This window comes from Pinus tabuliformis, chromosome 5_2, assembly GCF_031772625.1.
Source record: "Pinus tabuliformis cultivar Carrire ecotype Pingquan chromosome 5_2, CPIR1, whole genome shotgun sequence".
Lineage (NCBI taxonomy): Eukaryota > Viridiplantae > Streptophyta > Pinopsida > Pinales > Pinaceae > Pinus > Pinus tabuliformis.
The window spans coordinates 530,590,311-530,878,668 of record NC_142306.1 but is presented as its reverse complement, the minus strand read 5'-3'; the positions used below and the strand labels follow the sequence as shown (position 1 = coordinate 530,878,668).

At 38.9% G+C, this 288,358-nt stretch overlaps 1 protein-coding gene and 1 pseudogene across 1 annotated transcript; one reads left to right on the top strand and one right to left on the bottom strand.

Moving 5' to 3' along the window:
- Window positions 1-5,671: 5,671 nt before the first annotated feature.
- LOC149160066 (uncharacterized) lies at window positions 5,672-6,871 on the top strand. Its single transcript, XM_089434501.1, has one exon. The coding sequence runs from the start codon at window positions 5,672-5,674 to the stop codon at window positions 6,869-6,871; it is 1,200 nt and encodes a 399-aa protein (XP_089290627.1).
- A 122,939-nt stretch (window positions 6,872-129,810) lies between these two features.
- Window positions 129,811-273,062, bottom strand: LOC149160065 (putative CCR4-associated factor 1 homolog 7; annotated as a pseudogene).
- Window positions 273,063-288,358: the final 15,296 nt, after the last annotated feature.

Genomic DNA, 288,358 nt, shown 5'->3' with positions numbered 1-288,358 from the left:
AAACTCATCAATTTTAACACCATTTGGAAAAGAAATAACACACTATCAAAGAACTCACAATATCACAAACTGATAGCATAATTAAAACAAACGAAAATAAGTTGATGATCTCATTGATTTTCTCTAACAACAATTGCTGAAAATTTAGATATTTAAGCTACCGTTTAGTGTATTGTGCTTTTGGCCAAAAAAATAGCTTTAGTATACAATTACAATTGTTGTACCAGTTTGCTTTATGTCCCAATTCTTTGTCTCGGTTCTCTTTATTTATGAATGCATGTACAAAATCTAGAATTTCACGCATTCTTGTTTCATTGTACAAGTTTTTCATTCTATGAGGCTTAAAATGAGAGTTTCTGTTGTGTAGAGGAAGCTTCTTGTTGGGAGTAAAAGATTCACACAACAACATGTGATTATAATAATAATAATAATAATACATTATACTATGGGATCTGTTTTTTCGAAACATTGTGAAAAAGAACTCCATATTTCATTTTGAAATAGTCAATTGTAAACGAGTATTTGTAAGTAATTTGTTTATAGACATATAAATTTTTTTTTATTAAAGCTATGTATCTTTAGAAGGACAAAAAATTTACATTGTGCGAGAATTAATTTCTCTAATTTTTAAAAATATCTAGATTATTTTTCCCACCTCGTGTTTAAAAAATTTAAAGAGCGTGCAACGCTTTGCATGTAAAGCAGTGTGCAGAGCTTTCCACACATTGAAAACTCCACAAAAGAAAAGCTCTACACAAGTCTAGGAAATATTTTAAGATTTATTTCTTAACGTTGGTTGTGGAACTAACATATCACTATTACTTTTACAAAATTTCACAGTGGTAATCACATTATTCAAACTATAGATTTAACATTTGATTAAACTCATGAAATTAAGCATATTTACTAGTTAATCATTTATTTCAAAGCATGTAAAAAAATGAAGCATCTAGGAACACTTGGCATTGATTCTTTATTTATTTTTAAAAGGAAGGCATTAAACTTAAACATTCATGGTCAAAATCCACTGACTTTTGATTAGTTTTTTTATTGCAATTTTTCCTATCTACCAATCTAACTATATTAAGCATCTAATATGTATGTTCAATATTTATAAGGTAATGTGACAATACTAACTACTAATCTTTGTTGTGTTTTCCATGGAAGCATTTGTAGGTGTTCATCATGCAATATTTTTAGAATACATGTTATGAATGCATGTTAAACTTGTTTTCAGAAGAGTTGGTTACAAATAGAATCCTTGTCTAGGTTGTATGGTATTGTTCTGGTAGTTTCACACTGTGAAGGATTATCATTTAGAGCGAAAGTGCAAAACTTGTAGCACTATTGACAGGTAAACAATCCATTCTTTGTTATATATGCAAGTACTAAGAACATTTATACAAAATACGATATATCTTGTATATATGATGTACAAATTTCAAATACTATATAATGTGATAATACTAAATAGATTTGGAAAATATGTTACTATCGTATGGTTCTTATATCTGAAGTACTTTTGATCTATGGAATTCGAACCTCTTATTTTTTTTATTTCTATATGTTTGATCTAACTCATATCGTCATAGCATCAAAAATCAATACAAGTAAAACATATACCATTAAGAACAATGATACATCTTCCGAGAGGCACATTTCTATTTTATTTTTTGTAATTTAATTATATTTGCATTACACTACCCATTGTGTTTTTCCCCCCACTTATTTTGTGCCATATTTTTTAATGTACTATAATGAAAAGAAAATATTTTTAAATTTCCAAGAAACATATGAGACTTAGAGATTGAGATCCAGGACAACATTTACAAGGAAAAAATTACTTTTAATATTTCTATGAAATTTTTTTATTTGCTAAAACAAAAATCTATTTAAAATTTATGTACTAAAGTAATGACTTTATGTTATCTTATTCTTTTTTAATTAAACAGTTCTTACTTAGTTTCAATTATAATGTCCTTTTAAGCAGTGATTTTAGTGTATTCTTTGTCAACAGGAAAACGTTATTGAATTCGAATAATGTCACAGTAGAGATGGATGATAGTGTAGAGATAGAAATGAGCAGTATTACAGAAATAGATATTACAACAGACAAAACAAAAGAGAGAAAAACTAGCGAAGAAATAAATGCAAATAGGTGCTTCTGAACATGTTCAATTAACTATGTTTCTAATTTCTTCTTTCTTTCTTTATTTTCCAATTGTTTTTCTTTGTATTTTTATTATTTTCTCTCTTATTAAAAAAAAATTATTTCAATTCAATGCTCATGACTAGGAAAAAAGAAGTCGAATATACGCCATTTTTGATCAAAAATATCAATAACAATATAACTAGGGATATTTTTCATGCCATTGTCTTGGTTACATATTGAACATTTTTGGACAAAGCAAATAAGTCAAAAGTGATATTCCATGCATAATTAACAGATAAGAAAACATAAATGACAATAAAATTTCTTATGCTAACACTCTTAATTGAGTAGTATGAGTGAAAGCTTATTGCAAATGTTAATGTTTCTATTAAACATTTAGAAATAATTTCAAAACATAAATATGATAGTGGTGATTGTGAAAAAACTATTTGTCTAAATAGTTTTAGTATTGTATAAAACATTTTTCTTGTTTATGTAAAGAACTAATTTTTCCTAAACATGATGATTACAAATATGTCACGTAATGATTATGTGTTTCTAATGGGCATAATCAAAACTATTTCAATTTCGACAACAAAAACATAAATGATATATGTATCGGAAATCAAAGACAACAATGGAGAATAGGACAGGGCTATAGTAAGCTTCGTTTCATTTCAATTTTTTATTGTTACAAATTTATTGTCCATCTATTTGTTTTCTGCCCCCACTAAGAAAACCAAATTTCATTGAAATAGAAAACAAGTTACATATTTGTAGGTTACATCATATGCATAGGTAGCATTGCATTTGCATATGTTTCATCATCTGTTATACATTTTTCATGTATTGTTTTACAAATCTTTCATGTGTAATGAGTTCAAATACAAAATAAACTTGTTTCCACATGTGTGTCAATTCGTAGATATTTCCAAAAAAATGTTTTTCCATTGATCTTGCTAAAAAATTTCTGAACTTCACAATCGATGTTCATATGTCCATTGAAAATAGGAAAGAAAGTTGACAATGTAAGAAACATGCTTTCCTCACTAAGTGGAATATGCATGGTAAACTATATCATATTGTTTAAATAGACATAGATAAAGAATGAAAAATAAAATAGACATTTGATTTCATGTTACTAAGTGTCTATTTTCTATATCAATTTTACAGTATTTCCAAGGATACCTAAGAGCGAATAGTGCATATACGAATCCATTCGAGGCTGTATCTAATATATGGAGTTCTCCAATTATAAGTACTAAAACTATGAATAAAACTATGCTTTATTGGAGCTCTTGCAAGAAGGACTCTCACTTCCTTTATTTTCATCGGTTAAAATGCATCATATATGAAAGTTACAAGACTAAAATACAATGTATTATGTGGGGTGTCAAACTAGAAAGAGTATTACCTGCACTATGAAAAATTTCCTATGAGAAATACTTCGCAAACAAAACATATGTTATTGATATATTGACCAACTTCGAGACGCATGGAACATTTATAATAGACCATAAAAGCGTAGTTGTACATATAAAATGACATGTTTCTCTGTTTACATTGTTAAGCAATTTGGTAATGGCATAGTTCTCGTTCCTTGCATTACTAGGCATCTTAACATTGCCTCAAATTTTTTGGTTTAGGAACTACTTTTTTTTGTCGAACAACACTTTATTTTAACTCAATATTTTGGATTTAACAATTTCCTCACTCTCGAGCATGAGTTTTCAAATATAACCAAAATAAAGGGATCGTCGGTCTGTAACACTCTGCAACCAAACCCTAGAAGTAGCGCTCGATGGAAACCTTCGGGGGGGGGATCGACCCCCCCAAACTTCGGCCCTTTCATTTTTGGTAGCCTACCTCCTGAGCCTGCCTTTACATCATCTGCCTCCCGATCCAGGGATAGAGGCAAAGAACCGGCGGCAACCTATGCCTCAACAACCAATGGACCTGTGGCTGAGAAAAGCCTCCCAACCCAAAGCGGAGCAACAAGATCATCCCCCTGCAAATCGATAGCGGAGGAAACCCCATCATTAATCATCGAAGACCCATGGATTGAAGAATACAAAGATCACATGAGAAAACATGCCCTGATCTGTTGCTTCATGGGAGTGAGACTCAATGAAAAAGCTCTATGCTGGTGGATAAACTAGAAATCGAAGCCCAAAGGGAACTATGAACTATAGTTAGGAGCAAGGAATTTCTTCACGATCATCTTCACCCACAGGGAAGACAGAGATCGAACCTTCGAAGGAGGCCTGTACTTCTACAACTCGGCAGGACTCTACATAACGTACTGGAAGCCAAACTTTGTTCCAGAGCAAGAAGACTTCACAAAAGTTCCAGTCTGGCTCCGGCTATACTCCTTGCCGGTGGACTATTGGAATGAGCGAATCCTGGAAGCCATCGGGAACAAGCTGGGTGTCTTCATCAAAACTTCAGATCTCACATCTCAAGGTAAATACACTGCCTATGCTAGAATATGTGTTTATATGGATGTCTCAGGACCTCTCCCAGGTTATATTGCTCTGATCCACAAAGGTATTCAGTGGAAGCAGTCCATCGACTATGAAAATATCCCTTTTAGATGCAGGAAATGCCGACAACATGGACATCTTAGTCATGGATTCCCTCTAAATCAACCCCCTTCTCAACCCCAATCGGATAAATCAAACAACCCATCCCCTGATTTTATCCCTGTCGCCAGGAAGAGCAGAAAGCAAAAAGGGAAAAATCCTATGAAAAACCCCACCAATCCATTCCCCACTCATCAAAATAGCTTTGAAGTTCTAATCAACCATGATACTTTCGAAAACCCGCTGAAATCCCAAGCCCCCCAGCTCAAGATCCACCCGGGCAGCCGCAACCATCCAACCCTTCATCCACCTCCACCCCTAGCCCGGACCATTCCCATTCCGAGGAGCAGCTTCAAGTCCCGCAACCCAACTCAGACCATAGCGATACAAGCCTTGCTCCTCTGCATACCCCTCCTGGCACAGAAACTCAGCCAAATCCGAGGCCCTCAACCGCTCCCACCAATCCTCTGGAAGAAATTCTGGGTGACCTGGATCTCCAGGAGGTCAATGAGCAATGGTCCAAAGAGGGGGTGAACGCCATCCCCCAGGAACACCTGGAGAAAATTGAGATGGCATACTTGCAGTTAGAATATCTGAATCAGAATGCAGCTAAAAAGCAATGGGGAGAAAGCAGCCAAACAGGCATCCAAGCAAACCTAGACCTAGACCAATACAAGCCGAAAGGTCCAGGAAGAAAACGGGGAAGAAAATCGACAAAGCAACAATTACAAGAACTCGGCAGGCGCCTAATAAATGAAGGAAAGATGAGGGCTCTGGTCCTAGCTACACCAAAGGTTTCTCAATGAAGATAACAACATGGAACATCAGAGGGCTGAATGGCCCCTCCAAAAGATGAATCCTTAAAAACCGTCTTTTCACGCAATCTCCAGACTTGGTCTTACTACAAGAATCCAAATGCTCAGCCAACGGCATAGAAATGCTCAAGAAGCTATTTGCAAAAGGCTTTCAATGCACAAGCACAGAAGCCATTGGGAAAGCAGGAGGGCTCCTAATATTCTGGAACAAAATCAAGTTCTTTCTACAGAATGCACTATCCACAAAGCATTCGCTATCAGTGATCTTCAACATGCCAGAGTCCCAACAAATGATATGCATCACCAATGTGTATGGACCTCAGCGAATTCAGGAGAAGCTCAAGATGCTGGAAGACTTGAACGAAATCAGAAATCACCATGGGGCCAACCACTGGATCCTAGGTGGAGATTTCAACATGATCGCCAACCTAGCGGAGAAGAAAGGGGGTCTAAGAAGATTAGATAGAGATGCGGAAGCTTTCACCACTTTCATAGCAGCATCTAAACTCATTGATGTTCCCACAGTCAATGGTCTACACACATGGAATAATAAGCAGGGGGGAAATCGACAGGTCGCATCAAGGCTCGATAGGTTCCTCATATCGGAATCCATCATGCTCCAGAATCTAGACATGGAAGCCAACATTCTGCCCATTGGTGGTTCAGATCACTGGCCAGTTCAGCTGCACTTCACCAATATGATAAAGCCCCAAAACCGCCCTTTTAGGTTCGAAAAATTCTGGACAGACCACCCAACCTTCATGCAAAATATACAAAGTTGGTGGACCCAAACCTCTGTTAAGAGCGACAACATCATGTACATATTTCAGCAAAAGCTCAAGAGCATTAAAACAAAGCTCAAATGCTGGAACAAGAACACTTTTGGTAACATTTTTCAAGCCAAAAAAGAGCTAGAGGAAAAAATGGCAGACCTCCAGCAATCAATGATCAAGGATGGGCCTAACGAGGACAGACTAGCTCAGGAATCAAAACTCCAAAAGCAATGGGAAGAAAGGTTAATACAAGAAGAGCTGCTATGGAAACAAAAATCGCGGGTGCGGTGGCTAAAGCATGGGGAGCGAAACACAAGCTTCTTCCATAAATCAACCATCCAGCACAGAGCCATCAATCGCATTCTATCTCTCAAAAAGGATGATGGTGCCAAAGTCTCAACCAGAGAGCAAATAGGATCAAAGCTAAATCTATACTTTCAATCATTGCTCTCTGAGCCCAATCAAAATAGAATCCAAGCTATCAACAAAATCACCAGTGCTATTCCCCCCCTAGTAACAGAGGAGCAAAATTCCCTCCTCTTAAGATAATTCACTGAGCAAGAGATCGAAGATGTCGTATTCACCATGGCCTCTGACAAAACCCCTGGACCAGATGGCTTTACAAAATAATTCTTCAAAACCTGCTGCCACATTATCAAAGCTGACCTTATCAATCTGATAAAGAACTTCCACAGAACCAAGAGAGTGCTACCAGCTATCAATGCTACCTTCCTCACCCTCATCCCCAAATCTAATCATGCTGATTCTCCTGACAAATTCACACGTATAACACTTTGCAATGTCATCTATAAAATCCTCTCAAAATTGATGGCCACCAGACTTAAACCCACCCTTCCCTCAATCATTTCTCATGAGCAGTCTGGATATGTTGAAGGAAGACAGATAACTGACAGCATCATTCTCAACCAGGAGGTGTTGCATTCTATAAAATCTCGAAAAATCCCGGCCATGCTCATTCAACTTGACCTCTCCAAGGCCTTTGACAAAATCAGCTGGACATATATCAGAGAAATCCTCAAGGCTTTCGGCTTTAGTCAGATTTGGATAAAATGGGTAATGGAAATGGTCTCAGGAGCCTTCTTCTCAATAATGTTGAACGGAGGCCCCTTACAACCATTCAGACCATCCAGAGGCATACGACAAGGGGATCCTTTGTCACCTTTTCTCTTTGTCATCATGGCAGAGGGCCTAGGAAGATCCCTATCCCAAGCGGTCCAAACAAATCAGCTCAAAGGCATCAAAGCGGCGCAGCAGGGACCTACAGTGACGCATCAGCAATTTGTCGACGATACAATGCTGATGGGAGCCCCCACAGTGAAGGAAGCTCGAACCTTCAACAAGGTGCTAAATACTTTCACGGAAGCCTCAGGTATGGAGATCAATCTAGCTAAATCCAAATTATTTTTCTTCAACACTTCTCTTCTTGTGCAGAGAAATCTCAACAATATTCTCAAGATTCAGAGGAACTCCCTTCCAACCAAATACCTCGGCATACCTCTCTCAGAATACGCCCCCAAAGCTGCAAATTGGGAAGATCTCCTCAACAAAATGAAAGCCAGACTAAGTAGCTGGACTCATCGAGCCCTAAACATGGCCAGAAGAATGGTACTGGTGAAATCAGTGCTTCAAACAATGCCGGCCTATATGCTCTCAGCCCTCGCAGTGCCCAAATCAGTCTACAAATCCATTTGAAACATCCAGCGGTCCTTCCTCTAGAACAAAGATTCAAAGAAGCGCAAATGGGCCCTCCTCAAATGGACAGACATTTGCAAACCAAAGTTGGCAGGAGGTCTGGGCCTAAGAGATCCTGAAATCCTTAGCAAGGCTATTGCAGCAAAAATATGGTGGAGATGGGTAGAGAATCCTAATTCCCTCTGGGGAACATTGTGGAAAGCAAAGTACACAAATCAAATACAGGACAAAGATCTCATCAGACTCACAGGCAACACTCAATGCTCTCCCCTCTAGAACAAAGTATGGGAAAATTGACACATAGTTCAACAGCATTGCTTCTGGGAAGTGCACCAAGGCAACACTGCCCTATTTTGGGAGGATGCCTGGCAGCAACTCCATCCTCTGGACCACCCAGATTGGACTACACTCAAAAATGAAATGCAAGGGGCAGGGCTAATAAAGGTAGCAGATTACTGGCAACTTCAAACAGTGCCCACAACCTGGCAAAAATGGCTAGCCAAAGATCAATGGCCAACCCAAAACAACAATGGAAACATCGAACAGCTCCTTCAGCAGCTAGAACAGCGCAGAATCCTCACCTCAACCAGGGAAGACATCCTGCGATGGGGAAACAATTCAAAAGGAACTTTCAATCTAAAGGAAGCATATAAAATTAGCGCTGCTTCACCAGACTGGCAACCGGACCCCAGATGGCACGCCCTATGGAACAGAGGCAATTGGCCCAAAATAACTCTGTTCTCCTGGCTCGTCATGCACAACAGAGCGCTCACATGGAACAATCTACAGCGACGGGGCTTCATCGGACCCTCCAGATGCGCCCTTTGCGAGAATGAAAATGAAATGCTCAACCACATTCTCAATACATGCCCCATAACCTGCGCGTTGTGGGATGATATGGCTTTTATCTTCAGGCAAACCGACAGAAATAGAGACTCGATCTGTCTTACCTTGAGAAATTGGCAAATAACCATGTCCAACAATAATCTGATCAACAGAGCATGGAACCTTATTCCGGGAGCTATGGTCTGGATCCTATGGAAATAGCGCAATGCTCGAATATTTAAAAACTCTGCAATGACAGTGGACAGGTTAATGGAAAAATCAAGGTAGTTAATAACAGAAAAAATCCACGCCATGGACATAAAGCAGCAAGAGGGGAACCTGTCTCCAAAGGACCATAGGATTATCCAACTCCTCAAACTCCAAGCCCGGACTAATCACACAGGCAGGAACCAGACCACGCAAGCGGTGAAGCGGGACAAATGGGGAACACCACCATTTCCAGCGTTCAAACTAAACTTCGATGGTGCGTCAAAGCAAAACCCGGGAAAAGCCGGGTACGGCGGAGCAATCAAGGACCATCTGGGGAACATCCAGCTCATCTACCATGGAAATCTGGGAAATAACACCAATAACGCTGCAGAACTGATTGCTCTCATCAAAGGCATCACCCTGGCTGACCAATACAAATTCCTACCCCTGATAGTGGAAGGAGAGTCGGAGATGATCATCAAGATGATGAGGAAACTTCAAAATGGCAAGCAGGTGGACAAGATCACTCCCAGCTGGAGGCTCTTGACAATTCTAAAGGATCTGCAAGTCCATCTCACCAACATTCAAGGCATCACCTTTCAAGCAGTCAGAAGAACTGCAAACAAGTTGGCTGACACCATAGCCAATGTGGGCGTTCAGTCCAACGGTGAAGACTATCATATCCTCTGGCAAGACCTGAAGGAGGGGGAACTCAGAGAGAAATGTTATACCATAAACAGGGCAGAACAACAAGCTTAGCGAAAGCCAGGTTACGTGGATTCTTCCAAATATCCTTTCACTGACATCTATCTAAGCTGTAAGAGATCCACACAAAAAAAAAAGAGAGAGGAGAGAATGAAAGCAGAGACTAGACCTGCTAGCTTTTCAAAGGCATACACAGGGAGGTCCCATCGAATCCCACTCTGCATCATGTATTATATTTGTATTTTATTAATTTAAAGCCTCGCTGAACCTTACAAAAAAAAAACTCAATATTTTGGATTTGATTTCAAATTATCAATCAATATACTATACTCATGGGAACAATATTAATGATGTAATCATCAAAGAAAACAAGATGATTTCTTCTACTAATGCAAATGCTAGTATGACATTGTATATAAATGTAATTCAATGAACTATTTTTGTTCTGACTCTTATACTATGCTATGTCATTTTTCTTTCTTGTAGTCTCATTTACATTGTTTTGTTGATTTATCAAATTTTCAAGTTCTATAACTACTCAAGAATTATTACAAGTTAGTTATGTTGCAATTTCTTGTGACATTACTTTACAATCACGGTTTTCATTGTTTACAGTGTTGACCAATCTAGTAAATATTCCTATTTAAAAATATATTTCATACAATATTTAAACAAATATTGAAATAAGTCATTGTCATACAAATCTGAAACAAATATATAAACCAAATAAGCAATATTACGATATAACTTATAAAACATCTTGAATTTATACATACATTTGTAGTCCAGAATAGTCTGATATGTTTTTTTGTTTTAACTATGTCGAGAAAATTACAATACATAGCCTTTAGAATATATTAAATTTCAAAATTGGTTCAACAAATAGAAAAAATTGGTAGTTATTTCTTTATTGATTAACCCTTGTTTTTGGACATTAATGCTTCTACCCATTGTCCCACCAGAATTGAGAACTAATTCATATTTTTTTGTTTTGTAAGAGATCTTCTAACAATGTCCTTAAAACATCTAGTCCATCTTCGAGTCCCCTAAGCATTTTTGAAGTTAAATTATTTTATCCATTACCATTAAAATATGTTTGCTAAGTATTAAGATATCTCGGCTCAACATTAATATATCTTCACTCCCTGCATGTACCTATTCCTTTGTGATCCTTCAATTATTTCTTTCTTCCATTTCTTCATTGTTAGTAACAAATCCAAAAAAACAATAGACAAATTATAAAGCAAAACCTTAAAACATTTAACACTTTCAGAACAACTAAGAAAGTTGATTTCCTATAACTTAGTAATGAGTCTAGAGAAAATGAACATTGAAAAATGTGATTTGAAGGGAAACATGTGTACATATAATGCGTTAGAGTTGATAATTCATCTAAATCAGGAATTGGCATCTTAGTTTTGAAATGACATTTAACTACTATCAATTTTAATGTTATCCATTAACTCGTAATCGTCGTAAACATTGCTAGTACTAATTTTCTTGATCCTTAATAAGAAAATATGGTTATGAAATATGTTATTTAAATCATATACGTTTTACTTCGAAATTGATATCGAGATACTATTTTATTAATATCGTGAACCACACTATATTTTCATTAACTAAAGCTCTTTTGCAAATAAATAAAAGTATTTTCCATAATTATTAACTAAAGCAACATGTATTCATTACATCTACTATGTATACTTTCCTTGTTATCAGCCAACTCTTACTTTTCAGAAGTACTTTCATATCCCAGATGCAAATTCGTGACTTAGATGCCTTGTTACCTTATCGCATTATCCAAATATTAAATGAACTATGTTCACTGAAATAATTAAATTAGGTAATGGTTTATAACTTCATATGGTTTCTATTATTTTATGTTAACCTAAAAACTAACATACCGAAACTATTATAAGACTTCATGCAAAAAAGAAACTTTGATCATACACTTTCTAATAGTCTAACAAAACTTTTAGCATCCAGAAAACTTATAGGATAATTGCATTGCCAAAAACCATATTACTCTCAAAATCACCAGAAAATTATGAATGAATAATACTATCCATTTCCATGTTGCATTCTCATATAGGAACAACATAATAGAATTAAGTATGAAACTATTTAGTCAAGAAATAACATTCAAAATACATTGAATTTGGCATCAAATAAATAGAATAAGGTCCATTCACATAACTATCACTTTTCCTGCAACCTAACATATGGGCCATGTGTTCGTGCATTATTTATAGGTGTGGAATTGAAGTTTTACAACTGATTTTTATGGTTGATGACAACAAATATCTCCATAGTTCAACTGGCCACAACCCCTTTCAGGTGGGCCTGATTATTTTGACCATTGTATCTCTTTGATTTTGCATTGCCCATTACAACTACCTAGGCAGAATATACAATAATTACATAATAAATTATGTTATAAACACTAATGTTATACTGCACAAATAATGAGTATATATGTGATATTAAATTTGACAAATAAAAATTGATACTGTATATTGGAAAAAAGTGATTGTGCGGGTTTCTATGTTAGCTTTGAACTTTTCCACAGTGAAACTCTACACTCACACATGTGCTTTGAGAAAAAATATACAAAATCCTTTAGTGCAGAATTCGGGGGCACATAGAATCAAAATTTGAAGGCTTCCTCCACACAATGGACTTCCTCTATACTTCCACACATCTACCTTATTTTAGCAACATAACCATAAACAAAGTTTGTGCTCAATGATCCAATTTTATCCATGCTCTGAACAACCTTTACTCAATTGACTACTAATATTTGGGAATAATGAGATATGCATTATTTATAATTAAAATATTGCGAAGAGAAAATATGAATTATTTAATACTAAAATATTAACAATAAAAACCTTCAATGCAAACTCTAGAGATCCGCACAATGAAAGCTTCCAAGCTTCTTCCACACAATTAACTTTATATGAACTTCTGCACATGTGCATAATTTCCTAAAGATAAAAATAAACAAAGCTTCCTCATTCACTCAGAAATTAGAAATAACATTTATTAAAAATTCAAGAATTATTTTTGAATATATGCAAAAATAAAAATATTAAGCATTTTCCCGAAAACTTTGGTTAAAATTGTAAAAAACACATCCAAATAATGCACAATTAATGCAACTTCAATAGGAAGAAAAACTAAATGCTACCAACATTTTGTACGTTAACTATTATAATTACAATAATTACTCAATAAAATATGTTATAAATAGTAATGTTATATTGTAAAAATAATGAGTAAAATATGCAATATTAAATTTGATAAATGGAAATTGATATTGTATATTGGATATGAAGTGATTATGCGTCATTGTATATTAGCTTTGAAATTTTATGTGCTTAGTCTTCGCACTCAAACAAATGTTTCGAGAAAAAATATACAAAAGTCTTTAGTGCAAAGTGCACAAATCCACATAGTGAAAGCTTGAAAACTTCCTTGGCATAATGGAATTCCTTTGCACTTCCGCAGATGTGCCTAATTTCAACAAGATAACTATAAACAAGGCTTTTTCTCAATGATCTGAACATTGATGTGGTTATAGGTTCTTTGCATTACAAAATAATTCAACTTTTACTCAATTGATTAGTGATATTCAAGAATACAAAAATTTGCATAATTTATAGCTAAAATATTGTGAACAACAAATATGCATTATTCAATACTAAAATATTAGTGATAAAAACATTACTTTTTTTCAACTAAAGAAATCATTCCTGGAGCAGCTATAAGCATACATAGTCTTGCCCGGGATTGGACCATAAGACATGTGGGGACCAAACCTCACCACCTAATCGTTGGATCACATCCTCGGAACTATAACTAAAACATTAAAACATTATCAATAATATTGTATGGGTGCACAACTTATCTTGGTCTTAATGCAAAAATGGGGTCCCTTTACATAGATGGGGGTAATCTGACACTAACACTAAGCATTTAGTGTGGACTATGGAGATCTGTATCATGAAATCTTGAGAGCTTCCTCCACAGAATCAACTTATAAGTTCAATGTTTACTTCAGTGTTATTGCGAACAATAACTATGAATTCTTTAATACTAAAATATTAGCAATAAAATCCTTTAGTGTGAGGTGCAGAGATCCACACAATGAAATCTTCCTCCTCATAATGAAATTCCTCCACACTGCTGCACATGTGCCTAATTTGAAACGTATTCGGAAATACTAAGATATGCATTATTTACAATTAATATATTATCAATAATATAAATATAAAATATGCATTATTTAATACTAAAATATTAGCATTAAAAAGCTTTAGTGTGAAGTGTTCAGATCTATACAATGAAAGCTTCCTCCGCACAATCAAGGAAAATTTCAAGGATTGAAGTTTATCTTAAAGTTTAGAAACACTAGCGAATCTTATTAGTCCTTAATATCCAAACTTTAGAATGTTTGTGATGAGGCACATCAATGGGTAAATTATATGGACCTTAATGCCACTCTCCATCTTATTAAAATCAACTTTTCTCACATTTCTTTAAATTTTTTGTTATATTTTGCTTAATGAGAAGGGAAAATATGAGATGTCATGTATTGTGGTCTAACGTACATTGAATGCATGTTTTGGAGCAAATTTTGGCTAATTAAAGTCTAGGAACTCGAAGTAGACAAGCAAGAGGGACTTTAGGAGATTAGATCTCCCTCCTTAACTCCTCACTCACTCAAATACTCCTCCACCAGATCTCATCAGCTCAAAGTTACAAGCATTCGAGCCATCAATATCATTGGAAGCCAAGCCAGTGATAGTTGAAGACCCGTTGATCTCAAGTTTGGGAGTCAATCCTCCTTAAATTTGAGGAATTTGTTGGTATCTTCAGTTGTATAAATAAGAAGGCCTAGAGCCTCATTAGGATTCAACTTTTTTTGTTGTAGCCAAGAAGAATTTTTTACCTAAGACATTGTGACTGATGACTCTTGTGTATTTTTTATATGTTAATGAAAATGAGAAGCATTCCCTTGATCTAGCACTAAGTTGAATCAGAGGGCTGAAGCTCTTGGGTTAGGGCCCAACCATAGCAAAAGAGATTCCTCTTTTGTACATGTATGCTTAGATTACATTCATAGTTAGCTACTGAAGTGATTTTGGCTTTTTTAATTTTCAAGTATTTGGATGATTAATTAGTTTTCTTCCATTTGTGGATAGTTAGATCAGCGGTATCATAGTGACAGAAGACACTCTAGAAAAGTTGATGATAGTGGCTTTCAGATCATCTCCCTTATGGGATCATCACTTGAGGGTTCCATTCACACAAGCCAAAAATATATTTAATTCTTTACTACATGATATAGGGTTTCTTGATGAGTAGGTCATTGTCTTTAAGTTTCTTAGGATGATTTACAATTGTTAGTTTTGATATCTTAAGTTTTGCATTGGTTTCAAAACACTTCCATTCATGAACTTATAGCCACTAGATAGTAATAATTGTTTTTTCTTCCATTTAATAAATATTTTCCATGCGTAGATGAATTTGTGCATAAATAAAGACAAGAATGTATGTTGTTGTAGGAGATTATAATTTGTAGGGAGACCTCATCTCAGTTGCCTCATCCAAGCCTTATCTACCCATGTTGTCAAAGTCCACTAAACCCTAAATCTGAATTCTTGTTTTGTAAGCAAAATTTCCATTTCCATTGAGCAAATCCAACCATATTAAAGCATCTGACTGAGCCTTGGATAGTGTTCACCCCCTCCATGCCTTATTTCTCCATCAGATACCTTTCCCACACTTCATTCTACCTTCCCTACCATCTCCTAAGATTTCGACCTGTTTCCTGTAGTAAAACAGGGCATCCTATAGTAGAACTAGGACATCCTGTAGTAGTACTACAAGAAACCCTATAGCAGCTTGTTTTAAGCCCGAATTTAGAAAAATTTTCATCTAAACTTGGATTAAGCCTCTCCTTGGCTTCCATACCCTTGAGACTAGTTCGTACCTCGTCCTCCATACCTATCTCCCCTGCCAAAGAATAAGTGAAGATTAGAATTTGCACTCATAAAATTAAAACATCAAAAAAAAAAAAATTCTACAATTCCTAAATTAGCACATGCATGCAACAGTCACAATACTTCTTAGATTATATTCCATGCTCATTTAGTCTAGATCATCACAGGTAATAAACAAGGTTAAGTTGGATTTATTTTGCAAGAAAAATGTGTCAATGAGTAGCTAAAGGATTTCATGTCACTTTACACGCATCTTCTAATTCATTCCTTCATTCCTTAAAGTAGGCAACATTCCTTTTCTTTCATTAAGGATAATTTTCCCTTCTCAATTCGGTAGTCAAACTTCTTCTAGTCAATAGAAGCCTAGTTTGAGAAACCCTAGTAGTCTATCACCCCAATTGAAAAGTGACAAGAGTAGACCACTACATCTACTCTGTATACAACACTGTCACCTCCAAGTTTGTATTAACCCCTGGTTGATGAAGTAAAGTTGGTAGCCCCAGGAGTAGCAGCATTCTTGCTACAATATTTGCGCTCATCACTTCTTGATGTCATTTTCGAGGAGGTGTCTGAGTACATGTGATTTTTTCTTTCCTTCCTTACTTACTTCTTTGTCATTCTGCAAATATTTCCATTCCGTAGATAGTTGCAATTTGGTTTTTCCTTCTTTCCAATTCTATAAATAGTTCTATTCAACAAGTAGTTTCAATTTGGTTTTGCTTTCTTTCCATTCTGCAAGAAGTTCTAAAAAACCCTAAAGAGAAAAAAAAACAAACTCCTTTCATACCTCGTAGGAGTAGAGAAATGTTAGGGAATTTTTTTCCAAATACCCCCACCACATCAAACATCCAACATTCCCTCTTCTTCAATGGTTGTGAGATAGAGGACCCATTAGGTGAACAACAAGAGATTTTTGAAGAGCCTATTAGTGAAGAAGAAGAGACCATTCCACCAACTTACACCATGGATGAAAGTAAAAATTGGATTGTAGATAGAGAAGGAGCTGAGAATAGAGCTAAGGGTGATTTTCCCATCAGAGAAACTAATGGGGATGCTAGGTTGAAAAACATAATCCCTGTACTCTTTCTCACTTCCATGGCCTAATCTCAGAAGACCCAAATACCTTTTTGTTCGAGTTTTCTTTCATATGCAGAACTTATGATTACACCTCTGATGATCAGAAATTGAAATTGTTCCCATCCACTCTCAAAGATACAGCATTGTGCTGGTTCATGGATTTACTTGGGGACAATATCACCACCTGGGCTCAGATGCAACAAGCCTTCAACAATAAGTATAGGTACTATTATAGGTCTAAAGATACGAAAGAGGAAATTTTTAGAATTAACTTGGGACATGATGAATATTTAGAAGATTATGAGGAAATATTCCAACTCAGCTACAAAAGGGCCAAGTGCACCCTTGTTGTGGGGAAAAATGCCTATGCAGGACAATCCTATCCACCTAAGGTGTGACAGTGCCTTAGCAACAAACAGAAATAGCTATTCTGGTATTCTTCCTTTATGAATTAAGAATGAAGAGAGATAGATAGACTAACCGGTGTCTTTCGTTTGTCCCTCGATCCGGTTTCTCTTCTCTTTGAGGGTTCCCAGCTACTTGCCTTCTCACTCGCCCAGCTTCAACAGGTTCCTGCAAGATCACAAGAAGAGAACACTACACAAAGACATAGATCCATATTCATAACTAGTACAGGATTAGAAATAAACTAAACATACTAATGCAATCATACATCAAAGATACATCAGTATATAGGAGAAACCAAGATAGCTTTATTGATGAATAACAAGGTTCAGGAGGAGATACAACCAAGAGGGCTCCAATCCAGCATCTACCTCCCAGCGAATGAAATTCCTATCTTCACCTCCCTTCAAAGCATTAAGCACCCAATGATTCCAATCTCAAACCAACAGCAATTCTTTGCAATAACAAAATTCCAGCCTCCCAGATCTCATGGAGGAGAGATCCATATATAGATGTTTGGAGAGAGGATGAGTCAGCTTGAGATCTGACTAGTGTCCTCTCCCTCTGTCAGTTCTTGCTTCCACTTGGAGACTAAGAGCCTCTTACTCATCACTAGTCGAATTCACTGAGGCAAGTGTCATTGGAGAAGATTTTGGAAGCTTCCAGGGTCTTTCCACCTCGTTGAATGAACTTGCCATTTGTCATTTCCCGCTCAGCGCACCCTGGTAGTGCTTCTACCTGCGTTGCAGTGCACCTAGCCAGTGTAATCTCTGCATTTCAGCGCAGACAGCTAGTGGAGCCTCTGAATTGATCCTGAATTGACTTGTTTTTGAGCAGTTTCTGGTGGAGAACTTCTGTGAATTGCTGTGGTTTGTTAGCCTTGTTCTTCTAGGGGTAGGAACAACATGTTTAGGGACTTTGGATCCCTTAGATTATGTACATTTCATGCTTATAGCTGTAAGGCACAAAAATGTCTATAACAGTTGCCCCCTAAAGTATGAGGCCGTTTATCGGGTGAAATGCTTTATTAGGAGGATCCGAAGTTCTTCCAATGATAGGAGGAGACCTGTAATAAGATACAATACAATACATTATTTTTCATACTGCTTTCATGATCTAGCTGAGGCGGGCATTCCCATGCTCAGCTTTATAAATTCATTTTCATGTACATATAACAGACAATCGTCTGATGATAGACTGATGATTCTGATAGAGCCATCATCCTTTTGGAAGGATGATTATCTGTGCTGTAAAGCTGTACATTTCTATGTCTTTATTTTCTGAATATATATCGCAGCCCGGATGGATGAAACTAGATCCGGGGTCTTCAATCTCGTCCGATCTTCACTCTAAGTACAAGTCGATCCATGTGAGAATTTCTCTGAAGTCGAACATGGAAAGACATCACTTGATTACCAGTCAATGATGTAAACTGTTAACAAGCGCGAGAGGAATCACCGATAATGAAGATGACCCTCAAGGTACTGCAGTACAATTCACGTGGTGTGAATAAAGGACTTGGCGTCGAAAACCACGCAAAATCTTTCGGTCGAAGGTCATTGATGTATACCTATCGTCGGAAGTGAGAAACTTGCCATTGAGGTATGCAAGCTTCAAAGTACTGAAGGGGTTGTTCCCAGATCAACTTCTTGGATAATGAGCTGATGTCGACAAGAAGCGATCCGTCAAAGGAGGGCCTTAATGAATCCCACATCAATGACACGGAATGGAGCTAATGATTTTGATGGAGGTGAAAACGATCTGATGACATATGATTCAGGGTGGCGGTCAGGAAAGAGTATGAAGGATAATGTATGGTAGTGGATGGGACACAGGTGACTTCTCTGAACGACTTCTCTTGAACATATGGCGACACTTATGCGATGGATCGATAGCATTACCCCAAATATGGATGGTATGGTGAGACCATGGCGATGTGACCGGTGAATGAGACAACCCAACCCGATTGTGGTACGGAGGAAAAGTGTCATGTTCAAGAGCGACTTGCTACCATCAAAGTTTTCTTGAGTTTCTCCCAATTTTTCCCCAGTCATTGCTGACCAGTACCTCTTTATTTTTGTCAAGCTTGAGGAGGATAACATATGCTTGTTTTATAACTTGCCCTTCGGGCAAGCCCATCGCTATGTTTTAACGAGATTAGCGATAGTGAAACTCGTTCTCGTCTAAAGACAAGTTTGTCGCTATTTCATGCATTTAACGAGTCTAACGACAAAGATAACTCGGTCCTTTTCATTTTTAGAGAGTTTGAAAAGGTACGTAAAGTCAACTCCGAAAGTCCTTTTTCGTCATCTAATCCCTTAAGTCTGAAAAAGTATAAAACAATACAGAAGGGATGATTTTTCGATAGTTTTAGCGAGCCGAACAAAACAAGCGCTCGATCTTTTTGTGCAATAATCCCTCAGGTCCAAAAAGATTAAAATCTAGAGGAGGGATAGCACTTCCGGTCGCTTTAACGAGCTGGAAGGCCGAAACTCGGCAATCTTTTCATATTTTACGAGTCAGATGAAAAGAGCTTAAAGAAGACTCGTCTTTTGAGGAACGAGTGATAAAATGGGTTAGCAGCTAATTCCAGGTACGGGTTGGAATTTTCCAATCACGGCAGTGTCACAAGGATGGCTAGTGAAATCACTCTTTGCAGCTGTTCCTCAAAATGGGTAAACAATCATATGGAGGTGAATGATCAGCCAATGGAAAAGTGGAGGTGACGGTGCAAACACGACCAAGGCTTTAATGGCTGATGATACTTCATTCACAGTGGTTATTTACCGGAATAGTTCATTTTTTAACGAGCTTAAACGCGGAAAAACACTGCTCAGTCTTATGTTTATTTTTTGACGAGCATGAACTATGCGCTAAAACTGCTCGGATCTTGCATTTATTTTTTAACGAGCATGAACTGTGTGCTAAAACTGCTCGATAATCCAGTCATATGATAAGAATGTCTCATGTAAGATGCCATTTTTTATGGAGCTTGTGCCTTATCAAAGCTATGCCCCGCATCCTTTCGTTATGCAAGTTCAGAAACGACTAATCCTACGAGTTTAAAGGGTTAGACCTACAGGTTTAAAGGGAGGACCTAAAAATTTAAAAAAAAATAGCCGCCCCTTGCTTGCACTCCAAAAGGTTTGCATGCCCCCAGGCATAAAGTACGATTTCAAGGTTACCCCTTCTTAGTCCAATAAAACATTTGTTTTACTGGGAGAGGCCTACCTCTTTCAGGTTACCCAAAGATTGTTCTATTAATCTTTCAAACAAAATACTTCTTCGGCGATATCTACCGAAATAGACAAAGGTGAGAGACTCTGTTTGTCAACTCACATAACTTTGACAAAAGAATCTTATTCCAGAACAACCACACTTCCAACCACGGACGGGGTACGGACTAGTCATATTCTCCCGCGGAAACCTACCTTATACCCAAAGTTTTCCTGCCGAAGCAGACCAGGATGCATGCCCCCTGGGTTCCAGTCATATCCTTCCAAATAACTCGCGCTCATCAGGAGGACGGACCGTGGGTTGAGACATTTCTTGTGTGAAGAGACCATTTAGGGATGGTATATGACTATTTGCGATGCGTGATCCGGGAAATGAAAGCTTGACCACTCTTCCTTCGTGCGGAAAACACATTACTCTAAAGAGTGAGGAGACGATGGCTCCCATGCAATATATATAGTCTCGTCCAAGGAGTAGGTTATAATCCAAGGGTCCTTGATCGACCATCACGTTCATTTGAACGGTCTTCCCTTTCAATGTGACGGGCACATTTGGGAGGATCCCTAAAGGTCGACTGGTTCCTTTATCAAAGCCTGTCAGATTTCTCATTTCAGGCAAAAGCGCTGGTGAACCAAGCGCTTTCCAAGCAATAGAGGAAAGGATACTCACGGATGCCCTTTCATCAATGATGGTGCCAGCCATGACCATTCTGTATATTTGGACGATAATTCTGAATGGTATGCTTGCTGGCAAACGGGGTCTGCCTAGTTGGTTCCAGTCAAAGGAGACAACTAGGTTGCTTGGTGGTGGGACCGAATATACGGCCGGGTATGACTCTGACGAAGTTCCTTCCTGCGATAAAGGAATGGGCAAATTTCCCCCTTGTTCATCGGAGTTTGTGTTGATGAAGAGAATTTGGACGGTGTCGTCTTTATTCTCTTCTGTGACTGGATCATTCGAAGATAAATCCTCTGAAGGCAAGACCGGGTCAACTGCCGCCTCGACCTTTTGACTTTTGTCAGGTATGGATTCGGATGGTTCATCCTCAATGATAGGTGCTTCGGCTGACCACCTGAGCGAGCTGGCCGGGTTCTCAACTAGTGAAGGACTTGGCAGGAGTTTTTGATATCCAGGAGGAAGTCACGCTGGTAAAACCGGGCGATCTTCCAAAACTCTTTTAGCCTCGTCTAAGAAGGGACAACGGTGGATGGCATGGTCGCCCTCACACAGTTTGCAGGGAAATCTAGCTTTCCCTCTCTGTCCTGTGGCTTCACTTTCACTAGTTGACGATGTGCTGTCAACATGGCTATCAGAGGTTGACGCCACCGAATTGTGCAATCGGGGAGACCAGTCCCTTAGTATCCGAGGGATGCAAGGACAATCTCTGTGAAAGTGGTCTCCCTTGCATATGACACATGGCGATTTAGGCCTGGTCAGTGCAGTGTGTGGATTTTCATTAGACGCCATTCGCTTGCCCCGAGTCACTTTTGGCTCCTTCTTCTTCTTCTCTTTCTTCTTCTTTTCCTTCTTCTCCTTAGGAGCTTGGTTTTTGGCTCTACCAGTTCCGTCAAGCGAAGAGGAAGGAGGAGAGGGAGAATTAGATGAAGTAGAAGGCTGGTGGGTAACTCTGGTCTGGTCTAACTGTTGATTCGACTGTTCAGGAATAGTGGTGTTCTGAACGACATTGGTTGAGAAGAGCCAGACCGGCAAGCCAATTGTCAGTCCGGGAAGCGACAATGTGGCCATATGGGGCGCACCAACATCTCCCCAAGAGGAGAAGGGACTAGGATTTCCACCAAGGTGAATCCCTTGGTTGGTGTGCTCCATTTTCTCAACCTAAAGATCAACGCAGGAAAAAGGGGTGATTGTTCTATTTAAAATAAATTTTAACGATGCTTTAGACACAACTTGCTTTTTCAATTTTAAAGAGTCGAGAAAAAGCTAAAGATGACTCTAGTCTCCTTCGATGTTTTAATGAGCCCGAAGTGACAAATGCTCGGATGGACTTTTTCCGTTATAGAGTCTGAAAAAGGCCAAAAGGAACTGCTCTGGAGTTCTAGGTAGAGGGTGTGCCAAACTTTTCGCAAAACCGCAGAATACTTTTTAAGGTACGGGCGGTCAATCTTCCTGAATGCTGTGTTCAGTGCATTGCGATCAGTAGGGTGGCCGACACGGCTTCCTAAGGATAAAGGTTTTATGCCTATAGGGGTCTCCCAAAATATACTCGACGGTACGTGGGAGCACAATCCGTACTGGCGCTATCGTCCCTAAGGAGGAATCACCCACCATCAGCGAGATCGACAGTCACCAGGCTTTACGACGCCGGAACACGTCTCTAGCCTAGACCTCTATGTCGTGCGTTAAGTTACAAAGCGTTGTTAAGTTCATTCAATTTATTTTAGGTTGATCTTTCTTAGAAGTTTGCCTTTTGAGGTTCACCACGAGATGTATGATACAATTCCTAAATGCAGTCTAAAGATGATAAGCAAGCTTTTATATCTTTTCAACAATGAAAATCCTAGCTACAAAGGGAAAAGAAAGACACCATCTTTTCTCAAAGAGCAATCAACACACTCTAAATGCACTTTTCCTAAATCAAACATGCAAACTATCAAGATGCAAATGCACAATGCAGGCGTTTGTTTTCCGCTCTCTTAATATTGATGCCTAAAAAGAAAGCTTTTTGTACAACTTTGAATTTGCTTTTAAATGACAAATACAAACAAGTTTACTTTTTCGAAATCAGAAAGGGTAGAAGAGAATACAACACTTTATGACTTTCGAAATGAACACTTGTTTTGACACTTAAAAGGGACAAACTCAAACCAAAAGCAAAAGTAAACGTATAATCAATCTGTCAACAACCAATGAACTCTCTCCTAAGATCACAATCAACAGATCTGAATCAAAGGCTACAGGTCGACTATTTCACTCTTGCAAAGGAAAACTGTAAATGATGCCACAAACACATAAAAACACTCACAGTATTTTTGTACAAAAGGAGGCAGAATTTAAGTAGAGAAAAGGAGTTATCAGACAGGTACCTATGCTGGTTACAGGCTGTAGAAATCAGAGATCAAAACAAGGCAAAACAGAGCAGAGAACCCCAGCTGCACAAGGCCTAAGCTGGATCAACGCACCCTCAACACAGAGGTTTTGACATTCAGCGCAGGTAGCCTTCACGGGACCTGTGTTGAAATGCAGAACCTCTTCACAGAGTCTGCGCTGAAGCAGAAACGAGAGTTGTTTCTGGGTTCTGGGTTACAGTTTGCTGATTAATCTGCAGTTTCAGGCCAAATAAAAGAAACAAGCAAGGTACAATCAAAGGGATGATTTGAGAGAGGGCTAAGATCTATCACAAAGGATCATCAAATCATTTGTGAGTCCATTGTTCAGATCATAGACAAATCCAGTGATTGGATCAAAGCAGCAGCTGTCTACTTTGCATTTGAAAATAGCAGATGCAGTTCGATTGCTGCTCTTGAGTCTATGAAACAAACAATGATAGAGACACAAATAAAATGACTAAACAAATCTCCCCAGCGGAGTCGCCAATTTGTTGTGGGGAAAAATGCCTATGCAGGACGATCCTATCCACCTAAGGTGTGACAGTGCCTTAGCAACAAACAGAAACAACTATTCTGGTATTCTTCCTTTATGAATTAAGAATGAAGAGAGATAGATAGACTAACCGGTGTCTTTCGTTTGTCCCTCGATCCGGTTTCTCTTCTCTTTGAGGGTTCCCAGCTACTTGCCTTCTCGCTCGCCCAGCTTCAACAGGTTCCTGCAAGATCACAAGAAGAGAACACTACACAAAGACATAGATCCATATTCATAACTAGTTCAGGATTAGAAATAAACTAAACATACTAATGCAATCATACATCAAAGATACATCAGTATATAGTAGAAACCAAGATAGCTTTATTGATGAATAACAAGGTTCAGGAGGAGATACAACCAAGAGGGCTCCAATCCAGCATCTACCTCCCAGCGAATGAAATTCCTATCTTCACCTCCCTTCAAAGCATTAAGCACCCAATGATTCCAATCTCAAACCAACAGCAATTCTTTGCAATAACAAAATTCCAGCCTCCCGGATCTCATGGAGGAGAGATCCATATATAGATGTTTGGAGAGAGGATGAGTCAGCTTGAGATCTGACTAGTGTCCTCTCCCTTTGTCAGTTCTTCCTTCCACTTGGAGACTAAGAGCCTCTTACTCATCACTAGTCGAATTCACTGAGGCAAGTGTCATTGGAGAAGATTCTGGAAGCTTCCAGGGTCTTTCCACCTCGTTGAATGAACTTTCCATTTGTCATTTCCCACTCAGCGCACCCTGGTAGTGCTTCTACCTGCGTTTTAGTGCACCTAGCCAGTGTAATCTCTGCATTTCAGTGCAGACAGCTAGTGGAGCCTCTGAATTGATCCTGAATTGACTTGTTTTTGAGCAGTTTCTGGTGGAGAACTTCTGTGAATTGCTGTGGTTTGTTAGCCTTGTTCTTCTAGGGGTAGGAACAACATTTTTAGGGACTTTGGATCCCTTAGATTATGGACATTTCATGCTTATAGATGTAAGGCACAAAAATGTCTATAACAACCCTTGATCTTGAATCGCTTAAGCTAGTCCTTCTTAGGGGGGTCAGAGAAGATCTCCTAGAAACGCTAAACATACTGGCAGGAGGGTACATCTACCTATAACCCTATAATGATATCAAGACTGGTTTCAGGAATCATTCTCAGGAAACTAGAAAGAAGGATAGGGCTAGTCAAGATTTGGCCAGTTCCTCCTCCTCCAACACATCCATAAAAATTGAAATTGGGAACATGTTGGAAGACTTTAAGAGTGAAATGTTGCATACCCTTGCTCTGCAAATGGAAACCATGCAGATCAAGAGGAAGCATGAGGAAGCAGAGAGAACCTTAGCTATCTTCTTCCATAGATTCACTAGGAGGCACCCTGGGAATGAATGTCCATTAAAGCTTATAGAAATATGCTCGGTCTATGAGAAAAACAACTCCACAGACAAGTGACCTTCTCTACCTAGATTAAAATATTTGTATTAGGTAACTGAAGGGGTGATTGAACAACTCTGCTACATCAACCAAAGGAGGCCTCAAGAACCTCAACCATACCAACAAGGCGTGCAAGGGGCATCTTATTAATATTACAACCCTAACCAGAATACATCCATTCCCCCTTGGTGCCCTCCTTCTCATCCTTCATGGTCCACACCTTCTCCCTGGTCTTTTGCACCTCAATACCATTCCCAACATGCTAACCAACCATATCAGCCATATGCTCCTCCATAACCTCAGTGGAATGCACCATCCCAAGGGTGGAGGCCCCCATACAACTAAGCTCCAACTTTACTACCTCCACCTCCATCTCAACCACATCTCCTACACCCTGCTCCACCTAAGAAACCTCAGATTCCTGCCCAACAAAATCTAAACCTGAACAACAGACAAGAAGAGCAGGTCTATAGTGGAGAAACATCCTACCCTGCCTATGTTGTGAAAATTCAAGAAATTAACCTCAGGTATGGAATAGTGCTTCTGGATAATCAACCTCCATCTCCACCTAAGGAACATGAAGAGGAAAAGTAGGAAAGTGTCCCTCAAGAAATTCCACCTCCTTTTCTTGAGAGATTAACCCATCTTGTCCAGCACACCCCAAAAGACACTGTACTTTTGGGTGAACTGAAAAATATGTGTGTTAAAATCTTGCTTCTCCAAGCTATCAAGGATGTCCTCATCTAAAACAAGTTAATCAAGGAGAAGTGTTTCAAACATCTGGGAAGGTGAAAGAAAGGTACCCCTACCATTAATGTCATTGGACAACTATCTGACTTAATGATCGGGTGGGTGATTTTCCCAAATTATCTACATCTTGGAAGTCCTGTAGTAGATGTACACATCGATGGAATCATTGTCCCCCATACCTTGATCGATCATGGGGCTGCCATCAATGTGACGACTAAGGAAATTGCTTAAACCAAATCTCCAAGGATCATTAAGAAAGACCACAACAATCTTGCATCTTGCGGACAGGTCCACAGTAGCTCCTGAGGGAGTTGTTGAGGATGTGATGATCTCCATTGATTCCTAGGAATACCCTGTTGACTTCTTAGTTCTCCAACCTAAGACCAAGTTCAATGGTTATCCTCTCATCCTTGGAAGGCCAAGGTTATCCATTGTCGATGCTTACATAAGTTGCAAGGATGGGAATATGACCATTAAAAATGGAAATTTGTCCAAACAATTGGTCTTGTACCCTCCTACTCAACCATATCTGGAGCATGACTTACCTTTATGGTTAGAAGAGGAGGAAGAAGATGAAGTCTACACTTTCATAATATGTACCCTAGATGCTACTATAGGAGGGGGGGAACTTGATGAAGATTACCTGATTGAGAAAATCCTCCAAAATCAGCCCCACAATACCATGTCTCTTGATGAGTTAGTGAAGGAAGCCAAAGATAACCCTTGGCCTGATCTATGCTTAGCTGACTCAATCCCTACCCATGTCAAGATGATAGAATTCAGCCAAGAAAGAACATTGAAAATCAACTCCTCTCTCTCTATACATCAGGAAGAGGATTTATGTGACATGCTAAGAAAGCATCTGGATGCCTTTGCTTGGAGTTACAAGGAAATGAAGGGAGTGCACCCTTCAGTGTGTACTCACCACATTTACATCAAGGAAGGTTGCAAGCTAGTCTGCCAACCTTAGAGGAGAATGAACCCAATGCTCAAGGATATAGTCAAAGAACAACTACAGAAGTTGTTGGATGCAGGTTTCGTTTACCCCATCTCAGATAATGAGTGGGTGCCTCCTCTAGTTCTGGTTCCAAATAAAAATGGAAAGTGGAGGATATGTGTGGATCACCGAGAGCTAAAAGAAGCCACAAAAAAAGACCATTTCCCTCTACCTTTCATTAACCAAGTATTAGTTGGTCTAGCAGGAAATAAATTCTTCTCTTTCCTAGATGGATTCAGTGGTTACAATCAAATCTATATCAGCCCAGAGGACCAGGATAAAACCACCTTCACCTGTCCCTGGGGTTCCTTTTCTTATAGGGTCCTATTGTGGCCAGCAACAACCCCCCTTCTTATTTAGTGTTATCCCTAATACTAAATAAGTGGGGACCCTTAGTCAAAAATTAAAAAACAATCAATTAGTGCTTCTATTTCCCTTTTAATAAACTTACCATCATAAGCTTAGGAGAATACCCTTTAAAAAATAAAAAACCTAAGTTTTATGATAAAGTAGAATTATTCCTTAGGAAATATCGCATCACAAAAAAGATAATGGATACCTCCTTACAAGCCGAATTCTACGATTACGAGATCGCGATGCGAGACTACAAAAATATATCGCATCGCATGCATCAAAGACCACTTACGTTGAAAAATATTAAACTGTCAATATGTGATGGTGCATATCGCAAATCACATTTTGCAGAAAATAGATTAACAAAAATTGTCATATGCCACGCTCCTGCGATTTGCGATATTCTGATATTGCGATTTTGCGATAGAGCGGCAAAGCGATATTGTGAATTTGTGATATAGCAAGATAGCAAGCAAGTGATAAAGCGATGTCGTGATTCTGCGATGTTGCGATCTGTGATATTGCGAAGAAAATCGCAAAATTGCTTCATCGCAGATCTTTAGGGCTCGTCATTCGAAGAAGTATTTTCCATAAACCGAGACTTGTTTATGCGCTTTAATGCTAATTAATGAGTTAGTTGCCAGTCATTAATGGAATATGGTTTTGTGCTTATTGAAAAGCCATTTCACGTAAGGTGGTATATTTTATATGTCTTCGGCATTTAAAACTTTCCTGTTACCTTTCCTTATCATATTCTCACTTCACTTGTAAATTGCAGGAACGAACAACAGAGAACAATACGAAGCAGTATTCAGGATACTATGGGAAGGAAAGGCAAATCTCCGAGTTCTGAAGAGAAAGAAATGGTTCCCTTGTATACAGACACCGCCTGTAATAGAGACGCTAGTATTTCTACTTGGGAAGGCATGTATAGTCTGCTTGAGGAAGAGAATCCCAAGATAATGGAGGTTACAACTACTACAGGCTCACACGGGTCTTCTGAGGCATCCATTACAGAGCTATCTTGTTCATTTTCTTACACAGGATAGCGGTGAGGCCCAAAATTCTTCCATACACGGACATGATTAAATGGATACTGGATAGCGCTGATATAAAAAAAAATAGATAATTTAAAACTCAGGGTCAAGAGCTTACGAAATCATTATTTTCATAAAATTTGAGCTTTATATCCACTAGAAGAAAAACGCGCTAAAGGCAAAAAACGCATCAAGAAATCCCAGATCAAGAAATGGAGGCAGTTTCTGATAGCCTAGCGCTAATCGCGCATCGCTGGGCAAAGCTTCTTGAAAGGGAAAACCTCTAATTGCTCAGTCACTTGTAAGCCCAGAAATTTGTAAGAAAGCAACGGTAGAGGTAAAAAAGTAAAACTTGAATCCTAAAACCAGTGGTATTTGTCAGAAATATCTTCAAAATGGTATGTATATATGCACAACAACTACAAGCAAGCTAGAGACAGAAGGCTCAAGAAAAGGTAAAATCAATCCAAAGGTTAACCAAGTTGAATTGGGATTATTACTGGGCATACTTGGTAAAACCACATAGCCAGTGCATGACTCTCAAGTGTATCATCAATTCTGCCAAGAAGATGGCGCCAGCTCTTGCCGATTCTGTTTTCACAGCACAGCTAAAATCAGAAGTCGGCCAACCGACTCTTCTGAAGCAAATGCTGAACGCATGCGATTTCAAGGAGCAGATATAGAAATAATTAGTTAGTAGTTTTAATTCTAGATTTACTTTTAATTTTAATTTTTCTTTATTTTTTCCTGAAATGAGGATGGTCATTTAAACCGCATCGTACATTTTTGTAGTAAGCTATTTTTAGATTTAGTTAGTAGTATTTAAACCCTTCTCATGCATTTAGAGAAGGGTCCTGAAATTTATCAAAAACTTATCCCCAGAACATGCACTTTTGTACCCTCTAAGGAGGTTTTGATGAATGAATGGAACAAAATTTATTGATATCTGTATTTAATATCTGCTACTGATGTTGCACTTCTGTACTCTTAGTGGATGTTGATTAAGAAGAGATAAATCATTATCACTTGAAGCTCATGAGTAGAACTAGTTATAAATGGTACTTTTATCTCTTAACTATTTCTGCCTTTGTGTCAAAGTGATATTCATGTTCAGTTGTTTATATATTGATGCGTGAATGCTTGAGTTATCATTTGGCACTTTTGTACAGTGATAGATATTTATTTATGCTTAATGTATGAGTAGCTTATTATGTGATATGTTTTTCACAACTGTTTCGTCTAACTTTTTATACGAAGTGGTTTATCTTTATTGAATTCTTTTCTCATAATAGTTGAATGATCTTTATTACCAATTGTTATCTGAAATAATTTTAGATCGCATAACAGAAGGATTACACCTCGCATTAGTGTAGACTTAGATATTTCTGTTTATTAGAATACAATTTGCATATTAGATTAGAGTTAGAATTAGATCATCACACTTAGGAACTTTTAGAAAGGAAATATCAATTCTTCACACACACACACATAAATTGGGAAATTGGTCCCATATCCCCAGTTGGACCCACTATACCAAATGGAAAAGGAGCTACTAACCAAGGTCTGGACCGGGTGGGTATCCCCCTTGTTGTAGACCTGATTTTCGGGGCTTCAACAGGTCCTTCCTTTTGGTGTATGCAATGCCCCTGCCACTATCCAGAGGGAAGTCCTGAGCATCTTTATAGGGCTAGTCCATGATTCTGTGGAAATTTATATGGATGACTTCACCCCCTAAGGGTGTGATATCCTAGAGGATTTCTCTAACCTGGGAAAGGTATTGAACAAATGCATTGAAATGAACTTATCCCTTAGTCCCAAGAAGTGTGAGTTCTTGATGACTGCAGGGACTATTCTAGGTCACTCAATATCCTAGGTAGGACTGCAAGTATACCCAAAAAATATATATTTCATAAAGAGGGTCCCTACTCCTCAGAAGCAGAGACATGTCAAAAGTTTCTTAGGCTTAGATGGATACTATAGGAGATTCATAAAAGACTTCAGTAAAGTAGCCTCGCCTTTTTTTGAACTATTGGCCAAGGACCCCAAATTTTTATGGTCAGAAAGCTACCAAGAGGCCCTAGAAACCCTAAAGGACAAGTTGACTACTGCACCTATACTTTGAGGCCCAAATTGGGCTCTTCCTTTTCACATACATGCTGATTCTTTTGACAAAGCTATAGGAGAAGCTCTAGGCTAGATAGATGAAAACCTACCTTATTCCATTTACTTCATCAGCAAAAAAAAGATTGAAGCCAAGTTGAACTACACAGTGACTGAAAAGGAGCTCCTAGTTGTTGTCCATTCCTTGAATAAATGTAGACATTACATTACTGGTTACTAGACCTTTGTACATACCAACCATGCTGCCATTAAATATTTGATGAAAAAAGATGATGTGAATGCCCCAATTATTAGATGGTTACTTTTGTTACAGCATTTTGATCTAATTATTATCGATAAGCCTAGAAAAGAAAATGTAGTTGCAGATTTTTTGTCCAGATTGGCTTTTCCTATGGATGAGGAAGGAATGGTTGATGACCAACTACTAGATGAGAATTTATTCACCATTTCAGTTCTCTCTGTGTGGTTTTCTGACATAGCCAACTACTTAGTTGCTGCACAGATCCCTCCAAATATGTCCTCCAAGGAAAACAACAGAAATGTAAGAAAACGCACCCCATTCACTTGGATTGGGGGAAATATCTTCAAGTCGGGACCATATCAAATTCTGAGAAGATGTGTCAGGGAGGAGGAACTTTTTGACATCCTTTTGGCCCGTCATGATGGGCCTTATGGAGGTCACTTTGCAACCAAAAGGACAGCCTTCAAGGTACTACACGATGGCTATTACTGGCCCACTCTCCACGAAGATGCAAGAAGGTATACCAGCCAGTGTTATCGGTACCAAAGAATGGGGAAACCTACTGATATGAAAATGGGTCACTTAGGCTTCTTGTCTAACTTAGAAGAACCTCTCCCACTCCCAAAGCTTTAAATATTCCCAAGTCTTATTGATTAACCAATGTGGAAATGATAATATGCTTGAAATTATAGGTGTATGCTTATATTTATTGTTGGCTTTTTATGTGATTTAAAATATGTTGTGTATGTTGATATGTAAATACATACAATAAATACTAATGCAGCAATAAACAAAACACACAAAATAGCAATTTAATTTGGAGTTCACCCAAAACTCTTGGGCTACGTCTCCTTGAGCTCTAGTCAACTCGACTAGGCTCTCTGGGATTATGGTATAAGTCCTTTTTACAAGCTCTTGGCTCAACTCCTACTGTTTTACACAAAAACAGTGGGTTTAGATACCATTTTTATCCCCGGCTCTTGAAGCTCTCGGCTTTCTGGCTCTCGGCTCTCGCTCTAGCTCTTCGGCTCTTGCTCTGGCTCTTGGCTCTAGGTCTTGGCTCTAGTTCTAGCTCTTCAGCACTAGCTTTGGCTCTGGCTCTTTGACTCTAGCTTCCTCGCCCTCTACAACCTTTACCTATCTAGCTTTGCACTTGAACTTCAAGTGGCCCCAAAGGCTCCCTCAGTTGCTATATGCAGTAGCTCTTCGACTCTCCCTACTTTCTCGGCTCTACTACTACTTTCAACATTCTGTTTTTTCTCAATTGAGCTCTCTGCCTCCTTTGAGGTGAGCTTCCAGATTTTTGGCTACCCTAGCTATTTCTCTATTTGCAATCATCCTTCTGTGGCTCTTCGCTTCCCTACGCGTTGTCTATTCGACTACCATCTGTTTCTCAGCCTCTGCCCACTCAAATCCTTCTTATAGCATTAAATAATCATTGCATAACCCATTCAGGGGAGGCAAACACCTAATCTACAATGGATGAGGGCATCGGGCCTTTGAAATCCCTGAAACAACCATTCCATGGTTACACAGAGAAATGCCTTCAAACTCGGGAAAATTCGCCACAACACAGTTTTTAGGACTTCAAACATCTTGAATTCTACCTTGTATTTCTATTGGGTTTGCCTGAAATCACTATCGCAAGTCGCCATGCCCCTCTCTATGGCTTCCCTTTGTAGTTCGTTTAATAAACGAAATACATGGAAATACATTAAAAAGGCCAATTGATGGATCTCAAATCTTATGAAATAGTGTTTAGATTTCCATCGAGTCCAGCTAATCGCATCGCGCATATATATATGTCTATAGCCACTCCTCTATGTAGCTCTGATTGCGATCCGTTGATATCAACGGTCACGACATCACATCGCCCGGGATCCCACCTTTGCCTTGTGGTATCGCTGATTTCAGCAATCACACCATTGCATCGGCCTGGGACCTTTGCCTTGGGTATACACTGCCTGCCTCTGAGCTGACCCGCTGATCTGATCATTGAAGGTCGCTGATCAAGGATGCCTTCCACCTGACTTTAAGTCCTCCTCTTGGCCTCATGTGATGCGATTTTCCATTATAAAGGTCTTTTGCCCATTTTTAAAGGATTTTTGCCTCTTTCCCAAAGAACAAAGGGGAACTTATTTTTGTGATAACTTCTCCATCTGAAGTCTGTTTTCGCCCATTTAAGTTGCATTGGATTCAAAATGAAGGGATCTCTGCAAAGAGACTATTTCTCAGAGTAGCCTATGACTTTCATTTTCCTCTGATTTACAAATTATTTTTTCCATTTGGCACCTTTTACCTCTTATATGAAGCCTTTTAGACTTAGAGGTTTATCTAGGGTTCATTTTTGGATCACACCTTCCCACTAAGAGAAATTTTGATCTCCAAAAGATGATATACTGATCTAAGCAATAAATGAGAGTGACTTACCCTCTTCTTTCAGCCTCCCTACACTTGCCTTTGCATAGTGACTCTGAACCAAGGTTTCCGACCACTTCCCTTCTTGGATGGGCTAGTCTTCCTGGGAAGAACTGTCTTCCTCCTTACCTTTCTACAAAACTTCTGCTGAGCTGGTCATTGAAGGTGGTTTGAACTTATCTGCCTTGATCATTGATCCAAGGTGGTTCAAACAAATGTGAAGTACATCTGCTCCACAAAACTTTCATTTGTACCTGTTTGAAGAGCTGCCAACAACAATTGTTAACAAGAACAGGCATACAGACACAACTGGATGGACTAAACTCCTGCTTCAACAAAAGAAACAGATTTCACATCTTGTGAGCACCTCCATGTCTTACATCTGCATACAAATGATGGACTAGACAACAAGCCCACAAAACATGCCTTTAAAACAAATGACTCTTCAAGTCAAGCATGTAGAAAATACCATTAGGACTCTTTTTCAAAAGATGAAACACTTCATCATTATCTCCATTTGGAGACCAAGTTAACTTCTTCCAATTCAACATGGCATCACATGCATGTCAAAGCAATCAACCCTGCAAGTTAATTACACATACATGTTCAAAAACAAGGAAATCATCAACATCCATGTGTTCATGCATCTCATGCTCATGCATGCATTTCATCCTTCAACTTTCACTTAAGCACACTGTACTTTCGAAGATGAAATGAAATATAATGTAGATGCATCAATAGACATGCAATCTTAATTGGATAAGAACTCTAACCGTTCCATACCAATCCATTACAAAGGTACTACCTTTGTCTGCACATCAGCATCATCATGTGAATCATTCTAAGACACATCATTCATGGAATCTTCACTTCCATTTCTGCCATCTTCTCTTTCCACTTTCTTCAGCTTTTGTGGAAGCATTGTTGGATTCAAAGTCCAACATTTTGCAGCAAGATGTCCTTTCTTATGGCAGCAAGTTCACTGCATGTGCATTCTCTTGACAGCATGATTTTCCTTGTCCAATGGACCTTTGGCTTCTTGCTTCCTTTCCTTCAAAATTTTCCTGTGTGTGGCCATTCTCTTCCAACATCTAGAAACATGATGTTTATCCAAACCACAAAAAGAACATGCAATTCTTTTCCCATACATATGTGGAAATTTACCTTGCTTTGCAAAATCAAAAGGAAAATGTTTAGAACCAGATTTATACCTGCCTCTTTCACCTTTATTTCCCTCATGAGGAGGTGAAGCAAATTGTTATGCTCTTAACCTGCAAAATAATACCCAAATACAGAATATGCGAAGAAAATATACCCAGAACATAGAATAGCAATGATTTTATTATTCAGAGAGCAATGTTCACATGCCTCTTCGAGGGGGCAACCTCCAATAGAGCAGAGCTCGATTACAAAAACAAGACAAAATACTCCTCGCAGGGAGTCTCTATCCTTTATATATGACTCATGCATGCGATACCACCGGCCAATACCATGGGTTTTATTAATACCATCTATCTAATACTACGGCCCATTTGCAACTAACTGTGGTCCCGTCATTAATTGCGGGTTAACCACTTACAATTATTAATATGGGCTTTATTGACTCTTGACTATGACGTGATCCCATGACATAAATAAGGGGGTTAGGGTGGGACCCTAACATGCCCTCCCCCTTAAGACTAGCCTTGTCCTCAAGGCTGAAGCTGCGGAAACTGTTGAAGAATAGTGGCTTGTTCCCAAGTTGCATCTTCCGGAGAGGTGTCTTTCCATTTGACGAGGACTTCCTTAATCATGCGGCCGCGCAAGTGCTTGTCTCTTGTATCTATAACCTGTTCGGGTTGAAGCCAGATTGACCCTTCTTCGTCCAATTCAGGTAGACTGGTTTGGACTCGGCAATTGTTCCCAATCACTTTCTTGAGGCACGATACATGGAAAACTGGATGGATTTTTGCCGTAAGTGGAAAATCCAACTTGTAAGCCACTTCTCCAATGCACTGAAGTACTTGGAATGGTCTGTAGAATTTTGGAGATAGCTTTTGACAACCCTTGTCTTTGAGTGATGTTTGCTTATATGGTTGCAGCCTCAAAAAGACCTAATCCCCTTCTTGAAATTGGCACTCTGAGCGATGTTGGTCGGCTTGTTGCTTCATACAGTTCTGATCTTGATGAAGATTCTCTCTAAGATGGCCGATCATGGTTCCGTGGTGTTGTAGGAGTTGATCCACTGCTTGTACTTTGGAGCACCCCTTGAGATAAGAAGTAGGGGAAGGCGGAATTTGACCATAGACTGCTTCATAGGGAGTCATTTTGGTGGTGGCATGATAGTTGGTGTTATACCACCATTCAGCCAGAGGTAACCACTGTACCCAAAGGTGTTGCTTTTCTGAAGTGAAACACCTAAGGTAGGTTTCTAGACATTTGTTGACGGCTTTGGTTTGACCATCTGTTTGCGGATGATATGAAGTACTGAGTTTGAGTTGAGTGCCTTGTATTCTGAAGAGTTCCTGCCAAAAATTACTGGTGAAGATCGGGTCGCGGTCGGACACAATAGAAGTGGGCATGCCATGCAATTTGAAGATCTGATCCATGAAAGTTTGAGCAACCAAAGTTGGTGTAAACGGGTGGGGTAGGGCGCAGAAATGAGCATACTTCGACAGTCGGTCCACAACCACCATGATGACTGACTTGTTCCCTGACTTTGGAAGACCTGTAATGAAATCCATAGAAACCTCCGTCCAAATTGATGCCGGAATGGGCAATGGTTGTAATGAGCCTGGTGTGTTGACGATTTCCCCTTTGTGGCGTTGACAGACATCACATTCTGCTACGAAAGTAAGGATGTCCTGTTTCATGCCTGTCCAAAAAAATGATCTTCTGGTGCGAGCATACGTCTTCTGAAAGCCTGAATGTCCTGCAATGGGAGATGAGTGCAATTTTGCCAAAATGCGACTTTTGAGGGTGGATGTTGGTGATATTACAACTCTGTCCTTGTAGCGAAGAATATCATTCTGCCACGAGTAGCCCTTGCTAGAATTAGGATCGACCTGCAATTGAGAAATGAGTTGGGAAAGCCCGGGGTGTGAAAACCATTCCCTGCAAGCCTCGTCAATCCAATCTGGAATGGGGAGGAAAATTGCGAGCAGGGTACTTTCCTCCTCAAATTGGCGAGATAATGCATCTGCTACACTGTTGTCTTTCCCTTTCTTCTAAATGATCTCATAATCATATCCCAGCATTTTGGCTAACCATTTATTTTTTTGTGGGGAGGATAGGCATTACTCCAAAAAATATTTAAGACTATGATGATCTATGCGGATTTGGAAACGTCACCCCAATAAGTAAGCTCGCTAGGTCTCGACTGCATGTAAGATGGCCATCATTTCCTTCTCGTAGGTAGATTGGCCCAGATTCCTCCCACTGAGTTGTTGGCTTGTGAAGGCCAGTGGTCGCCCTTCCTGCATTAAGACCGCCCCAATACCTATACCCAAAGCATCACATTCAATGACAAAGGATTTGGTGAAGTCAGGTAGTGCTAAGACTGGAGTGGAACACATGGCATTTTTGAGAGCAGTAAATGCCTGTTGTGCTTCCTCGTTCCAGAAGAAGGAATTTTTCTTGAGGAGTTGAGTGAGGGGCTTCGCTATGCGGCCATAGTTGCGGACAAATTTATGATAATAGCCTGTGAGACCCAAAAATCCTCTCAAGCTTTTCAAGGTCTTAGGTTGAGGCCATTCTTGCATTGCCTGGATCTTTTTGGGGTCCACCTTGACACCTTCACGCCCCACAATGTGGCCCAAATACTCAACTTCTTCCATGCCAAATGAACACTTAGACATCTTGACATATAATTTATGCTTGTGGAGTAGTTGCAAGAGTAGATCTACATGCTAAAGATGTGCCGACCAAGTGCCGCTATAGATGAGGATGTCATCGAAGAAGACAAGGACAAATTTTCTGAGATATGGTTTGAGAATGTGATTCATAAGGCTCTGAAAAGTAGAGGGGGCATTACAGAGACCAAATGGCATGACCAGGAGCTCATAATGGCCTTCATGAGTTCTGAAATCCGTCTTGGGAATGTCGACTTCCTTCATTCGAATTTGGTGGTAGCCTGAGCGAAGATCCAACTTAGTGAAGAATTGAGCCCCATTGAGTTCGTCCAGCAAATCGTCAACCGCCAGGATGGGAAATTTATCTTTGACTGTCAACTTATTGAGGGCTCTGAAGTCGGGACACATCCGCCACTCCCCATCTTTCTTGAGGACCATGACCACTGGGGATGAATAAGGACTAATGCTGGGACGAATGACACCTGCTTCCAACAATTCCTTGATGATTTTTTCTATTTCATTCTTTTGGGTGAACGGATATCTGTATGGCCGCACATTTGGGGGTTGGGCCCCTGGAACCAAGGTGATGCTATGATCATGTTCCCCTCGCGAGGGTGGAAGCTCATGAGGCTTGTCAAAGACCGTCCTATGGTTATTTAAAATCTATTGCATCTTAGGATGAATTGGCTGAGACAGGGTTTCGACTACCTGGATGGCATTAAATTGAGCGACCACTCCATGATAGCCCTTTTTTAACAATTTTTCCATCCTATGCGAGCTGATGATTGAGGGGGCTCCCGCCTGGAGTCCACGAAGGGTATGTGTGGAGTTGTTCTGCTTAAAACTCATATATAACTCCTGGAAATCCATTGTGATTGGCCCAAGAGTGCGGAGCCATTCAGCGCCTAGGACAATGTCGCAACCCCCCATGTGTATGGCAAACATGTGGGTTTTCAACTGATAATCCCCCATTTGAAGTTTGACATTTTCACAGCGGCCTTCACATTTCATTGTGGCCTCATCTGCAATTTGGACTTGGAAGTTAGAGACTGCTCGTACAAAACAATGCATTGCTTCTGCGATTTTTTGATGGATGAAATTATGGGTACTTCCACTATCAATCAAGACTACTACTGGGCGATGTTTAAGAAAACCCATGATTTTTAGAGTTTGAGGGGAAGAAATTCCTGCCAACGCATTTAGCGAAATAACTGGTTCGTCAGATATAATCTCCTTTTGGTTGTCTTCTTCGATCGCCTCCGGTTCCTCAAGTGGTGGATCTTCCTCGGTGGAGCTGTAGTCAGTGGCATCTATTTGAAAAAACTTGGGCTCCTTGTATTTATGACCCGAGGAATATTTTTCATCACAGTAGTAACATAGTCCTTGCTTCCTTCTTTCGGCCATTTTCGCAGGTGACACCGTTTGAATCTTAAGTGTCTGAGTCGTGTTGGGAGCCTGTGGGGGACGACCTTTAGCGGGGAAATTGGGGCGGCTATATTGGGCTACTAATGCACGTTCCACCTTACGAGCTACCTGGCAAGCCTCTGTCCACGTGGGAGGGTGGTGGAGTAGAACTTGAGCTTTGATGGATTCTTTAAGACCACTGATAAAACATTCCGTGTAGAACTCATCTATGAGACCCTTAGTGCGGAAGGCTAAGGCTTCAAAAGCGGTAATATATTCATCCACTGTACCCATCTGTCAGATCTTAGTGAGACGCCCCAAAAAAGAGTCTTCCTGTTCAAAGCGCTTTCGAAGAGCTTTGGTAAATTGGTCCCAATTCTGAAAAGGTCCATTGCAACGCTAATGCCATTCCCCCCATTGCCATCGTTCATTGTCCAAGTACATGGTCCCCACCATAAGCTTAGTCCAATCATCTAGGATATGATTCAATTTGAAATACTACTCCATTTGTGCTAGCCATGTTGACGTGTGAGAACCGTCAAATTTATGCATATCCAACTTGGGAGGTCGCTGACTGGTTGGTGGATGGGTGTGCCAGACGTGAGGAGAGTGGCTTGACTCACCCTCATGGTATTCATGGCCCTTATACGCCTCCTCGTGGGCTGGTTCCTTGCCCTTCGAGAGTGCTTCCTGTACCTGGAGACTTAGTCCGGTAATCTCACGTTGGAGGGAGTTCATCGCAGTGTGGATGGTGTTCGCAGTGCCTTCAAGTTTGTCCATCCTTTCATTGGCCATCGCTTGAGCTCTAGTTTCTACCATACACCAACCAGATGAAAAATTGGGACCGCCTAAATTTTTTTTTCTAATAAATTGAATGGTACCACCTTGCTCAGCTCGCCGTCCTGATTCTGATGGGCTAGATCAACAATAAGCACCCCGGAAGATCTCAGACTCTTTTTTTTTCTTTGGAAAACTCCTAACGGAGTTTTACTCCTTTATCAATACTGCAGTCGCCAAATCCTCAAAATGTCAATGCTGCCAAAAGTCCTGCGAAAAGTAGACCCCGGTATAGGAACCCTTCACAACAACTCCGATCTGGTGGATCTGAGAGATCTGAATGGTGGAACAACTGCTGCTGTGGATCTGATGGAGATGCGGGACTGAAGTCTGCTGCTGCGGCACATCTTTGCACACGCGGATCTGGAATAGATGATGTGTGATCCCCCGATAGAAGAGGGAACTATGGTCTAGAGGAGTGTCAGGTGCTACAGATCGCAATATACATAAGGGTCTGACAGTAGTACTCGACCCAATGTTTCAGGGCTCTAACTAAGGAGGATCGACCGTACCCTTAGCTGTACAACCCGACTACCCTATCGTACGGGCGAGTAATCTCTCCAAGTGCTGTTCTCGGTGTACTGTAGCCACAAGATGGCCGAAGGTTTATCTATGGCGAGGTTTCAAGGGAGCCTAGGGGGCTTCCTATATACCCAGAGGGTACGTGGAAGACAGTCCATGCGCGGTTCTGTCTAATGTGCTACTACTCGAAGGGGTACCCACAGGGGTTACAAGGGAGTCCAACAAACGTGACCACCTCTTGTATTTCCTGCGTGCATGCCTCCCCAAATCCGCAGGTTTATGCGCTTAACGACAGATCCTGTGGTTTAAAGACGCCGGAACACGTCTCTAGCTAAAAAAAAATTTGCTAAAAATTGGAGATCCCACCGAGCCCTGGAAAGTGCTCTGATACCACTTGTTATGCTCTTAACGTGCAAAATAATACCCAAATACAGAATATGCGAAGAAAAGATACCCAGAACACAGAATAGCAATGATTTTATTATTCAGAGAGCAATGTTCACATGCCTCTTCGAGGGGGCAACCTCCAATAGAGCAGAGCTCTATTACAAAAACAAGACACAATGCTCCTCGCAGGGAGTCTCTATCCTTTATATATGACTCATACATGCGATACCACGGGCCAATACCGTGGGTTTTATTAATACCATCTATCTAATACTACGGCCCATTTGCAACTAACTGTGGTCCCGTCATTAATTGCGGGTTAACCACTTACAATTATTAATATGGGCTTTATTGACTCTTGACTATGACGTGATCCCATGACATAAATAAGGGGGTTAGGGTGGGACCCTAACACAAATGAAGTGGCTCCCTTTGGAACACCATCAATCTCTTCAAGGCTATTATAGTCTCCCCAACTCTCTGGTTCAAGTTTGTTCCTTTGAACACCTATATCCTGTAATTGATGTTTCAGGCTATTGCATTCCTCCTAAATACAATCTTCACAATCTGTAATGCAACCCCTCCTTGGAGTTGTTTCAATGGCCTTCATGGCAACCTTGGAAATTTCTCCATAAGATTGTCCATAGCCAAGACCCAAATACTTAGCCCTTTCTTCAACCATTATTGGTTCAACAATACCTTGTGCATGCTTTCCCAAGCCCTTTCCTTCATAGCCCATCTTGGACATTAGCTTGGAACCTATGCCTTTGGTATTTTTTCAAAAGAACCAATATAAGCATTCTCAGAGGAATTTGAAGACAAACTGGAATGGTTTACCTCTTCTTCAAGCTGATACTTGACCAAGGCTTCTTGGGCAACAAAGAGATGTGTCTCCAACTCATGCATCCATTTTAGGTTCATATTTGCAATATGAAGTTGCCTTTCCATTTCCTGTAATTTTCCAGAAAGCAACTACTTCTCTTCCTCCACAGAATTCAACTACTCTCTAAGTCTGCTACTCTTCCTTCCATCCTCATACATTTCTCTCACCATATCCATCATGGTGGACAATTCTTGCTTCATGTCTTCATCAAAGAGTCTTGTGATGAAGAGAGAAGAATTCGAGGACTCACTTGTAGAAGTTGTCATTATGCCAATGACTTCTTCTTTCTCCTTGTCCTTGCTGGACCGAGCTTTCTATAGCTTTCTCTTCACCTCTGAAAACTCAGAAAATAGTCAGTCTACAACAAGAATACATCAATCAGACAATCAATCCTTGACTGCCCAAACACCTTTCAGACAAGCAATCTTTTCTCTGCCAATCAAGCATTCTGATATAAGCTTCTTTGAAGGTGAGGTCAATCAATCTCAGGCTCTGATACCACCTAATCTGAAAATGGGGCACTTAGGCTTCTTGTCTAACTTACAAGAACCTCTCCCACTCCCAGAGCTTTAAATATTCCCAAGTCTTATTGATTAACCAATGCGTAAATGATAGTATGCTTGAAATTATAGGTGTATGCTTATATTTATTATTGACCGTTTATGTGCTTTAAAATATGTTGTGTATGTTGATATGTAAATACATACAATAAATACTAATGCAGTAATAAAAAAAACACACAGAACAAAAATTTAATTTGGAATTCACCCAAAACTCTTGGGCTATGTCTCCTTGAGCTCTAGTCAACTCGACTAGGCTCTATGGGATTATGGTATAAGTTCATTTTACAAGCTCTTGGCTCAACTCCTACTGTTTTACACAAAAACAGTGGGTTTAGATACCATTTTTATCCTCGACTCTTGAAGTTCTCAGCTCTCGCTCTGGCTCTTAGACTCTGGCTCTAGCTCTTGGCTCTGGCTCTTGGCTCTGGCTCTAGCTCTTCGGCTCCGGCTTTGGCTCTGGCTCTTCGGCTCTAGCTTCTTGGACCTCTGTAACCTTCAGCTCTTTGGCTTTTCACTTGAACTTCAAGTGGCCCCAAAGGCTCCCTCAGCTGCTCTGCGTAGTAGCTCTTCAACTCTCCCTGCTTTCTCAGCTCTGCTACTACTTTTAGCATTCCGCTTTTCCTCAATTGAGCTCTCTGCCTCCTTTGAGGTGAGCTTTAGGCTTTTTGGATACCCCAGCAATTTCTCTATGTGCAATCATCCTTTTGTGGCTCTTCGGTTCCCTGCGCGTTTTATGTTTGACTACCATCTAGCTCTCGGCCTCTACCCACTGAAATCCTTCTTCTAGGGTTAAATAATCATTGCATAACACATTCAGGGGAGGCGGCCACCTAATCTACAACGAATGATGGCATCGGGCCTTTGAAATCCCTGAAACGGCCATTCCCTAGTTACACAGAGAAATGCCTTCAAACTCGGGAAAGTCTGCCACAACACGATCTTTCGAACTTCAAACATCATGAATTCCACCTTATATTTCTATTAGGTCCACTTGAAATTGCTATCGCAAGTCGCCATGCCCTTCTCTATGGCTTCCTTTTGTATTTTGTTTAATAAATGGAATACATGGAAATACATTAAAAAGGCCAATTGGCGGATCTCAAATCTTATGAAATAGCGTTTAGATTTCCATCAGGTTTGGCTAATCACATCGCGTATCTATATATATATATATATATATATATATATATATATATATATATATATATATATATATATATATATATATATATATATATATATATAGCCACTCCTCTATGTAGCTCCGATTGCGATCCGTCGATATCAGCGATCGCGATATCACATCGCTTGGGGTCCCGCCTTTGCCTTGGGTATACACTGCCTGCCTCCAATCCGACTCGCTGATTCAATCATCGGAGGTCGCTGATCAGGGGTGCCTTCCGCCTAACTTTAAGTCCTCCACTTGGCCTCATATGATGCGATTTTACTTTATAAGGGTCTTTTGCCCATGTTTAAATGTTTTTTGCCTTCTCCATCTGAAGTCAGTTTTCGCCCATTCAAGTTGCGTTGGATTCAGAATGAAGGGATCTCTGCAAAGAGACTATTTTTGAGAGAAGCCTGTGACTTTCATTTTCATATAATTTACAAAGGATTTGTGCCATTTGGCACCTTTTACCTCTTATATGAAGCCTTTTAGACTTAGAGGTTTATCCAGGGTCCATTTTTGGATCACCTGCTCCGAGGAATGAAATGCATTTGCAACCTCGAGTGACTTTTGAGCCATTTTAGAAGTGAGGCATGGGTTTCATTGGGCCCATTAATCCTCCATTAAGATAGAAAAAGTACATCATTGTGTGCACTGATTACTTAACAAAGTGAACTGAAACCAAAGTTGTCAAGGTAGCCATAGAAGAGAAAGTGGTTGAGTTCTTGAGGGAGAATGTCTTTTACAAGTTTGGATACCCTAGAGAGATAATCACTAATTAGGGTACTCAATTCACCTCACACATAATTGAGAATCTGTTAAGCCAACATAAGACCAAGCACAGGAAGTCCACTCCTTACCATCCTCAGGCCAATGGACAAGTAGAAGTCACCAATAGAGCATTGGAAAGCATTCTGACAAAAGTGGTGAGTAGGAGTAGGAAGGATTGGGCTGACAAACTAGTGGATGCCACTTGGGCCTACAATACAACTTGGAAGATAACCACTGGCTTGACCCCTTATGATTTTGTTTATGGGAAGAAGGCTCTTCTCTCCATTGAGTTTGAGTACAACACATTAAGGATGGCAACATAATTGGATCTAGATGTTACAAGGGCACAACAAGAGAGGTTGCTCCAACTAAATGGGTTAGATGAATTCAAGATGCAGGCCCTCCTACACACAGAGGTGACTCAAGTACAAAGAAAGGTCTGGCATGACAAAAATATTAAAGACAAACTATTTCAAGAAGGTAATTGGCTCTGCTGTATGACTCCAAGTTCAAATATTTCAAAGGCAAGTTGATGACTAGATGGCTGGGCCCATATGTGATATAAAAGTTCAATGAAAACTGGGTTTTTTAGATAAAAACCATTGATGAAGAAGGTATCCCTTTTCTTGTCAATGGGTATAGGTTGAAATTCTACAAAAATCCTTTGTCAAATAAGGAATTCATCAGTAGTATCAGTAAGGCAGTAATGGTGATTGAAGGAGTCTCAGCTTCCACCTCACCAAGTTCTTGAGGACTATTGAATATTTGAAAAGAAAAAAAAAGACAATAAGAGACCCAGGTGAAAACCTCCATGAGGCACCTGAGGCCCACTCTTAGGTTGAAAACCTCCTTGAGGCAGCCCAAGAGTTAAAAAAAAAGAGGAAAAGGAGAAAAGTAAAAGATCCCCCGGTGAAAACCTCCTTTGAGGGCCTAGGGCAGGCAACTAGGATGAAAACGTCCTTTGAGGTAGCCTGGTTGTCTTTCCAAAAAAGAGAGAGAGAAAGATCACAAAAATAATGGCAAGGACCTCAAACCTACCCACTCATAACAATTTTGGTTTTTGCAGGTTTTCAAGAAGATAATGCACATAGATATTAGAGGGTAGAAATGCATGAAAAACCCCATGTTTGTCTTCATCCATTTCATCTCATCCATGACCCCCACGTTCTTTCATCCATACTCATCTCCAACAATAGAAAAATCCAAATTTCAGGTAATTTTGTGACTTCTATAGGATTTCCTATAGTTACTACAGGAGTTTCCTGTAGTACTACAGGAAGTCCTAAAAATCTACAGGAAAGGAAGTCCAATTGAAAAATTATGATGCAGGCCTATTTTGGATTAAAAAAGGAGGCCATTGACTTCACCACATCTCAGCCAACACCCTTCATGACCATGTCACCCTCTGTGTCCATCAAAGAAATATCAAAGGGGCATACCACCAGCAGCCTACCTCACCTACCACTCCATGGCCACACCTTCCACTCACTCCAATATCTATTCACCTTCCAAGCAAAGAAAGGCCATAGAAATTCAAAGAAGGGAAGCTACAAGATTTCCTATAGTAGTACTATAGGAAACCCTGTAGTAGTCTATTTTGAAGCAACACCATGCTCCAATACTAACCTTCAGCACCCATGCATTGGAAGTGGAGAAGCACAGCTACAGGAACTATGGAACCTATTCAAAGCTCAGTAGCAACATAGAAATCCATCACCTACACATCAACAAGAAGACAACCTATCATCAAAAAAAAATCAATAAAGAAGATGTACCTCAACCATGAGCAGCACAGTAGAGCCACCCTTCGGCATGCATCAGCAAGGCAAAGGGAGCCACATGTATGTCACCTCATCCAAAATCTACCATAAGTATGAATATGATTAAAACTGTAGGAATATGTAGAAATTTGGTTTTATAAGTGAAGGTGGCCAGTTAACTTGGCCACCCTCAGCCCGATAAAAAATAAAATTAAGTGCTAGTCAACTCGACACGTAGCAAGGTCACATCAAAGGGAATAAATCAGAAAGGTGGTCAATTTATGTTGAACAAGAGTGGGTGATGATTAAGATGAAGGTTTGCATATATCTAATAGTGGGACCAACAGTCCAAAAGGATAAATACGTACTCATCCAGCCAGCACATCGCTCAATGAAATCTACCATAAATAGAAATGTTCCCTAACTTTCATGCAAGATATTGTTCATTTCAAGATTTTGAGAGCTGGGACCACCTAGAAAAGCCATCAAAAGGAAAATATAGTCTCGACCATCCTAATATTAGCACCTATAGAAAACACAAGAAAACTATAGGAAAAATTGAGGAAAGCTAGTCTTGACATCCTAGAGTAAGAACCTACAGGAAAACTACAAGAATAGGGAGACTTGTCAAAAATGTTGTGAGTGGGTGCCTAGGGTCCAGCTATACAATAATTATCCTCAACCAAGGCATTGCAATGAAAGGTATGTTCCATATCCTTTTTGCTTTCATTTGTGAAGAGAAAAGGAAAAGAAACTATCATTTCTTTTAGTGATTATAGTGTGTATAGAGATAGGCAGAATTGTGTGGAGGATTGTGTAGAGTAAAAGGAGAATTGTAGTCATCACCCTCCTAAAATCTAAACCTTCATCACTTGGGGAAGATCTTAAGCTATAGCCACCAAAACTTCATGCAAATATATTGACAGGGGGTTTCAACATAAGAGAACCCACCAGAACAGCTAGAATACATCAACATCCTCCTGTGGTGGATATCTTTACAAGGCATTAATGGTTGGAATTTTTCGAGCTATTTAGGGGATATGATGATGATATAACTAGGGAATTTGCAACGTCACTCATACCTCTAGGTAGAGTTAGTGCCACTATTGTAGTGAGGGGATTGTCTGTGACAATTGCCCCATAAAGCATTAGAAAGATCACTACACTTCCTTTAGGGTTGCAATGGAGAAAAGAGGATAAAGCTAGCAACACTCTTACTAAGAAGAAATTTTTCTTTGAAGGAGAGGAACCAATTGAGGAAAAAAATGGGATTAAAAGGGGGAGAATTCCATATCCTTGGATGAAGTAAACTATCACAGTCTAAAGTATATTTCTTGTAAGGGTAGACTCAGTATGGTCTATGGTTACCAGTTTAGACTCCTCCATGAGCTGATATTTGGAGAAGAGTTCCCTCCTCATAGAATAATAAGTGTGCCTTAATTTTTGTTGCAATCAATAATAGAAATTAGCATCAAAGTACAAGAAGGGAAGCATCAGCAATTGGCACATCATGGACTGATCAAGCTCATACTAGAAGATGCCCTAAAAAACTTAAGAATCCCTATTATGTGGTCAACATTTGCAGACATGAACAGAGAAGATGTAATTCAATCCATTGAGTATGAAAGAGACCCTACTTCTAGTGGTGAAGAAGAGGGGGAAGAGCCTAAAGAAGAGTAAGAAGATTCTAAACAAGAGAAAGAAGAGCCTAAAGAAGTGGAAGAAGAGCCTGAAGAAGAACCAGAGGAAGAAGAGGAGACAGAAATAAATGAGACAGAGGATGAAAAGGATAGTAGGGAAGAAGCACAAAAGAAGGGATCAAGTCCTGAAATACATAACAAGGAAGGAGAGGAATCCCCAAGAGTGTCTCCTGAGCCCACAGAGAAGGAGGCAGTTGCTACCTTAACTGCTCTAAGTACACCTATAAAATCAAAATGAAAGAGGCAGAGGTAGATTCCCCTATACTTCAGAATAAGGAAGAGAACTAGGATAAAATAAGGGAGACCTCAAAAACGTACCAAGACTCCTATAATCATTGAGGACTCACCAAAATAACAAGAGAAGTTAGTCCCTCTAGGAATGAGAGGTGAAGAGGACACATCACAATAGGCTTCCCCAAGGTCACCAATCACCTATGTTAGGAGGTCTGTCACCAGGTCAACCTTAGCAAGACAAATTAAATAACCTTTGATCCCTTTTCAAAAGGGAAAGGCCTCCTATAGGAAACACAGATAGACCTACAGGAAACACAAACAGTCCTATAGGAAACCCTGTCAAAACTACAAGAAACATAGAAATAGGAGCAGGAAGGATAGCAGGGGCAAAGGGAAGGAAAAGAAGCAACAACACAAGTACAAGGGGAGACAAATACTCAAAATATAGTAAAGGGAGAGTCCCAGGAGCTGCAGGAACCTAGCCCACAACCAAACCTCAACTCGTATTACAGATTCATTGAGGGAGGTAGAGTAATACCACAAAAAATCTCCATCCCTCTATTCTTTGAGCTTGAAAAGGAGAGAGAAAGGACACATCGCAGGATGCAAAGTCTAAATCAAAAGATGTAGAGCATGTGGGCATATGGAAGAAAAGCTGTTGGAAATGGGTAGAGAGTTGAGAAGGATAAGAGATAGGGAAAGAGTAATGAAATCTCAACTAAAGGTTGAGAACACATGGCTGAGGAGGAAAGTACAAGAAAAAGAGATCTAATTAGAAACTATGGCAAGTCTCTCCATGGAGGCACTCTAGTGTAGGATGCCAACAAAATCATATGCCTTATACTCAAAGAACAGTGGTTTAAGTTCCAGATAAAAACCCTATAAAAATGAGGAACTATGCCTTTCCAAGACTATAGGTAGTTCATTGACCTCTGTGACCAAAGAACGTTGGAGGACATGGCCAAGATATCTCAATTATACCTACATAACTTGGCCCTAACAGATTTGAATGTGTGGGACCCTAATCCAAAGTAAGGGGACTTACAACTAATGGACTTGGCATCATGGATGAATCATAAGGAGGCCAAGGCTAAGGAAGTAAAAAGGGTAATAAATAGAACCCCTTCATATCAGAGTAGAACAGATCAACCCCATGGCTTTCATTAGCACCCACAACCTCATCGCCAATGATCCCCAACTTACACCAGGATACCTAGCTACACAAGAGCAAGAAGTCACTCATTTTGAGGACACTTTGGGATTGCTAGGTGATGAAATCTAGCAAGCATGCCAAAGGAGATGGAACACCTTACCCTAAAGCCTAAATATTTGGGAGTATCATTCCCCTAAAAGAATGAGGGATTCACTAGAAACAACCCCATTGTATCAGAAAGCATTGCAAGGACTCAAAGTCAACTAGATTGGCTTAAAACTCAGTCCACCATTTCCCTTGTGTATGTTAGAAGGGAGAAAGGAAGAAGAAGAAGAAAGAAAGTAGTGGGAGAAAATAGAGAAGAATGCAGGATTTTATCCACAAGAGGAGGATACTGCAATAGAAGCCTGGAATGTCATAGATGCCACCAAAGAAATGAAAGTCGTGGACATAGATTTAGTTGCTCATACAATGAGCAACACTTTTAGTAGGGGCTGATGATGAGGCTCATAAATAGGTAAAGTATATGGACCTTAATGCCACTCTCCAACTTACTAAAATCAACTTTTCTCACATTTCTTTACATGTTTTTTTATATTTTTCTTAATGAGAAGGGTAAAGATGAGATGTCATGTATTATGGTCTAACGTACATTGACTGCAAGTTTTGGAGAAAATTTTGGTTAATTAAAGTATAGGAACTTGAAGTAGACAAGCAAGAGGGATTTTAGGAGATTGGATCTCCCTCCTTAACTCCTCACTCACTTGAATATTCCTCCACCAGATCTCATCATCTCGGAGTCACAAGCAGTCGAGCCATAAAGATCATTGGCAGTGAAGCCAGTGATAGTTGAAGACCAGTTCAACTCAAGTTTGGAAGCCAACCCTCCCTAAATTTAAGGAAGGTTTTGGTAGATTCATTTGTATAAATAAGAAGGTCTAGAGCCTCATTAAGATTTGATTTTTTTGTTGTATCCGAGATTCATTTTCAAGCTAAGACATTGTGACTACTGACTCTTGTGTATTTTTTATATGTTAATGAAAATGAGAAGCATTCTCTTGATCCAGCACTAAGTTGACTCATAGGATTGAAGCTCTTGGGTTAGGGCCCAACCATAGTAGCAGAGGTTCCTCTTTTTGTACATGTATTCTTAGATTACATTCATAGTTAGCTGTTGAAGTGATTTTGATTTTGTTAATTTGCAAGTATTTGGATGATTAATTAGTTTTCTTCCATTTTTGGTTAGTTAGATCAATGGTATCATAGTGACAGAAGGAACTCTAGAAAATCTTGTGATAGTGGCTATCACCTCATCTCCCTTATAGGATCATGACTTGAGGGTTCCATTCACACAACCCAAAAAAAAAAATCTTGCTTTATTGCATGATCTAGGGTTTCTTGATGATTAGGTCATTGTCTTTGAGTTTCTTAGGATGATTTACAATTTTCATTTTTTATCTCTTAATTTTTTCATTGGTTTCAAAGCACTTCCATTCATGAACTTAGCCACTAGATAGTAATAACTCTGTTTTCTTCCATTTAATAAATCTTTTCCATGCGTAGATGAATTTGTGCATAAATAAAGACAAGAATGTATGTTGTTGCAGGAGATTCTAATTTGCAGGGAGATCTCATCTTGGTTGCCTCATCCAAGCCTTATCCACCCATGTTGCCAAATTCCACTAAACCCTAAATCCAAATTCTTTCTTTGTAAGCAAAATTGTCATTTCCATTGAGAAAATCCAACCATATTGAAGCATCTGACTAAAACTTGGATAGTTTTCACCCCCTCCATGCCCTATTTCTCCATCAAATACCTTTCCCACACTTGATTCTACCTTCCTTACCATCTCCTAAGCTTTCAGCTTGTTTCATGTAGTAAAACGTGGCATCCTATAGTAAGACTAGGACATCTTGTAGTAGTACTATAGGAAACCCTGTGGAAGCTTGTTTTAAGCCCAAATTTAGAAAAATTGTCATATGAACTTGGATTAAGCCTCTCCTTGGCTTCCATACCCTTGAGACTAGTATGTACCTCTTCCTCATACATGTCTCCCTTGCCAAAGAATAAGTGAAGATTAGCATTTGCATTCATAAAATTAAAACATCAAAAAAAGTGTATTTTTCTACAATTCCTAAATTAGCACATGCATGCAGCAGTCATAATACTTCTTAGATAATATTCAATGCTCAATTAGTCTATATCATCACAGGTCATAAACAAGGTTAACCTGGGTTTCTTTTGCAAGAAAAATGTGTCAATGAGTAGCTAAAGGATTTCATGTCACTTTACAAGCATCTTCCAATTCAGTCCTTCATTCCTTAAAGTAGGCAACATTCCTTTTCTTTCATTAAGGATAATTTTTCCTTCTCCATTTGGTACTCAAACTTCTTCTAGCCAATAGAACGCTGGTTTGAGAAACCCTGGTGCTTTATTGCCCCATTTGAAAAGTGACAAGAGTAGACCATTACACCTACTATGTATACAACATTGTCACCTCCAATTTTGTACGAACCCCAGGTTGATGAAGTAAATCTGGTAGCCCCAAAAGTTGCATTATTCTTGCTTCCAATACTAGTGCTCATCATTTTGATGATAATTTTGTAAAAATATTTAAATTTATAATTATTTTATATTATACAATATATTGGCAATTTTTAAGGTAAAAATAAATAAATAAATAAATATATACTATAAAATTTGGGCAAATTCATTTTTAGAAAAATGGAAGTTGGCAATTCTCTCTTCTGGAAAAAGAGTGGAATATTAGCCCACTTGCGAATATTAGCCCCTAAAATTTTCTCGGACTTCCTCTTCACTTCTGCACATGCGCCTAATTTGAAACATATTCGGAAATATGAAGATATGATTTACATACAATTAAAATATTATCAATAATATAAGCATAAACAATATTATTGCAACAAATATGGATTGTGTTTTAATATTAAAATACTAGCTTTTTCCCTAAAAGGTGCAAAGAGATGCCAATAGGATTTTTAAATTCAAAAAGTTATACTTTAGTTTACGTAATGAAGAAACTTCTCTATGAAGATTAATTCTCTTTTACTATTGATTTCACTCTTTAGTCACTTTACGTTGTTTTCACCTAATTTGTTGTAGGTAAATTCTGGCATAATATGATTCAGATGGATATTGGTGGCAACCCTCCTATTCCACTTGGACACCCACCACTATTTCTTTTAGTTTTTCAGTTTCCTTAATTGTATCACAATTTACTATTTTTGGTAGTTTTTCGCGTCATGAACTTTCGAAGCCGTTTTGAGGCCCTAAACGACGTTTTTTGGAAAAATGGGAAAACTTACAAATTTTGATTGATGTTTGAATTTGTAAGTTGTATTCCTGGGATAGATATTTCTAAAGAGGTATTATGTGCATCAAACTGAGATCATATTCCAAATTTACGACCCTGGGAAGTTGATATACCAATTTACCCAAATGGGACGCATAGTTTGGCACCTCATTTCCTAGGGTTAGGCTTTTCGATGATTAGGGTTTTCCATTTTTTCTGAATAATAAATAGGCCTTCGAGCCTCATTGTAACATGGTTTAGAGGCATGTAGCTACCACATCTCTTCTTATAGATAAGCTACCATCGCCCGAGCTAGTTTATTTCCATTCTGTATGTAAGCATATTTCAATTCTGTGATATTAATGAAATGAAGTTTTATTTCTGCAACATCTCTGTGTTTATGTTTATATATATTTTGTTGCATTCTTACATAAGTCTGGATCAGTGGTATCAGAGTGGGTCTATTCTTTCTCTGTTTTTCTCTGCATGTCCCTAGTGAGGTTAGGGTATAAGGATTTAGGGCTCGAACTGGTTGAACCTTTTCAAGACCACCCTCACAAAACCTAATGGCCTCCCATGGTAGAAGAAAAGAATAAGAGGGAGCAGGAGATCCCTTCAAAATATTGCTCGAAGAAGCCCTCGAGTGACAAAGGAACACGATGATGGAAAACTTAGCCCAAAGCCTTTGGCAGATGCCCACAGGTGACGTGTATTCATCTAGCAGCCACTCTAGAGGTAGCACTCCCTTTAAGGTACAATTCAACTTTGACATTCCCATATTTTAAGGCCAGATAGATTATTCAAACATCATAGATAGATGGTTAAATCTATTCTAAGCATGTTTTTTGGTCATGATTTTTCAAATAGGGAAAATATTACTTTTACACTCCTCAAAGCCACCCCCCATGTCAAGGACAAGTGGGAAACCTACTATGAGTAGAAGGATGAGAGGGAAACCTCATTGTTTTCAGCCACACCCACTTGGAACTCTTTTTGAGATTCCATCAAGGAGCAATGTTACCCTATCAAAAGCGATGATGATAAGTGCATAAAGTGGACCACACTATGGCAGGGAAGGGACCAGGACGTGTCAAAGTTCACAAATATTTTTCATACGCTTTGCACGAAGTTGGGTATCAAGGATTATGAACAGCATATGGTACTCAAGTACTGTGGTTTTCTTCACAAATACATCTAAGATGAGATGGAGTTCCTAGACATCTCCTCACTTGGTGCCACCTACCGATGCATTTTCAAGATTGAGATTAAGTTTAAACAGAAAAAGTGAGTCTTTGGATCTGCAAATTTGAAGGGATAGGCACCCCCAAACCGCATAACAGAGGACAAATCCAAGGTCGGGTGACCTAGGACAACCCCTAAAAATTGCAGGCGAACAAAAACACCATGAAGACAAAAAAGGACACAAGAAAGTGGTGTGATTTCCATAAGATCCCCACTCACAACACAAGTGAGTGTTGAGCCAAGAATTCACTAATGGCCGAGCTGAAGGCTTCAAAATAAGATGCATGTTCCGACTCTAAGTCAGAACCCAATAAAGGGAATGACAAAGGGAAGTAGATTATAGATGCGGAGCCCAACAACATTGTTGCCACCACCAAAATCCATAAGATTGAGCCTGAAGATCCAGAGGAGGGGGAGTGTCATTTTCACTCACATGTGTGGGTGAAGGGTTCACTGTTACAATTCATTGTCGACAGCAGGAGCCAAAGGAACCTCATTTCAGCAGAGTTCATGAAGAAATTGGGACTATCGACCATACCACACCTGCATATGTTCACCATTAGGTGGCTTCACCAAGGACAAGATTTTTGCATCATCCTGCAGTGTCTCCTTCCCTACAGCATCAAACCCTTCACTGATGAGTTATTGTGTGATGTTTCTCCTCCTAAAGTTTGTAATGTATTGTTAGGCCAACCATACTTGTGGAAGCATCATGTTGTGTATAATTCGAGGCCTTGCACTGTTATTATTTCTTTGGCTAATAAGTTATAGAGGATACCGGAGGTAGCCCTACCTAATTCCATCTCTTTGATCTCTTCTAAACAGTGCAATAAGATCATCTCCCTTACTAGGAAATTTGTTTTCTTTCTGATTCATTCTCAAAGTAAGGGTAAGATCGTGGTGACATCCATGGCCCCCAGGAAGGGTTCCTCCATGCAATAGAAGCAGGAAGATACAATCGTGGAAGAATACAAGGAGACCTTCTCCTCACCCACAAGGGTACCCTTGCACTGTCAAGTCAAGCATTCGATAGATCTAACTCCTAGAGAACCTCTACCCAACAGGTCGATATATCATCACACCCTTTTGGAAAATGAAAAGATCAAGAAGAAAATATAGGATTTGTTGTAAAAATGTCACATACGAGCAAGTTCCTCGCCTTGTGGGAGCCTGATTTTACTTTTACAGAAGAAGAATTCGACTTGGAGGATTTGCATTCATTATTGGGCACTAAACAAAATCACTATCAGGAACAGCTATCCAATCCTATGGATTGTGATGAGCCTCATAAATGGGTAATTATATGGGCTCATTTTACCTCCTAGCCTAGTCAAATAAACCATTCTCTTAGCTTATTACACGATTTTCTGATTATATTTATGCTTATAGAGTGAGTTGAGTTAGTTATTGTGCCATGTGGTCTAACGTGTATTTAATGCATATTATTGATGGATTTCAAGGTCAAAGTCAAGGATCCAGTGGAAAAATGGCAGAAATAACTCGAAGTGGACATAGGAGAGGAATTATAGGAGGGAATCCCCCTCATTTATTACTCCTCACTTCGAATTCCCCTTCATTCAGCTCGGAGTACAAGCAATCGAATCATGCACTAGAAGGCAACCGAGCAAGTGGAGGATGACTGATCATTATCTCGAGTTTTGGGAGCCAAGCCTCCCTGATTTTAAGGAAGCTCTTGGTAGCTTCCTTTGTATAAGTAGAGAGGCCTAGGGCCTCACTAGGGTCGGATTTTTGCTTATGTAAACTCTGCTCAACTTTCGAGCTTATTATTTTAGTGATAGTTTCATGTAATCTTGCTATTTTTTTGAAAATAAAGATGGAATCCTTTTTGAGCTAGCACTAAGTTACCTCAGACGATTGAAGCTCTTAGGTGCCCAATCCAAGAATCCAATCTCCTCTTTACTTGAATTTGTATTCTTTGTTTCAGTTTGTAGATTAGTTTGTTGGCAAATGGGTTTCTCTTGTGGTTAAGAATAGGTTGCTTTTGATGATTTAGTAGTTTGCTTCCATTTGTATTTTTTGTAGTAAGTTAAGTAGCAATTAGAAAAGATTAAAAAGGCTAGAAATAGTGCCTTGGCCTCTCTTCCTCCCTATGGGACCATGATTTGAGGCAAATACTCTCTTGTTGCCCCAAAAACACAGATTTTCCTCACTCATAGGACTTCTAGTGTTTACAGCTTTTTATTAGATTAATAAGTCCAAATTTTCTTTGCTTTAGGTATTCTTCATCATTGTCACTTCCTGATTACAATAGTCTTCTTTCATGCTTTCCTTTCCTGCAGCATTTCTCAGCATTTCCTTTCATAGCTCATAGTTTAGATCATTTTTATGCAAAACTTTGTTTTTCGTAAATGCATTCATTTCACTTGTTGCTTGATTTCCTTGGTTGATTGTCAATTTCTATGTAGCATATCTCTTCCAGGAGTAGGCCAGCTTACCAGAAATCACACCCTCCATCTGATCCATGCCCTATAGGTCTCCCAAATCTCACCTCAATTTTGCCCTAGTTTCCTGCATTTTTCCATAGAACTTCCTCCTCTCTCCTTGAGAATCGAATCATCTGTCTCTCTCCTGGTGATTCATGGTAGACCTTAGGCACCCTAACACCTCATTCCAACCTTCATCCACCTTTTTCACCCACTCTCACACCCTCAAAACAATGAAAACTTCTCTCGGCTTCCTCCTATAGGCCTCCTGTAGTTCCCAATTTTCCTCCTATAGATTTTCATGTAGGCTTTATTTTCAAGGCTGAGTGTGGTAAAAACCTCCAGAAGGCCACCTAAGACCTCCTAGGACCCATCCACACCATCATACATCCTCTCAAGTCCCAAAACCACCCTTCAAAACCACCTATTTTCTGCCACACTCACACACAATAAATTACATGCATGTCAAATTCACATAAAAATACATAAAAATCCAAAAATATGTTTTTTGCTTATTTACTTCCAAGAATAGCATAGTTAGATGTTGTTCAATTCCTTGAGTGGGTAATGGCATTCCTTTCATGGTTTTCATAGTGCTTTCTACAAAAGTAGAATTAGTTGGTTAATTAGGATTTACTAGGTTTGCTTTACATTTCAGTTTTTCTCCTTTCTACAAATAGAATAGCATCTGTAGAGTAATCTTTCTTTCCCTTCATCACATATAAGAGCTTCTTTTGGAATCCATAGAAGTTGGCTTGAGCTCCTAGTGATCTTGTGCCAGCTGACCAAGTGCGAACCTACAGTGAGAACTAGTACTTGTGCATACAGCACCGACGCTTCCAAGTTTGTTATGTACTACCGGGTTGATAAGAGTAAAGTAGGTAGCCCAGGAGTTGCAGTATTACCGTTGCGATACTGGTGCTCACCACTTTTTGGTGTTGTTTCAAGGGAAGCACCAAAGTATTATGTGATTACTGCTTTCTTCTATTTCCTATTGCAACATTCTGCTAATAGTTCATTTCAACAAAAGTAGACTAGTCATTTCTTTTCCTTTCAACTTCTACATTTCTTTGCTTTCCTTTCCAATTCTGCAAATTTCCATTTCAACAAGTTCATTTCAATTAGTTGCAATTTGTTTTGTTCAATCAATTTCAGTTTTGCAGGTACTATCAGTGCGGGGAAAAAGAAACAAAAACCAACCAAAAAAATTTCCGTTCATGCCTCGTAGGAATAGAGATAACTCAGGAAAAAATTTTCCCAACACCCCCACCGCTTCACATAGCCAACCTTCTCTCTTCTTCAGTGGCTGAAATCAGGAAGAACCCTTAGGTGAACAACCAGACATATTTGAAGAACCTATAAGGGAAGAAGAAGAAGAAGAAAACATTCCTTTGGAGCCAATGGCTGAAAACAGAAATACTAGGGGGAATGGAGAGAGAATTGTTGGAAATAATACTGAGAGGGGGGGGTGAATCAGTATTATCACATTAATAAAACTTTTTTATTTCCATATTCAGATTCATATATGCTACTTCCACAACTTCTTATGATTCAGGTAGTTGATCCTTAATGGGTGCATTAGAACATTATCAACCATATTAACAGTAAACTGGTGCAAGAAAATAGAACAGATCATCACACATAAGTCACACACATGAACACCATGATATAAGGTGGAAACCCAATGTGGAAGAAAACCACCTGCTGCAAGTCATCTCAATCTTTTTCTTAATAAGAAAATCCTTTTACAATATTTATGTACTGGTGCAGTCTTATACCAGTACGCAGGCGTCTACCTGCAGAGAGCTACAACCCTCCTCTCGTTCTCCAGACTCTCCTGGAAGGGAGCTACGACCCCCTTTGCTCTTGTACTAGCTGATGTACTAGTACGCAAGCTGCTACCTGCTACAATGCGCCAAAGTTCTCAACTGCTACTAGAAGGGAGCTACCACCCCCTTAGCTCTTGTACTAGATAAGATACTAGTACGTCGGTGCCAGCCTACAATCTTCTCTCTTCCGGGTACCATGTTTCATACATTTTCAGACTGGATACACCTGAAGCACAATACATAATCTGAAAGGCCACGTTTCATCCAATTTTCATACTGGACCCTTTAATATAATTGAAGCACATAATTCTTTTGAATCACCCAATCACCAGATCAATACACTTTACAAGGATAGTATGTATGATTGCAATCAGATCTAGTTACCGAAGCATCAGATCCATATACATGACAGTTATCACCCGATTTAGTCAACAGAGGCTGATATTAAGACCCAAACAGAGGATTTACATACTGCTGTGGGTGACCGCTCCACATCACCTCCTGAATAGCGATTCTCCACACCTGAAGAGACTTCTGTCTTTTGCGTGTTTGTGGCTGCACCGTTCCCTTAAGATCTTCGATTCATTATCGATACCTTGCCACCAGATCCCCTTTTTCCTTATATATTCATGCTTTTGATAATACCATGAATCGAAACCAGAGGATCCGAAACCCTGAGGCACAACTATTTTGACCAATTCTCTTAAGAATGGGCTTAAGCAGGAAAAACTATGAAAATGGTCCCAAAACCACAAATGCAGACTTTTAACATAATGCATCCACACTAATAATATATCGTGTCCGCTCCTTTCATCGCTATCGGCAATTTGAAGTGGGAGGCTTATGGGCGAACACCGCAGATGCGATTTAATATGAAATGCTTTTAATTCCTTCATCGGGTCTGACCCCTCTTACCGCAATCGGAGGACTTCACCAAAGTCACATAGCCGGATGCGATATTATTATAAGCCATGTTTTATGCCACCATCGGGTCCGCTCGCAATGTTTATGTATTCCGATATACTGCGGACGAGATATATTATAAACCGTGTTTGATGCCTCCATCGGGTCCGACCGCAATCGGAGGTTTCAACGAAGTCTGACGCGCATATATGCCAAATTGTGGATGCGATATGCCGAAACTTCGATGCCGCAATGATATTATTCATGTGACCACCAAAAAGGGGATATACATGCGTATATGGCCTTTCTTCTCTAATACATGAGTATAAGGCCTTTATTCTCTCCTCTTGGCTCTTCTTGTCCCCATCATGGTGTATATAAGAGAAATGACCATCTAAGAGAGGGTTCCCATCAAGTTCAACATATGTTCATAATGCCATAATGCCAACAATCTCCCCCTTTGGACTTGATGGCAACAAAACCACCAAAAAGCACTCTCCCCCTTTGACATCAAGGGCAAAGGGCGGATATATGCTTCTCCTAACTATTTCTCCCCCTGAGAGCTTGCTCCTCCTGATTTTTCCCCTCTGACTTTAGGACAGAAAGTCGAGCTATTCTGGCTATATATAAAATAGGAACCGCGCTATATTGCCTACATATAATATAATTCAGTATCTTTATTGCCATGGATAGATACAGTTCATTTACCCAACATGTTCCTCCTTCTGTAATACGATAATGCCAACAATGAATTATGCTCCCCCTGAACCTTGTACGCGTATACCTCATCAGAACCTTGCGTAAAAGCACCAATCTGAGAATTACCAGCAGGATGATGCATCGACAACCCCCAGCTTCTGCCTGAGGTATTCAAAAGTCTCCCTGGGCAATGGTTTGGTAAATATATCAGCCACTTGTTCCTTAGAAGAGATGTATTCCAACTTGACCTTTTGCGCAAGCACTTGTTCCCTGAGAAAATGATACTTGATCGGTATGTGCTTGGTTTTTGAATGCATGACTGGATTCTTTGAAATGCTGATTGCACTTGTATTATCACATAAGATGGAGATAGGTGGAGTACAAGTGATTTGGAAATCCTGTAAGGTCTGCATCATCCAAAGAAGTTGGGTGCAACAAGATGAAGCAGCTACATATTCTGCTTCAGCTATAGATAGGGCAATTGAACTATGTTTCTTGCTGAACCATGATACTAATCTGGAACCCATAAAGAAAGCACCACCACTTGTGCTTTTCCTGTCATCCACACTTCTAGCCCAATCTGCATCTGTGTAAGCATGAAGTGTGGGATCTGTGTCTCTAGGATACCATAAACCATAGTTTTGAGTTCCTTGAAGATATTTGAAGATTCTCTTTACTGCCTAAAGATGAGTTTCCTTTGGATTTGCCTGAAATCTTCCAACTATTCCAACTGCATGCATGATGTCTGGTCAGGTACCTGTCAAATAAACTAGACTTCCAAACATAGATCTGTATGTTGGTTGATGAACTGCAGTTGATTCATCATTCGCACTAAGACTACATCCTGTAACCATGGGGGTACATACTGGCTTTGAATTTTCCATGCCATACTTCTTCAAAATCTGCTTGAGGTACTTGGTTTGTGACAAGAAGATACCGTCTTTATTTTGTTGGATTTGCAATCCAAGAAAGTATGTCAGTTCACCTAGTAGGGACATTTCGAATTCTTTCTGCATTACCGAGGAAAAGTTTTGACTCATAGCTTCTTCATTGCTGCCAAAGATAATATCATCTACATACACAACAAGTATTAACAACTTGTCATTTTCAATTTTTATATAAAGATTGCTATCTGTTGATCCTTTTGAAAAACCTTGTTGATGAAGATATTTGTCCAAACGGTAGTACCAAGCCCTTGGAGCCTGTTTAAGACCATAGAGAGCCTTTTTAATCTGCATACAAGATTTGGATCATTCCCAAGAATGAAACCATCTGGCTGCTCAATGTATACTTCTTCTAAGTCTCTATTCAGAAAAGTTGATTTCACATCCATTTGAAATACTTTGAACTTTTGAAAGCTTGAGAGAGCAACAAACATTCGGATGGCCTCAAGTCTTGCAACAGGAGCAAATGTTTCTTCAAAATCTATTCCTTCTTGTTGGGCATACCCTTTACACACCAGTCTTGCCTTGTTTCTAATTACCTCCCCATTTTCGTTCAACTTATTTTTGAAGATCCATTTTGTTCCTATGACATTCTTATCCTTTGGTCTAGGAACTAACTCCCAAGTGTTGTTCTTTTCAATCTTCTCAAGTTCTTCATCCATTTCCTTGACCCAACATTCATCCTTGCATACCTCTCTTACATTTTGTGGTTCAGTGGAGGAGAGTAATGCCAAATAGCTTGAAGATTCTGCAGTTTTTCTTCTAGTTTGTACGCCTGCCTCTTTTTGTCCCAAAATCTGAGATTCTGGATGATTCTTCTGTACATACCTGGATGGAGTCTTTTCTTCTATCCTTATCTGTTCCTCTGGTGCTTCTTGAGGTTCTTCTTCTTCATCATTCTATCTTTGAGGGTAGTCTTCATCTTCTTCGATATTTTCATGATTTACTTGCCTAGGAATGTATCCTTTTTCATCAACCACTACATCAATGCTGTCAACAATTCTTCCAAGTCTTTTATTGTAACACTTATATGCTTTGCTATAAGGAGAATGCCTTCATCTGCTCTAGTCTCAAGTTTGCCAAGTTGTTCATCAGTATTCTTAATATAGCATTTGCTTCCAAAAATTTTAAAATGCTTTACTGAAGGAGTCTTACCATACCAGAGCTCATGAGGAGTTTGAGTGCTGTTTACTCGGACATTTGTTTTGTTGAGAATAACAACCGTGGCATATGCAGCTTCACCCCAGAAGGTTGCAGGAGTTACAGATTCATCAAGCATGGCACGGGCCATTTGTTGGACTGTTCTGTTCATCCTTTCCACCACTCCATTTTGCTGGGGAGTCCTTGTTGTAGAGAATTCCCTTTTTATTCCATGCTCTTCACAGAAATCGAAAAATTCATTTGAGGTAAATTCCCCACTTCTGTGAGACCTGAGACACTTAATTTTGTGATCTGATTCATTTTCGACCAAGGCTTTGAAGGATTTGAATTTTTCAAATGCTTCGTCTTTGTGTTTCATAAGTCCTAACCAAACAAACCTGGAGAAGTCGTCAATGAGTAATATAAGGTATTCCTCTCCTCGAGGTGTCCTTGTCCTAAATGGACAACATACATATGTATGAATAAGTTCGAGAGGTTTGCTAGCTGATCCTTCCTTCTTAGGGAAGTTAGTCCTAGTTTGTTTACCAAACTGACATGATTTGCATATTGTATTCTCTGGAATTTTGATATCTGGAAGATCACGAACTGCCTGATACTTGCATGCTTTCCTTATTTGTGAGAAAATTAGATGCCCCAACCTTCGGTTCCATAACCAGTGCTCATCATCCTTGCTCATATAGCATTGTTGTTGTCCTTCTTCAAATATGTATAGATTGTTTGGAGTTCTTTTGCCTTTGATCACTGTTTCACCTATATCAAGATCACGAACACGACATCCATTTGATCTAAATATTACTTCGGTTCCTTGATCGCACATTTGACTGACACTTAGAAGATTATGTTTCAATCCATCAACGTACAAAACATTTCCTTCTTTGACCTTTTCTTTCAATTGAGCAATACCTTTTCCTTTTATGGAAGCAAGAATATCATTCCCAAATGAAACTTTCTTTCCTTTTTCTAAAGCAGTGTATGATTCAAGTTTTTCTTTATCACCTGTCATATGCTTCGAACATCCGCTGTCGATGTACCATTGATTTTCCTGTCCTTCTGCATAAAATGCTATCCCACATCTTTCTGGTCGAGGTTCCTTTATTCTCCATGTTCTGGTGCTTGAATCTTGTTCCTTTGTTTGCCGAAACCTACTCCTGCATTCAGAGTCTTCATGACCAAAGTTATTACAGATAGAGCATTCAATTTCATTTTCAAGAGCTGAGAAGTTGTTATAGGTCCTTTTTGTAATCCCAGTCATACTTCTTTGCTTTTGAGCTTCTCTAGTCATGATTGTTTTGTAGGCAACACATTGAGCTGCTTTGTGACCGAAGTTATGGCAAGAGAAAAATTGGCCATTGAAGAAACTTCTGCGATTATCAAATTTACCAGTCATATGATTGTGATTTCTATTTTCATCCATTCTTGAGGTAAATTGAGAGGATCTTGGCTGATTGTAGCTTTTGTTTGTCCTTAAGGCGAATTGTCCCTGATTTGTCTGGTAGTCTTTGTTTATTCTTGATGAAATTTGTCCCTGTTTTACCTGGTGATCTCTGTTTGGCTTTTGCTCATATCTTCTTGCAGCATCGAGATAACGCTTCAAGGTGGATGCTTGAGATGTTTCTCCATTATACCCCAGACCTGTCTTAATTAGAGGAGAGCGTTGTACATTGATGATCTCATCCAGAGTTTCAGATCCTTTAACAAATTTAAGATTGAAAGCCTTTGTTTTCTCAATTTCTTTTCGAAGCCCAACAATTTCAAATTCTAACTTTTCAAGAGATTGTTCCTTTTCATCAAGTTGGATTTGCAGAGTCTCAATGATCACATTCTTTTCTTCTAAGCATGTCTTGAGTCTAGACATCTCCTCATAATAGCTATCTATATCTAGAGCATCCATGTACTCATCATCTTCAAAAGCCATTAAAAGTTTATAGGGATTACCTCGTTCATCTTCATCGTTATTTGATAGACCATCACTGTCTTCATGGGTGTAATAGCTCTTCTTATTTTCATTTTGTTTCTTGTTCCATCTAACAGGTTCCTTTCCCTTGTCAATCTTATCCTTATGAGGACATTTGGCAGCATAGTGACCTACTCTTCCACAAGAAAAACATTTGAAGGGTAACTTACCTCTGAATCTGCCAGTACCTCGTTGAAGATTTCTGACAAAATTTGATTCTTCTTCTTCTTCTGACACATGACTTGATTCAAGGTACTCTCCTTTGCCTGAAGCCTTGAAGATAGCTTCTCTCCTATCTGAAGGACCTCCTTTTCTCATTTCATAAGCAGTTAGAATTCCATGCAGCTGTGACATGGTGAGAGTTCGTAGATTCTCCTTTTCTTCTATGGTGGACACTTTAGATTCAAACTTGGTGGACCAGGATCTTAAAACTTTTTCAACCACAATAGCCTCTTTTATTTCTTCACCCAAGTTTTTCATGTAGTTAACAATCTCATCTACCCTATGGAAATAGTTAGCCACACTTTCATCATTATACATTCTGAGATTCTCATACTGAATCCTGAGGGTTTGAAGTTTAGCACGCTTTACCTGTTCATCTCCTTCGTAGCTCAAGACAATCTTGTCCCATATTTCTTTTGCAGATTTATATTGCATAACCTTTACGAATTCTGATTGAGATAAGCATCCCAACAGAGTATTGACTGCTTTAGAATTTGTTTCATACTTCTTTTTCTCGGTCGGATCTGTAGGAGTAGCTGAAGGAAAAGTGTAGCATGTCTCTATGATATCCCAAACTTCCGTACCAAGAGATTGAAGATAGGCAGTAACTCTTACCTTCCAATAATTGAAGTTTGTCCCATCGAAAATCGGTGGCCTGATTGATGCTTCCCTCTTGTAGTTGCTCATACTGAACGATCTTCCTTCAAGCGATCAAGCTTTTACCAAAGGACCTGCTCTGATACCAATTGTTGGAAATAATACTGAGAGGAGGGGGGGTGAATCAGTATTATCACATTAATAAAACTTTTTTATTTCCTTATTCAGATTCATATATGCTACTTCCACAACTTCTTATGATTCAGTTAGTTGATCCTTAATGAGTGCATTAGAACATTATCAACCATATTAACAGTAAACTGGTGCAAGAAAATAGAACAGATCATCACACATAAGTCACACACATGAACACCATGATATAAGGTGGAAACCCAATGTGGGAGAAAACCACCTGCTGCAAGTCATCTCAATCTTTTTCTTAATAAGAAAATCCTTTTACAATATTTATGTACTGGTGCAGTCTTATACCAGTACGCAGGATTCTACCTGCAGAGAGCTACAACCCTCCTCTCTTTCTCCAGACTCTCCTGGAAGGGAGCTACGACCCCCTTTGCTCTTGTACTAGCTGATGTACTAGTACATAGGCTGCTACCTACTACAATTCTCCAAAGTTCTCAACTGCTACTAGAAGGGAGCTACCACCCCCTTAGCTCTTGTACTAGCTAAGACACTAGTACGTAGGCGCCAACCTACAATATTCTCTCTTCCGGGTACCATGTTTCATACATTTTCAGGCTGGATACACCTGAAGCACAATACATAATCTGAAAGGCCACGTTTCATCCAATTTTCATACTGGACCCTTTAATATAATTGAAGCACATAATTCTTTTGAATCACCCAATCACCAGATCAATACACTTTACAAGGATAGTATGTATGATCGTAATCAGATCTAGTTACCCAAGCATCAGATCCATATACATGACAGTTATCACCCGATTTAGTCAACAGAGGCTGATATTAAGACCCAAACAGAGGATTTACATACTGCTGTGGGTGACCGCTCCACATCATCTCCTGAATAGCGATTCTCCACACCCAAAGAGACTTCTATCTTTTGCGTGTTTGCGGCTGCACCGTTTCCTTAAGATCTTCGATTCATTATCGATACCTTGCCACCGGATCCCCTTTTTCTTTATATAGTCATGCTTTTGATAATACCATGAATCGAAACCAGAGGATCCGAAACCCTGAGGCGCAACTGTTTTGACCAATTCTCTTAAGAATGGGCTTAAGTGGGAAAAGCTATGAAAATGGTCCCAAAACCACAAATGTGGACTTTTAACATAATGCATCCACACTAATAATATATCGGGTCCGCTCCTTTCATCGCTATCGGCGATTTGAAGTGGGAGGCTTATGGGCGAACACCGCAGATGCGATTTAATATGAAATGCTTTTAATTCCTTCATCGGGTCCGACCCCTCTTACCGCAATCGGAGGATTTCACCAAAGTCACATATCCGGATGCGATATTATTATAAGCCATGTTTGATGCCACCATCAGGTCCGCTCGCAATGTTTATGTATTCTGATACACTGCAGACGCGATATATTATAAACCGTGTTTGATGCCTCCATCGGGTCCGACCACAATCAGAGGTTTCAACGAAGTCCGACGCGCATATATGCCGAACTGCGGATGCGATATGCCGATACTTCGATGCCACAATGATATTATTCATGTGACCACCGAAAAGGGGATATAATGCATATATATGGGTTTTACGCACCCAACCAACTCCCGATAATATAAATGCATGCATATATGGGTTTTAGGTGCCCAAATACCTCCGATAACATTAATACATGCGTATATGGCCTTTCTTCTCTAATACATGAGTATAAGGCCTTTGTTCTCTCCTCTTGGCTCTTCTTTTCCCCATCATGGTGTATATAAGAGAAATGATCGTCTAAGAGAGGGTTGCCATCAAGTTCAACATATGTTCATAATGCCATAATGCCAACAAGAATAGAGGGTACCTTTCCCATTCAGGAGACCATTGGGGACACCAAAATGAAGAATATAAGCCCTTCCACCCTACCTCATTTCCATGGTCTGACTACAGAAGATCCTGAAACCTTCTTGTTTGAGTTTGCTATCATTTGTTGAACTTATGACTATGCAGAAGATGATAAAAAGTTGAAACTATTCCCTTCTACTCTCAAGAATGTCGCACTGCACTGGTTCATGGGATTACCTAGAAATAGCATCAAAACTTGGGCTCAGATGCAGTAGGCCTTTAACAACAAGTATCGAGACTATTGTAGGTCAAAAGATACTAAATAAGAAATCTTCTAAATGACCATAGGAAGTGATGAGTCTCTGGAAGACTATGAAGAGAGGTTCCAGCTCAGTTACAAAAGGGTCGGGTGTACACTTGACCCTAAGTCTCTGAAGTTGGTCTTGCACAGAGGAATTCGGGAAGACCTTTTAGACACCATCCATCTACTAGCCTGGGGAGACATCTACCAACTATTCTATGAGGACATAAAGACTATTTTTAGAAACCATTCTAGAGCAACCAGAAAGAAGGGTAGGGGGAGACAACCCATAGCCAGTACCTCTTCCTCCAACACATCCATTAAAGGTGAAATTGGAAACATGCTGGAAGACTTCAAGAGTGAGATGCTGCAGAATCTTGCCATGCAAATGGATACCTTACATATCAAGAGAAAACAAGAGGAAGTAGAGAGGAATTTGGCCATTTTTTTCCCTAGATGCACCAGGAGGCATCCTAGGAATGAATGCCCATTGAACTCTATAGAGGTTTGTTCAGTCTGTGAAGAAAATCATTCTACAGATAAGTGCCCTTCCTTGCCCGAACTTAAAGCTGTATATCAAGGGGCTGAGGGAATCACTGAACATCTCTATTACATAAACCAAAGTGTAATCTATCCAAAATATTTGGACACTGGAAGCCCAGTAGTTGATGTCCACATCAATGGCACAATGATCCCGCATACTTGATTGACCTGAAGAGCTACCATTAATGTGATGACAAAGGACACAATGCTCAAACTTAACCTCTAGGGATCCTTGAGGAAGACCACAACAGTGCTATAGCTAGCAAACCACTCCACCGTGACCCCTGAGGGGATTGTGGAAGATGTGATGGTCTCCATTGATTCTTGGGAGTACCCTGCTAGTTTCCTAGTTCTCCAGCCAAAGGAATAGCTCACTGGGTATCTCCTCATTCTGGGAAGACCCTAGCTGGCTACAATCGATGCCTACATCAGCTGTCGAGCTGGGAACATGACCATAAAGAATGGCCACATGTCCAAGCAGTTAATCCTATATCCTCCTACCCATCCCTTGCTAGAACATGATCTACCTCTTTGGTTGGAGGAGGAAGATGAGGATGAAGTTTATTCTGCACCACTTTGTGCATTAGAAATCGCCATGGGGAGAAAACAACAAGATGAGGATGATATTATTGAAAATTTGATTCAAAATCCACCTCCCAGTGTATCACCATTAGAAGAGATCGTAAGAGAAACCCAAAAAAAACCCTTAACTGATCTCTGTGTGGCCGATCCTACTTCTCCCTGTGTCAAAAATATAGAGTTCAGCCTAGAAAGAATATTGAAAATCAATCCCTCCCTATCAACTTCCTAGGATAAGGAATTGTGCAGCCTACTGAGAAAACATCTAGATGCCTTCGCCTAGAGTTATAAGGAAATGAAGAGAGTGCACCCTTCAGTATGTACTCATCATATATGCATTAAGGAAGATTGCAAACCAGTTAGGCAGCCTCAAAGGAGGATGAATCCAGCACTTAAAGATATTTTTAAGGAAGAACTGCATTGCTTGATGCGGGATTTATCTATCCCATCTCTGACAGTGAATGGGTCTCTCATTTGGTGCTAGTGCCAAAGAAAAATGGTAAGTGGATAATCTGTGTCGACTATCGGGAATTGAACAAAGCCACTAAAAAGGACCATTTTCCTTTACCTTTCATAGATCAAGTGTTAGACGATCTGGCAGGGAAAAAGTTTTTCTCCTTCCTAGATGGGTTTAGCGGGTACAATCAGATTCAAATCAACCTAAAAGACCAAGATAATACCACCTTCACTTGTCCTTGGGGTACCTTTGCATACCGGGTCCTTCGTTTTGGTTTGTGTAATGCTCGAGACACATTCCAAAGAGCGGTATTGAGTATATTTTCTGAACTGGTTCATGATGCAGTAGAAATATACATGGATGATTTTACTCCTTATGGCTCTAACTTTCAGGAATATTTATCTAACCTAGGAAAAGTTCTAGACAAGTGTATTGAGATGAACCTATCCCTCAGTCCAGAAAAATGTGAATTTTTTATGATTGAAGGGACCATGTTAGGTCATGCAATATCTCATCAAGGACTGCAGGTGGACCCCAACAAAATCGCCATCATCCAAAGGGTCCCACCTCCTCAAAAGGTGAGAGATGTCAGAAGTTTCCTAGGCTTAGCCGGATATTATAGAAGATTCATTAAAGATTTCAGCAAGCTAGCCTCTCCTTTGTTTGGCCTCCTAGGAAAATATGTTGAGTTCATATGGTCGGAAAATTGTCAAGAAGCCTTAGATACCTTGAAGAGCAAGCTAGTAACTACCCCAATTCTCAGATGCCCAAACTAGGCCCTATCTTTCCACATTCACATAGATGCCTCAAAAAAAGCAATAGGAGCAACCTTAGGGAAAATTGATGAAAAGTTACCTTATGCCATATACTTTATAAGCCAAAACATTTCAAAGGCAGAGTTAAACTATACAATGACCGAGAAGAAGCTCCTAGCTGTCATGCATTCCTTAAACAAATTAAGACATTATATCACAGGCTATCAAACCTTTGTGCACACTGATCATGCTGAAATTAGATATTTATGAACAAACCAGATGTAAATGGTCACATTATTAAATGGTTGCTTTTACTATAGAAGTTTGACTTGACAATTATTGATAAGCCTGGTAAAGAAAATGTTGTTGCTAACTTTTTGTCTAGAGTAAATTTGTCTGTAGGTGAAGAAGGAATGGTGGATGACCAAATGCCAGATGAACACCTATTCTCTATATCAGTACTCTCTCCATGGTTTTATGATATAGCAAACTACTTGGTTTCAGCAAAGTTCCCGCCACACCTTTCCTCAAAAGAGAAGAGCAAAATACTAAGGACAAGCACCCCTTTCACCTGGATTGGGGGAAATCTCTTCAAACTTAGCCTAGATCAGATCTTGAGAAGATGTGTCAGGGAGGAGGAAGTCTTTGACATCCTCCTAACCTGTAATGATGGGTCTTGTGGAGGTCATTTTGTAGAAAAAAGAACTGCCTTCAAGATATTGCAAGCAGGTTACTACTGGCCCACTCTTCATCAGGATGTGAGGAGATATACAAGCCATTGTGATCGGTGTCAGAGGATGGGGAAACCTACTCCAAAGGATGAGATGCCCATGCAACCTCAAGTGACATTTGAGCCATTTGAGAAGTAGGGCATGGACTTTGTGGGGCCTATCAGCCCTCCTTCAAAGCAGAAACAATACATCATTGTGTGCACCAACTACCTGACAAAGTGGGCAGAGACAAAATCAATCAAAGTAGCGACAAAGGAAAAAGTAGCTGAGTTTTTGAGAGAAAACATATTCTACAAGTTCGGGTATCCAAGATAGTTGGTCACAGAGCAAGGCAATCAGTTCACTTCCAACCTGATTGAAGACCTGCTCACACATCATAAGATCAAGCACAAGACTTCCACCCCTTACCATCCACAATCCAATGGGCAAGTGGAGGTCACCAACAGAGCATTGGAAGGGATCCTAACCAAGGTAGTGAGTAGTAGTAGAAAATACTTGGCAAACAGATTAGTTGAGGCCACTTGGGCCTGCAACACAACATGGAAGACCACCACCGAGTTCACACCCTATGAACTGGTCTATGGGAAGAAGGCTTTTCTGTCAATAGAATTTGAGTTCAATACACTAAGGATGGCAACTCAGCTAGACCTAGACCTCATCCATGCATAGAATGAGAGATTACTTCAGCTCAATGGATTGGATGAATACAGATTGCGAGCGCTTCTCCATACAGAGGTAGTTCAGCTTTAGAGAAAGATATGGCATGACAAAAATATCAAGGAGAAGAAATTCCAAGAGGGAGATTGGGCACTACTCTATGATTCAAGATACAAGGATTTCAAAGGCAAGCTAAGGAAAAGATGGATGGGACCCTACACAGTGGAGAAATGCAATGAAAATGGTTCAGTTCTAATCAGAACCATTGATGATGAAGCCATCCCCATGCTTGTCAATGGACATCGATTAAAAGTCTACAAGAAGCCCCTCTCCAAGCAAGAGTTTATTGAAGATGTGAATAAAACAGTGATGGTAGTGGAGCATGTTTTAGCTTCCGCTTCACCCACTCACTGAAGAAAAGAAAAAAATAAAAATATAAAAATAATGACTCAAGTGAAAACCTCCATGAGGCGCTTGAGTCCCATCATTGGGTCGAAAACCTTTTTTGAGGTAGCCCAATGATGTCAAAAAAACAGAGAGAAAAAAGAATAAGATCCCTGGGTGAAAACCTCCCTTGGAGGTGCCTAGGGCAAGAAATTAGGGTGAAAACCTCTCTGAGGCGCCCTATCTATTTTTCAAAAAAAGAAGAAGAAGAAAGAAAATGAATTTTTTTTGTTGCATTGCAGGTTTACAAGAGGACTACAGCGGGCAGAAAAAGGTGCCAAGGGGACCCTGACATTCATACCAACACCCATCTCATCTTCTCCACACCTTCCTCCATCATTTTTGGCATTTCTTTCACCCCACTGTACCTCTTTTCAAAAACTGTGTTTTCTACAGGAGGCTCCGTGTTTTCTACAGTAGGCTTTGTGTTTTCTACAAGAGGCTACTGTAAGAATTACAGAGGGCCATAAGTGGCTACAGAAGACAGTTTGAGGGTCAAAGAAGCTTCATGAAGAACCCATAAGCCCTCCTACAATCTTCAAACCTCCTTGCCATCATTTCCAAACCTGCATCACACCGCAAGCATCATTTTTCTTCTTGAACAAGAAAAACATAGAAAAACAGTTTTTTAGTCTTTTTTAAGAAAAAGAACAAAGAAATGAGAGGAAAAAGCACCATCAAACTCACCTGAAGCCTACCTACTAACTCTCCATCTTTATCTATACCTCTGGCATCATCCTTGAGCTCCAAGCATAGAAAGAAGCTGAAGTTTTAAGGGGAGAAGCAGCTATAGGAGCTCCTATATGAATTCCTATAGCAGCTAATCCCATAGAAATCTAGCACCAATAGCAAGAGAGTGAAAACATGAAGGTTGAACAAGCACCTGAAGCTCAGATCCAGCCAAAGAAGAACCTACATAAGCACACAATCACACATTAGCAAGCAGAGAAAGCATGCAAAAAGGGAAATAAAATCATGCAGTAGAGAAAGCCATAGCACCTCACAACAAATACATTCGGATCACAGGTAAGTAACTAAGTCACTCCTCTGTTTGCATTTGTGTAATTAGAAGTCATGCAAAAGCAACGAGATGGTTGAGGTTGAACAAGGGAAAGGTGGCTAGTTAACTGGGACACCTTCATCTAGTTGGCTCCACTCATCCAAGATGTCACCCACATGTGTGCACAGTCAACTCTAGCACAAGATGCCAAGGACAGGTAGTGGAGGAAGTGTGAACTCCGATGCAATAATGAGGGATGATTACAAGGATGGGCCATGATGACAAGGTAGGTGGGTACTAACAGTCCGAATGTGGCCGACATATACCTTGCCAACTCAACACTCATCACCGAAAATATCCATAAAGGGTAATAAGTACTCCTCCCCGAGCATTCTCACCACCTTTTCCTTCAATCTCTCCTCATAACTCAGCTACAGCAGTCTCCTTGTGCCCCCACAGCCTCGTAAGCACCATCCTCCATTGATCTCTCCCATATTCTTGCTCTCAGTGTTTTCTACAGGAGCACCTACAAGAAAACTATAGGAGGGACAGCAGGCTTCTACAGGAGTGGCAGTGAGTCGTTTTGAAGGGAGAAAACATGATTTTTAGCACGATTTTCAATATAAAGTGGTAGCATTCATGAATTCCCCCTGGTGAATATTATTATATGAAAGAAGTGGTCTCAATTTGAAGAGGAAATTAAGTCTTTAGGAGAGGAGAAAATAGATAAAAAATTCTTCTGCTTATTTAAGAAAAAACACAGTCTCCTTTGTTTCTCTGTTTTTCTCAAAATTAATTGTCTCCACCTCCATATTTGGTTTTCCAAAAGAGTATATACAATATGATAGGAGGGTTTATGAGGAAGGTGTTGGCATTATGTTATCTGGTATGACTGTATGTTACAGATGTTGTACTTGATGGCAACTCCAGTGGTAAGGCTCTCAGTTTGTTGAAAAATTAAGAAGGACGCAGGCAATCGGTTCAGAAAGTGCGTCCCCGCAGGTATACCATGCAGAACCCGCGTCCAGGGACGCCGGCCAGCCGTTCAGGGGGTGCATCTACCCAGTGCACACATTTCAAGGCAGAGAAAAGCACGTGGGGGTTTCTTGTGTGGTATCTAGCCGATGGTTTTATGTTTCTATGGTGTCGGCTCGTGGTATTGTTCCATGTTTTGGGGAGGAGCTTGCCTATATAAAGCAAAGGAGTTCATTTGGATTGAGCAATTGTCTTGGGTTGAATATCTTATTTGGTGAGATCTAGTCCAGATCTAAGAGGGCGAATCTTCTAATGGACTGTGATCTCTATGGCGCATGATCAGATCTGTAGATCTGACTGTTTGGGTTTGTCCTGAAGCCTTCATATCATTTATATCTAAAGGGTCGCAGGTTTAGTGAAGGGAAAGTGCGCCAGGACGCAGGTACTGTAAAGGGCAAGTGCGCCGAAACGCAGCACAGTAGAGAGAGACCTGCGTGGGGACGCAGGGCGGTCAAGGTTCAGGTGCGTCTCTGAAGCAGAAGGACGCGGCGCGATAGTGTTTTCAGGTGCGTCTCTGTAGCGAAAGACGCGGCGCGATAGTATCTTTGGGTGTGTCCCTGAAGCAACAGAACGCAGAGCAGTCAAAGGAACAGTGCGTGGGCACGAAGCGGAGCATAAGGATATCTGCGTGTGGATGCAGAGTAGCAGAAGGTTAACGGCGTCTGGTCGCAGGCCACAGAAAGAAAAACTGCGTCTCTGTTTTAAGATGTTCTGTTGATTGATTTTCTCTATTGATAAGGTGTTCTGGGTTAGTTCTGTTGTTGCTGATCTGATATCTGTAGTGATCTATATCTGTTATGTACTTGTTGATCATCTGATGCTTTATGAAAAGAAGTAGGGGGTTGTAGCTCCCTTCCAGGAGTAGACTGGAAAACGAGAGAGAGAGAGAGTTGTAGCTCTCTGCAGGTTGCAGCCTGCGTACTGGTAAAGGACTGCACCAGTACAAAATCATTGTAAAAGAAGTTTCTAAATTGAAAGAAGATAGAGACATATTGCAGCAGGTGGTTTTCACCCACATTGGGTTTCCACCTTACATCTTGTGTTCTTTGGTGTGACTATCTGTTTTTCATGCTCATTATTTTATGGTACTGACATGCTAAAATTCAAAGATCAAATAAGGAAGATTTATTAAATTGCTAGATAATACTGATTCACGCCCCCTCTCAGTATTATTTCCAACAATTGGTATCAGAGCAGGTCCTTCAGAGAAGCTTGATCGCTTGAAGGTAGATCGTTCATCATGAGCAACTACGAGAGAGAAGCATCAATCAGGCCACCGATTTTTGATGGGACAAACTTCAATTATTGGAAGGTAAGAGTTACTGCATATCTTCAATCTCTTGGTACAGAAGTTTGGGACATTGTAGAAACAGGCTATGCTTTTCCTTCAGCGACTCCTACAGATCCAGCTGAGAAAAAGAAGTATGAAACAAATGCAAAAGCAGTCAGTACTCTATTAGGAAGTATATCCCAAACAGAATTCATGAAGGTAATGCACTTCAAATCAGCAAAAGAGATATGGGACAAAATGGTCACGAGCTATGAAGGAGATGAACAGGTAAAACAAGCTAAACTTCAAACTCTCAGGATTCAATATGAGACTCTCAAGATGTATAATGATGAAAGTGTGGCTAATTATTTTCTTCGCGTAGATGAGATTGTTAATTGTATGAAAAATTTGGGTGAAGAAATAAAAGAGGCTATAGTAGTTCAAAAGATTCTAAGATCATTATCCCCCAAGTTTGAATCTAAAGTATCTGCAATAGAAGAAAAGGAAAATCTCCGTGTTCTCACTATGTCTCAGCTACATGTAATTCTAACTGCTTATGAAATGAGAAAGGGAGGTCCATCAGACAGAAGGGAAGCTGCTTTTAAGGCATCAGGCAAAGAAGATTACTATGAAGCAAGCCATGTTCCAGAAGAAGAGGAAGAAGAATCAAATTTTGTCAGAAATCTTCAAAGGGGTTCTGGAAGGTTCAGAGGTAAGCTACCTTTCAAATGCTTTTCTTGTGGAAGAGTAGGTCATTATGCTGCAAAATGTCCTTATAAGGATAAAGGAAAGGAACCTGCTAGATGGAACAAGAAACAAAGTGCAAATAAGAAAAGCTACTACACCCATGAAGATAGTGATGGATTATCAAACAGTGATGAAGATGAACAAGGTAATAAATATAAGTTGTTAATGGCATTTGAAGATGATGATTATGAGGATGATGTAGATGTGAATAACCTCTATGATGAAATTACTAGACTCAAGAGATGTATAGAAGAAAAGAATGTGATCATTGATACTCTACAATTTCAAATTGATGAAAAAGAAAAACATCTTGAAAAACTAGAAGGTGAAATTGTTGGTCTCAGAAAAGAAATTGAGAAAACAAAAGCTATTAATCTTAAGTTTTTCAAAGGATCTAAAACTTTGGATGAGATTATCAATGTGCAGCGGTGTCCTCTAAACAAGACAGGTTTGGGTTACAATGAAGAAACCTCTCAAGCATCCACCTCAAAAAGTTATCTTGATGCGGCAAGAAGAAATGAGCAGAAGAACAATGAAGATAATCAGGTAAAGCAGGGACAAAATACAAACAGAAACTATCAGGGGCAATCCATCTTAAGGGTGAACAAAAGCTACAACCAGCCACAGGTAAAATCTTCTCAGTTTGGTTCAAGAATAGATGAAAATAGAAATTACAATCAGTTGGCAGGTAGATTCAATAACCGCAGAAGCTTCTTCAATGGACAATGCTTTTCTTGCCATAATTTTGGTCACAAAGCAGCTCAATGTGTTGCATATAAAACAATCATGACTAGGGAAGCTCAAAAACAAAGAAGTATGACAGGGATGACAAAAAGGACCTATAACAACTTTTCGGTTCTTGAAAATGAAGTCGAATGTTCTATTTGCAATAACTTTGGTCATGAAGAATCTGAATGCAGGAGCAGGTTTCAGCAGAAAAAGGAGCAAGCCTCAAGCACCAAAACATGGAGAATAAAGGAACCTCAAACAGAAAGATGTGGAATAGCATTTTATGCAGAGGGACAGGAAAATCTATGGTACATTGACAGTGGATGTTCGAAGCATATGACAGGTGATAAAGAAAAACTTGAATCTTATTCTGTTCTAGAAAAAGGAAAGAAAGTCTCTTTTGGAAACGATACTCCTGCAACTATAAAAGGAAAAGGCATTGCTCAGTTAAAAGGAAAGGTCAAAGCTGGAAATGTTTTGTATGTTGATGGATTGAAGCATAATCTTCTAAGTGTCAGCCAGATGTGTGATCAAAGAACCGAGGTTATTTTCAGATCGAATGGATGTCTTGTTCGTGATCTTGATATAGGTAAAACAGTACTCAAAGGCAAAAGAACTCCAAATAATCTGTACATATTTGAAGAAGGACAACAACAATGCTATCTAAGCAAGGATGAATAGCACTGGTTATGGCATCGAAGGTTGGGACATCTAAGCTTCTCACAAATAAGGAAAGCATGCAAATATCAGGCAGTTCGCGATCTTCCAGATATCAAAATTCCTGACAACACCATATGCAGATCATGTCAGTTTGGAAAACAAACCAGGACTAACTTTCCAGAGAAAGAAGGATCAGCTAGCATGCCTCTTGAGCTAGTACATACAGATACATGTGGTCCATTCAGGAAAAGAACACCTAGAGGAGAGGAATACTTGATATTATTTATTGACGATTTCTCCAGGTTTGTCTGGTTAGGACTTATGAAGCACAAAGATGAAGCATTCGAAAAATTCAAATCCTTCAAAGCCTTGGTTGAAAATGAATCAGGTCACAAAATTAAGTGCCTCAGATTCGACAGAGGTGGGGAATTTACTTCAAATGAATTTTTCGATTTCTGTGATGAACATGGGATAAGGAGAGAATTCTCTACAGCTAGAACTCCTCAGCAAAATGGAGTTGTTGAAAGAATGAACAGAACAATCCAACAAATGGCTCGTGCTATGCTTGATGAATCAGGAACTCCCGCAACTTTCTGGGGTGAAGCTGCACATGCTGCGGTTGTTATTCTCAACAAAACAAATGTCCGGGTGAACAGCACTCAAACTCCTCATGAGCTTTGGAGTGGCAGGACTCCTTCGGTAAAGCACTTCAAAATCTTTGGGAGCAAATGTTATATCAAGAATACTGATGAGCAGCTTGGCAAACTTGAACCTAGAGCAGATGAAGGCATTCTTCTTGGCTATTATCCACATAGCAAAGCATACAAATGCTACAATAAAAGACTTGGCAGAATTGTTGACAGCATTGATGTAGTGGTTGATGAGAAGGGATATATTCCTAGGCAAGTACATCATGAAGATATAGAAGAAGATGAAGGCTACCCTCAAAGACAGAATAATGAAGAAGAAGAACCCCAAGGAGAACCTCAAGAAGAACCAGAGGAGCAGACAAGAATAGAAGAGAAAACTCCATCCAGATATGTTCAGAAGAATCATCCAGAATCTCAGATTGTGGGGCAGAAAGAAGCAGGTGTACAAACAAGAAGAACAGTTGCAGAAGCCTCAAGCTATTTGGCATTACTCTCCTCTACTGAACCACAAAATGTGAAAGAAGCATGCAAAGATGAATGTTGGGTGAAAGCAATGGATGAAGAACTTGAGCAAATCGAAAAGAACAACACTTGGGAGCTGGTTCCTAGACCAAAGGATAAGAATGTTATCGGAACAAAATGGGTCTTCAAAAATAAATTGAATGAAAATGGAGAAGTAATTAGAAACAAAGCCAGACTTGTTTGTAAAGGGTATGCGCAGCAAGAAGGAATAGACTTTGAAGAAACTTTTGCTCCTGTTGCAAGACTTGAGGCCATCTGAATGTTCCTTGCTCTCTCAAGTTTTCAAAACTTCAAAGTATTTCAAATGGACGTGAAATCAGCCTTTCTGAATGGAGACTTGGAAGAAGAAGTGTACATTGAACAACCAGATGGGTTCATTCTTGGAAATGATCCAAATCTTGTATGCCGATTGAAAAAGGCTCTCTATGGTCTCAAACAAGCTCCAAGGGCTTGGTACTACCGGTTGGACAAATATCTTCATCAACAAGGTTTCTCAAAAGGTTCAGCAGATAGCAATCTGTATATAAAAGTTGAAAATGAAAAATTGCTAATACTTGTTGTGTATGTAGATGACATTATTTTTGGCAGCAATGAAGAAGCTATGAGTCAAAGCTTTGCCTCGGTCATGCAGAAAGAATTTGAAATGTCCTTGCTAGGAGAACTGACATATTTCCTTGGTTTGCAAATCCAACAAAAGGAAGGAGGAATCTTTTTATCTCAAACCAAGTATCTCAAGCAGATTTTGAAGAAATATGGCATGGAAGATGCAAAACCAGTATGTACACCCATGGTCACAGGATGTAGTCTCAGTGCAAATGATGAATCTGCAGCAGTACATCAACCAACCTACAGATCTATGATTGGAAGTTTACTATATTTGACAGGTACCCGACCGGACATCATGCATGCAGTTGGAATAGTTGGAAGATTTCAGGCAAATCCGAAGGAGACTCATCTTCAGGCAGTAAAGAGAATTTTCAAATATCTTCAAGGGACTCAAAATTATGGCTTATGGTATCCTAGAGATACAGATCTTACTCTTCATGCTTATACAGATGCAGATTGGGTCGGAAGCGTGGATGACAGGAAAAGCACAAGTGGTGGTGCGTTCTTTATGGGTTCCAGACTGGTATCTTGGTTCAGCAAGAAACAGAGTTCCATTGCCTTATCTACAGCTGAAGCAGAATATGTTGCTGCTGCATCTTGTTGCACCCAACTCCTTTGGATGATGCAGACTTTGCAGGATTTTCAAATCACTTGTACTCCACCAATCCCCATCTTATGTGATAATACAAGTGCAATCAGCATCTCAAAGAACCCTGTTATGCATTCAAAAACCAAGCACATACCAATCAAGTACCATTTTCTCTGGGAACAAGTGCTTGAACAGAAAGTCAAGTTGGAGTATGTTCCTTCCAAGGAACAAGTTGCTGATATTCTCACCAAACCATTGCCCAGGGACACATTTGAATACCTCAAGCAAAAGCTGGGGGTTGTTGATGCATCATCTTATTGTTGAACATCTTCTTATTGGTGGTACAAGGCTCAGGGGGAGCACATAATGCATTGTTGGCATTATGGAGAAGGAGATCTTGGAAATAGCTGCAATATGTCTCTATCTCTTTCATGGTGGATTTCTGGTTATTTGTTGCAGATCTGGAGGAGCATGAGCTAAGGGGGAGCATACCCTTTGCCCTTGATGTCAAAGGGGGAGAATGAAGCTGAAGCTTGTAAGGTTGAGGTTGCCAGGTTGAGGTTGCCATCAAGTCCAAAGGGGGAGACTGTTGGCATTATGTTATCTGGTATGACTGTATGTTACAGATGTTGTACTTGATGGCAACTCCAGTGGTAAGGCTCTCAGTTTGTTGAAAAATTAAGAAGGACGCAGGCAATCGGTTCAGAAAGTGCGTCCCCGCAGGTATACCATGCAGAACCCACGTCCAGGGACGCCGGCCAACCGTTCAGGGGGTGCGTCTACCCAGTGCACACATTTCAAGGCAGAGAAAAGCACGTGGGGGTTTCTTGTGTGGTATCTAGCCGACGGTTTTATGTTTCTATGGTGTCGGCTCGTGGTATTGTTCCATGTTTTGGGGAGGAGCTTGCCTATATAAAGCAAAGGAGTTCATTTGGATTGAGCAATTGTCTTGGGTTGAATATCTTATTTGGTGAGATCTAGTCCAGATCTAAGAGGGCGAATCTTCTAATGGACTGTGATCTCTATGGCGCATGATCAGATCTATAGATTTGACTGTTTGGGTTTGTCCTGAAGCCTTCATATCATTTATATCTAAAGGGTCGCAGGTTCAGTGAAGGGAAAGTGCGTCGGGACGCAGGTACTGTAAAGGGCAAGTGCGCCGAGACGCAGCACAGTAGAGAGAGACCTGCGTGGGGACGCAGGGCGGTCAAGGTTCAGGTGTGTCTCTGAAGCAGAAGGACGCGGCGCGATAGTGTTTTCAGGTGCGTCTCTGTAGCGAAAGACGCGGCGCGATAGTATCTTTGGGTGCGTCCCTGAAGCAACAGAACGCAAAGCAGTCAAAGGAACAGTGCGTGGGCATGCAGCGGAGCAGAAGGATATCTGCGTGTGGATGCAGAGTAGCAGAAGGTTAACGGCGTCTGGTCGCAGGCCACAGAAAGAAAAACTGCGTCTCTATTTTAAGATGTTCTGTTGATTGATTTTCTCTATTGATAAGGTGTTCTGGGTTAGTTCTGTTGTTGCTGATTTGATATCTGTAGTGATCTATATCTGTTATGTACTTGTTGATCATCTGATGATTTATGAAAAGAAGTAGGGGGTTGTAGCTCCCTTCCAGGAGTAGACTGGAAAACGAGAGAGAGAGAGAGTTGTAGCTCTCTGCAGGTTGCAGCCTGCGTACTGGTAAAGGACTACAACAGTACAAAATCATTGTAAAAGAAGTTTCTAAATTGAAAGAAGATAGAGACATATTGCAGCAGGTGGTTTTCACCCACATTGGGTTTCCACCTTACATCTTGTGTTCTTTGGTGTGACTATCTGTTTTTCATGCTCATTATTTTATGGTACTGACATGCTAAAATTCAAAGATCAAATAAGGGAGATTTATTAAATTGCTAGATAATACTGATTCACCCCCCCTCTCAGTATTATTTCCAACAGAAGGAGCCCACTAATGCCACTAGGATCCATGCACATCCTCATGTAGTGGACATCTTCACAAGGGCAAACTGGATGGGTTTATTTGAGAAATTTCAAGGGTTTGATGAAGAAATTTCCTAAGAGTTTTCTCTCTCTCTAGTACCTCACACAAGGACTCATGCCATTGTCACCATTAGAGGTCTTTCCATGGATATAACCCCTAAATTCATTAGTAGGGTCACTACCCTTCCTCTTGGGTTGCCTTGGAGTAAAGATGAGAAACCAATTGGCTAGGCTACCAAGAAGAACTTTTTCCAAAATAATGAAGCCCATATTGAAGATAAGAATGGAATTAGAAGGGATAGCATACCATATCCCTGGGATGAGGTTACCTATCAAATAATAAAATACATTTCCTCTGAGGGGAGATACAACATTGTTTATGGTTATCACTTTAGAATCCTCCAAGAATTAAGGTATGGCATGAACACTCCAGCACCTCAAAAGCTCAGTATACCTTACTTCCTCTTGCAGTCCCTCATTGACTCTAGCACTAAGGTACAAGCAGGAAATTTAGAATAGCTAGCTCACCATGGCTTAATCAAAATCTTAGTAGAGGAAGCCCTCCATACCTTTACACTTACTATAACATAGGAAGTTTTCTGAAACATGACAACTGAGGATGACATAAAGGCCTTAACCTATGATGTCAGCCCTACTGGCAGTGAGGAGGAAGAACAACAAGGGGGAGAAGGTGGAGCCAAGGGTGACATAGCAAAACAAGAAAGGAAGGAGGAAGGAACTAAAATAGAGAAGGAGAGAGCTAAAGAAACAAAGCAGGAAGAGACAAAAAAGGAAACAGAAGAAGGAGAAAAAGAGGTAGAGAAGGCAGAACAAGGAGAAGAGTCCCTTGAGACTTTGGAAAGGGAGGCAGCAGCTTCCCTCACTACCCTCAGTACAATAATCAAGCCAAAGAAAAAGAGGAAAAGATAGACCCCCATGTATTTTAGGGCTAGGAAGAGCACAAGAATTAAATCAGGCAAACCTCAGCCCTCTTCAAAAGTGCCAATTACCATTGAAGAATCACCCTCTACCAAGGGGGAAGAATCCCCTTCCAAGACGCCGGTAACATATGAGAGGGGGACTCCTAGATCTTCCACATGGAAGGAAAAGGCAGTACTACAGGACACAAAAACAATCCTACAGGAGGCTCAGATAGTTCTACAGGAGACACTGTCAAAACTACAGGAGACCCAAAAGCTTGAGAAAAGGATAGAAGGACATCCACAGGTGAAGGAGGAAGCAGAAGAGATACAAGAACCTGATCCCCAGCCTAGTCTTGCCTCCTATTACAATCCACTTGAGGGAGGAAGGATAATCCCATGGAAATTTGCAATTCCACTATTTTTTGAATTGGAGAAAGAAAGAGTGAGAACACATAGGTGGATGCAGATAGCCAAATCAAAAGGAGTTGAGGATGTTGGCCATATGGAAAAAAAACTCAGGGAAGTTGGAAGAGAGTTGAGTTCTCTCGGAGACAGGAAGAAATTACAAGAAGCCACCTTGAAACTAAAAATGAATTGCTAAGGAGGCAGCTGCAAGAGAAAGAGACCCAGCTAGTAGGCATGGTCAGCTTATCTGTGGAGGCATTGCAATGCAAAACACCAGCCAAATCCTATGGCCTATATCTAAAGGACCAATGGTTACAATTCCAAATAAATACTTTGGCACAAAGAGGCATAATGCCTTTCTAAGACTACAGGTAGTTCATGGACCTGTGTGACCAAAGCACCTCAGAGGATAAGGCAAAGATGGTAGAATTCTACTTACACAACATGGCCCTCACAGATATGAATGTGTGGGATCCCAATGCCAAGCTAGGGGACCTGCAATTAATAGCCATGGCCTCATGGATGAACCATGAAGAAATGAGGGCAGTGTAAATAAAAAGATTGATGATAAAGGAGCAGAATGAGCCATTAATGATAAGAGCTGAGCCATCAGATCCTATGGCACTCAACAGCACACACAACCTGCTTGCCAATGACCCTCAGATTTCCCATAGATATCTCATCAATCATGCACAAGCCATTGCACACTTTGAGGATATGCAAAGGCTACTTGGTGATGATTGTGTGCATGCATGCATGAGGAGATAGAATACCTTACCACACAGTTTGCAGATCAAGGAATATCATTCCCCCTGAGGCTAAAGGAGGCATTGAAAAGAGTGCCAATGTACAAGCGCTCCATGCAGAGGCTGAAGTTCAACTAGATTGGCCCCAAATTGAGTCCCCCACTGTTGTTAGGCATGATGGAAGGCATAAGAGAATAAGAAGAGGAGGAGCAGTGGAAGGAAATATACAGGAAGACAAGATTCTATGACAAAGAAGAGCAGACCACATCAAAAGCCTGGGATGCTAGGGAGGCCACCAGGGCCACAAAATATGAGTAGATTGACTAGGTTGCTCAAAGGATGAGCAACACCTTCAGTAGGGGGTGATGATGAGCCTCATAAATGGGTAATTATATGCGCTCATTTTACCTCCTAACCTAGTCAAATCAACCATTCTCTTAGCTTATTACATGATTTTTTGATTATGTTTATGCTTATAGAGTGAGTTGAGTTAGTTATTGTGCCATGTGGTCTAACATGTATTTAATGCAGATTATTGATGGATTTCAAGGTCAAAGTAAAGGATCCAGTGGAAAAATTGAAGCAATAACTAGAAGTCGACATAGGAGAGGACTTATAGAAGGAAATCCCCCTCATTTATTACTCCTCACTTCGAATTCCCCTTCATTCAGCTCAGAGTACAAGCAGTCGAATCATGCACTAGAAGGCAGTCGAGCAAGTGGAGGATGACTGATGATCATCTCGAGTTTTGGGAGCCAAGCCTCCCTGATTTTAAGGAAGTTATTGGTAGCTTCATTTTATAAGTAGAGAGGCCTGGGGCCTCACTAGGGTCAGATTTTTGCTTATGTAAACTCTTCTCAAATTTCGAGCTTATTATTTTTGTGACAGCTTCATGTAATCCTGCAATTGTTTTGAAAATAAAGATGGAATCCTTTTTGAGCTAGCATTGAGTTACCTCAGAGGGATGAATATCTTGGGTTACAGTCCAATCCAAGTAGCCAAGCTCCTCTTTATTTGTATTTTTATGCTTTGTTTCAGTATGTAGATTAGTTTGCTGGCAGATGTGTTTCTCTTATGGTTAAGAATATGTTACTTTTGATGATTTAGTAGTTTGCTTCCATTTGTGCTTTCTGTAGTAGGTTAAGAAGCAATTAGAAAAGATTCAAAAGGCTAGCAATAGTGCCTTGGCCTCTCTTCCTCCCTCTGGGACCATGATTTGAGGCAAAGGCTCTCTTGCTGCCCCAAAAACATAGATTTTCCTCATTCATAGGACTTCTAGTGTTTGCAGCTTTTTATTAGATTAATAAGTCCAGCATTGCTTTGCTTTAGATCTTCTTCATCGTGCTCACATCCTGATTTGCAATAGTCTTCTTTCATGCTTTCCTTTCCTGCAGCATTTCTCAACATTTCCTTTCATAGCTCATAGTTTAGATCATTTTTATGCAAAACTCTGTTTTTCCTAAATGCATTCATTTCACTTGTTTCTTGATTTCCTTGGTTGACTGTTAGTTTCTATGTAGCAGATCTCTTCCAATAGTAGGCTAGCTTATCAAAAATCACACCCTCCATCTGATCCATGCCCTATAGGTCTCCCAAATCTCACCTCAAATCTGCCCTAGTTTCTTGCATTTTTCCATAGAGCTTCCTCCTCTCTCCTTGAGCAAATCCAATCATCTGTCTCTCTCTTGGTGATTCATGGTAGAAATTAGGCACCATAACACCTCATTCCAACCTTCATCCACCTTTTTCACCCACTCTTACACCCTCAAAATAGTGAAAACTACTCTTGGCCTCCTCCTATAGGCCTCCTGTAGTTCCCTGTTTTCCCCCTGTAGATTTCCTGTGTCCTCCTATAGATTTTCCTGTAGGGTTTCTTTTGAAGGCTGAGTGTGGGAAAAACCTCCAGAAGCCACCTGATACCTCCTAGGATCTGTCCACACCATCCTACATCCTCTCAAATCCCAAAACCACCCTTCAATGCCACCTATTCGTTGCCACACTCACACACAATAAATTACATGCATGTCAAATTCACATAAAAATCTCAAAATATGTTTTTTTCTTATTTAATTCCAGGAATAGCATAGTTAGATGTTGTTTACTTCCTTGAGTAGGTAACGGCATTCCTTTCATGGTTTTCATAGTGCTTTCTGCAAAAGTAGAATTAGTTGGTTAATTAGGGTTTACTAGGTTTTCTTTACATTTCAGTCTTTCTCCTTTCTGCAATTAGAATAGCATCTGTAGATTAATCTTTCTTTCCTTTCATCAAATATAAGAGCTTCTTCTTGAATCCATAGAAGTTTGCTTGAGCTCCTAGTGATCTTGCGCCAGCTGACCAAGTGACGACCTGTAGTGAGAACTAGTACTTATCCATACAGCACCGACGCTTCCAAGTTTGTTACGAGCTACCGGGTTGATAAGAGTAAAGTAGGAAACCCAGGAGTTGCAGCATTATTGCTGCAATACTGGTGCTCACCAGATTGATGACCTTTCAGAGCAACTCAAGGGGGGCAAGTATTTCAGCAATATCAATATCAAGTTTTGTTAACACCAAGTTCCAATAGAGCCCACAGATGTATGGAAGACTACCTTCAAATCTAAGGAAGTCATTTTTAAATGGTTGGTTATGCCCTTCACATTGTAAAATTACCCTGCTAATTTTATGAGGCTAATTGATTACATATTTTGGCTCTTCACCAACTCATTTGTGGTTGTTTATCTGGATGACATTCTCATCTTCAACAAGAGTTGGGAAGAACACTTGCAACACATTTGGGAGGTCCATCAAACCTTGCGGCAGCACAAACTGTGTGCCAAATTGGAGAAATTCACCTTTAGCATGAGACAGGTCCAATATTTGGGTTATATCATAGATGAGCGAGGCATGCATGTGGATCCAACTAATATTCAAGTCATTCAGGATTGGCTAGCCTTGACCACTCTAATAGAGCTTCGCAACTTTTTGGTCCTTGCAAATTTTTATCATAGGTTCGTGTTGGGATCCTCCCATATCACTTTTCCTTTGAGTCATATTAGCAAGGGTGGAGTGAAAGAAAAGTTTTCCTGGTCTCAGCCCCAATAGAAAGCATTCTTTGAGCTAAAGCACTGCCTCTACTCTGCACCAGTACTCACATTCCCATACCTACAATAGCCATTTGAAATTGAGGCAGATGCCTCTGACTATGTTATTGGTGAAGTCCTCACCCAACACGGGCATCCAATGGCCTATCATAGTGAGACACTTTCTGATACAATTAAAAAGTACCCCACCTATGATAAAGAGATGTATTCCATCATGCAAGTTTGCTGACAATGAAAGCATTACATTCATGGGAAGGAGATGGTCATCCACACTGATCATCAACCTCTTTAGTTTATACAGACATAAGGGAAGTTGCAGAACAATCTCCATCAGAAGTGGTCTACATATCTGCAAAAATTCCACTTGAATATTAAATAAAAAAGGGTGGCACCAATCATGTTGCAGACTGCTTTAGCCGACCCCTAGTTGTAGCATTGACTACTGTTCTCAACCCTTATTTCCACGAGACCTCTAAATGGCCGCAACTATACAAAAATGATCCAGATTTCAGCTCCACATACCAGATTCTAGTAGATGGAAAGAAAGTTCCTAATTTCAACCTCTAGGATGCATTATTATGGTACCTAGGCCACCTTTGTGTTCCTTCAAGTGAGCATGACTCTTTGGTGTGGAGAAAATTGTTGTTGTACTACAAAACTACTTCTATTGGCCAAAAATTCGACAGGATGTTGGGAGATATATCAGATGTTGCACTGTTTGTGTCATCGTTAAGCCAACCATCAACAAGAAAGGCATGTACACTCCTCTGCCTACTCCTAGCTAGCCTTGGGAATCCATCTCCATGGACTGTATGTCTGGCCTCCCTTCTACCAAGCATGGTAATTATTGTGTATTTGTGGTCATGGATAAATTTTCAAAGATGGCTATTTTGGCAGCCTGCAAGAAGAGTAACACAGTAGAGGACACTACCAAACTCTTCTTTGAACATGTTTGGGTATATTTTGGGGTCCTAAAAACCATTATATCAAATTGGGATAGCAGGTTCCTGAGCACATTCTAGTCAAGCCTCTCCACTGTTAGAAAATTATATATTATGGAGCAATGGAACACATAAAATATTGTAGAAATATAAACACAGAAAGTGCATAAAACAACAGAGACACAAATATACGTGGTTCACCCAGTTTGGGCTATGTCCACCCCGAACAGCCAGTCCTTCCTTTCTATTATCCAACAAAATGAAGAAACACAACTACAGCAGATCCGCTGTAATATCCTCTATTTTCTCTCACAGTCTCACCTCTCTATTTCCTACTCACAGAATACACATCTATCACACAGCCTCAAATACAATGCCCTCATACAAAGAGAGGGGTTGCCTTCTAGGGAAAAAAAACCCTAAACTAAACATAAGTTCTACCATCAGATCATCCACCTAATGAACGGCCCATATTGACTAGCAATTACTATACTTTTACAAGGCAATTTTACAGCTATTTTTAGCTTCGGGGGCGCTGCCCCCAAAACCCCCCACCAAGGGGGGGCTCCCAAAGGTCGCAGCTGCCCCCCCTGGACCCCCCCTGCAGTGAATATTTTACCGGCGGCGTTGTTGCCCCCATTTCGAACTGGGGTCCAATGTGGCGATACCTTTGAATATAGAAGATAATGAAGCTCCACACCCAACATCCACATTATTGGACACCAAGTCAACTACATTCCATCCCCAGACTGATGCCAAAACAGAGGTCATCAACAGAATGATAGTTCACATACTCCACAGATACAACTCCAAGCATCCACAAAAGTGGGATGAGAGTCTTCCCTATGTGCAGCACATTTATAGCAGATCTCTCCATAGCTCAATTGGCCCCAGTCCCTTTCAAGTGGATCTACTATTTCGACCATTGTGTCTGATTGAAGTTGGCATGCCTCATGTGATTACACAGACAGAATCCACACATGTATTGTCTGATGCTAATAAAGCAACCAAAATTATTGAAAGAATCCAAAACATCCGCCAGAAGGTTCATGACATCATGGACAAGTACGAGTGACATGATCAACATCGGGTGCCACACAAGTTTTAGGTGGGCAACAAAGTTTGGTTACATTTGAAAAAAGAGTGCCTCACTAGGCCACATGTTACACAGCATTTTGTCATTGTCACTATACTCCCCGTTCCTTGATCCTAGAGGACCTCTACAGTGAACCCTACATGCTTACCCTTCATGAAGAAACTCCCATTGTGTCCCTCTTCAGGAGCAGAGAAATTCCTTTTTGCACCATTTCCCCAAAAACTTCTATTTTCCCAATTTACAAGACTGGCGCTAACGGACTTTGTCCTCCTCACGTAGATATGTAGGGATTAACACTATCCCTAGTGCCAACCAGAGTGACCGAGCTTTGTTCCAGTCACGCCGGTCGTCTTATGGAAAGTTTTTTAAATAAAGAGCCGAAGCTTCCAGCTCTAGAAGCTTCATAACGGAAGTCTGGTAAATGGTTTGGGCAGATGGGGTCGAGGATGTCAGTTTGGGCTCCTTTCCCCTATAATGACGAAACTACCTCAAGTGATAAGACCTTCTACCATGAGAATAGGATCCATCTCCCATCCATTCATCCTATATAAACCTCCATTTTTCCCAAGCACAAGCTAGTGTTAGTGCTAGAGTGCTAGTGTTAATGTTGTCGTGCTAGTGCTAATTAAGTTTGGAGTAAACAGAAAACTATTCATAGTTGTAGCTCTCTAGTTGTGTGAGAGAGAAGTGTGAATTTGGTTTAGTGTGAAGCCAAAAGGGAAGAGCCTTAAAACTATTCTTGTTGAGGCCATCATGGAATGCTAGTAGAAGTGTGTGGGAACCTTGTTTTGTCAGAGGAGAATGGCAACGTCAAGACAATGGTTGTAATCTCTTCTTGATTCAATATATATGCAACTATCAATTGATTTCCTACATGATGTTTCATCTTACATGTTCATGGCTTAATGTTTCTTAACTTGTTAAGTAGGTTGAATTACAAATTTTCTATTATCACGGTTGTTCTTTGTTGTTGTTTACTTGTTTCAGATGTTTGAAGAAGGAAGCGAGAGATAGCTAGAGCAAGCAAGCAAGGACATCATCAAATGGGATAAGCATACTAAGAGGTAGGCCCTCTTAATTGGTTCTAACCTAAGGAAATCTTCCATAGAATGTATCAGTTGTGGCTAGACCCATTATTGGGCTAGAGGAATTGTTTGTGTCTGCACTCATAATTTTACTTCACCACAAATTGGCGACCATACTGGGGAAACCAATCCTTCTGTTTGTCTTAGATTTCATGATTTCGTGTGAAATTTTCTAGTTCCATTTTTTCCCTTTGGTTCTGTTTCTTTTCTCCTTCTTACTAGTCTGAGTTTAAAATTCATAGTAGTAGATCTGGTCCCTGTTTCAAAAAAAATATATTTTTTTATTGGCTCCCTCACTCAGCGTGCTTAATCCACTGACAGTCACGCCGATCAGCGTGATATGTTGAGGAACAGTTGCACCAACCAGCCTCTGGTGCTTGTTGTCAGTTAGGCAGTCGTGTCGATGCCTGTAAGTGAAGATTAGGGTTTGTCCCCAATCTTGGCCAGTGTGTTTTTCTCTCATGATTTTGACCACGTAAGCCTTTTAGACCATTTTCTCCCTGACTAGAAAGATGCTTTTCATTTGGTTTTGTTTGCTTGTTAGCTTATCATCTCTTTGCTTGATTTCTTGAGTCATTGGATGATTAGTGACACTAGGGCATATATATTGTCATCCATTCAGCTGATTGTGAACTTCGTAAATCGAGTTGTAGGTGTACTTACTCCTTTCATTTCGTTTGCGGTCCTTTTACGACTTTGACCTCCATTACACAAGTTTGAAAGGTTTTCGTTTGCTTGCCTAAACTTTTCTTTTTTGGCATGGATTACATTGCTTGTCTTATTTTTGGTAAAGTTGGTGCTTCATTAGTCTAAATGAGTCTCTCTTTTTGTGTTTTCATTTTCTTGAGGAGCTAATTGCCTCAAAAAAATTTCATTAAAGTATTGTATGCGAAAAATTCATTTCATTGTTTCATGAAAAAGTATGAAATTCTAGTTTGTTGCATCATTATGCTACGATAGTCAGCATCATTAAAAACTAGGATTGCATTGGCATTTGAAAAGGAAAAGAACTCTTTTTTCTTTTGAAAGGACTGTTAGAAACGCGCTTGTTAGGAAATTAGGAATTGGAATGCATTTTTCATTAATTTATTTTTTCAAAAAGTGAAGTAGTGAAAGATCATTTTTCTTTCAGTTGCTTGGTTGTTTGCATTTGATTGTGTAGTTTCTACCCTCTCTAGTGTAGAAAATTCATCGAATTGAAAGGGTCTTGTCTCATTTAGTTGCATTTAAGGTTTTTCGAGTCGCATCGCTAAGGCCTGAAAACTGAAACATAACTCAAGATAAACTTTAAAATGAACTCAATTAACCTAAGGTGCATTTGACATTTAACGATCATATATAGAAGGTCTAGGTTAGAGACATTCTGATGTCTTTAAACCTATTAGTTGTCGTTCGCTTCAGCATTAGATAGTGCTAGTATGGATTTGTCCTCCCTGTACCATTGAGTATATAATGGGAGACCCCTCTAGGCTACAATTCTTTATCCTTAGGAATTTGAGTTGGCTGTCTTGCAAACTTGATACACCGAACACAGAATTTGGGGAGATCGCCTACTCGTATTTCTCATTTTGCCAGGAGGTATTCTACAGTTCACGGTTGCTTGGTAATCCTGTTTACCTAAATCATCCAGAGCAGTTATTTGATACTTTTGACTCATTAAACTTAAAATATCATTCTATCACTTTTTCTTTCAAGCTTGTTTCCAATCGAAAGCGATAGAGTCATCTTTGGTTCTTTCTCGACTCTTACAAAATGAAAGAGCACCAGTCTTTTTATGCATCTTAATAATTGATTTCCCACAATCTGATAGCATCCTATTAGTCTTTTCTATACCAAATCGTGAGTTTCCCTTAAAGAACATTTAAAGCCTTGAAGTTTATTTTTCTGTCAACTCAGACAAGGTCATCGTGGTTGAACCATCTGGTTCACCTGGTTCCTCTTCCTCTTCTCCGTCTGAAAGATTGCTTGAGGAGTTGTTTCCTGAGTTACCAAAGTCACTTGAGGACCAAGGTGTTGAACTCAGAATTGTTCTGAGCATTCCACCTTTGTCATCTCATCCTCCACCTACTTTAGATATAGGGTCATCTACTAATCTTGTCCTGGAATCTCCAGACAACCCCATTCAAACACCTGAGAGTTCGCCGACCACCGATGGTCAGCCTAGACTGGTTATCTATCCTCTGAATCCTCTATTTGACCCTATTGTGATATCACTCTAGCGTCCTTATAGTCCGTACGATTAGCTGGGTGTTCCTCTGGAATTATCCCCTCGTACTTCTTCGAACGTTCGTTGTCTTTTGTTCCCATATGGAACCTGAAGGTGATGCTCCAGTCACCTCTCTGGAAGAGTCAAAATTTTCTACTCCACACATTTTTGAATAAGAAGAACATCCTTTTCCTCCTAAAGGTTTCCCCTATACAAGGGGTATTCCCGCCAGTGTGTTGCCTAACTATGTGTTTTTGGCACAGTTGGTTTCAGGTACACCTAGTGCCTCATCACTTTACCATAACCCTGTTTGGGCATCAGGCACCATGCCTACTTCAAGTTCATTCATTGTGAACACGACCTCCCAAAAGGTTGTTACCTCAGTCCCGGTGCAACCCACTGTTCTGAACCCCCTTGTATCGTCAGTCCCAGTCACCCGTTCAGTTCAACCGATGGTCTCAAGGAATGTCTCTGTCAGCTCCTCCATCCCTTTGGTCAGTGGCCAAGCTGTGCCACCGCTAGGGGGGAAAAACTTGAATGTTTCTATGGTGTCGGGCACCACCAATGTGATTGGCTCACAAGCTCACGTGCTTGGTATGAACCGACCTTCTTCTAGCAGTATTCACAACCTTGCTGATCCTACTAGATCAAGCAATGTCCAGTACCAACAGGTTCAAAATCCTGTTGGTCCGACTGGGTTGAGAAATGTCCAGTATCAGCAGCCCTATGAGGCTCAGGTCTAATACCAAACTCCTTACGTTCCATATGGTTCTCAAGGAATGGTTAATCAACCTTACACCCTTTAGTCTGGGCAATACATTTAGCCTGGCTCATCCACTTTCCAGGGTGGCTATGGCTAGATTCAGTTCAAAAATTTTCTAGGCACTGTTCAAGTACCCTTGCAACAGCAAGGACAACCTCTACAACAACAAGGGCAACCTTTGTTACCGCAAGGGAAATCTTTGTTGCAGCAAGGGCTATCCACACAACAGCAAGGGAAAATGATCCCACAACAAGGTCAACTGCAACAACCACAAGGGCAACCCTGCAACAACAGGTGCACTATGCTCTGCAAATCTCCCAGCCCATGTCCTCACAGGGCCAACCTCTACATCCCTAAGGATAAATTTTGCAACCATAGGGCCAACCCTTGCAGTAGTAAAACCAACCCAGGCAGCAACAACCCTTGTATACATATCAGCAAGGTCAACCCTTATAAGGGAAAGTCCTGCAACAAGAGGCCCAAAACCCTAATTTCCTAGGTCAACAGGTCCAGAATCCTTCTAGCCAAGGGCAACAGGTACAAATCCCTAATGTCTTAGGTCAATAGGTATAGAATCCTTTTGGTCAAGGGCATCAAGTACAACATCCTTATGTCCAAGGGCAACAAGTGTATCAACCTTATGCCCAAGGACGCTAGGTCTAAAATCCTCTTGTTCAAGGACAACAGGTTCACCACCCATATGTTCAAGGACAACAGGTACAATATCCATATGTCCAAGGTCAACAGGCTCAACAACCTTTCAACCTGTATGTTGCTTATCAGCAACCTATGGCTGGATAGTTCCAAGGTATTCAAGGTCAAAATCCTCCCTATGGTCAAGGTAACCCGAAATGGGGGCAACATCAGATGCCATATCTCCAAAATCCCCCACTATGGGGTCCAAATCCTTACCGGTAGGGATGGGTTCCTCCACTCAAACCCACTTACCGACCTCCTATGCCTTTTAATACTCAATTTCCATTCTTTGCCACACTAGAATTTCCAGATGTGTCTCACCTTACAAATGATCCAATCCTTCATTCGCCATACTGGCTTCCGGTGCTGTCGAAGATACCAAGCAATTGTCCCAAGTTCTATGAGAAAGAAAAAGAAGATCCTCAAGCCCACGTGATGACATCTCACCTCTGGTGCTCTTCGAACTCTTACGTTGATGATTCCATTCATCTTTATCTTTTCCAACAGACCCTCACAGGTGCTGCAGCCAAGTGGTACATCGAGCTTCCTCGAAGTACTTACCATGACTTTAACTCTTTATCCATGGCTTTCCTCACGCATTTTCAGCTGTCAGTTCACTATGAAACTAGCACCTATTTTCTCACATCACTTAAGCAAGATGTTATGACACACATCTCCAATCACATCCATGAATGGAGACGTAGGCGTCATGTGATCAAATTTGAGATTGTTGATCAATTGCTCACTGAATGGTTCACTAAATCATTTGTGTCCCCAATTGATCACGATATAGATATGGGTGGTTGCGTTACTGAAGAACAAGCCATTGCTCATGCCTAGTACTTAGATCTAGTTTACTCTTAGTCTGGCACTTTATATGAGTTATTACCTGATGCTCCGCAACCATCATCGGATCCCATGGCATCAAAGTCACGAGTTTTACTTCCTATCGATGGAGTTATTGGTTCAGTATCCCATACCCATGCTAAATATTCTTCTAAACAAAAGTTTGTCTCAAATGCCGCTCCCAATAGTTCTTCCCAGAATCCTCCTGGCCCTGGCAAAACCTTAGAGGTCCACTCTATCTAGTCTACCACAGCGAAAAAATCCTCGAAAGGCAAGAAGAAAGGAAAAGGCAATGGTAAAGTCGATGCCCCAAACAGGATCCTCCCAAATCGTCTGCTTGTGAATCTTCAGAATGGAAGCCTAAGTATCCCTACCTCATTTGTGAGGAGGATCACTATACTAAGGATTGTCCCTGATGATCTGAAGTTAGTCATATGCTCAAAGGGACCCCTGCTGTCCTCAAAGAGCCATTTCCATCTCAGAAGACCCAAATGGTAGACCAACCTCAATCATCTGCTTCCTTAGGATCTCAAGTGTTCATGATGAGTATGCCTATTAATGTGGCTACTAGATCGAAATATTACTAAACTCCTGCCTTGAGAGCTGGGAAAGAGAAAGAAGCCACCCCTTCTTCTGCCCCGAGTTCTAGCCCTCTTCATATTGAGTGCCCTAACCCTGATTTCGCTATACGGCCACCCTCTCGAGGTGTGCTACAGAAATCCTCGTAAAATCCTAATGCCCGAGCTACTCAGCACTATAATATTGTTGAGGATTTGGCTCAATTACCGTCAGCTATGTCAACTCTTGAGGTGCTCCAAAGATTCCCATCGCAGTGGAAATATTTGTTGTCAGCTATTGGGGTTATTGATCCCATCGATTCCAATTTGATATGTTTTAATCTAGAGAACCATATTCCATGTCTCCCTCATCAGATTTCCTTTCTTATTCAGGTAATCATCAATTATAAGACCATCCATAGGACTGTCATCGATGAAGGTGCTTCCACCTACATCATGTCAATCACATGTTGGAAGGCCATTGGTTCTCCTACTTTGAACGAATCTCCGAACACTTTGGAAGCTTTCGATGGGTGCGATTCATGACCCTTCGGTGCCTTACCTAACTTTGTGGTTACTATGGAAGGCAAGACAGTGCAAGTCGAGGTAGATATTGCTGACACTAATCTTAATTACAATATTCTACTCAACCGGAGCTGGACCCATGCTATGCATGTTGTAGCCTCCTCCCTATTTCACGTGATTCGTTTTCCCTATTAAGGGAATATTGTCACTATCGACCAGTTATCTTTCTTTGCCTCTTCCTCCTCATATGGAAATGTTTCATACGTCAAGCACACTGGTTCTCCCTATGAGAGTGTGGGGGCAGGTCTTTTTCAAAGATTCTGCATTAATGGGAATTTTTCCGCTCCCACCTCCTCATGTTGCCTCTGTCAACAAGGTCTCATTCAAATCTGACCCTTGGGTCACACCTTCACTAGATCTTGCTGATACCTGGGGAGGTTATGCCACTTAGTTCTGCCAAAATCAATTATGTGGAAATTGTTTCGGTTTCGAAGACCTCTCTCGATACATATTCTCAATCCTCGTGGCTTAGCGCTTTGGAATCCCTTGATCCCTTAGCCAAGACCTTCCTTGCTGATGAAGGTATCATGGAAGTCATGTCTCTCAAGGAACTGCCTTGGACCAATACTCATCATCGTTACTCATTCCTACCTCGCCCAGTGGTCACATATACTACTTTTGAAGAGTCCCCTTCTCCATTTCCTTCCCTCCCTCTTCCGCCACTGATCATGACTCATGAAGTATGGTCAGAAGGAAATTTGGGTAATATTACCCAAACGATGCCGATTGATATTTCTATCAATCCTGGTATCGTTGAACATGTCCATATTGGGGTACCTTATTCTTTGGATGAGATTAAGGCTTATAGTCATCTGTTTCAGTAATTCCTTGATGTGTTTGCATGGTCCTACGAAGAAATGCCTAGCATTGATCCTAGCATTGTTGTGCACGAAATACCAACTTATCCACACATGAAGCACGTTCGAAAATGGCTCTGCCCAGTGAACCCTAAGAAGGCTACCACTATCAAGGGTGAAGTTGAAAAACTTCTCAAAGTTGGGTTCATCTATCTTATCACTCTTACAGATTGGGTGTCAAATCTTGTCCCGGTGAGGAAAAAACAAGGCACAATCCGCGTTTACATTGATTATCGAGATCTCAATCATGCTTGTACTAAAGATAACTATACTACTCCCTTCATTGATCAAATCATTGATGAATTTGTTGGGAGCGATATTTTTTCCTTTATGTATGGTTTTTCTGGTTACAAGTAGATCAACATCGCATCAGCCGATCAAGAAAAGATAGCTTTTTTCTGTACATGGGGTACATTTACATACAAAAAGCTCCCTTTTGGCCTCAAAAATTTTGGGGCTACGTTTTAGCAGGAAATGTCCTATGTGTTTCATGATATTCGCAACATTGTCCAACCTTACTTGGATGACCTTCTCGCTCATTCTCATAAGCACCAAGCTCACCCTCACCATCTTTAGTAAAATTTTTTGTGCTATAGACACTACAACATTCAGTTAAACCCGCATAAATGTGTTTTCTGCATAGAATCCCGATGACTTCTCGGCTTTATTGTTTCCAAGGACGGTATTCACCTTGATCCACTTAAAGTTGAGGCCATTGTAAATTTACCCCCTCCATCTTCATTACAACAACTCCAAAGCCTACAAGGAAAGGAAAATTTTCTCTGTCATTTTATATCCAATTATGTTGGGCTAGCTACAGGATTTACCTGGTTGCTAAAACAAGGAACACCCTTTGCATCAGATGAGATTACCCAAAAATATTTTGATGATCTCAAGGCCATCCTCATAAATTCTCCTATGTTGCATCCCCCAGATTATTATCAAGATTACTTCCTTTACCTAGCTGCATCCCCTAGCACCATTATTGTGGTCTTGGTCCAAGATGATGACGAAAGAAATGAACATGTTATCTACTACCTTAATTGTAATCTCCTTGACACTGAAACGTGTTATGCCCATGTCGAGAAGTTGGCTTTGGCTCCCATCCAGGCCGTTCAACACTTTCGGCACTACATCCTCTTACATACGACTACGGTGATTTCCGAATGCAACCCCATGACCTACATACTGACTTGTTAGTTGTTGGGGGGAAAATATTCTAAATGGATTGTCATCCTACAAGAATTTGATTTGGTATTTACTACTGCCAAATCTAAGAAGTCACTCATTTTCGCCAAATTGATTTGTTCCCTTCCTTCTAAGTCTCTCCCTATTGGTGCAAATGAACAACATCCGGATGAGACTCTCTTCCTAATTAGCACCCTTGATCTATGGTACAATTATGTCATCGTGTATCTCTAGACATCCACGTTTCGATCTGCGCTGACTAAGGATGATCGTTGAAGGATTCGGAATCAATCCCAACCCTACTGTATTATTGGCAATACTTTATACCGTGTCGGTGTCAATCCAGTTCTTTGCCGATGCCCTACAATCAAGGAGGCTGAAAGAGTTCTCAATGATTACCACTCTGAGGCATGTGGTGGTCATACGTCTGGCTACGCTATCGCTCAAAAAATCCTTCACGTTGGTTATTTCTAGTCATCCATTTTCAATGATTACATCCTTGTTGTTTACAAGTGCCATGAATGCCAAATTTACCAGCGCAAGATGCTTGCCCCACCCACTCACCTACACTCCATCATTACCGTTGATCCTTTTTCCAAAGGGGGCATCGATTATATGAATTTTAACCCTTGTTCGGCCAGGGGACATGGCTATATTATCATCGCTGTGGATTATTTCACCAAATGGTCTGAAGCGATGCCTACATACTTCACAAATGGTAAGATGATGGCTAAATTCCTTTTCAACCATGTTATTTCCAGTTTCGGCGTACCTCAAGCCATTGTCATAGACCCTGGGTCCCATTTTAGAGATTACATGATGGCTGAGCTGACATCCGCATTGGGCTTGCACCACGATGGCTCGACCCCATATTACCCTCAGGCCAATGGCCAAGTTGAAGCCACAAACAATGTTTTGGTTACAATGCTTCAGCATACTATTGGGATGCACAAGTCAAATTGGCATCTCATTCTCTTTTTAGCTCTGTGGGCTTACCAAACCTTGACCAAAGACACAATTGATTTCACACCATTCTAGCCAGTCTATGGTCCGGAAGCTGTTAGAGTCGGTCTTGTCAGTCCTCCGGCAGAGATCAAACATGCTCTTACAAAGTGATTTTAAGGTGTCAAGGTCAAATTTTATCATTTCAGTGAGTCTTCAAGCAAAATTTGGTCACTAGGTACTAGGTCTAGGGTTTGCTTTTACTCCTGTCAAAGTTGTCCAAATGTCACTCCATGTCACCATTCAGTTGAGTGTACCATCATTCAAAGGGTTTTCATTATCATGTCAAGTTCCACTGGGTCATTTTACACCCTGTTCATGCTTCAGTTGCCCCTAGGTAAGGTCATTTCCCTCTCCTAGGGTTTTGACGGCAATTTCTCTTGGATGGTCAAATCATCAGAAAAACTTATATCCTGATATTCATACACCTTCCCCTATCCTTAAAGTACCTTATCAAACACTTTCCATCACTGAGATCCCCCAAATTCCTCATTTTCGCACAAACCATAGTTTCTTGCTACAACTTGGCAATTTTCTAGGTTGGACCTGTGTTTCACCCTTTTGGACACCTTCCCCTCACTCAATCTTTGAAATTAAACTTTCCCCTACTTCTTAACATCCCTCCCTACTTCCAAGAATTTTCCCAAGAATTTAGAAGCCACTTATCCCCTTCATTTTGCTTCATTTCGACAAATCTCTTGTTCCACACATCGGGATAGGTTTTACTCCAATGATGTTTTTGAGCAATAAAAGATGAATTTGGGAAAAATGAGAGAGGTTTTTATCCAAAATAATCCAAGGAAGAAAAACCTCCTTCACTTTTTACACAGGTATCATGGTTTTAGAGAAATGTCAAAAATACAATTGCCTCGGGAGAATTGATGCACCTTTGAAGTGACCTTGGGAAAATCAAGTTTTCTCCAAGCTCGGTTGGCCAAGTGACTTGTGTGATGAGTCAAATGATAACTAGACACAAATATATTTCCAATGAGCTATCATGAGCTCAATTTGGAGTTGATAAAGGCATTCAAAAGTTGACTGTAACAGCACTCTGCCTTGAGGCAACCTCATTTGGCACATTTCAACCAGTCTTGGGAGATTTGATTTTTGACAGGGAAAATGAACTCCAAATTGACAAATTCTAGCTGTGTTGGAAATAAAACTCAAAGACCTTTCTAACGAGCTATCCTGAACCCAATTTGGACACCAGGAAGGTGTCCAAAAGTCACCTGGAAAAAGGCACGGTGCACAGGTGGAGGAGCGAGGCACACATAGAGCGCGCAGCGCACTGGGGATTTCCGCCCAGTGTTAAATTGAACGGGCATGATGCACATAGAGAGAGTGGCACACTGGGTTCTTGGCATGGCGCATATACACAAAAGCTCGATTTTGCTCAAAATTTGCAACCAATCGCCTTCAATCCCTTGTATTTTCCAGGTGGGGTCAATCTCTCAGTGTTTCATCCATTTTTATGATAGTATGATGATAGTTTATGGCACCTTATGGTTGCACAAAAACTCTTAAACCCTACCACTTAAAATCACCAAATAAAATGTTGTTAGGGTTACAAACTCATTGTGTTTGTGCCAAGGCTCTTCCTCCATTTCATTTTTCCTTCTCGCCCTCATTCCCTTCTTCCCTATTCCACTTTTTCCATTTCTTCCTATCTTAAAATGCTACTAAAATCCTATTCCCTATCCCCTCCGCACATTTGTCAAAGGTAAAACCCTAAACCCTACCCCATATAAATTTTCCTAACACCCCAAACCCTACCCCATATAAAATCTCTTAAACTCTCTACTCCCTAAATAAAATTCCTCCTCATAGTCCCTAATCCCTCATATTATTCCCCTCCTAATAGTCCCTTGTTGCATTTTCGCCTTGGTGGCAGATTTCAACACATCAAAAAGAGCAGTTCAAGCACAGTTCATACACAACAGTCATCTTGTCTTCAAGGTATTTTGTACAACAGTCATGACATCTAAGCATTCATCGGACGATGAGGTGGAAACCCAAAGTGACTCTCCCTTGGAAGAACAGGCACCTCGGAGGCCTCATCAAAGTCGTAGACATGTTAGAGAAGAACCAACCACCCTCACAGAATTGCAGGCTGCCCTCTTGCTATGTCATGTTTTTAGCATTAGTCATGCTATGAGTTTTTTCAAAAGGTGGCTAGTGTCCAATTTCATCATGAGTTGGCCTGTCTTTTTGTGTTGCACTTGCACAGAGATCAAGCTATCTTGGCTGGTGTCACCTTCACACTCACACCAGAATCTGTCTCATTAGCAACCGATATACCGAAAATTGGTGAACCATGGCACAAGAAACATAAGATTGACTGGCAGCATTATGAGCCATACATCAAAACCAGTTTCTTAAGGCATCTCAAGAGAGTGTTCCCGTTCCAATATCTGAAAGATGAATATGCTCCACTAATGAGATTGATTATGAAATATTTCAGCTGTGAGGGGCAATTCTCTCGTCTGTATGCTTACCACATCAGGTTGCTCATGCATTTCACCAGGGTACAGATGATGAACATTCTGTATTTCATTTGCCAGAACATAGAGAGGATGACCACCTTTATACAGTGCAAAACACCTCAACAGAAACTTAACAATGTCTATCATTTTGCTCTTATTAAGATTTTGGTAGTTCATCAGCTTGGATTGCAGGGCATCACTTGGTATGATTTCATCTCGATGATTTCTTCAAAGCTTCACAGGGAGTATCAAAGGTTAAGAATGAGGGTGAACCTTCTCATCGGTATGAGCACCATGAGACTGCTAGTGTGCCATTTTTCATCACATATCGGATGGGTGCTAGAAATTTGTTTGCAGCAGCAAAGCGAGTGTTATCTCCACCCAGGGTGGAAGTGGCCTCGCTTCTTCCATCAACATTACAGGTACAGGATAGAGGTAAGAAGCCAATGCAGGATGAGGGGTATTCAGGTGAGCCATCAGGTGAACGAGAGACTGAATTCATTCTCCTTCATGATGATGATACATATACAGCTCGCTCCGCCAAGTGCACAACTTAAATAGATCATCCAGGAGCAGCAAGCAGAGATTCAAGCCTTGTCCTGTGATTTGGAAAGAGCCAAATGGAACATGAAATATCTAGAGTAGAGGAACAAACAGCTTGAGGATTAGCAAGCGATCATGGAGCTACAAAAAATTTGCGAGAATCGCCAAGCCGCGCAAAGGAGAAGAGTTGAGCTCACGTCATTGGAGCAAGAGATTAATGAGGATCGGGAGGCCAATATCGAGAGAGTTAACATGCACTTAGAGAGGCTGCTAGACAAGGCTGACAAGGACAATGCATTGCTGAGACACATGGCTTTCCACTACATGGTACGAAACAAAGTGTGCAAGGCCCGAATCAGGAATTTGAAGGCGAAATTGAAGAAGGAAATCAAGAAGAAAAAGAGGTAAAGGGAGCTTGATCGTCTTCAGATATTGGCCGAGGCCTCTTTAGCCCAACATAACACTTGATAAGGAAGTTCCAGCCCAAATTTCATGAAATTTGGGGCATTTTGGTGTTTTTGGAAATTTTTGTGCAAAAAACAGGGTTTTTCTCCCTGTGCGTCGCGCCACCTGGCGCGCGCTTACACTAGGGAGCTCCAAATGAAAAAATGTTTGCATTTTGGATTTTCCATGGAAAATCATGACTGTTGGTGCATGGCCAAGAAGTTTGGGGAAATTTTGAATCCTCAGGAGGTCAAAAACACCCTAAAAATGACCTCTCTGCCCCTAATTTCACACACAGGAAGCAGTCTTGGTAGATTGAAGTTTTGGAGGTACAAATGGGCACCAAATTCCGAAATTCCACTTGGGTTGGAAAGTAGACAGGCAGGGCTTTCCAACAAGCACACTTGGGCTCAATTTGGATTTCATAAGGTGCCTCAAAACCAGCTCCAAAGTAGCGCAACGCATACAATTTTTGGCGCGGCGCACAGAGACCCAAAGGCCAAAATCGCTCCCGCTTCGCGAAATTTCGATTCGCAATTTTCTCCAAGTGGGCCCGCTCATTTACAATACATTTTTCCCGGAATTAAAGGCAAAGTTTAAAAAGCATTTTTGGCTTCTATCCAAGTGGCCAAATGAAGGCGAACAGCCACCCACAAAATCTATGCTCATATTTGCTTTTTTCTAATTGGTCTTCATAGAAAATTAAATGTAACTGCTGATGGTTGGCTCTTCATTGCCTGGGTTGATCGACCTTCCCATGGCAAAGCTTATTTATTGTATTGAGAGTCATTTTGTAAAGGGTTGGAATTTCTGGGAAACTGTGGGAGATAAACTCAGTCACTCACTGTACATTTTGACAGAGAATTAATGAAAGATTGCAGCTCTGGTTCATGAGATTCCTGTGGCGTGAGTTTAGAAAATGTATCTTCTTTATGTTTCATATGTATTTCGTTAAGTTTCGTATTTTTATTCATATTCATTTCCAGTGAAAGCTTTCTAAGTAAAAAAGGTAGAATTCAGTGTACTGCTCTGCCTTGGGATAGTTTTCACATTCTATGTTTTCTTATGTTGAAAAGGATTCATGTATTTATGCCCTTTTCGCGCTCTTAAACAATCTCTCCACTCCATATTATTTCGAAATCTAATTGCTGTACTTTCCGCCTATCTTGCCTCACGAAATAATCTGCATCTTTGAGTTAAATTCTCTGCTCATGTTTTTCTTTGGCCCCCACACATCCCAGAAAACTCAGTCATTCATCAAAATACCTCTATCACATTTATTTATCTAGCCTACGATCATTATTCATTTTCGAGTCATCTCAGACCCTATCGTTCATTTTCCTGAGTGTGACCTGGAGAGAGCCCTCTCCTGTTCTGGTAGGGCTAGCTACCAGACTAAGCGTGGTTTGTGGTTACCTTGAATTTTGCCTAAGGCAAATTTAGGTGCTAACATAGTGGCGACTCCACTGGGGACGAAAATGGTTTACTTGTAGATTGTCTTGCCCCAGTACATATCTCAAGTTCAGATTTGATGGTTGATGGTGGACAGTAATTAGACAGAAGACGGCTGAAATCATTCACCTGGCAACTCCATTCACTGAAGAATCCAATAGTCGGTGCTTCATGGTGACTCCACTGAAGGACTAACTTTTTCTCTGCGAAAATGGAAGGATCTTACACAAAGTTCGGGTATCCAAAGTGGAATGGTATTCAGGATCTACTCTGCTTTCTTGTGAATTACTTCTTTGCTGTTCTTGAAGCTATCCTGAAATTTTTTCAGAACTTGTTGTGTGATAAAGGTGATCAAAATCTTTAATCAACCCATTCAAAAAGCATAAATACTAAGTTTCCCTTTGATCCTGGCCTCCTTAATTTTCCTACATCTTATGATGATTCTTTGCAAAGTGATGAGCCTAAAGAAAATAAAACTGATCCTATAGCTCTTGTATATATTCCTACAACTGTTATAATCCCAGATAGGTATAAACCTCTTGTTTTACCTTCTGTTCTTCATGCTTTCCCCAAAAACTATGATCTATACTTGCCAAGATTTGACGGTGAATGTAAGAATGTCAATGCTGAGCAACATGTGCAGAATGTTGAGACTTTTCTAGACCTTTTCGAAATTGATGAAGAAGATGTCAGTATAAGGCTTTTTTCTCTATCTTTGCGAGGCAAAGTCAACAGTTGGTTCAAAGCCCTACCTGATGCGAGCATCATAGATTTATAGCAGTTCATCAAAGTTTTTCTTGATAGGTGGAGGATCAGACATAACCTTTTCCTTATCGTAGAGGAGTATAATCAGCTGAAAAGACTGCCAGGGGAGACAGTACAACAGTTTTCATCCCAATTTAATCAAGTTTATTATTCAATGCCGGTTGATATAAGACCCCCTCCTAGATCTTCTCTCTTGCATTACTCGGGTGCCTTTGATCCGGAAATGGAGATTCAGTTGAGAGAAAAGAATGTCGCAACACTTGAAGAGATGCAAAACAGTGCAGTAAATGTAGAAGGCTCACTTGCTGATCAGAAGGGCAAGGTTGAAAGAAGAAGAGATGAAAAACATGGATCCAGAGAAAACGACACCTTTAGAGGAAAAGCTTGACATTTTGGTGAGTGCAATAGAAGAGATAGTGCGGAAAATGACTGCAAAAGATGAAAATGACGTTCATGAACAAGTTGCTAATCCAAAACATATTGTTTCTTGTCTCAGTTGTCATAATGATTGTTTTGTAGATCATCTTGAGGAAGAAAGACATGTTGGTATGACATGTATGCTTGATGATGTGTTTTATACTGAAGATTTGCCTCAGTTTGATCAGTATAATGATGATGATTATGTTCTCCAAACAGAAGCTAATCTTGTAGACGAATCAGCAGCCAGTTTATGGGATGAGGAAGTTCACTTACAACAGCTCGAGTGTAGTGACCAACCGATACATATCAGCTATGAAAATGGCGAGAAAAGTGCAGAAAATTGGGAAGTAAGTGAAGGATCTTTACCTTTTTTCTTTGATTCATGTCAGTTCATCAGAGACAATTTCCGTGCAATCAAAAATCAGCTGTCGACTAGTCTTGATTTGGAGCCTCTTGAGGGCGATGAAAACTCAGTTCCAGACTTCTCATATTCAGATTTCCAGCCCCCAAATGCCATTAGTTGTCAAGTTGCGGATGAGGACATGGAAGCTGGCACATGCGATCAAATGATACAAGAAGATTCCTTACCTTTCTGTTTTGAATCATTTCAGTTTTTGAGAGGTAAATTGCATAGTAAATCTTCAAATGAGCAGCCTATAGGAAATCAACAATCTCTCAGTTCTAATATTGAGGATGAGACAGATGGAGAAATTCTTGAGCAAGTTGTTAATAAGAAATATTCCCCTGAAATGATTGACGAAATCATTTTGGATATAAAACCCTCTCTAGCACCAGATTCGCAGCCACCAAACACAATTGAAGGTCAGATTACAGATGAAGGTGTGGCAGCTGAAGTACATGACCTAATGATGCAAGAGGATTCTATACCCTTTTGTTTCAAAATATTTCAATTTATAAGGCAGAATCTGCGTAATATCTCTAAAGAAAAAGATGAACAACCAATAGGATGTCATACAGTTTCAATAGATACATCGCAGTAGTCCCCTAAAGTTTTTGATGATTCTTTTGCTCATGTGTTAGATTCTGTTTGCTGTAAAAATTCTTCTCCATCAGCCAACCATGTGAAAAAAGAGAATGTTGATAATAATATGATTCCAAGGCCACCTTCATTGTCTTGTTTAACGGATTTTTCATTACAAAGCTCAGATCAAAGTTTGCATTCATATGAGGAGATTGATAAAGGAAACTTTTGTTCTAAGTGGAAACAACAACAGAGTTTGGTCCTTCATGAAATTCAGGATCCTTACGATAGCTTGCTACAATCATCAGAGAAAGACAATGTAGATGTGAGGAAAGGTTCAATATCCAGCTATGAAGATTACTTGGACCAGAGCAGTAATATGTTAATGAAAATCAATGGCGATGCTTATGAAGATCCTTTTGCAGCATTCTTGAAGTCATCCAGCCAATTTATGCTTTGCAAGTTTATCAGCAGTGAACTTGATTCCAAGTTTCCATGGAAGTTGCCTTTCGATTCTTCCCTTTTCCTGAGCATCATAAAGCATTTGGGAAGAGATCAAATATCAGCCATGATGCTCACATGGTTGCATTGGCTGTTCCATTTCACTTGATCGGGTGGTGGAAAGAGTAATTAGAGTAGGTTTGATGAATAAGCTCAAATATGAGCATCTTTCCAGTTTGTTAGTTATGATTTAGTCATGTCTAGTTTTATTATGGTCTTCAGTTTTAGTCTTCAGTCAGAGTCTATTTGCATAATGTCAGTTTCTGTGTTTTGACTCCATAGCCCAATGGATGAAGGCATTGGTCTGCTCTCCCAAAGATCTGCCATTCTTGGAACCTCCAAGGAGCTACCATCCCCATTGGAGCCAATGTTAGAGTCGGTCTTGTCAGTCCTCCGGCAGAGATCAAACATGCTCTTACAAAGTGATGTTAAGGTGTCAAGGTCAAATTTTATCATTTCAGTGAGTCTTCAAGCAAAATTTGGTTACTAGGTACTAGGTCTAGGGTTTGCTTTTACTCCTGTCAAAGTTTTCCAAATGTCAGTCCATGTCACCATTCAGAGGTTTTTCATTATCATGTCAAGTTCCACTGGGTCATTTTACACCTTGTTCATGCTTCAGTTGCCCCTAGGTAAGGTCATTTCCCTCTCCTAGGGTTTTGAAGGCAATTTCTCTTGGATGGTCAAATCATAAGCAAAACTTGTATCCTGATGTTCATACACCTTCCCCTATTCTTAAAGTACCTCATAAAACACTTCCCATCATTGAGATCCCCCAAATTCCTCATTTTCGCACAAACCCTAGTTTCTTGCTACAACCCAGCAATTTTATAGGCTGGACCTATGTTTCGCCTTTTTGGACCCCTTCCCCTCACTCAATCTTTGAAATTACACTTTCCCCTACTTTTTAACATCCCTTCCTACTTGCAAGAATTTTCCCAAGAATTTAGAAGCCGTTTATCCCCTTCATTTCGCTTCATTTCCACAAATCTCTTATTCCGCACATCGGGATAGGTTTTACTCCAATGATTTTTCTAAGAAATAAAAGATGAATTTGGGAAAACTGAGAGAGGTTTTTTTCCAAAATAAGCCAAGGAATAAAAACCTCCTTCAATTTTTACACAGGTGTCATGGTTTTAGAGAAATGTCAAAAATACAATTGCCTTGGGAGAATTGATGCACCTCTAAAGAGACCTTGTGAAAATCAATTTTTTTCCCAGCTCGGTTGGCAAAATGACTTTCATGATGAGTCAAATGATAACTAGACACAAAAATCTTTCCAATGAGCTATCATGAGCTCAATTTGGAGTTGATAAAGGCATTCAAAAGTTGACTGTAACAACACTCTACCTTGAGGCAACCTCATTTGGCACATTTTGACCAGTCTTGGGAGATTTGATTTTTGACAGGGAAAATGAACACTAAATTGAAAAATTCAGGTAGTGATGGAAATTAGACTCAAATAGCTTTCCAACGAGCTATCCTGCACCCAATTTGGACACCATGAAGGCCTCCAAAAGTCACCTGGAAAAAGGCTCAGCGCACAGGTGGAGGAGCGCGGTGCACATAGAGCGTGCAGCGCACTAGGGATTTCAGCCCAGTGTTAAATTGAACGGGCGCGACGCACATAGAGAGCATGGCACACTGGGTTCTTGGTGCAGTGCATATACACAAAAGCTCGATTTTCCTTATAATTTGCAACCAATCGCCTTCAATCCCTTGTATTTGCCAGGTGGGGTCAATCTCTCAGTGTTTCATCCATTTTTATGATAGTATGATGATAGTTTATGGCGGCTTATGGTTGCACAAAAACTCTTAAACACTACCACTTAAAATCACCAAAGCAAATGCTGCTAGGGTTACCAACTCATTGTGTTGGTGCCAAGGTTCTTCCTCCATTTCATTTTTCCTTCTCGCCCTCATTCCCTTCTTCCCTATTCCACTTTTTCCATTTCTCCCTATCCTAAAATGCGACTAAAATCCTATTCCCTATCCCCTCCGCACATTTGTCAAAGGTAAAACCCCAAACCCTGACCCATATAAATTTTCCTAACACCCCAAACCCTAACCCATATAAAATCTCTTAAACTCCCTACTCCCTAGATAAAATTCCTCCTCATAGTCCCTAATCCTTCATATTATTCCCCTCCTAACAATCCCTTGTTGCATTTTCCCCTTGGTGGCAGATTTCAACACATCAAAAAGATAAGTTCAACCATAGTTCATACACAGTAGTCATCTTGTCTTCAAGGTATTTTGTACAGTAGCCATGACACCTGAGCATTCATCGGACGATGAGGTGGAAACCCAAAGTGACTCTCCCTTGGAAGAACAGGCACCCCGGAGGCCTCATAAAAGTGGCAGACATGTTAGAGAAGAACTGATCACCCTCACAGAATTGCAGGCCTGCCCTCTTGCTATGTCATGTTTTCAGCATCAGTCATGCTATGAGTTTTGTCAAAAGGTGGCTAGTGTCCAATTTCATCATGAGTTGGCCCGTCTTTTTGTGTTGCACTTGCACGGAGATCAAGCTATCTTGGCTGGTGTCACCTTCACACTCACACCAGAATCTGTCTCATTAGCAACCGGTATACTGAACATTGGTGAACCATGGTACAAGGAATAGAAGATTGACCAGCAGCATTATGAGCCATACATCAAAACCAGTTTCTTAATGCATCTCAAGAGAGTGTTCCCGTTCCGATATCTGAAAGATGAATATGCTCCACTAATGAGATTGATTATGAAATATTTCAGCTGTGAGGAGCGATTCTCTCATCTGTATGCTTACCACATCAGGTTGCTCATGCATTTCACCAAGGTACGGATGATGAAAATTTGTATTTCATTTTCCTGAACATAGAGAGGATGACCACCTTTATACAGCGCAAAACACCTCAACAGCAACTTAACAGTGTCTATCATTTTGCTCTTATTAAGATTTTGGTAGTTCATCATCTTGGATTGCAGGGCATCACTTAGGATGATTTCATCTCATGTGATTTCTTCAAAGCTTCATGGGAAGTATCAGAGGATAAGCATGAGGGTGAACCTTCTCATTGGTATGAGCACCATGAGACTGCTAGTGTGCCAGTTTTCATCACATACCAGAGGGGTGCTAGATATTTGTTTGCAGCAGAAAAGCGAGTGTTATCTCCACCCGGGGTGGAAGGGGCCTCGCTTCCTCCATCAGAATTACAGGTACAGTACAAAGGTAAGGAGCCAATGCAAGATGAGGGGCCTTCAGGTGAGCCATCAGGTGAACGAGAGACTGAATTCGTTCTCCTTCATGATGATGAAACAGATACACCTTCGCAAAGTGCACAGCTTAAAGAGATCATCCAGGAGCAGCAAGCAGAGATTCAAGCCTTATCCCTTGATTTGGAAAGAGCCAAATGGAACATGAAATATCTAGAGCAGAGGAACAAATAGCTTGAGGATCAGCAAGCGATCATAGAGCTATAAAACATTCGCGAGAATCGCCAAGCCGCGCAAAGGAGAAGAGTTGAGCTCATGATATTGGAGCAAGAAATTAATGAGTATCAGGAGGCCAATCTCGAGAGAGTTAACATGCACTTAGAGAGGCTTCTAGACAAGGCCGACAAGGACCATGCATTGCTGAGACACATGGCTTTCCACTACATGGCACGAAACAAAGTGTGCAAGGCCCGAATCAGGAATTTGAAGGCGAAATTGAGGAAGGCAATCAAGAAGCAAAAGAGGCAAAGGGAGCTCAATCGTCTTTAGATATTGGTCGAGGCCTCTTTAGCCCAGCATAACACTTGATAAGGAAGTTCTAGCCCAAATTTCAAGAAATTTGGGGCATTTTTGGTGTTTTTGGAAATTTTTGTGCAAAAAACAGGGTTTTTCTCCCTGTGCGCCGCGCCACCTGGCGCGCGCTTACACTAGGGAGCTCCAAATGAAAAAAGGTTTGCATTTTTGAATTTTTCATGGGAAATCATGACTGTTGGTGCATGGCCAAGAATTTTGGGCCAATTTTGAGTCCTCAGGAGGTCAAAAACACCCTAAAAATGACCTCTTTGCCCCTAATTTCACACACAGGAAGCAGTCTTGGGAGATTGAATTTTTGGAGGTGCAAATGGGCACCAAATTCCGAAATTCCACTTGGGTTAGAAAGTAGATAGGTAGGGATTTCCAACAAGCACACTTGGGCCCAATTTGGACTTCAGAAGGTGCCTCAAAGCCAGCTCCAAATTGGTGTGACGCATACAGTTTTTGGTGCGGCGCACAGAGACCCAAAGGCCAAAATCGCTCCTGCTTCGCGAAATTTTGATTCGCAATTTTCTCCAAGTGGGCCCACTTATTTACAATATATTTTTTCCCGGCATTAAAGGAAAAGTTTAAAAATCATTTTTGGCTTTTATCCAAGTGGCCAAATGAAGGGAACATCCACCCATAAAATCTATGCTCATATTTGCTTTTTTATAATTGGTCTTCATAGAAAATTAAATGTAACTGTTGATGGTTGGCTCTTCATTTCCTAGGTTGATCGACCTTCCCATGGAAAAGCTTATTTATTGTATTGAGAGTCATTTTGTAAAGGGTTGGAATTTCTGGGAAACTGTGGGAGATAAACTCAGTCACTCACTGTACATTTTGATAGAGAATTAATGAAAGATTGTAGCTCTGGTTCATGAGATTCCTGTGGCGTGAGTTTAGAAAATGTATCTTCTTTATGTTTCATATGTATTTTGTTATGTTTCGTATTTTCATTCATATTCATTTCCAGTGAAATCTTTCTAAGTAAAAAAGGTAGAATTCAGTGTACTACTCTACCTTGGGATAGTTTTCACGTTCTATGTTTTCTTCTGTTGAAAAGGATTCATGTATTTATGCCCTTTTCACACTCTTAAACAATCTCTCCACTCCATATTATTTCGAAATCTAATTTTTGAACTTTCCGCCTATCTTGCCTCACGAAATAATCTGCATCTTTGAGTTAAATTCTCTGCTCATGCTGTTCCTTGGCCCCCACACATCCCAGAAAACTCAGTCATTGACCAAAATACCTGTATCACATTTATTTATCTAGCCTAAGATGAGTATTCATTTTCGAGTCATCTTAGACCCTATCGTTTATTTTCCTCAGTGTGACCTGGAGAGAGCCCTCTCCTGTTCTGGTAGGGCTAGCTACCAGACTGAGTGTGGTTTGTGGTTACCCTGAATTTTGCCTTCTTTTAGCCTAAGGCAAATTTAGGTGCTAACAGAAGCAACATTGTCGATCGAATGCAAAATTCCTTCACTCAAGCTAGTTGTTGAACATATCCCTGAAACATCACCTCAGGAAGAACACCTCTTATATTTAGACTGACTGGATCAGACTCGTCATCTCACCGCATTAGTTATTGAAGCACAAAAGAAACAGGTCAAGTCCCATTTCGATCAATCGGTCTCCCCTCGCATCTTCTCTGAGGGTGATTTGGTCTTACTGTATGACCAAGTTAATGATAAGCTGGGGTAGGCAAGTTTGAGCCCATGTGGCATGGGCCCTACATTGTGAAATGGGGCCTATGAAATTATTGATTATGAAGGAAATCCTCTGGATAAGCCCCAGAACGGGCTTTACCTTAAGATGTAATATTCTTAGGTTATCTTGCATGGTTACTTGTGTACATTACTGTGTCATTCATTTTTGTGCAGTGTGGTTTAGTGTGTTAGTTTTCAAAAAACTTTCTTGCTTACTATGTTTTCCTTGCTTTGCAGATGTCTGGGACTCCTCACATCGGTTTTGATGATGATGCTTTCCGTAGTACCTGAAACCTATCCTCCATGGCATGGGCTATTTATGACCCTAACGGTGAGTTGATTGACCTTCAAGGTATCTCTTTAGGTCATACAACTAAAAGCATTGTTGAATATAGTGCAGTGATCGAACTGTTTTCAGAAGCCATTGCTCTTGACATTCGAGAGTTGGTTGTCAACCTGGATTCAAAGCTTATCGTACTTCAACTCAACGGGAAATATTCGGTCAGAAACCCTCAAATATTGAGAATGTACCTCTGTATTCATCTACTAGAAATACATTTTGATTACATTACATATCATCATATTCCTAGGCGCATGAATACATTGACAGATGCATTAGCTAATTATGTGTTGGATAGACATTTATGAAACATGTGAAAAGATAAAACAAACCATTTGTAACATAGTAAGCAAGAAAATACAGCATATATATATATATATATATATATATATATATATATATATATATATATATATATATATGGTGATAATGTTTAATACATCAAAACCCCAAAAAATAATATGTGTGTCCAGAATAACATCGGCGGCTCGCAGGCCTCATATATCTATGCCACAGATGTCTAAAAAAATGTAGGTGTTGGACCTATGAACTAATCATCATGGTGATCATGGTAGCATGATACAACTTATGTGACACAAGTCAGTAATTGGTGGATCAGATCTGACACTCCCACCATGTGTCTTTGGTACTTGCAAGGAATGTCTCCCACCCAAGCATACTCTGGATACCATGAGTCAACCCCTCAAGTTTCCTTGCAATCTCCTCCTCATTGTCACTCCCATCCTGATAAGGAGAAATAGCATCAATTGGTCAAGCGAAGTGCCTAGCTATTGGGGACATCCCAGTAGGGTGCTCTGGTCCAACGTCTACATTAACAAAAGAAAGGTTATAAACACATATATACAAAAAAATAATTTAAAAAATCTCAAAATTAAAAATTGATTTTTTACCTTCATCATCAAAATCCTTTCCATATGGTAATGGCATGTCCGGATCTCCACGAAAGTCAGTGCCATTGTATGGCTAGTCCTCCACGACGAAATTCTGTCATCATAGCCATCAAAAGAATGCAAGTCTGTACAACATGTGCTAACCCCCAGTGATCTTGGGCATCAAATAACTCAAGTGGGCCATCTGCGGGTCACGTGGTATGGGAGGATCTATCTCAGTCAATTGGTACTGGAACAATGGCACCTGTTCCAAGAAAAAGGTCACTAGTATGGATCCGAATCAAAATTGCTTCAGATTCCCCACCTTAGCTTTGGTCAATTAACACATTATGTTTATCTTCATGGCCTCTGCCCAGTTCAAGATCATAGGTGTTGTGCAGTTGATAACATACAGGAACTTTGACTTGTTGGTCTCGTGGACTGCTTGGGACCCCACCACTCTGTTGATTGTCAATAGAAGCACTCTGAATGTCAAATCCTGAACAATGGAAATCTCAATCTTCCCACTCTTGGATTTGAAGGCCTGAGGGAAATGTTCCACAAGAAACGTGGATATGCTTGCCCCAATCGGTCATGTCCCCTACAAATTGACTGGCTCCCCTCTTCAGGATAATCCTATGATGAAATATATATCTGAAGTTTCTAACTCCAGCTCCTAGTCACCAATGACGAATATTTCCCTATTTATGTCCCAAAGACTAATCACGTACCAAAGCAACTCAGGTTGGGCTTCCATCCCTGGCGTGAGAAGGAATTTGAGGAGCCCACAAGCCCTCAAAGCTTTCAAGCAATTTGGATCATTCGACGCCTGGGTGTCCACATCTTAATGTTCCCGTTATTTCCAGTCTACCATTTTCAGCGATTCTATCCTACAAAATCCATAGATTTGATTCAACAATCATGCTTGGCCCATAATTTCAAGTTTTAATGGTCGTTTTGTGAGGAAATAGGGTTTTTCCCTATTCATGGCATCAACGCTCTTGTTTTAAAAACAATTGTGCTGACGATGTGATAGCTCATGTTAATTACCCTCGATCAACGTGATTCCATGCCTGGAAGTCGCATCGACCGAGGGCGAAAAACTTTTGATAAAACCTCCCTAAAAAACCAAAAAATGGTTAAAAATATGAATAAAAGACATGAAAATAGAGCTCAATGCCTTCGCTCTTACTGGTAACTAGCAGCTTAATGAATGACCTCCCGGATCTCCGCAATATGCTCCAGAACAATTAGGGAAAAAGTGAGTAAAAAGTCTTCACAGCAAGGTAAAATGGTAAATGGTAAAAATATATTTACTTTTCTCCCTTTTATTCAGTTTTTCATGAAAATATTAGGTTTTTGTAAATATTTTAACCTATTTTGCCTCAAGAATTGGATAATGCACTTTACCTTTTTGTGTAGCGACAGGTGATGGATGTTCGATGATGGTGACGATTCATGTTTCAACTCTTTTCTCAACTCGTTAAACTCATATGAAAATATTTCCTAGTGTTTTTCACTTTTCACTCGTAAAAGAGAATAAAATGGGGGGTTCGCTTTCAAGCTCTTTTCTGACCTTTAAAAGTGAAAAGATAGTTGAGCCCATGTCATTTCGAACTCGTTAACGGATGCGAAACGTTGTGTGACCAGTGTAATTTTACCGCTTTTTTGGGTTGGGATGCACTAATTACGAAAAAGGTACTCCTTGACTGAAATGGCCAAGCAGTTCTCTCAAGTATCGTTTTCTACCTTTTCGAGCTTGAGAGACACAAACGTACGAAAAGGGACCATGTAGAGTTTTCTTTTATGTGTATTTTTCAAACTTTCTAAACATGAAGAAGATATCGAGTTACACCTTTCTCGAACTCATTAAAATATCAAACGACATCGGATCCATCATCATGACGAACATGAGCTTCTCCTTCCTAGGGCTCGTTAAACTTACTAGGTCGGATTCATCCAAAGGATGAACTTACACTGAAAGCATATTCTATCCCCTTCAAGCTTTCGATTAAAAATAATTGGGGTACCTACAAGAAATGGTGGGGGAAAATTTGGAAGTCTAATCAGTTGTGTCGGAAGCTCACTCTTGAACATGACACTTTATGCTTCGTGTCGGGTTGGGATATCCTCCTTTGTATCGTTGACCTTCCTGGGTTGGGCCATTAATTTTTCCTTCCATTTGATCTCTGCCACATCATCATGACCACTGATCCTATGGATCCAAAAGCTGCCAAACTTCCAGTCGTATCGCCGATATGTTCAAGAGTTGTCCTTTTGCAGTTACATTTACCTCTGATTCTCTGTATCATCCAAAATCATTTTGCATCCCTTTCTCTCATGTCGATGATGTGGGATACATTATGGCCCTCCTTCGACATGGTCTCTTCCTATCGACTTCAACTCATTATTCGGGAAGTTGAATGAGTGACTCCCTTCCGGTACCTTAGAGCTTGCATGCCCTAATGACAAGTTCTTTGCACTTGACAACAAGTTCACATCATTGGCTTTCAATCAAGTGATTTCACAGGTGTTTGACTTCAATTCCTCTATTCACATTTTGTGACTTGTGCTGATAGTACCTTGAGGACCATTGTCATTATTGGTGGTTTCTCTTGTGCTTGTTAACAGTTTACATCATTGACTAGTAATCAAGTGACTTTCTAGCATGTTCGATGTCAACACATATATTTGCATGTTATAATTTGTACTTTGATCGGGTCACGTTGGAGCACAAGACCCTGGACTCAAATCACAAAATTCTAGGTTGTGAAGTGATGTGACATGGTTATGTTGATATACATGTCTCTTTCAGATGGATGGTTGCGACCATACCATGAGTTATCATCTGTGATCCTTCTCATTATTGGATGGTTGCGACCATACCTTGGTTTCATTATGATCCTCTTTGACAGATGGTTGCATCCATACCTAGATCCATTTACATGATCATTCTCTGGATGGTTATGTCCATGCCATGATTCATGTATCATTTGAGAGAGTCCTCAGTTATGTATATGTATCTATACTTGCTTGCAGGTTTTCCGACGGCAGACTACAGTTCCCTGCACTGATTCATAAAGTTTCATCCCTCACTCTAGTTTGGCCTTCACACTTTAGGGGCATCTGTTACACAACATTTTTTCATTGTCCCTATACTCACCGTTCCTTGATCCTAGAGGATGTCTACAGTCAACCCTACATGCTTACCCTTCATGAAGAAACTCCCATTGTGTCCCTCTTCATGAGCAAAGCAATTCCCTTTTGCACCATTTCCCCAAAAACTTATGTTTTTCCTATTTTACAAGACCAACACTAATGGCCTTTGTCCTCCTTGCGCCAATATGTAGGGATTAACACTATCCCTAGCACCAATCAGAGTGACCGAGATTTTTTGTAGTCGCGCCAATCCTCTTATGGAAAGCTTTTTAAATAAAGAGGCGAAGCTTCCAGCTCTAGAAGCTTTGTAACAGAAGTTTGGTAAATGGTTTGGTCGGATGGGGTCGAGGATGTCATTTTGGGCTCCTTTCCCCTATAATGATGGATCTACCTCAAGAGATAAGACCTTCTACCATGAGAAGAGGATCCATCTCCCATCCATTCATCCTATATAAACCTCCATTTTTCCCAAGCACAAGCTAGTGTTAGTGTTAGAGTGCTAGTGTTAATGTTGGTGTGCTAGTGCTAGTTAAGTTTGGATTAAATAGCAAGCTATTCATAGTTGTAGCTCTCCAGTTATGTGAGGGAGAAGTGTGAATTTGGTTTAGTGTGAAGCATAAAGGAAAGAACCTTAAAATTTTTATTGTTGAGGCCATCATGGAATGCTAGCAGAAGTGTGTGAGAACCTGGTTTTGTCAGAGGATAACGGAAACGTCAAGACAATGGTTGTAATCTATTCTTGATTCAATATATATGCAACTATTGATTGATTTCCTACATGATGTGTCATCTTGCATGTTCATGGCTTAATGTTTCTTGACTTTTTAGGTAAGTTGAATTACAATTTATCTATTATCACGGTTGTTGGTTACTGTTGTTTACTTGTTTCAGGTGTTTGAAGAAGGAAGCGAGAGATAGCTGGAGCGAGAAATAAAGGAAATCATAAAATGGTATAAGCGTACTAAGAGGTAGGCCATATTAATTGGTTCTAACCTAAGGAAATCTTCCATAAAATGTATCATTTGTGTCTAGACCCATTATCAGGCTAGAGGAATTGTTTGTGTCCACATTCATAATTTTACTTCACCACACCCCACCGCAAGCTTCGCCTGCTCTAATATGGGCCTTACACCATCACTAAGGTTGTAGGGGACAATGATTTCGAGCTCAACATTTGACCATTCCTTTGCCTTCATCCAATGTTCAATGTAGACTACCTTCAACCATACTTTCCGCCATTACTAGACACATTAGACATTCCAAAACAACTCACAACAACAAAGTTAAACCTAGACTACATGGAACAAGCCACAAATGATCAGATCATGGAAACATAGATCAAGAATACTCACCAATAGAAGATACAACTTTATCGGGTTGTCAAATCTAGCCAACTTCTACACCAAGGCAAGTGGCTCACTAGGGACCAAGTTCAATAGAAGTTCCCCCATCTCATTGAGGCACTCAACACAATGGCGATCATTTCTTCCTAATGGGGCAGGATTGGTCCAGGTGGATATTGGTGGCCACCTTCGTATTCCACTTGGACCCCCACCACTATTCCTTTTAGTTTTAAGTTTCCTTAATTGTAGCACGATTTACTATTTTTGGCAGTTTTTCAAGTCCTGAACTTCCAGAGCCATTTTGAGGCCCTAAACGGAATTTTTTAAAAAAAAGGGGCAATCACAATTGTTTGATTGATGATTTCAATCAAATTTTTTATTCTTCAAATATATCCTTCTAATGAGGCATTATGTCCATCAAACGGAGATCGTATACCAAAGTTATGACCACGGTAAGTTGGTGTACCAATTTACCCAAACGGGGCCCATAGTTTGGCGCTTCATCTCCTAGGGTTAGGTTTTTGGATGTTTAGGGTTTTACATTATTTCTCAATAATAAATAGGCCTTTGAGGCTCATTGTAACAAGGTTGAAAGGCATGTATCCACCACATCTCTTCTCACAGATAAGGTACCATCGCTCGAGCTAGTTTATTTCCATTTTTTGTGTAAGCATATTTCAGTTCTGTGATGTTAATGAAATGAAGTTTTATTTCTATTGCATCTCTGTGTTTATGTTTAAATATTTAATTTTTTTCATTCCTCCATAAGTCTGGATCCTAATAAAATCTTTAAAGTAGAAAAATAAAACGAATAATCCAATAAATACTTATTAACAAAACGACACTACAAAGAAGAACTTGAAAAGAAAGATTTCGTAAAACTCTTCATATCAATGTTAAACCTATAAAAGCTAATGTATAAAGCAATCAATACATTTTACATGGGACTTTTATTTCAATTTCTTGGAACTTTGTTGCAACTCACAAAGAATGAAACCTAAAACAATATCACAGTAAACACTATCATCAATCAAATCAATTGGCTTTGCATTTTCATCTGACCAAAGAAATGTAGCAACATGTTTTATACCTTGGCCGAGTATTGATAAGAATCTAGCATCGAACTGTGACATGTTCCAATGCAACATAGATTCATACTAATTCTCTAGCTAACACATTTCCACAAAAAACCCTTATTAGATGGAACTTAAAAAATTTAAAACTAATTATAAATTAAAGCTTGTATCCCTAACTGGGAGAATCCTAAGATGTTTGAGAGATGCCAATTTATAAAGAAGTTTGAAGACATACATTTATTAAAGATTCCATATTTCACAAGCTACAAACAACATCATAGTTGCTAGAACCCTAAAACACAAATGGGAAACCAAATTCCTAAATACTTTAGTTAGAGAAGTTCAACATGTAATATAAAGGGTGATCAAAGTAACCTTTTATTGTAGATTTTAGTTAATAATATTACAATTTCATAAATTAATTTGCATGATCTACAGAGAAGTATTTACATAAACCTTAAAAGTATTGGCCATAATGTATTAAATTCATTTAAAACTTGAACATAAAAATTCTATAGCAATTACTAACATTGGCACTTGTTATCTGGTCAAGATATTCTTTATGATTTACATATAGGTGTTTATAAAAGTATTCTATGGTATTAACTAGCATTAGCACTGCTTAATTTGTGAAAAATCTAACATACCCATTAAAAGGTTAGAAATAACTAAATATGCTCTATACACCGACTGAGTAGTTCAATGAATTGGATGGTACACGTCCTGACATAATGTTATTGAGAATTTCATTGGTTTACCTATATTATTGTATTAAAATTTCATATTTTAATTGAGATTCTATCATGAAACAAAATTTTGGGAATTTTTCTCATACGGATCCCAATTAGGCCAAGCTTTTGCATCTATATAAGGCATGGAATCATATATATCCATAATATCAATGGGATAATTCCACTTGTCTAGTACTTGTTCAAGCATTAACCTGCATAATAAGGTGATCTACAGAAAATGTAGGAAATATTAGGAGAGCCCCTTGAGATTGATGATAAGAATACTTGTTAATACTCAAAAATAGACACACTAATTGTTGTCACCTAACTCTACAAATTTTCAATGGGTTTCATCTCTTTGCAAACTCCATCAATATCTTGCAAACCTGTGATGCACCTAAGATCTAGCTTTCATGATGTTGATTGTTTCCAAATATTGTCAATTGCGTTGCAGGCATATTTATGCTGCTACATTTGCCATACATGTCTACAAATGTGTTCCTCATAGGAGCATTTCTAATAGAGGACCTTTTTATCTTGCAACGAGAGTATGATACTCTATAATTCTTTAACATTGATAATGAAACACTACATATTAATTTAATGATAAACTCTTGTACACACGAGTCAATTAATGACCATTGTCAATAGTAGGCATACTGTTTACGTAAAACATGACAACATATTCATTTATTTTGACTGATGTCCAGTTTTGTATTTAAAAAACAAAAATCTCACTCCTGTGCTCATGGTGGAGTAACATCGCACTCATATCATCCATAAAATGTGGGGAAGCACCTACGATTTTTTGTGCAAGGTTTTCAGTGGAGCTAGGGCATTGTGAGCAATATATCTTTAAATAGGATTATTGTGTTTTCAAAGCATAGGCCAAACAATGTAAAATAGGCCTGGAAGGTAGAAATACTATTTTAGTTTATAATGGAAAATTGTTGAGAAATGGCAACAAGAAATTCCAGTTTAATTTTTCCTTGAATTTAAACTGTGAATTAAAATCAAATTCTATTCTTGTAGCAATGTGTAAATAGTTAATTAAGTTTAATTAACTTAATTAGCTTAGGAATTTAGAGTTGGAAGTCTTTCCAAATTCATGTATATGCTTTCCCTAAGTTTTAGGGATCCAAGATGAGTTTAAAATGTGAGTTGTAATTAGATAACTCAATTTACTAAGTTATGTTCAGTTAAATTAGTTCCAAACTATTTTTGGAACTAATAGAGAGTTAACAGTCAGTTGGTGCACTAGTGCATCGATAATTGTCACTCTATTTAACTGAAGATTCCCTCATCAAAAACCCATGCATGTTGATTCTGAGAAAGACTCAGTTGAGACTAGAGTGTAGGGACAATGTACTATCAGTTGTATGATTTACTGAGTTGTATAGATCATGCATGCAATCAGAGAAGAACCTATGTTTGGATTGCACAGTTTTGGAAGCATGAATTCCCTTTAAATACGGGTTATTCATCCTAGGAATTACGTAAGAGATTAGGGGCTTGGAGAGCTGCGGAATTGGATAAGTGTTGGCCAAGAGCTTGCTTATGAGCTATGAGAGTTGAGCATACTTGTGCAGAATTGTTCTAGTGAGAACAAGATTTGTATCTTCACTCATATTTCTAATATATGCAATGCAAATAGCGGGGTTTTGAGAAATGTCTTTCCCCAGATACATCTTGTGTTATGTGTCATTTATTTATCTTCTTCTTTTTCATATTGTTCTCATCGATCTATTGGCTTCCGCTGGTTGAAAGTAGCAGTAGAATCTTGTCTTGTACTTTAGTACATTGCATGAGCTTGTGAATCTACAGGATTTTATACATGGTATCGGAGTTGAAGACAGTATAATAGAGAGATTTCAAATTTTTTAGTTTTGGGTTACGGTTGAAATTAAAATTTGCAATACATACTTCAATACCAGCAAAGGGCGTTCTACGATTTGCAGTTTGAGTATTCCTTGGAAGGAAGCTCAAATTGTATATCCTGGAGGGACATAATGGAGACTATGCTAGAGGATAATAGATTAAAGGAATTCGTTGATCAATAAATTCCTAAGCCAGTAGCATTGGATGCACAGAATTTGGCCAAATGGAAGAAGTGTGTGGTGAAAGTGAGGTGAATAATCCTTGAGGGAGTTCAAGACCACATTGTCTCGAGTCTCCATGGCAAGGAAACTATGTATGTTATGTGGATAGCATTGACAAACTTGTATCATAACAACAGTGACCAAAGGAAATTCTCACTGAAGGAAAAACTTCAAAAAATCAAAATGGAGAAAAGTGAGAGGATTCCAAAATACTTGACCAAGTTCACCCAGTGTCATGATGAACCTGGAAGTGTTGAAATAGCGGTTTTTGAGGATGATATGGTGATTCTTTCTCTTCTAGTACTCCCGAAGAGTTGGCATAGTTATCAAGACTCTATCAATGGTTGGGAGAAGCTTCCATATTGGGAACAACTGTGGTCAGGTTTGATGCAGGAGGAGATTAGGAGGAACACCAAGGATAGCTCTTCATTAAAGAGTGATAATGAAGAGAAATGGGCCTTAATGATTAAGGTGAATAAGGGGAAAGGGAAAGCTTCCCATTCCAAATCAGATTCTTATCATGGAGGTAAGAAGAAATACATGATAAAATTTAATTACTTTCAAATTCATGAGCTGGGCAATTTTGCTACAAATTGTCCAGTCAAGAAGTCTAATAATAAGTTCTCAGGAGGAGCAGTGGGTGAGTCTTTAGCCTCTCAATTTGAATTGGACTTTTCCCTCATTTCATGCATGGTGTCATCAATGATGGCAAGTGTATGGTACATAGACAGTGGAGCTTCATTCCACATGACTCGTGACAAAGAGTTATTCAGTGACCTGGAGTAGAAAGATCTCCAGATGCATATCGATATGGGTGACGAGGGGAAGTATAGTGTTACTCAATTGGCACGATTACCTTTCAGAGGAAGAATGGGGATCCACTCACCTTGAATAATGTTATGTATGTGTCCAGGTTGAAGAAGAACTTGGCATTTGTTTCCATGCTTGAGGATAAAGGTTATGATGTGATCTTCTCAAAAGGAAAGATGTTCCTTCAACACATAGCCATGGGTCAAGTACATAAAATAGGGATTCGGGTGAAGAATATTTATAAGCTGGAGGTAAAGGAGTGTGTTTCTTTGAGCACAAAAGTAGAAAGGGTGCAAATTCTAGACATTGGCAATTTGTGGCACAAGCAATTGGGCCACTTGCATCATGGGGCTTTGAAGATATTGCAACAGATCTTTACCGATCTTCCCGAAGGTACACTTGAGAAATTTGATACATGCAAGGGGTGTACTTTGGAAAAATACACCATGTCTTCCTTTCATGACAGAGACAGTCGAGCAGAGACTATTATAGACTGAGTCCATTCATATGTGTGTGGACAATTCTCGACAGCATCCATGGCCAAACATGGGTATTATGTTATATTTTTTGATGACTTTTATCGAAAATGTTGGATATTTTTCATGCAGAAAAAGGATCAAACTTTCACAAATTTTTATGATTTTAAAGCATTGGTGCGGAAAGAGTCGGGAAAGAAAGGTAAAGCTCTACAGAGTGAAAATGGTGGTGAGTATCTCTCAAACAAGTTTAAGAACTTATGTGCAACAGAAGGTTTTAAATGGGAGTTGACGACACACCATAACACTTAGCAGAATGGGGTGGCTGAGAGGAAGAATAGAAGCACAGTAGGGTCAATGAGGGTGATGGTGCATGATCAGGGCCTACAATTACACTTGTGGATTGAGGCATGCAACATAGTGATTTGTGTTCAGAACTATAGCCCACATCTGATACTTGAGATGAAGACATCAGAGGAGGCTTATTTTGGTAAGAGGTCAGATGTTGGTAACTTTAGGATTTTGGGTCATTGGTATATTTCCATGTGACCAAAGATGCATGGAATAATCCTGAGCTGACAATAGAGTTGGGGATATTTGTGGGGTACATTGATACACCACATAACTATTGAGTGTACTTTCTAACCAATAGGATGACAGTGGTTCACAGGGATGTCAGATTTGATGAGGAGAAGGGCATACGAGTTTCCCTTGAGAGGGAGCTTGAGCTAGATGCATATGAGTAGCTTTTATCTTTGAAGGTTCAAGAGCCTCATATTTATATGGAGAAGTCACATGTAGAGGATCTAGGAGTGGAGACATCCACTCAGGCAAAGTCTTGTAGAGAGGGAAGAAAGCACACCAGAGAGGTTGATAGGTTGTTGGATGTTGCATGGGAGAATGTGGGAGCACCCACTTCTCAGCATAGGTAGAGGAGGGCACCTAAGAGGTACACTAGATACATGGTTCTTATGGGTGAATGTGTTATGATAGAACCATCTTCCTTTAAGGAAGCAGTGCAGCAACCAGTTGGGATGTGGTCCCAAGGCCAGAGGACAAGTCAATGGTGAGATATCATTGGATTTACAAGGTAAAGCAAGCTACAAATGGTAGTGTGGAGAAGCATAAGGCTAGATTTTTGTCCCATGCTTTTCACAAGTAGAGGGGATTGACTATATGAGACCTTTTCTCTTGTTGCAAGGTACTCTTTGATCAGATCTATACTAGCACTATTAGCACGGATGGGTTGGAAGATACATCATATGGATGTGAAGACAGCCTTGCTTAATGGCATGATTGAGGAATAGGTGTACATAGAGCATCCTGAAGGTTTTAAGACCTTTGAAAGTGAGTTGCATGTGTGTCGACTCAATAGAGCATTCTATGGGTTTAAGCAAGCACTTTGTGCTTGGTACACCAAGATAGATAGCTACTTCACTAGGTTAGGCTTCACGAAGAGTGAAGTGGATGCGAACCTGTACCACATAGTGATGGAAGGTAAGTTGTTGATCATTTTGCTTTATTTTGATGATCTCATACTGACAGGTGATGATCAGTTGATAAAATATTGTATGGAAGACCTTGCAAGAGAGTTTGAGATGAATGACATGGGGCTCATGAATTAATTTCTTGTCATGGAGGTATGACAGGGAGATGGGGAGTTGTTTGTGTCTCACGGAAAGTATGACAACAAGATACTTAGGAGATTCTGCCTGAAGAGAAACAAACCCATGGAGACTCATCTAGTAGGTAACTCAAGGAGGGAGGATGCTACTTCATGTGAAGTAGTGGAAGCTACTTTTTACAGGAAGATTGTGGTTTCACTCATGTACTTGGTGAAAACATGATCGGATATGTGCTATGCAGTTAACTAGCTTAGTTAGGTGATGGTTAGGCATACCAAGTTGTATTGGAAGGTGGCAAAGCATGTGTTGAGATACCTCAAGGGAACTTCTCAGTATGGATTATGGTATAAACAGATAGAGGGAGTGAAGTGTGAAGGCTTCATCGATGCAGATTCAACAGGGAGTCCATCCAACCAGAAGAGCACATCAAGAGGGATCTTTAGTATTGGGTCAACGATAATTTCTTGATACAACACGAAATAGAGGTTGGATTCACTCAGTTCGGTAGAGGTAGAGTACATGGCAGGGAGTCAAGAAACATGTGAGGTGATATGGATGAGGAAGATCCTGGTTGGTTTGTTTGGTTAGTAGATGGATCGAACTGTGATTTACTATGATAATTAGAGTTGTATCAAACTCTCTGAAAATATATCTTTTCATGATCGATCCAAGCATATTGATATCCGATATCATCATCTCAAAGATTGTGTATTGACGCAAATTATGTTGTTAGAGTACATTCCCACGAATGATCAAGATGCTAACATTTTGACAAAGGAACTTTCAATATGTAAATTCAAGTTTCACAAAGACAGAATCAAGGTAGTAGATAATCCATTTCTTGTTGAGAGGGAGTGGTGAGAAATGGCAACAAAAAATTCCAGTTTAATTTGTCATGGAATTTAAACTGTGAATTAAAATTGAATTATATTCTAATAGAAACTTGTAAATAGTTAATTAAGTTTAATTAACTTAATTAGCATAGTAATTTCGAGTTGGAAGTCTTTATGAAGTCATGTATATGTTCTCCCTAAGTTTTAGGGGTCTATGATGAGTTTAAATTGTGAGTTAAATTAGATAACTTAGTTTATTGAGTTATGTTCAATTAAATTAGTTTCAAACTATTTGTGGAACAAATAGAGAGTTAACAGTCATTTGGTGCACTAGTGCATCCACAAGTGTCACTCTAAATAACTAAATATTCCCTCATCATAAACACATGCATGTCAATTTCGAGAAAGACCCAATTAAGACTAGAGTGTAGGGATAGTGTACTATCAGTTGTATGATTTACTAAGTTTTATAGATCATGCATGCAATTAGAGAATAACCTATGTCTGGATTGCGTAGTTTTGGAAGCATGAATTCCCTTTAATACAAGATATTCATCCTAGGAAGTACGCAAGAGATTAGGGTCTTTGAGAGTTGCATAATTGGCTAAGTGTTGGCCAAGTTCTTGCTTGTGAGCTAAGAGAATTGAGCATACTTGTGCGGAATTGTTCTAGTGAGAACAAGCTTTGTATCTTCACTCATATTTCTGATATATGAAATACAGATAGCAGGGTTTTGAGCAGTGGCTTTCCCCAGATACATATTTTGTTATGTTCCATTGATTTATCTTCTTCTTGTTCATATTGTTCTCATCAATCTATTGGCTTCCGTTGGTTAAAAGTAGGAGTAGATTCTTGTCTTGTGGTTTAGTACATTGCATGAGCTTATGAATCTAGAGGATTTTCTACATGGTATCAGAGTTGATAACAACATACTAGAGGAGATTTAAAAGTTTTTAGTTTTGGGTTATAGGTGAAATTCAAATTTTCAATACATAGTTCAGGATCAGAAGATGGTGTTCCATGGTTTGCGGCTCGAGTATGCCTTGGAAGGAAGCTCAAATTTTATAGCCTGGAGGGATAGAATGGAGGTTGTGCCAGAGGATAATGGCTTAAAAGAATTCGTTGATCAAGAAATTCCTAAGTCAACAACATTGGATGCATAGAATTTGATCAAATGGAAGAAGTGCGTGGCAAAGGTGAGGCAGATAATCCTTGGGGGAGTTCGATTCCACATTGTCTCAAGTCTCCATGGCAAGGAAAATCTATATGCTATGTGGAAAAAATTGATGGACTTGTATCAAAAAAGTAGTGACCAAAGGAAATTGGCACTAAAGGAAAAACTTTGAAAAATCAAAATGGAGAAAGGTGAGAGGATTCCAAAATACTTGACCAAGTTCACTCAATGTCATGATGAACTTGGAAGTGTTGGAATCACGGTTTCCGAGGATGATATGGTGAGTCTTTATCTTCTAGGATACCCAAAGAGTTGGAATACTTATCAGGACTCTATCAATGATCAGGAGACACTTCCAGATTGGGAATGACTATGGTCAGATTTGATGCATGAGGAAATAAGGAGGAACACCAAGGATGGATCTTAATCCAAGACTGATGATGAAAAGAGTTGTACCTTAGCGATTAAGATGAAGAAGGGGAAAGGGAAATATTCCCATTCCAAATCAGATTCTTATCATGGAGGTAAGAATAAATACATGATGAAAGTTAAGTGTTGTCATTGTCATGAACTGGGTCATTTTTCTGCAAATTGTCCACTCAAGAAGTCCAAGAAGAAGTCCTCAAGAGGAGTGGTGAGTGAGGCTTTGGCCTCTCAATTCTAATTGGAATTTTCCCTCATTGCATGCATGGTTTCATCAATGATGGGAAGTGTATGGTACTTAAATAGTGGAGCTTCATTTCACATGAATGGCGACAAAGAGTTATTCAGTGACCTGGAGGAGAAAGATCTCCAGATGCATATCGAGATGGGTGATGACAGGAAGTATAGTGTTACTGGATTGGGTATGATTACTTTTTAGAAGGCACATGGGGTTCTAGTCACCTTGAAGAATGTTATGATTCTTTCCAGGCTAAAGAAGAACATGGAATCCATTTCCATACTTGAGGATAGAGGCTATGATGTGATATTCTTGAAAGGAAATGCATTCCTTCGACACATAGCCACGGGTCAAGTAAAGAAAATAGGGATTCTGGAGTAGAATCTCTATAAGATGGAGGTAGAGGAGTGTGATTCTTAAAAGGGTGCAAAGCCAAGATGTTGGCGAGTTTTGGCACAGAGGATTGGGCCACTTACATCATGGGGCTTTCAAGATATTGCAACAAATCTCTATCAGTCTTCCCAAAGGTATGCTTGAGAAATTTGATACATGCAAGGGGTATACTTTGGGAAAATACACCAAGTATTCCTTCCATGATAGAGACAGTCGAGAAGAGGCTATTCTAGAGCAAGTCCATTCAGATGCATGTGGACCCTTCTCAGTAGCATCCAAGGCCAAACACAGGTATTATGTTATATTTGTTGATGACTTTTCTAAAAAATGTTGGATATTTTTCATGTAGAAAAAGGATCAAACCTTCACAAAGTTTTGTGAGTTTAAATCATTAGTGGAGAAAGAGTCACAAAATAAGGTTAACGATCTATGCAGTGATAACAATGGTGAGTATCTCTCAAACGATTTTAAGAACTTCTATGCAATGAAAGGGATTAGACGGCAGTTGATGGCACCCTATAAATCTCAGTAGAATGGGGTGGCTGAGAGGAATAATAGAAGCATAGTAGGGGAAATGAGGGTAATGTTGCATGATCAGGGCCTACCACCACACTTTTGAGTTGAGGCATACAACACATCAGTTTATGTTCAGAACCGTAGCCCACATCATATACTTGAGATGAAGACACCAAAGGAGGCTTATTCCAGTAAGAGGCCAAATGTTGATCACTTCAGAATTTTTGGGTCATCAGTATATTGCCATGTGACCAAAGATGCATGGAAGAAGCTTGAGCTGATAACAAAGTTGGGTATTTTTGTGGGGTACACTGATACACCTCACATCTATCAGGTGTACTTGTCGACCAACATGATGATAGTAGTTCGTAGGGATGTCAGATTCGATGAGGAGAAGGCCATGCGAGTTTCCCTTGAGAGGGAACTTGAGCCAAATTTGAATGAGGAGTTTTTAGCTCCTAAGGTTGAGGAGCCTCATACTGATGTGGAGCATCCATATGTAGAGGATCTAGGAGTGGAGACATCCACTCAGGCAGAGTCTTCTAGAGAGGGAAGAAAGTGCACCAGAGAGGCTGACAGATTGTTGGATGATGCACGGGACAATGTGAGAGGTCACCTGAGAGGTACACTAGATACATGGTGTTTATGGGTGAATGTATTGTGATAGAGCCATATTCATTTAAGGAAGCAGTGCAGCAACTAGTTTGGGTTGATGCCATGACGGAGGAGTATGACTCCATAGTTCGTAACAGTGTTTGGGATGTGGTCCCTAGACCAGAGGACAAGTCAATGGTGAGATATTATTGGATTTACAAGGTAAAGAAATCTACAAATGGTAGTGTGGAGAATCATAAGGCTAGACTTGTGGCCCGTGGTGTTTCACAAGTAGAGGGGATTGACTATATGAGACCTTTTCTCCTGTTGCAAGGTACTCATTGATCAGATCTATTTTGGCACTATCAGCACAGATGGGTTGGAAGATACATCATATGGTTGTGAATATGACATTACTTAATAGCATGATTGAGGAAGAGGTATATATAGAGCAACGTGAAGGTTTTGAGACCTTTGACCATGAGTCGCATGTGTGTCAACTCAAGAGAGAATTGTATTTATTGAAGCAAGCACCTCGTGCTTGGTACACTAGGATAGATAGCTACTTCAATGAGTTTGGCTTCATGAAGAGTGAAGAAGATGAAAACCTGTACCACATAGTGGTGGAAGGTAAGTTGTTGATCATTTTACTTTATGTTGATGATCTCATACTGACAGGTGATGATCAGTTGATAAAATCTTGCAAGGAAGACCTTGCAAGAGAGTTTGAGATGAAGGACATTAGGCTCATGCATTACTTTATTTGCATGGAGGTATGGTAGGGAGATGGGGAGTTGTTTGTGTCTCGGGGCAAGTATGCAAACGAGATACTCAAGAGATTCCTCATGGAGAGCAAAAGACCCATGGAGACTCTTCTAGCAGGTAAATTGAGGATGGAGTATTCTACTTCAGGGAAGTAGTGGAAGCTATTTCTTACTAGCATCTTGTGGGTTCACTCATGTAATTCTTGAATACACAACCGGATATGTGCTATGTAGTTAAGCAACTTAGTCAAGTGATGGTTAGGCCTACCAAGTTGTATTGGAAGGCGACAAAGAATGTGTTGACATACCTCAGGGGCACTTCTCAATATAGATTATGGTATAGACAGACATAGGGAGTGAAGCTTGAAGACTTAACCGATGCAGATTGGGCATGGAGTCCATTCGACCGGAAGAGCACATTAGGAGGGATCTTCAGTATTGGGTCAGCGGCAGTTTCTTGGTATAGCAGGAAAAAGAGAACGATTGCACTCATTTTGGTAGAGGCAAAGTATATGGCAGGGAGTCAGGCAGCATGTGAGGCTATCTGGATGAGGAAGATTCTGGTTCATTTGTTTGGTTAGCAGATGGATCTAACTATGATTTACTATGATAATCAGATTTGTATCAAACTCTCTGAAAATATAGTTTTTCATGATCGGTCCAAGAATATTGATATCTTATATCATCATCTCATAGATTGTGTATTGAGGAGGATTATGTTGTTAGATTACATTCCCACATAGGAGTAAGATGCTGACATTTTGACAAAGGCATTGTCAAGATGTAAATTTGATTTTCATAGAGATAGGATTGGGTAACAAATAATCCCTTTCTTGTTGAGAGAGGGTGTTGAGAAATAGCAACAAGAAATTCCAGTTTAATTTGTCCTTCAATTTAACTATGAATTAAAATCGAATTATATTCTCATAGCAACTTGTAAATAGTTAATTAAGTTTAATTAACTTAATTAGCTTAGAATTTCGAGTTGGAAGTCTTTCTAAAGTCATGTATATGTTCTCCCTAGGTTTTAGGGGTCCATGATGAGTTTAAATTGTGAGTTACAATTAGATAACTCAGTTTATTGAGTTATGTTCAGTTAAATTAGTTCCAAACTATTTGTGGAACAAATAGAGAATTAACAATCATTTGGTGCACTAGTGCATCCACAAGTTTCATTCTAATTAACTGAAGATTCCGTCATTAGAAACTCATGCATTTCGATTCTAAGAAAGACCTAGTTGAGACTAGAGTGTAGGGACAGTGTACTATCAGTTGTATGATTTACTAAGTTGTATAGATCATGCATGCAATCAAAGAATAACCTATGTTTGGATTGCGCAGTTTTGGAATAATGAATTCCCTTTAAATACGATCTATTCATCTTAGGAATTATGCAAGAGATTAGGGGCTTGGAGAGCTGCAGAATTGGCTAAGTGTTGGCCAAGATCTTGCTTGTGAGTTGAGATAGTTGAGCATTCTTATGCAGAATTTTTCTAGTGAGAACAAGCTTTGTATCTTCACTCATATTTATTATATATGTAATAGAGATGACGATTTTTTGAGCAGTGGATTTCTCCAGATACATCTTGTGTTATGTGCCATTGATTTATCTTCTTCTTGTTCATATTATTCTCATTGATCTATTGGCTTCCACTGGTTGAAATTAGAAGTAAATTCTTGTCATGTGCTTTAGTACATTGCACGATCTTGTGAATCTATCAAATTTTCTACAAAATTTCTATAGGAAGCATACAATATAGTCTCTAGAGGTAGAAATGATGATTATAAGTAGAATTTGGAAAATTAGCGACCCAAAGATCATCATCACCCTTAGAAGAATATTTTGTAAAACGACCCTGTAGGTATGTCCTCTATATCAATTGTTTGCCAAAAAGTGTAGATGCATGCTGGAATAAAAGAAAGTAACCCATGGTATTTGCAGAGAAAAAAAGTGGGGGGGAATAAATAGAATGAATAACAATATTGAGCAAATCCAATCTATGAGGAAAATAAATCTCAAAGAAGAGAATGGTATAATGTCAGACTTTGCAAGAGTACATAATAAGAGGAAATCAAGGCCTAAGAATCACTATTATCAACACCTAGTCCATATAACACACCAATGTACTTTTTAGTAGACACATTGAAGAAACCATCTTTCAGCTTCCAAAAAATACATGAAGTAGGATATCAAAACTAGCTTGATGGCTTGGTCCAATCCTCTTTACATCCATTATTTTTGCCAGCTTGTTCAACCCACCATGGATATCATTATAAAACTTTATCAAATAATTGATATCTTACACTTTGGGGAAATAGACCCTCAACATATTGAAGAAATCTAATTCCTCAAGGGTTAGGTTCTAGCATGTCAACAATTTCAATAGGTACCCAAAGTTATCAAGTGTGGAAGTTAATCCAATGCACATTTTCGTTCAACAAAACACCCGACAACATGAGAATCTCACCAAAATGATGTGAATCAATACCCTTCTCCTCATTCTTCTTGTAATCAACCCCACTTTGTTTCAACAACTCAATGTAATCATGTGCATATAAATAAGAATTGATGTTGAATTCCTTGAAATTGAATTTCCAGACACAGTGCTCATTTATCCCACATGTGGGAAAATTTCCATCTTCATCTGAGAATATGAGACCCAGTTGAATCAATTTCAAGAGATCCACATTGGCTTTGAGCGTTTGGTAATGGAACTCTAGATTATTTCTAAAAATCCCCCACAAGTCCGACTACAGCACCAAGTAAATCTATGTCCATGGCTAGATAAGGGAAATCACCAACCATTTCATGAATTAAATAAAATTCCTCTTCAATGTTATCTACCCATACCTCGCGTATGCGAACAGTGCCCCTTTGATTTTTTTACATGTAGGCCAAAACCCTATTCTTCTTGACTCCAAACTCCAAATCCCCAACATAGAGAGCATATTGTTATGAATTGACACCATGGGATTCATCCCTACAACCTCTAAAATTATGAAAATAAACCAATGCGCATTAAGTAAAGGAAGATGCACTAGTCTTCAGAAAGGTTTGGCACTTGCTCCTAGATAAAGGACTGAAGATAATTTGTCACAACCTTTAATAATAAGCCCACTATGGAATTTTTATAATGCAGATCAAATGACATTGAATAAATTTGTCTTAACATTGAGTCGATCTGGCACGGGAAACATTCTTGACATTCAAGGAATGATTTGGATTTATTTGCTAAAAATTGTTATGTCCATAAAAAAATGACAAATTTCTATAGAGGCAGAGTTGATCTTCTCTCTTGAGACACACAATAATCTATTAGAGACCCACAACAATCCATTCTCCTATTCAATGATAAAGAGTTGATTTCTGGCATCAAACCCAACTCTACACTTTACTAACAAACCCTAGCAATGTTTCCAGAGGGAACTACTGGAGCATAAAGAATGTAGTGGGAGAAACTTTCCAGAGCTAAAGAAAGTAGAAAGATCAATAAGTCTAGCACAGAGAGAGGGTTATTATTTTTCAACTTCGAAACAACCTACAAAAAGTTAAAACTAACCACACAGTTGACAATGCATATGCCTAAAACCACATACCTATTCCAAGTTGAGGCCTCTTCTAGCAGACAAGGCATAAATATCCTACGAGCACCCACATAAATATAGATGGAAATTACAAAACACTATGCTCTTCAAAACCAGAAAGAGGCCATGGGGAGAGGCTTACTAGGGTTCCATGAAAACAATAAAATCAATTGCACTAGGTATACCACAAGAAGAAAGAAATCATCATAATAGCATAAAGCATGAAAGCCAACATCTCCATGGATGAAATGTGGTTGAAGGAACCACTCATATTTGCACAGTTATACATATAAATTTCAATTAGATTGAGTTAATTCTCTCATTTTCATCATTTTGTGACTACGTACTTGTAACAACATCCTCCCACATCCACCCAAGTAACTGTGCCAACCGAGGTAAACATGAGACGAGAGGCCACTATGATTGTATTTGACCTTAAGGAAGTGGAATTGATGGAAAATCACACATAGTCATCCAACATCAAGAACAGAACCCTCATGAGACAAGTTAGCCACTCAGACAGCCTGTCCCTGGATCCCATTTCTATTCTGGACCTATGAGGCCATAATTGCTCTCATGCTATGGGCAATGGAGTGACCAGAGACCTAAAGTCGCTCTCATAGGCTTGCATGCCAGCGACTGTAGACCAAACTTACTAGTTTGGTGCTAGCGACCCCATGATTTATGCCACCTTTCAGGGCCAGAGCCCAGGATATTGCCCAAAATGGAATGAAAGGTTGAAATCAAGGAAGGTATAGGGAAAAAATGATGCAAACGTAATAAGCTCAACAAGACCTTAACTAGACCCCTAGTAGCCATGACAGACATTTATTCAAACACATCATTGACATGTAACCTACAGGTGTAAACAACAAAATTAAGTGTTGGGATCTCATACTTACCTAAGAATCACCATAAACCATTATTTCCTCATGTCATTCTCTACATATTCATCTATTAGGTCATAGACACATTATCCATTAATATACAAGTAAAAACAAGCTGAGAGCCAAACATAGTTGTTGTCATAAAATGTGCATATAACAAGCATAATAGGAATATAAATACAATAAACATATCAACCATCAAATTCCATATATACACCAGTAAATTTACACATGTAAATCAATGGAATGAATTTCTCTTTAATCAATGCAATGAACCGACCGGTGATGGGACTATCGCGTTCTGCTTGACCATAGATTGGTTGAGCCAAGTATATCTTCATCCAATCACCCACATGACATATTCCAAGCATGAATGTGGGACTCATAGAACACAAAGAAAAGACGCTAATCAATGTGGATGCCACCAGAGTTCTCCACCTACATCATGACGAATTTGAGTGCCTTCTAGTCTCTCAGGATTTACCATTCATCTGGACTCTAATCCAGGGATCACTAGGTCATACACTAAGACATACTGTCCTGGCTGTACTGTGCATTCCATCCTAATCACTATGCCCAATGGAGAAAAAATCCACCACTTGGCTTTACCGTATATCCTTCCATTCACCAGCAAGGATTCTTAGGCCCACTCAGGCACACAATCTGGCTTTACCACAACCCACAGTTTGGTTTAGGGGTTAATAGGCCAATGGCTTCATGCATCCTCATTCCAGTTTAGGGACCACTACACCATGTGTTTCTCAATTTGGAGATCCACACCACTCATCTTTGAATCCAATTTGGCTATCCCACATAAACCAAATGAGAGAACCCATCTCATCAACGCTATCAAGAAATGGCAAGGCTAGGCTGAAAATATTGTCACACCTAGAAAAACCCATGCCATGGTAGAAATGAAACACATGCAATCTCATGCATGTCAAATCTAGCAAGGAAAATACACATGCAAGTCGATACCTACAAAGAAGCCTACTGTAGCTGCTTGATCCTACCTTTCCCTGCTTGATATTTGCTTCCTCTTGTCTTCTTTTCTTTTCTTGCTTCAATGCCAAGTGCTCCAAGAAAACTCTAAGTGTCCAAGAGTATGAGAGAGAGAGAGAATAATGAAGGAGCTCCAAAGCTAAACTAACCAAGTCTTTCCCATTGATCCTCAAAAGAATTTTCATTAATGAGGCCTCTATTTTCTTAATTTTCCATTATTTTCCTTTAATTTCCTCCTCACATGAAACCTGTGACCTTTCACCGAATTTTTCTCATAATTTCCATTATTTTCATAAACAATTGTGCCAAAAATGACATTTTGCCTTTCCAAATTCTTAGCCATTGCCTTTGCCAATTTCCTTAGCCATAAACAACCAAATGAACACACACTAGGATTTCTTACCCACCATTCAGCTTCGAATATGTGTCCCATCATCTGTGGTATTTATATATTCTTACATGGAATTTTTACCAGGGTTGTTACAGAACCCTCCCCCTTGGGGGAACACTGTCCTTGATGTTCTATGACACCTATAACCACAAGACTATTGAAAACAAATCATATTGCCCATGGAGCTTTATAACAGAGATTGTTGCAATATTTACAATGAATGACCTGCTCAAAAGAAAAACATCATGACAACATGACCAGATAACAACCATACCACATACTAGAGCTTTATAACACAACTCATTATGGTATTTACAATAATATACACATATGAACATCTGTTAAACCAACAAATAAGAGAATATGATGCCCATATCAATCAACAAGGGAATCCAGAGGCTCACACCTCCACCCTCAAAGTAACCCTCAAAGTAATAAAAGGATTGACCTCCTTCCCACGAAATCCAAAATCCACTATCGAAGTCAAAGCTACATCCAATATCTAGCACTATAATCTTGCGCCACTTTTCCTCTCAGTGAACAGTTACCGACTCATTGTTCCAGGGTGCACTCCCAATGTGCATCTGATTCCATCTGGCAATTCTCATGACCAAAACAAATCCATCCTCAATCTTCCCTTCTCTGCTACACAATCCCTCAGACAATTTGATCCACCCTTCCATGTTGTAACTCACCTTCCAAGTTTTGTTGGCACCCCCATCCCGGGTAGTCCATCCCTTGGCAAGGCTTCCTCACATCGAAAGATACAAAGACCAAGGCATATACCTTCCTAAAAACCATCATACCAGTCATAGCATGCTCATGGAAATCAATGGAAACAATTGGGTATGAGTGTCCCATAATGGCCCTATTCTTGAAATGATTTACCAGCATACTGTTATATGTTCCAAATTATTTTGTTGATGTTGCCAATTCTTGCAATCGATTTCAACCACCCAATTGGGCATGTTCATGCTTTCCTATTCCAAGCACATAATTTCCATTAGATTGAAATAAATTGAAATAACCTCAAATCATAGCTCATTGGTAGCTCGTCAATAAGGCACACTTGCATTGTTGTTCGCTTCCTATCACAACAAGTTAAACTAATTGTTTGATCAAAAAATCATGTAAAAACATATCACATCATGTTAGCTCAAAACATAACCATCAAAATCATAAATCACATGTAACCATCATAAACCAAAATCATAGATCACATGTAATCATTATAGACCAGAATCATAAATCATATGCATAGTAAAACTGAAATATAATACTGATACTTGTCCTTTAGCAATCCTTACTTCTACCTTTGTTCTTTTGTAAACACACCGGATTGGTTGCCACACCCAACAAACACCCAGTGCCTTATCTTCCACTAGTTGCACATATGCATAGTGTGCATCACACACATACAACCACACACTCCATAGAACACCATGCAATGCATGCACCTATACTTGACTTACACAACATACACCTACACCCAGTGTACGTACGTATACATGCACAATGTACATCATAAGACATTCATCTGCACACAACATGCAACACAACAAAATTCATACACATACACCTGGTATACAACACAACTCATACACCTACACCTAGTGTACAACACAACACAATATATGCACCTACATCCAGTGTACAACACAATACATGCACCTGCACCTGATGTACAACATAACACAAATACATGTCTAGAGTGCAACATAATGAATGCATATGTCACAATACCATGACTACACAATGCACATACATAGTACCGCATTCCCGCAACATAGCATGTACGACATGCACTCAATTCCACACGTACACTGTTATGAAACCAGCTCACAAAAAGATAGAAAAGATAGTTGAATGCCTTAGAATTCAGCCTCTTCGAGGGGGAAACCTACTTTACATTACACAAAAGAACAATTATTGGATGATTCAAATGACAAAACCTCCTTTCTATATATAGGAGTCTAAGGGGTCACCATATAACCAAGCCGACCTAACAATAATAATATAAAGGCACAAAAAATAACAATAGAGGGATTCTATGGGGCACAGTAATAACAATATGGGGACAATAAGGGCACAACAATATTAATAAGGGATACAACTACAATATTAATGGGGGCATCACTAGTATTATAGGGACCTAACATGCCCCTCTCCTTCAAAAAAGTGTTGTCCTCAATGCTTGAGTAGTTCTAGATGCTTTTGTATAGAATTCTCATCCTCCCATGTGGAATCTTCAGCATATAAGTTCTTCCACTTGATGAGATACTATGAAATGGATCGATTTCGTAGTTGTCGAGTTCTTATTTCTATGACTGCTTCCAGTTCTAATATAATTTTTCCTTTCTCGTCAAGTTCTGGCAATATTGTTTGAACTGGGAGCTTGTTTCCTATAACCTTCTTTAAACATGAAACATGGAAAACTGGGTGCACTCAAGAAGCTACAGGAAGCTCCAATTTGTATGCCATAGTACCAATCTTTTGCAACACCTTGTACGGACCATAATACTTTGGTGACAATTTTTTATCCTTCTTAACTTGCTTGAGGGACATTTGTTTATATGGTTGTAGCTGTAGGAATACCCAATCACCTACATCAAAACTTCTTTCATCGTGATGTTGATCTACTTGTTGTTTCATTCTATTCTGCGTCAACACAAGGTTATCCTTTAAGAGTTAGAGAAGTTGTTGATGCTCGATGTGATGTTCCACTGCTTGAACCTTATAATTTTCTCTTAAATATGATGTGATGGATGGTGGCTGATATTCATAAAGTGCCATAAATGGGGTTATTTTTGTTGCAGTATGGAAGTGTGTGTTATACCACCATTCAGCCAGAGGCAACCATTTGACCCATTGTGTCTATTTATCAGATACGAAGCAACGAAGATATCCTTCCAAACATTTGTTTACTATCTCCGTTTGCCCATGAGATTGAGGATGATAAGATGAGCTATGAGCTAACTGAGTACCAAGACAAGGAAATAATTATGTCCAAAAATTTCCTGTAAAAATGGGATCTCTATCACTTACAATAATCTTTGGGTTTCCATGTAGCTTTTGAATTGTTTCCATAAATGCCATAGAAACTATACTGGCTTTAAATGGATGTGATAATGCACAAAAGTGTGCATACTTGGTAAGTCTGTCAACTACCACCATGATGACACTCTTTCCCTCAGACTTGGGTAAACCTGTGATAAAATCCATTGAAACCTCCTCCCAATGTTGGCTTGGAATGGATAAAGGTTGTAATAGACCTGGTGTCTTAATTGTTTCAGCTTTATTTTGTTGGCATACCAAACATTTCGCCACAAACTTTTGAATATCCGATTTAAGGCCATCCCAAAAAAATTCCTTCTTAACCCTGTGGTAAGTTTTTAAAATTCTTGAGTGCCCTCCTAAGGGCGAAGTGTTCAGTTCCAGAAGAATCTTTTGTTTGAGTTGGGAATTCTTACAGAGGTATAAGCGATCTTTGCACCATAATGAATCATTTTTCCAGCTAAATGTATCAGATGTACTGTAATATTGTTGTAACTTTCGAATAAGTTCCCACACTTCTTCATCATTCTTCCATTCCTCCCTTTCTTCATTTATCCAATCTGGTTGGATAATAGAAATGGTGCACAACAATGCTTCCACATCCTCATCCTTTCTTGAGAGTGCATCTGCCACAACATTTTGCTTCCTTTTTTGTATATGATTTCAAAGTCATAACCCAAAATCTTTGTGACCCATTTTTGTTGTTCTTCAGAGGATAATATTTTTTCTAAAAAGTATTTAAGGCTATCATGATCCGTTTTTACCTTGAAGTGTCTTCCCATTAGGTAGGATTGTCATTTCTTAAGTGCATGTAGTATTTCCAACCTTTCCTTCTCATAAATAGCTTTGTGTAAATACTTTCCCTTGATTGGACGACTTTCGAAAGCAATGGGTCTTTCATCTTGCATTAAAAAAGCACCAATTCCATTTCCGGAAGCATCACATTCCATAATAAAGGTTTTTGTGAAGTCTGGTGTAGCTAAGACTGGTGCTTGGCACATTGCCTCTTTAAGATATTTGAAGGCCTTTGTTGCTTCTGGAGTCCATGAAAATGCATCTTTCTTCAACAATGTTGTTAGAGGTGCTGCTATTTTCCCATAATTCTTAACAAACTTGCAACAATACCCTGTCAACCCCAAAAATCCTCATAAATTCTTTATGGATTTGGATTTTCCATTCCTTAATGGCTTTAATTTTGCTAGGGTCTACCTTAACTCCTTCATGAGATACAATATGACCCAGATATGTCACCTCTTGTACTCCAAAGAAACATTTGGATCATTTTGCATATAATTGCTTCTCCTCCAATAGTTGTAGCACCCTGTCAACATGTTCAACATGATCCTTCCAAGACTTGCTATAGATTAGTATATAATCAAAAAATACTAACACAAATTTTCTAAGGAAGGGTTTGAAAATGGAATTCATCAAACCTTGAAATGTATAACGTGCATTGTAAGGCCAAAAGGAATGACCAAAAACTCATAATGACCCTCATGAGTTCTAAATGTTGTTTTCAGAATGTCCTGAGTCTTCATTCTGATTTGATGATATCCTGAATGAAGATCTAACTTGGTGAAGTAAATTGATCCATGCAATTCATCCAATAATTCATCAATTACAGGAATGGGAAACTTATCTTTAATAGTGAGCTTGTTGAGCTCCCTATAATCTGGACACATGCACCATGATCCATCCTTCCTGTGCACCAATACTACAGGAGCAGAGAAATAACTTTGGCTAGGTTGAATTATACGACCCTCAAGCATTTCTGCAACCATACTTTCAATTTCACTCTTTTGGGCATAGGGATATCTATATGTCCTGATGTTTGGAGGAACACTTCTTGGAATCAAATGAATAGCATGATCATGATCACGAATAGGTGGGAGACCTTTGGGAGTCTCAAATAACTTGGAATGATTGTCTAAGACTTTTTGGAGATCTAGAGAAATAGATGATTTCGATGTGGAAACATCTAGCGAACATAATTGTGTAATTACACCTCGTTGTTCCTTTTTTAGAAGCTTTGTCATACCGTTAGAGCTTATTATCTTTCTCGGTTTCCCTGCAATACCACTTAATTCAACTTCCTTTCCTTCCTCATAAAATTTCATGAAAATTTCTTGAAAGTTAAAATCTATTGTACCCAAGGATTGTAGCCATTGGACTCCTAGTACAACATCAGCACCTCCCATTGGAATGGAAGCCATTGGGCTTTTCAATACATATTCTCCCATGGATAACTTGATATTATGGCACTTTCCAGAGCAATTTATTGTTCCTCCATTTGCAACCATCACTTGACACTCTGGTGCTGGGCATAAGAAGCAATTCAATTCTTTTGCTACCTTACAATGAATAAAATTGTGGGTACTTCCTGAATCAATCAACACTAGTATCTTTTTCTTCTTGATTTGTCCTTCTATCTTGATGGTTTGAGGAGTGGTAATTCCCGCCAATGCATTACAAGATATGGTTGGATTCATTTCTTCTTTATCTAGGCTTTGTTCCTAGAGTATATCCTCTTATTTTGACCTTTCTTGCTCCTTTTCTTCTTCCTCTTCACAATCTATGTAGAATAATTTCTTCTTAGCACACTTATGACCTATTTGCTATCACAACTATAACAAATCCCTTTTGCTCTTTTTTCTTCCAATTGTTGTGGTGTCAACCTTATAGGTTGTGGAAGGCTAAGGGCAACAACACTTCCATCTTTATAGTTGTGAGTGGTATGCTTCCTGGTTGCCATAATTTTGCTTTCCATTTTTCTTGCTAACCTGTATGCCTTCTCTAATGAATCAGGTTCCCAAAGGCAAACATCATGTTGGATATTATCTTTTAAAGTCCCTATGAACACATCAATCCTATGCTCCTCTGGAATATTTTTTACCCTTATGTTAAATTTTTGGAACTCCTCAATGTGCTCCATTATTGAACCCTTTTGTTTGAGACTTATCAATTGGCTAAAAAAGTGTTTCTTTTTGTATCCTCATAATGTGTTGTCAATTCTTCCGTAAAAATTGCCCAAGTGATAATTTGTTTACGAGAGAAAAGCCATTGATACCATACAAATTGATTTGGTTCCAAATATAAAGCTGCAATACGTACCTTTTGTGTGTTTTGCACATTATTGAGATCGAAAAATTGCTCCATCTGTAATATCCATGTTGCGGGATCCTTGCCATCAAACTTTCTCATATCGATTTTTGGAATGTGGTGGATCTTCAATCCAACATTAGAGTCTATGGAATCATGATTAACATTTATTTTGTTCTCATCATGAGTTTCCTTTACTACCCTTTCACCATTAGTGACCATTTCTTGTAGCAACTTATTCAAATTTATCTTCAATTCTTCCATCTTATCATCCATGCCATCCATTTTAGCATCCATGCCATTCATCTTAGCATCTATGCCATTCATCTTAGCTTCCATGCCATCCATCTTAGCTTCTATGCCTTTCTTTAAACAATCCATCTTAGCTTCTACACCTTTCTTTAAACCATCCATCTTAGCTTCTACATCTTTCTTTAAACCATCCATCTTAGATTCTTTTACTTTTTGTGCAAGTGACACCTGTTGCACTTGGTCTCGTAATTTTGATATATCATGTTGCATTTCTTCCTCTTCTTCATGAGTCATGCTAGAGCTTTTAGGTTGCTTACTAGGTGTTTGCATTTTCTTTCCTTGGGGGATCAATTACCGATAATAATGCTTTACTATGCCCTTTGAGTTCCTTCAAACTAATTTTTCAAACCATGCTTATGCAAAAATTAAAAAAAATTTAAAAAAAACTACACACCTTTTTCTCACTTTGTAGGAGCTTGATATTGAATCTGATGTATCTCTGTAATTTCAGATCATCTAGTTTTGAAATTGTGATCTATAGTAGCCCTCTGTGTCCTCTTTCCAATGCCACCAGTCAGATCCAAATTGGATTCTCCAAGGAAGAGTTATGCACAATATCCCAAGATGACCTAATTATAGACCTTTCTAGAAGAGCGAACTTGTATGAAGTGCCATGTGTCACTGTTTGGACCTTTGGCTATGAAAATATATACAAGAAACTAAAGTCCGTCCTCTTTCTATACATTCTTACAAAATTTCAATCCGATGCTCAGAGAGAAAGTTATGACGATTTTCCCCAGGTCACCTATTTGGAATGTAATTCAGGAGTCTACAAAAAGACCAACTTCCTTAAATCATATCTTCATAAATATAATGCGAAAAGCTCTGAAATTTGGACCCGAGATTCAGTGCAATTTAGTCTCAAATGGGTTTCTTTTGCTTATGAAATGTCACAGAAAAAAATTTATAGCAAAAATGCCACAATGACCTATTTGGAGCAGCGAAACCCTAGAATCCAAAGCTCTGATTCCAAATGTTATGAAACCAGTTCACAAAAAGATAGAAAAGATATTTGAACACCTTAGAATTCAGCCTCTTCGAGGGGGCAACCTCCTTTCCATTACACAAAAGAACAATTCTTAGATGATTCAAATGACAAAACCTCCTTTTTATATATAGGAGTCTAAGGGGTCACAATATAACCAAGCCGACCTAACAATAATAATATAAAGGCACAAAAATAACAATAGAGGGCTTCTATGGGGCATCGTAATAACAATATGGGGTCAATAGGGGCACAACAATATTAATAAGGGATACAACTACAATATTAATGGGGGCATCACTAGTATTATAGGGACCTAACATACACCAGTACCATATGTACGAAGCACCACATGCACACTATGTACACAAGGCTATATGTACATTGCACCATTGTACAACATGTACACAATACCACATGTACTCAGTACCACATGCATGACATGTACGCGACACCACATGTATGGAGCTTGATATTGAATCTGATGTATCTCTGTAATTTCAGATCATCCAGTTTTGAAATTGTGATCTATAGTAGCCCTCTGTGTCCTCTTTCCAATGCCACCAGTCAGATCCAAATTGGATTCTCCAAGGAAGAGTTATGCACAATCTCCCAAGATGACCTGATTATAGACCTTTCCGGAAGAGCGAACTTGTATGAAGTGCCACATGTCACTGTTTTGACCTTTGGCTCTGAAAAATATATACAAGAAACTAAAGTTTGTTCTCTTTCTACACCTTCTTACAAAATTTCAATTCGATGCTCAAAGAGAAAGTTATGACAATTTTCCCCAAGTCACCTATTTGGAATGTAATTCAGGATTCTACAAAAAGACCAACTTCCTCAAATCATATCTCCGTATATATAATGCGAAAAGATCTGAAATTTGGACCTGAGGTTCAGTGCAATTTCCTCTCAAATGGGTTTTTTTGTTTGCTTCTGAAATGTCACAGAATAAAATTTATAGCAAAAATTCCATGATGACCTATTTGGAGCAGCGAAACCCTAGAATCTAAAGCTCTGATTCCAAATGTTATGAAACCAGTTCACAAAAAGATAGAAAATATAGTTGAACACCTTCGAACTTAGCCTCTTCGAGGGGGAAACCTCCTTTACGTTACACAAAAGAACAATTCTTGGATGATTCAAATGACAAAACCTCCTATATATAGGAGTCTAAGGGGTCACAATATAACCAAGCCGAACTAAAAATAATAATATAAAGGCACAAAAATAACAATAGAGGGTTTCTATGGGGCACAGTAATAACAATATGGGGTCAATAGGGGCATAACAATATTAATAAGGGATACAACTGCAATATTAATGGGGGCATCACTAGTATTATAGGGACCTAACATACACCAATACCATATGTACCAAGCACCACATGCACACCCTGTACATAAGGCTATATGTACATTGCACCATTGTACAACGTGTACACAATACCACATGTACTCAGTACCACATGCATGACATGTACGTGACACCACATGTAAGACATGTACACAGCACCACCTGCACACAACACCACTTGTACAACATGTACACAACGCCACATGCACACAACACCACTTGTACAATCATGCATACCACACCATATATACATAGCATCACATGTACAACATGTACACAACACCAATTATACATATCATTGCATTTACAACATGTACATAACATCATTTGTATGCAGAACTACATATCCAACATGTGCACATCACCATATGCACACAACACTGCATATCCATCATGCACACAGTGCAATATGTACACAATACCACATATCCAACATGTACATGGAACCATCTATACCCAATACTCAATATGAAACATTCATACAACACTATATGTACTACACCATGTACATAACATTACATAATCAACATGTACATACACTAAATATACACCACACAACATCACAGGTGCAACAAGTAAAACATATATGACATATGCACAACAGTTGTACCACACATCCAAAACCACACTAACTCTTTACCAAGCAACCTTACTTCTAGTGTCTTATCCATGCTTGTCCTAACATGCCACAGACCAAACTGCTTTCACTCTATTGATGTATCCCTCAGTATAACCTATCCATAACATAAGCATAGGCATAATATAAGCATACAATATAAATTCATATTCACATGATATTGACCTTATATGTTTGTCATGACTACTCTTCCCACTTGATTCCTCATAGACCAGGAACCTGTTTATGTCTTTTTCCTGTGCAAGCAATCGTTCCTCCACAAGAATGATTCCTGACAACCCTGTCAAACAGTGACATTAATACATGTACACATGGATACATCATAAAATAATAATGATCTCACTAGTCAATGTCATACATACATACATATTTACATATAAACATTATCATAAAATAATCATGATTCATGATCACCCTGTCAGAAATGACATACATACACACCTATATGTATACATATATAAACATCAACTTAATCATGATCACAAAAAAAGTGTCCAATATTATAAGTTCAAGGTTAAGAGCACTTCCTTGTGAAATATTGAGAACAACAATCCAAACATAGCCAAGGCACTTGACACCTTAGATCCATTTACTTTAACTTTTCTTGATTACCTTTCCCATAACTATTTTGTCATTGTCCATTTACGACAATGGACCCAACCAGTCCAACCGACTGTCATAGTCTTACCTTCCATTGCGCTTACTCATACACTGAGCTTCACTTACATTACCTGTTGGGTACCACACAGCTCTCCCTGACTCCATCAACTTTTACTCTTTCCCAACTAATTCCCTAGAATCAAAACATAAAAGGCAAGAATGGAAAGAACAAAAAGAATAAAACCATGAAAACCAACAGCAACACGACTCCACAAATGAAGTGGTATGACCATACTCTAGACATAAAATAAAGTTTCAAATCAAGCATAAGAAAATAAAAAGAGACAAAAATCATAAGACTAACAACAAACACCATGACTCAATCCCCAAGGTTCCCAGGGAAACTCAACTAGAGCCTTCTTCAAGATTTCATGGAAACCTCTCTTGCCATGCTACTCCCTGCATCATACTGCCATCAACATATAACTACCAGTGCATAAATAAACATAACAATACATTGGTCTCCTTACCTTGTTCTTCCAAGCACGTTTCTTGCAACTAAACACATCCACGCCATCTCTCAAGGGACTCCCATCCTTGGATATCCACCTGTAACTAAAAACTAGCTAATATACATATCAAGTACATGTTCATGAATATAACATGTATCCACATAATGTCAGACAAAATCAAGGTTAAGAAGACTTCCTGTATGCAAATCATTCATTCATTTGGAATTAGGGTTTCCAAACATAGCCAAAGGAATTCTTACCCAATTCCTTTCTTTTACCTTTACCCTAATGCAGCTGAGTCTTACAATGAACTGCCACATCACCTAGTTGTTAGTTATATAAACACATCAAGTGTTACCTTGTTACGCTAATACGAAGCATGTTCCTTGCAACTGCTCACACATGTCAACCACATGTTCCACATATTAAGACAACCATATCTATCAATTCAAAATCAACTAACAATTATGTTATAACACATAATGCTACAACTATCACCTATCATACTCAAGTATATGTCAGCTATCTCAACTCATATGTATTAGCACAATCATCTTAAAATAAGATGATTTGAACACATACTCATATTATGCAATTCATCAAACATTCAACAAACTTGCAAACATACCTATTAAATAAATCAACTATAAGACCTAATCAAAAAGTCAAGCACCACATATATGATGTAATCAAACTCGTACCTTAATGTGTCTCAGGAGAGGCAATCTTGTCTACACAATCAAGCTAGTTAGCACAATATAACTTCACAACATATCAACTCAAACATAAATCATGATATCCATAAAAATAACTAACTAACATGTTCACATCATAAGCTCATAAGAATTTGTTGCTCATGCATAACAATCACATATGTACGATCAACCTATATTAGTACGACACCATATCACAAATATGGCGTCTCATACCTAAATATCGCAACCATAATGATCTGCATAGGTCAAGCTAGGTTAAAACAGTACATATAACATCAAGATCTTCAATGCAATGAACATAACCATCACACATATGACCAATCCAAATTACAACATCAAGATCTCAATGAAATAACCCTACTCATCAAGTGATTATCAGATAACAACAATACTTTATATATCATGGTCATCAACAACATATAACCTAATCATCAAGTTGTCTAACATAAAACAACAACAATAATGTATACAGCCACAAGCTACCATCATTCTTGATTATCTGACACAAATGCATGTGACTATACTAATCCACTAACATCCATCATGAGTGTAACCATAACAGAAAAAGACATGTACATAAACCTAATGTATATAAAATTAATACATATAAAATTCCTTAACCTACATACCTACATGCCCAACATACAAACCTGTTTGACGACATGCTCTTGCCTCAACGTCTGATGTTGCAACTATACTTTGATGATCTGCATCTTCTGCTTTATCTCATTCAACACATTAGCATCATAACATACCAATAACATCATCATGACCTAAATTTCATACAATGACTTCACAAGGCATGTTTGACCTACTATTCAAACTATAACCAAGACCATACATGCATAACAACTGCATATAGACATATAACACATGAGTACTAAACCATATACACATCATTCTAGCTAGATTTTGGTCATCAATGCATGGCCATATCAACTTCACAAACCATGACCTCATGCATGACAACAATCATTACTCCATTGTACACATTGCCACATATAACCATCAATATCCATAAGAAATTCCTAACCAACTACACATACACATAAACACATGTAGCGAGCATAAGTGATCAATTCTTGTAATCAACCTAAAAGACTGATACATGTAATCAAAATATTCAAAAATGTAACCTAACATATAAGGATGTAAGTAGGTGACATATAACCATATGCAACCAGTCATGTACTCATGACAAATACATTTCACAAAATCAATATAAAATTCTCCATGATAACCATACTACAACCCTAATCAATCATCAAACAAATACAACAAGTATATAAGTGTAAGAGACATGCATGAATTACTAATACACTCAACCCATCCAATCCAAGAGTTGAACCATGCTCTGATACCACTCTGTAACACCCTCCACCCACATCCACCCAAGTAACCATGCCAACTGGGGTAAACATGAGACAAGAGGCTACTATGATTAGATTCGGCCTCCTAGGTAACCTTAAGGAAGTGGAACCAATGTAACATCACACATGGTCATCCAACATCATCAACAGAACCCTCAGGAGACAAGTTAGCCACTCAAACAGCCTGTCCCTGGGTCCCAATGTTGTTCTAGACCTCTGAGGCCATAGTCGCTCTCATGCTATGTGCAAGGGAGTGAACAGAGACCTAAAGTCACTCTCATAGTCTATATGCTAGTGAATGTGGAACAAAATTGCCAGTTTTGTGCTAGTGAGCTTGGGATTTAAGCCACTTTTCAGGCCCAGAGCCGAGGCCACTGCCCATAATGGAATGAAATCTTGAAATCAAGAAAGGTATAGGGAAACAATGATGCAAAAGCAATAAGCTCAACAAGACCTTAACCAAACCCCTACTAGCCATGACAGACATTTCATCAAACACATATCGACATGTAACCTATAGGTGTAAACAACATAATTAAGTGCAGGGATCTCATACTTATCTGAGAATCACTATAAATCATTGTTTCCTCGTGTCATTTTGTTATATACCTAGGGGGGATAATATGGGGTACAAAGGGAGGTACCCAAAGGAATAATGTAATAATGGGATGGGCCATAGTAATAAATAAGGTGGTTAACCCGTATCATGTAAGGGACCACAAGTAGTTTGTAATAATGTAATGGGCCCATGGTATTAGATAGATGGTATTGAGGGAACCATGGTAATGACCCATGGTATTGTATGTATGAGGCATATATATGGCTTGTGGAGTGTTCTCCTTCCTTAAGGAGTGAATATATGGTGTTACCCTACCTTAAGGGTTTTAATCAATAAAGAATCATTTCATATTATTTCTGGGTTTATTTGCATTGTCTTATATTTTCATATCAGATCTATAACAAGTGGTATCAAAGCTATAACATTGGCTCTCAGCATGTTTTTACTTGTATATGAATGGATAATGTGTCTATGACTTAATAGATGAATATGCAGCAAATGTGTTATAGCTCTGATACCACTTGTTATAGATCTGATATGAAAATATAAGACAATGCAAATAAACCCAAAAATAATAAGATCGAAATAGATAGAAATGATTCTTTATTGATATCAAACCCTTAAGGTAGGGTAACACCATACATTCACTCTTTAAGGAAGGAGAACACTCCACAAGCCATATGCATGTTCATACAATAATCCTTGACATCTCTCAATGTGGAATCTCTAGCCTCTATATAGGCCTCATACATACAATACCATGGGTTATTACCATGGTTCCCTCAATACCATCTATCTAATATCATGGGCCCATTACATTATTACAAACTACTTGTGGTCCCTTACATGATACGGGTTAACCACCTTATTTATTACTATGGCCCATCCCATTATTACATTATTCCCTTGGGTACCTCCCTTTGTACCCCATATTCTCCCCCCTAGGTATATAACAGCCAAACATAGTTGTTGTCATAAAATGTGCATATAACTAGCATAATAGGAACATAAATACAATAAACATACTATCCATCAAAATCCATACATACACCAACAAATTTACACATGAAAATCAACGGAATGAATTTCTCATTAATCAATGCAATGAACCAATCGGTGATACGACTACAACGTTCCACCTGACCATAGATTGGTTGACCCAAGTATCTCTTTAACCAATCACCCCCATGCCATATTCCAAGCATGAATGTGGGACTCATAGAAAACATCAAAAAAATACCAATCAATGTGAATACCACCAGAGTTCTCCACCTACACCATGAGGAATTTGAGTGCCTCCTAGTCTCTCAGGATTTATCATGCATCCGCAGTCTGATCCAGTGATCACTAGGCCTCACATCAAGACATAATCTCTAGGCTTTATCATTCATTCCATCCAATAATCACTAGGCCCAACGAAGAGAAAATCCACCTCTTGGATTTACTATATATCCTTCCATTAATCAGCAAGGATTCTTAGACCCATTGAGGCACACAAACTGGCTTTACCGCAACCCATAGTCTGGTTCAGGGGTTACTAGGCCAGTGGCTTCGTGCATCCTCATTCTGGTTCAGGGGTTATTAGGCTAGTGGCTTCATGCATCCTCAGTCTAGTTTAGGGACCACTACACCATGTGTTTGTCAACTCGGATATCCACCCCACTCGACTTCAAATCCAATCTGACCATCCCACATAAACTGAACGAGAGAACCAATCTCATCAAATCTATTAGGAAATGGAAAGGCTAGGCTAAAAATATTGTCACACCTGGAAAAACCATTGCCATGGTAGCAAGGAAGCACATGAAATACCATGTATGCCAAATGTAGCAAGGAAAATACACATGCAAGTCGATACCTACATTGGAGCCTATTGTAGATTCTTGATCCTATCAGGTCAAGAGGTAACTCCTCAAATCAACTATGTTTCTTCATTTAGATTATTCATAGTTATATACATGAGGGAGTGACTCTTGGGTTTCACCTCCCGATGACTCTTCCTTTTCCATTATTTATAGATGTTCACCCAATCCCCATGATTAGCTATCAACATTCCCCCCTTAATATGAAGGGATATTGGTGAGTCCAAGCATTGTTCTCAATCTTTCAAGTTTTTCTCTTCCAAGCACTTTGGTGAAGATGTTTGCAATATGCTCATTAATGGAACAATGGCATAGATGGATTGTCTTTGCCTCAACATGATGTCGAATCATATGGTATTTTGCATTGATGTGCTTCATTTGATCATGAAACTTTGGTTTCTTGGCCAACTTTAATAGAGAGGTGTTGTCAATCATGAGTGGAGTTGAATGTACTTGTTTTATTTGTAAATCTTCCAAAATTTTCCTGAGCCACACAATTTTTTTTGTTTCCTTAGTTGTTGCCACATATTTTGCCTCTATTGTGGAATCTGTTGGAACTGATTGTTTGCGTGATCTATGGGAGACAACTCCTGATCCAAGACTCATAACATAACCAGAAGTAGATACCCTAGTTTCATTGTCTCCATCGAAGTCTGAATTAAAGTATCCAATCAAGCTGAAGTCACTCACCTGTGTATACTTGAGTCCAAAGTCTTGAGTTCCCTTCAAGTACTTTAGAACTCTTTTTGCAGCAGGACAATGTCCCTCACAAGGCTTTTGCATAAACCTCAAGAGGATTCCAATAGCAAACAAAATGTTTGGTCTGGTAGTAGTCAGGTAGTTGAGACTTCCTACAAACTATCTATACTTTTTTGCATCCTCAAATTCTTTTCCTTTAGCGGATGTGAGTTTTAAGTTTTGTTCCATTGGAGTAGTTAGAGGATTGCACTTAGTCATGCCAAACGTGTTCAATAGATCTCCAATGTACTCCTTTTGAGAAATGAATATAGACTTCAGATGTTGAGTTACTTCAATACCAAGATAGTAATGAACATTGCCCAAACCAGTCATTTCAAAACCTTTCCTAAATTCCTTCTTTATGGATGCAATGTAGTTCTCATTGTTCCTTGTCATCAAAATATCATCTACATATACCACAAGATATACAACTGTTTTTCCAACTTTCTTGACAAACAAAGTTGAATCATCAAGATCATAATATTTGAAATTGAGTTTCGGAAGATGCTCAATTAAATTTTCATGCCAGGATCTCAGTGCTTGCTTGAGGCCATACAAGGATTTCACAAGTTTGCATACTTTATGTTCATGTCCTTTCACACAAAAGTCTTTAGGTTGTGACATAAAAACATTTTCTTTTATATCTCCATTCAAGAAAGAAGTTTTTACATCCATTTGATGGACTTTCCAACCATTCTGAGCTACTAGGGAAAAGAGTGTCTGGATGGTATCCCATTTTGTTGTGGGGGCAAAAGTCTCCTCATAATTGACCCCTTCCATCTGTGTAAAACATTTTTCCGCAAGCCTGGCTTTGTGCTTGTCAAGTGAGCCATCAACTTTATACTTGTTCTTGTAGACCCACTTGCAGCCAATTGGTTTGGTTCCCAATGGAGGATCAACCAGCTTCCAAGCTCCATTCTTTATCAAGGCATCATACTGCTTTTGCATCGCTTATTTCCATTCATCATGAGAAGCGGCTTCTTTGAAGGAAGTTGGTTCAAAATCTGTAGACAAATTTAGTTCAAAATCATAAGAAACATCCATATCAACAGGTGAATGAGAATCATCTACATCACCTCCATTTTACCTAGTTGAATTTCTTGTTCCTATCTTTCCAACCTCATCAGGATGAACACTTTCAAGTGTCTTTGACAATCACTTTGGGAGACCTTTCTAAGATGGTCTAGGTGGCTCGATTGATTGAGTTGGGACTGAATCAAGATAGAGTCTTCCAATTTTGTCAATCACATCACTAAAAGAATCATCAGTGGTTGGATTTTCATGTGGGGGAGAGAGTGCTTCAGAAGAAGATTCCAATTATTGATCTAGTATAGGAATCCCCCCTTCAAGATGTGGAATCTGATTATTAAATTCTTGAAATGATTTTGCATTTCCGAATCTATCCAAGTGATCAAGTTGCCGCTCGACAATATTGTCTTCTTTGGAATATTCAAGAAAGATTACATCTCTAGATACAACAAAAATTATATTAACTTCATCATAGAGATGATATTCTTTGGAGGTATTTGAATACCCCAAGAAGATACACTTATGACTCCTTACACCAAGTTTTTTCTATGTACCTTTAGTATCAAGGCATAATCAGTGGAACCAAAGACCCTGAGATGCTTTACCAAAGGAATGTGGCCATACCACATTTCATAAGGAGTCTTTTTCTAATAGAATTAGCTAGACATCTATTCTTTACATATACAGCACATAGAACTACATCAACCCAAAACATCAATTTTACATTCTTGAAAAACATCATGGAAAGTGCCATATTTAATATTGCCTTATTCATTCTTTTAGCTACTCCATTCGGTTGGGGATTATAAGGCACAATTGTTTGATGTTTGATCCCACGCTGGCGAAGATAGTTTTCAAATTCATTTGAACTGTATTCTTTTCCATGATTAGTGTGAATAGAGCCAATATGAGATTTTGCATCATTTTCAATCCATGTATGAAAGTTCTTGAATGCTTGAAAAACATCAGATTTGTTCTTCAACAAATAAACCCAACACATTCTGCTGTAATCATCAATAAATGTCATCATATATTTATTTCCATTTGTAGAAGGAACAACCATTGGACCACATAAATTTGAATGAATGAGCTCAAGTTTTCTATGTTCTCTGGAATGTGAATCATGAAAATATTGTTTGCTATGCTTTCCTAGAATGCAAGCATCACATTGCTTAAGTTTCTTAGGAATTCTAGGCAAACCAGTAACACCATTTTTCTTCAACAAGAGAAGGTTGTCATAGTTCAAGTGTCCAAATCTAGCATGCCATAAAAGACTTGATGGAAATGTGCGTTCATCATAATGAGAATTATATGAGAAATTTTTTGCATGAGCAAAGGTACCTTGCAGCTTGAGAAGCCTTTCTTCTTCTATCCCCGTCATGACAAGTAAGTGATCTAATGTTTTTCTCACCTCAACCTTGCCGTCAAACATATGAATGGAGTTTCCTTGCTAGCGAATTTGGACCAAGGACAACAAGTTTCTCCTCAAGTGTGGGAGATATAAAACATCATATAGAAGAAAGTCTAGAAGACCAGACAACTTGAGCCTGATTGTGCCAAGCTCTGATGGCTTGAGTTTTGATTTGTCTGTAAAGTATACTGGTCCATCAACATTGTCAGCAAATTCTTCAAAAAAATATCTTCTAAAAGTCATGTGGAAAGTTGCTCCTGAATCAAGTAACCAATCATTTTTCCAAGAAGCAAGTGAAGCATTAAATAAGTCTTCATTTACTCGAATATTACAATGTGCCCACAACATAGTGAGCGCATTCAAGTGCTTTACCTTTCTCTTTTTCATTAGTTTCACCTTTGGGTTGATTTCTTTCATGCTCAATTCTATCCCAAGGCAACTTGCATGTGGATGCATCATGTGGTTCATCTCTATTACAACATATGCAATGCAAATCAGACTTTTCTCCTTGAGAGAGTATGCCCCAACTACTTCTGAAATTTATTCTTCCTCTTCCTCTTCAACCACCTCTTCCTCTGGAAGAATATTGAGCATGATTCTTCTCTCTATGTGCAATACATACAGCTTCTTTAGAAGACTGAGGAGTTGTCTTCTTCCCAAAAGCTTTCTCTCTCTCAACAAATTTATTCACAAGGGAGTCAAAGGTAATTTCTTTGAGGTTTCCATTTTCTTACAATGACTCAAGATAATTTGAATAAGTGGGATAAAGTGCCTTGAAAAAAACTATCATAGGAATGTCTAGTTCAAAATTAGTGACTTTGATATCATTCATAATAGATTTTACTTCTGATGCAAGAGCAAGAGGATCATCATTTTGTAATTCAAGGCTGAACAATTTAATCATGAGTTAAACAACTTCAAGCACACAGTGTGAGTCAGAGAGTTCCCTCAATTTTTGTAAGGCTTCAAAAGAATTTGAAAGTGGTGAAATATGGTGACTCACCTCTTCATTTACATATGCTGCAATCAAGGCATAGGCCTTGCTATTCTTGTTTTCCCAAATGGTGAATTCCTTGTCTGAGGTAGGCTTTTTTGGTTCTTTGTCTCCTTCTCCAACACAAACTCCTGTCCACTGCTTATTAGAAATGAGAAAGTGTTTGATATTCCATGACAATTCTGGATAGTTATCCTTCCCATTAGGAACCACTCCCATAATAGATATCAATGAGTGCATTTTAAAAATGTACTATGCTTCCAATATATAAAAAAATTGCACTTCTGGTGGTTAAAAAATGCAATTCTGGTGGCAAAAAATACACTATGATATATTAAAAACAGAGGTATTATTTAGGGGAGGTGGTATATGGGGGAGGGAGTGTTTAGGGGAGGGTTTATATAGGGGAGGGGTTAACAATTAACCAGGAGTCTGCAATACCAGAACAACATTATACCAAACAACGTTATATGTAATATGGGAGTGGTATATGTTAGCTCTGCTATAAATTTCAGTGTTTAAAGGTCAAATTCAGGACTGATGATTGGTTTGTGCCAAGAAAGGTTCTCGCAACTGTTGGTTTCCTTTCCCCCCCCCCTTCTCCTTGTAACTCCATAGCCCCTGCTTTCCCTGTTCTCCTTTAAAACTCTGTTTAATCCCATGTTTTCTTTAAGCCCCGCTGTTTCTGTTTTATTCCAAAAAACCCGCATAAACCATGTTTATTTAGCTTGGGCGCTTAAAACATGAACCCGTGTCATTTTAACCCTCAGTCACTTTTGAAATCTCAGCCGTTAATTCCCCCGATCTAATGATCCACGTCGCCCCAGCCTGCACATTAAACCTCACGCTCGTTCCACTCCATCTGTCCGTCCATCGCGAGATCAACGGTGGACGCTTTCCCCAATCGCGCGACTTGCATGCATGTTAACCCGCGAGGGTGATGGCTTTGGGCTGCCATGCCGCACTTTATTACTTGATCGCACCGTTGCGTACGTAAACCACCTAGCCTCGGTAGGCGGTGCGGGGAAACCACCCGCTGCGCAAAACCGCCATCCACGCCATTTAAACTTTGCGCACCTTCCGCTCCCGTCAGCCATTGGATCATGCCCACCGTGATCCAACAGCCATTGTTCGCCCATCCTCGTTACCTCCCGATAACCCCTCCAATTCAATCTCCACCGTTGATCTCTACGATCCGACGGCTCATATTCACTCTGCCCGTTTCTTCCCGATTCCTCCCGCCACTGATCCCCGCCATTCATTTGCTAGATCCAATGCTTGTTATATTTCTTTGTCTTGCTCCTCATCCACCATGAAGTCTCCATGCTCCTCACTTGTATCATGTTCCCGAAGGAAGAAGGAAGCCAGAATCTGCCTATGCACAGTTAAGCCTCAACTACTACATTCAACATAGAAAGGCCGAAGGACAAAAAGGACCATCCTCAAGTAGTTCAAGCATTTTTCAGTGATGGAGCATGTTCCATATTATATTCCACATGCTCAGAGAAGGACCGATGTACAGCAAAAAAGGTCGATTTTGTTTATTAAAGTAGTCAAACTGCAGCAGAAGCCCATTTCAAAGAATTAATGTGGTTGGTGGTCCATTAAGACACCTCTACACATTGCCTAGTAGAGAAATTTTGTAAATAACCTCTATATATATATCCAGAAGACAAAATGTAATAGGGGGATGAATGTTATTTTTTGCAAGCTTCAACTTCTGGAGACTGTAACTACTGTGATACCTGAAGCGTCTGGTCTTCATTTTCATCTAATGCAAGCTTCTTTTGCTGATTAATTGCTCACTTTCCACTTCTTCTTCGTTGTTCCAGGCTGTGCCTGTTATGCATTTATTCATGTGCTGTAGATGTTTAGCATTAGAGGGGCTATCATCCGACCTCTGTGTTTGGATCTAGCATGTATCATTGAATTTGTATGCAGGTTTCTATTATTTTAATGCTAGAGAGTTATCATCTTGTCTCTGTATTAGGAAACATATTTACAGACCTCTTTACTAGTTGCAGCTGGCCATCACAGGGTCCTGTGCATCTGTTGGTGTGGTCAGTATTCTCCATCATCACATTTTCCTTAAACTGTGAGTAATTGGTGGTCTAAAGCCTTGTAGTCTGGGGGTGTTCACCCATGTCTAGGGTTAAGCATAGTAGAAGTGGTTATCTGGCTTGAATATGCAACATTTCTTTCATTCATCCACCATTTTCCAACATTTTTGTTGATTTTGTAATGTTCCCAAGAATCTCTGAGATACAACCTAGGAGAGTTTCTTTGGGTGATAACAGTATATATATATGGAACAATGTATTTAGGTAATATGGAATAGCATATTTAGGTAATCAGTATGTGTGATATGAGAAACTGGAGCGGTGAGTGTGCAACGTAGCCCAGCATATGGAGGCGTGGCAGTGGGGGATATGTTATGGCAGGAGGGAGGTATGTTATGAAGGCGTTATGGAGTGATGAACCAGAAGGTTCAACGTAACAAAATACTATGCGCAGAGGTATAACAAAATACGAGGGCCAATTGTGCAGGAGAATGAGCATATAGAAAAATGGGAGGTATTACTGTGGGGAGGTGTCAGTGTGAGGAAACCACAGTGGGACAACATTAACGCATATGGAGAGCGATTAACGCATATGGAGGAGCAATATTAAGGTATTAAGGAGTGGTATTAAGTATACAAAGAACGTATGAGACAATAGACTTTTCCACCTAGAGATACATCTACACAAATCTACATCTAAAACCCATTATAGTCCGTTCCCACACCACATATACCCTCCATGTCAAAGACTTGTCTTTCTCTAGATTTCCCTCATAATAACTTCAAAAAATGAAAGATACCTATATAATAATTAGCAAAAATTTACCCAAAGCTTTATCACAGGAATCTACAATGGTTGTGATGCAATGTATATACAACAGTGGTATATGGGAACCTTGCAGCGCAAACCCCAACATTGTCACATTCACAACACCACGCTTCCACTTTCATACTCTCAAGCAATGCACAAACTCACTCCTAAGTCTTCAATGATCTCCCATATATTTCATTGTATAGTAGAATAAAAGAAAAATAAGACTTACAGTGGATGTTCAACGCATTTATAGATAATTTTAATGCACAAAATATGATGATAGAGATGAGAAAATATGAAAAAATGCAAAAAATGGCATAAGGGAGTCACAAGGTAGAGAGGGAAGCCAAAAATGGTGTTGGCTCCGATACCATGTCAGACCAGGAGATAACTCCTCAAATCAATTGTGTTTCTTAATTTAGATTGTTCATAGTTATATACATGAGGGAGTGACTCTTGGGTTTCACCTCTCGATGACTCTTCCTTTTCCATTATTTATTATTTACATTATTTACAGATGTTTGCTCAATCTCGATGATTAGGTGTGAACAGATCCTACCTTTCCCTGCTTGATCTTTGCTTCCTCTTGCCTTCTTTTCCTTTCTTGCTCCAATGCCAAGTTCTCCATGAAAACTCTAAGTGTCCAAGAGTATGAGAGAGAGAGAATAATGAAAGAGCTCCAAAGCTAAACTAACCAAGTATTGCCCATTGATCCTCATAAGCCTTTTTATTAATAAGGCCTCTATTTTCTTCAGTTTCCATTATTTACCTTCAATTTCCTCCTCACATGCAACCTATGACCTTTCACCTCCTTTTTTCACTAATTTCCATTATTTTCATAAATAATTGTGCTAAACGTATCATTTTTCCTTTCCAAAGCCTTAGCCATTGCCTTTACCAATTTCCTTATCCATAAACAACCAAATGAACACATAGTAGGATTTCCTTCCCACCATTCAGCTTGGAATGTGTCCCATCATTCGTGGTATTTATATATTTTTACAAGGAATTTTTACCAGGGTTGTTATAGTACTAAGCTTTCCTTATTTGCAATTAACATCAAATATAATGCAAAAGTTATGCATAGAAATATCATGGCTGCTATCTAGGAAATTTAGTGGGAATGATGGTTACTTAACAACTTTTTCAAAAAACAGTATGAAATGTATTCAATACATAGGACAGCTACCGACACTGTAGAGGATGAAAACAATAACAATTACATAATTTAACAGCTCAGAAACAAGGGCTACAAATTTATTTCAATGGCATTATATTAAAAAAATTGAAATGCAGACTACCCCCTCAAGTATGTCCTTACAGAGGGTTGTAAATTTGAAAAAAAGGAAACATAGAATTTTTGTACCAATGAGGGTCAATCTAGTGTCATTTTTTAGCAGACAATGCAAGAGAGACCCAATGAAATTCATGGAACCCAATGTTCACTTGATCGTGCATCATGAAGTGAATGCACAGAAAAAGAATTGATAGATAGATACCCCTGGAGGAAGGAAATGAAACATGAGGGAATAAATGGTCATGCATTCTTGCTAAATGACAAATGTCATTCTCAGACAACAAGATAGATGTCAGCCTAATAGAAAAATGGTAGAAAAAGTTTGGCCTCACCATTTATAAGAAGAAACATCTATTGACATAATTATTAAAGATCAAATCTTCGGAATGAACCTCTCTGCACTTCCACACATCTGCCTAATTTCAAGAACATAACCATAAACAAAGCTTTTGTTCAATGAAATGTGGTTTTGTACAGAAATTTATTCGCACTCCACACAACCTTTATTCAAATCACTATTGATATCTATAAAAGACTAATATGTCTGTGGGATCTTCAAGCAAAATGAAATATAGAGATACGTATTATTTACAACTCAAATATTAATACTATTATGAAAAAATTAGTTTAAGTATGAAAAAATTTATACCGACATGTAGAGGAAGCCTTAATTAGTTTAACTATGAAGAAATTTAGAATTAGTATTATTATGTTTCATTGTGAAAATATTTTACTGTGTGCATGATGGGGTTTGTATGAGAGAATGAGGGTGCACAGAGAACTTTATTTGGTAGGGACGAAATTAATGTTAAAAACTTTCCTTGTGCGAAGGACAGAGTGTGTGTAGAAATTTTTGTAGAGGAGTTTGGGGAGAGGGATGACGTTGGTAGATAATCATTATTTACAATTAAAATTTTATGAATTATATCTTATATGTCAACCGCTTACTAAAATATTAGAAAAATTTTATGTCAATATTCATTCCACACAATGTCATCAGCATCTGTAAATCAAACAAGATAACAATATATGCCACAAAAAAAGGAAGATTAGTACCGATAGTGCACTGTGTTGTGCGTGTGCAGACATTATGCAAAGAATAAATGGAGTGAAACATGAGGGATGTGTAGAATTTGTGTGGAATTAAAAGTGTGGAGGGATCTTTTAATTATAATGTGTACTCAATAGTTGATTGAAAGGCATTATTGAGTACAAATTTGCAAAAGTTCCTAGAGCTTTCATTGCGCAGAAAGAACTAGGGCTCCTTTACATAGACGAGAGTGCTAAATAATCCGTGTTGTATGGTAAAATGAAGTGAGTCAATTCATTGTGAATAACAAATATGCATTATTTTTTAATACTAAAATATTAGAAATTAAAGCCTTCAATCCAAAGTGTGGAGATCCACACAAGGAAGGTTTGAAAGCTTCCTCTACACAATGAATCATATAAATAGAAATAGTATGCATTATTTACAATTAAAATATTATCAATAATATATGCATAAAAAATGTTATTATGAACAACAAATATGGATTATGTTTTGATACTAAAATATTAGCAATGAAAGCCTTCACTATGGAGTGCAGAGATCCACAAAATGAAAGCATGAAACTTTCATCCGCACAATGAACCTTCTCATCACTTTCGCACATCCCTTATACAAAGCATCTACTCAATGAAATGCAGTTTTTTATATACTCAATTAAATAGCAGTAGTATGAGTTATTTATATTTAAAAAAAATTAGATTGGAGGCTTTTTTGATTCATGATTTAAGCAAAAACTCTTCCGGATAAATCACATCGATGATTTAGTTTCAATGCATTTCGAACCCCTACAAAGGTTCATCATCAAGACAAAGATGGATAGTGAGATTAATAGATCATATACTTATAATAGAGATGCAACAATAAAATCCTAACAGTCACTAAGATGAATCATATAATAATCAAATAGAACGTTATAGAAAGTCTAAAATTATTAAATTAAACAGTTTATTATCAATTAAATTAATAATATATTTCTTTTTTTATTATTTTTTTAAAGAAACAATTATTATTATTTTTATTATCATCTTAGTAAACTAATAAATAAGTTAATTAACTAATTAATTAGAATTTCCTAAAGAAACAATAAAAAGAAAAATAAATTAACCCAAACCAAAGAAGGAACTAAAAATATAAATATATCAAAATATACATTAATATTCTTATAAATATTATTGTATTATAATATGAAATTATACTATACTCATTCCTAATTTAAAAAATATAATAAAAGAAATTAAAAAGAGAAGTTATAATAATTATTAATGAATAACAACAAATAAAAGAGAAAGCTAAAGGATGAACAAATTAAATTATAAACAAATACATAACAATAATAATAATAATAATAATAATAGTTACAGAGATAAATAGAGGAAGTCTCTCTCTCTCTATATATATATATATAGATATGGGAAAAATTTAGGGGCTAATATTCGCAGGTGGGCTAATGTTCTATGTTTTCCCCAAAAAAAAATTCAACAATTTCCATTTTTCATAAAAATTATTCACCCAAATTTTATATCATAAACTTATCTTACCTTAAAAGTACCGAAATGTTTATAGAGACTATATAAAATTATTAGAAATTTAAATATTTTTACAAACATATCGCTAAACATGTTATTGTTTGTATGCTAAGGATTAGGAAGATTCGCCAAGATTTCAAAACTTTAAGATAAATTTCCATCCTTACATTTATATATATATATATATATATATATATATATATATATATATATATATATATATATATATAGGACAAAACTAAAAGAATCCACAGATAGATGCAACCAGGACACGAGAAGGAAACCAAGGAGGGGAGAATAACAAAAGGGAAGGGACCCAAGAGTAAAGGGATCGGACCCACAAATTCTTGATCTTCCATCCATCATCTCTATTTAGTGTATTATATCTTTTCTCTATCTCAATGGCTTCCCTTAATTTCGATGATGGAAATGATCAATCCTAGCAAGGACATGGGAATTCTCTAAACAAATGTGGTGTTTTGTCTTTCTAGCATGTTCATCCAAAGCAGAGGAGTGACTCCTATAATGTCTTCAGTCATCTATGTGCTCTTAAATCCTCTGATATATGGAACAACCAATTTCTCTAGTGTAGGGGATTCCAGAGGAACATGGAATCAAATGAAAACCCTTCACATTTATAGAATCCACAAGGTCTTTGACGGATCTTAAGGAGCCATGAATGGTTTTTAAGGGTCTAAATGTGGAAAAAACCTTGTGCCTCCTAAGAATCTGAGCGATCTTGTTTGTAGTCCCATGGATAAAGGAAATATTGACACTAGAGGCCACTTCAATATGATATTTCTTAGTATTAGGACCTATTGATAGTGCTAGACCCGAAAACATTCAGGGTATCTCCCTGATAATAAGTGCCAACTAAACCTCAAATAGTTTGGAGTAGGAGTCCCAGCAGTGGGTGGTAGTGTAATGCCTTGACCACAGTAGTGCGTAGAGGTAACTAAGCTAACTTTGGGTGACAGCAAGTGTGTAACCCTGCGGAGAGTCAAGTGTGATGCATGAATGTTCCAACACACGAAGGGGAAAAGGAAGTGCGCCCCTTATAAACTTGTAATAGTATGCATCTTGAAAGGAACACCCGAGAGGAATGACTTCACAAGATAAAATACAGAATAGTCCACAAATTAAAGTGATGAGTTAATCCAACAACACGGATTCAATAGGATTCATAAAATTTCATACAAAGTAGTTCATAAGAAAATGCATAAGTTAAACAACATACATTTCTAAAGAAACTAGAATAGTCCAACTATAATAACAACATATGCATGAAAGCATGATAGCTGTGATATTATTATTATAAGTGAAAGTTCCATCCATACATACACCATCGATGACCACTAGCCCCAATAGTGGAACATTACAGTCAAGAACACCTGCTCCTCCAAAGAAGTATACTCGCTCTGTGCTATGGAGAAACAAATCCTCTTCACAATACTCCCAAGCATTTTCTAAGCCTAAGCCTAGCAAAAAGCTTGGCTCCCAAAAGCCTGGTCTATGAGTTATGAGGTTCTATTTATAACAAAGGGTGAGGTGACCCTTGGCATTCCCCTTTGTGAATCTTTGACTACCCTTGTGACCCTTCAACTTCCTTACAATTAACTCATTACATAACATGATGAACTTTCATATTCCACTAATGACACTTGGAATTTAACTTACAACAAATTTACAAATGATATTACATTTTCCACATGTACCCATGTAAGACAAAAATAGGCTAGAGACAGCCTAACAAGACAAAACACTATGATTCTGAAGTTTGGGGAAAGACCAACTCAGCAACCCCCGCTTGGTTCTTCTCAGTCACATATTGATTGCAAGCTTGGTATTGTGTGACGGTGTCCCCAAATTTCTTGATGGTGTCTTTCTGATAACAGACTCTTGCCTCCATGGCATCTGGGTATATGGTGTTGGAACATGTATCCAACTATTTTTGAAGCATGTGCAACATGGTGTTGACCATGACAGGACCACCAATGTAATTATGCATGTTATGTGTGTTCATCTCTAAGTCTTCCCTGGTGGCCTCTTGACTTAGCTCCTCCACGTACTCATCAATCTCTAGCTAGACTTGGTTCTCCAGTCTAGCCTCGATGATAGTACCCATTGATGGGATCCTGTACGTTCTCACCATGACATCCAAATTGTTGTACAACTGTGCATATGAGGCTTGTATGCTGTTGATGAATGGGGCGAGCGACTCATAGATCTGGATCAACATCTAGAACTTTACTATCTACAGCTCTGTCTATGGCTTCATCTTCTTGGCTAAGTGAAGCGGGGACCCTTTGTACCACATTTTCCACTCTTGCACATGGGTGATGGTAGCATGTATGTTCTTTATAGTTTGAACAAACACTTTGCTCTACTTTTGTAGGCCATGCACACAGACAATTCCTTTATGCACGGTGACAAATCCATCATAGAGCTTGCACATGGTACTCTCGAGTGTTGATACTTCAGCAAGCATCACTTTCCTCATCTCCCTTATTGTGGAAATTTCATTCTATGATGATGCTCGATGTTGTTCTACCTATTTCCTGGGATCTTGCAAATTATTTTCCAATTGTTCATTCTCGGTCATTAGGTACTTAACATTTGACCTTGTTGCTCCCACATAGGCCAAGCTAGCTTCGACAAGGGCAGTTGCATGCTGCCTAGTGTTTCACACTATCACACTTTCCTTGATGAATGTAGCTTATATGTGATCATCCAAGAATTTCTTCCTCCATGCCTATATAATCCTCTTCTACAACTCGTTAAATGATAAATTGTACACATCCATGACTGAATCATCATCAAGGAGGACAAATTCTCCCTGCTTGCTTAGGACTGGTTTTGAAACTAGAGGTGGAAGAGACTAAGAGATGACCTATGGTGCTCTCGAAATAAGGTTAGTATCTTCATTTTGTGGCTCCTGCTCCAACTACATGTCTATCACTTTGATTAGTTTCTTAATCTTCTAATCAATCACCCTATCCTCCATCTATTCACCCTCTTATTTAGTTGTCGGTTGTTCCGAATCATCAACCTGAATGGGCATTGTTTTCTCTATCATCATGCCTTGCCTTTGTTCCTCTTCCTATTTATGCTTATCTTCTATTTATCTTCTCCTCAGCTCATGTTCTTCTTTCAACTTCTTCTCGATCTCCTACAGCTTCAGTTCTGCTTCCTGCAACCTCTTATTTTATCTCTTCCTTCTCTCTCCTCTCTTTATCTGCTACTCCCTCTTTGTTTCCACTACCAAAGTTTATTTCTTCATGATAGAATATTCCCTCATCTTGAAGCTTTGCTCTGCCTCTGGGTTCTTGGCAATCTTACTCTTCCCTTGTCCTACACTATTGCCATCTTCAAAATAGCTTTCCAAGTTGTTGATATACAGACTGGCTCATGGAGTTTGTAGGCATTGGAACAATACCTCCAAGTGTCCTCCTCTAGCTAATGACATGCCTCGTGGATCCATGGAAAATACAACCTTGCACAGTGGTCCTTGATAATATCATGGGGATCATACAGATTAAATTCTTTGGTCACAAACTCGAATTTCACTATCTCCTTGGCCTCACCATTTGCATCCTTCAAGCCCTTAATCTTGTAAAATCTGATCTACAAAAGAAGAGTGGGCCTTGGCACTTTCTTCTTCCTATGCAGTCTGATCTAGAGCTCAATTTTTATCTAAAGTTTTTGGATTAGTGTGGAACCTTAATGAACATGTAGTGCTCTTCATTCTGAATCTGATGTAACTTGTTTCGCATGAAACAGACATCGTATGGTCCTAGAAATGAGTTCTGTTTTTTTTTTCAAAATAGGTGATTTTTTGCAAAAATGACAATCCAGTCAGTTGTCTGTACTGCTAACATGGCACTGACTATGCATGCCTATGTGGCAGGGTGACTATGCATTGATTGGGTTTCCTCCATTGAATTAGGTGGTGCCAAGTGGCACCTCATCATTGGTGAGATGTGGCAGTGTTTTATTGGTGGCATGGTGGCCAACAACATACTACCATGTGGCCCAACCAGAGGTATCCACGTGACAGCATGGGGGGCACTAAAAATTTGTAGGATTCTAAATTTCACTCCATGCAATTCGAACATGGCACCTCTCACCAACAAATTACTGCATACACCATCATGCTATGTGTGGACCTTGTTAAAAGGACCCACATATTTTGCATTTAAATTAATGTTGGGGTAGATATGGGGTGAGGGACAAGGGCTAGCCACAACCCTGGTCACGATGCCCAAAAGGATCAAGGGTGGGACCAGGGGCTAGGGATTAGCCCCGGTCCCCTGACCTTAAAACAAATGCATGCGACCATAGGCCAGGAACCAAGGCCAATTCGAAGGGGGCTAGACCATGGGGGCCAGCCCCAGGTCAAGTGGGGAGTCCATGTGACCAGGAGGGCACATAATTTTCAATGGTTAATTTAATGAGCCCACAAATTTTGTTGGGATTGCACCAGTTTGTTTCTTCGTTAGCAGAAAATAGGGCGAAATTGTAGGGTGATTAGTTGGACTTGGCAAAATTGTGGGTCAACTAGCACCAAAACATGGGAAGCTCATAACATCTTCAGGTTTTGACCAAATAAGGAGAAAAAAGAGGCTTCTTAGCATTAATGGGTCTTCTAAAGCCAATGGAATAGGTTTAAGAGCCATTGGATCACTTTTGACGAGACTTTTTGCAGGTTTAAATCTATCGGTGCTAAGATCAACCAGGAGGTTGAATCAGTTTTTGAAGGCTTTTGAGAATGGAGAGGACCTTGTAGGGGCCTTTTATCCTTCATATGTTTTATGTAGCAGCTAAGACATCTATGGTGTAGCTCATGTTTCTCTTTTCTCATTGTGTCTTTGAGGAAAGCTCTCTTTTAGTACTTTAAGTGAATTGTTGTATTCGTTATGCTCATTGTTAGATGGAGTATGGGGTCTTGATTTGAGAACCTTTTTCTTACTGAATGTTTCATGAATAACTATAGGTTTTCATGTTCTTAGAGTGAGAGTTATTTGTAGAATATTGTTTCCTTGAATGGGAAACTAGCCACTCTTTTGGTCAGCACATGTTATGTACTCTTTATCATTGAAGTATTTTGAGCATAATGAGATTGCGTCAAGCCATTGGAAGCTAGACCAAGGAGATGTAGTCGAGGAGGGGTGAACTCATTTATCAATTGATGAGTGTATTACTATTATGTTGTTGTTCAATGTCTTACTTATGTTAATTTTCTCATGAAATTTACATGAAAACACATAAAAAGCTCATGTAAAATTTGCAATTTACCTCATAATCCTCAAGCACTTTGTTTACTATTCTGAATTGAAATTTAGCACATCAAACACTAACTGTCCCATTTAGACCAATTTTGCATCAAAGCGCTTTTTTTTCTTTGTGCAAGGAGGATTTAACTATTTGCAAGTGAATGTGAAGCTTACAAGTTTGGAGCTCAAGAGAGGAGAAGGTTTGGGTAGGAGAGCAAGATTGCTACAATCTCCACCACCAATTCTACCTCAAATTGCATTTGAAGCTTCAGTAAGGATGGGCATGAGTTGAAAGCATGATAGTCTCCAAGATTCAGAGGACATTGTTACATTTCTCCAACAAGAGAAGATGGAGCTCAAAAGACTACTTGAAGTTGCAGAGGAAGAGAAGCAAAATATGTGCCTGATGTTGCATAATGTTATGGAGGAACAAAATGATAAATGTTGTTCTACCAAAGCAACAAAGATTCCATCCAATACTAAGCAAGTTTGTGGACATGGCAAGAATGCAACCTATGGCTCTTGTAAAATGTAAGATACCTCCTACGTACCAAGGACAGAAGGAGGTTTCCTTGAAGCATCATCCACTACTTCATCTAGAGCAAAGAAGAAGTAGGAATTGTTGGATGAGTACCCACAAGAGGCTAGTGTAGAAAGTACCTTAGAGAAGGAATATGGCCAAATCTGCACCTTTTCTGCATGATGTTGAGGTTGAGATTCTATCACCACCAAAGTTCAAGGATCTGAAAGAAGAAAGACCAAGAGTCCAAGAAGACACCTCAAGAATTAGGAAAGAGTTTAAGAGCATCTTTTTTCCTTAGTCGAAAGATGAGGAAAATGGTAAGCATTTACATGTAGTTTCTTTACATGAAAATTTCAATTTAAGCTCTTTTGTAGCCTTTCAGAAGCAAGAAAAGGCATAGGAACAAAGCTCTTGTCCAAGATGGGTTACAAGGGAGGAGGCCTTCAAGTGAACAATCAAGGCATTATCCATCCAATTGAGATAAAGTAGAGACCTTGATATGAAGGTTTGGGCTATGTTGAAAAGGAAGAATGGTCTTCCAGCGATAACTCTTGGGTATTGTTGTAGCGGCTACAACCACCCTCCAAAATTTTGGCCTACACCAATTTCAGAGCCTCCCTTGGAGAGTTTCACTTGACGACTACACACACTTGAGTTCACTCCGTGAGCTCATGTGAGTCTTTACATTCGCCTTGCTTGTTTATTGCACTCAAGTCTCTGCATGTTGATGTATAAGTCATGCTTGCGACCATGTTCTGGTTATGCTCAAAGTCTTTGCTTTGTATGTGTGTGTTGTGCTCACCATGAAGGCATTTGTTACACTCACACATGGATTCATATTCATTGTTGCGAAATCGTTGTCTCGATCATGAACGATCGATCAGAGTGTCATTCTTGTCGCTTGTACCATCAGTGAGTCATGTTGAACATGTGTGTCCGGATGGTTTGATCGTTTCATTTTCAAGTCATGCAAGCATGTGTCCATATGATCACCTATGCATGTTTTGACTGTTCACAGACTTAGTCAATTTTGTTGAAGTTCTGACGACTAGACTCCTCACTGACAGTTGAATCATCACCTTGCTTTCGACTAGATCGACTGTCAACTAGAACAGTGCATAAGCACCAAGCTAGTTCTTTCAAGATGTGTTTCCCATAGGCATTTCAATCAGCACTCATGCTGGCCACCTGGACAGTCGACTGGCTGTTCATCTCAAAAATTACATAGTGCTCATCAGCGGCCTGCTGCTGCCCATCAGTCAGCTCAGCTCATAAATTGTGTAGAGATGATCAACAGGTCGGACTTCCATCCTTAGTGTAGTTTTCTATCCATCAGCCAAATGGCAGTTCCCTCTGGGAATTGCACAAGTCTAGATGCTAGTGACCCTAGCAGTCAATTGGCAGTTCCCTCTAGGGATTATGTAAGTCTGGCTGCCAGTGACCCCAACATCCAAATGGAAGTTCCCTCTATGAATTTTTGAAGTCTGGCTTCCAGTGACCCCAGCAGCCAACTGGCAGTTTCCTCTAGGAATTGTGCAATTATGGATGCCAGTGACCCCAGTAGCCAACTCGTAATTCCCTCTGAGAATTTCACAATTCCGGCTGCTAGTCTCCTGAGCAGTTCCCAGAAAAACTATGCAATCCCTTCCTACTAACCCTTCATGCAACCTAGACCATTCCTATGGAAAATTCCGCAAATTTGGCTATCCAGCCCCTACTGACTGTTCATTCTGGAAAATGCATAGAGCATGCCTGCCCTTCCCTCCTACATCTCGGATTGTCACTCCTAAAATTTGCACAATTTTACCTCCCAACCGAGCCAGACCTTGCAAGTAGTCACTGTAAACTCAAATTGTCTGTCTCCATCCTTCAATGACTCTTGCACAGTTTTCATCAGCAGTTTCCCAGTGCCATCATCCTACATCATAGCCCTACTACCTCTCCTAGTCACCCGCATCTGAATGATCATGTGTCATGGTAGAATAAGAGGTTTTGGATTTGATGTCGTCTTGTCATGAGCGACTGCAGGTACAGGTACACCAACAAATATGTCAAGACGATGAACGAGATGAATGAAGGGAGCACATGTAGATGGAAAGGTTCACCAGCGAATGAACGAACGAAGCATGCGAAGCAAACGAACGCAACGAACATGCACCTTTGCGAACAAGTGAGCCTGTCAATCCTTCGAACATGAAAGCAAGGGACAACATGCTAGAGCTTCGTCAAGCAAACCGAGGACCATCGAAGACTCCATGCACTTTTCCATGTGGAGGTGAAGCTATGACACACCATGAAGACATCCATCACTCAACAACATTGTAGCTCGACATGCACTCTAGTAGCAACACGAATGTACCAGCATTGTCATGTCAAGTCATGTCACGTCAAGTCATGAGTCATGTTTCCCACATCTCTATTATGGGCTTGTTGTCAATCAATGTGATATAATGTGGAAGTCCAAGAGACCCACTTGCTGAACATAAAGTCATGTAAGTCAGAAAGTCATGGAAGTTGAATGGTCATGAGGGTAGTCGAACAACCACAAGGGTCAGTTTCACCCTTGGCTATAAATACCCCCCTCATTTGTACATGAAAGGACTTTTCACCTTAGCTCCTCCCACATAGCCAAGAGAGTCTGTAATCTTTTCTTTGAGGAGTAAGTAGTGGCTCCAACACCCCACTAATGGGGTTAGTGATGTATGGTGTAACGATGTGTCTTGGAACTTTCGCTTAATTCAGAAGCCTGTCAATAGGCCAACACGTTTTCACACATGTATTGTATTTGTTGTAAGACTGATCTTTAACACTTGTAATGCATGTTGCTTTAACCATGTGTTCTATATCTGAACTGATTCATTTGTTGTAATGCATAATCTATTAATGGAAATGTGTTGTATATGCTATTAATGTTGTCCCATCCATGTCAACTGCTCTGCCAGACATCAGACAAACCTTTCACATGAACCTTATTGTAACAACCGTTGCACTCATCTCAGACTAATCCGTGAGTGTTGTACATGTTATCTTACCTTGTATGTTGTGACTACTGCATCCAGGTGGATTGCTCCGCCGAAATCTGTGTATGTCCTTTGTGTTGTGTGTTCCTAACCAAGTTGGGATTGATCACTTTCAACCTGGAACTCACCTTCACCTATTCCCCTCACAGTGAAAGAACCATTGAAAAAAGTACACTTACACTCACCAGGCATGTGAACCTCACTTCTCAAAGACAAAGCGAACCACTCTCCTATGCTCACAAGCAAGAGTTGAGGCAAATCCTTAAGACAATGGCAACCGGGACATCATACTAGAAGGGACTCCCACACCAAATGGTGTGTGGTCTAGTTGGGACTTCATACTAGGGTGATCCCCTGAATGTTGGCTGGTCCAGCACCGTTAACATTTCTGGTGCTAGAAGGAGGGTAGCTAGTTGTACATGGCTAAAATTTCCCTCACACTCACTCATCAACCATCTGGTCAAGGCTATAACTCACAACCCCTCTCTCACAACTCTGCAGTTGGTTACTCTTCACCTCCCAGGATTGAACATGAAATTTCATATCAACACCTTCGCTCCATCCATCCCATCACTCGCCAGTTCGTGAAAGTAGTTGGATTGATCCTAGGCATACAATACCTTCCACACACACCTAAGAAGCCAAAGGCCACTCCCACATGAGTGATTGTATCATCATTGGAAGAAGTACTCCTTGCTACTCTTGAAGGTTTGGAAGAATCTATTGAAGACGGAGAGGAACCTCTAATCTTCTTTGAAGATGAACAAGGCACTCTTGTGGTCTTGGGATCAAAATCTGGTATGGGAGGTGGAGGGGAAGGTAGCAGAGGGAGTGGAGGCAGAGATGAACTAACATATTCCGATCCAGAACCATCAGACTCTGAAGGAGAGGAAGAATATGAAGAGGACGAAGAGTATGAAGAGATGGTTAACCCAAATCTTTAATGGATGACTCAAGCACCATTGGCTCTGTCGGATGTTCTACACAAGATGTTGAAGCGAGTAGAGATAATGAACATCGATTTTAACCCTGACAGCGCGATGAAGGTAGAAGACCACTTAGACAACTTCTACCTATAGATGCAGACCCTTGAGGTATGTTATGATGACGTAGCATGTAGATTGTTTCCATGTACCTTGGACGGCTGGGCAGCTGCTTGGTATCACAGCCTTCCACCCAACTCTATATAGAACTAGGGTTCTTTCAAACATATGTTCCTTGAAAAGTTCACTGATGTCAAGACTACAACCATGCTACTCAAATAATTGGGAAGCCTCAAGATGGAGGAAAAAGAGAAAGTAAAAGATTTCAATCAGAGGTTTACGCGTATCTTGAAAAATTTTGCAGTAGACACCAAACCTCATGACTCCATCACTGTCGACTATTACACATCCACACTGCCAACCACCATTGCGCAGTTCATCAAGTGAGCTGAAAAGAGGCTATTGTTGTTGAGAAATACTTGCATGCCCTTGGAGTCATCAAGGATGACGAATCAATGAAGGACTCCAAGGATGTAAGAAGAAAGCCCCAAGAAATGGCGAGAAAAGGCAGAGGCAAGGAAGCAACTGACATTGAGACCCTTACTCACCTTGTCAAGAACTTGACCACCGAAATGTCCGAACTCAAGCAATGGAAGACAGACACATTTGTGAACAGTCATTTGCCTAGACAAAGACAGGAAAGTAGTTCATTAACCGGCTCATCAAGCAATAGCCGGTTTGGCTCCAAATTTATGCAAGATCCTATGTTCCAACTCAATCAACGCCTTAATCCTAAGTACTGTTCCTTCCATGAGGAATTTCATCCCGAGAACTCTAGTTCATATTGGAAGTGAGTTGTTACTTCTATATGTACTCATACACTCGATGCGGATGGTGATATATAGGAGAAATTAGAAGACATTGATGATAACAAAGAGGTTGTTCTTGATGAAGCACCAATTTTTAGGCATGTGGTGAACGCATAGCAATGCTTGCAAGTAATCTCGAAGATGAACACCGAGAAGCAGCCCCAAAAGAAAAATGATCGCTACAATATTAGAAGTAAAGGGCTCCCTCGACACTAGAGGAGATGCAAGAGAAAGTGAGAAGGCTGATAAAGAAGGTTGATCCACCAGCTGTCTCAAAGAAACAAACACAAAGCAAGTCCGGGAAGACAGCATCGGATAAGAACACATCCATTAGCAGCAAGTTGTAGAAAAATCCGCCAGACAACACGAGCATCCATTCCACCCCAGACGCCTCGGTGAGTCTACCACCTCTAGATTATAACATAGTCGATGACATGAAGAAAACTCAAGCGAACATCAGTTTGTTCGAGTTAGCCAAAGTCTAGAGCCAGCGAGATATCCTGTTGCATGCACTAAGACAAACGAAAACAGACATCGTAGCCTCTACTAGCAAGGGAGCATGCATACCTCCTGCATCACTATCCACTGTGCTCAATACACTACAAATTGAAGAATAAAACTCAAGTTTCCCCCCATTCCTTCTTTCATTTTAATTTTTCAACTACAATGTCCACAACTATTTGATTGATTCTGGTGCAACAACCAATGTCATGCCGCTCTCCATTGCTAAGAAGATCAATGCGCGATGGAGAGAAACATCCGTGAGAATCATCCAACTTGATAGAACATAAGTACCATCCATTGGTGAACTACGAGATGTGATCGTCCAACTATCCCATGACAATCAAGTCCACCAATGCATCAACATAATTGTTGTGGACATACCAGAAACATATGGTCTGCTGCTCAGTAGAGACTAGTCCATCAAGCTAGATGGATATTTTTCTACAGACTGGTCTCACCTGGGGCTTCTGTACAAGGGAAAATGCAACCAAATCCAAGTGTTATCCGTGAGGTATATGAAACACAATGTCACTCCCCTTAATGGTGAGAACAAACCATTAGCCTTCGTAGAACTCATGTTTGGCAACTACTTCCTCGAAAAAAAATTGGAGTGTTATCTTACACGGCCAACCCCAACCTCATTAGACAAGAAAATGGGACTCCTTCCTCTCCCAACTGATGATAATGAAACTTGTACAATTTGTTTTTCTAATAGTAGAAGTAGTAGAAAAAACAGTAGTAGCAGCGGTACCAGCATCCCAAACGGTCCATGTACAGACAAGTTGTGGACCATGAGTCATGATAATTCAGGAACGCATGATGACTCAAGGATCGAGTGCATCTCAGTCATCCAAAACAAGGAAATATGCACAATTTCAAGCTATTTGAAGTTTGGAGTCACAAACAATGATGTTGAAGCACTCATGCTGAACACAAAAAAGACCAACACTATGAACAAACAAAGAAACTTGGGGATCCACCATGATCTGAAGATGCCTAATCTCGGTACAAGTTACACACTACAGCAACGACCAATCATTGACCGCTTGATCGAACAATACCAGGATGGGCCTGCACAAGTAGATCATGACCTGAGTACCCACTACATGTGAACAATCCAACATGAGATTCCAAGTAAGGGAGAATACAAGCCACTACAACAAAGAATAGGTAACACATACATGTTGTTTATACTCCTTTCATCGAATAGATTGATTAACATTTCAAGTGTTTGGATTACTTGCAAAGTTCGTCATCGCACTTGGTTTTCTGTTTTAAATCCTCCACATAAGAAATCTGGCAAGATCCGCTTACGCATTGACTTCATAAACTTGAACCCTTCCAGGAGAGAAAAAAATTACCCTGTGCCATCACCCGAGTCCATGTTGCACACAGTACCTGAGACAGTAGTGTTTTCTTTACTTGAAGGTTTTCTGGAATGCACTGGTCCACGAGAGACTTGGCTCACACACCTATCATTTTCAATCACTCGATGGGAGGATTGATGATCTTCCTATCAAATGGCCAAGTCCTCAAACATTAGTTTAGTAGGTTAGGCTGCACCTGTGCCTTGTACATAGTCCACTTGCTGCTTGTTGTTTCATTCAGTTTGTTTTGCTTATTATCTTTTCTTTTGCTTTGTTTTATTCTAATTACTATTTTTGTTCACATGCATTTTGTATGTTTGATATATTACTATTTTTGTTTCTGGAAATAAGTGCTACCAACTACTACGTTCTTGCTTTTGAATAGAGGATGTGGCTGAAATTTGAAGAGACTTGTGACACTACAACACATCTAGTCTTGGGTCCATTTTATCGGTGCTTGGTTAAAACCTTTGGCTGATGAAGTCATGATGGAAAATACGAACCGTCTGTAAGGGAATATTTGGTCCAACAGTGAACCTATGTCCACACAGGGAAGCCCCATACCTATACTCAACGTTTTTCTCTATGTGTTGAATCTAATCTAATTAGTAGAAATGGAGAAGGGGAAAATCTAAATGAGCAAACCTATGTCAAAGATCTTACATGCTTCTCTAAAGGAACAACCTCTTCTACTCTCAATAAGTCAGGATCCCTCTTCCACCCCAAAAATAAATAATTTCCTATGCACAGATCTCTTAAAAAATACAAAGGCGAAAGAATAGAAAGGCTTCCTGCACAAACAGGTGAAGCATGCAACTCCACCGAGGTACTGACTAGGCTCGCTGGAAGTGGAGCAATGTGTGTGTTCCTTCATGACTCTGCCAGGCTACTATCCAGGCTTGTTGGAAGTGGAGCAACACTAGAGATGAAAACTTGTACTCTGAAAATCTTTAACTTGCGAGCTAAACTACCCTTCCCGGATTCGAAACACTCAGATCTAAGCTGAACTTTTGATTGTGTTTTACTGAGTTGGTAAAGGGTGAACCATGTATGTCCATGGGGTAAGTGGGGAAACTGAAGTAACCTGCACAATAATTAAATACTTCCTAAAAGATCAACACCTTGTGCTAGCAATGAACTGAAACAGAGAAGCTGGAGTTATACCAGTGTGTCCCTAAGTGTTGTAGTAGCTACAACCACCCTCCAAAATTTTGGCCTACACCAATTTTAGAGCCTCCCTTGGAGAGTTTCACTTGATGACTCCACACACTCGAGTTCACTCCATGAGATTGTGTGAGCCTTTACATTCCCCTTGCTTGTTTATTACACTCAAGTCTCTGCATGTTCATGTCTAATTCATGCTTGCGACCGTGTTTTGGTTATGCTCAAAGTCTTTGCTTCGAATGTGTTTGTTGTGATCACCATGAAGGCATCTGTCGCACTCACACACAGAGTCATATTCACTATCGCGCAAGCGTCATCTCGATCATTCGACTAGTGTTGCACTTGTTGCTTCCACCATCGGTCAGTCATGTTGAACATGTATGTCTAGATGGTTTGGTAATTTCGTCGTCAAGTCATGCGAGTGTGTGTCCGTATGATCACCTATGCATCTTTCAACTATCCACACACTTAGTCAATTTTGCTGAAGTTCTGATGACTAGACTCCTCACTAACAGCCGGACCATCACCCTACTTTCGACTCGATCGACTGCCAACCAAAACAACAAAGAAGCACCAAGCTAGTTCTTTCAAGTTGTGTTGCCCACAGGCATTTCAATCAGCACTCATACTAGCCACCGAGACAGTCGATCGTTGTTCATCTAAAAAATTGCGTAGTGCTCATGAGCAGCCTTCCCGCTACCCATTAGTTAGCTTAGCTTAGAAATTGCGTAGAGATGATCAACAGGCCGACCTTTCGGCCTTAGTGCAGTTTTCCAACCAACAACTCCCAGCAGCCAATTGGAAGTTCCCACTGGGAATTATGCAAGTCTGGCTGCCAGTGACCCTAACTGCCAATTAGCAGTTCCCTTTGGGAATTGTGCGATTCTAGCTACCAGTGACCCCAGCAGCCAACTGGAAGTTCCCTTTGGTAATTGTGCAATTCTGGCTGCCAGTGACTCTAACATCCAACTGGAAGTTACCTCTAGGAATTGTGCAAGTCTAGTTGCCAGTCTCCCGGGTAGTTACCCAGAAAAATTGCGCAATCCCTGCCTACTGGCCCTTCATGCAACCTAGCTCGTTCCTCTGGAAAATTGCGCAAATCTAGTTATACAGCCCGTGCTAATTGTTCATTCTCAAAAATGTGTAGAGCATGCCTGCCTTGCCCACCTACAGCCCAGACTGTCCCTCCCAAAATTTGCACAATTTTTCCTCCTAGCTGAGCCAAACCTTGCAGGCAATCACTGTCGACTCATATTTTCTATCTCCATCCTTCAATGACTCTTGCGTAGTTTTCATCAGTAGTTGCCCAGAGCCATCATCCCACATCACAACTCTGCTGCCTCTCCCGGTCACCTGCATCCGAATGATCATGTGTCATGGTAGACTAGGAGGTTTTGGATTTGATGTCGTCTCGTCATGAGTGATTACAGGTACAGGTACATCAAGAAACATGTCAAGACAACGAACGGGATGAACGAAAAGAGCACATGCAAATGGACAGGTTCACCAGTAGATGAACGAACGAACCATGTGAAGCGGATGAACGTGATGAACATGCACCTTTGCGAGCAAGTGAGCCTGTCAAGCCTTCCAACATGAAAGCAAGGGACAACATGCTAGAGCTTCATCAAGAAAATCAAGGACCATCAAAGACTCTGCGCACTTTGCCATGCGAAAGTGAAGCTATGATACACCATGAAGACATCCATCACTCAGCAGCATTGTAGCTCAACATGCACTTCAGGAGCAACACGAATGTACCAGCATTGTCATGTCAATTCATGTCGAGTCAATTCATGAGTCATGTTGCCCACATCTCTACTATGGGCTTGTTGTTAATGAATGTAATGTAACGTGGAAGTCCAAGAGACCCACTTGTTGAACATAGAGTCATGTAAGTCAGAAGGTCATGGAAGTTGAACAGTCATGAGGGTAGTTAAATAGCCACAAGGGTCAGTTTCACCCTTGGCTATAAATACCCCCCTCATTTGTAACTGAAAGGACAACTCACCTCAGCTCCTCCCACATAGCCAAGAGAGTCTGTAATCTTTTGTTTGAGGAGTAAGTGGTGGCTCCAATGCCCCGCTGACGGGGTTAGTGATGTATGGTGTAATGATGTGTCTTGGAACTTTCACTTAATTTAGAAGCCTATCAATAGGCCAGCACATTTTCACACATGTATTATATTTTTTGTAAGACTGATATTTAACACTTGTAATGCATGTTGTTTTAACCATGTGTTATACATATGAACTGATTCATTTGTTGTAATGCATAATCTATTAATAGAAATGTGTTGTATGTGTTGTTAATGTTGTCCCGTCCATGTCGACTGCTTTGTCGGACATCAGACAAACCTTTCACATGAACCTTGTTGTAACAACTATTGCACTTGTCCGAGACTGATCCATGAGTGTTATACATGTTATTTACCTTATATGTTGTGACTACAGCATCTGAGTGGACTGCTTCACCAGAACCTATGTGTTCCTAGTCGAGTTGGGACTGATCCCTTTCAACTTGGAACTCACCTTCACCTTCTCCCCTCACATTGAAAGAACCATTCACACAAGTACACTTACATTCACCAGGCACACGAACCTCACTTCTTGAAGACAAATTGAACCACTCTCATGTGCTGACAAGCAAGAGCTGAGGCAAATACTTAAGACAATGGCAACCGGTCCATCATACCGGATGGGACTCCCACACCAAACGGTGTGAGCTCTAGTTGGGACTTCATACTAGGGTGATCCCCTGAATGTTGGTGAATCCAACACTATCAACAGTTATCTTTTTCTTTTTGTCATAAGAGAGGACATGAAGAGGCAAATCATTGGGATTTGCATCCAAAATTAGTACCAGCTTGGTTTCTAAAGAAAAAGGAGGACATGAAATGCAAGACTTCTGCAAAGAGAGATAAGAAAGTTGAAGAAGATACTAAGACAAGTTCTTCTCACCATTCAAGTTCTCCTCGTCAGTCTTATATGCCAAAGGAAAACCGTAAGCGGTATAAGTGTCCTGATTATTCAAAGACTTTTGATGATTACAAACAACATGATGATTTGAATAACATGTTGTGGAATGTTTTTCTGTGCACTTTTTGTCATGCACCTAACCATTGTGTAGCTAAGTGCCACAAAAGGAAAGCATTAGTCAAGAAGATGAATATGTCAATTGGAAATGAGACCAATAAGGATTATTTTCATCCATGTTTAAAGTCATTTGTGCCAAGAAGAGCTCACAAAGACTTTTGCACTCATTGCAACATAAGTGGGCATTGGGTTGAAAAGTGTTGGAAGTTTCATCCACATATTCATCCAAAGAAGGACAAACAGGTAATGGAATCGCTTGAGAAGGAGAAGGTAGAGGAATGTGCAAGGCGTGCCATAATCATTCTAGAAACAATTCTAGAAGGAAGTGAAGAGCAGAAAGAAAATTCCATAGCATGGTTGGGTAAGAAATGGTTGGACTATTTTTCTAATTAAAGACTGCATTTATTTTTTATTTCACTTGTTGCATGACTCCACAGTTGGGAATTTTCTAAAAGTGATGTTTGTGAATAAATCACTCATATGCATTAGTGTTTTCTTTGGCATTGTTATGCTATTTTGGCTTCATGATGAGTCAATTTGTATGGGAAATTGAGAGTCAAATTTATTCCATATTGTAAGATGCATTTCCATTTATGGATATTTTAGTTAGCATCCTAAACTTTGAGATGAGTAGTTGCAGCACATTCAGTATGTTACAAATGTGTTAAGCACTCATTTATACAAGTATTTCCAGGTGAATCTTGTTTGCGTTATTTGCTAAAGTCTTTTTGGATTTTATCCTTGGTAAATATTTTGCATAAGATCACCATTAGATTTCATTCTTTGGAAGGATGTTTCTATTGATGGCCATAGTGGCATAGATAAAGCCAAGAATTTCATTGAGCAAATCTAATTGGTACATCAAATAGTTCAAGATCGGCTTGAAAAGTTCCAAGGTCAAATGGATCGAGATTAGAAAGGTGAGGGAACTATACCCTCAACTGGTGCACAACTAAAAGTGATAGTTTGGGGTCCAAAAGCTCCCAGTGGGGAGGAGTGATCCAGAGCTCAAAAATTTTCTCAAAATTTAAAGTTGTCAGATTGTTGTGGAACCTGAATGACCACGTAGTGCTATTCGTTCTAAATCTCTTGCAACTTGTTTCATGAAACAAACATCATATTATCTCATAAACGAGTTTTGTTCATTTTTCCAAACAAACAATTTTTTGCAAAAATGGTCATCGAGTCAGTAGTTTGTACTACTGACATGGTGCTAACTGGGCATGCCTACGTGGGAGGGTGACTGTGCATTAACTGGATTTCCTCCAGAGAATCAGGTGGTGCCAAGTGGCACCTTGTCATTGGTGTGATGTGGTAGTGTTTTATTGGTGGCATGGTGGCCAGCCACATGCCGCCACATGGCCCAACTGGAGGCCACCACATGGAAGCATTGGGGAGCCACCAAAAAAAAATTAGGAGTCCAAATTCCATTCCATGAGATTCAAACATTGTAGCTCTCGCCAACAAATTACTGTGTACATCATCACACTATGTGTGGGCCTTGTTAAAAGGACCTAGATATTTTGCATTTAAATTAATGTTGGGGTGGATATGGGGTGAGGGTTGAGGGCTAGCCCCGGTCCTAGTCACCGTGCCAAAAAGGACCAGGGGCAAGACCAGAGTCCATGCCTTAGCCCTGGCCCCCCAACCTTAAAACAAATGCATGTGACCATAGCCCAAGAACGAAGGGCCAATTTGAAGGGGGCTAAACCACTAGGACCAACCTAAGGTCGCGTGGGGAGTCCATGTGACAAAGAGGGCATGCAGGTGTCATTGACAATTTAATAAGCACACAAATGGCATCAATTTGTTGCTTCATTAGCAGAAAATAAGGCAAAATTGTAGGGCGTTTAGCCAGACTTGGCGAATTTGTGGGTCAACTAGCAACAAAACTTGGGAGTCTCATAACTTCTGCAGTTTTTGACCAAATAAGGTGAAAAGGGATGCTTCTTAGGAATTTTTGGGTCTTTTGAAGAAAATGGAATAGGTTTCAAAGCCGTTGGAGTACTTCTGAAGATACGTTTTTAGGTTTAATTCTATGGGTGCTAGGATCAACCAGGAGGTTGAATTAGTTTTTGAAGGCTTTTGAGAATGGAGAGGACCTTGTAGGGTTTTCCAGCCTTCATATGTTTTCTACAGAAGCTAAGACATCTATGGTGTAGCTCATGTTTCTCTTTTCTCATTATGTCTTTGAGGAAAGCTCTCTTTTAGTACTTCATGTAAGTTGTTGTACTGGTTATGCTCATTGACAGATGGAGTATGGGGTCTTGATTTGAGAACTTTTTTCTTGCTAAATGTTTCATGACTAAATGTAGGTTTTCTTGTTTTAAGAGTGAGATTTCTTTGCAGAAGATTGTTTCCTTGAAGGGTAAACTAGCCACTCTTTTGGATAGCACATGTTATGTACTCTTTATCACTAAAGTATTTTGAGCATAATGAGATTGGGTCAAGCCATTGGAAGCTGGACCAAGGAGAGGTAGCCTAGGAGGGGTGAACTCATTTATCAATTTTTGAGTGTATTACTATTATGTTGTTGTTCAGTGTTTTATTTATGTTAATTTTCTCATGAAATTTACATTGATCCAGGTGGATGTTGGTGGCCACCCACTTATCCCATTTGGACCCCCACAACTGTCTCTTTCAGTCTTTTCAGCTTCCTAAATTGTACCACAGTTTACTATTTTTAGCAGTTTTTTGGATCCTGAACTTCCGGAGCCGTTTTGAGGCCCTAAACGACGTTCCTTGGGAAATCTGGGGGAGCCATGTGTCCATGGACCGATGTTTCCATTCCCAAAGTTGTAGTTCTCGGATATATCTTTCTAACAAGCTATTGTATGCGTCAAACGGAGATCGTATGCCAAAGTTACGACCCCGGGAAATTGATGTACCAATTTACCCAAACGGGGCCCACAATTTGGCGTTTCATCTTCTAGGGTTAGGTTTTGGGATGTGAAGGGTTTTCCATTGTTTCTCAACAACAAATAGGCCTTCGAGCGTCATTATAACACAGTTCAGAACAGTTCAAAGGCATGTCGCCACCACATCTCTTCTCAGAGATAAGCTACCATCGCCCTAGCTGGTTTATTTCAATTACTGTTTGTAAGCATATTTCAGTATTTTACATTAATGAAATGAAGTATTACTTCCGTTGTATATCCGTGTTTATGGTTATCTTTGTAACTTGTTGCATTCCTATTTAAGTCTGGATTAGTGGTATCAGAGCGGTCTGCTTTTTCTCTGTTTTTCTTTGCATGTCCCCAACGAGGTCGGGATATAAGGAGTTAGGGCTTGAATTGGTCAAACCTTTTCAAGACCAGCCTCGCAAATCCCGACGGCCTCCCATAGCGGATGAAAAGAAAGACGAAGGGGTAGGAGATCCTATAAAAATCTTGCTCGAAGAAGCCCTCGAGCGACAATGGAACACGATGATTGACAACTTTGCCCAGATCCTTCAGCGGCTACCCAGAAGCGACGCATCGGCTTCCAGCAGCTACTCTAGAAACGCCATGCCCTTTAAGGTATAAGTTAATTTTGAAATCCCCATATTCAAGGCTCAGATAGACACAGATGTCGTACAGAAATGGTTAAATCTGCTAGAGGGTTATTTTTCTATTCATGAATTTTCAAGTCGGGAAAAGATTGTTTTTGCTCTTCTCAAAGCAACCCCCCACGTCAAGGACTAGTGGGAAACCTACTGCGAGTAGAAGGATGAAAGTACGGGTTCACTATTTTCAATTGCACCCACTTGTGATTCATTCTGGGATGCCATCAAGGAGCAGTACTACCCTATCAAAAGCTATCAGGACAAATACATCAGATGGACCACACTACGGCAGGGACGAGACCAAGATGTGCCAGAGTTCACAAAAATTTTTCATACCCTTCGCACACAGTTGGGTATCAAAGACTCTGAGCTGCATTTGGTACTCAAATATCATGGCTACCTACACAGATACATCTAGGAAGAGATGGAGTTCCTAAACATCTCCTCGCTCGGGACGACGTACCGATACGCTATCAAAATCGAGCAAAAGTTCAAACAGAAGAAGCGAGACTTTGGATCTGCAAATCCGAAGCCCAAAGGAAAAAGCCAAGGTGGGGTGACCCAAGACAACCCGTCAAAGCCGCAAGAAAAGAACAACACCATGAAGCCGAAGAAGGACACAGGAAAATGGTGTGAGTTCCATAGGAGCTCCACTCACAACAAAAGTGAGTGTCAGGCCAAGCAGTCACTGGTGGCTGAGCTAAAGGTTTCAGAATTAGATGCATGTTCCAACCCTGAACCAGAATGCGACAAGAGGAATGGCAAAAGGAAGCAGATCATTGATGCGGATCCCAGTGCCACTGTTGCCACCGCCAAGATCTAGAAGAATGAGACTGAAGACCCAGAGGAGGGGGAGCACCTTTTCCACTCACAAATGTGGGTGAAGGGTTCGCCGCTACAATTCATTGTCGATAGTGGCAGCCAAAAGAACCTCATTTCAGCAGAGGTCGTGAAGCGGTTGGGACTACCGACTACACCACACCCATAGCTGTACAGTATCAAGTGGCTTCATGAAGGACGAGATCTCAAATTTCGCCAGCAGTGCCGCCTTCCCTACAGCATCAAGACCTTCACAGATGAGGTATTGTGTGATGTTACACCTCTGGATGTTTGCGATGTACTATTAGGCTAGCCATACTTGTGGAGGCAACATGCTGTGTATGAGTGAAGGCCTCATGCTATCATTATTTCTTTGGATAATTCATTATAAAGGATACCAAAGGTAGCCCCACCTACCGCCACCTCTTTGATCACTACCAAGAAAGGTAGCAAGCTCATATCACAGACTAGGTAATTTATTTTCTATCTGGTTCGCTCCCAAAGTAAGGGTAAGATTGTTGCTACTTCCATGACCCCCGCAAAGGGTTCCTCCATGCAACAACAACAACAGCAAAGGGATACAGTCATGACAGAACATAGGAACAACTTCTCCTCACCCACAGGGGTACCACACAAGTTTTACGTGGGTGACAAAGTTTGGTTACATTTGCAAAGAGAAAGCCTTACTAGAACCCATCAGAAACTCAGACCACTCCAACATGGTCCTTACACTAGTACCAAGGCTACGGGCAACAATGCTTTGAAGCAAAACGTTCCTCCATTCCTTTGCTTGCACCGATTGTTCAGTGTGGACCATTTTCGACCATGCTTCCCACCATTTCTGGACACATCAGAGATTGCAGAACAGCTCACTAGAGATCCAGCTCAGCAGAAGCTTCCTCATCTCAGGGAGAAACTCAATGCAATTGGGACCATTGCTTCTTAAGGGGGGAAGGAATGATCCAGGTGGATGTTGGTGGCCACCCACCTATCCGATTTGGACCCCCACAACTGTCTCTTTCAGTATTTTCAGTTTCCTAAATTGTAGCACAGTTTACTATTTTTAGCAGTTTTTCAGGTCCTGAACTTCCGAAGCCGTTTTGAGGCCCTAAACGACGTTTTTTGGGAAATATGAGGGCAGCATGGGTCCATGGACCGATGCTGCCCTTCCCAAAGTTGTAGTGCTTAGATAGATCCTTTTAACGAGCTATTGTACGCATCAAACAGAGATCGTATGCCAAAGTTACGACCCCGGAAAATTGAGGTACCAATTTACGCAAATGGGGCCCACAATTTGGCATTTCATCTTCTAGTTTTAGGTTTTGGGATGTGAAGGGTTTTCCATTGTTTCTCAACAATAAATAGGCCTTTTAGCCTCATTGTAACATAGTTCAGAATAGTTTAGAGGCATGTAGCCACCACATCTCTTCTCAAAGATAAGCTACCATCGCCTTAGCTGGTTTATTTCCATTACTGCTTATAAGCATATTTCGGTATTTTACATTAATGAAATGAAGTATTAATTCTGCTGTATATCTGTGTTTATTGTTATCTCTATAATTTGTTGCATTCATGTTTAAGTCTGGATCAGTGGTATCAGAGCGGTCTGCTTTTTCTCTATTTTTCTTTGTATGTCCCCAACAAGGTCGGGATATAAGGAGTTAGGGCTTGAACTGGTCGAACCTTTACAAGACCAACCTCGCAAATCCCGGCGGCCTCCCATGGCAGATGAGAAGAAAGACGAGCGGGTAGGAGATCCTATCAAAATCTTGCTCAAAGAAGCCCTCGAGCGACAACGGAACGCAATGATGGACAACTTTGCCCAGATCCTTCAGCGGCTAGCCAGAAGCGATGCATCAGCTTCCAGCAGCTACTCTGGAAATGCCACACCCTTTAAGGTACAAGTTAATTTTGAAATCCCCATATTCAATGGTCAGATAGACGCAGATGCTGTAGAGAAATGGTTAAATCTGCTAGAGGGTTATTTTTCTGTTCATGAATTTTCGAGTCCGGAAAATATTGTTTTTGCTCTTCTCAAAGTAGCCCCCCACGTCAAGGATTGGTGGGAAACCTACTGCGAGTAGAAGGATGAAAGTACGGGTTCACTATTTTTAGCTGCACCCACTTGGGATTCATTCCGGGATGCCGTTAAGGAGCAGTACTACCCTGTCAAAAGCTATGAGGACAAATACATCAGATGGACCACACTACAGCAGGGACGAGACCAAGATGTGCCAAAGTTCACAAACATTTTTCATACCCTTCGCACACAGTTGGGTATCAAAGATACTGAGCTGCATTTGGTACTCAAATATCGTGGTTGCCTACATAGATACATCCAGGAAGAGATGGAGTTCCTAAACATCTCCTCGCTCGGCACGGCGTAATGATATGCTGTCAAAATCGAGCAAAAGTTCAAACAGAAGAAGCGAGACTTTGGATCTGCAAATCCGAAGCCCAAAGGGCAAAGCCAAGGTGGGGTGAACCAAGACAACCCATCAAAGATGCAAGAAAAGAACAACACCATGAAGCCAAAGAAGGACACGGGAAAATGGTGTGATTTCCATAAGAGCTCCACTCACAACACAAGTGAGTGTCAGGCCAAGCAGTCACTGGTGGCTGAGCTAAAGGTTTCAGAATCAGATGCATGTTCCAACCCTGAATCAGAACCCGACAAGGGGAATGGCAAAGGGAAGCAGATCATTGATGCGGATCCCAGTGCCACTGTTGCCACTGCCAAGATCCAGAAGAATGAGCCTGAAGATCCAGAGGAGGGGGAGCGCCTTTTCCACTCACAAATGTGGGTGAAGGGTTTGTCGCTGTAATTCATTGTCGACAGTGGCAGCCAAAAGAACCTCGTTTCAGCAGATGTCATGAAGCGGTTGGGCCTACTAACTACACCACACCCACAACCGTACTGTATCAAGTGGCTTCACGAAGGACGAGATCTCAAAGTTCGCCAGCAGTGCCACCTTCCCTACAACATCAAGCCCTTCACAGACGAGGTATTGTGTGATGTTACACCTCTAGATGTTTGCGATGTACTATTAGGCCAGCCATACTTATGGAGGCGACATGTTGTGTATGAGTCAAGGCCTCGCACTGTCATTATTTCTTTGGTTAATTCATTATACAGGATACCGGAGGTAGTCCCACCTACTGCCAACTCTTTGATCACTACCAAGAAAGGCAGCAAGCTCATATCATAGACTAGGAAATTTATTTTTTGTCTAGTTCACTCCCAAAGTAAGGGGAAGATCGTTGCTACATCCATGACCCCCGCAAAGAGTTCCTCCACGCAACAACAGCAGCACCAAAGGAATACAGTCATGACAGAACACAGGAACCACTTCTCCTCACCCACAGGGGTACCATGCAAGTTTCAGGTGGGTGACAAAGATTGGTTACATCTGCAAAGAGAACGCCGTACCAGAACCCATCAGAAACTCAGACCACTCTGACATGGTCCTTACACCAGTACCAAGGCTACGAGCAACAATGCTTTGAAGGAAAACATTCCTCCATTCTTTCGCTTGCACCAATTGTTCAATGTGGACCATCGTCGACCATGCTTCCCACAATTTCTGGACACATCAGAGATTGCAGAACAGCTCACTAGAGACCCAGCTCAGCAAAAGCTTCCTCATCTCAAGGAGAAACTCAATGCAATGGGGAACATTGCTTCCTAAGGGGGGAGGAATGATACAGGTGGATTTTGGTGGCCACCCACCTATCCCATTTGGACCCCCACAACTATCACTTTCAATCTTTTCAGTTTCCTAAATTGTAGCACAGTTTACTATTTTTAACAAATTTTCGGGTCCTAAACTTCCGAAGCCGTCTTGAGGCCCTAAACGATGTTTTCTGGGACATATGTGGGCAACATGGGTCCACAGACCAATTTTTCCCTTCCCAAGGTTGTAGTGCTCAGATAGATCTTTCTAACAAGCTATTGTATGCATCAAACGGAGATCGTATGCCAAAGTTACGACCACGGGAAATTGATGTACCAATTTACCCAAACGGGGGCCACAATTTGGCGTTTCATCTTCTAGGGTTAGGTTCTGGAATGTGAAGGGATTTCCATTGTCTCTCAACAATAAATAGGCCTTCGAGCCTCATTGTAGCACAGTTTAAAACAGTTCAGAGGCATGTAGCCATCACATCTCTTCTCAGAGATAAGCTACCATCGCCCTAACTGCTTTATTTCCATCACTGTTTGTAAGCATATTTTAGTATTTTTACATTAATGAAATGAAGTATTACTTCCACTGTATATCTGTGTTTATGGTTATCTCTATAATTTGTTGCGTTCTTGTTTAAGTATGGATCAGTGGTATCAGAGCGGTCTGCTTTTTCTCTATTTTTCTTTGCATGTCCCCAACGAGGTCAGGATATAAGGAGTTAGGGCTTAAACTAGTCGAACCTTTGCAAGACCAGCCTCGCAAATCCCGACGGCTTCCCATGGCAGATGAGAAGAAAGATGAGGGGGTAGGAGATCCTATCAAAATCTTGCTCGAAGAAGCCCTCTAGCGACAATGGAATGCGATAATGGATAGCTTTGCCTAGATCCTTCAGTGGCTACCCAGAAGCGACGCATCGGCTTCTAGCAGCTACTCTGGAAATGCCACGCCCTTTAAGGTACAAGTTAATTTTGAAATCCCCATATTCGAGGGTCAGATAGATGCAGACGCCATAGAGAAATGGTTAAATCTACTAGAGGGTTATTTTTCTATTCATGAATTTTTGAGTCGAGAAAAGATTGTTTTTTCTCTTCTCAAAGTAGCCCCCCACGTCAAGGACTGGTGGAAAACCTACTGCGAGCAGAAGGATGAAAGTAAGGGTTCACTATTTTAAGCCCCACCCACTTGGGGTTCATTCCGGGATGCTGTCAAGGAGTAGTACTACCCTGTCAAAAGCTATGAGGACAAATGCATCAGATGGACCACAATACGGCAAGGACGAGACCAAGATGTGCCAGATTTCACAAACATTTTTCATACCCTTCGCACACAGTTGGGTATCAAACATTCTGAGCTGCATTTGGTACTCAAATATCGTGGCTGCCTACACAGATACATCTAGGAAGAGATGGAGTTCCTAAACATCTCCTCGCTCGGCATGGCATATCGATACGCTTTCAAAATCGAGCAAAAGTTCAAACAGAAGAAGCGAGACTTTGGATCTGCAAATCCGAAGCCTAAAGGACAAAGCCAAGGCAGGGTGACCCAAGACAACCCATCAAAGCCACAAGAAAAGAACAACACCACGAAGCCAAAGAAGGACAGGGGAAAATAGTGTGAGTTCCATAAGAGCTCCACTCATAACACAAGTGAGTGTCGGGCCAAGAAGTCACTGGTGGCTGAGCTAAAGGTTTCAGAATCAGATGCATGTTCGGACCCTGAACCAGAACCTAACAAGGGGAATGGCAAAGGGAAGCAGATCATTAATGTGGATCCTAGTGCCACCATTGCCACTACCAAGATCTAGAAGAACGAGCCTGAAGACCCAGAGGAGGGGGAGCGCCTTTTCCACTCATAAATGTGGGTGAAGGGTTCGCCACTACAATTCATTGTCGATAGTGGCAACCAAAAGAACCTCATTTCAGTATAGGTCATGAAGCGGTTGGGACTACCAACTACACCACACCCGTAGCCATATAGTATCGGGTGGCTTCATGAAGGACGAGATCTCAAAGTTCGCCAGCAGTGCCCCCTTCCCTACAGCATCAAGCCCTTCACAGACGAGGTATTGTGTGATGTTACACCTCTGGATGTTTTCGATGTACTATTAGGCCAGTGTTGGGTCGCTATAATACTAGTGATTACCCCATTACTATTGTAGTTATACCCCTTATTTATATTGATGTACCCATGTAGTGCCCATATTGTTACTATTGTGCCACATAGAAGCCCACTATTGTTATTGTTGTGCCCTACAATATTATTGTTATGTAGGCTTTGATTGTATTGGGACCACTTAGACTCCTATATATAGAAAGGAGGTATTTTCATTTGTATCATCCAAGAATTGTTCATTTATGTAATGTAAAGGAGGTTGCCCCCTCGAAGAGGCTGAATTCTAAGGCGTGGATCTCTCTTTTCTATCTTTTTGTGAGCTGGTTTCATAACATTTGGTATCAGAGCTTTGGATTCTAGGGTTTCGCTGCTCCAAACAGGTCATCGTGGCATTTTCGCTATAACTTTTTTTCTATGACGTTTCAGAAGTCGCAAAAAAAACCCATTTGAGAAGAATTGGCGCTGAACCTTGGGTCCGAATTTCAGAGCTTTTCACGCAATATTTTCGGAGATATGATCTGAGGAAGTTGGCCTTTTTGCAGACTCCTGAATTACACTCAAAACGGGTGACCTGGGGAAAATCGTCATAACTCTCTCTCTGAGGATCAGATTGAAATTTCGTAAAAAGTTACAGAAAGAGGACGGACTGTAGTTTCTTGTGTGTGTGTTTCAGATTCAAAGGTTGAAACAGTGACTCGTGGCACGTCGTACAAGTTCGCTCTACTGAACCAGTCTAAAAGCAAGTCACTGTGGGAGATTTCACATAACTCTTCCTTGGAGAATCCAATTTGGCTCAGACTTGTGGCATTGGAAAGAGGACGCAGAAGGCTACTACAGGTAGAAATTTCAGAATTGGATGATCCAAAATTACAGAGATACATCAGATTCAATATCAGGCTTCTATAAAGTGAAAAAAGGTGTGTAGTTTTTTTTTTTTAATTTTTGTGTAAGCTTGGTTTAACGGAATTCAAAGGGCATAGTAAAGCATTATTATCGGTAACTGATGCCCCGAGGAAAGAAAATGCAAACACCTAGTAAGGAACCTGAAAGCTCTAGCATGACTCATGAAGAAGAGGAAGAAATGCTACATGATATATCAAAATTACAAGAACAAGTGCAACAAATGTCACGCTCACAAAAGCTAACAGAAGCTAAGATAAGTGGCGTGGAATCTAAGGTAAATGGCGTGGAATCTAAGATAAAGGGAATGGAAGCTAAGATGGATGGCATGGAAGCTAAGATTGACGCTAAAATTGATGGCATGGACGCTAAAATTGATGGCATGGATGATAAGATGGATGAATTGAAGAAGTTGCTACAAGAAAGGGTCACTAATGGTGAAAAGGTAGTAAAGGAAACTCATGATGAGAACAAAAGAAATGTTAATCATGATTCCATAGACTCTAATGTTGGATCGAAGACTCACCATGTTCCAAAAATCGATATGAGGAAGTTTGATGGCAAGGATCCCGCCACATGGATATTACAGATGGAGCAATTCTTCGATCTCAATAATGTGCAAAACACACAAAAGGTACGTATGGCAACTTTATATTTGGAACCAAATCAGTTTGTATGGTATCAATGGCTTTGTTCTCGTAAACAATTTATCACTTGGGCAATTTTTACGGAAGAATTGATAGCACATTATGAGGATACAAAAAGCAACACTTTTTTTAGCCAATTGATAAGTCTCAAACAAAAGGGTTCAATAATGGAGCACATTGAGGAGTTCCAAAAATTGAACATAAGGGTAAAAGATATTCCAGAGGAGCATAGGATTGATGTGTTCATAGGGTCTTTAAAGGATAATATCCAACATGATGTGCGCCTTTGGGAACCTGATTCATTAGAGAAGGCATTCAGGTTAGCAAGAAAAATGGAAAGCAAAATTATGGCAACTAGGAAGCATACCATTCACAACTATAAAGATGGAAGTGTTGTTGCCCATAGTCTTCCACAACCTACAAGGTTGACACCACAACAATTGGAAGAAAAAAGAGCAAAAGGGCTTTGTTACAATTGTGATAGCAAATACACAAAAGGTCATAAGTGTGCTGAGAAGAAATTATTCTACATAGATTGTGAAGAGGAAGAAGAAAAGGAGCAAGAAAGGTCAAAAGAAGAGGATATATTCCAGGAACAAAGCCTAGATGAAGAACAAATAAATCCGACCATATCTTGTAATGCATTGGCGGGAATTACCACTCCTCAAACCATCAAGATAGAAGGACAAATCAAGAAGAAAAAGGTAATAGTGTTGATTGATTCAGGAAGCACCCACAATTTTATTCATTGTAGGGTAGCAAAAGAATTGAATTGCTTCCTATATCCAGCACCAGAGTGTCAAGTGATGATTGCAAATGGAGGAACAATAAATTGCTCTGGAAAGTGCCATAATATCAAGCTATCCATGGGAGAATATGTATTGACTAGCCCAATGCTTTCCATTCCAATGGGAGGTGCTGATGTTGTACTAGGAGTCCAATGGCTACAATCCTTGGGTACAATAGCTTTTAATTTTCAAGAACTTTTCATGAAATTTTCTGTGGAAGGAAAGGAAGTTGAATTAAGGGGTATTGCAGGGAAACCAGGAAAGATAATCAGCTCTAATGGTATGACAAAGCTTCTAAAAAAGGAGCAAAGGGGTGTAATTGCACAATTATGTTCGCTAGATGTTTCCACATTGGAATCATCTATTTCTCCAGATCTCCAAAAAGTCCTGGACAATCATTCCAAGGTATTTGAGACTCCCAAAGGTCTCCCACCTATGCGTGATCATGATCATGCTATTCATCTGATTCCAGGAAGTGTTCCTCCAAACATCAGGCCGTACAGATATCCCTATGTCCAAAAAAGTGAAATTGAACGTATGGTTGCAGAAATGCTAGAGGCTGGTATAATTCAACCGAGTCAAAGTTCTTTCTCTGCTCCAGTAGTATTGGTGCACAAGAAGGATGGATCATGGCGCATGTGTCCGGATTATAGGGAGCTCAACAAGCTCACTATTAAAGATAAGTTCCCCATTCCTGTCATTGATGAATTACTGGATGAATTGCATGGATCAATTTACTTCACCAAGTTGGATCTTCGTTCAGGATATCATCAAATCAGAATGAAGATTGAAGACATTCCGAAAACAGCATTTAGAACTCATGAGGGTCATTATGAATTTTTGGTCATGCCTTTTGGCCTTACCAATGCACCTTCAACATTTCAAGGTTTGATGAATTCAATTTTCAAACCATTCCTTAGAAAATTTGTGTTAGTATTTTTTGATGATATACTAATCTACAGCAAGTCTTGGAAGGATCATGTTGAACATGTTGACAGGGTGCTACAACTATTGGAGGAGAAACAATTATATGCAAAAAGATCCAAATGTTTCTTTGGAGTCCAGGAGGTGGAATATTTGGGTCATATTGTATCTCATGAAGGAGTTAAGGTAGACCCTAGCAAAATTAAAGCCATTAAGGAATGGAAAATCCCCACATCCATAAAGCATTTGCGAGGATTTCTTGGGTTGACAGGGTATTATCGCAAGTTTGTTAAGAATTATGGGAGAATAGCAGCACCTCTAACAACATTATTGAAGAAAGATGCATTTTCATGGACTCCGGAAGCAACAAAGGCCTTTGAACATCTTAAAGAGGCAATGTGCCAAGCACCGGTCTTAGCTACACCGGACTTCACAAAAACCTTTATTGTGGAATGTGATGCTTCAGGAAATGGAATTGGTGCTGTTCTAATGCAAGATGAAAGACCCATTGCTTTTGAAAGTCGTCCAATCAAGGGAAAGTTTTTAAGAAAAGCTATTTATGAGAAGGAAATGTTGGCAATACTCCATGCACTTAAGAAATGGCGACCCTACCTAATGGGAAGACACTTCAAGGTAAAAACGGATCATGATAGCCTTAAATACTTTTTAGAACAAAGATTATCCTCTGAAGAGCAACAAAAGTGGGTCACAAAGATGTTGGGTTATGACTTTGAAATCATCTACAAAAAGGGGAAGCAAAATGTGGTGGCAGATGCACTCTCAAGAAAGGATGAGGATGTGGAAGCATTGTTGTGCGCCATTTCTATTATCCAACCAGATTGGATAAATGAAGCAAGGGAGGAATGGAAGAATGACGAAGAAGTGTGGGCACTTATTCGAAAGCTACAACAAGATTCCAGTACGTCTGATACATTTAGCTGGAAAAATGATTCGTTATGGTACAAAGATCGCTTATACCTCTGTAAGAATTCCCAGCTAAAACAAAAGATTCTTATGGAATTGCACACTTCTCCCTTAGGAGGGCACTCAGGATTTTTAAAAACTTACCACAGGGTTAAGAAGGAATTTTTTTGGGATGGCCTTAAATCAGATATTCAAAAGTTTGTGGCAGAATGTTTGGTTTGCCAGCAAAATAAAGTTGAAACAATTAAGACACCGGGTCTATTACAACCTTTATCCATTCCAAGCCAACGTTGGGAGGAGGTTTCAATGGATTTTATCACAGGTTTACCCAAGTCTGAGGGAAAGAGTGTCATCATGGTGGTAGTTGACAGACTTACCAAGTATGCACACTTTTGTGCATTATCACATCCATTTAAAGCCAGTACAGTTTCTACTGCATTTATGGAAACAATTCAAAAGCTACATGGAAACCCAAAGATTATTGTAAGTGACAGAGATCCCATTTTCACTGGAAATTTTTGGACAGAATTATTTTCTTGTCTTGGTACTCAGTTAGCTCATAGCTCATCTTATCATCCTCAATCTGATGGGCAAACTGAGATAGTAAACAAATGTTTGGAAGGATATCTTCGTTGCTTTGTATCTGATAAACAGACACAATGGGTCAAATGGTTGCCTCTGGCTGAATGGTGGTATAACACTTCCTTCCATACATCAACAAAAATGACCCCATTTATGGCACTTTATGGGTATCAACCACCATCCATCACATCATGTTTAAGAGAAAATTCTAAGGTTCAGGCAGTGGAACATCACATCGAACATCAACAACAAGTCCTCCAACTCTTAAAGGATAACCTTGTGTTGGCACAGAATAGAATGAAACAACAGGCAGATCAGCATCGCAGTGAAAGAAGTTTTGATGTAGGTGATTGGGTATTCCTACGGCTACAACCATATAAGCAAATGTCCCTCAAGCAAGCTAAGAAGGATAATAAATTATCACCAAAGTATTATGGTCCGTACAAGGTGTTGCAAAAGATTGGTACTATGGCATACAAATTGGAGCTTCCTGCAGCTTCTCGATTGCACCCAGTTTTCCATGTTTCATGCTTAAAGAAGGTTATAGGCGACAAGCTCCCAGTTCAAACAATATTGCCAGAACTTGACGAAGAAGGAAAAATTATATTGGAACCGGAAGCAGTTATAGAAACAAGAACTCGACAGCTACGAAATCGATCAATTTCAGAGTACCTTATCAAGTGGAAGAACTTATCCGCTGAAGATTCCACATGGGAGGACGAGAATTTTATGCAGAAGTATCCTGAACTACTCAAGCGTTGAGGACAACACTTTTTTGAAGGAGAGGGGCATGTTGGGTCCCTATAATACTAGTGATTACCCCATTACTATTGTAGTTATACCCCTTATTTATATTGATGTACCCATGTAGTGCCCATATTGTTACTATTGTGCCACATAGAAGCCCACTATTGTTATTGTTGTGCCCTACAATATTATTGTTATGTAGGCTTTGATTGTATTGGGACCACTTAGACTCCTATATATAGAAAGGAGGTATTTTCATTTGTATCATCCAAGAATTGTTCATTTATGTAATGTAAAGGAGGTTGCCCCCTCGAAGAGGCTGAATTCTAAGGCGTGGATCTATCTTTTCTATCTTTTTGTGAGCTAGTTTCATAACAGCCAGCCATACTCGTGAAGGCGACATGCTGTGTATGAGTCAAGGCCTCGCGCTGTCATTATTTCTTTGGATAATTCATTATATAGGATACCGGAGGTAGCCCCACCTACCGCCACCTCTTTGATCACTACCAAGAAGGGCAGCAAGCTCATATCACAGACTAGGAAATTTATTTTCTGTCTGGTTTGCTCCCAAAGTAAGGGGAATATCTTTTCTACATCCATGACCCCCGCAAAGGGTTCCTCCACGTAGCAACAGCAACAGCAAAGGGATATAGTCATGACAAAACATAGGGACAACTTCTCCTCACCCACAGGGGTACCACACAAGTTTCAGGTGGGTGACAAAGTTTGGTTGCATCTGCAAAGAGAACGCCTTTCCAAAACCCATCAGAAACTCAGACCACTCTGACATGGTCCTTACACCAGTACCAAGGCTACGGGCAACAATGCTTTGAAGCACAACATTCCTACATTCCTTCACTTGCATGGATTTTTCAATGTGGACCATCATCGACCATGCTTCCCACCATTTCAGGACACATCAAAGATTGCAAAATAGCTCACTAGAGACCCAGCTCAGTGGAAGCTTCCTCATCTTAGGGAGAAACTCAATGCAATGGGGACCATTGCTTCCTAAGGGGGCAGGAATGATCCAGGTGGATGTTGGTGGCCACCCACGTATCCCATTTGGAGCCCCACAACTATCTCTTTTAGTCTTTTCAGTTTCCTAAAATGTAGCACAGTTTACTATTTTTAGCAGTTTTTCGGAAGCTGAACTTCCAGAGCCGTTTTAAGGCCCTAAACTATCGATTTTGGTAAATCTAGGGGCAACTTGTGTCCATGGACCAATGTTTCCCTTCCCAAAGTTGTATTGCTTGGATGTATCTTCCTAACGAGCTATTGTACGTGCCAAACGGAGATCGTTTGCCAAAGTTACGACCCTGGAAATTGATATACCAATTTACCCAAATGGGGCCCACAATTTGGCATTTCATCTTCTAGGGTTAGGTTTTGGGATGTGAAGGGTTTTCCATTGTTTCTCAACAATAAATAGGCCTTTGAGCCTCATTGTAACACAGTTCATAACAATTCAGAGGCATGTAGCCGCCACATCTCTTCTCAAAGATAAGCTACCATCGACCGAGCTAGTTTATTTCCATTATTGTTTGTAAGCATATTTCAGTATTTTACATTAATGAAATGAAGTATTACTTCCATTGTATATCTATGTTTATGGTTATCTCTGTAATTTGTTGTGTTCCTATTTAAGTCCAGATCAGTGGTATCAGAGCGGTCTGATTTTTCTCTATTTGTCTTTGCATGTCCCCAACGAGGTCGGGATATAAGGAGTTAGGGCTTGAACTAGTCGAACCTTTGCAAGACCAGCCTCGCAAATCCCGACGACCTCCCATGGCGTATGAGAAGAAAGATGAGGGGGTAGGAAATCCTATCAAAATCTTGCTCAAAGAAGCCCTCGAGCGACAACGGAACACGATGATGGACAACTTTTCCCAGATCCTTCAGTGGCTACCCAAAAGCGACACATCAGCTTGCAGCAACTACTCTGGAAACGCCACGCCCTTTAAGGTACAAGTTAATTTTGAAATCCCCATAGTCGAGGGTCAGATAAACGCAGATGCCGTAGATAAATGGTCAAATCTACTAGAGGGTTATTTTTCTGTTCATGAATTTTTGAGTCGGGAAAAGATTGTTTTTGCTCTTCTCAAAGTAGCCCCCCACATTAAGGACTAGTGGGAAAGCTACTGCGAGCAGAAGGATGAAAGTACGGCTTCACTATTTTCAGCCGCACCCACTTGGGATTCATTCCAGGATGTCGTCAAGGAGCAGTACTACCTTGTCAAAAGCTATGAGGACAAATACATCAGATGGACCACACTACGGCAGGGACGAGACCAATATGTGCCAGAGTTCACAAACATTTTTCATACCCTTCGCACACAGTTGGGTATCAAATATTCTGAGCTGCATTTGGTACTCAAATACTGTGGCTACCTACACAGATACATCCAGGAAGAGATGGAGTTCCTAAACATCTCCTTGCTCGGCACAACGTACCGATACGCTGTCAAGATCGAGCAAAAGTTCAAACAGAAGAAGCGAGACTTTGGATCTACAAATCTGAAGCCCAAAGGACAAAGCCAAGGCAAGGTGACCCAAGACAACCCATCAAAGATGTAAGAAAAGAACAACACCACGAAGCTGAAGAAGGACATGGGAAAATGGTGTGAGTTCCATAAGAGCTCCACTCACAACACAAGTGAGTGTCGGGCCAAGCAGTCACTGGTGGATGAGCTAAAGGTTTCAGAATCAGATGCATGTTCCGACCCTGAACCAGAACCCGACAAGGGGAATGGCAAAGGCAAATAGATCATTGATGCGGATCCCAGTGCCACTATTGCCACCACCAAGATCCAGAAGAATGATCCTAAAGACCCAAAGGAGGGGGAGCGCCTTTTCCACTCACAAATGTGGGTGAAGGGTTCACCGCTGCAATTCATTGTTGATAGTGGCAGCCAAAAGAAACTCATTTCAGTAGAGGTCATGAAGCAGTTGGGCCTACCAACTACACCACACCTGCAGCCGTACGGTATCGGGTGGCTTCACGAAGGACGAGATCTCAAAGTTCGCCAGCAGTGTCGCCTTCCCTATAGCATCAAGCCCTTCACAGATGAGGTATTGTGTGATGTTACACCTCTAGATGTTTGCGATGTACTATTAGGCCAGCCATACTTGTGGAGGTGACATGCTGTGTATGAGTCAAGGCCTCGCCCTGTCATTATTTCTTTGGATAATTCATTATACAGGATACCGGAGGTAGCCCCACCTACCGCCACCTCTTTGATCACTGCCAAGAGGGACATCAAGCTCATATCACAGACTAGGAAATTTATTTTCTGTCTGGTTCGACCCCAAAGTAAGGGGAAGATCGTTGCTACATCCATGACCCCCGCAAATGGTTCCTCCACGCAGCAGCAGCAACAGCAAAGGGATACAATCATGACAGAACACAAGAACAACTCCTCCTCACCCACAAGGGTACCACACAAGTTTCAGGTGGGTGACAAAATTTGGTTACATCTGCAAAGAAAACGCCTTACCAAAACCAATCAGAAACTCAGACCACTCCGACATGGTCCTTACACTAGTACCAAGGCTACGGGCAACAACGCTTTGAAGCACAACATTCCTCCATTACTTCTTTTGCACCGATTGTTCAATTTGGACCATCATCGACCATGCTTCCCACCATTTCTGGACACATCAAAGATTGCAGAACAGCTCACTAGAGACCCAGCTCAGCAGAAGATGCCTCATCTCAAGGAGAAACTCAACATAATGGGGACCATTGCTTCCCAAGGGGGAAGGAATGATCCAGGTGGATGTTGGTGGCCACCCAACTATCCCATTTGGACCCCCACAACTATATCTTTCAGTCTTTTCAGTTTCCTAAACTGTAGCACAATTTACTATTTTTAGCAGTTTTTCGGGACCTAAACTTCCGGAGCCGTTTTAAGGTCCTAAATGACGCTTTTTGGGACATATTGGGGCAACATGGGTCCATGGACCGATGTTTCCCTTCCCAAAGTTGTAGTGCTCAGATAGATCTTTTAACGAGCTATTGTACGCGTCAAACGGAGATCGTATGCCAAAGTTACGACCCCGGGAAATTGATGTACCAATTTACCCAAATGGGGCCCACAATTTGGGGTTTCATCTTCTACGGTTAGGTTTTGGGATGTGAAGGGTTTTCCATTGTTTCTCAACAATAAATAGGCCTTCGAGCCTCATTGTAACACAATTCAGAACAGTTCAGAGGCATGTAGCCAACACATCTCTTCTCAGAGATAAGCTACCATCGCCCTAGCTGGTTTATTTCCATTACTGTTTGTAAGCATATTTCAGTATTTACATTAATGAAATGAAGTATTACTTCCACTGTATATCAGTGTTTATGGTTATCTCTATAATTTGTTGTGTTCTTGTTTAAGTCCGAATCAGTGGTATCAGAGCGGTCTACTTTTTCTCTATTTTTCTTTGCATGTCCCCAACAAGGTTGGGATATAAGGAGTTAGGGCTTGAACTAGTCGAACCTTTGCAAGACCAGCCTTGCAAATCCTGACAGCCTCCCATGGCGGATGAGAAGAAATATGAGGGGGTAGGATATCCTATCAAAATCTTGCTCGAAGAAGCCCTCGAGCAACAACGGAACATGATCATGGACAGCTTTGCCCAGATCCTTCAGTGGCTACCCAAAAGTGATGCATCGACTTCCAGCAGCTACTCTAGAAACGCCACACCCTTTAAGGTACAAGTTAATTTTAAAATACCCATATTCGAGGGTCAGATAGACACAGATGCCGTAGAGAAATGGTTAAATCTACTAGAGGGTTATTTTTCTGTTCATGAATTTTCGAGTCGGGAAAAGATTGTTTTTACTCTTCTCAAAGCAGCCCCCCACATCAAGGACTGGTGGGAAACCTACTGCGAGCAGAAGGATGAAAGTAAGGCTTCACTATTTTCAGCCGCACCCACTTGGGATTCATTCCGGGATGCCGTCAAGGAGCAGTACTACCCTGTCAAAAGCTATGAGGACAAATACATCAGATGGACCAAACTACGGCAGGGACGAGACTAAGATGTGCCAGAGTTCACAAACATCTTTCATACCTTTCGCACACCGTTGGGTATCAAAGATTCTGAGCTGCATTTGGTACTCAAATATCATGGCTGCCTACACAGATACATCCAGGAAGAGATGGAGTTCCTAAACATCTCCCTTCTCGGCACGACATACCGATGCGCTGTCAAAATTTAGCAAAAGTTGAAACAGAAGAAGCGAGACTTTGGATCTGCAAATCTGAAGCCCAAAGGACAAAGCCAAGGCGAGGTGACCCAAGACAACCCGTCTAAGCCGTAAGAAAATAACAACACCACGAAGCCGAAGAAGGACACGGGGAAATGGTGTGAGTTCCATAAGAGCTCCACCCACAACACAAGTGAGTGTCGGGCCAAGCAGTCACTGGTGGCTGAGCTAAAGGTTTCAGAATCAGATGCATGTTTCGACCCTGAACCAGAACCCGGCAAGGGGAATGGCAAAGGGAAGCAGATCATTGATGCGGATCCCAGTGCCACTGTTGCCACCGCCAAGATCCAGAAGAATGAGCCTGAAGACCCAGAGGAGGGGGAGCGCCTTTTCCACTCACAAATGTGGGTGAAGGGTTCGTCGCTGCAATTCATTATCGATAGTGGCAGCCAAAAGAACCTTGTTTCAGTAGAGGTCGTGAAGTAATTGGGCCTACCGAATACACCACACCCGCAGTTGTATAGTATCGGGTGGATTCACGAAGGATGAGATCTCAAAGTTCGCCAGCAGTGCCACCTGTTATCACTCAGGTTGTCCTTTTGATCAACAGCAAAAGGATACGGCCGAGGTAACCACAGACCAACTTTGGACTGCAGGTTCTAGCCCACCTGCAGTCAGAGAGGGCTCTCTCTTTCTTATTTAGCTCTGTTGAAGATGATTTTAGGCTAGATATTGATGTTCAAGGGGGTTTTGTTTTAAGTTTGGTGGGAAGATTGATGTTTTCAAGTAAAGAGGCAGGTATAGTATGATAGTCTCAAACCATTGGGCATGGAGTCAAGGGTTAGGACTGCTGGTGCATTTTCTTGGTCACAAGAGCAATAAGGAGCAAGGTAGCTGCGCATGGAACAATTTTTCAGGCTAAAAGGATGGAAAGAATGCTAAGGATGGAGAGGCAATTAAGAATCTCTCAATCAGCTTACCAGAGAATGGCGAATGAGCTCTATCTAGGGACAGTAAAAAATCCCTAGATAACTGTCAACACAGGTGAATTAGGGTAAATATGAGCCACAGGGAATTCATATTCATGTCCAATTCAGTTCAGATGAAAACATAAAGAAACAACAGAAATTGAGCCTAGAGTGCAGTTAAACAAGTTCTAAGCTAATCTTTCTTTCTGCTATTTAGATGGTGAAAAAATGAAAATAGAGGTAAGACGCACTTATTGATTCATGTTGTAGCACAAGAATTTCATCATTCAGTCTCCAGAGACCATTAACAACACATCAGACAGTCCATCCTCCAAACTTTCAGCAGTCTTTGATTAAAGAAGAAGTATCAGACATATAGTGCGAGTCTCTAGTGAAAAATTATCAATCGACCAACCCTTAAAACAATACAGAGGGCGGTATATATAGGGAAAATTCTCCAAAAAGGTCTTCTTACAGCTTGACCTAAACAGGTCTGAATGAAATGACTACTTTAACCTAGTCCTATCAGAAATAAATGCAAGAAAATATTTTTGGGCTGCGCTTAGGGCCACCATATCAAAACTAAGTAAATGTGTCGTCCTCGGTGGCTTGGTGTAGTGCTTCTGCAATAACTGTGCTTGGGTCTCTGCTTCATTTCTGTTCGGCAGCTCTAAATGCTTTAATTGTGATTTGAGAGCTTTAAATGGCCGCCACCACTTTTTTTGACTTTGTTGGGGGGCTCATCAATGTTCAGCTGCTTCGAGCCCCTAAAAAATCTACACTGATACTCTTTGCCGCTTCATCGATGTGCTATGGTATTTGAAATTGTCAAATCAACATTTAAGGGTCGTTGTTCGGCCCTCTGTCTCCTTTAGAACTGTTTGTTTCTCCTTTATGAATGCCTCGCGAAGAAAAACGGGTCATTTTGTGCCTTTCGGGCTTGCTGGGGGCTACGCAAGGAGGGTCTTTCCACTTTGGCCCATTTCTTGTAGCCATGCGCGATTAGCGCTAGGTGCTAATCGCGCAAGAAAAACTGCCTCAGAATTTGAATTCGGGCTTCCTAAGCACGATTTTTGCCTTTTCGCCATTTTTGCTGATGACGTCAGCATGACGTCAGTGGGTGGGACCCAGTACGGCGAATTATGTCAGCATGATGACGTCAGCAGGGTGACGTCAACATGTATGGCGGGTGACGTGGCAGTGACACGGTGGCAGTGACATGGCAGGGCAAGTTGGCGGTACGGTGGCAGGAGGCCGCCGCAGGTAGATGACGTCAGCAGGTGACGTGGTGCTGACGGAGGGGGGTGGAAGCAGTTTTTGTTTTGGGCACACTGCCTTTGGGTAGACGGCGGTATCGGAGGAGGGGCTCCACCACGGCCGAGAGGGTGACGCGTGGCGGGAGTACGGCGGCAAAACCGCCCATCTCCCGGACGCTAACCCTCGAGCTGTTTGGGATATGAGGAGGCCTGCCCACCGTAGATTTGGGGCGCGGGCGAATGGACGGCCAGCGGTAGGGACGAGGAGGTTGAGGGTTAAGGGACGGGCGCACAAATATTCACTTTTTAATACAATGCCGCCGGGAGTTTAAAACTTTAGGAAATGTGGGTTTTTTGGGGATTTTTAAAAGTGAGCGGGTTGAATATTTGGTGGGTAAGACCTTAGGATGAGGCGGAAAATGGGTGTTTTTAGGGTTAGGGCTTGGGGGAAATGGTTATTAGTTTGACCAGAGGTCAAACTAACCCCTGTAAGGACACGGATGAGCTAAAAACAACCCCAGCTGGACTGTTTTTTCCCGGACTTTAGGGAAAATATGGCTATAGTGCCGGGGAGGGGTATTATTTAGTATTTTTGGGATTTTACATAGTTTTAATAGGGGGAGGGGAGATAGATAGGGAGCTATATAATAAAGTTAGAGGTTAATATGAAAATGACCAGAAAGCGCTGAGGTAAGCGACCTTAGGCTATCAAGGGGAAAAAGTGACTTGTAAAGGAGGAAGGGACAATCCTTGAGTGAAGCAGATTTTCACCAAGGTAACTGATATGGAGAATGATGAAATTTAAGAGGAATCAAGCAGATCTTGACCTCTTTGGGGAAATTAGTAAGTGATTTGGGGAAAAGGGAGAATGGGGAAGTTAGAGATATCCAGCTTGAACTCCTCCAAATGGAAAACTGCATCATGACTGTGATCTAAAAATATAACACTTTGAATCACAAAATTGATCATAAATCATCATTCTGCAACCTCAAAACTACCTACCCAGCCTACTTTCCTAACATTTTTTTCCTTCTTTTTGGTTTGGGTGCACTTAGAGTTGCAGACCCAACGTTACAATTTTTCTTTTTTATTTCTGTCCTCCTATCTAAGTCTACACTTATTTCTGCCAAGGGCCCAGATTAAGCAGTTGGGCTCCTTTGATTCTCTACCTATCTACAACTCTGCCAAGATTAAGTTGTTTGGACATATATCATTCTCTATATTCTAAAACAAGAAATTGAAACCTAGGGAGGCCAAGATTAAACTGTTTGGCCCCCCCTTTCATTGAATCATTCTTCAAAAATGGTTAAGTGATCAAAATTGGGATTCAGCAGTGGCACTTGGACTAGCACACTTTCACAACTTCTTCTTTGACCTCTTTTGGAAATATGGAACCTTGCAGCATGAAAGATGACATATTTGGCATGTAAAAAAGTCAATCATGAAATATGAACACCTGTTGCAACAGGAGGCTAACAGTGGCTCCACTTGGGGATGGCTTTTCCTTGTGGAAAGCCAAGAACAGCAGGTCAGAATGCCTGATCTTCTGTTGTTGTTGCAGATTGAAGAAACCTCTTTATGCTAACTGTTAGATAATTGAAACTTTGTAATATGAACAATCTTCTTCACAACTGAAATATTGTGACATGCATAGCACTGCCTGCTTTCTTTGTGTGCTTGCTATTATGTAGAATGTTGCTTGAGCATTACACCTCTGAAACATTCTCAAAACATGGATCAAAACTGATGTGTTTGCTTTACTTTTTCTTTGACCAAGGGTGCCGATATGAAACTAAAACACTCCTCTGTTTTGATACTTTTGACTGAAGACTGCAAACAACTTCCCTCTACCATGAATTGTTGTGATGTGACTGTGCTATTCTTGTTGTTTTTGTTGAGATTAGTGCAGAGATAGAGCTTTTTAAAATTGGAATACTTGCATTGGTTGTGTCTTCACAAGATTTACTGCTACTCCTCTAACATTCGGAAAAATAAAACAAAATTGATATATACAAATACTACTGTACAAAAGATATATACAAAGCTGCGTTGTATCCCTTAAAAGGGATCATGGTAATGTTTCAGCATACGGCCATTGACAGGGCCTTCTTCAGCAGAACTCTCCTCTACAGATTTGAGAAAATAAGTGTTATTTCCCTGAACAGCAGAAATAACAAATGGTGCCTTCCATAAAAAATCAAACTTGGCATGCTTGCCCTTGTCTTCCCTTCGTGAGTCCCACCTTAGAACTTTGTTACCAATGTAGAAATCCTCAGCCTTGGCTCTCTTCTCAAACATCTTTTTGAGTTTTTCTTGCAAAATTTGAGCTCTGTCATAAACTTGCTCTCTAGTTTACTGAATGTGAATGGTCTAATTAATCCTTCTTTGAATGTCATTTGGTTCAGCCTGAACTTCCTGTAACAGTCTGATAGTAGGGACGCCCAAGGATGAAGGAAATCTGGCCTCCATGCCATATACTAGCTCATAAGGGCTCATCCCAATGGATCTCTTTGTTCAAAGTCTGTCTGCCCATAGGGCATTCACCAACTTTTTGTGCCAGTTCTTCTTGTTCTCTTCTAGCACTTTCTTTATGATGTTGATGAGGCTCTTGTTGGATGATTCGGCCAAGCCATTACCTTGAGGGTAATAGGCTGTAGAGTGGCCCAAGGTAATATGAAATTGGTGGCAAAAATTGGTCATTTTTTTGGATTTGAAGGCAGTGGCATTGTCAGTGATGATTTTCTCAGGGAAGCCAAATCTAGAAAGGATATTGCACTCAAGGTATTGGATAATGATGGTGTCATTGGCTTGCCTACAAGGGATGGCTTCAACCCACTTGGTGAAATAGTCAGTGGCTGTTAAAATCCATTTGTGCTGGCCTGAGGAAGAGGGATGGATTTCTCCAATGAATTCAAGACCCCATTGTTGAAAAGGTCTCTCGGTTGATATGGGTTTCAAGGGCAGGGGCAACAACTTTCTTTTGCCCTCAAAGATTTGGCATTTGTGACATGACATGGCAAACTTCTTTACATCTGCAAAAAGAGAGGGCCAGTAAAAACCAGCCCTTAAGATTTTATCAGCACTGGACTTCCAATATAGATGTCCTCCACAGTCACCTGCATGGAATTCTTTCATGACCTTGTTAGTTTCACTCATGGTTAAACAATAAGCAATATACTTTCATGATTTCTCCAAAATAATGCACCATCTATGACACAAAACTTTAAAGCCTTCATTTTCAAAAATCTTTTCTTGGTTCTGGACAATCCTGGGGGATCAAACAGGTTTAATATACAAAACATATATCAGTATACCATGGAGATTGCAAAAAGGTTTCACTGATTTGTGGAGTCACCAACTCCTGTTCATTGTCCAGTTGGTTAATGTCCAAGGCTTGAAAGTTTGTTTCAGACATCAGTTTGGCTAAACCTTGTCCCTTTATCAATTTGGTTGGTTTTATTTCTATGTCATACTCAAGGATGTTTGCAATCCACTTGCCTCTTTTGCCCTCTAATCCCTCTTGAGTTAGTATGTCTTTTACAGCAACGTGTGGGACATAGGCAATCACATGTGAATATAAAATGTAGACTCGGAAATCCTTGATAGCCTTAACAAGCGCGTAGGCCTGCTTCTCCATTATTGGGTACTTCAAAGGGGCGTCTCTTAAGGCTCGGCTGAAAAAAGAAATTGGATTTTCGGTTCCCTGTTCATCCTTTTGCAAAAGGACAGCAGCTATAGTATGATCAGATGCGAAAGAAAAAATGATAAAATCTTTGTCAAATTGTGGGCTGGTGAGGACAGGGGTTTGGGTTAAGGCAGATTTTATACTCTCAAAGGCCTGCTTGGTTTCAAGAGACCACTTTACCTTGGCATCCTTTTTTAACATGTTACTTAATAATCTTATCAGCTCGACTAGATTTGGAATAAATCTCCTTAGGAAATTGATCTTTCCAAGGAATGCTTACAGCTCTTTTATGTTTCTTGGATATGGGATGTGGAGGATGGCTTGGATTCTTTCAGGATCAATTCTAATCCCATCTTTTGATATGATGTGGCCAAGTAATTTGCCTTCTTCAAGGCCAAAGAGAGACTTCCTGGGATTTAGGGAAATGCCATATTTTCTACATGTCATGAATATTTGCCTTAAGTGTTTGAGGTGTTCTTGATCAGATTTGGAAAATGGGGTCAAGTCATCAAGGTAGACAACTAAGAAATCATGTATTTCTTTGGCAAATGCAATATCCATTGCTCTTTGAAAGGTAGCACCAGCATTTTTAAGTCCGAATGGCATCTTAACATACTTAAATGTTCCCCATGGTGTGGTAAAGGCTGTCTTGTCTTGGTCATCCGGGTGAACAAGTATTTGATTGAAACCTGAAAAGCGATCTAGCAAAGAGATTCTAGATGACCCCACTACTCTTTGTAGGATGTGATCCATCTTGGGCAAAGGATAGTGGTCTTTTAGGGAGACTTGGTTTAAATTTCTCAGATCTACACACAGTCTAATCTCACCTGTCTTATTTCTTGTGGGAACAAGATTGGATACCCATTCGGAAAATCTGATGGGTGCTATGATACCTACTTCAAACATTCTTTTCACTTCCCTTTCAATCAAAGGCAGAAGCACGGGATTGATTCTCCTCAGTTTCTATTTGAAGGGCTTTTGGTTTGGTTTTAGGGGAATGGTGTGTTGAATCACTGAGGTGTCATAGGAATTCAAGTCCTCATAACTCCAAGCAAATACATCTTGGAACTCTTTAAATAAGTCAATACACTTGGGCTTTTGATCAGGTGGCAAATTTTTGGATAGTTTGATCATTTTTGGCTTCTCTGCTGTCCCAATATTGTGTTCCTCTATATCAGAATTCAGTGGTTGCATTTTTCGTTTTTTAGGAACATCATTTGCATCGAACATGTCTTCTAATGGAGTTAGGCCAACAGGTAAAAAGTTATCCTTTAAGTCAATGATCTCTGTCTCTGTTTTGGCTATTTCCTCCAAATGCATTTGTTTCAGCTGTTCTATGTTTGTTTTGTCAAAAACAGTTGGATTTAGGATTTGTTTGGTTGTTCCAGCTGTTACAGCCTACTGATTTTCATTTGTTTGCCATTGGGAATCGTTCATAGTATCCATGTCAATGTTAATATTTGCAAACTCATGCTCAAGAGTGAGGAAATTATTAATCGGGGCATTATCTTCGAACACTTGCCAATCTTTAAAGTTATTTGGAACAACAAGCCTATGTTTTATTTCAGCGGTAAAGTGGTGGTTTGGCTCAAAGGGAAGCTTGCATGTACTAGCAAAGGTGGCTAGGCTGTGTGCATGAATGTTATGCCCTCTTGAAATCTTGGCCAGCTTGAATTCAGTGAATGCATTGAGTATATTAGTGGCATCAATCCTATAGGCCCTCATTCTATTGTCATTAGTAACAAAGTTACCTTTCATCTGTTGTATGATTAAATCAGAGTCACCTAAAATGGACACTCTTGAAGCTCCTAAAGCTTTGAGCAGTTTAAGGCCTAAAAGCAGAGCCTCATACTCTGCCATGTTGTTGGTGCATTTAAAATTCAATCTGTAAGCATGACCTTCTGCATGATTCTTATGTGTATTGTGAATCCATACACCTGCCCCTGCTCCTGACTTGTTGACAGAGCCATCAAACTCTAAATACCATGTGATTTCTTGCTTGTGGTTAGTACTGAGAGTTTCAGTCATTCTTGCAGTGGGCAGATTTGAAATTTCTGTTTGGGGAGTTTCTTCTTGTATGGTAGTTGCATTAACTGTTTTGACAATTTCATCAGTATGTGCAACCGATTCTTCATTGATGTGTGCTTGTTGTTCTAGAGCTAAAGGCTCATCATCAGTTGGGGAATTTGTATTATCATTAAACAAAATAAAAGAATCCATATCAGAATGGATTGAGTAAATGGGAAAATTTTCAGGCTTGCTCTCACTACTTACCACATATTTCATGAGTGTTTCTCTGTACAGCCTCTTTGGTTGCCCAAAGACTGAAATAGTGGCATAGGATAGGTCTAACTGAAGGGACCCTTGGAGCTTTGCTCCCCATGATCTTGATAGGAGCATACCGTACTTTGGTGGGATGTCAGCCACCACCACATCCATGAGGATGGTCTTGTTGGGATATTGGACTAAGGAGACACACAAGTCTTTGATGAGGCCTAAACATTTGACTTGACTTGAGTCAAAGGAAAATAGATCTTTGTAGGGTCTTGTGATATCAAGGTTCAGTTTTTCCATAACTGCTTTGGGCATAAGATTGTGCGATGCTCCTGAATCAAACATGGCATTGTGCAGGATTTTGTCATGTATATGTAAACTGACATAAAAGGGCAAGACAGATTCATATGTTGACTTTCCATTAACTTCTGGACCAAACAGCAGTTCAGGGGTATCATCCAAAACATCTACATCGTCCTTATTCTCTGGGATTTGAAGTGATCTTTGAATTTGTTGCCTATATATGTCATGTTTGGCTAGTTCTGAGAGGGGGATAGATATCTTAAGTTTTCCAATCTCTCTCTCTAAATTAAATGGCTTTTCCAATGGAGTCTTGGTGTTGATAATGGCAGCTTTTTCTGTTTCATTTGAATTATCAGCGATTTTCTCTTGTTTATCGGCGTTATGGGAATTGATTGCTTGCATTTTTTCAGTTTCAGGAGAGCTTTTTGGAACACTGGTCGAATTTTTCTTAGAGGAAGAAGGTGGCAGAGGCTGATCAATAGAAGGTTGTATTTCTGTTATGTCTTCTACAGTCACATGATGCAGGTATGGGACAGGTATATCAGCTGGTTCTGTTACAACAGCCTTGCCTTTAATCTTGTTGGGTTGTTTGCCATCCTTTGGTTTGCTGGGTTTAGAAATATCAATAGTCCTAGTTCTCAGCTTATATTGTTTGTGGACCTCATATACAACAGTATCATAACCTTGTTTAAAATCAAAAGACTCACCAGACTTAGTCTGAAATTGACTAAATTCATGCTCATCTTGGTCTTCTTGGGACAGAAAAGTTTGATGCTCACCTTTTAGATCCATCAGATTCATGTGAGTGTCATCTATGGGTTCACTAGATGTGGATGCTTCTACATAATTTTCTTGGAAAGGGGGTCTTATGTCATGATCTGGGCTTGACCTACCAACATTTGTGTTCTGTGTTTTCCTAAAATTTGGGTTCCTTATGGTATTGGACTGTTGTCCTTCCCATGATGACTTCCTCTCAACACTTTCTACTCTGTCTCCCAGCCTTTGCATGCCACTGATAATAGCATCAAGCTTTTGTTCTAAGGCTGAGGGTTCTTCCTTAAAGGTGGTTCTTCTTTCCATTCTAGCTCTGTTTCTTTTGGCAATTAGGTTGGCCTCTACGCTAACAACAACATTTTTCATGTCTGCAAGGGTCTGAGGAGCTCTTTCTTTTAACTGATATGCCATATCCGAGTCGAATCCATCAGGGAATTTATACAAGGCCAAGTCAGGTGGGGGTCTTAAGTTCTGTGGTATTGCATTATAGACATTATTGAACCTTGCACAGTACTCCAAAATAGTCTCCTGAGGACCTCTTTTAATTGTATCATATTGAGCTAGTATGTGTAAGGGGTCTTTATTTTTCTCCCATCTATTGGTAAAGGATTGGTAAAGCTCATCAGGAGTGGTTATAGAATTTGCGGCAAGTGATCTGGACCAAGTTCTTACATCACCTAGTAGACTTTGAACAAAAATTTTCATTCTCACGCTATCATCATCTATTTCGTAGTTTTCAAAATAGTCCTGCATCTCCTTGGTATGTTGTAGTGCAGTGAAAGGACCAGTACTATCAAAATATGTAATTTTGGATTGGTAATCTTGAGGCAAGGCCCCAGGATTAGCAGGCAATTGCAGGGGTGCATATCTGTTAGCCATATTGACAGGGATAAGTGGAACAATAGGAACAACAGGAACATCTATGAGGACAGTAGTGGTAGTTGCAGTATGTGCAGTGAATGAAGGTGTGGATGGAGTGCTTTGCGATGTGGATGATGAACAAGGGGAAGAAAGGGTTGAACGAAATAAAACTTTAATAGGGGTTTGAACACAGCTTGGGTGAGTTGTTTCAGGACTCAACTCAGCAAAATCTTCTTGTCTTTCTTGCTTCCTAAGGATCTTTGGGATTAAGTTCGGATTTTCAAAAGTAGCTGGAGGATTTGGGTCTGGATTTGACCTTGTGTGTTGTGGATTTTTCTTGGGAGCCAGCTTCCAAATTGTTTTTGGTATTTTTCTGGGAATGCTTTTAGAATCGGCAAGGGACTGATCAAATTTTGGAATAGCTGTGTATAGCCTAAAACTAGCATGAAGATTGACTGAAGCAGCTTTTATTTACTTCTGTTAATGCAAAGCAAAAATCAGTTTCAAAGGCTTCCTGGCTGATATTCAGGCTTCATCTGTAGTTTTAAGGAATATATAGCAATTAGAAAATCAATTTTTCCGACCTTCTTTATGAAATTAACTGAGGATGGTCCCTAGTGGAGTCGCCATTATGTTATCACTCAGGTTGTCCTTTTGATCAGCAGCAAAAGGATACGGCCGAGGTAACCACAGACCAACTTTGGACTGCAGGTTCTAACCCACCTGCAGTCAGAGAGGGCTCTCTCTTTCTGATTTAGCTCTGTTGAAGATGATTTTAGGCTAGATATTGATGTTCAAGGGGGTTTTGTTTTAAGTTTGGTGGGAAGATTGATGTTTTCAAGTAAAGAGGCAGGTATAGTATGATAGTCTCAAACCATTGGGCATGGAGTCAAGGGGTAGGACTGCTGGTGTGTTTTCTTGGTCACAAGAGGAATAAGGAGCAAGGTAGCTGCGCATGGAACAATTTTTCAGGCTAAAAGGATGGAAAGAATGCTAAGGATGGAGAGGCAATTAAGAATCTCTCAATCAGCTTACCAGAGAAGGGCGAATGAGCTCTATCTAGGGGCAGTAAAGAATCCCTAGATAACTGTCAACACAGGTGAATCAGGGTAAATATGAGCCACAGGGAATTCATATTCATGTCCAATTCATTTCAGATGAAAACATAAAGAAACAGCATAAATTGAGCCTAGAGTGAAGTTAAACAAGTTCAAAGCTAATCTTTCTTTCTGCTATTTAGATGGTGAAAAAATGAAAACAGAGGTAAGAGGCACTTATTGATTCATGTTGCAGCACAAGAATTCCATCATTCAGTCTCCAGAGACCATTAACAACACATCAGACAGTCCATCCTCCAAACTTTCAGCAGTCTTTGATTAAAGAAGAAGTATCAGACATATAGTGCGAGTCTCTAGTGAAAAATTATCAATCGACCAACCCTTAAAACAATACAGAGGCCGGTATATATAGGGAAAATTCTCCAAAATGGTCTTCTTACAGCTTGACCTAAATAGGTCTGAATGAAATGACTTCTTTAACCTAGTCCTATCAGAAATAAATGCAAGAAAATATTTTTGGGCTGCGCTGAGGGCTGCCGTATCAAAACTAAGTAAATGTGTTGTCCTCAGTGGCTTGGTGTAGTGCTTCTGCAATAACTGTGCTTGGGTCTCTGCTTCATTTCTGTTCGGTGGCTCTAAATGCTTTAATTGTGATTTGAGAGCTTTAAATGGCCGCCACCACTTTTTTTGACTTTGTTGGGGGGCTCAAATCAACATTTAAGGGCTGTTGTTCAGCCCTCTGTCTCCTTTAGAACTGTTTGTTGCTCCTTTATGAATGCCTCGCGAAGAAAAATGGGTCATTCTGCGCCTTTCGGGCTTGCTGGGGGCTGCGCGATGAGGGTCTTTCCACTTTGGCCCATTTCCCGTAGCCATGCGCGATTAGCGCTAATCGCGCATGAAAAACTACCTCAGAATTTGAATCCGGGCTTCCTAAGCACGATTTTCTCCTTTGTGCCATTTTTGCTGATGACGTCAGCATGACGTCAGCGGGTGGGACCCAGTACGGCAGATTACGTCAGCATGATGACATCAGCAGGGTGATGTCAGCATGTACGGCGGGTGACGTGGCAGGGTAAGTTGGCGTTATGGTGGCAGGAGGCCGCCGCAGGTGGATGACGTCAGCGGGTGACGTGGTGCTGACGCAGGCGGGTGGAAGCGGTTTTGGTTTTGGGCGCACCGCCTTTGGGTAGACGGCGGTATCAGAGGAGGGGCTCCGCCACGGCCGAGAGGGTGACGCGTGGCAGGAGTACGGCGACAAAACCGCCCATCTCCCGGACGCTAACCCTCGGTTTGTTTGGGATATGAGGAGGCTCGCCCACCGTAGATCTGGGGCGCGGGCGATCGGACGGTCGGTGGCAGGGACGAGGCGGTTGAGGGTTAAGGGACGGGCACACAAATATTCACTTTTTAATACAATGCCGCCGGGGGTTTAAGACTTTAGGAAATGTGGGTTTTTTGGGGATTTTTAAAAGTGAGCAAGTTGAATATTTGGTGGGTAAGACCTTAGGATGAGGCGGGAAATGGGTGTTTTCAGGGTTAGGGATTGGGGAAAATGGTTATTAGTTTAACGAGAGGTCAAACTAACCCATGTAAGGACACGGATGGGCTAAAAACAGCCCCAGCTGGACTGTTTTTTCCCGGACTTTAGGGAAAATATGGCTATAGTGCCGGGGAGGGGTATTATTTAGTATTTTTGTGATTTTACATAGTTTTAATAGGGGGAGGGGAGATAGATAGGGAGCTATATAATAAAGTTAGAGGTTAATGTGAAAATGACCAGAAAGCACTGAGGTAAGGGACCTTAGGCTATCAGGGGGAAAAAGTGACTTGTAAAGGAGGAATGGACAATCCTTGAGTGAAGCAGATTTTCACCAAGGCAACTGATATGGAGAATGATGAAATTTAAGAGGAATCAAGCAGATCTTGACCTCTTCGGGGAAATTAGTAAGTGATTTGGGGAAAAGGGAGAATGGGGAAGTTAGAGATATCCAGCTTGAGCTCCTCCAAATGGAAAACTGCATCATGACTGTGATCTAAAAATATAACACTTTGAAACACAAAATTGATCATAAATCATCATTCTGCAACCTCAAAACTACCTACCCAGCCTACTTTCCTAACATTTTTTTCCTTCTTTTTGGTTTGGGTGCACTTAGAATTGCAGACCCAGCTTTACAATTTTTCTTTTTTATTTCTGTCCTCCTATCTAAGTCTACACTTATTTCTGCCAAGGGCCTAGATTAAGCAGTTGGGCTCCTTTGATTCTCTACCTATCTACAACTCTACCAAGATTAAGTTGTTTGGACAGATATCATTCTCTATATTCTAAAACAAGAAATTCAAACCTAGGGAGGCCAAGATTAAACTGTTTGGCCCTCCCTTTCATTGAATCATTCTTCAAAAATGGTTAAGTGATCAAAATTGGGATTCAGCAGTGGCACTTGGACTAGCACACTTTCACAGCTTCTTCTTTGACCTCTTTTGGAAATATGGAACCTTGCAGCATGAAAGATGACATATTTGGCATGTAAAAAAGTCAATCATGAAATATGAACACCTGTTGCAACAGGAGGCTAACAGTGGCTCCACTTGGGGATGGCTTTTCCTTGTGGAAAGCCAAGAACAGCAGGTTAGAATGCCTGATCTTCTATTGTTGTTGCAGATTGAAGAAACCTCTTTATGCTGGCTGTTAGATAATTGAAACTTTGTAATATGAACAATCTTCTTCTCAGCTGAAATATTGTGACATGCATAGCACTGCCTGCTTTCTTCTGTGTGCTTGCTATTATGTAGAATGTTGCTTGAGCATTGTACCTTTGAAACATTCTCAAAACATGGATCAAAACTGATGTGTTTGCTTTACTTTTGCTTTGACCAAGGGTGCTGATATGAAACTAAAACACTCCTCTGTTTTGATACTTTTGACTGAAGACTGCAAACAGCTTCCCTCTACCATGAATTGTTGTGATGTGACTGTGCTACTCTTGTTGTTTTTGTTGAGATTAGTGCAGAGACAGAGCTTTTTAAAATTGGAATACTTGCATTGGCTGTGTCTTCACAAGATTTACTGCTGCTCCTCTAACATTCGGAAAAATAAAACAAAATTGATATATACAAATACTACTGTACAAAATATATATACAAAGCTGCGGTGTATCCCTTAAAAGGGATCATGGTAATGTTTCAGCATACGGCCACTGACAGGGCCTTCTTCAGCAGAACTCTCCTCTACAGATTTGAGAAAATAAGTGTTATTTCCCTGAATAGCGGAAATAACAAATGGTCCTTTCAATAAAAAATCAAACTTGGCATGCTTGCCCTTGTCTTCCCTTCGTGAGTCCCACCTTAGAACTTTGTCACCAATGTAGAAATCCTCAGCCTTGACTCTCTTATCAAACATCTTTTTGAGTTTTTCTTGAAAAATTTGAGCTCTGTCATAAACTTACTCTCTGGTTTGCTGAATGTGAATGGTTTGATTAATCCTTATTTGAATGTCATTTGGTTCAGCCTGAACTTCCTATAATAGTCTGATAGTAGGGACGCCCAAGGATGAAGGAAATCTGGCCTCCATGCCATATACTAGCTCATAAGGGCTCATCCCAATGGATCTCTTTGTTGAAAGTCTATCTGCCCATAGGGCATTCACCAGCTTTTTGTGCTAGTTCTTCTTGTTCTCTTCTAGCACTTTCTTTATGATGTTGATGAGGCTCTTGTTGGATGATTCGGCCAAGCCATTACCTTGAGGGTAATAGGCTGTAGAGTGGCCCAAGGTAATATGAAATTGGTGGCAAAAATTGGTCATTTTTTTGGATTTGAAGGCAGCAGCATTGTCAGTGATGATTTTCTCCAGGCAGCCAAATCTAGAAAGGATATTGCACTCAAGGAATTGGATAATGATGGTGTCATTGGCTTGCCTACAGGGGATGGCTTCAACCCACTTGGTGAAATAGTCAGTGGCTGTTAAAATCCATTTGTGCTGGCCTGAGGAAGAGGGATGGATTTCTCCAATGAAGTCAAGACCCCATTGTTGAAAAGGTCTCTCGGTTGATATGGGTTTCAGGGGCAGGGGCAACAACTTTCTTTTGCCCTCAAAGATTTGGCATTTGTGACATGACATGGCAAACTTCTTTACATCTGCAAAAAGAGAGGGCCAGTAAAAACCAGCCCTTAAGATTTTATCAGCAGTGGACTTCCAATATAGATGTCCTCCACAGTCACCTGCATGGAATTCTTTCATGACCTTGTTAGTTTCACTCATGGTTAAACAATTAAGCAATATACCTTCATGATTTCTCCAAAATAATGCACCATCTATGACACAAAACTATAAAGCCTTCATTTTCAAAAATCTTTTCTTGGTTCTGGACAATCTTGGGGGAGCAAACAGGTTTAACAATACAAAACATATATCAGTATACCATGGAGATTGCAAAAAGGTTTCACTGATCTGTGGAGTCGCCAGATCCTGTTCATTGTCCAGTTGGTTAATGTCCAAGGCTTGAAAGTTTGTTTCAGACATCAGTTTGGCTAGACCTTGTCCCTTTATCAGTTTGGTTGGTTTTATTTCTATGTCATACTCAAGGATGTTTGCAATCCACTTGCCTCTTTTGCCCTCTAATCCCTCTTGTGTTAGTATGTCTTTTACAACAGCGTGTGGGACATAGGCAATCACATGTGAATATAAAATGTAGACTCGGAAATCCTTGATAGCCTTAACAAGCGCGTAGGCCTGCTTCTCCATTATTGGGTACTTCAAAGGGGCGTCTCTTAAGGCTCGGCTGAAAAATGCAATTGGCTTTTCGGCTCCCTGTTCATCCTTCTGCAAAAGGACAACAGCTATAGTATGATCAGATGCGAAAGAAAAAATGATAAAATCTTTTTCAAATTGTGGGCTAGTGAGGACAGGGGTTTGGGTTAAGGCATATTTTATACTCTCAAAGGCCTGCTTGGTTTCAAGAGACCACTTTACCTTGGCATCCTTTTTTAACATGTTACTTAATAATCTTATCAGCTCGACTAGATTTGGAATAAATCTACTTAGGAAATTGATCTTTCCAAGGAATGCTTGCAGCTCTTTTATGTTTCTTGGATATGGGATGTGGAGGATGGCTTGGATTCTTTCAGGATCAATTCTAATCCCATCTTTTGATATGATGTGGCCAAGTAATTTGCCTTCTTCAAGGCCAAAGAGAGACTTCTTGGGATTTAGGGAAATGCCATATTTTCTACATGTCATAAATATTTGCCTTAAGTGTTTGAGGTGTTCTTGATCAGATTTGGAAAATGGGGTCAAGTCATCAAGGTAGACAACTAAGAAATCATGTGTTTCTTTGGCAAATGCAATATCCATTGCTCTTGGAAAGGTAGCACCAGCGTTTTTAAGTCTGAATGGCATCTTAACATACTTAAATGTTCCCCACGGTGTGGTAAAGGCTGCCTTGTCTTGGTCATCCGGGTGAACAAGTATTTGATTGAAACCTGAAAAGCCATCTAGCAAAGAGATTCTAGATGACCCCACTACTCTTTGTAGGATGTGATCCATCTTGGGCAAAGGATAGTGGTCTTTTAGGGAGACTTGGTTTAAATTTCTCAGATCTACACACAGTCTAATCTCACCTGTCTTTTTTCTTGTGGGAACAAGATTGGATACCCATTCGGAAAATCTGATAGGTGCTATGATACCTGATTCAAACATTCTTTTCACTTCCCTTTCAATCAAAGGGAGAAGCACAGGATTGATTCTCCTTAGTTTCTGTTTGAAGGGCTTTTGGTTTGGTTTTAAGGGAATGGTTTGTTGAATCACTGAGGTGTCATAGGACTTCAAGTCCTCATAACTCCAAGCAAATACATCTTGGAACTCTTTAAATAAGTCAATATACTTGGGCTTCTGATCAGGTGGCAAATTTTTGGATAGTTTGATCATTTTTGGCTTCTCTGCTGTCCCAATATTGTGTTCCTCTATATCAGAATTCAGTGGTTGCATTTTTGGTTTTTTAGGAACATCATTTGCATCGAACATGTCTTCTAATGGAGTTAAGCCAGCAGGCGAAAAGTTATCCTTTAAGTCAATGATCTTTGTCTCTGTTTTGGCTATTTCCTCCAAATGCATTTGTTTCAGCTGTTCTATGTTTGTTTTGTCAAAAACAGTTGGATTTAGGATTTGTTTGGCTGTTGCAGCTGTTACAGCCTGCTGATTTTCATTTGTTTTCCATTGGGAATCGTTCATAGTATCCATGTCAATGTTAATATTTGCAAACTCATGCTCAAGAGTGAGGAAATTATTAATCTGGGAATTATCTTCGAACACTTGCCAATCTTTAATGTTATTTGGGACAGCAGGCCTATGTTTTATTTCAGCAATAAAGTGGTGGTTTGGCTCAAAGGGAAGCTTGCATGTATTAGCAAAGGTGGCTAGGTTGTGTGCATGAATGTTATGCTCTCTTGAAATCTTGGCCAGCTTGAATTCAGTGAATGCATTGAGTATATTAGTGGCAGCAGTCCTATAGGCCCTCATTCTATTGTCATTGGCAACAAAGTTACCTTTCATCTGTTGTATGATTAATTCAGAGTCACCTAAAATGGACACTCTTGCAGCTCCTAAAGCTTTGAGCAGTTTAAGGCCTAAAAGCAGAGCCTCATACTCTGCCATGTTGTTGGTGCATTTAAAATTCAGTCTATAAGCATGACCTTCTGCATGATTCTTATGTGTATTGCGAATCAATACACCTGCCCTGCTCCTGACTTGTTGACAAAGCCATCAAACTCTAAATACCATGTGATTTCTTGCTTGTGGTTAGTACTGAGAGTTTCAGGCATTCTTGCAGTGGGCAGATTTGAAATTTCTGTTTGGGGAGTTTCTTCTTGTATGCTAGTTGCATTAACTGTTTTGACAATTTCATCAGTATGTGAAACCGATTCTTCATTGATGTGTGTTTGTTGTTCTAGAGCTAAAGGCTCATCATCAGTTGGGGAATTTGTATTATCATTAAACAAAATAAAAGAATCCATATCAGAATGGATTGAGTAAATGGGAAAATTTTCAGGCTTGCTCTCACTACTTACCACATATTTCATGAGTGTTTCTCTGTACAGCCTCTTTGGTTTCCCAAAGACTGAAATAGTGGCATAGGATAGGTCTAACTGAAGGGATCCTTGGAGCTTTGCTCCCCATGATCTTGATAGGAGCATACCGTACTTTGGTGGGATGTCAGCCACCACCACATCCATGAGGATGGTCTTGTTGGGATATCGGACTAAGGAGACACGCAAATCTTTGATGAGGCCTAAACATTTGAATTGACTTGAGTCAAAGGAAAATAGATCTTTGGAGGGTCTTGTGATATCAAGGTTCAGTTTTTCCATAACTGCTTTGGGCATAAGATTGTGCGATGCTCCTGAACCAAACATGGCATTGTGCAGGATTTTGTCATGTATATGTAAACTGACATAAAAGGGCAAGACATATCCATATGTTGACTTTCCATTAACTTCTGGACCAAACAGCAGTTTAGGGGTATAATCCAAAACATTTACATCATCCTTATTCTCTGGGATTTGAAGTGATCTTTGAATTTGTTTCCTATATACGTCATGTTTGGCTAGTTCTAAGAGGGGGATAGATATCTTAAGTTTTCCAATCTCTCCCTATAAATTAAATGGCTTTTCCAATGGAGTCTTGGTGTTGATAATGGCAGCTTTTTCTGTTTCATTTGAATTATCAGCGATTTGCTCTTGTTTATTGGCGTTATGGGAATTGATTGCTTGCGCTTTTTCAGTTTTAGGAGAGCTTTTTGGAACACTGGTCGAATTTTGCTCAGAGGAAGAAGGTGGCAGAGGCTGATCAATAGAAGGTTGTATTTCTGTTATGTCTTCTACAGTCACATGATGCGGGTTTGGGACAGGTATATCAGCTGGTTCTGTTACAACAGCCTTACCTTTAATCTTGTTGGGCTATTTGCCATCCTTTGGTTTGCTGGGTTCAGAAATATCAATGGTCCTAGTTCTCATCTTATATTGTTTGTGGACCTCATATACAGCAGTATCATAACCTTGTTTAAAATCAAAAGACTCACCAGACTTAGTCTGAAATTGACTAAAGTCATGCTCATCTTGGTCTTCTTGGGACAGAAAAGTTTGATGCTCACCTTTTAGATCCATTAGATTCATGTGAGTGTCATCTATGGGTTCACTAGAAGTGGATGCTTCTACATAATTTTCTTGGAAAGGGGGTCTTATGTCATGATCTGGGCTTGACCTACCAACATTTGTGTTCTGCGTTTTCCTAAAATTTGGGTTCCTTATGGTATTGGACTGTTGTCCTTCCCATGATGACTTCCTCTCAACACTTTCTACTCTGTCTCCCAGCCTTTGCATGCCACTGATAATAGCATCAAGCTTTTGTTATAAGGCTGAGGGTTCTTCCTTAAAGGTGGTTCTTCTTTCCATTCTAGCTCTGTTTCTTTTGGCAATTAGGTTGGCCTCTACGCTAACAACAACATTTTGCATGTCTGCAAGGGTCTGAGGAGCTCTTTATTTTAACTGATATGCCATATCCGGGTCAAATCCATCAGGGAATTTATACAAGGCCAGGTCAGGTGGGGGTCTTAAGTTCTGTGGTATTGCATTATAGACATTATTGAACCTTGCACAGTACTCCAAAACAGTCTCATGAGGACCTCTTTTAATTGTATCATATTCAGCTAGTATGTGTAAGGGGTCTTTCTTTTTCTCCCATCTGTTGGTAAAGGATTGGTAAAGCTCATCAGGAGTGGTTATAGAATTTGCGGCAAGTGATCTGAACCAAGTTCTTACATCACATGTTAGACTTTGAACAAAAATTTTCATTCTCACGCTATCATCATCTATTTCGTAGTTTTCAAAATAGTCCTGCATCTTCTTGGTATGTTGTAGTGCAGTGAAAGGACCAGTACTATCAAAATATGTAATTTTGGATTGGTAATCTTGAGGCAAGGCCCCAGGATTAGCAGGAAATTGCAGGGGTGCATATCTGTTAGCCATATTGACAGGGATAAGTGGAACAATAGGAACAACTGGAACAACAGGAATAGTTGTGAGGACAGTAGTGGTAGTTGTAGTATGTGCAGTGAATGAAGGTGTGGATGGAGTGCTTTGCGATGTGGATGATGAACAAGGGGAAGAAGGGGTTGAAGGATAACTTTAACAGGGGTTTGAACACAACTTGGGTGAGCTATTTCAGGACTCAACTCAGCAAAATCTTCTTGTCTTTCTTGCTTCCTAAGGATTTTTGGGATTAAGTTTGGATTTTCAAAAGCAGCTGGGGGATTTGGGTCTGGATTTGACCTTGTGTGTCGTGGATTTTTCTTGGGAGCCAGCTTCCGAATTGTTTTTGGTATTTTTCTGGTAATGCTTTTAGAATCGGCAAGGGACTGATCAAATTTTGGAATAGCTGTGTATAGCCTAAAACTAGCATGAAGATTGACTGAAGCAGCTTTTATTTACTTCTGCTGATGCAAAGCAAAAAACAGTTTCAAAGGCTTCCTAGCTGATCTTCAGGCTTCATCTGTAGTTTTAAGGAATATAAAGCAATTAGAAAATCGATTTTTCCGACCTGCTTTATGAAATTAACTGAGGATGGTCCCCAGTGGAGTCGCCATTATGTTATCACTTAGGTTGTCCTTTTGATCAATAACAAAAGGATACAGCGGAGGTAACCACAGACCAACTTTGGACTGTAGGTTCTAGCCCACCTGCAGTCAGAGAGGGCTCTCTCTTTCTGATTTAGCTCTGTTGAAGATGATTTTAGGCTAGATATTGATGTTCAAGGGGGTTTTGTTTTAAGTTTGGTGGGAAGATTGATGTTTTCAAGTAAAGAGGCAGGTATAGTATGATAGTCTCAAACCATTGGGCATGGAGTCAAGGGGTATGACTGCTGGTGCATTTTCATGGTCACAAGAGGAATAAGGAGCAAGGTAGCTGCGCATGGAACAATTTTTCAGGCTAAAAGGATGGAAAGAATGCTAAGGATGGAGAGGCAATTAAGAATCTCTCAATCAGCTTACCAGAGAAGGGCGAATGAGCTCTATCTAGGGGCAGTAAAGAGTCCCTAGATAACTGTCAACACAGGTGAATTAGGGTAAATATGAGCCACAGGGAATTCATATTCATGTCCAATTCAGTTTAGATGAAAACATAAAGAAACAGCAGAAATTGAGCCTAGAGTGCAGTTAAACAAGTTCTAAGCTAATCTTTCTTTCTGCTATTTAGATGGTGAAAAAATGAAAACAGAGGTAAGAGGCACTTATCGATTTATGTTGCAACACAAGAATTCCATCATTCAGTCTCCAGATACCATTAACAACACATCAAACAGTCCATCCTCCAAACTTTCAGCAGTCTTTGATTAAAGAAGAAGTATCAGACATATAGTGCGAGTCTCTAGTGAAAAATTATCAATCGACCAACCCTTAAAACAATACAGAGGGCGGTATATATAGGGAAAATTATCCAAAATGGTCTTCTTACAACTTGACCTAAACAGGTCTGAATGAAATGACTACTTTAACCTAGTCCTATCAGAAATAAATGCAAGAAAATATTTTTGGGCTGCGCTGAGGGCCGTCGTATCAAAACTGAGTAAATGTGTTGTCCTCGGTGGCTTGGTGTAGTGCTTCTGCAATAACTGCGCTTGGGTCTCTGCTTCATTTCTGTTCGTTGGCTCTAAATGCTTTAATTGTGATTTGAGAGCTTTAAATGGCCGCCACCACTTTTTTTGACTTTGTTGGGGGCTCATCAATGTTCAGCTGCTTCGAGCCCCTAAAAAATCTACACTGATACTCTTTACTGCTTCATCAATGTGTTGTGGTACTTGAAATTGTCAAATCAACATTTAAGGGCCACTGTTCGGCCCTCTGTCTCCTTTAGAACTGTTTGTTGCTCCTTTATGAATGTCTCGCAAAGAAAAATGGGTCATTCTGCGCCTTTTGGGGCTTGCTAGGGGCTGTGTGATGAGGGTCTTTCCACTTTGGCCCATTTCCCTTAGCCATGCTAGGCGCTAATCGCGCATGAAAAACTGCCTCAGAATTTGAATCCGGGCTTCCTAAGCACAATTTTCGGCTTTGCGCCCTTTTTGCTGATGATGTTAGCATGACGTCAACATGACGTCAGCGGGTGGGACCCAGTATGGCGGATTACGTTAGCATGATGACGTCAGCAGGGTGACGTCAGCATGTACGATGGGTGATGTGGCAGTGACACGGTGGCAGTGACGTGGCAGGGTAATTTAGCGGTACAGTGGCAGGAGGCCGCCACAGGCGGATGACGTCAACGGGTGACGTGGTGCTGACACAGGCGGGCGGAAGCGGTTTTGGTTTTGGGCACACTGCCTTTGGATAGACGGCGGCATCGGAGGAGGGCCTCCACCACGGCCGAGAGGGTGACGCGTGGCGGGAGTACGGCGGCAAAACCGCCCATCTCCCGGACGCTAACCCTTGGGATGTTTGGGATATGAGGAGGCCCGCCCACCGTAGATCTAGGGCGCAGGCGATCGGACGGCCCGTGGCAGGGACGAGGCGGTTGAGGGTTAAGGGACGGGCGCACAAATATTCACTTTTTAATACAATGCCGCCGGGGGTTTAAGACTTTAGGAAATGTGGGTTTTTTGGGGATTTTTAAAAGTGAGCGGGTTGAATATTTGGTGGGTAAGACCTTAGGATGAGGCAGAAAATGGGTGTTTTCAGGGTTAGGGCTTGGGGGAAATGGTTATTAGTTTGACCAGAGGTCAAACTAACCCTTGTAAGGACACGGATGGGCTAAAAACAGCTCCAGCTGGACTGTTTTTTCCCGGACTTTAGGGAAAATATGGCTATAGTGCCGGAGAGGGGTATTATTTAGTATTTTTGGGATTTTACATAGTTTTAATAGGGGGAGGGGAGATGGATAGGGAGCTATATAATAAAGTTAGAGGTTAATATGAAAATGACCAGAAAGCGCTGAGGTAAGGGACCTTAGGCTATCAGGGGGAAAAAGTGACTTGTAAAGGAGGAATGGACAATCCTTGAGTGAAGCAGATTTTCACCAAGGCAACTGATATGGAGAATGATGAAATTTAAGAGGAATCAAGCAGATCTTGACCTCTTCGGGGAAATTAGTAAGTGATTTGGGGAAAAGGGAGAATGGGGAAGTTAGAGATATCCAGCTTGAGCTCCTGCAAATGGAAAATTGCATCATGACTGTGATCTAAAAATATAACACTTTGAAACACAAAATTGATCATAAATCATCATTCTGCAACCTCAAAACTACCTACCCAACCCACTTTCCTAACATTTTTTTCCTTCTTTTTGGTTTGGGTGCACTTAGAGTTGCAGACCCAGCTTTACAATTTTTCTTTTTTATTTCTGTCCTCCTATCTAAGTCTACAATTATTTCTGCCAAGGGCCCAGATTAAGCAGTTGGGCTCCTTTGATTCTCTACCTATATACAACTCTGCCAAGATTAAGCTGTTTGGACAGATATCATTCTCTATATTCTAAAACAAGAAATTGAAACCTAGGGAGGACAATATTAAACTGTTTGGCCCTCCCTTTCATTGAATCATTCTTCAAAAATGGTTAAGTGGTCAAAATTGGGATTCAGCAGTGGCACTTGGACTAGCACACTTTCACAACTTCTTCTTTGACCTCTTTTGGAAATATGGAACCTTGCAACATGAAAGATGAAATATTTGGCATGTAAAAAAGTTAATCATGAAATATGAACACTTGTTGCAACAGGAAGCTAAAACTGCCTTCCCTACAGCATCAAGCCCTTCACAGATGAGGTATTGTGTGATGTTACACCTCTGGATGTTTGCGATGTACTATTAGGCTAGCCATACTTGTGGAGGCGACATGTTGTGTATGAGTCAAGGCCTCGTGCTGTCATTATTTCTTTGGATAATTCATTATACAGGATACCGGAGGTAGCCCCACCTACTGGCACCTCTTTGATCACTACCAAGAAAGGCAGCAAGCTCATATCACAGACTAGGAAATTTTTTCTGTCTGGTTCGCTCCCAAGGTAAAGGGAAGATCATTTCTACATCCATGACCCCCGCAAAGGGTTCCTCGACGCAGCAGCAGCAACAACAAAGGGATACAATCATGACAGAACATAGGAACAAGTTCTCCTCACCCACAGGGGTACCACACAAGTTTCAGGTGGGTGACAAAGTTTGGTTACATCTGCAAAGAGAATGCCTTACCAAAACCCATCAGAAACTCAGACCACTCTGGCATGGTCCTTACACCAGTATTAAGGCTACGGGCAACAATGCTTTGAAGCACAACATTCTTCCATTCCTTTGCTTGCGCCGATTGTTCAATGTGGACCATTGTCGACCATGCTTCCCACCATGTCTGGACACATCAGAGATTGCAGAACAACTCACTAGAGACCCAGCTCAGCATAAGCTTCCTCATCTTAGGGAGAAACTCAATGCAATGGGGACCATTACTTCCTAACGAGGGAGGAAAGATCCAGGTGGATGTTGGTGGCCACCCACCTATCCCATTTGGACCCCCACAACTGTCTCTTTCAGTATTTTCAGTTTCCTAAATTGTGGCACAGTTTACTATTTTTAGCAGTTTTTTAGGTCCTGAACTTCTGGAGCCGTTTTGAGGCCCTAAACGACATTTTTTGGGAAATCTGGGGGCAACATGGGTCCATGGACGAATGTTGTCCCAAAGTTGTAGTGCTCGGATAGATCTTTCTAACGAGCTATTTTACGCGTCAAACAGAGATCGTATGCCAAATTTACGACCTCGGGAAATTGATGTACCAATTTACCCAAACGGGGCCCACAATTTGGCATTTCATCTTCTAGGGATAGGTTTTGGGATGTGAAGGGTTTTCCATTGTTTCTCAACAATAAATAGGCATTTGAGCCTCATTGTAACACAGTTCATAATAGTTCAGAGGCATGTAGCCACCACATCTCTTCTCAAACATAAGCTACCATCGCCCTAGCTGGTTTATTTCCATTACTGTTTGTAAGCATATTTCAGTATTTTACATTATTGAAATGAAGTATTACTTCCACTGTATATCTGTGTTTATGGTTATCTCTATAATTTGTTGCATTCCTGTTTAAGTATGGATCATACATAAAAACACATAAAAAAAAACTCATGTAAAACTTGAAATTTATATCGTAATCCTTAATAAATTGGTTTACTATTATGAATCAAAATTTAGCACAACAAACACTAACTTTCCCATTCAAATCACAGTCCTGCTCACAACCCTGTGGACAGGTGATATGATACTGCTTGCATGATCATCTTTCCAGTGGAATACCTTGGTAGAACATGCGAAGGTTTCTCTCTACCAAAAACTCTAATCAAGGTGCCACCTAGTGAAGCATACCAATCTGGAATGTTTACTATTGCCTCCATTGGTTCTCGGGACATGCAAGGTGGATCATTCTCAAAGATAAGCTTGTACAACGGGATGATAAAATGGTCAGTTATATTTTCCGTCACTCCTCGATAGTTGCTGTCGAAAATCAAATTGCAATAAACATTGACGAAAGTCTCCTTTGGTTTCCATGTCTAGCTCATGCTAGGGAACTGCTACTGGGCACAGATTGCATCAAGTAAGTATGTGGACATGTAAAATATTGCTTGCTCATTCTTGGGTAGATTCATAGAATTAGTCACATGGATCTTTAACTAATGAGCCAAAAAATCTGACCAATTGAATGGCTTCCCATCATTCACCAACTGGTCTAGCACAACTACCCAACCTTTATGAAAGGTTTATGTGTTCTCTTAACCGTATATTCTGCAAGAAAAGATAATAAAGAATTGATAAGCCTTCCTAAGGGACTTTCTCTTGTAAACATGATTGGGTATATATCTAAACTTTAACTAACCTTTCACCCAACACTTGATGATATCTCTAGTGTTCACAAAGTTGTGGGTGGCATAGAAAGATGAATCCGTGCACTTCACCGAATGAGGTAAATGATACATCTACTAAAATTTATGCGCCCTATAGGTGGCAAGCTCTATCCTACTAGAACTGCTAGGTGTCATAGTTTTTTCATCTGTGTATGAGACAATCTAGCTGATAATGTCCACACATTGGAAGGTGAGGTACCTACATGCACCTTGTATAAACCTGACCACTAGATGCTAAGGTAAACATGTCGGTCCTCCAAGTCTTCGTTGAATTCCTCTACAAAAGTATCCTTGATTTTATGCCATGTCAATGTTGTACCCTTCTCAATGAACAAAGCAGTGTCGGCATAAACTGGTAAGTCAACTGATATCTGCTCAAAGGTTTCCCTCGTATTGATCTCGACGGTTTCCTTTGATGCAACTCTCTTTGATGCCATGTTAACCATAACTTCTAGAGAGATGCTCAACAACTGTTTTACATGTGTGACAGAGAGGACACTGATGGAAAGAAAATGTCAGCTTAAAAACAAAAGAAATTTTAAGACAAGACCAAGAAACAAATTGTGCTCATGGTGGGACAGATTAAGCAATTTTGTTGACAAAGTTCACTAGCTAACTGTGGGAAATGCACATTACACGGTCCTAGCATTCAGTCGGGAACCTTGATGACTGGAACTATGCAATGCGCAGTTTAGTCTTAGGCCAAGTTTGGGAGAGACTACACATCACGTAGTCTCAGTGACTAAGCTGGGAGGTTGGCTCCTGGAACTGCATAGTGTGTAGTTGGAGCTAGGGCAAGATAGCCTCTGCGCAATTCCATAAGTGAAGGGAGAGGCCTTGAGCTCCTAGATTGTGCAGTGCATGCAGTGAAGAGTGAGATCCACGCAAGGGGAGCCTAGATCTACCCAAGGGGAGTGTGAAATCAAGCATATCTGAAGGATGGTGTGATGTTGAGTGAAAATATAAAAAAATGGATGATGCATGCATGTGAAACAAGTGCAGGAATCAATCAAACTGAAGGAAAATGAAGCATGTGAAGAGAGTCGCCGCAACGACGACCATTATTGCAAAAGCGGGAAAACACATAAAAAACTTGGGAAATGCAATCTAAGACTTGAAACAATACTTCTACAAGCTAAAAAAGGTTAGAACGACAAAATTCGTTCAAATAAACAAGTGAAACAACACTATCACAAGCTAAACAAGAAAAAGCAACAAAAAAAATGGTAAAAGACTAGAAAAGAAAGACTCACATAGAAAAGTGACAAAGATTGCACTGAAGGTTCCTTGATCTCCTTGGGAATTCCAAAGCTCCAAGATTGGATATGAAGAAAATCTCTAACAACATTGATTAAATAGATTTGTTCAAGTTAGAGTTTATGACGTGCATGCCACAAATCAAGGAAAAGGTGACACTTGGTAGTAGTTTCTAAAAATAGCACAAGTGTCTCCTTTGTCTTAATAAAAATAGATCCCTATTTTTTTAGGATAGATTTTTTCCTTTTTTTTCCTTTTTTGGGAAAAATGACCATGCATTGCCTGGAAAGATTGCAGAGTTTGGAAAGAACCGAGCAACTCTCTGCTCATGCATTGTGCAGTTTCTAAGCACAATGGGTTTTGCGCAATTTCTAATCTGAGTGTCCCTCGGCTGCCTCTCATGTCTGCACAATTTCCCAACTCAAGGCTAGCTTCCATCCATTTTTTCACATTTCCTAAGATCAAGGCTCACTGTTATTCAAGACTAGACAATTCCCAAGAGAAAGACTAGTTTCCCTCAAGAATTGTGCAGATCTCTAAGGAAAGCCCGGAAATATCAAAATACCATGACAAGAGATCGGCTTGTGGGTTAGAATATGTAATAAGTGAGAAAACACAAGACAAGACTGAAAGAATAAAGCTCAGTTTAAGCACAAGTACCTGGATCAGTGCAAGATGAGTTGTTGTGGTTTAGAAGGGAGGCTCCAAAAGAATCATAGGAAAAAATTTGGAGGGTGGTTGTAGCTACTACTACATTTGTGACACACTGGTAGAACTCCAGCTCTCTGTATGGATCTTGTCTCGTGCAAAGCGAATCTAAGTCTTCTGGAATTATTGTTCAATTCTTCAATTATCATAGCTTCTTCACTTAGCTTGAGTTAAAGATGTTGTTGGGTCCATATAATACTAGTAATTACCCCATTACTATTGTAGTTGCATCCCTTATTAATATTGTTGTGCCCCTATTATCCCCATATTGTTATTACTGTGCCCCATAGAATCCCTCTATTGTTATTTTTGTGGCTTTATATTAATATTATTATGTCGACTCTGATTATGTTATGACCCCTTAGACTCCTATATATATAAAGGAGGTCTTTTCATTTGTATCATCGAAGAATTGTTCATTTGTGTAATGTAAAGGAGGTTTCCCCCTCGAAGAGGCTAAATTCTAAGGTGTTGATCTCTCTTTTCTATCTTTTTGTGAGCTGGTTTCATAACATTTGGTATCAGAGCTTTGGATTCTAGGGTTTCGCTGCTCCAAACAGGTCATCGTGGAATTTTCGCTATACCTTTTCTTTTGCGATGTTTCAAAAGTTGCAAGAAAAACCCATTTGAGAAGAAATCGTGATGAACCTCAGGTCCGAATTTTAGAGCTTTACGCGCTATATTTGCGGAGATATGATCTGAGGAGGTTGGTCTTTTTGCAGACTCCTAAATTACATTCCAAACAGGTGACCTGGGGAAAATCGTCATAACTTTCTCTTTGGGGATCGGATTGAAATTTCATTAGAATGTACAGAAATAGGACGGACTGTAGTTTCTTGTATGCATTTTTCAGATCCAAAGGTCGAAACAGTGACTCGTGGCACGTCGTACAAGTTCGCTCTATTGAACTAGTCTATAATCAAGTCACTGTGGGAGATTTCGCATAACTCTTCCTTGGAGAATCCAATTTGGGTCAGACTTGTGGCATTGGAAAGAGGACACAGAGGGCCATTGTAGGTCACAAATTCAGAACTAGATGATTGGAAAGTACAAAGATACATCAGAGGCAATATCGAGCTCCTACAAAGTGAAAAAAGGTGTGTAGATTTTCTTAAATTTTTGCTTAAGCTTGGTTTGGGAATTTATTTTGAAGGAATTCAAAGGGAATAGTAGAGCATTATTATCGGTAACTGATGCCCCAAGGAAAGAAAATGCAAACACCTAGTAAGGAACCTGAAAGCTCTAGCATGACTCATCAAGAAGAGGAAGAAATGCTACATGATATATCAAAATTACAAGAACAAGTGCAACAAATTTCACTGTCACAAAAGCTAACAGAAGCTAAGATAAATGGCGTGGAAGCTAAGATGGACAACTTGAAGATAGATTTGAACACAAATTTGAAGACAAGCATGGCATATTTGAAGACAGATTTGACGAATTTTCTACAAGAAATACTTACCAATGGTGAAAACGTAGTAAAGGAAACTCATGATGCGAACAAAAGAAATGTTAATCATGATTTCTTAGACTCTAATGTGGGATTGAAAACCCACCATATTCCAAAAATCGATATGAGGAAGTTTGATGGCAAGGATCCCGCAACATGGATATTACAAATGGAGCAATTTTTCGATCTCAATAATGTGCAAAACACACAAAAGGTACGTATTGCAACTTTATATTTGGAACCAAATCAGTTTGTATGGTATCAATGGCTTTGCTATCATAAAAAAATTATCACTTGGGCAATTTTTATGGAAGAATTGATAGCACATTATGAGGATACAAAAAGCAACATTTTTTTTAGCCAGTTGATAAGTCTGAAACAAAAGGGTTCAATAATGGAGCACATTGAGGAGTTCCAAAAATTGAACATAAGGGTAAAAGATATTCGAGAGGAACATGGGATTGATGTGTTCATAGGGACTTTAAAGGATAATATCCAACATGATATTCGCCTTTGGGAACCTGATTCATTAGAGAAGGCATTCAGGTTAGCAAGAAAAATGGAAAGCAAAATTATGGCAACCAGGAAGCATACAACTCACAACTATAAAGATGGAAGTGTGGTTGCTCCTAGTATTCCACAACCTATAAGGTTGACACCACAACAATTGGAAGAAAAAAGAGCAAAAGGGCTTTGTTACAGTTGTGATAGAAAATACACTAAAGGTCATAAGTGTGTTGAGAAGAAATTATTCTACATGGATTGTGAAGAGGAAGAAGAAAAGGAGCAAGAAAGGTCAAAATAAGAGGATATACTCCAGGAACAAAGCCTAGATAAAGAAGAAATGAATCCTACCATATCTTGTAATGCATTGGTGGGAATTACCACTCCTCAAACCATCAAGATAGAAGGACAAATCAAGAAGAAAAAGGTACTAGTGTTGATTGATTCAGGAAGTACCCACAATTTTATTCATTATAAGGTAGCAAAAGAATTGAATTGCTTCTTATACCCAACACCAGAGTGTCAAGTGATGGTTGCAAATGGAGGAACAATAAATTGCTCTGGAAAGTGCCATAATATAAAGCTATCGATGGGAGAATATGTACTGACTAGCCCAATGCTTTCCATTCCAATGGGAGGTGCTGATGTTGTACTAGGAGTACAATGGCTACAATCCTTGGGTACAATAGCTTTCAATTTTCAAGAACTTTTCATGAAATTTTCCATGGAAGGAAAGGAAGTTGAATTAAGGGGTATTGCAGGGAAACCAGGAAAGATAATTAGCTCTAATGGTATGACAAAGCTTCTAAAAAAGGAACAAAGGGGTGTAATTGCACAATTATGTTCGCTAGATGTTTCCACATTGCAATCATCTATTTCTCCAGATCTCCAAAAAGTCTTGGACAATCATTCCAAGGTATTTGAGACTCCCAAAGGTCTCCCACCTATTCGTGATCATGATCATGCTATTCATTTGATTCCAGGAAGTGTTCCTCCAAACATCAGGCCGTACAGATATCCCTATGCCCAAAAGAGTGAAATTGAACATATGGTTGTAGAAATGCTAGAGGCTAGTATAATTCAACCGAGTCAAAGTTCTTTCTCTGCTCCAGTAGTATTAGTGCACAAGAAGGATGGATCATGGCGCATGTGTCTGGATTATAGGGAGCTCAACAAGCTCACTATTAAAGATAAGTTTCCCATTCTCGTCATTGATGAATTACTGGATGAATTGCATGGATCAATTTACTTCACCAAGTTGGATCTTCGTTCAGGATATCATCAAATCAGAATGAAGATTGAAGACATTTCGAAAACAACATTTAGAACTCATGAGGGTCATTATGAATTTTTGGTCATGCCTTTTGGCCTTACCAATGCACCTTCAACATTTCAAGGTTTGATGAATTCCATTTTCAAACCATTCCTTAGAAAATTTGTGTTAGTATTTTTTGATGATATACTAATCTACAGCAAGTCTTGGAAGGATCATGTTGAACATGTTGACAGGGTGCTACAACTATTGGAGGAGAAACAATTATATGCAAAAAGATCTAAATGTTTCTTTGGAGTACAAGAGGTGGAGTATCTGGGTCATATTGTATCTCATGAAGGAGTTAAGGTAGACCCTAGCAAAATTAAAGCCATTAAGAAATGGAAAATCCCCACATCCATAAAGCATCTGCGAGGATTTCTCGGGTTTACAGCGTATTATCGCAAGTTTGTTAAGAATTATGGGAGAATTGCAGCACCTCTAACAACATTATTGAAGAAAGATGCATTTTCATGGACTCCAGAAGCAACAAAGGCCTTTGAACATCTTAAAGAGGCAATGTGCCAAGCACTAGTCTTAGCTACACCGGACTTCACAAAAACCTTTATTGTGGAATGTGATGCTTCAGGAAATGGAATTGGTGTTGTTTTAATGCAAGATGAAAGACCCATTGCTTTTGAAAGTCGTCCAATCAAGGGAAAGTTTTTACACAAAGCTATTTGTGAGAAGGAAATGTTGGCAATACTCCATGCACTTAAGAAATGGCGACCCTACCTAATGGGAAGACACTTCAAGGTAAAAATGGATCATGATAGCCTTAAATACTTTTTAGAACAAAGATTATCCTCTGAAGAGCAACAAAAGTGGGTCACAAAGATGTTGGGTTATGACTTTGAAATCATCTACAAAAAAGGGAAGCAAAATGTGGTGGCAGATGCACTCTCAAGAAAGGATGAAGATGTGGAAGCATTGTTGTGCGCCATTTCTATTATCCAACCAGATTGGATAAACAAAGCAAGGGAGGAATGGAAGAATGAAGAAGAAGTATGAGCACTTATTCGAAAGTTACAACAAGATTCCAGTACGTCTGATACATTTAGCTAGAAAAAATATTCTTTATGGTACAAAGATCGCTTATACCTCTGTAAGAATTCCCAACTAAAACAAAAGATTCTTATGGAATTGCATACTTCTCCCTTAGGAGGGCACTCAGGATTTTTAAAAACTTACCACAGGGTTAAGAAGGAATTTTTTTGGGATGGCCTTAAATCGGATATTCAAAAATTTGTGGCGGAATGTTTGGTTTGCCAACAAAATAAAGTTGAAACAATTAAGACACCGGGTCTATTACAACCTTTATCCATTCCAAGCCAACGTTGGGAGGAGGTTTCAATGGATTTTATCACAGGTTTACCCAAGTCTGAGGGAAAGAGTGTCATCATGGTGGTAGTTGACAGACTTACCAAGTATGCATACTTTTGTGAATTATCACATCCATTTAAAGCTAGTACTGTTTCTACTGCATTTATGGAAACAATTCAAAAGCTACATGGAAACCCAAAGATTATTGTAAGTGATAGAGATCCCATTTTCACTGGAAATTTTTGGACTGAATTATTTTCTTGTCTTCGTACTCAGTTAGCTCATAGCTCATCTTATCATCCTCAATCTGATGTGCAAACTGAGATAGTAAACAAATGTTTGGAAGGATATCTTCGTTGCTTTGTATCTGATAAACAGACACAATGGGTCAAATGGTTGCCTCTAGCTGAATGGTGGTATAACACTTCCATACAACAACAAAAATGACCCCATTTATGGCACTTTATGGATATCAGCCACCATCCATCACATGATATTTAAGAGAAAATTCTAAGGTTCAAGTAGTGGAACATCAGATCGAACATCAACAACAAGTCCTCCAACTCTTAAAGGATAACCTCGTGTTGGCACAAAATAGAATGAAACAACAGGCAGATCAACATCGCAGCGAAAGAAGTTTTGATGTAGGTGATTGGGTATTCCTACGGCTACAACCATATAAGAAAATGTCCCTCAAGCAAGCTAAGAAGGATAATAAATTATCACCAAAGTATTATGGTCCATACAAGGTGTTGCAAAAGATTGTTACTATGGCATACAAATTGGAGCTTCCTACAGCTTCTCGATTACACCCAGTTTTCCATGTTTCATGTTTAAAGAAGGTTATAGGCGACAAGCTCCCAGTTCAAAATATTGCCAAAACTTGACGAGGAAGGAAAAATTATATTGGAATTGGAAGCAGTCACAGAAACAAGAACTCAACAACTACGAAATCGATCAATGCAGAGTATCTTATCAAGTGGAAGAACTTATCCGCTGAAGATTCCACATGGGAGGATGAGAATTTTATACAAAAGCATCTAGAACTACTCAAGTGTTGAGACAACACTTTTTTTAAAGGAGGTGGGCATGTTGGGTCCCTATAATACTAGTAATTACCCCATTACTATTGTAGTTGCATCCCTTATTAATATTGTTGTGCCCCTATTATCCCCATATTGTTATTACTGTGCCCCATAGAATCCCTCTATTGTTATTTTTGTGGCTTTATATTAATATTGTTATGTCGGCTCTGATTATGTTATGACCCCTTAGACTCCTATATATAGAAAGGAGGTCTTTTCATTTGTATCATCGAAGAATTGTTCATTTGTGTAATGTAAAGGAGGTTGCCCCCTCGAAGAGGCTAAATTCTAAGGTGTTGATCTCTCTTTTCTATATTTTTGTGAGCTGGTTTCATAACAGATGTAGTCCCTACCATTCTCTTTATCGACAACACACATACAAACCCAAGTCAAACTGAGTTGTTTCGATTGGGGATGAGGGGTATATTGATGCACAAGTAAAATAGACTATCAGAGTTTTAGTTTCATCTTTGGTGTTGCTCCGCTGCCAGCAGAGCTGGACAGTACCCCGATAGAGTCACTTTAGGAACACAAGCATTGCTCCACTGCCAACGGTCCTAGATAGTACCCCAGTGGAGTTACTTGTTTCACCTCTCTACATAGGAAGCGTTTCTCTTATTTCTCCCTTTATTTCATTTTTTCATTTTTCATTTTTCAAAGAATAGTGCATAGGCACTTATTTATTTCATGTGGCGGAAGAGGGATCCTAACTTATTGAGAGCGGAAGAGGTTATCCCTTTAGAGAAGGATATTTACATATACCTCTAACATACTTGTTAAGTTTTTCTCCCTCTCCTTACTCTACTTGATTGAGTTGACAATGTTTAACTGAATATAGAATACCGATTAGAGTAGGTGGTAGTAGTTAAGAGTGCAAGCATCATGATTTCACCATGAAGCTGTCTAAAAGGAACATATTTTCCATCAGGGTATCATCGACTATAATAAATGCAAGATTTACATAAAGAGAGGGAATAGACAGATAACTAATTGTTGGTAGCTATACAAATTCATCTTGGATTTCACCTTGCTTTTCTAAGAAGCCAAACACAATTTCATGCGGAAACTAGCCTACACGGGCAAAAAAAAATAGGGAAAGGATAAAAGCAAGACAAGGTAAGAAAATAAAGAAACAAAAAAGAAAGAAAACACTGCCCCTCCTCCTATCCTAGGCAGAGCATAGCCAACTCACATATAGTGATACTTCCAATGTAGCCATCGACGCATTGGTTGGCCCATGTAGGTGAAAGAATGATTGACAAGAAAGATATGCAAGAAAACCAACAGACAAGAAAGATAAAATGAATTCAACCAATTTGTTTGAAGATTGAATACATCCAGAGAAAAGAAAAAATTGAAAGCACATGAAAGGCACTTTGTGGATGTATCATGGTGTCCTATCACATTGTGCATGGAAGACAAGCATGTACACACCTTTGAACTTGAAAGACGAGAAAACATAAAGGAAGAAGAAAACTTCTATTTTGCAAAAGTGCTTGATACATATAACTCCTCCAATGCTTGAGCAATAGGATGGCATGATTCTGGTGGAGAGTGCGAAAACTGTGAAATAGATTGATTTTTAGTGTAAACAATAGAGTGATAAGGATCCTGGAAAAGTTCAACATATTTCTGATCCAAAGTGGAACTAACGTCAAGGATATGAGAACCTGACATAACCATTAGCTTAGGTTGAAGTGCCTCGATAGCTTGAGGAGTTTCCAATTCATTAGAAGATGGATCATAAAAGATCGATGGCTTAGAAAGAACAACAATAGACAAATTAGAATCATGATCATATGAATGAATGAAAAGATCAAGATAGCCACGATCAGAAAACTCAAGGTGATGGATAGCGACATCCTCATGGTCTAATGAATCATAAAGAAGGGATGATGAGAAATGAGAAATTTCACCCTCTATGTTTCCAAAAAAGTAAGATGAGAGATTGAGAGGATCACGGAAGCTAGATTTGTCCTCTCTACAATCAAATGAAAACTGGCATCCCACGTGATCTACAAATGATCGGAAGTGGAAAACATCCGAAAATGAATTTTCACAATATGGAATAGAAATAGCAGAATCGTGAAAGATGTTAGGATAAAGTAGGCGTGGTGCAGACAGAAGGAGTTCACCCTTCACCGTAGATTCTTGTTTAGACTCCCACACATACTCATCAAAAATGATAGTGCGGGTTGGATTTTCAACACCAACTCCATCCAGTAGTTGATCCTTGTGAAAATCACATGTGAGATCCGAGACGGGTGAGCACAACACACCAAAATCTAGAGGATCAAAGGGATGAAAGGATGGAGGTTGAGGAGATGAAATCACATGAAACCATCGGGGTTATAGTCCAAATTTGCGCAACAATCCAGAGCAGGTAGGGTAGGAGGAGAAGATGACAGATCGACAGGTGGATTCTCAAATTCTCCCACCTCAACCTGCAGAGCTAGAGTTGTTTTATGAGAAGGGGGCGAAGGGTCACTTGGGACAGTAACCTTTTCCACCTCAGATTTAGAAGCTCTAACACCGAGGTATGTTGGGAGAGGTTCAAAATATTATAACTCATATGGATTCTTAGAAATGTGAACAAGATATTGAAACATTTCTTCCAAAAATTCCCAATCAACTTCATCTTCAAGGAATTCATAATAGTAGTGAAGAAAACAATCATTAAAATCTTGAAGAGATTCGTCAGGTGATTTTCGCAAGTTTTTTAAAAAATTATTAACTATTTTACGGTCATAAATAATGAGAGTACGACATAATTCTCTAAACAAGCGATCAAAAGAGTGTATAGCGGTTGCACGAAATGTGTGACGCCATTTCTTTGTGTGCCCTTCGAATGTGAAAGTGAACAACCCATAGGCAATGTCATCTGAGGGGACATCATGCCTGTCATAGAAGCCAACAAAAGCAATTGTGTGCCTGAACAAGGGTGTTCCATCCTCACCATTGAACTTATATCTGGACAAGTCATCTATGATTCTCATCGGCACTTCAAAATCAATAGCGTGAGAAATATATGTCGGGGTTATGATTTCAACATAAGTCATGAAATATGTGTAGAAATTCAAAATAGACTTCAAGCGCTCAGATTTTCATCTAGCCCTCCTTCTAGCTCCAAAAATGTTGACGGTGATGGACCTTCCAACATTCAGTGGATCTCCCCAATATGAATTCCCATATAGACCTCAAATTGTTTGGAGTAGGAGTCCCGCGAGACGGTGGTAGTGTCATGCCTTAACCACGGTAGCGCTTAGATGTAAGTAAGATAACTTTGGGTGAGAGAAAGTGTGTGACCCTATGGAGAGTCAAGTGCAATGCATGAAGGTTCTAACACATAGACGGGAATACGAAGTGCACCCCTTAGAAGTCTGTAATAATACGTAGCTTGAAAGGAGAACATGAGTGAAATAACATCACAAGCTAAAATGTAGAATAGTCCACAAATTAAAGTGATGATTTATCCCAAAAACACACATTCAACAAGATTCATACAATTGAATACAAATTATTTCATAATCAAATGCTTAATTTAAACAAAATACATTTCTAAAGAAACCAGAATAGTCCAACTACAATAACAACATATGCATGAAAGGGTGTTGGATGTGATATTATTATTATAAGTGAAAGTTCCATCCATACATACACCATTGACGACCACTAGCCCCAATAGTGGAACATTACAGTCGAGAACGTCTACTCCTCCAAAGTAGTATACTCACTCTATGCTATGGAGAAGCCAAGGCTCCCAAGCATTTTCTAAGCCTAAACCTTGCCAAAATCTTGGCTCCCAAAATCCTGGTCCATGAGTTAAGAGGTTCTATTTATAACAAAGGGTGGGGTGACCCTTGACATTCCCCTTTGTGACTCTTTGACTACCTTCATGACTCTTCAACTTCCTTACAAGTAACTCATTACATAACATGACGACCTTTCGCATTCCACTAATGACACTTGGAATTTCACTTACAACATATTTACAAATAATATTACATTTTCCATATGTACCTGTTAGCTCTGTTATGAATTTGTGTGTTTGGAGGACCAAATGACTACCATGGCCATATGTCTTTTCAAGGAGGGAGTTAATAGTAGTCCTTCCACCTTTGTTTGTTGTATACCCTCGTAACCCCTTAATTTCTATTTTCTTCCTAAATCTTGTGTAAACCCATATTTACCCAAACCCCTCTTACACTCTTTAACTCCCCATTCCTCTATTTTCCGCTAAGATTTATCCATAAACTCTTTTTCCCCTAGCTCCTGTGCATTTCTGTTTAAATACTATGAAACCCTGATAACCCGTTCTAACCCTTTTGCTATCCTTTGCACGTCTTTTCACCCGTCATATCAATTGAAATCACGTACTATAACCTATCGACCGTTCGATCATCTCGTGGAGATCCAACACTTTACGTAGCCCCCCGCTCCCGTAACTTGCATGTATGTTAGTCAACAGGGAAAGTTGTTTCCCTATTGTCCCATCTGCCCGCGGCGCCTTATTACTGGATCGCGCCATCATGTACAAAACCATCCATTCTTGTAAAGCGGTGTGATAAAACCGCTTACTGCCACTGTACCCTCCTCCTGCTCGTTAACTGTCGCGTAACTCTCGCTTTCGATAGTCGTCCGATCATCCATCCTATGATCCGACGGTCCACGTTTGCCCATCCGCGCTATCTCCCGATACCCCTCGTCAAGCGATCTCCGCCGTTGATTTGCGTGATCCGCTGGCTGAGCTTCATCCCTCCGCCTAGTCTGCCTCCACCATTTTGTCTACACCTGCGGCTTGCTTTGTGCTCTCGAGAAATGAAGGTGGCCGACTACTAGTTCCGATACTATCTGTGATTAATTCCTCAGCAACTGCATTCAACACAGTGTACACTCGAAGGACGAAAAGGACAGCCTTGAGGAGATCAAGGTATTAATCAGTCATGGAGCCTTGTACACATTACATTCCATATGCTCAAAAAAGGACGGCCGAGCACCAGAAAAGGTCGATTTGTTCATTAAGACCATCAGATTGTAGCAGACAAACCATCAAAAGAGTTAATATGTGTGGGTGGTCCATTATGACCCCTCCTCATGGAACACAGCAGAGTGCTTTTGTGAACAAAATATATATATATCAAAAAGCAAGATGTAATTAGGGTTGATGAATGTTATTCTAATGTAAACTTCAACTTCTGGAGACTGTAACTATTGTGACACCTGCAGCTTCTGGTCTTCATTTTCAGCTAATGCAAGCTTCTTTTGCTGTTAATTGCTCACTTTCCACTTCTTCTTCTTTGTTCTAGGTTGTGCCTGTTATGCATTTATTCATGTGTTGTTGATGTTTAGCATTAGAGGGGTTGTCATCCCACCTCTGTGTTAGAATCTAGCTGTATCATTGAATTTGTATGCAGGTTTCTATTGTTTTAATGCCAGAGAGCTGTCATCCTGTCTGTGCATTAGGAAATAGATTTACAAACCTTTTAACTAGTTGCACCTGGCCATCACAGGTTCTATGCATCTACTAGTGTGATCAGTATTCTCCATCGTCACATTTTCCTTAAACTATGAGTAATTGGTGGTCTAAAGCCTTGTAGTCTAGGGGTGTTCACCCATGTCTAGGGTTAAGCATAGTAGAAGTGGTTACCTGGCTTGAATATGTAGCATTTCTTTCATTCATCCACCATTTATCCAACATTTTGGTGAGTTTGTAATGTTCCCGAGCATCTCTGAGATACAACCTAGGAGAGTTTCTTGGGGTGATAACTTTAATTGGCGCTGTTGTCGGGGATAGGAGAATTGAAGCTCAGCTTCCCTGGGAGAATGACACAGTTTCAAGCTTTGATGATAGACAAGGTTTGAACACAGTTTTTGATTGTAATCATCTATCTGACGACTCCATTGGAAGAAGACCATCCTTTGGCAACTCCACATTGAAGTTCTGGCTTAGTTTGTGAGACATACTTGAAGAAATCCTCAGAAGTCACCAGCCGAACCAGTGCCTGAACCTGAGAGGACTATTAAATCAAAGAAAGCATCACAGAAAGGGGCATCAGGATCAGGTAAGCATAAGAAATCTCATTCATCTCTAAAAGATAAAGTTGTAGCTGAAGATATAGAGATTCAAGATTTAGAGCCCAACACTATTAATAAAGAAATCCCTTCAGAGATTAATTCAGCCCCTTGTGCAGTTAGTTCCCCTTTGAATCTCAGTCTAAAGAAAGCTTCCCATTTAGTCCAAAACATCCCTTTGTCTCTGCCATCCATCACATTACTTCCTAACATTCAAGTTGCTAGTACTCCTCCACATATTCCAATCATGGCAGGCCAGCAAGCACCCATGAAGATAGAAAGAATTGTAGCTGCTAGATACGGACCCTTGGTCCTACTTGCTCCTTTAAATCTTATGCCTGTGGGAGAGTATCAGAAGTATATGCCCAATTTCACTGGCATAGAGGGAGTAACAACAGAAGAATACCTTGAAGCTTTTTACAGTTATGCTGATAATTTAGATATAAGTGAAAATGATGTGTGGATGAGAGTTTTTGTCCAGAGCCTTGATGGAGAGGCTAGGAAGTGGTTCAAACAATTAGCTCAGAAATCTATACCAGATATTGAAGCATTAGATGATGCATTTTTGAAGCAATGGGGAGATAAAAAAGACTTGATGTATTACCATACTGAGTTTGGTAACTTGAAGAGGGAAAATGGGGAATCATTGCCTAATTTCAATAAAATATTCAATCGTATGTATAGTAAGATACCAGCTGAGGTAAAGCCTACTCTTACCTCTGCCAAATTCACTTATGCCAATGCTTTTGACTCTGATTTCTGCCTGTTATTGAGAGAAAGAAGATGTGCCACTCTAGTAGACATGCAGGATGTAGCTCTAGAAGTGGATTCTAATATCATGGCTGCAGAAAAGCTGAAAAATCAAGCTGACAGAAGGAGACAGAGAGGTCAGGTTTCTACTTCCTCTACTTCATCTTCAGAGCCTAAATTAGACAAAATGATTAAGATGATAGAGTCATTAGCTACCAAAATTTCTAAGCTAAAGGTTGAGCAGAATTCAGGGAAAACAAGGCAGGGGAACACATTTGCTCCAAGAAATCCAAATCCTTTCAGAAGAGAAAATGAGCAGTTACAAGTAATGCAGAAGGGTGAAGATTCAAAAGAAGATCAGAAAGTTAAAGCTCCTTTCCAAAATGTAGTCATGGAGGAGGAACAATTTGAAGAATATGAGGATGAAATTCACTGCATGGAAGATAAAGGTAGCACTGCATTTTTGACATTGGCTACTTATGAAGAATCGTTGTTGCAGGAACAAGACAGTCAGTAGTGGGATAGAGAAGTTGTCCTACAAACTGGTGACCAACAAAGATATAACCTGAGATCCAATGCAAAAAATGTCAAGGAGAATCCTGCCCAAAGAGTTGTTGTCCAAACAGAATCGCAAAACATCAGGCGGAAAAGACCAGCAGCTGATCTAGTCATTCTCAAAGATCCAGTTCAAGAGGTAAGAGGTTCTGATAAGTTATCATCTTCTTTCAGCTTAGAGACAGAAGTCCAGAAATTAAAAATATATGTGCCTCTGGTAGAGTTGGTGAAGAATGAAGTATTTAGAAAGCCTATCCTTGAAGCTCTTGAGCTAGAAACCACACAAACCTCCACTGACTCTGTCAATTTGCAAGATGACAAGCCTGCCATTGTGCTCAGTCCCATGATTGAACCTGCTGATAATAATTCTCCATATTTTTATGTCTCATTGACCATTCATGATAAAATCCTCCACAATTGCCTGCTAGATATAGGGGCCAACCACAATTTAATGCCTAAAGTTGTCATGGAAGAGTTAGGCCTTGATATCACCAGACCTTATCATGATTTATTTTCTTTTGATTCAAGGAAAGTGAAATGCCTTGGATTAATCAAAGACTTGGCCATTACCTTAACTCAGCTACCCATGAAGAGTATGATGATGGATATTGTGGTAGCAGATGTCCCTCCTAAGTTTGGCATGCTGCTGTCAAGAGGATGGATTAAGAGACTAGGTGGGACATTACAGAATGACCTATCCTATGCCACTGTCCCAGTCTTTGGAGGAGAAAGCATGAGATTGTATAGAGAAGCACAGTTGGCATACATCATCAGTGATGAGAAGAATCCTACCAATCATCCCATTTATGTTGTGGACACTGATTTTGGAGCATGTATCCTCCAAATAGAAGAATCTTAGAAGGCCTCAATGCAGCTCAGGAAACCAATTATTCAGGCAAAAGAAGAGCAAGGAAGTCAGGTTTGGGAGATGTTCTTTGATGGAGCATGTTCTAGGGAGACTGCAGGGGCAGGGGTGTTGCTAGTAGCTCCACAAAAAGAAAGCACACAGCTGTCTTTTAAACTGTTTTTTCAAGTCGCAAACAACATAGCAGAATATGAAGCTCTGTTGTTGGGCCTTAATGCAGCAAAAGACAGAGGAATCAAGAGTCTGAAGGTATTTGGAGATGTTGATTTGATCATTCAACAAGTGAATAAAACATTTCAAGCAAAGCACCCAAGGCTAAAAGCATACAGAGATGAGGTATGGAGAATCAGAGATTCTTTTGATTATTTTTGTATTTCATACATTCCTAGAGCCCAAAATCAGCTTGTTGATTCCCTCGTTGTTTCTGCTAGTCTATTTATTCCTCCTATGCCTCACAGACTAGTTTATGAAGTCCAAATGAAGTACATACCATCCTTGCCTAACAATGTCCAACATTGGAATGTTTTTAATGATGATGATGAGATAAATAGGTTCTTACAAGTTATTGATGAGTTTTCTGAAATGCAAATTGACCAAGAAAATGATGCATTATTAGAAAACCCCCAGTCCCAGCTTAGAAATAAAATTGGTAAAAATAGCATTGTCCAGCTTCCTAGTAATCATATTCCAAAGGGTCTAATTCCTCTTGAAAGACTGTTTGACCAAAATGATGTGCCTTACAAGGCTGCCCAAAAAGAAGACCAATCTGCAGTCTCCAAGCATGATATAGGAAGTCCAGGTCAGCCTAGATATGTAAATTTGTCCACTCATCTGTCAGTTGATCAGAGTTCTGAATACTGCAAATTAATGAAGCAATTTGCTGATGTGTTTTCCTGGGAGTATAGTCATTTGAAAATGTATGATAAGAACATAATTCAGCATAAAATCCCTCTGGAGAAAGACACTATTCCTTTCAAACAAAAGCTGAGACCAATAAATCCTATGCTTCTTCCAAAGATTGAAAAAGAAATTAAAAAATTGTTGGCTTCCAAGATTATAGTTCCTCTCAGATATTCAAAATGGGTAGCCAATCTAGTGGTGGTGAGAAAGAAGAGTGGAGAAATCAGACTGTGCGTTGATTTCAGAAATTTAAACAAATGCTCCAAGAAAGACAATTATCCCCTACAAAGATGGAACATTTGCTGCAAAAGGTCTCAGGAGCCAAGGTTATGTCTTTCTTGGATGGTTTTTCAAGCTTCAATCAGATTGCTTTGCATCTAAATGATCAAGAAAAGACTGCATTTACCACTCCTTGGGGCACTTTTATGTATGCCAAAATGCCTTTTGGATTGATGAATGTTGGAGCAACCTTTCAGAGAGATAGGGATATAGCTTTTGTGGGGGAGAAGGATAAATTTTTCCTCATCTACCTTGATGACATAACAGTGTATTCCAGCAGCCATCAAAATCATTTGCAGCATTTGAAAAAGGTGTTCTTGAAGTGCAAAAGGTTTGTAATTTCAGTCAATCCTAAAAAATCTCAATTTTCTTTAGAAGAAGGCAAGTTGTTAGGACATGTTGTGTCTGCTGCAGGTGTTCGGATTGACCGAGAAAGAGTAAAAGCAATAAAGACTTTGTCTGTCCGAAGATCAAAGAAAGATATCTAGTCCTTTTTGGGCAAAATTAATTTCGTAAGGAGGTTTATTCCAAATTTTGCAGAATTAGTGAAGCACGTGACCTCTATGTTGAAGAAAGGAGCAGAGGTTAAGTGGACTAATGCAGCAAGAAAATCATTTGAGTCTATTAAGAAAGCTATTATGGAGGCTCCCACTTTGATAAGTCTATATTATAGCAAGGAGTTCCATATATTCTCATTTGCCTCTGAAGACACCATTACAGCAGTGTTATTGCAGGCAGATGAAGAAGGTTCAGAACATCCAGTAGCATTTTTCAGTAAGAACTTGAGGGATGCTAAATTGAGGTATGATATTATTGAAAAACAAGAATATGCTCTTATCAAATCCTTGAAAGCTTTTAGAGTTTATATCTTACATTCAAAGATAATTGCATATGTACCCTTTGCTGCAATAAAAAATGTTTTAACACAACCTGATGCTCATGGAAGAAGGGCAAAATGGATTGCAAAAAAACTAGAATTTAATATAGAGCTGAAGCCCACCAAGCTGGTCAGAGGTCAGGGTCTTGCCAAGCTATTAGCTGAAGAAGATTGTAGATCTTTAGATATTGATTTCCTATGCACAATTGCAGAAATGGTCAGGCAGAAGAAGAGGAAATAGTTGAACCAGAGAGAAAGCAGTTAGTGGCCGAGAATCTAGCTTCTTGCGATTGGTATTCTGCAATAGTTAATTTCTTGCTGAAGCTAGAAATCCCTTCAAGCTTTACTTAAAGTCGAGCCAGAACTATAAAGCTTAGGGCAGCTAAATATTGCATTAATGAAAATCTTATCTACTTGAGGGATCCATCTAGAGTTCTTTTGAGGTGTCTGGACAAAGAACAGTCAATGGAAGTCATGCAACAATTTCATTCCATCATGTGTGGAGGGCACCATTATTGGAAAACTACAACCCATAAAATTCTCAGAGCTGGGTACTATTGGCCCACTTTATTTTCTGATGTATTTTCTTTTGTTAAATCTTGTGACAGGTGCCAAATATTTGAAGGAAAACAATAGTTGAAATCCCTGCCCTTAAAACCAATTCAAACAAAAGGACCTTTTCAGCAGTGGGGCTTGGATTTTATTGGAGAAATCAATCCACATTCCAATGGCCAACATAAATGGATATTAGTAGCCACTGACTATTTTACCAAGTGGATTGAAGTAGTCCCTACCAGGAAGGCTGATCATAATGTGGTCATGAAGTTTTTGACAGAAAACATCTTTACCAGATTTGGTTGTCCACAGAAACTAGTCACAGATAATGCAGCAGCCTTTAGGGAAAAGGAATTGGTGGAAATGTGTGATTCAATGGGGATTAAACTTGTTCATTACACCTCATATAATCCTCAAGGAAATGGTCTAGTAGAATCCTCTAATAAAATTATAATCAGGATAATTAAAAAGCTGTTAGAGGACAATAAAAAGAATTGGGATTCAAAGCTCAAGTATGCATTGTGGGCTAATAGAGTGACCATTAAGAAATCCACAGGAAATTCTCCTTTCAAGCTGGTATATGGCACTGAGGTTGTATTCCCAATTTAGTTAACTCTCCCTATCGCAAAGTGCCTTCAAACAGAACAAGATGTGAAAGAAGACATGGCAAAGAGGATCATTGATTTATTAGAGGTACATCATATTAGAGAGAAGCTGGTTGAAAAGGCTGCAACACATCAGAGAAAGATCAAGGAAGCCTTTAACAAGAAGGAAAAAACAGATAATTTTCAGGTTGGTGACTTGGTTTTGAAGTGGGATGCACTAAAAGAAAAGAAAGGCAACCATGGGAAATTTGATGCTTTCTGGACAGGGCCTTTCATCATTTCATAAGTTCAAGGGAACAACACCTTCATACTAAAAAGTATGGGAGGAGAGACAGTTTTTCATTGCCCAATTAATGGGCGTTTTCTAAAAAATTATGTTGTTTAAGGTCTTTGGGCCTTAAAAGTTGTAAATATTATTTTTTTATTAGTTTTAGTATAGATGCAGTAGACTCCATGCCCAATGGAACACTAGGAATTTTGGCTAATTTGTTTTCAGCTGGAAAGGCATTGATCTATAGGTTCTTGAGACCTCGTAGGGAGGATCTCATCCCCAAAAGGAGCCAGTGTTAGCTCTGCTATGCATTTGTGTGTTTGGAGGACCAAATGACTACCGTGGCCGTGTGTCTTTTCAAGGAGGGAGTTAATAGCAGTTTATTTCATCCTTCCACCTTTGTTTGTTGTATACCCTCGTAACCCCTTAATTTCTATTTTCTTCCTAAATCTTGTGTAAACCCATATTTACCCAAACCCCGCTTACACTCTTTAACTCCCCATTCCTCTGTTTTCCGCTAAAATTTCTCCATAAACTCTTTTTCCCCCGGCTCCCGCGCGTTTCTATTTAAATACTATGAAACCCCGATAACCCATTCTAACCCTTTCGCTAGCCTTTGCACATCTTTTCACCCGTCATATCAATTGAAAGCACGTGCTATAACCTGTCGACCATCCGATCATCCCGCGGAGATCTAACGCTTTACGCAGCCCCCCGTTCATGTAACTTTCACATCTGTTAGTCAGCGAGGAAAGCTACTTTCCCGCCATCCCATCTGCCATGCGGTGCCTTATTACTGGATCACACCATCATGTACAAAACCATCCATTCCCGTAAAGCAGTGCAATAAAACCGCTTACTGTTTCCGTACCCTCCTCCCGCTCGTTAACTGTCGCACATCTCTCGCTTCCAATAGGCATCTGATTGTCCATCCTATGATCCGACGGTCCACGTTCGCCCGTCTGCGCTATCTCCCAATACCCCTCGTCAAGCAATCTCCGCCGTTGATTTGTGTGATCTGACAGCTGAGCTTCATCCCTCCGCTCAGTCTGTCTCCACCATTCTGTCTACGCCCATAGCCTACTTTGTGCTCCTGAGAAAAAAAGGTGGTCGGCTACCAGTTCCGGTATTGTCTGTGATTAATTCCTCAGCAACTACATTCAACACAGTGTACACCTGAAGGATGAAAAGGACAGCCTTCAGGAGATCAAGGTATTAATCAGTCATGGAGCCTTGTACACATTACATTCCATATGCTTAGAAAAGGACATCCGAGCACCAGAAAAGGTCGATTTGTTCATTAATACCATCAGATTGTAGCAGACAAACCATCAGAAGAGTAAATATGTGTGGGTGGTCCATTATGACCGCTCCTCGTGGAACTCAGTAGAGTGTTTTTGTGAACAAACTCTATATATACCAAAAAACAAGATGCAATGAGGGTTGATGAATTCATTTTATTCTGATGTAAACTTCAACTTCTGGAGACTGTAACTACTGTGACACCTGCAGCTTCTAGTTTTCATTTTCAACTAATGCAAGCTTCTTTTGTTGTTAATTGCTCACTTTTCACTTCTTCTTTGTTCCAGGCTGTGCTTGTTATTCATTTATTCATGTGTTGTTGATGTTTAGCATTATAGGGGCTGTCATCCCACCTTTTTGTTAGAATCTAGCTGTATCATTGAATTTGTATGCAGGTTTCTGTTGTTTTAATGCCAGAGAGTTGTCATCCTATCTGTGCATTAGGAAATAGATTTACAGGGTTCTATGCATCTAGTGGTGTGATCAGTATTCTCCATCATCACATTTTCCTTAAACTATGAGTAATTGGTGGTCTAAAGCCTTGTAGTCTAGGGGTGTTCACCCATGTCTAGGGTTAAGCATAGTAGAAGTGGTTATCTGGCTTGAATATGCAGCATTTATTTCATTCATCCACCATTTATCCAACATTTTGTTGAGTTTTTAATGTTCCCGAGCATCTCTGAGATACAACCTAGGAGAGTTTCTTGGGGTGATAACAGTACCCATGTAAGAAAAAAATAGGCTAGAGATAGCCTAACAAGATAAAACACTATGATTCCAAAATTTGAGGAGAGACCAACTCAGGAGCCCCCGCTTGGTGCCTCTTAGTCACATATTGATGCCAATATTGGTATTATGTGATGATGTCCCTAAACTTCTTGATGGCGTCTTTCTGATAACAAAATATTGCCTCCATGGAATTTGGGTATATGGTCTTGGAACCTTTATTCAACTCATTCTGAAGTATATGCAGCATGGTGTTGACCATGACAGGACCACCAATGTACTTGTGCATGTTATGTGTGATGAGCTCCAAGTCTTCCTTGGTGGCCTCTCGCCTTAACTTCTCTATGTACTCATCGATCTATATTTAGCCTTGGTTCTTAGGTCTAGCCTCGGCGACGTAACCAATTGATGGGATCCTATGCATTCTCACCATGACATTAAAATTGTTGTACAACCATGCATATGAGGCTTGTATGTTGTTGATGAATGGGGCGAGTTGATCATAGTTATGGATCAACATCCTAACCTTTGCTTTCTCTAGCTCTGTCTGTGGCCTCATCTTCTTGGGTAAGTGAAGCATGACCACTTTGCACCACATTGTCCACTCTTGCACATGGGCGATGGAAACATGTACATTCTTGAGAGTTTGAAAAAACTCTTTGCTCCACTTATGTAAGCCGTGGACATGGAAAATTTCTTTATGCACGGCAACAAATCTATCATAGAGCTTCCTCATGGTACTCTCAAGTGTTTATACTTCAGCAAGTATTACTTTCCTCATCTCCTCCATTACGGAAACTGCATTATGCAATGATTCTCAAAGTTGTTCTACCTCTTTCCTAGAAGCCTACAAGTTCTTTGCCAGTTGTTCATTCTCGTTCATTAAGTACTTAACATTTGAGCTTGGTTATCCTACATAGGTCAAGCTAGCTTCGGCAAGGGAGGTTGGATGCTTCCTAGTGTTTGAAACTATCACCCTTTCCTTGATGAATATAGGTGATGCATGATCATCTGGGTAGTTCTTCCTCCATACCTGTAAAACCCTCTTCTGCAACTCATCCAATGATAGATTGTACACATCCATGACTGGATCATCATCAAGGAGAATGACTTCTTCCTTCTCTCTTGGGACTGGTTCTGACATTGGAGGTGGCAGAGCTTGAGAGATGGCCTGTGGTGCTCTTGGCATAAGGTCAGTATCTTCGTTCTATGGCTCCTACTCCAACTCCATGTCAATCACTTCGATCAATTTCTCAATCTGTTGAGCAAGCACTCAATCCTACATCTGTTCACCCTCTTCTTTAGTTGCTGCTTGTTCCAACTCATGAACCTGTATGGCTGTTGTTTTCTCTATCATCACACCTTTCCTTTGTTCCTCTTCCTATTTCTACTTCTCTTCTCTTTCTCTCCTCCTCAACTCTTGCTCTTCCGTCAACTTCCTCTTTGTCCCCTGCAGCTTCAGTTATGCTTCTTGTAGCCTCTGATTTTCTCTCTTCCTTCAATCTACTCTCTTTATCCGCTTCTCCCTCTTTTCTTTTGTTGCCAAATATATTTTCTATGTGATAGGATCTGCCCTCATCTTGCATCTTTGCTCTACCTCTAGGTTCTCAGAAATCTTCCTCTTTCCCTTTTCCTACACCAGATTGTTGCGTATTGTTGTTGTTTTTTTTTACTTCCTACATTTTTGTTTTCTTCAGAGTAGCTTTCCAAGTAGTTTCTATACTGACCAACTCATGGAGTTTGGAGGTATTATAATAGTACCTCCAAGGTTCCTCCTCTAGCCAATGAGATGCCCCATGGATCCGTGGAAAATACACCCTCGTATAGTGGTCCTTACAAATACCGTGGGGATCATACAAATTAAAGTCTCTGGTGTTGAACTTGAATTTCACTATCTCCTTAGCCTTGGCATCTACATCCTTCAAGCTCTTAATGTCATATAATCTGATCCACAAAGGAAGAGAAATCCATGATGCTTTCTTCTTCCTATGCAATCCTACTAACAACCCTATGGAGAGGTGATATGAGACCTCTTGCATGATCAGCTTGTCAATGGCATACCTTGGTAGAACATGTGGAGGCTTCTCTCCACCACACACTCTGATGAAGGTGCCACCTCATGAGGCATACCAATCTACAATGTTTACTATTTCCTCCATTGATTCTCAGGACATGCAAGATGGATCCTGCTCAAATATAAGCTTATACAACAGCATGATAAAATGGTTAGTTAGATTTTCCATAACTCCTCGAAAGCTGCAATCGGAAAGAAACTTGCAATAAACATTGACTACAGTTTCCTTTGGTATTCATGTCCAGCTCATGCCAGGGAACTACTGCTGGCCACAGATTGCATCAAGTAAATATACATACATGTAAAATATTTCTTGCTCATTCTTGGATGGATTCTGAGCTTTAGTCACATGGATATTCATTTGATGAACCAACAAAGTTGACTGTTGAATGGATTCCCATCGTTCACCAATTGTTCGAGCACGAATACCAAACCTTCAGGAAAAGTTTTTATGTTCTCTTAACCATATATTCTACAGGAAAATATGATCAAGGGTTAATAAGCCTTCCTGAGGGGATTTTTCATTTTAAAATGATTGGGTGTCTATCTAAACTATGACAAATCTTTCACCCAGCGCTTGACAATATCTATAGTGTTCACAAAGCTATGGGTGGAATAGAAAAATGAATCCATGCACTTCACTGGCTAAGGTAAATGATACATTTGTTGAAATTTCTTCGCCCTGAAGGTTGCAAGCTCTATCTTGCTAGCACTACTCACTGTCATAGTTTGTTCATCTATGTGTGATACAATCCAATTGATAATGTCCGCACATGGGAAGGCAGGGTACATGCATGCAGCCTTGTATAAACTTGACCACTAGATGATAAGGTTAGCCTATTGATCCTCTAATCCTTCCTTGAAGTCATTTTCAAAATTATCCTTGATTTCCTCCCATGTCAATGTCGTACCCTTCTCTATGAACAGTTGAGTGTTTGCATAAACCAGTAAGTCAATCAATATTTGCTCAACTACTATCCAGTATTGCTCTCGATGGTTTCCTTTTATGTATCTCTCTTGGATGCATGTTAACTATAAATTCTAGAGAGATGCTCAATAACCATTGTACCTGTGGGAAAGAGAGGACAATGATGGCAAGCAAACGTCAACTTAAAAACCAAATAAATTTTAAGACAAGACCAAGCAACAAATCGGGTTCATAATGCGACAAATTACGTAATTCTGGTTGATAAAGGTCATTGGCTGACTGTGGGAACTACGCATTGCGCAGTCCCAATATTTAGTTGGGAAGCTTGGTGACTGGAACTATGCAATGTGCAGTTTAGTCTTAGGCCAAGTTTGGGAGAGACTGTGGATGATGCAGTCTTGGTTCCCAAGCTGGGAGGTTGGCTCCTGGAACTGTGCAATGCATAGTTAGAGCCAGGCCAAGATAACCTCTACGCAATTCTAGAAGACAAGAGAGAGGCCTTGAGCTCCCAGATTGTGCAGTACATGCAGTGAAGAGTGAGATCCGGGAAAGGGGAGCCCAGATCTGCCCAACGGGAGTGTGAAATCAAGCAGATCTGAAGGATGATGTGATGTTGAGTGAAAATATGACTAAGTGATGATGCATTCATGTGGAAAAAGTTCAAAAATCAATCAAACTAAAGGAAAATGAGGCATGGGCAAAGAATTGCCACAACGAAGACCATTGGTGCAAAAGTGGGAAAACACATAAGACACTTAGGAAAGGCAATCTAAGACTTGAAAAAACACTTCTAAAAGCTAAAAAAAAGTTAATACGACAGCATTTGTTCAAAGAAACAAGTGCATGGATTCATTTTTCAGAGAAACTACCGCCAAGTGTTGTTTTTTCGTTGATTTATGGCATGCAAGTCATAAACCCTAACTTCACCAAATCTATTTAATTAATGCTGCTAGATCTCATTTGCACATTTGATCTTGAAGCTCTGGAATTGTTATGAAACCAACTCACAAAAAGATAGAAAAGATAGATGAATGCCTTAGAATTCAGCCTCTTTGAGGGGGCAACCTCCTTTACATTACATAAATGAAAAATTCTTTGATGATTGAAATGAAAAAACTTCCTTTCTATATATAGGAGTCTAAGGGATCACAATATAACCAAGCCGACCTAACAATAATAATATAAAGGCACAAAAATAACAATAGAAGGATTCTATGGGGCACAGTAATAACAACATGGGGACAATACGGGCACAACAATATTAATAAGGGATACAACTACAATAGTAATGGGGTAATCACTAGTATTATAGGGACCTAACATGCCCCTCTCCTTCAAAAAAGTGTTGTCCTCAACACTTGAGTAGTTCTGGATGCTTCTGTATAAAATTTTCATCCTCCCATGTGGAATATTCAGCAGATAAGTTCTTCCACTTGATGAGATACTCCGAAATTGATCGATTTTGTAGCTGTCGAGTTCTTGTTTCTGTGACTGGTTCTGGTTCCAATATAATTTTTCCTTCCTCATCAAGTTTAGCAATATTGTTTGAACTGGGAGCTTGTCACCTATAACCTTCTTTAAACATGAAACATGGAAAACTAGGTGCACTCGAGAAGCTGCAGGAAGCTCCAATTTGTATGCCATAGTACCGATCTTTTGAAACACCTTGTACAAACCATAATACTTTGGTGATAATTTATTATCCATCTTAGTTTTCTTGAGGGACATTTTTTATATGGTTGTAGTCGTAGGAATACCCAGTCACCTACATCAAAACTTCTTTCGCTGCGATGTTGATCTACTTATTGTTTCATTCTATTTTTCACCAACAAGAGGTTATCCTTTAAGAGTTGGAGAACTTGTTGTTGATGCTCGATGTTATGTTCCACTGCTTGAACCTTAGAATTTTTTCTTAAATATGATGTGATGGATGGTGGTTGATATCCATAAAGTGCCATAAATGGGGTCATTTTTGTTGTAGTATGGTAGGAAGTGTTATACCACCATTCAACCAGAGGCAACCATTTGATCCATTGTGTCCGTTTATCAGATACAAAGCAACAAAGATATCCTTCCAAACATTTGTTTACTATCTCAATTTGCCCATCAGATTGAGGATGACAAGATGAGTTATGAGCTAACTGAGTACCAAGACAAGAAAATAATTCTGTCCAAAAATTTCCAGTGAAAATGGGATCTCTGTCACTTACAATAATCTTTGGGTTTCCATGTAGCTTTTAAATTGTTTCCATAAATGTAGTAGAAAATGTATTGGCTTTAAATGGATGTGATAATGCAAAAAATTGTGCATACTTGATAAGTCTGTCAACTAACAAAATGATGACACTCTTTCCCTCAGACTTGAGTAAACCTGTGATAAAATCCATTAAAACCTCCTCCCAACGTTGGCTTGGAATAGATAAAGGTTGTAATAGACCTGGGGTCTTAATTGTTTCGACTTTATTTTGTTGGCAAACCAAACATTCTGCCACAAACTTTTGAATATCTGATTTAAGGCCATCCCAGAAAAATTCCTTCTTAACCCTGTGGTAAGTTTTTAAAAATACTAAGTGCCCTCCTAAGGGAGAAGTGTGCAATTCCATAGGAATATTTTGTTTGAGTTGGGAATTCTTACAGAGGTATAAGCGATCTTTGTACCATAACAAATCATTTTTCCAACTAAATGTATCAGATGTATTTGAATCTTGTTGTAACTTTCGAATAAGTGCCCACAATTCTTCGTCATTCTTCCATTCCTCCCTTGCTTTGTTTATCCAATATGGTTGGATAATAGAAATGGCACACAACAATGCTTCCACATCCTCATCCTTTCTTGAGAGTGCATCTGCCACAACATTTTTCTTCCCTTTTTTGTAGATGATTTCAAATTCATAACCCAACATCTTTGTGACCCATTTTTGTTGCTCTTCAAAGGATAATATTTGTTCTAAAAAGTATTTAAGGTTATCATGATCCATTTTTACCTTGAAGTGTCTTCCCATTAGGTAGGGTCGCCATTTCTTAAGTGCATGTAGTATTGCCAACATTTCATTCTCATAAATAGCTTTGTTAAGAACTTTCCCTTATTTGGACGACTTTCGAAAGCAATGGGTCTTTCATCTTGCATTAAAACAACACCAACTCCATTTCCTAAAGCATCATATTCCACAATAAAGGTTTTTGTGGAGTCCGGTGTAGCTAAGACCAGTGCTTGGCACATTTCCTCTTTAAGATGTTCAAAGGCCTTTGTTGCTTCTGAAGTCCATGAAAATGCATCTTTCTTCAATAATGTTGTTAGAGGTGTTGCTATTCTCCCATAATTCTTAACAAACTTGTGATAATACCCTATCAACCCGAGAAATCCTCACAGATGTTTTATGGATGTGGGGATTTTCCATTCCTTAATGGCTTTAATTTTGCTAGGGTCTACCTTAACTCCTTCATGAGATACAATATGACCCAAATATTCCACCTCTTGTACTCCAAAGAAACATTTGGATATTTTTTCATATAATTTTTTCTCCTCCAATAGTTGTAGCACCCTATCAACATGTTCAACATGATCTTTCCAAGACTTGTTGTAGATTTGTATATCATCAGAAAATACTAACACAAATTTTCTAAGGAAGGGTTTGAAAATGGAATTCATCAAACCTTGAAATGTAGAAGGTGCATTGGTAAGGCCAAAAGGCATGACCAAAAATTCATAATGACCCTCATGAGTTCTAAATGTTGTTTTCGGAATGTCTTTAGTCTTCATTCTGATTTGATGATATCCTGAACAAAGATCCAACTTGGTGAAGTAAATTGATCTATGCAATTCATCCAATAATTCATCATTGACAAGAATGGGAAACTTATCTTTAATAGTGAGCTTGTTGAGCTCCCTATAATCCAGACACATGCGCCATGATCCATCCTTCTTGTGCACCAATACTACTGGAGTAGAGAAAGAACTTTGACTAGGTTGAATTATACCAGCCTTTAGCATTTCTGCAACCATACGTTCAATTTCACTCTTTTGGGCATAGGGATATCTGTACAGCCTGATATTTGGAGGAACACTTCCTGGAATCAAATGAATATCATGATCATGATCACGAATAGGCGGGAGACCTTTGGGAGTCTCAAATACCTTGGAATGATTGTGCAAGACTTTTTGGAGATCTGTAAAAATAAATAATTTCGATGTGGAAACATCTAGCGAACATAATTGTGCAAACACACCTCTTTGTTCCTTTTTTAGAAACTTTGTCATACTGTTAGAGCTAATTATCTTTCCCGGTTTCCCTCCAATACCCCTTAATTCAACTTCCTTTCCTTCTGCAGAAAATTTCATGAAAAGTTCTTGAAAATTAAAAGCTATTGTACCCAAGGATTGTAGCCATTGAAATCCTAGTACAACATTAGCACCTCCCATTAGAATGGAAAGCATTGGGCTATTCAATACATATTCTCCCATGGATAGTTTGATATTATGGCACTTTCCAAAGAAATTATGGTTCCTCCACTTGCAACCATCACTTGACACTCTGGTGCTGGATATAGGAAGCAATTCAATTCTTTTGCTATCTTACAATGAATAAAATTGTGGGTACTTCCTGAATCAATCAACACCACTACCTTTTTCTTCTTGATATGTCCTTCTATCTTGATAGTTTGAGGAGTGGTAATTCTAGCCAATGCATTACAAGATATGGTTGGATTCATTACTTCTTTATCTATGGTTTGTTCCTGGAGTATATCCTCTTCTTTTGACACTTCTTGTTCCTTTTCTTCCTCCTCTTCACAATCTATGTAGAATAATTTCTTCTCAGCACACTTATGACCTTTAGTGTATTTGCTATCACAACTGTAACAAATCCCTTTTTCTCTTTTTTCTTCCAATTTTTGTGGTGTCAACCTTATAGGTTGTGGAAGGCTAGGGGCAACAACACTTCCATTTTTATAGTTGTGAGTGGTAGGCTTCCTGGTTGCCATAATTTTTCTTCCCATTTTTTTTGCTAACCTGAATGCCTTCTCCAACGAATCAGGTTCCCAAAGGTGAACCTCATGTTGGATATTATCCTTTAAAGTCCCTATGAACACATCAATCTTATGCTCCTCTGGAATATCTTTTACCCTTATGTTCAATTTTTAGAAGTCCTCAATGTGATCCATCATTGAACCCTTTTGTTTGAGACTTATCAATTGGCTAAAAAAAGTGTTTCTTTTTGTATCCTCATAATGTGTTGTCATTCTTCCGTAAAAATTGCCCAAGTGACAATTTGTTTACGAGAGAAAAGGCATCGATACCATACAAACTAATTTGGCTCCAAATATAAAGTTGCAATACGTACCTTTTGTGTGTTCTGCACATTATGGAGATCGAAAAATTGATCCATTTATAGTATCCATGTTGCAGGATCCTTGCCATAAAACTTCCCCATATCGATTTTTGGAATATGGTGGTTCTTCGATCCAATGTTAGAGTCTATGATATCATGATTAACATTTATTTTGTTCTCATCATGAGTTTCCTTTACTTTATAGTAAGCAACCTGAAAGCTCTGATACCAAATGTTATGAAACCAGCTCACAAAAAGATAGAAAAGATAGATGAACACCTTAGAATTCAGCCTCTTCGAGGGGGCAACCTCCCTTACATAACATAAATGAAAAATTCTTTGATGATTCAAATGAAAAAACCTCCTTTCTATATATAGGAGTCTAAGGGGTCACAATATAACCAAGCCGACCTAACAATAATAATATAAAGGCACAAAAATAACAATAGATGGATTCTATGGGGCACAATAATAACAATATGGGGACAACAGGGGCACAACAATATTAATAAGGGATACAACTACAATAGTAATGGGGTAATCACTAGTATTATAGGGACCTAACAGGAATTCCTGAGGAGATCAAGGAACCTTCGGTGTGATCGTCGTCACTTTTCCAGGTGAGTTTTTCTTTTCTAGTCTTTTGCCACTTTTTCACTTGTTTTTTATACATTTGGATAGGTGTATATTTTTATTTCCTTCTTTGTTTTGGGTTAATTTTTATTTATACATTGTTTTTTTTAGGAAATTCTAATTAATTAATTAGCTTATGTATTATTAACAATAGTAACTCTAGATGTTTCTTTCAAAAAAAAAAAAAAAAAGATTAATTAATAATAAACTGGTTAATTTAATAATTTTTTAGACTTACTATAATGTTCCATTTAAGGTTTATCTTAGTGACTATTAGGATTTTACTGTTGTATCTCTACTATACGTATATGATCTCTTAATATCACTATCCATCTTTGTCCTGATAAACTTCAGTAGGGGTTTGAAACATGTCAACACTAAACTATTGATGTGATTTATCCAAAAGAGTTTTTAATGAAAATATTATCAATAATATAATCATGAACAATGTTGTTATAAATAACAAATATGGATTATACTCTAGTACTAAAATATTAACAATGAGAGCCTTAAGTGCAGAGTGCTGAGATCCCAACAATGAAAACTTGAAAGTTTCTTCTACACAATGAAGTTTCTTCGCACTTCCGCACATCTCATAAACAAAAAGCGTTTAGGGAAAAGTGCAGAAATCCGCACAAAGGGCACTTCCGCACAAGAGCTTAAACAAATATATATTCAAAAATACGAAGATAAACATTATTTACAATTAAAATGTTAGGAAATACATCTACGGATTATTAAAATATTAGCAATAAATATTTTAATGCAAACATATTTATCAATTAATAACAACTTCCAATATCAATGACTAACCGTAAATACAAAAATAAACATTATTTATAATTAAAATATTATCAATAATATCATATATAACAATCACTTACTAAAATATTAACAATAAAACCTTTTAATGTAAATGTATTTATCAATTAATAAGATAAGTCGAAAAACATTATTAAATATAAAAGTAGCTATCTACGAAAATGAACAAACCATTTATTGTTGAGTTGAGGCTTACGTGATCCATAACATTTATAAGAAAAGTTTCGGCATAAATCACATGTAGAAAACCTTTGTCGACGCGTTTCGAACCAACTTGTCCTGACGATGAATCACACTAGTTGGTTCGAAACACGTCGACAAAAGTTTTCTACATGTAATTTACGCCAAAACTCTTCTTATAAACCATTTATTGTAAAAAAAAACTTTATACAAATTTAATGAATTAAATAGCAATAAAAACAAAGACAACATCACAACTATAGTCTTATTTATTTTGCACTAAAAACATAATATATATTAAAAAAATAAAACATCGTATAAATGAGTTCAAGTGAAGGAAGACTTCATTTACTTTGGTTCCTTTCATTTAAGCGAAAGAAAGTGTTTTAAATAAACATTTTTATAATATTTTAGCAAAAGGTAAATAAAAATGTGATTTTAAAAATAATTCATATATTATATTTTGCTGATGTGTTTTTTTAATATTTTAATATTTTAAAATTAAAAATATATATTTTTTATATTATAATTACATAATTATAATCTAATATATATTTAATATATATATATGAATGAGAGATCCTTAGTCCAATATTTAAAATTTATTATTTAAAATATTATTTTTAGTATTGATATAATACTAAATCGAGAATGAATAATTTATTCCTCCGAAATAAGTCAATTTAAAAATTTAGCACGATTTAAACCTTTGAGTTGATAAATTAATTCAATGATATTTTTTGGTTTAAGGATCTACCCCACAATTTAAACTGCTTTTTTTTTAAAAGTCATGGTATCTTTTGGTCAATATTGTAGAAGACGAATGATTCTTTTTAAGTATTAATCTTATATTAATTATAATTATATATTTAGGTTAATTTAAAATTAAAATTTAGTTAAAAGAAAAAAAAAATATTTGATTAGATTAATAAAAAATACGTTAAAATAAATAAATAAAAAATATGCATTTTATTAAATTTATTTAAAAATGCCTACAGGGTTTTGGATTGACGGTGAATGGGTGTGCTGTTAAGGCACTTCTTGCAATAGGTCACCAGCTCATATGCCTTTGAGTGCTTAAATAAAAATATGAAACAAAATAATAAAAATGTTTTAAAAATATATATGGAAAAAAATTGAAATATTTTACCAATAATTGTAAGTGAAATTTTAAATTAAATTTTATTTTAAAAATTAGAAAGATAACTAAACAAATTTGACTCATTTTCTAGTTTTCATCGATTTTTATTCGAAAATTCAGTTACAAATTAGTAAGTTTGATATCACATAAATATCAAATTTTAATACACTTATCAAAAATATGTTTAATATTCAATTTATAAGAATTATTTTTATTTTGAATTGTTTTTTTATTTAGATTATGGAATGAATGGGAAGAAATTTATAATTTTTTTTATGCTTATAATATTATGACTAAGCAAATAATTTTATTGGAAATGTAATAGTTATTGTTTAAATTTTAGAAATTTGTAATTTATTTTGTGATTTAAGCTAGGTCTAATCATTTAAGTTATGAATATTGATATTAAAATCAAATTGTTGTTGTCATGATATTATTACTAGAGTAACATCATTAAAGACATTCCTATGTGAATATATATTTTTCTAAAATTTTGCAAAAATTACAAACTTTTTTTTTGCATGTGGTTCACGAGCACCTTGGTCAGTGAGTGATCGCTACGTCCACGGAAAAATCTGGGCGATAGCTGGGCTAAATCGCCTCTCAGCCTACTGGCAAGACTTGACCCCAAGGGCTTCGGGTGGATTTGACCCTGTGACCTCCCGATGGCAAGGCACAGTTTTTGACTAACTGAGCTAACCCTTGGGGCTAAAAATTACAAACTTATAATTATTATCAATAAAAATATAATTATGGTGATAACATTTCTTCTTTTGTTAATTAAGATGTTCTGTTGCCACAAAATTGTTTCCATACGAAATTCATAGTTTTTCCTACTCACCATCGTGATCTACCACAAAGGAAAACCTAGCCAACTAAGATGAGGGAAAATGGTTTGTATCCAAACCATATAAATACTCGAGCTATAATTTCAGTTTTATCCACTTTACTTATAAGCATATGTTTAAAAATAGTATCAAAATCGTAGCATGTCATATGTCTGTTGTAACTAGTCATACATTTAATTATAAATGGTCATACATTTAATTATAAACGAAAAGAAATTTATGAAGAAAAAACATAAGCCAAGAAGTATGGATGATTATAATTTGTCAAAAGATATTACTAGGCCTGGATCCTATACACTTGAGGTTATTAGAGGTTTGAGGTTGCATTGAAGGTGACCTTCTATATTTGCTAAGGGGACAATGATGTTGACCAAGTAGGAGCATTGATGGCATTGGACTCTTTCAATTTCATTTAGGTATGAAATGATTTCATTGTGGTCCTCGTATGTTTCTTTGAGTACAAAACCCAAGAGTGTCTTTATTTACCAATGAAGAGTGATGGAATTAAGGTATTGGTTGCAACGTCCCCCAGTGTGGCTAAGGTCCAAGACCCAACTACAAAATTTAGTTTGAATTCTAGATTCAAAATATGATTGGCAGCTACTGGTGGTTAAAGCTTCCAATTTTTGTCTGAATTTTAGATGGAGTAGTAGAATGAAAAAAAAATGGTCAACTAGGCTTGAGTCTAAGCACGAGATCCACTTGAGGGGTCACAACCTCCATGTCCTCGGCGAGATCACATTTTTTGGAGAGGCATAACGTTCAAGAACATACAAGGCATAAGATTGGTAAAACCAACCCAAAGAAGCCACAAAAAAGTGAACCAAGATAGAGCCATAAGGATATTTATGCGCTAGGCTTAGGCTGACTAAGGGAGGGAGTGAGAGAGGAGCGACGAAGGTGATAGTTCCAAGGGATAGCTCTAGGTAGGGGCTAAAGGCAAAATTAACCAGAACAATCCAAAAGGTTTTAACACCACCAAAACACCCTGGAAAACATAAACATAATTTCATCATGTAGAGAAAATCTAGCAGATAAACTTGAAAATATTGTACATATGATGAGTTACCCCTATGTTGACGACCCACTAAGCTCTAAAATGTTATTGTCAAAGCTCCCTACTACTCTGGACACTGCAAACTGCTAGACTAAAAATCCTTACAACCTCTCCCTTGCTACAAACATGAAGCTCTTCAAAATATGGATGCCATAAGGTTGCAAGATAGGGGTCCCTAGGCCTCCATAAATTAGTGAGGTAGAAAATATAATTCCATCATGGAAATATCCCATTTGCTATTGGGATTCACCTCATATGTAGCAGAAAAAATTGAGGCAATGATAGCGAAGGAAAGATTACCCTATGAAAGTGGAGTATGCCATCTTAATGTGATATAATGTCATGGTTGTTGGCATGTACAAGTGCATGAGGTGTAATGGTCATGCCATACCCCCTCTCAAATGCAAGGAGAGGTAATAGGTTAGCAGGTTTACCCCCACTTGTTTATTGGCTTGGTTCTCGACACCCTAATTAGGGAGGTATGGTGATAACACCTTTGAAGGAGTGAAATATTACAATTATATAGATATTGATTTTATTAATTGTTATTGAGTTGTAACTACAATGTTCTTAATTTTTGGATTGGAATAAGAAATTTTCATTTTCAACACATTATATGTATTGGTTATTATTATGGTCGTAAGGCTTATAATTATAGTATCCATGGCGAGACTTGCCATAGAACATAGCAAATCCAAAGGCATTGTATCATCCACAATTTTAAAATTAAAGGAAATGTTCCTTTCTCCATTATCTTATTGAAGTTTGATGTGCTTTATATTAATGCGGCCTTTACCCCACAAATGAGGGGGTTTCATACACCAATTTTGTTTCTAGCTTGGCCATGACCTTTAATGTAGGAGCATCAACCCATCTTTTGGGATATCAACAAAACAAGCTTCTAGAAGGAGAAAATGTTGGATGAGGACGTGATTTTCTCAAAATTCTATAGGGTTTTTTAAGTCTAGCATGTATTTGTTGTTTTTAGTGATATTGTGAGGAAAAATTAGATCTTGAGTTACCTCATCCTCTTGTTGTTGTTTAAAAATGTAATCCTTCAAACGATGAAAGTGGTGAGTCATAATGTAATCAGGTCGAGGAGCACCTAGGCCCATCATTAGGGGATTTTTGAGGTCTAAAATTGTCTTCCTAAGTAAATTATAAAATAATAGTGGAAATAATAAAATAAGATTAGATTACATCATCAAATTTTAGAGGAAAAAAGACAAAACTATTTTTTCAGCTCGTATTTTCAAATTATCTACTTATGAGTTTACTCAAATTTCAAGTGGAAACACTCATTGGATGCAGAATTTGATTACTCAGCCAAGGATTAGCCATGTTGCATACTTTCGATTGACCCTACTACACGAAAAATGAGAAATACATGAAAAAACGTGATTGCAATCACGTTTTTCATGTATTTCTCATTATTTGTGTAGCAGGGTCCATCGAAAGTATCCAACATGGGTACTCCTTGGATGAGGATTTAAATTGTGCATTCAATGAGTACTCTCGCTCGAAATTTGAGTAAAAACTTGGGGAGATAAGTTCAAAATACAAGTTGAAAGAGTAGTTTTATTATTTTATTATTTTTTAATCTTGGTACTTTTTCAATCCAAAAATGGTGAATCATCCCCCATGGTTGACATCATATCTTGAATCTTATTGGATCTTATAAAGTTTATTTTGGTTGTACATTTTTCTTAGGAGGCCCATTTTAGACCTTAGAAATACCCTAATGAGAGGTTGTGTGTATTGTAATCAAGCTTGAATATATTGAAATCATGTAATTATGTGTATTTATGAGTTATTTGTGTGTTTAAATATGTGTGTTGTAAGTTGTGTGATGATAATTGTATGCGTGTTTGGAGAGAGAGGCCAGTGTTGCGGACCAAGAGTGAATGATCCATAGGTTTGAACTGTAAAGAAGAGACATGTGTTCCAACGATGATAATGATTCATCATCGATCACATGATGGATCAACAATGACCCATTAACATTATGAAGTGACCAGTTATGACCCAACCATCCACTTATCAAGGAGATCGATGGTTATTGTAGGCATAAACCTTGTGTGTTTGAACTTAAGAATCCAAATGCACTTGCTTATGTGGGGTGAGAACTGAGCATTTCTAGTCTAAGTGTTTTGAATCACAAGTCTATATCATGGAAAGATTTGGAGAATGTCCACCATCTATCACTGGAAGGATTGATGGTGAATTAACCTTAATCAAATTAAGGGAGTATAGTGTTGGTCCATTAGAGAAATTTTGAGCTAAAAATGGGCCTCAAAACAAAAATGTACAACCAAAATCAATTTTATACGATCCAACAGGATTCAAGATGATGATGTCGACCATGGGGGATGATTCACCATTTTTGGAGTAAAACAGTAAAAATATTAAAAAAAACAAAAAAAACTACTTTTTCAACTTGTATTTTCAACTTATCTCCCTACGGTTTTACTCAAATTTTCAAGTAGGAGCACTTTTTGGATGCACAATTTAATTACTCATCAAAGAAGTACCCATGTTTCATATTTGTTTATGGTCCCTACTACACGAAAAAAGAGAAATACATGAAAAATTTGATTGCAATCACGTGTTTTCATATATTTCTCATTTGTTTGTTCTGCGGGGTCCATTAAAAGTATGTGACATGGGTACTCCCTGGATGAGGATTTAAATTTTGCATCCAATGAGTGCTCCCACTTGAAATTTGAGTAAAACCATAGGGAGATAAGATGAAAATATGAGTTTAAATAGTAGTTTTTTTGTTTTTCCTTCTAAAATTTGATGATGTAATATAATTTTGTTTTATTATTTCCACTATTATTTTATAATATTCCTTAGGAGGCCCATTGTATACCTCAAAATTTTTCTAATGAAACCATACAATAAACTTTGTGAGGCCTAGTCCTCAAGATCATCTAGATGCCCAATGTATTTAACAATCCATAAATCCGCATAGGAAAGATTGTTAGTGCATCGAATGTTGGAAAAGGGTGGTGGTCCAAAAGTCAATGCTCAATTCTTCATCGTGGAATCAAGTTTTGTGCCTAGTGATCAATTATTCGTTTAAACCTAGAATTTGACTTCATAGTGAAGAGAAGTGATGTGAATAATGTGGAGAGATGTTGAAGGGACTCCATTGCATTGGGGTTGTATTGGTGAAGATGTTGAATTATTATTGCAATGGAATTAGTATAGTCCTTATCATGGGCCCATAACCCATAGCTTTCAGGATTGAGAACATCAAAAAACTCGATTTGAAGGACCCCTAGAACTAGTTTTAATCAAGTGATATCCTGCTTCAAAAAGAAGTAGAGAAAGTGAAGATTCAGGGTGCAGCAGAAGGAGGTACAAGTTGGTTGAAGATCTAGTAAGGTGCATGTGACAGAAGAGGGAGGTGAGAATATTTTTGCAACATCCAAGAGCAAGGAGTTCTCATAAGGTTCCAAAGGAGAGAACCGAGAAGATGCCAAAATTTTGAGATCAAATGAGAGAAGTTTGGTGAGGTATTGTGTAGCAAAAAGAGGATACTTTCTATTGTACAAGTTTTGTTGCAAATCAAGAGTTAAATATACTACGAGAAGACCAAGAAGTATATCATCAGGAGGTCATAAAAAATTTGTGCATCGGGGGTATGATGCAGGAGCATCGACAAATATCTTTTGATATCAACAAAATGAGATTTTAGGATGAGAAAATGTTGGATGATGACACAATTTTCTTAAAATTTCATAGGGTTTGTTAAGTATAGCGCACATTTTCTATTTTAGTGATATTATGAGTGTAGATTAGATTTGGAGTGATCTAATACTCTTATTGTTTGTTTAAAAACGTAAGCCTTTAAATGATGAAAGACACAAGTCATAATGTAATCAGGCTGAGGAGAGAATAGGCCCATATAGGTCGTGTGTATTGTACTTGAGCTTGAATATAGTGAAATCATGTAGTTCGGTGCATTTCTGAGTTGTTCGGTTGTTTAAATATGTGTGGTGTAACTTGTGTAATAATAATTGTATGCATTCTTAGAGAGAGAGAGAGAGGTCAGTGCTATAGGTTAAGAGCGAACGATTTGTAGGTTTGAACCGTTAAGAAGAGACTTGCATTCGAGTGATGGAAATAATCCACTGTTGATCATAGGATGGATCAACGATGATCCATTAACATTATCAAGTGACATGTTATGACCCAACCATTAACTTATCTAGGAGATCAATGGTTATTGTATGCATAAATCTTGTGTGTTTGAATTTGTGAATCCAAATGTGTGTGCACATGTGGGCTAAGGGTTGAGCATTCCAGTCTAAGTGTGTTGAATCACAAGTTTTTTTTTTTTTTTTTGGTGAGATTTCAAGAATTTATACCATCGATCATTGGAAGGATTGATGGTGAATTAACCTTAATTGAATTATGGGAGTACAGTGGAGGTCAAACCGCAGAATAAATTGTGTGAGGCCGAGTTCTCTAGATCATCCAGACGCTCGAAGTATCTAACAATCCAGAAATCCACATAGTAAAAGATTTTTAGTGTGTCGGTTGTTGGAAAAGGGAAGTCGTCCAAATATCAATGCCCAATTCTTTATCGTGGAATCAATTTGTGCATCTAGTGGCCAATTATGGGTTTAAACTTAGAGTGTGATTCTATAGTGACTAGAAGTGACATGAATATTATGGAGAGATGGAGAAGGGAATCCACTGTAATGGGGTTATATTTGTGAAGATATCAGGTTATTATTGCAATGGACTTATTATAGTCCTTATTGTAGGCCTATAACCCAAATGTTTCAATATTGGGAACATCATCAACCTCCTCCTTCTTCTTCTTCTTCTTCTTCTTCTTCTTCTTCTTCTTCTTGAAGATATCAGGTTATTATTGCAATGGACTTATTATAGTCCTTATTGTAGGCCTATAACCCAAATGTTTCAATATTGGGAACATCATCAACCTTCTTCTTCTTCTTGAAGATATCAGGTTATTATTGCAATGGACTTATTATAGTCCTTATTGTAGGCCTATAACCCAAATGTTTCAATATTGGGAACATCATCAACCTCCTTCTTCTTCTTCTTCTTCTTCTTCTTCTTCTTCTTCTTCTTCTTCTTATTATTATTAACATAGATTCCTCATAGTGGACAACTCCTTGTTCTTGCTTTTATTCTTCTTCTTCTTCTTCTTCTTATTATTATTATTATTATTATTATTATTATTATTAACATAGATTCCTCATAGTGGACAACTCCTTGTTCTTGCTTTTAGTGTGAGAAAATTTAAGTACTAGATATTATTTCTTCTTCTTCTTCTATTTCAGCATATACTTAAAAGAACAACTTCTTCTTCTTCTTCTTCTTCTTCTTCTTCTTCTTCTTCTTCTTCTTCTTCTTCTTCTTCTTCTTCTTCTTCTTCTTCTTCTTCTTCTTCTTCTTCTTCTTCTTCTTCTTCTTCTTCTTCTTCTTCTTCTTCTTCTTCTTCTTCTTCTTCTTCTTCTTCTTCTTCTTCTTCTTCTTCTTCTTCTTCTTAACATAGATTCCTCATAGTGGACAACTCCTTGTTCTTCTTCTTCTTCTTCTTCTATTTCAGCATATACTTAAAAGAAGTACTTCTTCTTCTTCTTCTTCTTCTTCTTCTTCTTCTTCTTCTTCTTCTTCTTCTTCTTCTTCTTCTTCTTCTTCTTCTTCTTCTTCTTCTTCTTCTTCTTCTTCTTCTTCTTCTTCTTCTTCTTCTTCTTCTTCTTCTTCTTCTTCTTCTTCTTCTTCTTCTTCTTCTTCTTCTTCTTCTTCTTCTTCTTCTTCTTCTTCTTCTTCTTCTTCTTCTTCTTCTTCTTCTTCTTCTTCTTCTTCTTCTTCTTCTTCTTCTTCTTCTTCTTCTTCTTCTTCTTCTTCTTCTTCTTCTTCTTCTTCTTCTTAACATAGATTCCTCATAGTGGACAACTCCTTGTTCTTGCTTTTAGTGTGAGAAAATTTCAGCATATACTTAAAAGAAGTTGGACTAGATATTTCTTCTTCTTCTTCTTCTTCTTCTTCTTCTTCTTATTATTAACATAGATTCCTCATAGTGGACAACTCCTTGTTCTTGCTTTTATTCTTCTTATTATTATTATTATTATTATTATTATTATTATTATTATTATTAACATAGATTCCTCATAGTGGACAACTCCTTGTTCTTGCTTTTAGTGTGAGAAAATTTCAGCATATACTTAAAAGAAGTTGGACTAGATATTTTAAAAGCTAGCTTATATATTAAAATATAAAAGAAAACAATAAAAATATTAATATCAACATTATTAAATTTTATATCATTATAAAATCTAAAAATAAAATATGAAATAAAAATGAAAAAGATAATACTAAAACGTTGAAACACTTCAAAACTATTTTTCCAATATAAATTGGAAGAACAAAATAAATATCGCCAATATCCAAATAAATATTTACCATCTTTATTTTTAAATAACTCAAAAACATTTTGAGATGAAAAAGTCTATAAAATAAATAAATTTATCAAATTTATAATTCGAAATAAATTAAAAATATATATATAATTTTGTGTTAAGAAATTCTTCGGTGATAATCACATCAAAAAAAATATGTCGACGTATTTCAAACCATCTTGTATGGTCCATCATCATAACCAAATGGAGAACCAGATCATGGCAACACAATAAATAAGTAGGAAGATGTAGAAATAATTACTTCTAATGGCTAGAATCGGGGGTTAGAATATAATGTCTAACTCTTACTAAGAAAATTGTATTTACTATAAGGAACATTATACTATTAATAAAATAAATATATATGTAAATAAATAAATAAGAAGCTTTGGAAAGGGAACAACTCATTATAGATTAATTAACGGTTAGTCAAAATTAAAATTCAAAGGAATAAAGGAATTAGCAATAAGATAGCGGGAGTAAATCAATGACAATTAAAATCAAAAGATAAAAAAAGAAATGAAACCAAGATTATAAAAAAAAGGGGGATGAGATTAAATGAAGTAAATAGGGGAAATAAATAAAGCACAAGATTTATTATGATTTTTTTATTATATCTAATTTGAAGAAAATTCATAGAGAGCAATATCTTCATGCTAAGTCTCGGCATTTCCCTACTCAAAAGTTAGGTGTTCTCAACACTCTAGCTACTTGTGTGTTAAGAGTTTATGACGAAAACCACATTTCTGAAGAAAAATCCCATGTTCTTAATGTTTTCAATAATAATGGATACAGTAGGCGCCAGGGACCTAAAGCTTTCCTTAAATATAGAAAAGGTCCTTTCATTAAGAAAGAACCCAATGATCGAATTACAAGGGTTCATCTTCCTTTTATCGAAGGGACCACAGACAAGGTTGATAGGATCTTGAGGAAACATAAGTTTCCCTCCACCTTTAGACCCCTTAACACCATTCGAAGGTCCTTAAGATCGGTTAAAGACCCTGTGGACCCTACATATTTGAAAGATGTTTATGTAATTATGTGTTCTTGTGAAACGCCCTACATTGGTGAAGCTCATCACTTGATAAATCAAAGGATTCATGAGCATGCAGCTGACATAAACCATGGGAGGACCCGCTCCTTAGATTTGGCAGAACATGCAGAAAAGAAAAAACATCACATTTGCATTGAAGAGGCCCGAGTCATTACATGGATTGATCATTTCTTTCATTGAAAATTTAGGGAGGACATTGAAATAGAAAGGAAACCTAGTAACCTTAACAGAGATGATCATTGGACGGTGAATAATTGTTGGGTCCCTGCCCTTTCTTCTTAAATTATTTATTTTAGTTTTATTTATGTATTCATTTATTTTATATAATCTAATTTATATTATCTCTTATTTTATTTGACTTCCTTCCTTTATGTAATGATTTTTTCTCTCTAATTTATTTAGCTTTAAACATTTAGTTTTTCTTCTTATATTTATTCATATAGGTGTTCACCATTGAATTTCTTATATTTTAAGATATGATTTTTCATCTTTTATATCACAATATAAATAAATTAATTAATTAATTTAAATGAATTAAATTAGTTATAATAAAAAAATCATAATAAGTCTTGTGCTTTATTTATTTCTTTATTTCGCAAATTTATTTCATTTTTAATCTCATCCTTTTTTTTGAATCCTGGTTTCATTTCTTTTTTGATCTTCTGATTTTAATAGTCATTGAATTATTCCCTGTCTTATTTTTAATTCCTTGACTTTTTTGAGTGTTTATTTTTTAATTTGGACTAACTGCTATTTGACCTATAATGGATTGTCCCTTTTCAGAGTTTTTTTTTTTTTTTAATGTTCCTTATTAATAAATATATTTTTTTAGTCAAAATTAGTCGTTAGATTCTAGTTGTTAGGAGTAATTACCTCTACATCGCCCTACTTATTTATCATATTGCCATGATCTGATTCTCCATCTTGTTTTGCTGATAAACCACATTGGATGGTTCAAAATGTGTCGATAGATTTTCTCGATGTGATTATCACAAAAAAGTTTCATAACACATGATATAGATCACAAGAACCTGAATTCAAACTTACTCTACTTTTAATAATATAAAACATAACTTAATTCAAAATCATACATAAATTATTCTTAAAAATATACTCATATAAATTATATTAATTTTATTATTATATGGAAATATATATAAAAATAAATAAATAAATAAAAATAAATAAATAAAATAAAAAATAAAAAAACATTTAAATTATTTATATAATAAATCTAACTTTTAGATATGTGTGTTTTTATGGACTTTATTTCATATTAACTTATTCTTAAGAAAATATATAAAATTATATGCAAATCTTTAATAATTGAAATGCAATTCCTCGGACTTATGCTCTCACCGCTATCCCATTACTAGGAGTGGTCGTGGATGGGGTCGAGAGTAGTATAATTCAGCAGCACACTCTCATAATTCTCAATCTCACATCGCTCATTTTCAGTTCCCCTGTACACTCAGTAATTTCTCCTTCATAGCTTCAGTCACTATTGAGCTTTGAGAGGATACTTCTGGTATGGTTGCTGTGACACCAGGGGTGACTCTGGAGACGAGAGCGGAAGATAAGCATGGCACTTCTTAGATTGACAACAAGCAGAGTAAGGATCCTAGTGGCACTGCAACCTAGGACATGAACATTCAAGTTGGTCTGAGCGTCCCTACTGGTGGCGATTCTTCAGGCAAAGAGGGCCATCCCTCTGAGGATGAAGATCCCTACAAATATGGGTGTTGCATCGTTGAAGAGTCACCTCCGACCTCTCATGAAGCTTAACCAGGTCTGCGTTCAATGGTTTTTGATTCTCTGTTGCTCGAAGGTGCTCAATTCCCTCCTGTTTTATAGTCATTATATGCTCTACAGTTCTCATGCTCAGACCTTTTTTCTAAAGTTAAATTGTCGGTTTCCCCTGCATGGGTGGCATTCTTCTGACTGTGTCTTTGGGTCTCAGTTACGGTTACAGTTATTTAATGGGTCAGATTTCAATTTTGAATTGGGCAGCGCTTCCCTGTTTATTTGTATGGGCCCAGTCAACCTGTTTTGGTCTTTGAATTACCTCTGGTCAGTCTTCAGTTTCAATATTGGCGTATTCTGTTTCTATGAACTAATCATGGTCATGGTCCTAAAAGCTCTTCTGGTCAGTCTTCAACAAGTCTTTTTGGTCAGTGTTCAGCTATGTAATGTGAGCATGCCGCATCTCTGGGTTAGAATTCTCGAGGCCACTGTCTCTTTGTAAAAATATTTTTGTATTAATATAGGAGTAGACAAATTCACAAAATAAATAAATAAACAAATAATTGAAATGCAATAATTAATATTTATTTTAAAATGAATTGAAAATATATAAGAATATTTTTTAATTAGTTGTAAATAGTGAAAAGTTAGAAAATATTTTTGGAAATATTACATTAGAGATAATTAATCGACACTTTTCGAACCATCTAGTATGGTTCATTGTTAAGACAACAAGATGGAGAATCATATCATGGAACTAGATTAAATAGAGAGATGAGTGTAGAGATCCTTAACAGTTATAATAAACGACTAGTTTTGAAAAAATATTTTTAGGACGTTAAAATTGACTTAAGTCAAATATTTAGATCAACATTAAGTTAAAAAAAAATTGATTAAAATATAAATAAATACGAATAAAATTGAATTAATAAAATAATATTTTATTATATAAAATCCAATATTTAGATTGAATTATATTAAAATTGAATCAATTATTAAGCTATAGTTAGATATTGAGTCAAATATTTAGATTGAATAATTAAATTATTTGGAATGAAATGTTTTTTTTTTTGTAAACTGTGGTGGTACTTCTTTCTATTATCATAAACCAAAATATTACAGTATCATGGTGGCCTCACCCCGCCCTTATGGGAAACCGGGTATCTCAGCCACCTTAAGTCTTTCATTGCCAGCCAAAAATAATAAGTCCAGATTCTGTTTGTCCAAGCTAAATAAACTAAACAGTCTTTACACTTACTCTTACTACTTAAATGCATATAACATATTTCCCTATCTATAACAGTGAGGATCTTAGATTTAACTATTCTTTGAAAATTCATCAAAATTAATGCATATCTGTTTTCATGGAACTCCAGCTGCTGGCTGTTGATCAGCTTCTCGGTTGACTCCTAGGTGTCCTTCCTTGATCATTGCCCTTATTTGGAATGAAATGTTATATGAACTAATATAGAGTAAAATATTTAGATTTAAATATGAATAAAAATAATTAATTCAAGTCAAACTTAAAACAAGGGCCCAGACATAAATAAAAATATTCAACAATAATAATAAAAATTTGAATAATAAAAAAGAAAGTCTAAAAAGTAAGAATATAACCAAACAGATTTTTAGTGTCGCTATTAAAGAAATTAAACAAAGTTATTGATCAATATATAGTATATATTATTTATTAATGACCCAAGTCAATAAGGACAGAAAAATATTCAAAACAAGGGTTATATATATATATATATATATATATATATATATATATATATATATATATATATATATATATATATATATATATATATATATAATAAAAATAAAAATAAAATATGAAGAAAGGGTAGGGACCCAATGATCACTTATCTTTCATCCATCATCCATGTTTAGATTGCAAGGCTTCCTTTCAATCTCAATGGCCTACCTAAAATTTCGATGAAAGAAATGATAACCCTTGCAATGGCTTGGGCCTCTTCAATGGAGATGTGATTTTTTGTCTTTTCTGCATGCTCCACCAAAGCTGAGGAGTGGGTCCTTCCATGTTTTATGTCAGCCACGTGCTCATGGATCCTTTGATTTATCGAATGACCAATTTCACAAATGTAGGGGGTCCTGCAAGAACATGGCATTACGTAAACACTTTTCATGTTCTTAGGATCAACCAGGTCTTTAACAGACATTGCAGAGCTTCGAATGGTGTTAAGAGGCCTAAAGGTAGAGGGAATCTTATGCTTCCTTGGGATTCTGGCAATATTACTAGTCGTCCCCTAGATAAAAGGAAGATGGACACCTGAAATTTGATCTTTGAGTTCTTTCTTAATAGAAGGACCTTTTCTACCCCTAAGGAGAGCTTTGAACCCTTGGCGCCTACTGTATCCATTATTACTGAATGCATTAAGGAGATGAGATTTTTCATCGGAAAGGTGGTTTTCTTTAGAAACTCTTAATGCACGAGTAGCTAAGGTGTTGAGAACACCCATCTTCTGAGCAGAGAAATGATGGGACCTAGCATAAAGATATTGTTCTATATGAGTTTTCTTTCAAAAGACCTGATGGGAAAAAGAACCATCAACCCTCCTTGAGATGAGGACATCAAGGAAAGGTAGGCAACCATCAACCTTGCATTCCATGGTAAAATTTATGGAACTAGACTGGTTGTTTAGGTGTTGGAAAAATAGATCCAACTTCTCCCGACCATGAGGCCAGATTACGCATGTGTCATCCACAAATCATTTCCAATGCTTTGGTTTGAAAGGAGTAGAGGCAAAATCCCTGGATTCAAACTCTTACATGAACAAATTAGCCACTACAAGAGAAAGTGGGGAACCCATGGTGAAACCATAGGTTTTCTCATAAAATTCTCCTTCAAATCTGAAGAAAGTGGAAGTAAGACATATTTCAACCAATTTAGCAGTATCCAGATCAGTGATCTAATTAATTACTTCAATGGCCTTATTTATAAGGATATTAGTGTAAAGGGAGATTACGTCGAAACTAACAAGAATATCGCCTAGATCCAACTTTATACCCTTTAACTCATTGATAAATGATGAGGAATCTTTAAAAAAGGATCCAATAAAGCTAAGTAATCAGCGCAAAAGCTTAAGCTCATTGTTGGCCTTACTGAATCCTTCGTTAAATATTCCTCATCTTTTATTAATGAGTTAAAGGGTATAGAGTCTAATCCTGGTGATATTCTTGTTAGTTTTGACATGGTCTCCCTTTACACTAATATCCCTATAAATGAGTCCATGTAAGTAATTAATCGGTAAGTAATTAATCGGATCACTGATCTAGATACTACTAAATTTGTTGAAATTTGTCTTACTTCCACATTCTTTAGCTTTGAAGGAGAATTTTATTAACAAATTTGTGGTGTCGCCACAGGTTCCCCCCTTTATCCTATAATGGCTAATCTATTCATGGAAGATTTTGAATCTAGGGCTTTGGCCTATGCTCCTTTAAAACTAAAGCGATAGAAAATATTTGTGGATGACACATGCGTAATCTGGCCTCATGGTTGGGAGAAGTTCAATCTATTTTTCCAACACCTAAACGATCAGTCTAGCTCCATAAAGTTTACCTTGGAATGCGAGGTTGATGGTTGCCTACCTTTCCTTGAAGTCCTCATCTCAAGGAGGGTTGATGGTTCTTTTCCCACGAGGTCTTTTGGAAGAAAACTCATACATAACAATATCTTCATGCTAGGTCCCATCATTTCCCTACACAGAAGTTGGGTGTTCTCAACACCTTAGCTACTCGTGCATTAATATTTTTTGATGAAAACCACCTTTCTGATGAAAAAGTCCATCTCCTTAATGTGTTCAATAATAATAGATACAGTAGGCGCCAAGGGTTCAAAGCTTTCCTTAGGGATAGAAAAGGTCCCTCTATTAAGAAAGAACCCAAAGATCGAATTTCAGGTGTCCATCTTCCTTTTATCCAGAGGACAATTGATAAAATTGTTAGGATCTTAACGAAGCGTAATGTTCCCTCTCCCTTTAGGCCTCTTAACGCCATTCAAAGCTCTGTAAGGTCTGTTAAAGACCCAGTTGATCCTAAAGACATGAAAGGTGAATACAAAATTCCATGTTCTTACGGCACGCCCTACATTGGTAAAACTAGTCATTCGATAAATCAAAGGATCCATAAGCATGTGGCTAACATAAAACATGGAAGGACCCACTCCTCAACTTTGGCAGAGCATGCAGAAAAGATGAAACATCACATCTGCATTGAAGAGGCTCAGGCCATTACAATGGTTGATCATTTCTTTCATCGAAAGTTTTCGGAAGAGCATTGAGATTGAAAGGAAGCCCGACAATCTAAACAGGGATGATAGATAGAGGATTAGTGATCATTGGGTCCCTGCTCTTTCTTTATAATTCATTTCTCTTTTTCTAATATATATATATATACCCTTGATTTTTCAATCTTTATTGATTTGGGTCATTAATTTTACTAAAATACTTATTTAAATATTTGAATGAATTAATCAATTAATTTTTTAAATTAAATTAAATAATATATATTATATATTGTTCAATAACTTTATTTAATTTCTTTAATAACTAGACTAAAAATGTGTTTGGTTATATTTTTAGTTTTTAGCTTTCTTTTTTATTATTCAAAGCATTATTATTATTGTTGAATATTTTTATTTTTGTCCTACTCTGTTGTAAGTTTGGCTATTAATTATTTTTATTCATATTTAAATCTAAATATTTTACTCTATATTATTTCATATAACATCTAAACATTTGATTCAATATACTCAATATCTAACAATAACTCAATAATGGATTTAATTTTAATATAATTCAATTTAAATATTTGATTATATAATAAAATATTATTTTATTAATTCAATTAAAAAAATTAACTTAGTTTTGATCTAAATATTTGATTGATTCAAGATTTGGTTTAAGTCAATTTTAACATTCTAAACATCCTTTTTCAATTTTAAGTCTCTCTATTTAATCTAGGGCCATTATGTGTCTTGTGTCTTGACGATGAACCACATTGAATGGTTCGAAACGTCGATTAATTAACTAATATGATTTCTCAAAAAAAATTCCTACCCATAAAATATAGATCACAAAAACTTAAATTCAATTAATAATAAAAATACATTGTAAAACCAATTTCCTTTCTACACATTCATATTAATAACTAAAAAAATTATTTTAAAAATATTTTTAAAAAGGTTTTCATGCCATCATTTTTCTATCCATAAATTGCAATTCAAAACATATGCTTTTTTTTTCATATATTTATATATAGAGTAAAATGCTTTTCTAGATGTCGTTTTCCTACACATGATTCCAATTCATTAAACTTCGAATGATAATGATGCAGCTCTTGACAGTTGTGTGTTTCTTTGGTGAGCTTTGTCCTTTTCGTAGGATTAGCCTATTTTAACTTTGACATTTGTTTGTGTTTTTGGAAGGTTGTGTTAAAATAGGAAATAATGATAATTATGTCACTATTTGATAATTATAAAAATGAGGGGTATTTTAATAATTATGTTTTTTTTGTTTGGAAAGTTATAGAAATTTTGGTAATATTTAAAAAAATTTAGTAGGGATTTTTGTAGATTTAAGTAAAAGTTGTCAAAATTCATAATTTTTAGGTGCTCTAGATGTTTTAGATGTTTTTGATGGTGCTGAATTTATTTCCACCACCAAAAATATGATTCAAATACCATCTTTATAAGATTTTTTGAATTTTTTTTACCTGAATTCCAGCAACTTTTGACCGTCCAGACAATTCCTCCACCTCCCTGAACAACTCCTAAAATTAACATATAAAATTAATAATGAATTATTAATTTTTAGGTATTAACCTTTTTATTTTACAATATTAACATTAATTTTTCTATATAAAATTTTCCTTAGGAAGGTTGTCCTCGGCTGTTCTGTATACCAGAGGTCTGTACAAGTATCCTCCTCTGTTTCCTAATCCACCATGAAACTTATAGTACTCTCCGTAAATCAACCTTTACTGTTATCATTAGCGAAGCCGGGTCAGCCGCAGCCTCGCAATGGCGTAACATGCCGCCGTGGTCGGTCCGGAGACATAATTTATTGATAACGTTGAGCGGTCATGTCGTGAAAGTGAGTTCTCATTGGAATCTCCCATATAAGTTATTTGAGGTATCACATGCTATGTAAGGGAATAATGCATAGAAATCGACACTCTGGATTCTTTCACGATCCAATGCATGTATTACAAATTTAATTAAATCAAATCAAATTCCGAATGAAAACTAAGCCACAAATTGAAAGCCAATTGAATATTGAATTTCTTATTGGCTCACCAATGAGTTATTATGTGAAAAAAATTCTTTATTTGTTATGATATTCTTTATATATTTAAAAATAGATTTATTTTGTATTTTAATGGTTTTGTGTATTTTTTATTTTTTAGTGTTAATTTACCAATATAATATTATATTTTAATGGTTTTGTGTATTTTTTTTATTTTTAGTGTTAATTTATCAATTATAATACTATAATATTAGAGATTTCCTTGTACTCATATTTTCTATGAAAAATGTAACTAACCCAATTACCATGGTCTATACTATAATATTAGAGATTTCTTTGTAGCCATATTTTCCATGAGAAATGTAACTAACCCAATTACCATTGTCTGTTAGTTAGATGATTCCAAATCACACACATTTTAGTCATGAAATTACTCTAAATTGAAAACATTTCATCATTTTGTTGGTTTTCTCGAAATTCCATTTGTGTTATTATGAGTACTTCGCTATGTGCATTTTCTAGTTCAAAGTGAGAGGAGTGTTATTTAATTTTAATTGATATGTGAAATGAAAATGACTATATTCTTTCACTAAAGTGTGGTCAATTGCTCTAAGCGTTAGTACAATCCCAACTTATCATGTCTACTCTAGATTATTTGAAGCTACTGAACTTAGACCACTACAAAAGTTTGCATACAATCACACATAGCAACACAATCACACTCACAAGTTACAAGACTAAGTTATAATCATTATTATTTTCTTTCTTTTGAGGGTGTTGGAAGAGGCAACCAGGATATTCTTTCAATATTAACAAACCCATATTGGTTAAATGGACAGGCTATATGTCAACAATTTATGTATCATATACTTTTTAGAGTAAAAGCTTACCTATACGACAAGTAACTGTGGATGGTCATGAGAAACATTAAGATATTTTTCATTGCTAGGATGGGTCTAGGTTCCTAAGCATGATTATAGTAGATGGATAATCACCTCAACCCCTTAACACTCATTGGGGAGGGGAACAATAATCTTGATCTCTAAAATTGAATTATTGGGTTTATAGGCATAGGGAATACATGTCGAAACATCACACAAGGACCCCTATGGCATATTCATTATCGATCGAGTGATATGTCAAATATGTATAGGTATTCAACATAGGGAATGCTTCTCTAGTTGTAATTGATATCAATGGGAGAAAACGATAACCTTAGGCCTCAAATAAAGTCTCTTAGTATATATCACTATGAAAAACAACATTGAACCTCACGTATCTATAGTGTTGTTAGGTATTGAAGATGGATATGAATGCCACTATAATGAATTTTGGTCCATGGAAGCATCTTGGGGCCCTGAGCATAATCGTATAAATGACTTATATCTCATTGAAGCTTCTCAAACTCAATATGAATGAACAAGTCCTTGAACCAAACTATAACAACTTTCTAGAGGATATTTTACTTGTGATTGTAATATAGCTTCCATGAGTATCCTTTACGCATATGAAATGAGTGTAGAGACATGGACATGGTTCAGGGGGATAATGACATTAAGCCTTAGCTAAACCAAAAATGGTTCTTGAAATCTAATAACATATAGGGGGTGTATCACAAAGCCCTTATGCCCTTAATGATGCTTTAAGCTCTTTTTTCCATAGAACACCCTAATATTGAAAAGATATTCCAAATCTTAGGGCTCTTTAAACTATGAGTGCCACAAGCACATATATATGTATACACAGAGAAATACCAACAATCGTTAGAGAAATAAACAATGTTTTTACTGGAAGAATTTATTGACTTGAGGTATATATATATATAGAGGCTGATAATGTATAAGAGTATAAATTTCATGAAACTTTAATTAATTTGTCGAGAAATTTTTATTGCTAATTATTTTTAAGTTTTGATTTTTAATCATCTTATTAGTTATTAATGAAGCATTCAACTTTCTTAAGTACTTAATTTTTAAATATAAGAAATAAAAATTAATAATAAAAAATAAGAGATTTTTTTAATTAAAATGTTTTGGAGTAATTTATACTTTTTTTGTCCGCCTCGAGTAGCTCAAGTGGCAATGGCAGTGGAATGAAGTCTCACCGAACTAGAGATCTTGGGTTCGAATCTCGTACTACCCTCCCCCATTGCGGGGTGAATAATGGACATGTAAAATCGAAAATGAGAGAGTCCTACCAAGCTTAACAAAAAAAATATACTATGTCTTTAAACCTTATCACAAATATATATATATATATATATATGAATGATAATATTTAAAAATATAAGTTTCATGAAATTTTAATTAATTTCAAGATTTTGAATATCTTGTAAAAATTTTATTATTAATTGTTTTTAAATTTTAATTATTAACAAAGCATTTAGTATATCCTCTTTAGTAGTTGAATTATCAATATGAGGAAAAAAATTAATAATTAATAATTAAAATTAAAATATATTGGAGTGTAATTTCAATCACCTACCAAGCTACATAACAAATTGATGTATGAGACACTTTTTGTTTATGGGATAAGAGAATGGCCTCCATTCAAGGTGTATCACACATATCATTTCAACTAAAATAAACTAAAAACTATATGCACACAATCCATGTATACAAATAAGTAGTGACATGCCACTGTGTAGCTCTTGTTTAATAATAGTTTAATTTGGATGATGTTATCATTTATATTAACTTTTTCTAATATTCATTTGATAGGATAAGTATATGTAATTTTAATGATTAAATAAAATTAATTTAATTAATGATTTTAACAAAATAATAAGAATAAAAATTTTGATAATAGTTTAATTTAAATTATTATAATTATTTATTTCAAATATAAAGTTCATATAATAATAAATTTAATTGAAACATAAAATTTTATAATCATTTAAACCAGCTATTTTTAGTCAACTTTAATTTAATTAATAATTATTATAGAAATGTAATTATCATTAAAAAGGATTTTACACTCATAGTTAATAATGTTTATATATGATATTGAATCACAAATTCGTATTTGTAATAATTAAAACATTTTGTTATATTATTTTTTATTATTAATTTATTTTTAAGGTGACAAGTGTAGGGTATGGTTTTCCATAAGGTGTAGACTAGTTGGTTTGAGTGGGTTTTAGTCTCCACTAGGTATCAGGTTCAAACCTTATGGGGAGAGGTTGAGGATGGAAGACATGTTTGGGGGCAATTAAACTATCCCAAAGGGTGTCCAAGCTCGACTGAGCTTTGCACAATCCTAATGATGGAATTTCATTATGGGTTGATTGTTCTTCTTCATCAGATAAATGGGATTACATGAATTGATGTATGTTTGGAGGCTTGGACTCTAGAAGCAACCTTTAAAAATCAAGCATAAACCTAACTCTATATCAAGGATTAAGATTTCTCAAAACAATGAACATCAAAAACCTCATAGTTGTTGGGGACTCATATATCATCATTCATTACATGAAGTAACCTCTAACAACCAAGCATAAGCCTAACTCTGTATCAAGAATTAAAAATTCTCAAAATAACAAAAAAATACCGAAACTCATAGGTGTTGGGGAGACATACATCATCATTTTTTAAATGCAAGACTTGATTTCTTTTTTACATCATGCTTCTCTAGATTGATTTTAGGAATTCAAGAATTGTGAAATTTTTATACCAATGAATCTTACCATGTCCTTTGATCTCTCAACAACCAAGTGAATTCCATGGTAAGTATGGAATTGGTTTTAAGAATTCAAGGAATTGTGAAAGTGAACTGAATCGAAAATAAGGAAACACTATTAAACTAAGGTTTGTTAAGTCAAAATAAAGAGGACCAATTTAGTAAATATATCACATGAACCCAATCTATCCAAACATTAAATATAGGATGCAACTTAAATTAATAAATTTATGGTGAGGCTCATGGTTTCACATGAGTCTAGGTATAACTCCTCCTATCTCCCCATACTTTACATTTCTACCTTAAAACATTTCCCATGGGACTAGGTATAACTCCTTCCATTTCCACATACTTTTCATTATTGCCTTAAAACACGGGTGGAGGAGCATAATTAAGGGAGATGAGATATCTTTTTCTAATAAATGTGGGATTATATCATCATGATTTCACATGGAACATTAGATAGTTTAATTCCTCCAAAGTGGCTTCCATCCTCAACCCCTCCTCAAGAGATTTGAAACTGAGACCTACTAGTGACTAGACTTTATTCAAACCAAATAGTCTACACCCCATGGGTGTGGGATTAAAACCTTGTTGAACCTTATTAATGACCATTGTTAGGTCTTAATATGTTTTATGAAAATTTAAATATAATTGCAATACAATAATTTTTTACTCTATTTATAAATAATATTATGAGAAATATTTATGCAATCTAATTCTCATTTTATCTAATAATATTCTTAAATATAAAAAGAAAAATTAAAAAATTAAAAATTATGTTAATATAATGGTTATCAATTTTAATTAATTAATTAATTATTATTTTTTGTTCTCCTTCTTATGGAGGAAAGAAATCAACCTCCCTCTGAGCTAGAGGGCTAGATTCTCTAGCTAGAGTGTTGTTGGTACCAGGTCAACCCATAGGTATACTCACTTAAGAGTTGATAAGGCTCTAAACCATTACCCAAACATTTATAGGCACTAAGCCATCATAATAACATTTATTAAAGAATCATAACTCATCATGTCACTTGTGGGGATTTGAATCTGGATGGGGAAGATAACAACCATTCCACCTAACCAAACAAAATAACCCAATTGAAAAATTATTAATTCTATTTTTCTTTTATATAATTAATTTCCTGATTAACATTAATAAACATTACCACACTAAGCAATACAATCTAAAAAAAATGTAAACATTCATCAAATTTAGAGAAGTGTTGTATGTCACTATTAAGATCTATGAAAGTGATATTCATCGAATATGCTCATTTCCCCCCAAAAAAATGAGGTCTACTACTCCCATGTATAAAATATGCGTGTTGCATATAGAGAAAGGTTTATAGATTTTCCATGCAAATTGGAATGGTGAAAGTTGAGCACACCATTTGTTTTTTATAATATATAAGTTAATAGTTTAGTTTAACTATCAAATGTTTTAACTTCTTTTGCTAAAATTTGATGATGTAATTTTTGGTGAGATTGTGATTTTTTTATTATTTAAATTATGTTTTTGAAAATATAAATGAATTTAATGTCTTGAAAAAATCTTGAAGCATATTTAAGGCACTTGAGTTGTATAGACTACAATACTTAGCTTGAGTGGTAGGGATGGTGGATTTCCATCCCATCCACCCAGGTTCATGCCCCCGAAGACATGGCTCGTCATAGTAAGGCTCGAAGGATAAACATCCCATTAGAGTCTGGGATCCCGACTCTAATTTTGGTGGACTTTGGACGTCTCAGTCCTAGGTTGCACTATGAGTTTCTAATATATGTGTTTGATCCGGATTTATGAAGGAACAAAATGAAATCCATATTTAAATAGAACATAAAGATACAAAGAAATAATAGAACTTCAATTAATAAATAAGAATTACTGAAAATTGTTTACATGCAAAATGGAACAAACTAGCTTGGGCAATGGTAGATCATCTCTAAGAAGATATGTGATGACTACATTCCTTCTAAATTGTGTTACAATGAGGATCAAATGCCTTTTTATCATAAATAAGAAGTGAAAAACCCTAACCCTAGGAGATGAAGCACCAATGGTTTTGGGCCCTGATGGGGTAAGTTGGACTGCCAACTTCTTGGGTTGTAACTTTGGTATACGATCTCCATTTGGTTATCATAATACCTTGTTTCAGAGATCTCCACAAGGCGAAAAGAAAAGAATATGTGAACCATATTTTGGAACTTTTACAATCTCTCCATTTTCCCAAAAAATATCTTTTAAGACGTCAAAATAGCTCTATAATTTTACGACTCGAAAAACTGCCAAAAATAGAAGGTTTTACTAGAATTAAGGAAAATGAAAGGAAATAGTGTTGGGGTCCAAGTGGAATAGGTGGTTGGCCACCAATATCCACCTGGATTAGTCATTCCCCCCTTGGGAAGCAATGGTCCCCATTGTGTTGAGTGCCTCCATAAGATGGGGAAAGTTCTTCTAAACTTGGTCCCTGGTGAGCCACTTGCCTTAGTGCAAGAGATGGCTAGCTTTGACATCCCGATACAGTTGGATCCTCTCTTAGAAAGTGTGCTTGATATGTGTGTCCATGATACAATCAGTTGTGTCCTATTCAATGCAGTCGGAGTTGAGCTTTGTCGGTGTCAGCTACTTAGCAATTTTTGATGTGTCCAACAATGGTGGAAAGTACAGCCAAAGGTGGTCCACATTGAACATTGGGTGTAGGCCAAGGAATGAGGGAATGCTAAGATTGAAAGCATTGTCACCCATAGCCTTGGTGATGGTGTAAGGCTCATATCAGAGAGATTGAAGCCTTTTATGGGCTCCAGTAAGGCATTCCTTCTGTAATTGTAACCAAACATTTTTGCCCACTTGAAACTTATGTTGCACCTGATGTTGATCATCATGTTGTTTGTACTTGGAATTGGCTTTATCCAAGATAACATGGACCTTTTGGTGGATGTGCTATATGCTTTCAATAAATCTAATGGTTTTATCAGTTTCAAATTGAACATGTGCAAATTCTCCCTGTGTAGTCGCAAGAGGCATTTTGGCATCAATGGGACACAATGGTTGAAATACCATGCCTACTTGAAAGGGGTTGTGTCCAATCGAGTTATGGAGAGCTCTATTATAGATATATTGCACATAGGGAAGACTTATGTTCCATGTTTCTGGATGCTTTGTGTTGTACATGCGTAGTATGCGCACTATCATCCTATCGAAAACCTGTGTCTAGGCATAAATCTGTGGATGCAATGTAATCGACTTGGTGAACTTAGCGTCCAATAATGACCAGAGGCTCAACCAAAATGTGCTTAGGAACCTGCTATTCTGATTTGATATAATGGTCTTTGAAATCCCAAAATGAACCCACAGTTGTTCGAAGAAGAGTTTAGTAGTATCTTCTATTGTGATGCTCTTCTTACTAGCCATCAATATAATCATATTAAAAAATCTATCAACGACCAAAAATACACATCCATTACCATTCTTGGTAGAAGAGAGGCCAGACATATAGTCCACGGAGATGGATTCCTAAGGTCAACTAAGATTAAGTAGAGTAGTGTACATGCCTTACTTATTAATGGTTGGCTTGGTGATGGCACGAACAGTGCAAGATTTGAGATATTTTCTAACATCCTATTGGATTTTTGGAGAATAAAAATTTGTAGCATTGCCACTGTCCTCTCGACACCAAAGTGTCCTGCGACCCTGCTATAATGTGCCTCCCAAATAAACTTGACATGCTTGCTTGAAGGAAAAAAAAGATGTCCTAGATAACACAACTGTCCATCATAAAGGTGGAAGTCTGGAATTGGCTTTCCATCCATCATCATCTTGTATGTGGCAGCAAATTTCAAGTCACTTTCATATAGCTATGGAAATCCAAAGGTATTGTGCCCACAAGAGTTGAGAACTGTACTCAGTGCCACAATCGAGGGTCAACTGAGGCAGTCTGAGACATGATTGGTTCTTCCCTTCTTGTGCTTTAAGTTCAGATGGAATTGTTATAGGTCAATGGAACATTTCTGATGGAAATCATTATGCAACTCCCCTGTGTCTGTATAAATTGAAGAGGCCATTGATTTGTGTCGATGATTTTCTCCTTCCCCACGATATAATGCTTCCATTGTTGAAAGGTTTGCATGATAGAGTACATCTCCTTATCATAGGTGGGGTACCTATAACGAATAGTATTAGAGAGTGTCTCACTATTATTGGCCATTAGGTTCCCTTTATAAGTGAGGACTACACCAATAACATAATTTGAGGCATTTGTCTCAATTTCAAATGGTTGGTGTAGGTCTGGTAAGGTGGTTGCTAGTGCAGAGAAAAGGTGGTGTTTCAGTTCATCGAATGCCTTTTGTTGTGCCTTAGTTCAAAAAAAAAAATATTTTACTCTTCCCTTGGCAACTGGACTCAAGCGCCAAGTAATATGAGAGAATTCCAACATGAATCACTGGTAGAAATTAGCAAGGCTCAAGAAGGTTCGATACTCTACCATAGTTGTCAGGGCTGGCCAATATCGAATGACTTGGATCTTAGTTGGATCCACATGCATGCCTTTCTCATTGATTATGTAGCCCAAATATTAGACCCATTCCACACTAAAGGAGCACTTCTCCAAGTTGGAACATAGATTGTGTTGTCATAGGGTTTGAAGGACCTACTGAATATGTTGCAAGTGATCTACCCAACTCTTGCTAAAGATGAGGATCTCATCCAAACTACAACCACAAATGAGTTGGTGAAAGGTTTCAAGATGTCATACATCAGCCTCATAAAAGTTGCAGGGGCATTTGTCAAACCGAAGGGCATTACCACCGACTCAAAATGGCCCTCCTTGGATTTGAAGGTGGTCTTCCATACATCTTTGGGATATATTGGAACTTGGTGATATCCAGATTTCAAAGCAATCTTGCTAAAGTACTTGGCCCCCTTGATTTGGTCAAGAAGGTCATCAATTCGTGGGATCAGGTACTTTTTCTTGACAACGACTTTATTCAGTGCCCGATAATAAATTCCTTTTCTCCAAGTCCCATCCTTCTTTTGTACAAGTACAATTGGGCTCCCACAAGGTGAGGAGCTTGGTCAAATGTGCCCTTTTTGTAGCAGTTCCTAAATCTGACTCTTGATTTCCTCATTTTCCAAAATAGAGTGGTGGTATATTGACTCATTGGATTGACGATGTTTGAGAGTCAGATCAATCGAGTGCTTGACCTAAAAGTGAAAGGGTACTCCTGCAAGTGAGGAGAAGATGTCCTTGTATTATTCCACGACCTTATAAACTTTCTTCTACAATGTAGAGGGATCCTTTCGAGGGGCCATGGAAGTTGCCACAATCTTCTTCTTACTTTGAGAATGAATAAGAAAGAAAACAAATTTCCTGGTGTGGGAGATGATCTTACTTCATTTCTTAGTAGAGATCAAAGAGATGGTGGTAGGCGTGGCTACCTCTAGTATCCTATTTAGTTTCTTTCCCAAAGTAATAATAACAGTGTGAGTCATGGACTCATTCATAGCATGACGCTTCCACAAATATGTTTGGCCCAACAAAACATCACAAACTTCAATAGGAGAAACATCACATAGTACCTTGTCCATGAATTGCTTGATGCTATTGGGAAGGAGACACTGTTGGCTGACACGAAGATCTTGTCCTTCGTGGAGCCACCTAATGGTATATGTTTGTGGGTGTGGTGTGGTCGACATACCGAACTTATTAACAACCTCTACTGAGATGAGTTTCTTTTGGCTCCCACTGTCGACAATGAATTGTAGTAGAGAACAAAGTGGAACAGACACTCCCCCTCCTTTGGATCTCCAGGCTGAGTCTTCTGGACCTTGGTGGTGGCAATGGTGGAATTGGGTCCTGTGTTAATACATTTCTTCCCCTTGTTGTTTCCCTTGTCAAGTTCAGGCTCAGAATCAGAATGTGCATTGGAATCTGAAGCTTTTAGCTTCACCACCAATGACTACTTAGCATGACACTCATTTTTGTTTTGGGTGGGGCTCTTGTGGAACTCACACCACTTTCCTGTGTCCTTATTTTTTTCGTGGTGTCATTCTTTACTTGTGGATTTGATGGGTTTTCCTAGAACATTCCACCTTGGTTGCTCTTTCCTTTGTTATGCAATTTGGGCGTGATCTTGCCTTGCTTCGATTTCGTAGATCCAAAGTTGCACTTTTTTATTTAAATCTTTGTTCAATCTTGGCAGCATATCAATATGTTGCACCAAGTGAGGAGATGTACATGAACTCCATTTCTTCCTCAATGCATTTTTACAGACAACCACGATACTTGAGCACCAAATGTTGTTCAAAGTCTTTGATACATACCTTTGTGCATAGAGTATGAAAAATATTTATGATCTCATTCACATATTGGTCCCTTTGTTTTCGTAGTGTGGTCCATTGCATGTATTTTTCTTCATGGCTCCCCATAGGGTAATATTTTTCCTTGAAAATGTCTCAGAAATAGTTCTAAGAGGGTGAGACCCTAAACACAGAGGGTTCTTTGGCCCTTTTCTCACAGTAATTTCCCCACCAGTCCTTGACATGGGGGGCGACCTTAACCAATGCAAAAGTAATTTTTTTCCTATTGGAGAAACTATGCATAGAAAAATAACCTTTCAAGAAACTTAATCATTTATTTACAACATCTGCATCTATCCGACCTTCGAATATGGGAATATCAAAGTTAACTTGTACCTTCAAGGGGGTGGCGCCTTTGAAGTGATTGTTGGGTGAAGATGTGTTACCTATTGGCATCTGCCGAAGCATCTGGGAAAATTGGTCCATCATCTCATTCATTTGCCACTCAAGGAATTCTTTAAGAAACAATTTGATAAGATCTCTTGCCCCCTCGTCTTTCTTTTCTTCCTCCATGGGAGGCCACCAGTTTCGGTGGGGACAGTCTTGGAAGGGCTCAATTAGTTCAAGTCTCAACTCCTTATACCCCGATCTCATTGGTGACATGCACAGAAAAATAGAGAAAGAGCAGACTACTCTGATATCGTTGATCCATATTTATGAAGGAACAAAATGAAATCCATTTTTGAATATAACACAATGATATAATGAAAAAACACAACTTCAATTAATTAATAACAAGTACTGAAAAATGTTTACATGTAGAATGAAAAAAACTAGCTCAAGCGATGGTAGTTTATCCCTGACAAGAGGTGTGACAACTAAATGAATTTTGAAATGTGTTACAAGGAGGCTTAGAGGCCTTATCATAAAGAAGAAGTGTAAATACCTAACCCTAGGAGATGAAGTGCGAACAGTTTTGGGTCTCATTAGCCTAAGTTGGACCTCTAACTTCCTGGGGTAATAACTTTGACATATGATCTCTGTTTAGTTATCATAATACCTTGTTTCAAATATCTCCATGAAGAAGCAAAAAATGAATATGTGAAACAAATTTTGGCACTTTTTTGGTCTCTTTGTTTTCCTATAAAACATCTTTTAGGACCTCAAAACGACTTTGGAAATTTAGGACATGAAAAACTACCAAAAATAGAAAGTTGTGCTAGAATTGAGGAAATTGAAAGGAAATAATGTTGAGGTCCAAGTGGAATAGGCGTGTGGCCACAATAAATGGTTTGTGGGTTGTTGCATATATGCAGGGAGGTTGTTAGTTCCCTTACCTAATAAAAAAAAATTACACTTAGATTAATATATATGTCATTATCCCCTGATCAGAGTGAGAGCTGGGAGAAGGAACACGGTGGGATTCACATCGACATCATGTAGTTAATGAAGGTACTACGAGGGGCATGGTGTGGCCACCCCCACACAAGCCTTAGAATCCATGAGAGGTCAAGGTAAGTAAATCATAAAGGGATAAGGAATTTGGTGAATTCGAAATCGATGTCGATTAGACTTGCTGCAAATGGAAAATGTGTGAGAGCCATAATTTAGGTTTCCTCAGCATGCTTTTAGTGGCATAGGAGTTTCTCTAGGGAAGTTCACGGAGGCAAAATATTTGCCTAGGTTCGGACATCTGAAGGTGCGATGTCTCCTCTCCATCTTAGCTCTTCCTGGTATGTTCAGATTGGTTACCTTATGAGTCTAATTCTTTCTCTGATATATATGTTGTGCATTTGGCTTCGTATGGTCGATCCAGACATGGCCTTATGGAATAGTTTTGAGTTAAACTCTCAGGTGGCTGGTGGGGATGGGGTTCACCCTCATGCTTGGTTATTGGGAGCTTGGAGGCCTCACGACTGGAAATCCTTGATTAGTTTTAAGAACTTCCACTACCCATGAGCTTGGAAGCCTTGGGATATGGACACTTCAGAGTTTTTGATAGACGACAAGATAACAACTTTCGTGTCTATCTCTATTTCCATGTAAATTCTAAGAGAGCCAATTTGGGACAGGTTTATGGGTGATATTTCTTATTTACATGATGAATTCATGCACTAGGAAAAAAGGAACCTGTAGGAGAATTGGGATGGGTTCTTAAATCAAATCCATGAAGATAATGTGGAATTGTTCCTTCGAGTGAGGTTTAATGTTTTCCTCTGTTATGTTTATGTTCATGTAGACCTTGCAGGATCCTTAAATAGAGTGATTTTTGGACTCGTCCATCTTGGTCGTCCTCACGGACACTTCTCTACTGATCACATTGCGAGACTTGAAGGTTGGATACTCGCCTTCTTGGTACATTTTAAATCTCTACCTAGAAATAGCCAATCAGAGTTTATGGCTCACCCAACCATGCACAGTTGTGGCACTCCTAATGTAGATCAGGGGTGGGGTCGAGGCCGTGGGAGGTAGAAATCCTGATTCAACAGAGATCAAGGACCAAGGACCATAACTCAGTTTGTATTGACAGAAGCGAGAGCATATAGAACTAACACCCACCCATAGGCCCACCAGACTGTCAACGAATGGGAAGCAAAGATTGTTAACCAGGTCGATATTAGTGACCAAGAAATCCTGGAGGATTTGGGGGACATGATTATAGAACCAGGCCACACTCGAGGTCATCGCTCTTAGTACCATTAACCTTTATTTATATTTTGGTTGGTGAAGACCCTTCTAGTGAAGGCTTTGATGAAGAGTACTACAGGCATATAAGGCCCTACAAATGAAATCCAATAAATTCATCAAGAACTTCAGTTAATCCAACACCATATCCAACAACAAAATGCCCACCTTGCATGCATAGAGAATCACATTCCCTTATTGCCCCATACTTAATTGTCGGCCTCCAGTGCCAAAGACCCGACACCAGTTGAATTTTTTGATGATTAGAATGGTCTTTAGATGAGTATGGGTATTTTACTGTTTTAGTTGAGTTCTATGTAGATGAGTAGAAAGGAATTTTGGTACATATGGTATAGGTTTTTGGTTAATAGTGGTTATAAATATTGTTAACTTTATCTTGCTCTGTTCGAAAATCTCAAACAATACAGATTTTGGATGACCTATAACGCAACCAAATGGTCAACAAACTTGGTTTCCCTCTAGATGAGTTGAGACTATCTGACTCTGAATGCTGACCTTTTAATACCTACTTATTTTTTAAAAATAATAGAAAATTTTTGGCAAACTTACTATATATTTGTAAGACATACCTTTTATTTTGTGCCACATATTATTATAACAATTTGTCTTAAATAAACAAATAATATTTTTGATTTTTAATATAGTTCTATATATATAAATAAATAATAAATTAATGTATATACTTTTTATCATTGTACAAAATTATATTAATGTTTTTAAAATATATAATTAAATAATTAATGTCTATATGTTTTTCTCATATTCCTATAACCATTTATAACTATTTATATTAAATATTAGGCTCAAAATTTTGATTCTTAAGTAATTTTATTATTATTATTATTTTTAAATATAAAATTAATTAATTAATTTCAATTTAAGAAGTATCTTCATTGTTTTATATATATATAACGTTCCATTACAAGTTTGTATATATTGTGTAGAAATTTTGAAATATTTTAGATAATTTATAAAAGGCTTAGATAATTTATAACAGGGTTATTCATTGTGGTGTATTATATCTATCATAAAGGAAATATGTTTTAGAATTATGATAGTATTTGGAAATTTAATGTTGATTATCCAAAATTATGGTTAGGTGTGAACAAATTAAACTTAATAATTTCTCAAATAAAATGAATTTTGCCATATTTCATGTAGGTCTCATTTTATCACATCAAAAGAGAATTAGATTGGTAGGGAAAGATTGTCTAGGCATGTTAAGCAAAACGATGATGTTAAGCTATAGCTTAATGTGATGATTCATTTGTTAGTGAACATCAACTGTCATTCTCTCTATTATGTAGGTTTTATTAATCAATATGTTGATGTGGATAGAGAAGGATGGCACAAGGTGGCTTATTCCTCACTACCATATGGTTTGTAAGCTTTATTTGTACTAAATTAATGCACAAAGGTGAACTCTTACATGAAATATAGGATAATGTCAACTTTTACAACACAATATGGGATGTTTTCTTGGTAATTCAATTTAGGTATTTGTTGGGTCTAAAAATTGATAGTCAATTCAAATTTCTATTAAGGGAGCAGTGTGCATTGTATACTAGATGTATTGTATACGAGATGTAGTAAACATTTTGGTGGGAAAGATTTTGTTTAGACTTATCTAAGGGAAATGGTTTTATGGTAGGTCTGGCTTTCAATGTTGGTAACTTTTTGTGCTTTGGCTACGCAAGTCTTGGTCTCATGGATTTTCTCCTTGATTCTTTTCGTCTCTCGTTTTTGAAATTATAAGTTGGAAAAATCAAAGTAGGTGAATTTTGGAATTTCTTTTTTTCAGTGGTGTGGAAATTAGTCTTTTAGTTTGGGTTTCTAATTCTCATTAGGTAGCCAATTGCATTATCATGCCCATATAGCTTTGTCGTTTACTTTATAAGCGTGGAAGGAATAAAAAAAGTTAAGAATTCAAATTGGTTTTCCACAAATAACATGATATAAATTAGGTCAACAATAATGAACTAATGCTAGTTTCCTCCAAAATGATTTGAGTAGGCCAACACCACACACAATCCTAATATTATGATTCTCCTTGTTTTTCAAAAGCAATGGATTGATTGTCCTCGGTGTGGGTGTCGATCTCCAAGACATGCTCGATGTGTGGGAAATGAAGGGTATTATACGCCAGATGGGGAGGAGGATAGATCATCTGACCTACCATTACGTAAGGTGTAAGGGGAAGGGAACAGTGAGGCATACGAGATTTCATTCATCCTCCATGGGAAGGTGTGCTGGTAAGACAAGGCGATTAATGGTGAACGTGGGGCTATGGTAGGATATATTAGGATGGCATTGTGGAGATTGGTAGATTTTGGTTCGAGCAGTTGTAGCTTGTCTGGGTTCTTCAACCCTCAGGTAGTCTTAGAGTGGTGGAGAAAACGATGT

Bases quoted from the DNA above. Each gene is read 5' to 3' on its own strand.
- LOC149160066 (XM_089434501.1), top strand. From the start codon at position 5,672: ATGCTCAAGAAGCTATTTGCAAAAGGCTTTCAATGCACAAGCACAGAA.